The 261,048-nt window shown below is 40.6% G+C and overlaps 1 protein-coding gene and 1 pseudogene across 2 annotated transcripts; one reads left to right on the forward strand and one right to left on the reverse strand.

Annotated features, from left to right (window-relative positions):
* The first annotated feature begins 4,758 nt into the window (after positions 1 to 4,758).
* On the forward strand, positions 4,759 to 4,877 carry LOC126417300 (5S ribosomal RNA; annotated as a pseudogene).
* Positions 4,878 to 56,574: 51,697 nt separating this feature from the next.
* Positions 56,575 to 173,566, reverse strand: LOC126416148 (DDB1- and CUL4-associated factor 8-like). Of its 2 annotated transcripts, none has more exons than XM_050083696.1 (11): positions 173,440 to 173,566; positions 173,029 to 173,224; positions 171,964 to 172,746; positions 141,905 to 142,163; positions 123,536 to 123,771; positions 119,927 to 120,104; positions 104,895 to 105,069; positions 85,780 to 85,910; positions 83,274 to 83,393; positions 71,441 to 71,557; positions 56,575 to 57,412 (listed from the first exon to the last, which is right to left on the reverse strand). In XM_050083696.1, the coding sequence occupies exons 3-11, from the start codon at positions 172,698 to 172,700 to the stop codon at positions 57,290 to 57,292; spliced, it is 2,076 nt and encodes a 691-aa protein (XP_049939653.1). In that variant the 5' UTR covers positions 172,701 to 172,746; positions 173,029 to 173,224; positions 173,440 to 173,566; the 3' UTR covers positions 56,575 to 57,289. The 2 variants fall into 2 exon arrangements, with proteins under 2 accessions (XP_049939653.1, XP_049939654.1); XM_050083697.1 differs by having other exon boundaries at positions 173,308 to 173,549.
* Positions 173,567 to 261,048: the final 87,482 nt, after the last annotated feature.

A 261,048-nucleotide genomic window follows, 5' to 3' on the forward strand; every position in this document is an offset into this window, starting at 1 on the left:
TGAAAGCACATTGGAAGCGTGCATTCGTCATCGCCATACTGGCGTATCACCCGGCGTGATGGTATGGGGTGCCATTGGTTACACGTCTCGGTCACCTCTTGTTCGCATTGACGGCACTTTGAACAGTGGACGTTGCATTTCACATGTGTTACGACCCGTGGCTCTACCCTTCATTCGATCCCTGCGAAACCCTACATTTCAGCAGGATAATGTACGACCGCATGTTGCAGGTCCTGTACGGGCCTTTCTGGATACAGAAAATGTTCGACTACTGCCCTGGCCGTCACATTCTCCAGATCTCTCACCAATTGAAAACGTCTGGTCAGTGGTGGCCGAGCAACTGGTTCGTCACAATACGCCAGTCACTACTCTTGATGAACTGTGGTGTCGTGTTGAAGTTGCATGGGCAGCTGTTCCTGTACACGCCATCCAAGCTCTGTTTGACTCAGTGCCCAGGCGTATCAAGGTCGTTATTATGGCCTGAGGTGGTTGTTCTGGGTACTGATTTCTCAGGATCTATGTAGCTAAATTGCGTGAAAATGTAATCACATGTCAGTTCTAGTATAATATATTTGTCCTATGAATACCCATTTATCATCTGCATTTCTTCCTGGTGTAGGACTTTTAATGGCCAGTAGTGTAGATAATGAAATGAGAACCTAGAAGTACTAGATGAGTTTTGTTATTTGAGCAGTACAATAACTGATGATAGCCGAATTGGAGAGGATATACAATGCAGACTGACTCTGCCAAGAAAAGTGTTTCTGAAAATCAGGAATTTCTTAACATCGAATATAAATTTGTCAAAGAGTCTTTTTTTTTAAGGTATTTGTCTGTAATTTAGCCCTCTATGGGAGTTAAACGTGGACGATCAGGACTTCAGACAAGATAATAGAAACTTTTGAAATGTGGTGCTGTAGAAGAATGCAGAAGATTAAATGGGTACATTGAATAACAAATGAGCAGATACTGAAGTGAAATGGACGAAAAAGAAATTTACAGCATAACATCACTTTTTAGTGTCGGTCGATACGACACATTCTTAGACATCAGGGAACAATAAATTTCGTACTGGAATGAAGTTTGGGGGTAAAAGTCGTAGAGGGAGATCAAGGCTAAGCAGGTATATAAGGATGTGCGTTGCAGTAGTTATTCGGAGATGAAGAGGCTAGCACAGGATAGACTAGCATGGAGAGCTACACCAAACCCAACTTCGGACTAAAGACGACAACAACAACAACGTCTTACTTAGATCTCGTGCTGCACCATCGCCTTGACAGTATTCCCCTTAAGAGCCAATACACCAGCCCCTACGTCCCTGCCACTTTTGACATACATCCTGGGTGTCTTCCTTTGTTATGGTGTTCAGTACCCCTTGCGACTCCGCTTGAATCTCCTCCACTGTATCAGATCCTCACCTCTTCAATTGATTTTCATTTTGGAGAAGAGGAAGAAGTTATATGGAGCTAATTATCTGGTGAGTATGGAAGGTACGAAACAACTGTCACTTTGTTTAGCCGGAAATTCCTGAACAATGTAGGTCATCTACGGCGTTGCATCGTCATGGCGGTGTACCCAGTCGCTCGTACGCCACTTCTGTAGACATTTTCTTCTCGTGTCCTCTCTCAGACTTGTCATAACATCGGAATAGACATCCTCATTGACTGTATGATCGAGAGGGACGGACTCTTTACGAATGATCCCGTTTCACCAACAAGAAAATAATGGTACTCTTCAAGCGTGGAGCTTTTTTCCGTCGACGTGAAGAACATCTCTGTCATTGCGGCGAATGCTATAAGACAAAACTCAAGTATCGTAACCATTTAAAGAAAATTTGAATAATTTTGAAGAATTTTTAAGAACACTGCAGATTTGCACGTGGCGTTCCTTTTGCTGTTGATAGTCTTAAGCAGTCGTTGTTCAAACTTCGCCGCAATCTTCTTACATCTTTATCTACATGACTACTCTGCAATTCGTACTCTAATACCTGGCAGAGGATTGACTGAACAACGTTCAGACTACTTTTCTGCCGTTCCATTCTCAGCGCACGGGAAAAACTAACACTTAAATCTTTCCGTATCAGCTCTGATTTCTCTTATATTGTTACTATGATTGTTTCTCCCTATGTAGATGGGCACCAGCAAAATACTTTTGCATTCGGAGGAGGAAGTAGGTGGTCGAAATTTCGCGAGAAGATCTCCCGCAACGAAAAACGCCTTTGCTTTTAGTGATTGCCACCCCAACTCGCGTATTATTTCCGTGACACTCTCTCCCCTATTTCGCGATAATACAAAACGAGTTGTTCTTTTTTGGACTTCTTCGACGTCCTCTGGCAATCTTGTCTGGCAAGGATCCCATACAGTACATCAACACTGGCGGACTGATAAGGATAATGTACCAAACTTATTCTCAAAGTGTTTCTGGGGTCGTGCATGTCTGTGTACTATCTTGCACAATCAGATCCGTAGCTTTCTAAGAATTTTATGGCGTGATGCAAACCGATGGCCGACCGCAACGGTCGTCACCGCCAATCGATGTTCGCCCCTTTTGGAAACGCTCGTACCAATCGTGAGTCTGTGTCTGTCCTAAAGCGTTCTCTCCAAACGTTGGAAATATCCGTCTCTGTAGCGGCTCTCAGAGCAGCTATCGCGAAACCGCAAACAGACGGAAACACAACATTGGAGATACGCTCGCCAACAGCTAACCGGACCAGTCAGTAAGCTCGCAGCCAGTTGCTGGATGTGTGGGAAGGCATTAGGGATGGAAAAAGCGACCGGTTGTAACCGATGCCGGTATTTCAGTTCTGAATAACCGGCATTTTTTGGTATCTATTTGGTCTCGGTTATAACAGGTATTTTTATTTTGTAGGAAGTTCCGTGGCTTCTGAAAGATCGGTATCGACTTTGAACGATATTGTTTCTGATGGAAGGAGTCAGCTTACAGATCAACACATTATGAAGAGTATTTATGAACAGACTGGTCAAGAAATATTGGCGAATGGATTATTTCAGTACTGAAATTTAACTATTGGCGTGTAATTGTTCCTGCTAAATGCTATATTTTGCCTACTATCTGATCTGTGTATTCGAATTTTTTGAAAGAGCATTTTTGTTTTTGTCAGCAAAAACTCAATTGGATTCAAATTCCCGTTAAAAAGTAAAGATATATATTTGACTATAAACGGGGTTTTCATTCGAGATACTTAAATAAAAAGAACGCAACAAATTTTACACAAAACTTATTATTTGTCTGTCATTTCTATGAAGTAATAAAACAGAAAGGAAGTTATGGTAACGTTAATAAATTAAGAACTCAACAATTAATTCATATTTCACAACACAAACAGAAAGTAGTTGATTTGCTGTCGGTGTCTACTTAATATGCTGTACCTGCTTCTAGTCCTTGGTAACGGACAACTTAACAGGAAAACAGAGCTGCCCAACTTTTGTTTCTACCTGCACAGATAGTGATATGATCCTCTATTACAAAATGATTTTTGAGCAGATATTAAAAAAAATAGAATCAGGAGTAGAACAGTAGTGAATTTTTAGTAGTATTCAACCCCTCATTACTTTTCGAGAAAAGCAGCGAATGTGGATGGACTAAGTTTTCTTTTATTTGCCTATTTTATTTGATATTTTGATTCCATGCGTTTTGAAACGTATAACGTGAACGTGTGAGGGAGTCTCAGAATTTTTCAGTCTTCATTCGACTTTTACGTTTATTGCTGGAAACAGCAATAAATAACCGAAACTCAGTAACTTCAGGAACCGGTCATTCTGCGCGATTTTAACAAGCAGGTTAAACTGGAAATGAAAAGAAACTGGTATAACGGAAAACCGATTGTTTCAGCAGTATCCGCCTTCCCTAGGGGACGCCTGTCGCTATTTCAGAGCGCTCGTCATCATTTTCGCGAGAATTCAGGTTTCGGAACTGTTGGACAAGACCTCGTGTATACTTACATGGATATGGTGTCTGTTCTTTAGGACATGTCCGAAAGAACAAACACCATTGATGACCTGCAGCCGTCTAGAACGAAATTAGAGTTAATTTAATACCTTCAGCTGCTGACGGGCGTTGATATATATCAACGGGGACAGGTGAAAATTTGTGCCCCGACCAGGACTCGAACCCGGAATCTCCTGGTTACATGGCAGACGCTCTGGATCTGAGCCATCGAGGGCACAGAGGATAGTGTGACTGCAGGGACTATCTCGCGTTGATATATATCAACGCCCGTCAGCAGCTGAAAGTATTAAATTAATTCTAATTTAGACCTCGTATAGGTCTTATTCTATGTCTTTCCTCGCCGCTGGCCGTCCCCAGTCCACCTCAACCAGTTTCATCGCGCTACACGCCTGCACCAGCTGCATTTCAGTGTCTTAACAGCCGCTATAACTTTCTCAACTCATGTATTTCCTCTTATCCATATCTTTGTTTTTCTGACCGTTCTTGTTACGTAAAACAACCACCTTTGCGTTACTCGTTCCGCAACCGCCAATTTTCTGACTGCTCGTTTAACGTCCATGTTTTACTTCCGTGGACTAGTACTGGCAGTACACGACTTCTTACAAACTTCCTTGTTCAATCACACTGGGGATCTACTTTTGTATGCAGTATCCACTTTTCTAAATGACCCCTGAAATGTTTTTATCCTCCCGTTTCTTTCTTTGTCTATCCGCTCGTTCATTTCAGTTGTCCTAAGTGTATAAATTCGTCAACTGTTTTTAAAACTTCATCATTAATCTTTACTATCTTGCTACCGACCTTGCCGCAGTGGTAACACCGGTTCCCGTAAGATCACCGAAGTTAAGCGCTGTAGGGCTTGGCTAGAACTTGGAAGGGTGACCATTCGGGTCTACCGAGCGCTGTTGGCAAGCGGGGATGCACACAGCCCTTGTGAGGCCAATTGAGGAGTTACTTGAATGAGAAGTAGCGACTCTGGTCACGAAAACTGACAATGCCTGGGAGAGTGGTGTGCTGACTACATGCGCCTCCATATCCGCATCCAGTGACATCGATAGGGAGAGGATGACATGGCGGTCGGTCGATACCGTTGAGCCTGACGAGGCCTGTTCGGACGTAGTTTAGTTTATCTTGCTATAGACATACTTACCGCAGTTCTTTTAAAGAGCATCATATTCGCTGTTGACTTTAGGAAATTTTGCCTGACTGTGAATCTCGACTACGAGAAGCTAATGACAGGACATTATTATGGTCTTGCTGTAATTAATCTTGAGACCTATTGCCATACTTGATCTGTTCACCTCTTTCATCCTTTCCGAAGTTCATCTGGATTCAAAACAATCTAAATTACGTCGGTGGCAAAGCAAACGTGCTTCAGGTATTATCCATCCATGAGTATTCCTTCCTCATCACGGCTTAATGATTGTTAATACCGCTTTCAAGGCTGCACAAAATAGTTTCCTTGAGAAAATAGCTTAACATCTGAATGTAAAAATATGAATTTCCAATCAGAAGTAAACATCCTGCCAGCAGGCAGCCAAATTTTAACACAGCACGTTGTCGGCAGCGCATAGACCATGGACTCAGTACGACTAAGACCTGAAAAACACCGTGACGCATAATAAGAAGTCTGCAGGTTTCGACATGCACCAGCATAGTACTCGGAAAGCGACGGCACCCAGCGGGATGGGTAGTTTCCTCCATCGGTTACGTCACAGGTGAAACTTCCTGGTAGATTCACACTGTGTGCTGGACTCGGACTCAAACTCATAACCTTAGTTTCTTGTGGCAATGCTCTTATCCACTGAGATATTTTCAAAATACACTGCCCGTCCTGTGATGGAAAGTACATTGGACAGACGAGAAGAACATTTTCGATCAGATATAAGTAACATAATTATGCTTTCATATTATTAAGGAACTACGACAAATCAGTTGTTGCGTATCATGTGTGCAAAGAAAAAAAATTCTTTATAAAGGATAAGAACATGACTTAGAAATTCTGAGTATAGACAAGAAGAGACGAAAACGTCGAAAACGAATTGGAGATAGCCACTCACGAAAGAAATATGACAATATTCTTAACACGCAAGTGAAAGACAGCAGAATGAGATTTCTTAAAGATTTCGTAGAATTATTTTGGAGGTGAAGTATAATTATATATCTGCACCACATCTTTGACGAAATAGCTAGAGTCTGACTATCACAGATAGCATGCAAGTAGTATATTCGAAACGCGAAAAAGCAGATGACCAACAGAGTGGCAAATATGGTTGAGCTAATAGCTGCGCTCACACAGTAATACCTAGGACATCTCAGCTTACAACTCCCACACACCTGGACAACAACCAACTTGACACTCTTGGAGCCCTCAGCTGATGCGGAGAAACGCGGCCTGCGGCACAATACAGTCTGAGCTGGGACGACTACCGACACACGAAGACAATTTCAGTGGAAGACGAGGACCGATAACCCAACGCTTTCTTAAATCTATGTCACTTTATTAAAGCCGCAAATGTGCTGTTGACTTTTTAATGTTTTGCGAGGGAGGCTTGATACGTCTGATAAAAAAGGCAGGAAAGAATGTTTGTTTTGTAAAAACTCGGCTTACTTCTCCACATATTATCCTTTGAGGAATACACACTTGGTCCAGCGAACGAATAGGAAAAATAGGTTCTGCCAAACTCCGCAAAATCCTGGTTGACTACAACTATCACTTCTTCATTTGATGAAAACTTTTTCCCAGCAAGCCAAAGATTCAAGGTAGGAAATAAGAAGAAGTCACTTATCGCTAAGTATGGTGAATGGAGTGGATGAGGGACCAATTCAAAGCTCAATTCGTGTACATTCGCCATTGCTGTAGCTGATGTACGGGATGGTGCATTATCGTAGTAAAGAGCATTTTTTTCCGTGCCAACCTTGGTCTTTTTCAGACAACGCAAGTTTCAATCGATCCAACAATGAAGGGTAATACGGTTCAGTTAAGATTCTGCCTTTTTGCGATTAATCTATGTGGAATATTCCCTGAGAATCCCAAGAAATAGTGGTCATCACCTTTCCAGCTGACAAAATGGTCTTTGCCTCCTTCAGTGCACTTTCACAAGCCTCTGTCCATTGTTTTGACTGCCGTTTTGACTCCGGTGTGTAATAATGGATCCAGACTGCTTCAATAGTCACAAGTCGGCGCAAAAAGTCGTGTGGATTGTGATTAAACATTGTGTTGAACTGTGCCGGACCCACTTTTGATCGACTGTGAGCAATCGCTGCACACACCTCGTACACGGCGTATTCGTAGCCGTTCTCATTCCCGCGCCCGGGTTCCCGGGTTCGATTCCCGGCGGGGTCAGGGATTTTTTTCTGCCTCGTGATGACTGGGTGATGTGTGATGTCCTTAGGTTAGTTAGGTTTAAGTAGTTCTAAGTTCTAGGGGACTGATGACCACAGATGTTAAGTCCCATAGTGCTCAGAGCCATTTGAACCATTTTTTTTCTTCGTAGCCAATTCTCCATACAGGAAATTATGCACCCGCTCAGTTAAGATGCCTACTGTCTCAGAAATCTCAAGAATTTTTGTTCGGTGATCTTGTATTACCATATCATGGATTTTGTCAATGGTTTTCCTTTGTGGTGACCTCGGTTGGACAGCCAGAGAACGCTCCGTCTTCGGTGTTTGTCCGACCACGTTTAAATTCATTGATCCAAAAGTAAATGGTCTTCAATGATGGCGCAGAGTCCGCGTGAACTTTATCCAGTGCTATTTAGATTTGTGCGGCAGTCCAACACTACAAATCAAAATGTTTTAACAACAGCACGAAACTGTTTCCTCCATTTTCAGTAGCAGTTGGCACACTGATCAATTCAGACGGCTGTCAACAATGAATTATACGATGTACATTGTTGAAATTCTTTATACGATCCTCGGAATAATCAAGGTTACCAACCACGATGGCGAAACAAAAATGTTCCATTCTTTCATGGAAATTTACCAGTCTTATCAAACAACCCTCGTGCTCTTATGAGTTGAGAGTCACAAGAAGACATAAACCAGTTAAATGCCACCAATTATTACCGTTAAAATACGCTGGAACAACCGCTACCTCACATCCTTAAAATACAGAGTATTACATTTGTCAGAGTCGTGTAGGTCAGTCTTAGCACTTAACCTACGTTAAAACGGATTTCGAATATTCGTAATATGGTGCAATCCGCCACAAGAGAGCAGAATGACAGCATGGAGTTCTCCGCGTGGCGTTTTGCTGACGTATCACGGCGCCGTCGCTCACCTGGTAACAGCGTCCCAGCTTGCTACTGGCTAAGCAAAGCTCCACCGTATAAGGCAGCACGAAATTTCCTTTGCTGTCATTGACTAAAACACCAGAGACAAACGCTCTCTCGTATTCGCAGAAACTTCGACATCATTGCTGGTAGCGCCAGTTTACTGGCGGTGGGCACCGTGTGAGGTCGCGTCGATTAGGACTCTCGGTACTGGATGAGAGGTATTGTTTACTAAGAAACTGGGTAGTGAGGGTCGAGCTGCACGATCGCTTTGGTTATGGCTCTGACAGATAGTTACATAGCCTGTGACCCGGGTCTGAGTGTGGTCGCATGTGCGAACTATTCTACATCTATACTCTGCGACCCACAGTGAAGTGTATAGAAAAGGGTGCGTCCCATTGTACCAGCTATTAGGGTTTCTTCCCGTTCCATAGGGAGTGCGGAAAGGATGATTGTTTAAATGCCTCTGTGTGTGTTATAATTAATCTAACCTTATCCCCACGATCCCTATGGGAGCAATATTAGGGGGTTATAGTATATTTCTAGTGATCATTTAAAGCCAGTACTGGAAAAAACTTTCTTAATAGACTTTCTCGGGCTAGTTCCTGTCTTTCTTGAAGAGTCGAACAGTTCAGTTCTTTCAGCATCTCTGTGACATGCTCCTGCGCATCAAACAAACCTGTGACCATAACATCCTCGCAGCGCTACCAGGAGGCATTCAATCTCATGATGGAAACCCGTCATAATGTTTTGGTTCAAAAGTATGACGTATGCCACTTTGGGTTGGAAGAGATTCTATCTGACTTCTGGTGGCTGCCTGAAATGGTAAAGACTGCCAGTCTTGCTTGGGAGATGAAGGCAAGGCTCAGCATCTGTAGTATCGTCGACAGGACCGATTGCGGGCTTTTGGTACAGAACTGAGAGGAGGGTCTGAATAAGAGACTCACACGGTTCTGTAACCGTGTAGGCTGTAGATTCCTTGACTTGCGCTTTTTGGCCGTAGGGTATCGGGTCCCGCTTAATAGGTAAGGCGTCCACTCCACAAATGAGGCGACTTCATGCCTAGCGGCACATGTGTGCCTGTGTGGAGCGGACTGGGTGGCTTTTTACGTTAAAGGGTCTCTGGAAAGGACGAAAAGGGCTTCAGTCTCAAACGGTGCAAGTCGAACAAAGGACAAGCGTAGACCGAGGAACAACAGGTATTATAGGAGTAAATAGAGGTAGCTGTGTTGGAAAAGAACCAGAGCTCCAAGTGCTAATACGAAGCACTAACGCCGGAGATAAATTTATCCGAAATTTTTGCAAAGGACCTACCTATATTCAGAAAGGATAGATTAAATACAGTTGGTGATGACTTCTTTTGTTGCTATTGGAAATAGTTTACCTTGTAGTAAAATTGAAGTAGGTACAAGTTACACTTGACAACCGGAATAAATTAATAAATGGTTCCTTTTACCAACCCAATTCAAATGATGCAGATGCTGAACAGTTAAAGAAAAAAACTTGTGTCTCATCACAAACAGATACCACACTCATAAAATTATAGTTAGTGATGACTTCAATCTAGCTTCAATATGTTGGCAAAAATACAAGTTCAAAGCCGATGGTACGCATAAAACATCGTCCGAAACTGTACTAAATGCTTTCCCCAAGTATTATTTTGCACAGTTAGTTCAGAAAAACTTGTCTCTCTTGAATCCTGAGCAACTATCTAATATAACGGATACAGGGATTTGTGATCTTAAGTCGTTGTAGCGAGGCTGAATACTGTAACATCCAAACCCACCACAAATAAACGCAAAATATATCTACTTAAAAAACAGATAAAAATTCACTTGCCTCGTTCCTAAGAGATTCTCCATTCCTTCCAGACTATCTATGCTAGCGTAGACAAGATATGGCTTGAATCCAAAGAAATAGTATCGACAGTCATTGAGGGACATGTACAAAATAAATTAATAAGAGACGGAACTGATCCCCCACGGCACACAAACCTGGTCAGAAAACTGTTGCAGAAGCAACAAAAAAGCCTGCCAAGTTAAAAATAAAAGAAGATGTAAAATCCCGAATTAGGCGAAGTCTTTTAGAAACTCGAAATGATGCACGGGCTTCAATAGGTGCTTTTACTACTTTCCACGACGAAATTCTGTCTCAATATTTGGCAGAAATTCCAAAGAGATTCTAATCGTATTTCAGAAAGCCAGCGGGAAGACACAATCAATACCCTCACTGCGCGATAGAGATGGTAATGTTACTGACGACAGTGCTGCTATTTCCGAAATTCCTTCACCAAAGAAGACGAAGAAAATATTCCATAATTCGAATCAAGAACAGCTCAGAACGTCAATAACTTAGCGCCAGTGTAGCGCAGCAAGTCAAATGACTTAACAAAGGCATGTCTTCCGGTCTACACTGTGTACCAGTTAGGTTCCTTTTGGAGTATGCTGATGTAATAGTTCCATACTTAGCAATCACATAAAACCGATCGCTCAACGAAAGATCATTACGTAAAGACTGGAAAGTTGCACATGTCGCACCAGTAATCAAGAGAAGAAACAGAAGTAATCCGCCGAATTACAGGCTCATGTCACTGACACCGATTTGCAGTAGGATTTTTGGACATGTATTGTGTTCGAACATTATGAATTACCTCGAACAAAACAATCTATTGCCACAGAGTCAGCACAGTTTCACAAAATATTGTTCTTGTGCAACACATGTAACTCTTTTTTTCTCATGAAGTAATGATGGATGCGTGATTTCCTAGCAGAAAGGCCACTGTTTGCAATAATTGACGGAAAGTCATCGAGTAAAACAGAAGTGATATTTGACACCCCCGAAGGATGTGTTCATAGACCCTCATCTGTTCCTAATCTATATAAACTATTTAGGAGACAATCTGAGCCGTCCTCTTAGATTATTTGCAGATGAAGCTATCATTTGTCGTCTACTGACGCCATCCGAAGATGTAGACCAATTGCAGAACGATTTAGGCAAAATATCTGTATGGTGCGAAAAGTAGCAAATGGCCCTAAATTATGTTAGTGTGAGGTCATGCACATGAGTACTAAAACGAATCCGTTAAGTTTCGATTACACCATAAATCACACAAACGTAAAGGCTGTCAGTTCAACTAAATACCTACGAGTCAAAATTACGAACAAGTTAAACCGGAGTGATCACGTAGATAATGTGGGCAAGGCGAACCAAAGACTGCGTTTTATTGGCAGAAAACTGCCTGCACTACGTTTTACCATTCTCTGCTAGAGTACTGCTGTGCAGTAAGAGATCTTTACCGGATAGGATTGACGGAGGACATCGGAAAAGTTCAGAGAAGGACAGTTCGTTTTGTATTATCGTGAAATAGAGGAGAAAGTGTAATGGATATGATGCGCGAGTTGGGATGGCAATAATTAAAACAAATACGTTTTCGATGCAGGGAGATTTTTCACGAAATTTCAGTGATCAAATTTAGTCGACGCCCACTTACATCGTGAGAATGATCATCGCAATAAAATGAGAGAATCAGAGCTCACGCGGAAAGATTTATGTGTCCGCTCTTCCCGGTCGCTGTTCGAGAGTAGACCGGTAAAAAATAGTGTGAAAGTGGTTGTATGAAACCTCTGCAAGGTACTTGGGTGTGAACTGCAGAACAGTTGTCTAGATTTAGATGTAAGAACCTCAATATACATTACACTGTTTATAAGTAGGCGTACGGGGACTTCCCGTACACTCTATAGCATGGACGTTTGTTGGTTTGATGAGAGAAGGAAACGCCTTTATTACAAGGGATATTCGACAAATCATACTCCGGAGCCAAAATTGGAAATCTCCAGGAGAATATAAAATAAAAAGTTTACATGTTGCCGCTCTGTAAAGAAGATATTTATTCGTTTACGTGATATATAACCCGAAGAAGCCACCACACTTCCTCATAAATCTCAATCTTGAGGAAAATACAGGCCAATCACCAGCCTTCCTCCTCTCTAAACACGGCTGACAAAATATATAAAGGATAAAACTGACCAGCTCTTAACAGTGTGCAATATACCTGCCGAGGAATATCGACTCTTTTCACAAGCTGCGACATAGTAGCGAATTGAACAGTGACCCGAACACAAAATAAATTTCCTTTACTTCAGGTCTATGGTTACTGGGGTAGTTTATTTTGAAGATAAACCTTGTATATCCCATTATTTATATACATTTGCCGATGCTTGCGCTGATTTTGCGTTTCGCATTTGACGATGCCACTATGACTGCAGTATATTAGGACATGTTTTTATAACACAGATCTGAAGATGGTCATTATAGTCCGAAACCGGTAGTCTAATGACAAAAAAAATTGTGACCACAGACGTGAGGTAAAGGAAATTTATTTAACATCGACTGTGTTCCGACAGGAATGGTACAAATCTCCATATCTCCTATGTTGGTTACAAAAAGACTTTTGATAGCGTACCAAACTCATGACTAGGTAAAATATTAGATAACACCAAAGAAAGTTCAACCGGGGATCATAAAATCCGTGCAGGGGCATGGAGTAGGCAGCAAGGAGAACACGAATACATGCATAGGCAAAAGAAACAGCTACTGCAACCAGATAATTCCAGTCAGGCGATGAACGTTCCAAGCAGATGGTTTCGAGTGCCCTACTATCAAAGCTCTCACCGCTTCACTCAGAATATCTGGAAGAGAGTTCTCCGTCACATCAGGTAGATCCAAATAGTGCATACTATTTCACCTCTTCTACGTGGACGACTTGATATTATGTGCGCCCTCAAGACAACATTTCATTGATCTTTCCCTGTCTAACACTTCTCAGATAGCGACTGCATGACGTATGGCTACAAAAAGAGCAACACTCTTGGTAGAACACAAGGAGAAATTGAGAATAGGGCACGACATACACAGCATTGAGAATATTACCAAAATGAATGAAATTGAGTAACACAGGTACCTGGGGGTAAGACAGTTAACTAGGAAAGTGAGCTGGTAAAAAATCAAATCCAAAAAGAATTCAAAGCGGCACTTCACGTTTTGTGCAAGTCACACATCAAAGGAAAACATCTCATAACTCGCATGGATACGCTGGACAGCAGTGACGTAAGGTTTCGGAATTATCTGCATCTACATGGTTTGTGTAGCACGGTCATTTCTTCCCTTTCCTGTTCCAGTCGCAAATGGTTCGTTGGAAGAACAATTGCTGGTAAGCGTCCGTGTGGGCTCGAATCTAATTTTACTTTCACGGTCTCTTCGAGAGATATACGCAGGAGAAAGCAGTATATAGGCAGGCTCCTACAGGAACGCACGCTCTCGGAACTTCAACAGTTAACCATTCGGTGATGCAGAACGCTTCTCGTGTTGCGTCTGCCGCTGGAATTGTATTTGTATCTCCGTGAAGCTTTCGCGCTTACTGAATAAAGCTCTCTCGAAAGTGCTGCTCTTCTTAGAATCTTCTGTATTTCCTGTACCAAGTCTATCTGATATGGATCCCAGACAGACCAGCAATATTCATATACTGGTCGGACGAGTGTTTTGTGAACTACCTTCTTTGTTGATGGACTTCATTTCCTGAGGATTCTTCCAATGAATCTCAGTCTGGGATCTACCATTAATTTTGTGTGGTCGTTCCACTTCGAATCGCTCCGTGTGCTTACTTCCTGACATTTTATGGAAGCAACTGCTTCCAGTGACTGGTCTACAGTCGCATGGTCACACAGTGGTCTTTCCGTCTATTTGTTCGTAAACGTTACATTTGTTTATGTTTAGGGTCAACTGCCAATCCCTGTACCACGCGTCGATCCTCTGAGCTCTTCCGGCATTTCGCGACAATTTTCTAGCGTCTCTGTATATAACACTATCATCCGCGAAAACCTGGAACTTTCGACTCTGTCTACTAGTTCATTCATTTCATTTACATGTATTGTGAAAAGTAATGGTCCTGCCACACTCACGTGGAAGTCCACCCCCGGTAGCTGATTGGTCAGCGCGGCAGAATGTTAGTCGTAAGGGCCCGGGTTCGATTCCCGGCTGGGTCGGAGATTTTCTCCGCTCAGGGATTGGGAGTTGTGTTGTTCTAGTCATCACCATTTCATCCCCATCGACGAGCAGGTCGCCGACAACTCGAAAGACCTGCACCTGGCGAAGGGTCTACCCGACGATCCACACTACCATTTCTCAAAATATTGAAAACAAAGAGCTTGCAGCAGAAGAGACTGGTTTCACATTATCGAAGACAAAGACGTCCTCATAGCTCCTAAGTCATGCATTTTAGAAACAGTATTTTCTAGACTTGGTTTTCTTGTTTTGGTCCATACATGTGCAAGTCTGTCGGCGTAGTTCTCTTCACCCTGTTTGTCTTATCGGACATGACTTTTGAATCATCCTGAAAATGTGGTGTCCTTCCAAAGAGTCGTCAGGCGCTCTTTCTCTGGTGTTTCGGCAGATATTTGCAATTTCATAATTTTTTCTTAATGTGGGGCCAAAGTCATAATATATTTCTTTAACGTCAGTACCACCATTAGAATGTTTTTTATTTGCAGTGTTACATTTCTGCTTTTACCAGAAATATTGACCCTTAGACAATGTGTCTAATAGTGTATTTTAAATACGACAGTATGCCATCTTAGGCAACATATAACATTAAAACACTTGATAATGGCACATTAAAGCCGAAATCATGATCGTGTAGCCGGCCGGAGTGGCCGAGCGGTTCTAGGCGCTACAGTCTGGAACCGCGCGACCGCTACGGTCGCAGGTTCGAATCCTGTCTCGGGCATGGATGTGTGTGATGTCCTTAGGTTAGTTAGGTCTAAGTAGTTCTAAGTTCTAGGGGACTGATGACCTCAGATGTTAAGTCCCATAGTGCTCAGAGCCATTTGAACCATGAACGTGTAAATGTAACACTGCAAATAAAAAACAGTCTAATGGCGGTACTGACTTTAAAGAAATATGCAATTTCGTTTCTGCAATGTGCAGCTGGAGTCAGCCCAAACAAGTCTTGCTCATCACGCCTTTCATGCGACGCCAGTGACGACGGAAAGCGTCGGTTTGTTTCACGTTACAAACAAAATTATTTTTAAAGCGGAATTTTACATGCCCATACAATAGAGCGGTTCCGAATTCGACTAGTGCGATTTTCGTTTTATCGAAATGCATTGACAGAAACATTAAAACATAAAGAATAACGATAACTCCGGCGGCGACAGCACCACCCTACCCCGCGCTGTCTGCTATCGCCGTGCTGGAGTACTGGTTCTTCTTCGTGTTTTACTGTCCCTGTCAATACATATCGATAAAACAAATATCGACCTAGAATAATATGGGACCGCTCTATTGACTGGGCACGCAAAATTCTGTTTCAAAAATAATTTTTTTCGTAATGGGAAACGAACCGATACTATTCGTCGACATTAGGCGTCGCGTGAAAGACGTAATCAGCACGACACCAGCTACACATTGCAAAAAGGAAATTGCAATCCCAGCCGAAACACCACGGGAAACGCGCCTGATGACTGGTAAGAGAGACACCCACGACTCATACAGTCCGGAACATTGTAAACAGCACACCGAGAATGGAGTATCAGATCGAAACGAAATTTATTAGACATAATAATTCAGATGAGAGATTCACTTGATCCCAAAATCCAGACAAGTAAACAAATACAGAGAGTACAAGTAGACAAATACAGTGCAGCATCAAAACGCGTTGGACGACCTTCTGCTGCAGTACATGCCGCGACACAGTCCGGTACCGAATTGATTACACGTCCGATATTTTCCTGAGGCCGATCGGCCCACAAATCTTGACCTCCAGATCATGTCCAGAGTGACACGGTGGCATCTGGCACTTCAGCTGGCCCCACACATGCTCTACAGGTGACGAGTCCAGGGAGCAGGTCGACCATGGAAGTCGGAACGTGACGTAGGAAGTCTTGATCGACTCGAGCTGTGTGCTGGAAAAGTCCCCCTAGTAGGCCATGCACGAAAGGTTCCACCTACCACAGGCCACACGTAGACGGAACTAGCTAGCCCCCCCCCCCCTTCCGCCCTCCCCGTCTCCACGTCTCCGAAGACCGTTAGGCCGGCTATGAGAGAGTGTGGCGCACGGGACAGCATGGGTGGGACTGTACTGGTCACCAGGCTATCTCCATACTCGCATGCTGTTATTAACCGTCCCCGTCCGTCTCCGTAGCGTAGCGGTAGCGTTGCTATCTACCACGCAGGGGACCCGAGTATGCCCAGTAGTACTACTAGTTTTTTTAATTAATTTTTTTTCATTATTTGTACTATATTGTCTAGGAGACAAGCATTACTTAGTGGAAAGTGCCAACAAGTCATATTATTTTAAATGATCTCCTTTACTATGTTCCCTATAAAATTATATTGTTTACTCACACTCTCCTTTCTGCTTCTCTTATATAATGTGACAAAATTTTCTCTCTTCTTCAATTTATGTATAATCTGTAGTATATGTAAAAAAGCTTCTTCCACTTCTGCTCCATCTATCATGCTGATGTTTCCCTCATACTGATCCACCTAACAGTGCAAACTAGAGGAAGAGATCAAACCAGAATGCACAATGTGCCTGTGGCATCACAAGCGCATGACATACAGAAACATGAACTCAAAATCAATGTGTCGATGCTACATATAAATTATTATGCCTCACCTGCAATGTCTACCCCAAAAAAAAGATGACGAATGGCCATGTAAAAGGGTTCTTGTTCTTGTTTTTGGAGGGAAGAGACCAAACAGCGAGGTCATCGGTCTCATCGGATTAGGGAAGGAGGGGGAAGGAAGTCGGCCCTTTCAAAGGAACCATCCCAGCATTTGCCTGGAGCGATTTAGGGAAATCACGGAAAACCTAGATCAGGATGGCCGGACGCGGGATGTAAAAGGGTTCAAGGAACAACAAAAAGAGAAAAACGAAAAAGGAAATAATATAAAAACGAAAACCTATAAAATGATAGTAATATTAACCAACACTAGGAATATAATAGGTTAATAGAATAAAATGTCTTTAAAAAAAAAAAAAAAAAAAGGTTCGATTCCCGGCAGGGGACTGGGTGTTATGTGTCCTTCATCATCATTTTCATCATCATCATTGACTCGCAAGTCACCGAAGTGGCAGATCGCGCTGGACGCCACCTTCAAAGACGCCCTGCGTTCCCACACTCCGCGACCGCCGCCGACGCCGCCACCACGCCGACACACAACGCCCTCCCATAGTCCCCATAGTCCCTCAAGTCCCCACCGTTTGCTGACGTAGACACCCTCCCACCCTCCAACATCCTCAAAGTGCGTATTAAATGAGTGTTGATTGTGCTTGTGTGACAAGTGGCAGTGCATCATCTGCGTTCTCACATGTGAAAGAGTGCGATACAGCAATCATATCGTCACACAACTAGGGAAAGTGCTTAAATATTGGCGATCTCCTGCGTGTCCAAAAGGTGTTTATGTAAGTACTGAACCATAACAACTAACATTCATTTTAATAATCGTGAAAACCATAAACAGTTTTGACTCAACAGAAAATGACGATTCGCAATGATTTATCATCATATATCAATGATTCCCTCTCACTTTCTCTCTCTCTCCCACTCTCTCTCTCTCTCTCTCTCTCTCTCTCTCTCTCTCTCTCTCTCTTTCTCTCTCTCCCAAACACAATCAATAATACCTCTCACTGAAATCACTATCCATATATATGTATATACATTGTTTGTTGAGTGTACCCATAGAAGTATGCCATAGTCACTAGGTTCAAACCAATTTACAGAACGCCATCATTTGGCACCAATCAAATTAATCTCATTAAATGTCATCAGATATTCTTTTTAAAAAAAGTACAGCACTAAAAAGTGCACACAGAACTAGAAATAAAAAAAGACCACAGCGCAGAAAAATCAGACTAGAAAACAGACAAATATAACCAAGTACATAATTAGAAACAAAATTTGCTTTTCAGAAAGAACCAAATCATAAAAAGAAATACAAGAAAGACTATAGAAAAAAAAGATACGATTACTGTATGTATAAAACCTAAACGTACCTTTGATCAAGCAATGTATTTGTTAACTTGTAAATAAAAGTTTATTACGCTACAAAAAAAAAGTGGCGTCAACTAAAAAAGACTTGCAATACAGCGCCCGAGCTCCCCCGAATAGGACCTCCCGGCAAACAATGCCATACGATCATTTCCATCAACCGACCCAAAATGAATCAGGATTCATCGGTTGAACACCACTTTTTGCCAGTCTGTGGTACACCACGTCGTTCTGGCTTGGCATCACTGTAGACGGAGTCGCCAATCTCTCTATGTGAACGGCAGGCGCCTGGATTGCAAATTCGCATCCGCAAGGCGCGTGGAAATGGCTTGTGGAACAACTGGCACCTGTACGTCTGCTCGTATAGTGGAGCGAGTCACTGCAGGACCGCTGATCGCTTGCCGCATGCTCCTTCGCTGCTCTCGCCTTGTCGTCTGCCTGGTCGCTCCAGACCCGGCACGCCACAGGTGCGTGCCATCTCGTGTCCACTGCTGCCGAGATCGTCTGACGGAACAAATGGCTCTGAGCACTATGCGACTTAACTTCTGAGGTCATCAGTCGCCTAGAACTTAGAACTAATTAAACCTAACTAACCTAAGGACATCACACACATCCACGCCCGAGGCAGGATTCGAACCTGCGACCATAGCGGTCACACGGTTCCAGACTGAAGCGCCTTTAACCGCACGGCCACACCGGCCGGCTCTGACGGAACACTCCGACTAATCGACCCGGCGAGGTACACGGCACGTCGACCAGTCTACCCTGAAATTGGCTTAACTGTGAGAAAAGTCGTCTAACACGTCTACCTTTCACAAGAACGATGCAGCAGCAGGATTTTAGAACATGTATTGTGTTCGAACATAATGAATTACCTCAAAGAAAACGGTCTATTGACACACAGTTAACATGTGTTCAGAAAACATCGTTCTTGTGAAACACAACTAGCTCTTTACTCACATGAAGTGCTGAGTGCTATTGACAAGGGATTTCAGATTCCGTATTTGTGGATTTCCGGAAGGCTTTTGACAATGTATCACACAAGCGGCTCGTAGTGAAATTGCGTGCTTATAGAATATCGTCTCAGTTATGTGACTGGATATGTGATTTCCTGTCAAAGAGCTCACAGTTCGATGTAACTGACGGAAAGTCATCGAGTAAAACAGAAGTGATTTCTGGCGTTCTCCAAGGTACTGTTATAGGCCCTTTCCTGTTCCTTATCTATATAAATCTGAGCAGCCGTCTTCGCTTGTTTTCAGATGACGCTGTCGTTTATCGACTAATAAAGTCATCAGAAGATCAAAACAAACTGCAAAACGATTTAGAAGAAATATCGGAATGGTGTGAAAAGTGGCAGTTGACCTTAAATAACGAAAAGTGTGAGGTCATCCACATGAGTGCTAAAAGGAACTCGTTAAACTTCGGTTACACGATAAATCAGTCTAATCTAAAAGCCGTAAATTCAACTAAATACCTAGGTATTACAATTACGAACAACTTAAATTGGAAAGAACGCATAGAAAATGGGAGAGGCTAACCGAAGACTGTGTTTTATTGGCAGCACACTTAGAAAATGTAACAGGCCTACTAAGGAGACTGCCTACGCTACGCTTGTCCGTCCTCTTTTAGAATACTTCTGCGCGGTGTGGGATCCTTACCAGATAGGACTGACAGAGTACATCGAAAAAGTTCGAAGAAAGGTAGCACGTTTTGTATTGTCGCGAAATATGGGAGAGAGTGTCACAGAAATGATTCAGGATTTGGGGTGGACATCATTAAAAGAAAGGCGTTTTTCGATGCGACGGAATCTTCTCACGAAATTCCAATCACCAACCTTCTCCTCCGAATGCGAAAATATTTTCTTGACACCGACTTACATAGGGAGAAACGATCACCAAGATAAAATAAGAGAAATCAGAGCTCGTACGGAAAGATATAGGTGTTCATTCTTTCCGCGCGCTATACGAGATTGGAATAATAGGGAATTGTGAAGGTGGATCGATGAACCCTCTGCCAGGCACTTAAATGCGATTTGCAGAGTATCCATGTAGATTTAGATGTAGATGTACCTGGTACTCTGCGCCCACTAATGTCCTCCTCGAGTCGAGATGTGATTGTCACTTGTATGACTCGTTTAAATAGGGTCCGTTGCCCGACTGCAGCGCCACTGTACGTCTGTGGACATGCGCATTGGCATCAAACTGGTTCATTTCCATATCGGGTATCACTTTATTTATTTGCAAGGCTTCGCGTTTGTACCTTCCTTCCCTCTGGGTGCGTCATTTTCAATGTTCCTTTGTATACAATTTTTTCGATGTCTCCCGTAAACTTATTTCAATATTTAATATCTATTCGTGGAAAGTCTAACAATTACTTTCGACACGTTACCGAATCAGTGATGAACATACGGAAAAACAGGAAATAAGGATGAAGTATGGTCTCTAAATGGTGACTGATTATTAAAATAAACTTACAGAAGTCTTCGAAAAAGTTAACGAAATTAGTGATAAGCTAAGCAACTCGCTATTAGGCCACAAACACAAGTTGCTAAGACCAAAAGAATAGGCAAACGGCCAGCTTTTTGGTTGCTCAGACGTAACAGTGACGTTCCTATGTTCCCTGATTTTCAGTAATTAAAACTTCCGGGCTAAGAGGCCGTGGTCCAATAGTAGAAGTACTTCTCCCTGACGTTTCGTTGCCAGCTGCGGGCAACATCATCTGAGGTGAGTCTACGACTGGCTGCTAGGCCGTGGAGATCCTGTTTATATAGAGCGCGTAGAGGGCGCCACCACTCGTCACGTGTTGTCAACAGTAAAACTATCTCTGGCTGGCGTCATTACTCTCGATCGAAGGTAATCGATTGTCACATCTTTGGTGCAGAGTCGATCGCCATATCTTATCTAGCTTCAAGCCTTCTTCTTTCCTGTTAAAATTATTGTGGTGTTTAAAAATCTCTACAGCCTCTCTATACATACGTGTATAATAATGCGATGTCTTAGCTAGCATGCTCGTCTCACTAAATTTTATTTCATGGTCACCCGTTTCAAAAACATGTTCTGCTACAGCCGATTTGTCCGTGTGTCCCAGTCGACAGTTCCTTTTATGTTCAGTTAGGCGAGTACTGATACTTCTTTTTGTGGTTCCAATGTAAACCTTCCCACAACTACACGGAATCTTATAGACACCAGGAGTAGCTAGAGGGTGTCGTGCATCTTTCACCGATCTTAAGCATTCACTAATCTTCTTGGTGGGTCTGAAGATTGTTTCAACTCTGAACTTGGCCAGCACTTTCCCGATACGGTCTGTAGAGATTTTTAAACATCACAATAATTTTAACAGGAAAGAAGAAGGCTTGAAGCTAGATAAGATATGGCGATCGATTCTGCACCAAAGATGTGACAATCGATTACCTTCGATCGAGAGTAACGACGCCAGCCAGAGATAGTTTTACTGTTGACAACACGTGACGAGTGGTGGCGCCCTCTACGCGCTCTATATAAACAGGACCTCCACGCCTAGCAGCCAGTCGTAGACTCACCTCAGATGATGTTGCCCGCAGCTGGCAACGAAACGTCAGGGAGAAGTATTTCTATTATTGGACCACGGCCTCTTAGCCCGGAAGTTTTAATTACTGAAGACGCCGGTCGTGAAAGCCTACACGCTATGATTCCCCGATTTTGTTTGTTTGGCATCTATGTGCTGTCCTGGTGGAGGTGGAATAAACAAGAATATAATCATTCTGTCTGCAATGGAGCTTTGTAAGTTTTCCGTCTGAAGCGCTAACCATGGCATCCAACTTTCAGCTATCACTCGTCCTATTAACGGAGCGCATCTCACAAAAGACAGCGTCCTTGGAGGCCATCTGATTGCGACAATTGGTCATTTTCACCCTGTCAGCGCTACTTTACAGCAACAATATTGTACAATTGACTTCCGTCATAAGTCAGGACTAGCCTTACACTCCCATCACGTTTCAATAAGAGGACGAGTAGACGAGTTGGAAACGACCCCAGCGCCACCGTACTCATACACGGCGAAATGTAGCGCGAAGGAAGGACTCCTGTATAAGCACGACAGGCGGCGCCTTGGTTTCTAATGTATGCAACGGTCAACGTCGGAACCTGGGTGAACTCCATAGTCGCAACTCGCGCTATGCTGCAACATGAGCTGGGCCCATGGAGGTAAGAAAAGAAGGGAGATGCCATTACGTCACAAACTTGGAGCCCACATCCGCCATCTTGGGTAGTCAAAAACGTTGGATTCATCGCATTTATAACTCCATGGTTCACCGCGGCGATACTTTCCCGTGACGTCACTCTGATGTGCCTGTGTCCGTGCCTGGGGACAGCTATTGACTTTCGTGATCGTATCCCAAATAGCAAATGTTTCTTTGATTACGTGGAGACCTAAGTGTTTCATCAAAAATGCCAGCTTGCGTCGTTTACTATATACTAATCGATCCGATCGTAAAGTTTAATCACATTTCATTCGCAATTGGAGCCGTTCACTTTTATTGCAGTGGTTTTATTTCTGGCACTTGACGTTAGATCATCAACCCCTATGCAGTTCTGCTCCGTTGACATTTCAATAATCTTACACTTTGTTGACATGTAGCAAAGCAAAAGATAGGGTAGCATGCCTTGCTTCTTTCGTCATTGAACATGTTTATAAACTAACAAAGAACGCATACGTAAGCTTTTTTACAAACGTGAACATTAAAAATGTTGTGCATATAAGTTGAAAGCTGAAAACGTGACGAACAAGAAGCAATACCAGGAAGCAAACTATCATTGGTTTCGGAGTTCAACTTCATTTGCTATCGATACAAATACAGCAGAAGTGCAGTTAAATGTGCTACAAAAGCATCCTTTTCACTTCACATCCTTCTCTTCTTCGTTATTCGAAATATATCAACGAAAAACAAGTTGCATTTAACGAGGCCACATGTGTCTACGCATTCAAGAACAGAAAAACGTAGCATCCTGACGCTATGTTACTCACGTAAGCACCGTAATTTTCAGTTTTTATGACCGTTGTTGCGTGCAAACGACAGAAATAATAGACAAGAAGCAGTTGTAAATAGTAGTCTGCTAATGTTTTGAGGTGTTTACAATGACGGCAGGCCCCGCCCACTCTGGCTTCAAAACAACGTACAAGTCTATAGCGCCATCTCCCTTCTTTTTTTCACCTACATGGCTGGGCTGACCGTGAGGAAATTCTCTTTGCGCACGTGACGTCACGCCACCTCGTCTCCGCAGCATCTATTCGACATGCTGACTGCCCCATTCGAAAGACGCGTGCAGACGCAGCAAAACTCTTGCACGTTCGGAAGTTACAGTTACACTAGACCGTCCTATAGGACTGCGATTCAGACCGAAACCAATAAACCCATAGCCGGCCGGAGTGGGCGAGCGGTTCTAGGTGCTACAGTCTGGAACCGCGCGACTGCTACGGTCGCAGGTTCGAATCCTGCCTCGGGCATGGATGTGTGTGATGTCCTTACGTTAGTTAGGTTTAAGTAGTTCTAAGTTCTAGGGGACTGATGACCTCAGAAGTTAAGTCCCATAGTGCTCAGAGCCATTTGAACCAATAAACCCATACATAAAACAGATTCAACCAACTGATTACTTTACAAATTAGTTACTGTATTAAATATCTGATTTCAAGCATGTAAGCGAGGAAAAGCTTAGAAATGGTTTGAAATTATTCTTAAAGGTTGTTAGGAGTCGCTAAGTTCCCTCACTGTGAAACACTAGACGATTATTGTCTGAGAATTTGCGCTCCATCTTAAGCAAAAAAGCACTTTTTCGAGTATTTCACTGTTTATGCCGTCAAATCTCCTGAACTGTGGGTCGTACAGTGATATAATTTTGCGGGCACATTCAGTGGTATTGTGGGTACTGTCTGAAACCTGTGCTGAGAATAGAGACAGTAGTAAAGAAGTAATAAATTAAAACATCATCCCTGATGTTGAAATTCGACTGCATGAAAAGCGAAAATGTCATAGCGATAAACTCTTTTCCCTTCTTCAATTTGTGTGTCTGTGCGGGAGAGGGTGGTGTCAGAGAGAAAAGTTTCGAACAGGTTTGAAATTAGGTGTAAAGTTTGCTGCAAGTCGCTAAGTCGTCTCATTCTCAAATACTGGATGCAAGAAATCCGGGTCTTCGCGCTCCTTCAGTTAACGCTGCCTCAAGACAAACACAAAGTTTCTGATTGTAATACTGTACTTGTATTATTGTGTTATCCTCGTAAACAAAAGATTGTAGCTCATATAGAGTAGATTATGGCAGCATTTTAAATTCGGTTAATAATTAGCCGAAATATTGAGATCGAAGTTATCTTGACCTATGTTGCAACTGGTACCGGGATAGCGTTTTAGAAATATTACAGATTATAACGTAGCTAATTGAAACATACAGGCAAAATAATCGGTGTGTGTACCAATGCACAGACGGCAAGTCTCAAACGCTATAGCGAGGTACACATCTCGCCTGAGTTACATGGTAAAAATAACAAATTATAAATAAATAATATTCCACTAAATACCGCGCTGCTACAAGCAGTCGTTATATCTGCGACACAGTTATCGAGCTCGATATACAAATCAGTTTTTTTAACAACCAATTACAAATCATGACTTCTAAAGCATTAAAGGAGCGGTGAGATAACTGGCCAAAAATTTTATGGGCAAGTGCATAAATTTACTCGTAAAATGCGAATAACACCTAATGCTATGGATTAAAACTTCTAGAAGTGAGCATGAAAAGAAGTAACACTTTTGCCATAGTCTAACTGACAATCCAGAAGGTTCCTCCACTGCGTAATCTAGTAACCGTTCTCTAAAATACCAGCGACATAAATAATCTTCTCCAAGGTCATACAGATAATGCGCAACAGATATTTTTTCCTGCTTGGTACTTTTCGACTATATTCTCTTTCAAGAACTTGCGTGTAATACAAATGGAATTTTTCTGCTTGACTATACTGTTATTCAAGTTAACTGACGTTATTGAGAGCAAATTTGGGTATTAATACCATATTATTAATTTAACCGGACTTAATACTGTTACTAGCTCACTTAATTACCGGGACAAATTGCCATTTTATGTGATCTCCACTAGATATGCAAGGAGAGTTGCAAAGTCACACGTGTAGGACAGTTCCATACAGTCCCAAGCAAGAATTATTAACGACAGGGTGAATTTCTTTTCTCGAGTTTAAATTTTCCGACTGTAGGATACTTTTGTAAGATACAAGTCTTCAGTGGTAGTGCGATATGCGTTGGGGTCCGATAAGACTACTAACTGACAATAAGCCAACAACTTTCTCATAATATTCGAAACACGTTCGGGCAAAGAGCTTTTCATATGTCGTCACTCGACTTAATAATTCGAGAGCTCTAGATACAGATCAATAACAATGAAAGAATGACCAGTTCCGTTACAGGACGCCCTATTCGAACTACACTTTTAAGGTATTCTATTCGAACTGCGCTGTACGGTAGGAATTCGTTAGGCTGTAGGAAGGCTTACCTTTCGCTGGACATCGAACACGTCTCCGTTGATGAAACAGCAACCGCACAGCACGGAATACGGCACCAGACAGAATAGCGTGTAACTACGAGCCACTTACTCCGAACACTTTCCATAAACTGCAGCAACGCGTACAAATCATTCGGTGAAATGACGTCACGGATGCGGCCTGGCCAATCCGGTTGCTGCTTCTGCGAATCTAAAAATACGCTGTAGAATCTTACGCTGCCGCAGCACTAGTGAACTTAGCTTTTTCTGAAGTTTTTATTACATTTGCAGGTGAGTCTGATGATCGATAAAAGGGTCTGATTATACGTTTATGCCCACCCTTCATACCGATTCTTACACAGACAATCTCGCATACAGCTGCAGTTTCTATTTTAGTGGATTTAAATTTTCTGTCTACTGCAAAAAATCCACCACCTCATTTTCCCATTAGCCTGTCCTTTCGACATGCACTTAAATTTTCCCCAGATATTTCACTGCTACCAATTTCGGGTTTGAACCAACTTTCTATGCCTAGAATAATATGAGCTCCGCAACTTTTTAGGAGCACTTAAAAATCTGTCGCTGCGAATGCTTCGGCTACACTGATATCTTAGGAATATTCTCAAAAACATACATGTGTGAGCGTCCGAAAATTCTCAAAAATATGTTATTTTTCAATACAACGATATCAGGGGACGATTATTCTTGAACGAGGGTACTGTTGTTAAAAGTTTCTAAAAAGCACAGTTTAAGTTTAGGCCTACAACTGACGAAACAGTATGAGTTTTTCGTGGCACTCGCTAATGTTCGAAACTTCACAATATATCACAATGCACACGAATACTGAAGCAAACAATTAAAGATTATGCAGAAGCAACTCTAACAACAAAATATGCGAATCTAGAATTGCCAATCGGCACAATAATCTGGCACACGTCGTCTCAGGCAAAGAAAAAATGGGAATTCGACATATACATGTAAATAAACATGCGAATTGCACGGAATTTCCACTTAGCTAAATTTATGATACCTTCTACACTCAGTTGCCAAAGATGAACACTGCAATTTATCACAATCAAAATTTTGAAAATTGTGGAATACCAACAAAGGACTCCTTCTGCTTGAGGCAGCCGTCAGTAATATTAAATAAGGCTGATTTGTAATGCACGCAAACCTCAACATTGGACGCATACTCACTCCGTTTCTGATCCCTATTCTCCACCCTATAGCGGAGTTCGAGAAATCCACATACAAGATCGTCACAAAATCGCCTGAGCCTTCCACTCAGCTTGAAACCAGAGGACTGTAATCGAAATTATTCGCTGGTAGAATGCAACGCCTCGAAGGAACCATTATGACAAAACAGTCACTACATCATGGAAAGAATGGTTCTTCCAAGGGAAAAGTTACCAGAGGACTGGCTGACATGAAGTGATGGTATTCGAAGCAGAATTATTCCATTCAGGAGAATTTCAGTATTAAGACCCAACTATGGCATTATTGCAATGGTTTCCAATGAAGACGAGAGAATACACCAAACTCGTTCAGAAATTTGTCAAACCGAATCAGCTGCGACTGAGGAAATGATGGGCTCCAAAATCATTGCACTCTTCTTCACGAAATGATCAGCTCCAAAATCATTGCACTCTTCTCCATCACCGGTACTTGGAGTTGAAATTATCATACAGATACTATCGAAAGGACACCTAAACCAAGAATTCAGTCAGGCGATTCGGGAGAAAACGTTTTCTCCAGTAAAATGGAGTAGAAGAAGAAGAATTATGCAGGTCTCAAACTAAAAAGTGAGCATTGCAAAAGATATGGTTTTGAAACGGAGGAAATTGATCATACTACTTCATATCACTTCTGTCTGTAACTGACTTGCCCAAGAACATTCCCTTCGGACACACTCAACAATAGCCGGCCGGAGTGGCCGTACGGTTCTAGATGCTACAGACTGGAACCGCGAGACCGCTACGGTCGCAGGTTCGAATCCTGCGTCGGGCACGGATGTGTGTGATGTCCTTATGTTAGGTAGGTTTAAGTAGTTCTAAGTTCTGGGGGACTGATGACCTCAGAAGTTGAGTTCCAGAGTGCTCAGAGCCATTTGAACCATTTTTTGAACACTCAACAATAAACTATCTACATTAGAAGACTGTGGAACTACTGTGGAAGAAAAACTAATAGAAAGCTGGAATACAATTATGAAGCATACCATAGCCTAGAAAAAACATCGTCATCATCATTGTTCGTATGACGTCTGCAGCTAGATAAAGGCTTCGTCTACTTCTCCGATATTTAGCCATTCACATCCACATTTCTGTTGTGCATTCCCTAATCTCGCTTAGCCACCATCCCTCGGTCTTCCCTTACCTACTGGAATCCAGTAAGGATCTCCTTAGTTCATCTGCCATCCATTTGCCCGGACACCCATATTTCATTTCCGTTATTGACATTACTAACCTAATTACGCCCCACAGTAACGTCTCTTCCCTGACCCAATTGTTTGCTACCCTGACCCCTCCTAGTAGTTTGCAATATGTATCTCTCACCTGTACACTGAGCAGCCCGTACTTTCTGAATTTTTGTCGCATTAAAAGATCATGTTGCATTGCCATAATTGACTGTAAACTTTCCATTTCAGACACACCGGAAGCACTCGGTCCATTAAGTTGTTTCACTCCCTCCAGACGAAATACACTCCTGGAAATGGAAAAAAGAACACATTGACACCGGTGTGTCAGACCCACCATACTTGCTCCGGACACTGCGAGAGGGCTGTACAAGCAATGATCACACGCACGGCACAGCGGACACACCAGGAACCGCGGTGTTGGCCGTCGAATGACGCTAGCTGCGCAGCATTTGTGCACCGCCACCGTCAGTGTCAGCCAGTTTGCCGTGGCATACGGAGCTCCATCGCAGTCTTTAACACTGGTAGCATGCCGCGACAGCGTGGACGTGAACCGTATGTGCAGTTGACGGACTTTGAGCGAGGGCGTATAGTGGGCATGCGGGAGGCCGGGTGGACGTACCGCCGAATTGCTCAACACGTGGGCCGTGAGGTCTCCACAGTACATCGATGTTGTCGCCAGTGGTCGGCGGAAGGTGCACGTGCCCGTCGACCTGGGACCGGACCGCAGCGACGCACGGATGCACGCCAAGACCGTAGGATCCTACGCAGTGCCGTAGGGGACCGCACCGCCACTTCCCAGCAAATTAGGGACACTGTTGCTCCTGGGGTATCGGCGAGGACCATTCGCAACCGTCTCCATGAAGCTGGGCTACGGTCCCGCACACCGTTAGGCCGTCTTCCGCTCACGGCCCAACATCGTGCAGCCCGCCTCCAGTGGTGTCGCGACAGGCGTGAATGGAGGGACGAATGGAGACGTGTCGTCTTCAGCGATGAGAGTCGCTTCTGCCTTGGTGCCAATGATGGTCGTATGCGTGTTTGGCGCCGTGCAGGTGAGCGCCACAATCAGGACTGCATACGACCGAGGCACACAGGGCCAACACCCGGCATCATGGTGTGGAGAGCGATCTCCGACACTGGCCGTACACCACTGGTGATCGTCGAGGGGACACTGAATAGTGCACGGTACATCCAAACCGTCATCGAACCCATCGTTCTACCATTCCTAGACCGGCAAGGGAACTTGCTGTTCCAACAGGACAATGCACGTCCGCATGTATCCCGTGCCACCCAACGTGCTCTAGAAGGTGTAAGTCAACTACCCTGGCCAGCAAGATCTCCGGATCTGTCCCCCATTGAGCATGTTTGGGACTGGATGAAGCGTCGTCTCACGCGGTCTGCACGTCCAGCACGAACGCTGGTCCAACTGAGGCGCCAGGTGGAAATGGCATGGCAAGCCGTTCCACAGGACTACATCCAGCATCTCTACGATCGTCTCCATGGGAGAATAGCAGCCTGCATTGCTGCGAAAGGTGGATATACACTGTACTAGTGCCGACATTGTGCATGCTCTGTTGCCTGTGTCTATGTGCCTGTGGTTCTGTCAGTGTGATCATGTGATGTATCTGACCCCAGGAATGTGTCAATAAAGTTTCCCCTTCCTGGGACAATGAATTCACGGTGTTCTTATTTCAATTTCCAGGAATGTAAAAGAAAACACGTATTTCTAAATACACTCTATGACGAAAATAACAACGCACCACAAGGAAGTATCATGAATGTGATGGAAATGGGTACATGAGACGTATATGTAAAGACAAACAGATAATTACAATTTCAGAAAAAATGGATGACTTATTCAAGAGAAAAAGCTTCACAAATTCAGGAAATTAATAACGCGTTGGTCCACCTCTGGCCCTTATCAAGCAGTTATTGGGCTTGGCATTGATCGGTAGAGTTGTTGGATGTCCTCATGAGGGATATCGTGCCAAATTCTGTCCAATTAGCGCAACATCCCGAGCTGGTTGGAGAGCACTGTCCATTATGCTTCAAACGTTCTCAACTGGGGAGAGATCCGACGACCTTGCTGGCCAAAGTAGGGTCAGTCAAATGTGAAGACAAGCTGTCTTCGGGCGGGCATTATCTTGCTGAAATGTAAGTCCACGATGGTATTCTCCCCCCCCCCCCCCTCCCCTCTGTCCGGGGAGTCTCCAGACACGTACACGTCTTCGCTGGTCATCGGGGCTCAGTTCGAAGCGGGATTCGTCACTTTAGACAATTCTACTCCAGTCAATGAGACTCCAGGCCGAATGTGCCAGACACCACTCCAAACGGACTTGCTGACGTGCATAGATCAGTGGTAGTCGGTACACGGGGCGTCGTGAGCTGAGCTCCCTTTCTATGAGCCGCCTATTAATGTTTCTTGTGGTCACTGAAGCACCAGTTGTCCGCCGGATCGATGATAATGAACGAATCCGTGGCTCTGAGTGCCTCTCTGCCGATTGCTCGGTCCTCTCGCTCTGTCATTTCTCTGGGTGACTGCTTACCTTCTGATGCTGTGTTCGGCCATGGTTCACCCACTCCTGCCAACATCGTCAATAGTTGCATCGCTCCTATTCGAATGTCGATCGATTCGCCGATTACTCCAACCACCTCCTTTGAGCGCAACTACACGTCCTCTCTCGAATGCTGACGTCTGCGGATATTGTTCACGCGCCTGTCTGCAAGGCATAGTTGCTGTCAAACTGAGTACACGGAATTAAATTTGCAAAGAGTTTATGCCCTGGTATCGACACGTCCTCTGTTTACCATTCTTGCGCGCGTGAAATCGCGCTGCAGAGTCCCACATTCATCCATCGACCACCAAAGTTTATAATCTTGCATTTTCCGTCGATAACTGTATGAATAGTAATTTATGACCACTTTGCATAACTCCTTCGTGGTGAGTCTCAGAGAGTATGGACCTAACACCGTTTTAACGCACGAATGATTCGAAGACGATAGGCCGTATATCCCCCCCCCCCATGAACCATGGACCTTGCCGTTGGTGGGGAGGCTTGCGTGCCTCAGCGATACAGATAGCCGTACCGTAGGTGCAACCACAACGGAGGGGTATCTGTTGAGAGGCCAGACAAACGTGTGGTTCCTGAAGAGGGGCAGCAGCCTTTTCAGTAGTTGCAGGGGCAACAGTCTGGATGATTGACTGATCTGGCCTTGTAACATTAACCAAAACGGCCTTGCTCTGTTGGTACTGCGAACGGCTGAAAGCAAGGGGAAACTACAGCCGTAATTTTTCCCGAGGGCATGCAGCTTTACTGTATGGTTAAATGATGATGGCGTCCTCTTGGGTAAAATATTCCGGAGGTAAAATAGTCCCCCATTCGGATCTACGGGCGTGGACTACTCAGGAGGACGTCGTTATCAGGAGAAAGAAAACTGGCGTTCTACGGATCAAAGCGTGGAATGTCAGATCCCTTAATCGGGCAGATAGGTTAGAAAATTTAAAAAGGGAAATGGATAGGTTGAAGTTAGATATAGAGGAAATTAGTGAAGTTCTGTGGCAGGAGGAACAAGACTTTTGGTCAGGCGAATACAGGGTTATAAATACAAAATCAAAACGGGGGAATGCAGGAGTAGGTTTAATAACGAATAAAAAAAATAGGAGTGCGGGTAAGCTACTACAAACAGTATAGTGAACGCATTATTGTGGCCAAGATAGACACGAAGCCCACGCCTACCACAGTAGTACAAGTTTATGTGCCAACTAGCTCTGCAGATGACGAAGAAATTGAAGAAATATATGATGAAATAAAAGAAATTATTCAGATAGTGAAGGGAGACGAAAATTTAATAGTCATGGGTGACTGGAATTCGGTAATAGGAAAAGGAAGAGAAGGAAACGTAGTAGGTGAATACGGATTGGATGGAAGAAATGAAAGAGGAAGCCGTCTGGTAGAATTTTGCACAGAGCACAACTTAATGATAGCTAACACTTGGTTCAAGAATCGTAAAAGAAGGTTGTATACATGGAAGAGGCCTGGAGATACTGACAGGTTTCAGATAGATTATATAATGGTAAGACAGAGATTTAGGAATCAGGTTTTAAATTGTAAGACATTTCCAGGGGCAGATGTGGACTCTGACCACAATCTATTAGTTATGAACTGTAGATTAAAATTGAAGAAACTGCAAAAAGGTGGGAATTTAAGGAGATGGGACCTGGATAAACTGAAAGAACCAGAGGTTGTACAGAGTTTCAAGGAGAGCATAAGGGAACAATTGACAGGAATGGGGAAAGAAATACAGTAGAAGAAGAATGGGTAGCTTTGAGGGATGAAGTAGTGAAGGCAGCAGAGGATAAAGTAGGTAAAAAGACGAGGGCTAGTAGAAATCATTGGGTAACAGAAGAAACATTGAACTTAATTCATGAAGGGGGAAAATACAAAAATTCAGTAAATGAAGCAGGCAAAAAGGAATACAAACGTCTCAAAAATGAGATCGACAGGAACTGCAAAATGGCTAACCAGGGATGGCTAGAGGACAAATGTAAGGATGTAGAGGCTTGCCTCACCAGGGGTAAGATAGATACTGCCTACAGGAAAATTAAAGAGACCTTTGGAGAAAAGAGAACCACTTGTATGAATATCAAGAGCTCAGATGGAAACCCAGTTCTAAGCAAAGAAGGGAAAGCAGAAAGGTGGAAGGAGTATATAGAGGGTCTATACAAGGGCGATGTACTTGAGGACAATATTATGGAAATGGAAGAGGATGTAGATGAAGATGAAATGGGAGATATGATACTGCGTGAAGAGTTTGACAGAGCACTGAGAGACCTGAGTCGAAACAAGGCCCCGGGAGTAGACAACATTCCATTAGAACTACTGACAGCCTTGGGAGAGCCAGTCCTGACAAAACTCTACCATCTGGTGAGCAAGATATATGAGACAGGCGAAATACCCTCAGACTTCAAGAAGAATATAACAATTCCAATCCCAAAGAAAGCAGGTGTTGAAAGATGTGAAAATTACCGAACTATCAGTTTAATAAGTCACGGCTGCAAAATACTAACACGAATTCTTTTACAGACGAATGGAAAAACTAGTAGAAGCCGACCTCGGGGAAGATCAGTTTGGATTCCGTAGAAATATAGGAACACATGAGCCAATATTGACCCTACGACTTACCTTAGAAGCTAGATTAAGGAAAGGCAAACCTACGTTTCTAGCATTTGTAGACTTAGAGAAAAACTTTTGACAATGTTGACTGGAATACTCTCTTTCAAATTCTGAAGGTGGCAGGGGTAAAATATAGGGAGCGAAAGGCTATTTACAACTTGTACAGAAACCAGATGGCAGTTATAAGAGTCGAGGGACATGAAAGGGAAGCAGTGATTGGGAAGGGAGTGAGACAGGGTTGTAGCGTATCCCTGATGTTATTCAATCTGTATATTGAGCAAGCAATAAAGGAAACAAAAGAAAAGTTCGGAGTAGGTATTAAAATCCATGGAGAAGAAATAAAAACTCTGAGGTTCGCCGATGACATTGTAATTCTGTCAGAGACAGCAAAGGACTTGGAAGAGCAGTTGAACGGAATGGATAGTGTTTTGAAAGGAGGATATAAGATGAACATCAACAAAAGTAAAACGAGGATAATGGAATGAAGTCGAATTATGGCGGGTGATGCTGAGGGAATTAGATTAGGAAATGAGACACTTAAAGTAGTAAAGGAGTTTTGCTATTTGGGGAGCAAAATAACTGATGATGGTCGAAGTAGAGAGGATATAAAATGTAGACTGGAAATGGGAAGGAAATCGTTTCTGATGAAGAGAAATTTGTTAACATCGAGTATAGATTTAAATGTCAGGAAGTCGTTTCTGAAAGTATTTGTATGGAGTGTAGCCATGTATGGAAGTGAAACATGGACGATTAATAGTTTAGAGAAGACGAGAATAGAAGCTTTCAAAATGTGGTGCTACAGAAGAATGCTGAAGATTAGATGGGTAGATCACATAACTAATGAGGAGGTATTGAATAGGATTGGGGAGAAGAGAAATTTGTGGCACAACTTGACTAGTAGAAGGGATCGGTTGGTAGCACATGTTCTGAGGCATCAAGGGATCACCAATTTAGTATTGGAGGGCAGCGTGGAGGGTAAAAATCGTAGAGGAGACCAAGAGATGAATACACTAAGCAGATTCAGAAGGATTTAGGTTGCAGTAGTTACTGGGAGATGAAGCAGCTTGCACAGGATAGAGTAGCATGGAGAGCTGCATCAAACCAGTCTCAGCACTGAGGACCACAACAACAACAACAACAGGCCGTATATCGATGTAGTGGTGATCATGATAAAAAAAACGGGAAACTGCCTTCCCCATCGAGGTAGCTATTGCAGTAAACAGACTCTTACAAGAAGTATTCTTCCTTCCTTGCTTTAGCGTTCAGTTCGAGGATCGGCTGTCAGAGCCATGGAGGTAGGTATAGTCCTAAAGCAGTAAAAAAAGGGAAAGAAAAGAAAAACAAGAAAAAAGCAGTTACCACACCTGTACATAAATGATTCACCCCTGATTTACAAATGATTGGAAATCTGGTGGTGGCAAATAAAAAAATTGGATGCAGAGAAAGCAAGCTACTGATGTAATCATGATTCGCCTTGCGTCTGGCTATTCTGATTTTCCCCATGTGTACGGTGATTCCGAGATGAGGTTACAAAGATTCAAGAATGATGGAGAAGGGTAAATGTATCAATTTGAGGTAAGTAATCCTGGCCCAGAAATGACCAATATCGAAAGGTATAAGCGAAAATGTACTCAAGTTCCGCCTTAGCCTCACGCAGCTTTCAAACTAGGGGCCGCAGATTCCAAACACTGATCGCGACATACAGAATTCCTGCTGAAATATCCCCAATACTCTCAGATAATTTCCCCTGTTGATGGACTAGCAACGGTACACGTTACTTGAAGTCAGAGAGACCAAAGAACGCTAAGAGTAACAATGAAAGCCATGTGCGTGCGCAAGTTTCACGAGCTGCTACATTTACAACTGTTCAAAATGGCGTCCCCCGGCGTCAAAACGTACAAAAGTTTGTCGTGCCTGTTCTAAAATCCCGGGTGTCGTTTTAATAGTGTCGCTGGCAGAGGGAATTCTTCATTATCGACAGGTGTCTTCTACACAAGACCTTCCATATGGCCCCACAAGAAGCTATCAAGTGGGTTGAGATCAGGTGAACGTGCTGGCCACGAAACAGGACTTCCTTTGCCTGTCCACTTTTCAGGGACGTCCGATCCAGGTGTTCACGAAATAACAGTCCAAAGCGAGGAGGGGGCTCCATCATGTTCGAACCACATCCGTTAACGAATAACAAGTGGGATATGTTCCAGGAATCTGGGTAGTAACAACAGTACCGCTACGTGCAATCCATTGTCTGAGATATCAGAACGATTTTCTCTAATAACTTTCGACTTGGACGCGTGCGAACCGTGGTCCCTGACCTCAACTTAGTACATTTACTCTTCTCCTTCACTCTTGAAATTTCACATTTTCATCACGAAAACGCCCTGTATTTGTTTCTTAACATTACTTAGCTTGCTTCCTCTGCATCCAATTTTTTTATTTGTCACCACCAGATTTCCAATCATTTGTAAATCAGCTGTGAATCATTTATGTACAGATGTGGTAACTGCTTTTTTTCTTTTTTCTTTTTTTTTTTTTACTGCTTTAAGACTAAACCTACCTGTTGCTATCCAGTCTGCCAGCCAATCCTCGGATAGAACGCTAAAGCAAGGAAGGAAGGAAGGAAGAATACTTCTTTGTTTACTGCAATAGCTACCTCGATAGGGAAGGCAGTTTCCTGTTTTTTGATCACCACTACAACGATATACGGCCTATCGTCTTCGAATCATTCGAGTATTAAAACTCAACACGAAGGAGTTATGCAAATTGGTCATAAATTTCTATTCATACAGATATCGACGGAAAATGCAAAATCATAAACTTTGGTTTACTATTTTTTGGTTCAAAAAACTGATTTTTTTTAAATTGCCTTTTTGGATCCATAAAAGTGTTTAGAATCCACCCCTGAAACGGTTTTTCCGAATACGGAACGGAAATGTTTGTTATTGGCGGTTGAACAAAAAAAATGCACCTGCCTGGAATAGGCCTTTTTCACGCACCAGTTTCTTTCGGGAATTTCGACTTTTTAGCCGCGAAAAATTATTCTATGTACCTGCCCATGACTAAAACTGACTCGAGCGATCGCTATATGGCGCTGCGTGTCTACTTCATTTACCGACCGTCGGTAAATATTGCGATATAGATTCCTGTGTAAGATTCACTTCTTGGATCAGTTTAGTCTGTGTTTACGGCGTGTAAACAAGCACACGTGTGACAAGTGCGACGAAAATGCCGAGAAAACCCGGGAGAGACCGTCGCTCGATTGAGAGGGCGAGGAAGTTCAAAGGGAACCAGCACATGGCAAGCACAAGACTACGTCACTAGATCCCGCGCAGTACGAAAAACTATAAAGGTCTCATGAAGAACAATGCAGCGCGAATCATTCCGGAAGCGCGGGCAAAATGGAGGTCGACGCCGTGAAGGAGATGTTCTGTAGTTCGGAAGAGTTATTCGGCTTGAAGTACAAGTAGTATATTGGGGCGGCGATACAAAAACTTTCAAAGGCCTCGTTGATTTGAACCCGTACCCAGGTGTGATCGTCGAGAAGAAGGAATGCGTAGGACACGCAGAGAAAAGAATGGGCACGCGGCTTAGAAATGCGAAGAAACAAAACAAAGGCATCGGAGGAAAAGGACAAGGGAAGCTTACTGATAAAGTGATCGAGGAGCTTACGACGTACTACGGCTTGGCAATCCGACGGCATTCCTTTGGTGGAACAGATGTAGAAGGCAAATTGGACAACGTATTTCCGCAAGTGTTCGACGGATGACCACCCACAACACCAAAATTGTCCGGCTGGGGAAATTAGTTGGTGTAAGTGGCGCATTGCAGAGGCTACCGGACATCTGGTCGAATATCAACACGACCAGCCGCTCTTCAAAGAAGTTCAAAAAGTGGTTCATCCGATATACGAGGCCCTTTCGGAGGACGAGTTATTGTACCGGCGCTTGAGAGGAAGCACACTAAACTCAAATGAAAGTTTGAATGCGTGTGTTTGGAAGTTAGCCCCCAAGCATTTGCATTCTGGTGCGAAGATTGTGGAGATTGTGACTTTCCTGGCAGTGAGCAGCTTCAACGAAGGCTATTCAGCAATTCTGAAGACCATGACAACGATGGACGTCACCCTGGAACACTATTCGACGCAGTTCGCCAAACATTCGGACGACCACCGGATTCAAGCGGCCGAAAACCGCTTGTCACCGGCCGTACGAGCGGCTCTGCAGCAGCGCAGGATGACCCAGATCGAGCAGAACGCCCTCTATGAGGAAAAGGAAGGACTAGTTTATGGACCCGGAATAGCAGATTGAACATAAGCTGCATAATATTTCATTTATATGCAGTCAAAACTTCAAACGAGTTTTTCTCGAAATGACTTCTTTGGTTCAAATGGCTCTGAGCACTATGGGACTTAACATCTGTGGTCATCAGTCCCCTAGAACTTAGAACTACTTAAACCTAACTAACCTAAGGACATCACACACATCCATGCCCGAGGCAGGATTCGAACCTGCGACCGTAGTAGTCGCGCGGTTCCGGACTGAGCGCCTGACTTCTTTTATGGCACGGTATGGTAACTTCAAATCTACTGAACCGATTGGCACGATTCTTTGTTTCCGACGAAGCTAACTAAACTGTCTATGAGTAGTACCACTTTTATTCGGAGTCATCAACTGTAAATATTTTACTTGGCCGACGAAGTCGAAAAATCGATGAAAAAAAACCTATTTTGTTTCCTATGATCCAAATAACTTAAGAGAGGTACGACTCCTAAAGAATCTTACATACTTCGCTAATGTCAACTCAATATTGATTTCAGACGAGCCGGCTAACCTGTGACATACCACGCGTGGAGGTCTACGTCGAAATTTTGTTTCGTTCCTACGCCACTTCCGCCTTTGCTCTTCGACATTTCCGATCGAAAAAATTCCCAGTTTGTTGAGGAAATATCAATAAACTTTTTGACCAAATTTGACATTAATACCTATAACACATCCCGAGAAAAAAATTCTCAAAGAACATGCTTTTTTTCGGGCCAACTGTTTAAAAAATTAGGCAGTTAACAATGGCTTCACAGTACAGTTACTCTCTTATTTAGTTAGTAGCGAAGAATCAGGCACTATTTGAAAATAACAGTAGCATGGATAAACATAAAACTAGAAACAAAAATATCCTTTAGTGTACTATCCACACCTAACTTACTCATGGAAAAGGAGCAAAATAAGCAGCCACAAATACACAGGATGGTTAAAATAAAATTTCCGTTGCTTGAGAGGTCCCCCATGAAAAATGGGCGGACTCAGGATAGTGAAACATTGCGGAAAATCTGCAAGGAAACCCATAAGAGAAATGACGACAAGCCACTGAATGAAACACACTGTAATTTCCATGTTACTGGGGAGACATGTTTACGTTTCAGGTTACAAACGTTGATCAACGTGGCGACACACACTGGGGTGACAAAAGCCGTGTGACACCTGCCAGCATCGTGTCGGACCTCCTCCTGCCTGGAGTAGTGCAGCAGCTCCACGTGGCATGGTGGGACTACTCAGCAAGCCGTTGGAAGTCCCCTGCACAAATACTGACCCATGCTGCCTCTGTAGCCTTCTATAACTCCGAAAGTTTTCAAGGTGCAGGATTTTGTGAACGAACTGATCTTTCAGTTATGTACCGTACATGTTCGATGGGATTCATGACGGGCGATCTACATGGCTAAATCAAACGCTCGTGTTGTCCACAATGTTCTAACATGGCACATTGCATCGATAATAATTCCACCGTCGACTGAGAACATGAAGTCCATGAATGGCTGTAAATGGTCTTCAAGCAACTGAACAAAACCATTTCCAGTCAATGATCGGTTCGGTTGGACCAGAGGACCCAGTCCATTCCATGTAAACACAGCCCACACCATTATGGAGCCACCACCAGCTTGCACAGTGCGTTGTTGACAACTTGGGTCCATGGCTTCTTGGTATATGCACCACACATCAGCTCTCACCAACTGAAATGGGGACTCATACGACCAGGTCACGGTTTTTCAGTCTTCTGCTGCCATCGCCCATTAACGCCAAATTTTGCCGTACTGTCTAAACGGATGCGTTCGTCGCACATCTCACGTTGATTCTTGCGGTCATTTCACGCAGTGTTGCTTGTACCTTGTCACTGACAACTCTACGCAAACGCCATTGCACTCGATGGTTAAGTGAAGGCCGTCGTGCAGACATACTCACTTCGGAAACCTTTTCACATGAATCGCCCGAATACAAATGGCAGCTCCGTCAATGCACTGCCCTTTTATACTTCATGTAAGCGATACTATCGCCATCTGTATGTGTACATACCGCTACCCCCTGACTTTTGTCACCTCAATGTATGCATGTCATTAGGTTACATCTATCGGAGACTGAGATTTTTAATTTCCATTTATGTACATTACTGGCCATTAAAATTGCTACACCACGAAGATGTGCTACAGACGCAAAATTTAACCGACAGGAAGAATATGCTGTGATATACAAATGATTAGCTTTTCAGAGCATTCACACAAGGTTGGCGCCGGTGGCGACACCTACAACGTGCTGACATGAGGAAATTTTCCAACCGATTTCTCATACACAAACAGCAGTTGACCGGCGTTGCCTGGTGAAACGTTGTTGCGGTGCCTCGTGTAAGGAGGAGAAATGCGTACCATCACGTTTCCGACTTTGATAAATGTCGGATTGTAGCTTATCGCGATTGCGGTTTATCGTATCGCGACATTGCTACTCGCGTTGTTCGAGATCCAATGACTGTTAGCAGAATATGGAATCGGTGGGTTCAGGAGGGTAATACGGAACGCCGTGCTGGATTCCAACTGCCACGTATCACTAGCAGTTGAGATGACAGGCATCTTGTCCGCTGTAACGGATCGTGCAGCCACGTCACGATCCCTGAGTCAACAGATGAGGACGTTTGCAAGACAACAACCATCTGCACGGACAGTTCGACGATGTTTGCAGCAGCATGGACTATCAGCTCGGAGGCCACGGCTGCGGTTACCCTTGACGCTGCATCACAGACAGGAGCGCCTGCGATGGTGTACTCAACGACGAATCTGGGTGCACGAATGGCAAAACGTCATTTTTTCGGATGAATCCAGGTTCTGTTTACAGCATCGTGATGGTCGCATCCGTGTTTGGCGACATCGCGGTGAACGCACATTGGTAGCGTGTATTCGTCATCGCCATACTGGCGTATCACCTGGCGTGATGGTATGGGATGTCATCGGTTATACGTCTCGGTCACATCTTGTTCGCATTGACGGCACTTTGAACAGTGGACGTTACATTTCAGATGTGTTACGACCCGTGGCTCTACCCTTCATTCGATCCCTGCGAAACCCTACATTTCTGCGGGATAATGCACGATCGCATGTTGCAGGTCCTGTACGGGCCTTTCTGGATACAGAAAATGTTCGACTACTGCCCTGGCCAACATATTCTCCAGATCTCTCACCAATTCAAAACGTCTGGTTATTGGTGGCCGAGCAACTGGCTCGTCACAATACGCCAGCCACTACTCTTGATGAACTGTGGTATCGTGTTGAAGCTGTAAGGGTAGCTAGCTGTACCTGTACACGCCATCCAAGCTCTGTTTGACTCAATGCCCAGGCGTATCAAGGCCGTTATTACGGCCAGTGGTGGTTGTTCTGGGTACTGATTTCTCAGGATCTATGCACCCAAATTGCGTGAAAATGTAATCACATGTCAGTTCTAGTATAATATATTTGTCCAATGAATACCCGTTTATCATCTGCATTTCTTCTTGGTGTAGCAATTTTAATGGCCAGTAGTGTAAATGGTCAGCATATTGCCATGTTTACGCGGAGAAAATATATCTTACTTGCATATACCCGTCCAACATCATTGCGAATGGTCTCGAATATGATCGACGGAACATGCAAAAAACTAAAGTACAGTAAGCTTAGGTTGTGCTAGTGATAAACTGTTGCTCAGTGAGTACTATGCCTTTTATCAAAACATATGGACTTCTGTTATGGAGAAATTTAGATGTATCTGTAAAGTCAAAAGTAACCAGTCTTGCAAGCTGTACTTAAAAAAAAACTGCTTAACGCACACACGCAAAAAACACCATATCGACGTCCCTGCTGCCAGACGTGAAAAAAGAAATAGTTATACACACACAGTAGCTCACAGTTCCTTAACATGTCGCCGGCTCAGGCATCTGGTATGTCACACCTACATCTACAAACACACCCTGTGAACCACTGCGAAGTGCATGGCATAGGGTAATTAGCGTTGTGTCACATGTTAAAGTTTCTTCTCATTCTATTCTCATACGGGACGTGGGAAGAATGACTGCGTATGCCTCTGTGTACACTGTATAATCTTACCTTCGCGGTCCCTACTGTAGTAGAGTCCTAGATTCTTTACTTGCAGCGTTCAGAAGCACCACACGAAAATGGCTTAGAGAAAAGGCATTTTATTCATAAGACACATTCAGGTAGTGTCCTAAAGATGATCCTACGTAACTGTACGTAATTCTGTTTGAGTTTCTTAGTCTCATTGATTTTTTCTAAAAAGACGGCATTTATTGTTAATCGCACAGTTGCAATTTCAGCTATAAGCCATTATTGAGTTGTTTACGAGCTGGAACACAGCAACTGTCAACAAGGGCAAAAGAAATAAAACAGATGTCAGGTTGTATAACTCTTTGTTCGTTACACAGACCATCTATTTCCGATTTTAACTACCAAGGGCAACGGGTTACGTAACTTGCATTGACACGATCTTGCAATTATTTCGCTTCCATAGGTGTAGTCTCATTTACGTTGTACATTTATGTGTATTTATAATGGATACCGGCAGGCCATGTATTGTTAGGCGGTCAAATTTGTATTTTGATCAGTAACAGCAATGGCCAGTTATATCTCAAAATATTTTTTTCACAATGTGTATATGCATTGGTACATGTATCTGTGTATGTACTCAAACTGATAACATCTTTGGTTCTAATATGATTAGAGATGGACAGCAAATAAATAAAATTCTACAAAGAAGCTGTACAACACTGCCTGGTAGTCCTTCATGTCTTCTTTTACTGCTAGAAATGCTTTTTTTGCTAGTATTACTGGTACCTCTGATTCCTCAGTAACATCTTTGCCTGTAACTGTCACTGTCAGTGAATTTGCACCTGTTTCCCATTAATAATTTTCTTTTAAGTTTCGGTGTGTTTGCAAACTATAAAAATCTGTTTGTTTGTTTGGGTGTCTCGATCCCTAAATTAAGATTACAATCGCTGCAACGGTTTGACAAGGTAATTTAAGGGTGATAATAATAATAATAATAAATAATAATAATAATAATAATAATATACATTAGTTTTCATTTTGTTGTTCTGCTGGCTTTCCTGGTTTAGGTTGGGGTAAGCCTGTTCTGGATTCCCTATCTTGTCCTGTGTCAGCCCACTGATCTGGTCTTCTCCCCAGAGGTTTATTATGTTAAGCTAACTTTGGGATCCCGTATCCAACATAAGCAAAAGATGTTCCTTCCATTCGTTTCCGTTCTGTGGAGCTTTCTCTATTGCAGATTTCACACCCTAATTCTACCTTATGCAGAAGTACCTGGTCTTACCTTCTCTGCTGCAATATTTTACTGATCTGACGAAAATCATTTCTTGTCTTTCATATCGACTAAGAGCTTTCTTTCTTGGAGCCCGACTGTCTGGTCCGTAGAACAAGGTGGATACTAACATTACTTTATAAAATCTCATAACTTTACTTTTGACGTTTCTTGCAGATGTTTCATAAACTAATCAGAGCAGTGTCGAATGCACAAGGAATACTGAGGAATGAGCAGAAGTTGAATAAAACTATAGTCTCAAAACATACAAAGTAAAGACTGCAATAACAAGGGAAGCATCGAAGGAACTAAAAGGAACCAAAGACAGAAAATTATATAAAGCTTTACAGTAGAGTGATCAAGAAGAAACAGGCAAGTTGAGAAGTTGATATATTAAAACACGAAAAGTGCTGAAATCGTATTAGAGAATAAACTTAGGTATCAGCAGCTTTCAATGTTTTAATGTTTATTTCTCTGTATCTGTTAACAAGAGTGAATAAGGCTATAATCACGTTCTGATGGTGGATTTTAGCATATGTGATGTCACATACTTTCATCTGATGTCTAACTCATGTAGCAGTGAACACTATTACTCTAGTGGAACTCATGCACAAGATTTCGGAGAGGACACAAAACTGCTGAACCTATATAAAAGGCGTCCAATGCGTCCCAAATAGATTACGTTGCACTATGGGGATATTTCAATGTTCGTGTTTTTAACTCCCTTAATTTTGAAATGTTCTTTGTCTGCATATCTTCCGTGACTTCCCAGAAATTAGACATCGAATTCTTGTAAAATTAAGTTAAGAGAACGTTGTCCGTGGACTTCTCACTTGGTTGTGTCAATCACCAGTACAAAATTTGTTAAAACATCACAGAAGGCTTAAAATAAATTGTTCATTTTATTAAGAAAAAACGCCACAATAAATCACACTATTATCTGAAGATGAGATGTTCATTTTTGAACATGGCCATCAGAGCCAAACAAAACAATTTTTATGATGTTGAATCATATGTTTCAGAAGAATATTATTACATAATAATATTGAACACAATAAAGCTATCAGAAAATTACGTTCCCAGGTCTCATCAATGCCAATGAAAGAACAGATGTATATTTACACAACAGCGAGGAACTGCCTTTCGTTTGCTTTCAAACAACATCGTTTCTTTTTGACGTCAAATATCTGCCCAGAATAATAGTTGAAAAGTTCGGGAACTCCAGATGATGGAATGACGGAAACAGTAGCAATTAAGACCTTCACTTATTTTCCCAAAATTAAAAACACACTTCCGATAATGTATAGATTCCCTGTGTAACCGTAAACACTTGTTTGTGTATGGGTGGGTTTTCTGCTACGTATTTCCCGCATCGGGATGATACAATACTAGAGCCGAAATCGTGACAAGACATTGAAACAAAAACTAAAGGCTCTGCACAATAACTAATTACATTGCACTATTGTTTCCTAGGACCATTGTCGGCGTTTTTCGTTATTGACAGAAACTTCCTAGAATTCTGATACTCATTTAATAATGGTAGTACTAATTTCATCCTAACGATTCCTTCTGATAAAAACTTTTTACGGTCAATAATGATAAAACCCGACAGTTTTCGTCGGTAAAAATTTTCATAAAATTAATAGTGTTTCTTAAAAACAGCAGTTTGTGATAATAAGTTCTTAGGATGAAACTATACTTACGCGCAGAAGAAAATAAAGCAACTGTGTCGGCTCGCGTATTATGAAGACCTTTCTAGTAGCAAACAGTCATGCCGGGAAGCCGGAACCTAACGAAACTGCATCGCAGTCTTCAGCATCTCTCTTATCTGAGACTGAGATGAAGGTATTAACAGCTGACGGGCCAGATACGGACCTAGAACGCGCCGTCAGGCTGAAGCGACAGCAAAGAGACCAATTGTCACGAAACATCTACTAGGGCGATCCGTAGCTGTCAGACAAATCGAAAGAAACTAACAGAGACGTAAATCGCTACTAAACATAGGAGACAGACGTGCGAGGATAAAATACACACATCTCAGTGGTTGGTAGAATTAACTACTCGTGCAGTCAGCTAAGAACTGTTTATCGCAGCACAGACGTACTTGTGGCTTCTTCTAAAAAATAAACATACATCAGCAAATTACCCAATGGAAAAATAGTTTCAGCCTGAACAGCAGAGAAAACGCGTTTGACAGAGTGTGACCTAGACTGCTTTCAGGAACGCCTCTGTTGTGCCTGCAACAGTGAGCACTGTTGAACTTCACTAATAACGCACAGACTTAAGCAGCAATTACTCGTGCTGCTCAACAACAGGGCACCCGATTGATGTCACTGGCTAGGCTCGAGACAAACAGCATGTGGATACGCGCGTCGTCTGCTGCGGTAAGAGGACTCCGGAGCCAGTGCACAGATGATGCCGCCGCGTTACTTCTTTCACCTGTGCTTTCTTCACTTACCTAAGGCCGGTTTTCGAACGGTTCGCTGCCCGAATGTAATTCTTCCTCCTGCCGCTTCATAAAGTACAGCTTCTTCTTCTTCCGCGCACTTGGTAGGTGTATCCACAACGATTCGCACAATTTTGTACCGCTTCGGTCAGCAGTACCGATTTTCGCCGAACGTCCTGCACCGCCTACGCGTGCGCAGAAACAACAGTGGATCGCGTTGACCAAGACGACTTCTGTTGGAGAACATCGGAACTGATACGTCGATCTCCGCGGCAGGCACGTCGTTCCTACTCTACCATACGACCGTGCTGCTACCTACTAGCATCTTGAAGAACCTCGTCTTGAGGCCGTGTTACGTTTATTACAGGTGATACCTCTCCCTCCTCGTAAAGTGCTTTAATGTTTGAATCTATGTAGCGCGAGTCCTTATGTCTAGGCGCAGTCAACTTGGCCATAAATCTTTTGATATACAACCCTACCGTTCCTCCTGCCAAATATGCTTATAAATCCCAGGACACTCTGACTTTCATTATTGATTTGAAACCCCCTTACCCGACAGGTCCCATCAAACAATATTTAACTTCGTATTTATAAAACGTGGCATTCGATAGAGACGTCGCTCGAAATGTAATTATGTTTTTAAAATCGTCCGTATATTGTTTCTCCGTTGTGTAATTCGCTGAAAATATTTTTAAGTAATTTCTCCTGTGTGCCAACACAGTATAAGTTACTAGTTAGAGCATGTATTATGATTTATATAATTATTTTAAAAGCTCTTGAGAGGTTTATTTCTTCGCTAATTCCAGTAATTATGGAATCCATTTCGTTAACTCTGTTTTCTCCAGCTCTGATTATCTGTTGCCTATTAGTTTAAGTTATGCTGTTTACTAGAATTTTTAATCTATTCAATTTGTACTATATATTTCCCCTTCAGGCAGAGTGAAGTCTGTATTTCTCAGCAGTTATTTCTTCTGTTTCTTTAAACGCTATTGTAGCTATCGAATAATATGCAAGGAACACCCTTGTGCATTTTCCATTTTCTCACATATTTACTGTTACCACATTGCATGGAAAAACACGAGTTGGCCATTTATTTACACACTTCACTGTCCATTCCTCTGTATTTCTAGCATTTTAATGCACCTGATCTAATTCTCCAATCTGGATATAAACCTACTTTTTTATAACAAACTGTACCTCATTCATCATCCTCTTGGTCCACCCTATACTAGCTTCCATCACCAGCTTTATCAAGCTTAATGATATGGTTTAAGCCAAAGCCTAAACTTTTAGGTAGCTCAAGGAGTTAGTCATGAGTTATAAATAACTTAATATCCATGAAATATCACAGTACTAATCATATCACTCATAACATTACTTTTTAGATCACAAGCTAATATAAATGTAATAAAATATTGTATGACAGATTTAAGTAGTAGAGGAATCAAAGATTTGTATAAACAGCATGAGAAGCTGCATACGTGATTTATCATTTTTTGTAACAAGAAAATGTTCCTTTCTTCGCTTGTCTTTTCGAGACTGATTCCTCGGTTCAGGAAGCAAGATGTAGGTTATGATCTGTGGTCTGCTTATTGAATAATTACGTATTAATTTGTGAAACTTTTCTTTCATAATGTCTTAAATACCTTAATTCCAATGCAAAAAATTACTACTTACCAAATCTGTAATTGGTTTTAGAGGCTGTAATTTGTGATGTCTTTAGGTTAGGTAGGTTTAACTAGTTCTAAGTTCTAGGGGACTAATGACCTCAGAAGTTGAGTCCCATAGTGCTCAGAGCCATTTGAACCATTTGTAATTTTAAAAAGGGTTGGAACCTCACTGTTCAATGAACAAACAATTTTAACTCCATGTTGGCTCTCTCCTAACTCATTCTCATAATGTAGAAAGAACTTGTCTCCATGAGTGTCAAAGTCAGATTTTATTAATTTTTTTCACATTTATCTGTGTAAGAACCTGACAAAAATTTCATGGTTAAAGGCCACTGAACAATGACAGCCGACAACCAAAACATGTTGGCCTGAAATGAACGCTTTTTGGATTAGTGATTAGTATAAGAAATGCTATTTCTTATTCATTTCAGTTCACCAATAGTTGATTATGAAAGATGTAAACAATGTTTGTTAGCTTTATACATGAGCCCATCAATGATGGGAATGTGCCTTCTTGTCACGACAAAAGTAGACATGTGAAACATTGAATTGTCCACATTTCTTAATCTCATTTTGTTGGAGGATTGTTCCATTCTACAACTTCCTCTATGTGATTAGCATCATTTCATCTTTGTTTGTTGCTTAGACCAGGCTCTGCAAAGTTTGTAAATATTTATATGGGACACATCAATATAATGAAGAAATGATGGGCGATTTGGTGGTCATGAAATATAATTTCATAAATCAGTTTTGTGAAATATATCAATCCATATTGAGACAGAATATGGAACCATGATTTGTTTTAGCAGAATTCAAGCAGCTTCAGTTGAATTAGTGGTTAAAAAATGGGAACAATCACTTATTTACATTATGCTTAGTTTGTACATACCTAAACACATTTTAATAAAGTAGTACAGACTGTGAAAATATGGCACTACAATGGAATATTCTAGGAAAAAATTTAACAACAAATTGTTATGAAATATGAAAAATTACCAGCTTCCAGCCATTCTGTACAGGAATGAAAAGAGTGTTGTATGAGTAAAGTATAAGTCTTGCATCTTATTTTCTTAATTTTATTTCTTGTGGAAAAGTCACTCACTGTAAAATAAAACACATTCTGAATGAAGTTGTTTTGTCTGTTACCATAAGAGAACACAATGAAAGTGCTGGAACACAATGAAAGTGCTGGGAAGGTATAATTTGTCTGTAAACCAAAAACTGAGCAGCACTCATGGTGGGGGAAGTTGGCTTTCCCATAAAAACAATACATAAAGAATGACTAATAATCAATTTCCCCTCTAGTAGTGTACAACAATCTGCAAAAATTTACATAGAAATCCATATGAATTACTTGCATTCATGTTATTAGGAAGGTCTGGGAAGTACTAGAAAAGAAGGGAATGGAAAAGAGAGACAACAAACACAATGGAATAGATGTACTGTGGAAGTCTGGGTTGTGTGAAAGTGAGAATTGAAAGGACAGATTGGTTCTAGTAAACAAGTGATGTGAAACAGAGATGTGCATTATCGCTTCTCTTCTCCATTGTGGTCTTAGATGAGATAATGATTAAGATGACAGAAAAACTGGGGAAGACAAAATGAAAGCAATGGGGTTCATGGATGACTTCATGATCTGGAAAAATAGGGAGGAGGAGATTCAGGAACAGCTGGATGCTTGGACAGAAATTGAGGAACAGTACTGAATGAAATTTATGTCAACAAATGTGATATCCTGGTTACAATTAGAAAGGAAGACAGACCAACTAGCGGAAATAGAGGTGAACAATAGAAGTAGGTGGAAAGTGTCAAGTACTTGGGAAATGTGAAGGAGGAAAATGAAAGTATTGAGAAAGATCAGTGAACCTGGTAGACAGGCAGAAGCATTCCCACGAATCCTTAGGAGCTTGTTTCAGAACAAAGACGGCCCACAAAAAAGCAAAGTAGTAATATATGTAAGATGTAAGCTTCTACATCCCAATACTGACCTATGCATCTGAAACATGAATAATGAAGAAAAGAGATATAAGCAGATTACAAGCTTACAAAGTGAAGTTTCTCAGAAGTAGGTCAGGAGTAACAAGGAGAGAGAAGGAATGAAAAGATAATGGAAACACTGAGAGAGTAACCCTTGCAAAGAATAATAGAAACATTGAGGCTAAATGGTATAGATAAATAAAGAGAATGGGAAAAAACAGGATTCCCAAGAAGATACACAAAATGGAGATGTGAAGGAAGTGACCAAGAGCTGGGAAAACTGGACTAGATGCCAAAGCTTATGTTCCAAACAGCCCCAGTATGGAAACTGTTCAAGATGATGATGGTCAGCATTCCATGTAGCATTAAAGTATTTTGTGCAAAATAAGCCTTCCCGGGCATGCTTGCGCACTCTGTCACCAGTGATTCAGAAGGTGTGCTGTGGAGGGACCATTTAACTTTGTGAATCACTCTGTCATTGCTTCTTACGACATAATGGGGCAGATAGAGTGGGGAATCACCTGCTTATCTTTCAGTTAGCAGATCTATGTAGAAGGGAAGTGCATGAGAGCAACCCAGTGACATAGCTTCCCTCGCACTTGTACCTCGTGCATCCCCCCCCCCCCCCTTTTTGCAACCTGCTACACCACTAGGACACAGTCTCTCTCTTAATATGGCTCTACTGCACTTAGGCATAGAACACACTTTTAATATTTGTTATTAATAAATTTCATTGAAAGATAAACAGTAATTTCTTCATTTAGAACAATATTTTTACTGATCTGTAATTTTTCCATCTCCTGCAACACAGAAATATGGATGTAACCTCTTTTATAGGAAATTTAATGTAATTTAAATTTGTATGGTGAAATATTTTCGCTAGGAACTGCTGCATTCGAGTTACTTGACAAAAACATACAAAACTGACCTTTAAATACCCTACCCCAAAGCTCATAGCCAATCACTCATGCTTTTTAGTATGTTACGCATGACACTCCCTCCTATGTTGCGCAAAACTTTGTGACTGCACAGTTTTTTTTCCCCCCTTAATCAACCCTTTTTTTGCCTTCATTTAATGGGCTAACTGTCCTGAAATGAATGAATCAAATTACTTTACTTTACTTACTTTACACGTGGCTAAGGCCTTATCGACCATACACCTGCTCTACGAGCCTCTTCCAATTATTTCTATCCAGGGAAATTGTTGTCCAATCAGAGTTGATGCCCATCCTAGCTGCATCTTCCCGGATATTCTCCATCCACCTAATTCGAGGTCTTCCTCTTCTTCTCTTTCCTTCTAATTTCTTAGTGGATGCTATTTTGGGTAGTCTGTTCTTCGGCATCCTTGCTACATGACCAGCCCAGTTCAGTCTTCTCTTCTTTAACATTTCCACAATGGTACTATGTTTGTACAGCTCCCGTAGTTCTTCATTTTTCCTTATCCTCCACTCCATGACATTTTCATCGAAGATTGGTCCAAATATTTTTCTTAGTATTTTTCTTTCAAATACCAACAGTTTTTCTTCATCTTTTTTCCTGAATGTAATAGCTTCACATCCATATAATGCTACTGGTACAATAGTTGACTGATAAAAACGGATTTTGAATTCAGTACTAAGTGATCTCATCCTTAAAATTTTGATACAGCTGTAAAAAGTTTTATTAGCTGCTGCTAGACGGGCATCTATTTCTATTTCTGCTCTATTGTCTCTGCTAAAAAGACTCCCTAAGTACTTGAAGTGGTCAACTGCCTTGAAAGTGAGACCATTTACGGTCAGTGGTGTATTTTTTTGGAGTTTTTTACTTATGACTAGATATTCTGTCTTTTCTTCATTCACATGAAGTCCAGCTTTCTCAGCTATTTTGTAATAATTTTGCATCATCCTGATTAATTCAGCTTTTGAAGTGCTTATTAAGGCTACATCATCTGCATAAGCAAGTCTAGTAATGTTCTGTCCCTGCAGTTGGATCCCTTGTGGATTAGTTTTGGTGAATTCTCTATCAATCTTCTCTAAGAGAATATTAAATAGAATAGGTGAGATGGCATCCCCTTGTCTCAGTCCAGTGTACACCTTAAAATTTTCAGTCTCTCCTGAATCAAATACTCAAGTGAAAATGAGAAAAATTCACATGTACCTTTGGTATGGCGACAATGACAAAAATAAAAGGAGACACTTTTTCATATAATAATATTTATTTGTACAACATGCCCAAGGTGCAGCATTCACAACAGCAGTTCAAAATTGCATCTCCAAGTAATTCATTACCTTTTCTGGCTCTGATGATTTCCCAGTCAAAGAACTAAAATCCTGTATGACTCTGCAGTGCTACACTCGAGTTACCCTTGTAAACAATCAATGATTCACAGAGTCTTCCCTGAATGTCTTAAGTATGCAGTAGTAACACCAACATATAAAAGTTGAGATGAGCAACTGACTAATTGTTGACAGATTTCTTTCCTTACTACATACTCAAAATTTCTCAACAAGGTAGCTCACAACAAAAAACCGAACCACCTTTCTGGGAATAACCTCTCAACAACACTTCAGTTTAGATTCCCTCTAGGATCTTCTATTGAGAAGGCAATATACGACCTCAAACTCAGTTCTACCAAACTAAATACAAAACACCCTATAGGCATGTTTTGTGGATTTTGCCGAGATCTTTGATCATGTGGAATGACCATAAAATTCTGCTAGGTGAAACTAAAATAATATGGCATTAAAGGTCTACCCCTCACACACATGGAGTCATTTCTCAACAACAGAAAACAGGGGGGGCATATCATCAAGCGATAAATTAAAATATTAAAGACCATGTGCCACAAGGTGTGCTCGTCCAACTCCTGTGACAGATGTTTTCAAACAAAGGTATTTGGCCTGATACAGCTTCTATACCATTACCACTTGCTTCTCTATACACAAAAAGTCACACTCTTAATTCTGTAACCAAAATAGTACCGTTTCATTCAGGTTTATCCACTGTATAGTTCAGATTGTAAACACATACTACTGTATTACTGACTTCTGAACAGACTGGCCAATCCAGTGTACATTCCACACCATCTGTAGTGTATTACTGGTGTTTTCTTGTCTCCATTACTCGTACCTTAAGCTGGCATGATGCCTGGGTTTTCACCATAATGTGAGCAGATGTGTGTGTAAAATTTGGAAATTTGTGGTAAGGTCTTATGGGACAAACTACTTCAACTTACGCTATGGACAACACACACACACACACACACACACACACACACACACACACCCATGCCCAAGGGAGGACTCGAACCTCCAACAGGGGGAGCCGCACAGACCGTGACAAGGCGCCTCAGACTGCATGGCTACCCCATGCAGCCTTTGTGTGTAATGAACTCTGTTATTATATATTACAAACACTGATTCAGAGGTTTTTTATTTCTACTGACAGAATTACCGGACAACATATTTAGCTCTAACTTTCAACATGCCCATTTCTGGAAAAGGGCCGATATGCTTTCCCTGGAAGTCAAAATCACCATCCACTTTCTTGAGAAGCTTGTGGATATGATTTTTAACACAGTTATGTTACAAGAGCTCAGTAATTATTTTTTGTAACTCCACTATCTTGCTGCAACCTACAAGACGTGAAATTCAAGCTGCTGTGCTGAATTTGTGAAAACCAAACTGTTTATCATGAGATCAGAATATACCATTTTTATTCTGCAGCAATATTACATGTACCCACTCTTTCTTATAAACAACAGCTTTAAATATTTAATGTCTAAGATACTAGATTTTATTTTCTATGAGCTGAAAGAATTTGCACACACAAAAATTTATACAAGACTGAAGTGTTAAAATAGTTTCATTTCCTATAGAGAACACAATCTAAAGCAATTCTTCATAGCCCCTCCATTGGACTATAAACTTTAAAGTCACAAACTTCTTTGTATGTGGGAAGTCATGAAAGTCAAAGGAGGCTAAATATGACAAATGGAACAGACATTCCAACAATTTGTACCAAAGCATCTCTGGCCAGTCTAGGACTTGTAGACAGTTCCGCACCCAATCGATCCAGAAGACTTCCAGCACATTTGCCAATTAAAGTTAACTAAGTGGAAGTAACAGATGGCTATTCACTTTTGCATTCCAGAAAATGCTGCCAATAGCTTCTCCATTTGATGGATTTTTGGTGCAATACCAATGGGTTATGCCCACTGCTTTGTTAGCCATTTCATTTCTCGGATGAAATTACAGATACAAATATTGTCTATCAAAAGAAATTTTCACACAAAATTTGCATGATTCTTTTTAAAATGATCCTGACATTTGTTTTCACATTTACTTTTGCCCCCATTAAGCATTCTTGTAATTAACTCCTCATGTAAACTATATCTTACCCTTCTTTCAGATGTGCCCACTTTGTCAGCTGCTTCATATATCTTTGTCAGTTGCTCATTACACATTGCTCACTTTCTTGATGTTTCGGCTATGGAATATATCACCTATGTACCACCTTACTGTTGTGCTTGGATTCATCCACAGACAATGAAGGAGCAGATTTCTTATAGGGTTTTCACAGGTTTCCCAAGTGGAATTCCCTGATTTCCAGATGAGTTTTAGCATTTTTCCCTCTCAAGGGTAACTGAAGATGTAAGGTGACAAAAAATACAAGGAATACCTTTATTTCTAAATGTGTGAACAAAAATCTTAAGTACTAAAATAAACAACTTTTGTAATGAACTGTTTTTAGATGGAGAAAGCAAGTGAAATGGTATATATTATTTTATTAAGACCACTGACGTTATTTTACTTCAATAAAATGAAACACATTTGGTGACAAAAATACGCATTTCTTTGGAATTGTAAGGCAGATTTAAGATACCTTCACTGATTTTAGAAATAACCTCAGAAAAAAGTAGACCTTTTGGAAGTAGTGTATAAGCCAGGGAAGAGTTGTTTAAACCAACACTATTAGTGACTGCCAATAAAATGTTGTTCTACTATGTTAGTTATTGTCAGTTATTACCCAATGTTATTTTACAGGTATTCTGCGGTTTTTCTTTCAAGAAATACTTGAGTACATAGCATACAAACTCCCAGCAACTGGCACACTTTTCTTCTTCTTATTGTCCGTACTTTCTAATATATAAACTACTTTCGGAGTGCCAGAATGTACTTGAATGAGTAAAATGTCTATAAAACCCCACACTGTACAATGTACTTGTAGTGAGACAGTCGCAATTCCTGGAATCCATCGCCGATGGCTTCTGGCCTGCCCAGGAGCACCACAGTCCTGGGGCCATAGATAAACTGTGTAAATCCACTGCATTATGCCATACACAGTCAGGCCCGGACTGCAGACAGATTGGTGAAACAAGATCCATTGTCAGGCCAGCACATTCGTGGGAACCAAATGGCTTCAGATCAGGAGGCCCGATCCGTTAGAGATAACTGCAGAAATGGCCTGTCATGGAAGTCCATTCGTGTGGCCATCTCTTCGCATGTCACAGACACGATGTTGTTGAAATGAGACCGTGGTGATCAATCCATGCAACAGGTAAGTTGCACAAATACTCTGAGAATCAGTACGAATGATATGATGTAGCTACTCACCGTAAAGATGATCGCTGAGCTGCAGACAGGCACATAGAAAAGACAATCACACTCTCACAACTAAATTTTTGGCCATAGCCTTTGTCAGAAAATGACAGCATAACACATTCATGCAATCACTCAAATACAACTCACGCATACATGGCCGCCGTCTCCAGATGCTGTGTCAACAGTCTCTGAGGATCAGATCCAAACAAACCACTCCTCACGCCTCCCTACCTCTCGTCAGCAGCTGGTAGGCTAGTGGCAAGAAGTGGTCACAGCACTGACTGCAAGCTGAGGGGAATTGTAGAAACAGGAGAAGCAGTACGAATGGGGGAGTAAGGAAGTGGTGCACGTACTAAGCTGCACCCAGCCAGAGATGATGTAAGACATCTCAATAAACAAACCATTACATCTACTGAGACAAAAATGACATTTTTCCAGGGCTTTTTTTTTTTTTTTTTTTTTTTTTTTTTTTTTTTTTTTTTTTTTTTTCAAATTTCCCAGATACTTTCCACATACATTTGAAGTTCTCTGATATTCCCCGATTGTGGCAACCCTGTTATAACAACCATGTACAATTTCTATTGGCAATAAACCATCAACGGTGGAAAACTTTGACAGATAGCAGTATAATCTCTGACCGGCTGTGACTTTCTCGCCTTCTCCTTGCAATGTACTGCATTGTGTGGCACATTAAAGGAATTGTACAATAACAAATATTCCATTAAACAAAATACACAGTGGAATGTCTCAGTGGAAAGGACTGTACAGAAATAGCAAGTAGTGCAAGGAAATCACTAGAAAATAAGAGGCTGATAAAGCATGGAGGAAGGGGAGGGGGGGGGGGATAGGTTAGGCAAGGGGAGGAGACTAAATGCATACAGATTACAGCCTTTTGTAAATTTACAGCATCTGTTGGTGAGGCTCCTGATCTGCTAAGTGATTGTGTCACAAAAACTGACAGATTTGTGGGGGTGTTGATAATTCAGCAGCTGCACATATCAACAGTGTAAGGGTACAAGTACCAGTCTAGTATCAATTGTCTCCACACACAAAGCCAGTCCATTCAGTGACCTATATTCTGATTATTACAAAGCCACAAACCCCACTGCTTGTGGAATAGGGAGTGTGTGATAATCACACAAGTATAACACTTGAAATGCATAAAGGTATTGCCAAGGGTTTAAAATAGTTAGAATCATTTGAAAAGGAACTGTTTAAATTTTGTGTGACAGTTTCTCTCATGCCTGGGATATGGTTACATATCTCCTCACCAGATATTATAATAAAATTTAAATTTTCGAGTGACAAGAAACTACTGTAGCCTATATAACGTGCTAAACAGGACACAAGGCATGACAAAAAAAAAAAAAAAAAAAAAAAAAAAAAAAAAAAAAAAAAAAAAAAAAAAAAAAAAAAAAGCTTTATGTAACTCACAGGAATCAGCACCCCAGTCATTATTTGCAATGGAAGTCTGTGTGTGTGTGTGTGTGTGTGTGTGTGTGTGTGTGTGTGTGTGTGTGTGTGTGTGTTACCATGACTAAACTGAATAACGGTGTGGAATTTCTGTGTGTGATTTATTGAAAATTTACATTATTGTTTACACTTTCTCTTTTACATTATAACTAGACAAATTTACAACATTTTACATTATGAAAGTTTCTGTAACAGTGGTTCAAGACGCTCACATACAACAAAAATATATCTCATTTCAAACAGTGTATGTGAAACATCAAAATATAACTTACAATGCCAGAGCTAACATCTATACAGAGCAACAATAAACCAATGAAATTTTGAAGAAAATAACTGAAAATGTAAGAAGAGAGGAGGAAGAGGCAGAGTAAGAGGAGGAGGAGGAGGAGGAGGAGGAGGAGGGGGGGAAAAGAGGGGTGGGGTGGGGGGAACAGAGAGAGAGAGAGAGAGAGAGAGAGAGAGAGAAGGAAAAGCAAAGAATTAACAATCCGTATTATAAAACAGTCAATCTTAATGGTGAGGACTGACAAATATCACATTCAGTTATATGTTATTTATTCATGCATGTGATGCCAAACCTCAAATCTTGTTTCAGTCTTTGTTTCTGCTGGAGCTGAAAAGCACATTTTCTGATCCCAAACATACCTTTGTAGAAGAGAGTGGCACTTACAAGGATCAGAATGCCCACATATCAAACCACCCAAATGATAAACTTTAACTTCATGATGAGTTGTGGCATGTATATAGAAGAAAAAAAATCTGTTCTCCAAATTTTTGGTTTTTAGTAAACACAAACATCAAATGAACAAATAATTAGCACAAATAATTCTAACAAATATTTTAAGAGAAGAATATGTTCTATTAATATTATTTGGTATTAATGGACAGGCAATGGATATGATCCATTGAGCTGACATGTAAGTGAATTGATGGTACACAAACTCCTCTCAAACATGCCACAAAGAATGAATGTATATTACAGGAATCCTATTGAAGGATTACAGAGCTAACAAGATGGGAGTTGAGAAGCCAGGCACTCCATGTCCATTTATAAGGAAGAGGAAATTAATTTTGCTGGGTTCAGATGGCACGACATAGGGATGGGGGGCAGTCAACTGCTGCTGGTGCCAACTACGAAGGAGAACACTGTAAGCGGCGATCACGGTCGCCATCTGAGCTGTTGCTCGAGTCGTCTGAAGAGTAGCTATCTCCCATCTCGTCCTGCTGCTGCTCTCGTGTGCCTCGGGCACGGCCCTGCAGGCAGAAGCAATATTTAGCATGGCATCTGTGCTACCGCAGGAAATGTAATCCTAGTTTCTTTTAATTATCTCATGACAAAGAGGCAAAATGATATCTACATTTTTATACAAACAAAGTAAATGGCCCAGATAAATTTTATTCCTTAGGCTACAGTGCAAATTATTACATAAAAATAATCATGTCTCTGAATTTCTAATAGCCAGTGGACTTAAACTACGGCATTACAGTGACTGATCAAGTGCCAATCTACATATCAGAAAGTGTCAGGTTTTATATATAGTGAGTCCTGGGATCTGTATTTGTCACTTCTCACTTATTTCACCTCTGCCAGTGTTTCTTAATGTGAAAAATGGCGAGTTGCAATGTGGTTCAGTGCCCATGTTAATGTGTAGGCTGGGCAGGCTGGGTAAGCCTGTTCAAAGGGTGGGAGAAACACAAGGACATACCACTTCCATTAGGACTTTGTCTAATACCATTTCATAACAGTTAATTGTGGAAAAATTTTAATTGACATACAAATATCTCACTTTAGTTTAAATGGGGGCCAAATTTGTGGTAACATTTAAGAGAAGAGAGACCTTTTTTGAGAATTTTTGGGGTATCAGCTTCAAAGAGTCACAGAAGCAGGGCCACAATTAAATTAATAATTTCCTTTGTGCAGTGTGAAGATGTAACCATTCTCTAGTCACAGGTGGATTTTCATTGTTTTCTGATTAGAGTTTTGTTGTAGTAATGGTAGATGTAGACTGCTGCAATTCCTTAGTGGCGATACGTGTGAACAAGATAAAAAGTGTAAATGCAAGCTCTGTTGTTGCCTTTCACAGCTGTCAAGTTTTTATACACAGAAATTTACATAAAGCACAAATAGCTCTTGTTTAATTCCATTTGTTTTTGCATCCTTACCCGTCCGATGCTTATGTCGCCAGACTTCTGAAAAGTATTTCATTATTGCAGTGTTTACATCAGGGTTCCCAATCAACAGCTACTCATTGCATGTGTGTGAGACACAATCCTCACATATAATCAGCTGCCTTCTACTTGTTTGACACCACACATTGTTTATAGAGCTGTGAAGAAGTCCATTGTGATCAGTGCATGCATTTACTTCGAGGCCAGTTGGGGGAGGAGGGAACAAAATCAACAACTTCCACATGGAAAATCAACAATTCCACATGGAAAATCAACAACTTCCACATGGAAAATCAACAACTTCCACATGGAAAATCAACAACTTCCACATGGAAAATCAACAACTTCCACATGGAAAATCAACAACTTCCACATGGAAAATCAGTTTCTAACAGTAGCAGCCGTATTTTAAATGTTGAAGATTGAAGCAGAATATTTTCCTGATATGAGTGAAACAACCTTTGGACTCCAAATACAAAAAGTAAAACAAAAACCTGTGCTAATGAAAAATAAGTGATTAGCAGGAAAAAAAAAGAGAGGAGTTCTAACAGGAAATGAGACACTTGCAACACACGAGATGCCCACTTATTACACTTATGACAGTCAGTGTGGTGCAAATCATTTGGAACAAAAAATGCCTTGTTCAGCAGGTATCATATACAATTGTCACAAAGAAAGTATTTAAAAGTGGAATGGTTGGAAAAGAGAAGTTCTAGCACCACTCAACTCTTGAAAATTGGTTCTAATGTGCCACATTGAGAAAGAAGATGGGTTCTTGCAAAATGTCATATTTTGCTGGACAAAAAGAAGGTGCAGATTTTCATTCTGAGACAAGTGCTAGACACTACGAAGAGTGGCTTTGAGGAGTTCTCAAAAAATTACCAAACAGTCTCCAATTTTTATAGGTCAAGCTCCATATCACATGATGATAAATGCAATATCACTGGGAAATGGAGGAGGGGTTCTATTACTGAATGGATGGAAAGCAACAACACAGAGCTTACACCTATGCCAAGTCATATGAGGAAATTACTGCAACAGGCCTACAACGACATGTGTGACGACATTTCAGGTCGTAAGAATACCTTTTGGAAAGTGTACAACACTCACTGAACAAGAAATTGAACTTCTGTGGTTGCCTGTGGCATATTACAAACTTGACAATGTTGTACTTCTTTGAGCCTTTGTAAAGAACAAGGTAACTGAGGAAAACAAGCACAAATACTGGGGAAGAACTCTGAGAAATATAGTTGTCTTAAAACATTACAATACTTGTTTCTACATTAAAAGTAATTTAATTGCATCCCACTATTGGCTCATTAGGCCTAACATAGCTGGAGATTTTCTATCTGAGTTTATTCCTGTAGCTTACAGTCCCCCACCAAACCTGCAAGGCAGCTGGTCTCCCTCACTTGGTTCAGTCTGCAGGCCAATACCACTGCCAGGTGAAAGCCCTTGGAGGCCCAGGTGATAGCCCTTGGAGCTAGAAAATGTGAATTGATTGCCTGGTGTGGACCAAGTTAATGCTGATGTTAAACACTACGGCACTAAAACCTCGCACCCAATAACTGTTTGTTTCTAATTTATTAAAATAATCTGGGTCAGTGTGATAGTCAAGAACTGTATTTATCCAAGTTGTGTAAATTAAAACTTTCATGAAAGTGTGACAAAAGTAAAACAAAATTCCAGTTGTGTGAAGAGTGCGAAACATCTATTTTGTCCAGGATTTACTGTCTATTCCCCCAAAATGATACAACTTGAGTTATGCTGCAAAATAGCACACAAATTTTTAACTCTGTGCCACAGAGATTGCATCAAAATCATTGAATTTTTTTTCTTTTCTTGTGCTGCTACAGGTTGCCCAAACTATCAGCAGAACAGTGTTCTCTGCATGGCTTTTCTTTTTCTTCACAGAAAACTGTATCACATGAAATCATTCTTTACTGACAGCCATCTCCTATCGCCAGTTGAAAACAAGAACACTAAAATTAAAATGTGGCCTAATTTTCTCCTTAAGACTATTCATGTGAAGGATGTTCCAAAACTGCAAACACAAATGAAAACATCAAAAATGCTGGCCCAAGAAAATCTCTTCTTTGACCTTCGTTTTCTCCTTTCACACTGATACTTTTGAATTTATTCCTCTGTCTCATTCCTCTCCCCCCCCCCCCCCCCCCCCACCACACTCTCTTAAAATATTGCCTTCCTCTGTTGTATTTTGTAGTGCACAATTTGCTACCTGCCACCTCACCACTAAGTATGTAACCACAGGAGTAACTCTCAAAACTTTTCAACATGGAAAACAGCATGTCTGAGTCAGAATAGGCAATTCATCCCCATTCTACATCTAAAACATATGTTGCTGTTGTTGTTGTGGTCTTCAGTCCTGAGACTGGTTTGATGCAGCTCTCCACGCTACTCTATCCTGTGCAAGCCTCTTCATCTCCCAGTACCTACTGCAACCTACATCCTTCTGAATCTGCTTAGTGTATTCATCTCTTTGTCTCCCTCTACGATTTTTACCCTCCACGCTGCCCTCCAATACTAAATTTGTGATCCCTTGATGCCTCAGAACATGTCCTACCAACCGATCCCTTCTTCTAGTCAAGTTGTGCCACAAACTCCTCTTCTCCCCAATCCTATTCAGTACCACCTCATTCGTTATGTGATCTACCCATCTACTCTTCAGCATTCTTCTGTAGCACCACATTTCAAAAGCTTCTATTCTATTCTTGTACAAACTATTTATCGTCCATGTTTCACTTCCATACATGGCTACACTCCATACATATACTTTAAGAATCCAAAACACATGCTATATAAATATATTTTCAACACTAAATATTGTGTGTCCTAAATACTCACCATAAATTTTGTCTCTCAACTTTCTCAAATCAATTTTCCACCCTCCTTTACCTTTTTCTGATTGATACTGGCTGTAAATTTAACATTCCGTTCACACAGTCCTTCTCAACCCAATAAGCCACTTTCCTTCATGTTTATCTCCACCTCAAGGATGGCCACATCAGTACCTCCACCCCCATCAAACCTAGAAATGACCAACAGTACCTCCACTTCGATAGCTGCCACCCTTTCCATACCAGTCCCTTCCATACAGTCTAGCCACCTGTGGCTGCCAGATCTGTAGAGATGAGCAGCCCCTCTCCAAATATGCCGAGTGTCTCACTCAGCCTTCACAGACCAAAATTACTCTCTGAACCTTGTCAATAAAGAGAAATTCTGCACTTTGTCACTCCAGTCACTACTTCCCACATACCCTCTGCCCATCCTCTCATTATTCATTACCATAAAGGACTGGAACAAAACTCACATTCTCTGCCAGAGTTTTGATTACCTCCTGTCATGCCCTGAAATGAGAAATATCCTCCCCATCACTCCCACAATGGTATTTTGCCACCCACTGAACCTACACAATATTCAACCCCACTTGATTCTTGGTTCATATCCCTGGAATAGACCTAGATGTAAGTCCTGCCTCATAAATCCTCCTCCTACCACCACCTACCACCACTACGGTCTGGTCACAGGCATCTCCTACCAGGTCAACGACAGAGCTACTTTATATGGGCATTACAACAAACAAGCTGTCTATCCACATGAATGGCCATCTCCATACTGTGGCCAAGAAACAGTTGGACCATCCAGATGGTGAACATGCTACCCAACAGAATGTATTCACTTTAATGACTGCTTCACAGCCTGTACCTTCTAGATTATTCCTACCAACATCAGTTTTTTTTTAAATGCGCTGATGGGAACTCTACTTACAACATATCCTTCATACCTGTAACCCCCTGGCCTCAGCCTTCACTAGTCCTTGTCCTCCACCTGCCTATCGTCTTCCCTGCTACCAGCTCAGCACTACATATTCCTTCTGTCCCAACAACACTGCTACTAGTCTTTTCCCTTGACCCCCTCGCCCCCCCCCCCCCAGTACAGACCACACCACTGCACCTAACAGTCTATCCTGTCTCCAACACGCTCCAACTAGCAACACAACATCCTTCCCCCAATGCTATCCTGCTATCCCTCTCTCTTGCATACTGCAACCTTACCTTCACTACCCACCACAGCAGATTGCTGCTCGCATCATCTCCAGCGACTTGAGACAGTGACCACTGTGAGCATTGTGCTTTTGTGAAGGTGTTTGTATTTTATGTGTTGGAAGGAGGAATTTGTATGAAACTTTAATGCTTAAGCAGTCTTTCTCATTGTGCCATTCTGCCACTCAGGGCCTCCTCTACGTGGTGAGAAGCAATGTATCCTTTTCACATTACTGTTATCATATCCACGACCTTCCACTGTTTGATACTTCTGCTTTTGCACAATTAGGTAGCTTGTCATGTTATCTCTCAGTCCTCAACTTCTTCCTCATACAATGTTAACGTTAATGTTGTTGTTGTTGTTGTCTTCAGTCCAGAGTATGGTTTGATGCAGTTCTCCATGCTACCCTATCTTGCGCAAGCGTCCATCTCCGAATAACTATCGCAACCTACATCCTCCTGAATCTGCTTAGTGTACTCAGCTCTTTGTCTCCCTCTACGATTTTTACCCTCCATACTGCCCTCCAATACTAAATTTGTGATCTTGATGCCTCAGAACATGTCCTACCAACCGATCCCTTCTTCTAGTCAAATTGTGTCACAAACTTCTCTTCTCCCCAATCCTATTTAATACCTCCTCATTAGTTATGTGATCTACCCATCTAATCTTCAGCATTCTTCTGTAGCACCACATTTCAAAAGCTTCTATTCTCTTCTTGTTTAAACTAGTTATCATCCATGTTTCATTTCCATACATGGCTACACTCCATACAAATGCTTTCAGAAAAGACTTCCTGAAACTTATATGTATACTCAATGTTAACAAATTTCTCTTCTTCGGAAACACTTTCCTTGCCATAGCCAATCTACATTTTATATCTTCCCTACTTTGACAGTCATCAGTTGCTTTGCTTCCCAAAGTGCAAAACTCATTTACTACTATAACTGTCTCATTTTCTAAACTAATTCCCTCAGCATCACCTGATTTAATTCATCTACATTCCATTATCCTTGTTTTGCTTTTGCTGATGTTCATCTTACATCCTCCTTTCAAGGCACTGTCCATTCTGTTCAGCTGCTGTTCCAGGTCCTTCATTGTCTCTGACAGAATTACAATGTCGTTGACAAACCTCGAAGTTTTTATTTTTTCTTTGTCGATTTTAATTCCTACTGCAAATTTTTCTTTTGTTTCCTTTACTGCTTGCTTAATATACAGATTGAATAACATCCGAGATAGGCTACAGCCTTGTCTCATTCACTTCTCAACCACTGCTTCCTTTCATGCCCCCTCGACTCATATAACTGGTATCTGATTTCTTTGCAAATTGTAAACAGCCTTTCGCTCCCAGTATTTTACCCCTGCCACCTTTAGAATTTGAAAGAGAGTATTCCGTCAACATTGTCAAAAGCTTTCTCTAAGTCTACAAATGCTAGAAATGTAGGTTTGCCTTTCCTTAACCTATCTTCTAAGATAAATCATAGGATCAGTATTTCCTCACGCATTCCTACATTTCTCCAGAATCCAAACTGGTCTTCCCCAAGGTCAGTTTCTACCAGCTCTTCCATTCTTCTGTAAGGGATTCATATTAGTATCTTGCAGCCATGACTTATTAAACTGACAGTTCGGTAACTTTCACACCTGACAGCATTTGCTTTCTTTGGAATTGGGATTATTATATTCTTCTTGAAGTCTGAGGGTATTCCTCATACATTATGCTCACCAGACTGAAGAGTTTTGTCATTGCTGGCTCTCCCAACGCTATCAGTAACTATAATGGAATTTTATCTACACCTGGGGCCTTGTTCCGATTTAGGTCTTTCAGTGCTCTGTCAAATTCTTCACATAGTACCATACCTCCCATTTCATCTCCATCTACATCCTCCTCCATTTCCATAGAATTGTATAGATCCACTATATACTCCTTCCACCTTTCTGCTTTCCCTTCTTTGCTTAAGACTGGTTTTCCATCTGAACTCTTGATATTCATACAGGTGGTTCTCTTTTCTCCAAAGGTCTCTCTAATTTTCCTGTAGGCAGTATCTATCTTACCCCTAGTGATACATTCTTCTACATCCTTGCATCTGTCCTCTAGCCATCTCTGTTTAGCCATATTGCACATTTGCATTCCCAAAATCATGTAAGAAACAGATTGCCCGATTGCTTGGTCTAGTTGGCAACCCTTATCAGGGAATGGCCACCAGGCGGCAACAGTGTCACACCCGTACTTGTGGCACCAACCACCAGATGGCACTCCGTTCTGTGAAATATGTGGCAACCTCGTCCAAACGCATGCAGCCACTAGTCTCTTTCCACCATCTGGCATCTGAAGTACAGCTGTTTCTGACATACCGTTGCTTGAGGATCGAGTCGTCATGCCAAGTGCCTGTGAGTACATCAACTGTGGAAGGAGTAGACAGACAAATCCTGAACTAAAAATGTTCAGATTTCCCATCAAAGATAAAGAAGGGTTACAGAAGTGGATTTTAAATTCACGTAAATTAATAAGTTAGTTGCGAGTATGAATTAATAGCGAGCCCTAAGCATTCGATCCTGTTTTTAAATTAAATCATTGCTGCGATTTGACTTTTTTTGTAACTGTTTACTCACTTCACTATCATAATTTTGGCTGTAGAGGCTTTTTTTCTGTGCAATGTGATAACTGAAACCAATATAAGGTATGTATAACAAAATGCAAAGTGTAGTGTGATAACATTTGGTAAACACAATTTAAGAAGCATTACTTTACAAAACCTTTGTCTTGGTACTTGAAAATGGCTCTAGAGCTGAAATCACCACAGTGAAATAAATGAATAATACCCATCATCTAAATCCTGGTGTACACTAAAGCGAACGAAGTGAACGAGTGTAAAATCTTGTTTACACTTCTGCAAACAAGTATTCATAGGTAATTCGCTATAATTCACTGCCATTCGTTTATACCTGTGAACAAGCATTTACACTGGAATTACAAGGGAGGAGAATAGAAGAGAACGAGCATAGCATGCAAACTATAGACGCGGCCTATTTTAATTTTTTTTTATCCATGCGGTAATAATCCTCATACAGCTTTTACTTGGAAACAACACTACTTACAGCAAATGTCTGTGCGGATGCGGATATCCCCAGTAATAATTGTGTTGAAGAAAAAAAATGTTCCTCTATTGCGGATATCAGTGGGTTATCTTTAAATTGTACAAAGTAAATTTTTAAAATACTTATGGTTTGCCGTCTGTGACTCTTCAAAGTTGACATCGCCAAAATATGCTCAAAAACCACACTTTCACTTGTATGTTACCGTGTTTGTAGCCCCCTTCCAACAACAATTAAAAATTCATCACGTACAAAATGTCTTCTCATCAACTGCCTTTCTACTTAAAAAGAAGGAACAAATATTTTTTCCACTGTTATATCATTTACAGTAAGTTACATGCAAAGTGAAAGAATTTAAATTTGAAATGACTGTCACTGAAATATGACCAGCCTTAATTCGCATCATAACCAAGTGCGGACATCAGCAGACAAAAATTCAGGCCAGGCACAAGTCTTGACAGAGCAGCGGCAGGTTACACTGCTTTACAAAACATTAATATCTGAGAATGCAGATATGCAACTTGGCAGATGTGGATAATGATTTAGTGGATGCAAAGCACGTATGGGTAACATTTTTTTTCTTGTCCGCGCAGACCTCTAATTACAGCTACGATGTAAATCGTTGATATTGAGATAGGATCATTTTGCCCACTGGTTTTGAAAAAGAAAGCAAAGTTGTGTAGGAAAATAATTTGTACTTAGATGTGAAATGCATAGTAGTGCCAGTGCACTTAACACTGAATTTACAAATCATGTTTCTTAACTTTTGCAGAAACTTCAGACGCACGGTGAAAAGCGAGTAAAGTTTACTAACAAAACACGACAATGTCGTCTGCTCAAATTCGTCTATACATATGAGAATCCAGTTTTTCCTGATTTAGCTCGCTCAGTGTTGACCAGGCTTAAAACATCCTTGCTGTAGGACCACATCCCTAGAATTAATCATAGTGTTTGAAGTTCAAAAAAGGTTGCAAACAAAGAGCTCTCTTAGCAAATACTTAATGAAATATTCCTTTCTATCAAGTTAATGTAAAATGAGCTACTAAATGTGTTAATGGTATATAAACATATTGCATTTTTTCTGATAGATAGTTATTGTTACACGCAATTTCAAACTGCTGGATATGGACCCAGAAAAATTGCACAAGACTGCTGTGTGATGCCCATTTTGATGAAAAGTCATTCATGAACAGCACGAAACAATGACGTATTCACACAGCAGTTCCTGTAAAATTTACATCTGATACTGGTTCTTCAGCAGTATGTGAGAGAACTAGTGATAGGACTGATCTGTCATCACCTGATCTGAACATGAATATTTCAAGGAGAACATACAGTGCAGCTAGTCACCTTCTGGCAGAAACAAATGCAACACCACAAAAGTGTGAACCATTACCAGATCTGAAAGAAATCATAGAAATGCCAGTGAGACAAGTTAAAAGGAAACTATGTATGCTACATGATGATGATGATGATGATACTCCTAGAAAGCGAAAAGTGAAACAGGAAATGCATAATATAAACAGATCATTGAAAAACAAAACTTCCTACTTGTCAAAAGTTAAGGGTAGATTGTTGCATTGTAGGGGCTCAAATAATATTGCCCATGTGTTCAGCAGTTTCTACTTCCCATCTGATTACTGCAGGGCACTGGCTGCAATGCAGTGCAAGAGCAAAAAATGTCCGTGGTCTTCTATTGAGAAAAATCTCTCCCTAATATTGTTTTACAAATCTCCTACCTCCTGCAGAATAAAAATTTTTGTGAAAATTGGGTATCGTATTACCTGGACTGTCCACAATTAGACGATGGATCGGTGTCACAGGTGTCTACAGGGTTTAACAAACACCGTTTTAGTCAACTTAGCAAGAAATTTGAGGCACAAACCTATTTAGAAAAGGCATGTGTAGTACGAGGGTTGACTGAATGCCTCCACCTTCGTAACTCTTTAACAGTTGGCAGTATTGGTATGCGGCAGGTACTGGCTTGTTCTGTAGCCTCTTCTCTACAGATTCAGTTGGCGGGAAGCCTTAGCACTTAACAGTTGTATTGTTACAGTGTAATGTATGGAACCCTGCGCAGATGGTCAGTCAATGTGGTTTATGCAACATGCAGTCATTAAATTCTTAACAGCCAAAGGTGTCACCCCAAACGAGACTCATCAGAGAATGAAAGCAGTTTATGGCGATTGTGTTGATGCGAATACTGTGCGTCGCTGGACAAGTAAGTTTAAAGATGTTGAGGCAGGAACAACTGCCCTGCATGACAAAGAGTTAGATATCCTGTGACAACGACCACCGAGTTTCATAAGCAAAATGTTGACAGACTGATTCAGGACGATCATTGCATCGCTCAGAGAGAAATTTCAAGCACAATCGACAAGTAACAAGGGTCCGAAAGGAAAAGGGAAATGTTTTCCTGCAGCATGACAATGCCAAACCACACACTTCACAAGCCACCAAAGCAGAACTTCAGAGAAAATCTCACCACCGTCGGCATCCTCAATACGGTCCAGATTTAGCATGGTCTGACTTCCATCTGTTCCCAATAATGAAAGACGATCTGCGAGGCCATCATTATGCTTCTGATGAAGACATTGAGAGAACTGTGAGACTGTGGTTGTGGGAACAGAGTGTCTACTTCTTCCGTGACGGCTTCAGAAATGTATCCATTGGCTGGTGATTATGTGGAAAAGTGAATATTGTTAATTAAAGATCACATTCTAAGGATTATTTCCGTACTTGATTTATTAAAATATTCCCATCTAAACCCAATTAACGAAGGTGGAGGCATTACTTTTCATTCAAGCCTCGTATCTTTTGATGAGATGTCGACAATGTGTTATCTGGAATATGCAAAAGATTTCGATTTAGTAGAAGGTCTACAAGATTTGGGTGACAGGGAAAGTGCAAATTATGCATTTGTTTTTACGATTAGAGGCATCTACAGTAACTAGAAACAAAACAGCTTGTTTCATATTTTTTGTCTAATTCAGGAGTAAAACATGCAAATTTATTGGGACTCTTACAGGAACTAATTATTTTATTGCAAAATACAAACCTAGAACCAAAATTAGTCGTTTGTGATCAGGGAGCTAGTGCTCTTAAGTGTTGTGAAGCATTTACAGGTTACGCCTGAAGGACTTTACTTCATTGTGAATGGACATAGACTGTTTTATATTTATGATGTCCCACATTTATTGAAAAGCATACAAAACCATCTCCTTAGTGGTGACTTCATTTCCAACAATGCTGTTGTTTTATTCGAAGACACCAGGAAAATGTACCACAATGATAAGAAAAAAAGAAGGAAAAAAAGAATCAGGATTATGTTAAAACTCATTGACAGTCATTTGCAACCTGATTCATTCCAGAAAATGAATGTGAAAATGGCAGTTCAGGTCCTAAGCCACTCTGTTGCTGCAGCTATCAGAACTTGGGTAGCGACTAAAGAATGCAGAGTGATACAGCAGAGAACACAGCTACTTTTATAGAATTTATGAACAATTTGTTTGATTTTTGAATAGCAGGACAGCATTTTCCTCTAATCCACACAGGTGTGCACTATCAAAACAACACCGAGTAGTAATGGAAATGCTACAGAATGCAAAGGATGTCTTAAGTACTATAAATAAAACCGACAAAAAGACAGCTAAAATAACGACACCACTGTGCATTAAGGGTTTAATCCAGACTGTTAATGCTACTGCTCAGTTTTTTCTTGAGGAACAAACTGTCAGCATTAAATTTTTAATGACCAGTAGATTGAATCAAGGTGCTCTTCAGAATTTATTTTCTGTGTACCCTCAGAAATAGGCAACAACCATAATCCAACAGTTATAACACAAGGTGCTTGTTTCAAACAAGTGCTATTAACTCACTAATGAAGCCTTCTGTGCTTCAAATTGTGGGAATGACACTGACAACATGCTGTTACTGAACAACTGTGTGTTGCAAACGGAAGGTGAAGAACCTCAGCTGTTGAAGAGCTCTAGAAACGTCAAAATCCCAAACACCCCTGGTTCCCCTAAGGATGAAGAAGGGAGAACCATCGAGGCTGACGAGTATTTTTCTGACTCACAGCAAGACCTTTCCTCTGAACAGTGTTCAGAAGTATATTTTTCTGGCTACTTAGCAAACACGTTTCGAAAGGTATGGTTGTTTGAAATGTAAGGAGACATTTACTTGTAGCAGTGAGCTTCAAGAGAAGAGGGAATTATTTATTCTCCACAAAAAATACGTAACAGGGAATTTGCGTCATTCTTCAGTGGGACTCAGCACTCCAACTGTTGAGTTTAGCAATATTATTGAAATGTCTTTACAGGCACACGAGTTCTGTTTTTTACAGTTTATTTATAAGATAAATATAAAGTTTAGCATTGTTAACTACAAGAAATCAAAACTTAAAAACTTTCACTGGCTCGACAATGAGGGATGTGGAGAACACAGATTTTTCATTTTGAATCATCTTGTGAAATTCATTGTATTTAAGTGCTAAATGAAGAGTCTCCGTTACACTTCACAAATCAGTTTCACTGTCTTTCCTTGATCACTGTACCACATTTAACTAGAAAGAAGTAATGCGTTAAATTTGAGCAAAACAGTACTGCTTGTGACAATAGTAGATGTGCTGACTGCAAAGTTAAGATGTTTACCGTCTCAGGTCGTGTGTTCACTATGATGTTTGTAGTAGCTTATCCGCATTTATATTTTTTTTATTCATTATTACACCTACTCCTGCATTACCCTTATTTGATTTTATATTTATAACCCTTTATTCACCTGACCAAAAGTCCTGTTCCTCCTGCCACTTAACTTCACACTACATCTACTTGTAACCTATCCATTTCCCTTTTTAAATTTTCTTACCTACCAGTCCAATTAAGAGATCTGACATTCCACACTATGATTCGTAGAACACCAGTGATGTCTCTGCTGATAACAACATATGACACTCAAGATTTTCAGAATTCTAAATCCTGCTTACAGTCATGCTTACCGTCACAATCCAAGTGCTTTTTTCTTGGAAAGTATTTTTCACATTTACTCAGGATAACATAATTTTAAAAGACAAACTAAAATTTTAACCATCATCATCATGTTTTCCTTATAGCAACTCGTGTAGGAATTTTGTGAACGATATGCCTCCACTGGTTTCTGTCCTTGTACAGCTCTCCTGTCTCCACTGCTTCCATGTTACTCCTCCCCTCTTGAGGTCTTCATTAACCTGGTCTGCTCATCTCTTCCAAGGCTGCCCAATAGGTATTCTTCCTGGTACCTCCATCTCTAATACTGACATGGAGTTCCAGTTGTGTGCATTCACTTCACATGACAACCCACTTCAGTCTCATACTGCTCATTCTTTCCTCCATGGTCAAGGTCACCTGCAGGTGCCTCTTCAGATATTTGTTTGTAACTCTCTCTCTCTCTCTCTCTCTCTCTCTCTCTCTCTTACCCCCCCCCCCAGTTTTTCTGTAGAGCTAGCCTAAGGAACTTCATTTCACATGCTTGTATTTCACTCTCTTCTCTCGTATTTATGACACTTTCTTATATATTGTTGATATTCCAATCTGGAGCTTCCACTGTTTCATTTATGACACAGGTCTCCAACTATACATCACGATTAGCAAGAGACAGGTTTTATACACGATCTATTTAGCTCTTAGAGGGATTCCCTCATCCCACATTAGGTTTCACACTTGCTAGAAGAAGCTGGATCCTTTTGTTACTGTTTAAAACTTCTAGTTTGGCACTTCTATCATTTGATATGACCCTGCCCCAGATAACTGAAATTTTTTACACACTCAACCCTCTCTCCTTCCAGTATGATGATACAAAGTGTGACTGTCCTACTCACCTTTATTGCCACTGTCTTTTACCATAACAGTCAAAATGCAATTAACATCCAATGTAAGGAAACATTTACCTACAGAAAAATACAAGGTGGGCAAATCTACTTACTCTACGCCTCTCAGTTCGACGAATGTGTCGCCACAGAATCCACAACATCTGGCCGTCAAAACTGTCTGGATCGCGACCACTTTCTTCTTCTCTTGCTCGGCGGTTGCGCTGCAGAACCTGCCACAGAAAAAATTAATCTCCAGTACACATAATACATTTTATAAAAATTATCATCATTTACAATAAGAACCATTTGTACAATCATCAAAATTTTGGGCTGAGTGCAAGCACTTGTACTAATAAAGACAATCACTCATTGTGCAGGCGTGTGTGCCTGGGACTCCGACTTTTCCGAACTCCACCCCTTTTTTCCTCTCCCTTCAACACTCCTGCTATGAGGAGGATCCAATGGCTCTGAAATCTTGCAAACTTCAATACTTTTATATGTGTCTTCTCCTGCTGCCACTTGGCAAATAGATTTCTTATCCATACGATCACATAATATTAAAAAAAAAAACGATTATTTTCATTCTTATTGTTAGTGTTCTACACATATTCCTATACTTGTTGACTCTGCAGAAGAGCTTCTAACTTCTAATATGTCCACTTCATTTTGAATACCCTGCTGTAACACAACCTTTCAAATGTTTTTATTTCATCCGTTGTGGTTCCCCCCACAGATCATGATCCACTTACATACAATGCTGTGTTCCAAATGTACATTCTCAGAAATTTCTTCTTCAAATTAAGGCCTGTTTGATAAAAGTAGAATTCTTTTAGCAAGGAATCCGTCTTTGGTTATACTAATCTACCTCCTATATCTTCCTTGTTTCATCCGATATGCCTAATTTTGCTTAAAAAGTGGCAGAATTCCTTCCTTCATAATCACAATGTATGTTAATAAATTGAATTTGTGTGTGTTGTTCTTTTCCAACCTGCTTGAAGATAACTGAAGTTGTCTCTCTACATAAAAAGGGAGACAAGTCAAGTGCTTACAACTAATGTTCTATTTCTCTTGTACCAATACTTTCAGAAATAGTAGAACATTGCATGCGCCAACAAATCTGCGAACACTTCATCTGCAATGGAACACTGACAAACACTCAGTTTGGCTTAAGTGAAAATTCATCTTCACCGAAAGCTGTTGAAAATAATGTTTCAACAATACTTGGTGTCTTTGAAGCAAAATCATCTGTTGATGCCCTATTGACTGAAATTGAGGAAGGCATTTGACTCTGTGGGTCAATCAGATTCTAATAAACTGAGGTGCTGTGGCATTGAAGATATAAACTCATTCTTATGGGATGATATTTTGAAAGCAGGAAGCAGAAGGTACATTTTAATGGTATAAGCTCTGGATTCCTAGATGATTCAAGAGGCAGGCCTCAAGGCTCCATACTGTGATCCTTATTGTTTGCATCTATATTAATGACCTACCTAGTATTATGCCGTGTAAATCTGTTCTACCTGCTGAGGCTAGCACTTTCACTGCAACTGGAAATGAGATACAGGACCTAAAGGAACAAAGCAAAGGCAACCTAAGAATTTATATTATCCGATATAAAGACAGTGAATTAACTGTACACCAAAATGAAACTGAAAATGTGATTTTTAGTTTATGCAATACCAATAAGGATTGTATGTTTGTTAAACTCCTGGGTGTACACTTCAATTCCAAATTAACATAGAACCTCTACACAGATTCTATATGCGCTAAATTATCAAGAGTAATATAACTATGAACTTCGAGGATGTTTGAGTGAAAACATGATGCTCATTTCCAGTTTTGCATTTTTTAATAGCCACATAGCATACTGCATACTGCTTTGGGGCAACTCCACTGAGGCAAAGAGTGTTTTTATGTGGCAGAAAAAGGTTAACAGATGTGTAGCAGGTGTCTGCAGAAACACTGTAGCCACTCTTCAAGAAACTGGGTGTCATGGTAGTCCCATCAATATTTATACTGAGTTGCCTCGTGTACACAAAAGGGAAAATTAGATAGCTACAAATTAAGGCAATCATTTCAATGCCACAATGTACGTCACAAAAAAAAAAGAGTGACCAACCCTTTACAAGACTAAGCAAGACTCGCAATAGCTATACATACCTTTGAGTAACACAGATTATGTTTTAGGTGGCAGTGCACTAAACAATCTCATTAAAATCCATCAGAAATGTTCTACAAAACTGGCTTAAAAGTGAAGCTTTCTATGTCTTACAGGAATTTTTTGATTGTGCAAAAGACAATCTCCAATTTTAACTTACACTCATTGTATGTTTTAATGCAGATCTACAAGATATAACTTGTCTTTCTTCGTTTGCTCTCAGCCCATATTCTGTGCTCATTAGGTCGAATATCCTGGGATAATTCTTCACTATCACTGAGGATCTCAATGTCATTAGCAAATTTTGTAACTGATACCCTTTCACCTTTAATTTTACTCCCACAACTGAACCTTTCTTTTATTTCTGTCATTGCTTCTTTGATGTACAAACTGAACAGTAACAGAGAAAAACTGCATCTCTGCCTTACACCTTTTTAATCGGAGCAGTTTTATATTCGATTGGTCTTCCATTGTCAGTTTTCCCTCTTAGTTCTTGCAAATATTTCAAACTGCCCGTCTTTCCTTTGAGTTTATTCCTGTTTTGTCCAAGAATTTCACAGATCTTGCACCATTTTACATTGTAAAATGCTTTTCTTAGGTAGAGACATCCAATAAAGCTGTCTTGATTTTCCCGATGGCTTGCCTCCATAATAAAGCACATCAGAGCTGTCTCCTTCATTTTCACAAATATAATATAATGTGAGAACAACAGCACTCTTTTGCTACCAGGCTTTTATACTGCTATGAGGTAACAAATACATAAAAAGATAGGTCCAAACTCATCATGTCTAGAGTGACCTTTCTATCTTTGTATTGCTCAAATTACCCACTGATTCCTTCTTAGCTCACACACATCCTGTAACTACACAAAAATGGGCACAAGCATCATGCTCATAAATGTTGGTACGAAATGCAAGGATTGTAAGGCTACACATGAAAGGCTGCATTCGCCTGAGTGGGCGAGTGGCATCAGGGGGGAGTTCACCATAATTAGTCGATGGAGCAAAATGTCATGAAATGTCAGAAGGTAGTGAGGAACTGTGTTATTGATGGGTTTCACCTTACAATAAGGTAGACAATGGCTAGCATGAGTGTCTAGTACCTCAGTCACACAAAGCAAGCAGTCAGTAGTCATATACTAAAAATACCATCTCGTCAACTATTTACATTACATTCAATCTACATATATCAAAAGATGCATCTCTGAGACAAGTCCAGTTATATCACCCACTGAATTGTATGAGTAACTGTGAGACAATGGTCTCATGTTTAAGTCAAGGTCTGGCATACAGTTTTAATATGCCAGAAAATTTTAAAAAATATAGAATTTACAGCATATGAAAGCAGACAAACAGGCCAATACGTTATTAAGGCCAACAAACCGCTAAATGCTTCAAACCACAGACTATGCAATATCTTAAATTTAAGATCTCATTGAGAGCTACCACAGTTTAGCCATGAAAACCGTAGTAGTATGAAGAATGGTGGCAATACACCAGTGACACAAAATCAACACTAACACACACTTGGCAACCAGTACACACTGTATAGTTTAGTTATGTAGAATTGCTATTTTATTACACATACACATAATTAACAACTGATACAAAAGGGTGCAAGAGACAAGCAAATGAATGGTACCACTAGTTAACTTGTTTGTACATACATGATGCTAGTTCATATCCTACTTACATTGGAAGCATAATTTAAGAGTGTGTTTCTGTTGTGCAATTCAGATCAATGTTATTATTCAAATGTATTAGTATTGATCAAACTTCCTTTGGCTTCTGTCTTGGGTTCTTTGGCTGACATTTGTTTGATGATTTTTCTTATGTTTTGTCAGTATGAGTGACTGACACTGCCAAAGCTGCACTCTCCATAGCTGGTAGCTTCAACAAAGCCAGTCACTCTAGTTAGAGAAAAGTCAGAAAAAAATAGTGAAACCAACATCAGCTAAAGAACCGGAGACAGAAGCCAACTGGCTCTTTGTCAATAAGTGGCCACGAAAGCCTTAATAGTTTTGCATGGGTATTACCATATTTATGAATGATCTCCCTTAATATGGATAAACTAATAAATATTTATGTTAACTGTGTGTCAAATGTAATTTAAATTGTGGGCATTACTAAAAAGCTCCTTTGTTCCACAATCTGAACTCCAATTCTGGATGGTGGTGCACAACACTGCTAAGGTTACAATATTTTCTGTGTAGCAAAACCTAAAGAGACTGCGCAGTCATCAGCTAATGCACAGGTGTGAGTGCAGTCTCGCATTGTTGCTTTGAATGACACAACTTGTAGTTTAACTTAATGTCTTGATTTAGCATTCTGGAGATTTTATTATTAACATTAAGGGGGATACAGCAAAACATTGTGATACAATCTTTACTATGGTATACAGGTGGCGAGAAGTTTACAATTTGTGAAACCCAATGTTAACATTTCGGGAAATGAACTACTGAATGAATTGTATATAACACATTCCAATGCTTCATTTAAATATTGCTGTATCACTGTTACATGAACTTGCAGATAGATACTGTAGCCAGAGACATAAAATAAAGAGGCCACACACAACATTTTTACAAAAGGTGTAAGCTCACAGTCCTTATATCTAAAATAGTTCTCCTCCTCCTCCTCACCATAATTTTACAGTACTGTTAAGCCTAGGCATTCCTTGTCTTCAAGTTTGTTAGCCATTGTTTCCTTCCTGTTCTGCATTTTTTCTCATAGATACACTAATAAAATGAAAGAGGCAGAGGAGTGAACAAATTCTATGGAATGAATAGCAAAAAAGTGGATAATATAGAGCAAGAAGGAGAAAAAATTAAAGATTAACAACAAAATAAATAGTGTGTGGGAATTTCTAGAACTATGGAAGGTATGCTGTACAAAAACAGAACAAACTTGTGAGGCACTTGTATTCAGAGCTCTCTATTATTTCAACTCTACAACATCACAGTTTATTTTCTAGCACTATACAGAAAATATGCAAAACCAATCAAGTTTACAGGAAATTCAATGCAGAGAAGAACATAAAAATGATTGTAATTACAGATCAATAGAACAGATGTGAGCCGAATAGCACTTCTCAACAAACATGTTAAGGTACACATTTAACGTAATGTGGAGAATCACAGAAAACTGGTGATTGTCTAACACACCCAAAACAACACGGTGTTTCACAAATAATGGCTCCAGCGTCTGCCAAACAAAACCTTGATGGGCTCCTAGTGGGGAAACAGGGCACCTGCGACACTTCTGTCACATAAAGTGTTTCTTTGTATCTCCTCTAAATACTCTAAAATTTGAATACATAGTGTGAGTGAGAGTGTGTGTGTGTGTGTGTGTGTGTGTGTGTGTGTGTGTGTGTGTGTGTGTGTGTGTGTTTTCCTCTCTCTTCTTAATCATACTCTACCTATTCTGGATCCCCTTTCCATCTCTGCAGTCTTGTCATACATTTTTCAAGCATCGACTTATATGCTGTCTGTTCTTCAGAGAATTTCTTCTTCTGTTCTCTCTATCTATTACACATTTCTGAGTTGTTATTTCTTTATGTGGTCCTGTCTCGTGTAAGTGTCCTGAGTATTGCCAGAATGCATTAGGTCTTCTCTGATTTTGTCAATGTATCAGGTATATTCATGGCTGGGATGCAGTTTCTCACAGTACATCAGCACCTTCTTTGTCAATCTACTTGACTGTGGGTGTTTTATATGACCACAGAATTTCAGCCATCGTTACACTTGCACATTGCTCATGATCTTCACTCATCATCTTGGTTCTTTCTAGGTTCTAATATCTTTATGACAAAACGGCTATCTGAGCTCCAGGTCTTTCTGATCTAGTGAGACTGCACCTGCAGCATAAAGAACCAGTGGCCTAATAACTGTAGTGTAGTGACACTAATATTTCTCTTATTATACAGTTTAGCGATAGTCCTATACGTTGTTTCCAATTTAACAGTGCGAACCTTAGTTGTTTCTCTTCTGTCATGTTCTCTAAAATGATTTTACAGACTACTTAAATTTTGGAACCCATTTGATGCAGTCAAACTGTAGCGGTAGTAGCATTTGTGTCGGTCATGCATTCTGTCTTTTTGAAGAAAACTTGCAATCTGGTCTTTACTGCACATTTCTTCAAGGTTTTGATCTGGGTGCGTGCTGTGTCAATGTCCATGGAGAGAGTGGCCGAGTCATTCTGTCCATGGGACACCATCTTGTCGAAATACTGACCATGCAAGTGGAGAGTCTTGCAAGTTCGCATGAAGCTGTAGGTATGCCAGCTGCAGTGCAGCTGCTGGGAGGGTCTCCCATGCCAGCCGTGTCTTAGCAGATGAACAATGTTCCAAAACACCCCATCTCTCCCATAGCCCTTCCCAAATCTCCCAGAAAACCAACTGTGTTAAGATATACTTTTAACTGAGCCCCAGGAACATTGCATGACCACAATGAGTAATTAACCTGGCACAACGTGCAGTTCCGTGGTGTCGACTGAATAAATCTCTAATTCTCCTGGGGCCAAACTGGAGAATACTAACAAAACAAAACAAAAACGGAAGGACTTATGAAACCTCGAACATCCAAACAAAAGGGGTGGAACTGATTGAAGATATTTCCACAATTGCATTGGATATAAATCAGTCCAAGAAGTGTAAATTGTCACTGAGATGTTGGACCAGGTCAAGATCAAATCCTTGCCTGGGGTTCAAAGGAGGAAACTTCGCAAAGAACAAAAAGGAAAGGAAGGCAAAGAATGGCTTTCTAACTATAAATGAAGGGACCTAAAAGGTCTTGAACCCAAGACCTCCAAAGAAGACAGTCTCACAGTGAAGAGAGTAATCAGACCCCTTGTATCTCTTAAGATAGGGAACAGGAAAACAAGGGAGGAGTCTGATACTCCCCTTCTCTGGATAAAAAGATCCAGAAAAGGCAGACGCAAGAAACACTACTGCAGTCTTAGTATTTAGGATGGCAATTATCCAACAGGGATAGTCACTGATCAAGAGGTGGAGTTTGTTTAGATAGCTCTCTTTGAGAAGATTTCAGAAAGGGGGGGGGGGGAGGAAGAGGGGGAGGATTAAAGTCCAGACCCCAAATTTAGGACAGTCTACAGTCTATCTGGCCAAGGGTGCTCTAATCTTTGTCCATGAGGTGACGGTAACAGTGGACTGGCTTAAGGAAACAGTATCAAAGAAACTTCTGTGAAAGAGGTGAAGCGGCTGGTCAAGGCAGTGGCTGAGCTCTTCAAACCCACAAAGATATTGACTTGTATAGTGACACTTCTTGGAAGGATAGTCCTCGCAAGACACTGAGAAATTACGGGCACAGAACCAGGTCTTGATAGAGGACTGGAGGGTAATCAATTGAAAGGTTTTATCAGATGGCCAAACCTTTCTGGAGGAAATCTGAAAAATCCCCAATGGCACTGTGAAAACAGGATCCAAAATTGTACTTAGGGTTCCCACAGGTTGCCATCAGTGTCATATACCACTAGTTCTGGAATCTCAAGCTCCTTAATGAAACTTAACCAGCATAAGGTCAACAGCACATAAATACTCAGATGCAATACTAGTTGGAGGCAATTTAACCTGCCGAGTATAAATTGGATGTCTATGGATTCACTGTGGGAGGACAGTCATGCAAAATACTTTTGAACACGTTTTCTGATAATTGTCTTGAGCAGCTAGCTCGGCAGCCCACATGCAATGGAAATGTCTTAAACCTTGTAGCTACAAATAGGCCGGACATTATCGACAATGTCAGTATAAAAATGGGAATTTGTGATCATGATACTATAGCAACTATGATTATAAAAGTTAATAAATCAGTCAAGAAGGCTAGGAGAGGGTTTCTGCTAGATAGGCCAGATAAGTAGTTTTTAATATCTTACTTAGATAGTGAACTGACATGGATGTAGAGGAATTATATGCAAAGTTTAAGCAGATTTTAAATCGTGGTCTGGAGAGTTACATGCCCGGTAAGTGGATAAAGGATGAAAAGACCTACCATGGCTTAATAACAAAATCTGTAAGATGCTGAGGAAGCTGAGGCTATTGCACTCTAGGTTCAAAAAGGGATGCACAAACGGCGACAAGCAAAGATTATTAGAGATTGTATGTGAAAAGACCTGTGTGTGAAGCACATGATAACTACCACCATCACAGCTTAGAAAAATATTTGGCAGAAAATGTGAGAAAATTCTGGCCATATGTAAAATCGCTAAGTGGGTCTAAGGCTTCCATTTAGTCCCTTGTTGACTGCTCTGGTGAGGCACTTAAAGATAGCGAAACGAAAGCCAAAGTTTTAAATTACACATTCAAGAAACTGTTCACACAGGAGAACGGTACAAATATACCATCATTTAACTGTCAGACAGACTCCTGTATGGGCGACAGAAATAAGCATACATAGCCTAGAGAAGCAACATAAAGATTTGGAAACAAATAAATCACGAGGTCCAGATGGAATCCCAGTTTGAATTTACAAAGAGTACTCTATGGCAATGGCCCCTTACTTAGCTTGCATTTATCCTCTCGCCAGCACAAAGTACCATGCGACTGGGAAAAAAGTGCAGGTGACTTCAGTATGTAAGAATGGCAAAAGAATGCACACGCAAAATTACAGACCAATATCCCCGACTTCTGTTTGTTGCAGAATCCTTGAACACACATTCTCAGTTCAAGCATAATAAACTTTCTTGAGGTTAAGAAGCTTACGTCCTTGAATCAGCATCATTTTAGAAAGCATTGCTCGTGTGAAACTCAGCTTCTTCTTTTCTCAGATGATATACAAGGTGGAATCCAAAATTTTCGGGACTGGCACTGCCATCTGGAAAGTAGGAGTAGTATATCTTTGCACAGCTAGGTCGGTGTGCGAAGTGGCATTCAGCTGGGAAGACATGTTGCATGTCCACAGAGATTTTCGTAATACTCTGTGTTTGATGTGTGGCGATGCTACGATGGATCCGCAAACAAAACAGCACATGCATATCAAGTTCTGTGCGAATCTTGGGAAAAGTGCTACGGAGACCCTTGCAAAGATTCAACAAGTGTTTGGGGGACAGAGCATGAGCCGTACGCGTGTGTTTGAGTGGCATGCTCGGTTCAGGACCGGCCGTACAGACGTCGAAGATGATGCTTACATTGGAAGACCTGTTAGCCGCACAATACCGGCATTGTTGCCAAATGTCAACAACTGGTTCATGCAGACCGACATCGAACCATTCTAGACCTCGCGGATGAAGCAGGTATTGGTTATGGGACATGTCAACGAATGTTGACTGATGAATTGGGCATGCATTGTGTCACCGCAAAATTTGTGCCAAGGATCTTGACTGCCGATCAGAAGGCACAGCATGTTGAAGTGTGCATGGGCCTTCGTCAGACAGCACCAATGATCCAACCTTCTTGTCACGGGTTAGCACTCGTGACGAGAGCTGGATTTACAGTTATGACCCAGAGACAAAGCAACAATTGTCCCAGTGGAAGAGCCCGGGCTCCCCAAGACCCAAAAAAGCTAGAAAGGTGAAAGGCAAAGTTATATCAAGGGAATTGTGTACAAAGAATTCATCCCACCCAACCAAACAGTGAATTCCACATACTACTGTGACATTCTGCGATGGCTCCATGAAAACGTGCAGCGACAACGGCCCAAACTTTGGCATCAAGGGAACTGAACTGGCTGCTGCACCACGACAACGTGCCCTGTCACACCTCCTTGCTCACCAGGACCTTTTTGGCAAAAAACAACATGGCGGTTGTACCCCACCCACCATACTTGCCAGATTTGGCACCTTGCGACTTCGCGCTATATCCAAAACTGAAACTAAAGTTGAAAGGCCGTCGGTTTAACACTCTTAGAGAGGATTCAAGAAGCATCGCTGGCAGTGATAAACATCCTCAAAGAGCAGGACTTCCAGAAAATGTTTGACCAGTGGCAGAAGCACTGGGACCGACGTGTACATGCAGATGGGAACTACTTCGAGGGTGATGGTGACCATTAGTCCAAAGGTAAGTTTTTCAACAGATGGGGAGTGGGGAATTTAGATCCGTATTTCTTATAGCATTGAAGTTAGACCTTGATCGCTTAGAGACTGCTGGTGTTTGACCACCAGCAAGAGATGTACTACGCTTCATGGCGTGTCATCCGCCTTGATGCCACACAGTCCGACCAGGGGACCTAACCACAGGCGCCACCCAGCTGCAGCAAAGGCAACCTGGAAGGATGACCATTGTCGGGAGTCCCCGTTGCCCCATGGTGACACGGGCATCTACTCCTTGGCACGCATGGGGAGTTAACGGTGCAGGCATCTGCAGAGCAATCCCTGTGTGGTCAGGGGGCTACAACCAACAGGGTACATGGTGGCCCCACCGCAACAGACTGGCTACCGTGCTCGATATCAGGCGTAAACGAGCTAAGAAGTCCATTATCGTCGACAATGCAGAAAGCAATACTGCACAGAGGATGGAGGAAAATGCACCCAGAAGGGTGACTTCACTCAACAACTCGAGAATGATCGGAAGTGCAGATCCAAGTCGATAAAGGATGCAAGAGGTCTCAGCACACGATTGATACTATGCATCATGTAACACGCCATTCCCCAATTGGCTCGCTCTTCAGGAAAATTTTGAAAAATGGAGGTCAAACCCTACAGGGGAGCATCACAAAGGCTGAAAGGTTTGAGACTACTTTTAGCCGCCTCTTACTACAGGTAGGAATACCTCGAGCCTATTCTAACCTCTGGACCCACAGGGAGGGGGGAGGGGGGGGGGGGTATTGGACTGGAGATTGTCCTAACCATCGCTAAGAATATGGTATAATCAAAACCGCATAATTGAATCAGGAGGCAGCATGGAGAATACTGGGTTATGATTCAAAAACAAAAACATGGGAAGTTGATTATGCCAAAGCCATGTTTCAAGACAACTTATGTGATCCTCAGCTAGAGCAGCAAACACCTTATAATCATAGTAGACTTATGACTGGCCATGGGAACTTTAAGAAACAGCTACACACAATGGTTATAGTGGAAGAAGCCTGTAAGTGCAGACTTTAAGGTGAGGAGGATGGAACACGTAATTGTCCAATGGAAAGCATTAAGAGGGCAAAAGGCATAGAATATTCAGTCCTGAAGAAATTGAGTCTAATAAACCAGTGAAAGGTTTCCTATTACTCTTTACAGGTACCAGTTAGCTTTATTAGAACCACAGGGACTGATACCACACTATAAAGTTCGTTTTGGTAACAGCAATAGTGGGCTTAATAGAACTGGTATTTGCTTTCCTGGGCAAATCAAATAAAATGGCTAAGTCATCAGGGATTGCCAAACTGTCAATTTCTTGAACGGCTCTGTGCATCATCCTCTTATGACATTTTCTAGAACCAGATGAAGTAATAGAGGCGACAGGAGGTACCCATTCCCAGATGGTTCGAATATCCTTTCTTCAATCACAAAATCAACAAAAAATTGTAGCATATTTAATGAAAAATGTGCTGCAAGGTATCAAATGCTAGTATAAAAATATAAAACCTGTTACACAAACAGTAAGTGCAAATTTTTCAAAGAAGTGACTATGTTAAGACAGTTTAATAAGTGACATACAAAATGAGTGTTCTGCATGCGAGAAATTTTATGAAAGTATGAATGTCATAGTTTGTGCAAACTGCAAGGCTGGTTCACTGAAAACACTGTGGTTAAAGAGCAAACTTTTACTGGATACATAATTTACCATAAAGAGCATTTTTGTCCTTTCACCTTTTCACTCAAACAACTGCTGCAGTTCATACTTACAGACTTAAGACCTGTCATGGCAGGCTCTTGCTCACAAGATGGAACCCAAATCTTCACATCATCATCTAACCCACTTGTAGCAATAACTGGAATCTGAGGATGTGGCTCAAGACAATTCACCTATGTGAAGAAATAAAAGTATTATTAATTCAAAATTTGTTTGATGAAATACATTTAAACTAGCTCAACTACATTTACACACGTCTAGGACCTTCATTATGTCAAATGTCATCATACAGCTAATTTTATAGAATGTTGGAGTATTACAGAAAATAAGATTTTGCATATAACAAAGGGATAGCAGATGCTGCAACTAATTTTATATAAATCCACTTCAACATAGTACTGGTTGCTGTTGCAATACACTAAATTTTTGCATTGTGATCCATGAGCAAAGGTGAACACAACAAAGACAAGTTTGTAAATGCAGAGCACATTCACTTAGATCAAGACAACGATTAGAAACCTAGAACCTTGGCAGATATATAAGACTTCTGGGATTGAAGGAAACAGTAAATATATAAAACAGACGAAGGAGACAGAAAGATTACTTAAAAAATACAACTACAATGTAAAATTGGAAGTAAATACATATATTTCAATAAATCTTGGACTCAGATTACAAGTAGTTGTCATAAATGAATATGGTTCCAGGTTGTCAGACTGGACCTAACCTGACATTTTATCTACACATCATAAGATTTGAATGCTGTTTACAATGCAGGAGATTTTGCAACCCACAGCTGACCAACAGCCTCTACTCTACATGTTAGGTAAAAATTTAGGCATCCAACTTTGGTGAAATGAATGCTCAACTGATAGTAGTAGTTTGCCCTTACCTCTACGAGAGATATCTGGCGAAACAAATTTGTGACTGAAGTGTTAAAAGATAAAAGGAGTTATATGAAATGGAGAATTTAAGAAAGTGCACATCAAATAAGTCACAATGCATAAGTTACTCTTCCCAAAAAGCAATAAAAAAAGGTGCCAAGGCATTATGCCTCCAAATGCAGAACACGTTGGCTTTAGCAGCAACAATACTTTTGCCCAATTCTAAGGTGTTTATATCACACAAAACATTTCCTACAATAAAGTAATATTGTTTAAAAATAGTCCAGTGTACCACAGGTCTAATTTTAACTTACCTAAAATAATCTGAAAAAATGACCACGTACATGTTTCCTGGAAAGTAGACACTTCTAATAATTCCACCAAAGAAACTCATACTTCTGAAACCTTTATCTGACAGATATTGTGCAGCTACTGTTCCGCTGTGTGGGAGCTTTGCTGTTCAGGATTGACTGATGGTACAGAAAAAGTTCACCAACACAAAATAATAATAATAATAATAATAATAATAATAATAATAATAATAGTAATAAATCTGTGCAACTGGATACAGATTTATTTTCAGAGAGAGAGCAAAATGACTGTTCTTAAAATTCTAAGAAACCATCTTCCAGTGGAACTCAAGGAAGATATTACTCCGTGTCACATATGCATCACTTGATAAGCAAAAGTCTAAATTTCTGTTGAGTTCATACAGACTTATGAAGCAATCTTCCATCTTACACACTATTTGTCAATGGAACCAAAAGCACGAGGAGTGCTACTACTAATACTGGCATGGTACAGTGCATTAACAGTCCCATAAGATGGTCTACTTGTGCATCTGCCCCCCCCCCCCTCCTGCTGCTGGTGCCTGACTGAGCTGCCATTCCTTTTTAACTTTCCCTGATCTCTCCCTCTCTCCTCCCTGTAGACAATGACCTAATAGTTACAGAAACTATGACTGCATTGTCAAGTGTACTTCTATGTGTGTTTATCAGTAATACCAAACATTTTGATTCTTGAAACTTCCTGTCAGATTAAAACTGTGTGCTGGACCAAGACTCGAACTCAAGGCCTTTGCCTTTCGCGGGCAAGTGGTAGAGTCTCGGTCCGGCACACAGTTTTAATCTGACAGGAAGTTTCATATCAGCGCACACTCTGCTGCAGAGTGAAAGTCTCATTTTGCTTCTTGATGGTAAGCACTAACTAGCAGTTTTATCTCAGTTAATTAGTTTAAATGCAGGTGTACTTTCACCATTTAAATCCATTGATCAGACTCTCAATCTGCTTAATATCTAAGAATTGCCATTAACTTTTTTGCCCTCCAAATTCCAGCAGACTTTTTTTCTGAGGGTGATTTGAATGTACTTATGTGCAACTAAAGTGATCATATCACTAACAGTTTACTGAACTATGACACAGAGGCAGGTTGACTGACTGTTACTGTATGGTGCAAAAGGGAAGCAAGTGCCCACCCAATTTTCCAGAAATAATAATGATGAATTACTGGTGCCATCTATATGATTATCTGTGAACCAAATATCAATTTGTCAATTGGATTGTAAATATTTTCTACATTTTTATTTCACTTTTAGAAACTATTCAGGCACAACATTAATTAAAAGCAAACTTTTATTACATTTCTTCCTGGTTATTGTAAAGAGGCAGCACTCACCACACCATTTTCATCTCCACGCATCCATTGTACAATTGCCTCTGTATGCTTCTCCCAGAAATAAATATTTCCACAGTCCGATCCAGAGACCACAAATTCGCTTCGAGGTCCAAAGAAACCAACACCTTTCACTGGAACAAACATCATTATTGTCTAGAGAAGCATGTTTCTAATTTGTTATATTTCTAATCCCCAGTTTTTACTTTGGGCACATATACAATCAAAATCCACGACATTACATTCATGTGAACTTAATCTTATTTGCCCTACTCATGCAACACAACAAAGGTGTTAACTCTCAAGTACCTTACTGCTTCCAATATATTAACTGTTTTAGTAGCAACCCACTAATGAGAAATTTACCTGCTTTGAAACAAAAAGAATCATTTCCAACATCATGCACAGTAAAAATCTGCCCTATTTCCTTAGCTTCCTTTTTATAACACTGGGAATTGGAGTATAAAAAAACTGTGGACTTTTATTGAAAATTACTGTTTGAATTTGGTGAATTTCACAGAATCAGTTAGGTACAACAGAAATCTGCTGAAAGCATGATTCTTATTCTGAACTGAGCAGTTGCCTGAGAAAATATAAGGCTCAGTGAATTCTTGTGGCACTCTTAGAAGTACAAACAATCAGTAAACACTACTGCCAACCTATAACACAACGCATATAAACTGTGCTGATGACAAAGACAACAATGTACAACAGTCAAAACAATTGGACTATTTTTTTTGTGAAAATTACATGTAATGCTGTCTGAAGGTCTGAGCAGAAAATTTTAAATGATGTGCAGTAAGTGAAAGTGCTACTATTTAAGCTTTATTTTCAAAGGGGCTTGGTTCACAACTGATGGCTCATTACTTTGAAGAGGACTTGAGTCATTGACTGATGCTTCAATAAAAATAACATTGTTTTTCCGAATCGTACAGAACGTACACTAACTAATAGACTGATACTCCTTTAATGTCAGTTCGTGCAGTTACAAACGTAGTATCCAAAGCAACAGCAAACTCATGATCTCCAAATTAAAGACTGCTGCCCTTCTGAAAATATGGGATTTACTTATGAAAAATACTCACCTTGCATCATCTACATGTACATGACCACTCCCTAATTCACACTTCAGTGCCCAGCAGAGGGTTCACTGAACCACTTGCACACTATTTCTCTACCATTCCACACTAACATCATGCGGGAATAGCAAACACTTAAATCTATCCATGAAAGCTCTGGTTTCTCTTATGATGAACATTACTCTCTACATAGGCAGAGGTCAACATAATATTTTTTGATTTGGAGGAGAAAGCTGGTAACCAAAATTTTGTGAAAAGATCAATCTGCAATGAAAAAGAACTTTGTTTTAATGATTGCCACTCCAACTCTCCCCTATTTCAAGATAATACAAAAGGAGCTGTCCTCCTTCGAACTATTTCGATGCCCTTTGCCAAGCCTGTCTGCTAAGGATCTCGTACTGCATAACAATACTCCACAAGAGGATGGCCAAGGGTAGCATAGGCAGTCTATGTAGTAGAGCTGTTGCGTCTTCTGAATATTCTGCCAATAAAAACACTGTCTTTGGTTAGCTTTGCCCACAACATTTTCTACATGACAGTTCCCATGCAAGTTGTTCATAATTGTAATTCTTAGGTGTTTTGACTCAATTTGTCAGCCTTTAGATTGGTGTGACTTACCACATAACCAAAATTTAACCAATTCTTCTTATCACTCTTGTAGATGGCTAAATTCACACTTTTGATTATTTAGAGTCAATTGCCACTTTTGGCACTATGCAGATATTTTGTCTAAATCAGTTAGCAATTGGTTTTGATCTTCTGATGACTTTACTATATGGTAAATGACAGCATCATCTGCAAACAATCTAGGAGAACTGCTCACATTATCTCCTAAATTGTTAATATGGATTAGGAACAGCAGAGGGCCTATAACTCTCCCTCAGGGAATGTCAGATATTACTTCTGTTTTACTCTGACTTCCTGTCAATTACTGTGAAACATCACCTTTCTGGCTTGAAGTCATGAAGCCACCTCCACACCTGAAACAATACTCCACAGGCATATAATTTGATTAAAAGTCAGTAGTGAGGAATAGTATTAAAAGCCTTGTACATTTATGGAATCAATTTGAGAACCCCTGTCGATAGCAATCATTACTTCAAGAAAATAAAGAGCTAGTTGTGTTGCAAAACAACAATATTTTCCGAATCTGTGCCAACTGTGTGTCAATAGATTGTTTTTCTTGAGGTAATTCATAATGCTTGAATGCAATACATGTTCCAAAATCCTACTGCAAATTGATATCAATGCTAGGGGTCTGTAATTTGGTGGATTAATCCAATTCCCTTTCTTGAGCATTTGTGTGACCTCTCCAACTTTCCAGTCTTTAGGTATGTATGTTTCATTGAGTGAGCAGTTGCTTATGACTACTAAGTATGGAGCTATCATATCACCATACACTGAAAGGAGCCTAAGTGATATATTATCTGGACCAAAAAACTTTCTCTTGGTGTGGTTGGGTTTCAAGTTCCACTGAAGAGGACAGGAGTCCACTACACTCAGAAGTAGCTACACGGGTAGCAGGGGCTGTGTGGCGTGGCCTGGGCAGTCTTTTACGTTAGGGGATCTCAGGAAAACACAAAAAGGGCTTCAGTCTCAGAGAGTGCATGCCAAATATAGAAAGAACATACAGGAACTATCAGTATAACAGTTTTAAACTGTCATAGGTGTGTTGGGAAAGTACCAGAGCTCCAAGCACTAATAGAAAGTAGCGATGCTCAAATCGTAATAGACACTGAAATCTCGCTAAAGCCGGAGATAAGTTCAGCGAAAATTTTTGCAAAAATCTAACAGTGTTCCGAAAGGATAGGCTAAACACAGCAGGCGGTGGCGTGTTTGTTGCTGTTAAAAGTAGATTATCTTGTCGCAAAATTGAAGTAGATAGTTCCTGTGAGTCAGTATAGGCAGAGGTCATTCTTGGCAACCGGAATAAAATAATAACTGGCTCCTTTTACAGACTTCCCAATTCAGATGACACAGTTGCTGAAAGGTTAAAAAAAAAACTTGAGTTTAATTTCAAACACGTATCCAACTCATTCAATTATCGTTAGTGGTAACATTAATTTACCCTCCATATGTTGGCGAAAATACATGTTAAAACCTGGAGGTATGCATAAAACATCATCCGAAATTATGCTAAATGTGTTTTCTGAAAATTATTTCAAGCAGTTAGTTCATGAGCCCACACGAACAGTAAACAGTTGTGAAAACACACTTGACCTCTTAGCAACAAAGCAGATCAGGGTTTAATGACCACAGGGTTGTCTTAACGAGACTGAATACTGTAACCCCCAAATCCTCCAAAAATAAATGAAAAATATACCTATTCATAAAAGCAGATAACAATTCATTTGATACCTTCCTGAGAGAGAATGTCCACTCCTTCCAAACATGAGTAATGTGGAGGTAGATATCCACAGAGTAGTGAAGCAACTTCAATCACTTAACAAAAGCAAGTCTTCCAATCCAAACTGTATATACCAGCTAGGTTCCTCTCATCAGAGTATGCTGATACAATAGCTCCAAACTTCACAAGCACACTCAACAAAATATCCACACCCAGAGACTTGAAAGTTGCACAGGTCACACCAATATTCAAAAAAGGTAGGAGTTAACCACCAAATTACAGGCTCATACCATTAATGTTGATATGCAGCAGGAATTTGGAACATTATGAATTACCTTGAAGAGAACAGTCTATTGACACAGTCACATGAATTTAGAAACATCATTCTTGTGAAACATAACTAGATCTTTATTTGCACAAAGTGCTGAGCCCTATTGACAAGGGATTTCAAATTGAATCCACATTTCTGGATTTCTGGAAGTCTTCTGACACTGTACCACACAAGCAGCTTGTAGTGAAACTGTGTGCTTGTGGAATACTGTCTCAGTTATGTGACTGGATTTGTGATTTACTGTCAGAGGGGTCACAGTTCGTAGTAACTGACAGAAAGTCATTGAGAAAACAGATGTGATTTCTGGCATTCCCCAAGGAAGTGTTATAAACCCTTTGCTGTTCCATATCTGTACAAATGATTTAGGAGACAATCTGAGCAGCCGCCTTAGGTTGTTTGCAGATTATGCTGTTGTTTATCAACTAGTAAAGTCATCAGAAGATCAAAACAAATTGCAAAATGATTTATAAAAGAAATTTGAATGGTGTGAAAATTGGCAATTGATCCTAAATAATGTAAAATGTGAGGTCATCCATGTAAGTGCTAAAAGGAATCCGTTAAACTTAGGTTACACGATAAATCAGTCAAATCTAAAGGACGTAAATGCAACTACATACCTAGGAATTACAATTGCGAGCAACTTAAATTGGAAAGAACACACAGAAAATGTTGTGTGGAAGGCTAACCAAAGACTGCATTTTATTGGCAGGAAACAAAGGCATTTCTTGCTGTGGCAGAATCTTTCCATGAAATTTCTATCACCAATTTTCTCCTCCGAATGCGAAAATACTTGGTTGATGCCTGTCTACATAGAGAGAAATGACCATCATAATAAAATAAGGGAAATCAGAGCTCAAACAGAAAGACATAGGTGTTCAATTTTCCGCGAACTATACAAGATTGGAATAACGGAATTATTGTGAAGGTGGTTCGATGAACCTCTGCCAGGTACTTAAATGTGATTTGCAGAGTATCCTCGTAGTTGTACATGATGTGACTCGAGTACCGAGGATATCTATTTCTAGTTAATCATGCTTTCAGCAGTTCAGAGTTCACATTAAATTGTAGGTTACCCAGTAACTTGCCCAATACATCATTTCAAGGGATCTGAGGAAGGGAAGGATTGTACCATATCCAATAAGGTGATGCATAGTGAATCACTGATAGTTAAAGACAGTTTTACTTATATTTAACACATCAGTACCAAAATGTTACGCATTTTTAAACAGGATATAACATTCAAATGATATTTCCTCACTTTATATAAACGCATGCACTCTACAGAAACTGTAATAAATCTGGATCACGTTTCTCCCCAACATCAGCTGTATAAACTGTAAAAAGGCACAGCAGGCAGTCTATTTAATGTAACATACAAACAGTGATTATGATATGCTGATTATCTATTTTGAAGTCTGAACCGCTTTTTTATTATCAGTCTTCTGACTGATTTCATCCACCCATCAGAAATTCCTCTCCTGTACTAACCTCTTTATCTCAGTTCTTGCACCCTATGTCCTCAACTACTTGTTGGATGTATTCCAATCTCTGTCTTCCCCCACAGTTTTTACACTCTACATCTCTCTCTGGAACCATGGAGATTATGTCCTAATGATGCAACAAGTGTCCTATCATCCTCTCTCTTCTTGTCAGTATCTTCCATATGCTCCTTTCTTCATTGATTGTGCAGAGAACCTCTCTGTTCCTTAGCAGCCACCTAATTTTCAACATTCGTCTGTAGCACTGCATCTCAAATACTTTGATTCTCTCTCGTTCTGGTTTTCCCGCAGTGCATGTTTCACTACCATACAATGCAGTGTGCCCCAAATGTATGTCCTCAGAAATTTCTTCCTCGTATGAGGACCTATATTTGACACTACTAGACTTCTCTTAGCCAGGAATGCCCTTTGTATCATTACTAGTTTGCTTTTTATGCCCTCCTTGGTCCGTCTGTCATGGGATATTTCACTGCCTAGGCAACAGAATTCCTTAACTTTATGTAATTTGTGATCACCAAAGCCTGATGTTAAGTTTTTGCTGTTCTAATTTCTGCTATTACTCATTATTTTCACCTTTGGCTCTGAGCACTATGGGACTTAACATCTTAGGTCATCAGTCCCCTAGAACTTAGAACTACTTAAACCTAACTAACCTAAGGACATCACACACATCCATGCCCGAGGCAGGAATCGAACCTGCGACCGTAGCAGTCCCACGGTTCCGGACTGCAGCGCCTAGAACCGCATGGCCACCGCGGCCGGCTTTTCATCTTTCTTTGATTTCATCTCAATCCATATTCTGTACTCATTAGACTGTTCATTCCAGTCAGCAGATCATTTAGTTCTTGTTCGCTTTCACTGAGAATAGTAAATGTCCTCAGCGAATCTTACCATTGCTATCCTTTCACCTTCAATTTTAATTCCACACTTAACCTTTCTTTTATTTGTCACTGCTTCTTCGTTGTATAGATTAAACAGTAGGGGTTTTGAAAGACTGCATCCCTTTCTTCCACCCTTTACAATCCAGGCACATCACTCTTCTTGTTCACTCTACGTTCTTTTACATATTGTGTATCAGCCATCTTCCTCTAAAGCTTCTTCCTATTTTTCTCAGAATTTCAAACATCTTGCTCCATTTTACACTGTCAAATGCTCTTTCTAGGTCAACAAATCCTATAAAAGTGTGTTATTTTTCTTCAGTCTTGCTTCCATTATAAAAACACAATGTCAGAAACCCTCTCTGTTTTCTTTATCTTTACTATAGCCAAACTGGTCATCATCTAAAGATTCCTTAATTTTCTTTTCCGTTCTTCTTTATATTAATTATTCTTGCCAGCAGCTGCACGAACAAGATTTTAAGTCGATTGTGCAATAGTTCTGCAAGAATTTGCCCTTGCTATCTTCAGAATTGTTTGGATGACATTTTTCTGGAAGTCAGACAGTACATTACCAGTGTCAGATTCTACACACCACACTAAAAATGCAAAAGTGAGTTAAAAAAAATATGGCTGTAATCAAACGCAAGCCTGCAGCACATCACACATCGCTTTGTATCTCTGTGTATATTCATTATGCTACACTGAGCTCCCGTAACATGTGACCTTATCTTGTATGTTACTGTCTTCTGAAGGCTTTAATCACAGATATGTTATTCACTAACATTTAATTACAACAAAGTGAACCAAGAAAAATATGTTTTTGATGGCTCTTCATGACCTTGAAATGGTACACTTTCATATCACAGAAGTTACAATGTGAAAATTATTTAACCACCAATGTAAGGATAATCAAAAAATCCACCGAGCAAGTGGTAGCAGGAAAACACATGTAAAAGACATTACATATGCAAACTTTCAGAGCCAGTGGTCCCTTCTTCTGGCAGAAGAGTTGAAGGAGAAGTACGAGTTGTGAAGGTAGGGACTGGTGAGGTTTAGGAAAAGAGGTAGAGTTCGGAAAAGTCACCCAGAACCTGGGTCAGGGGAGACTTACCAGACAGAATGAGAAGGAAAGGCTGATTGTTGAGGATTGCACCAGGTGAGATTTGAAAACCTGAGAACTTAGAGGTGGAAAATAGGGTAATATGCAATAAAGAAATTACTGCTAAAACATCTTGCATGAGTTAATAACACCGAAAAGCTAAGTGCATTGTATGTGACAGAGGTTGGAGGGGATGAGGAAAAAGGCAGGTCAGAAAATAAAAGCCGTAGAAAACAAAACTGGAGTGAAGAAAGTAATAATTACTGCGAAGAATTGCAGAGACCAAAGAAATTAACATAAATTAACACCAGGTGGGTTGTGAAAACCAAGGACATGTGGCACCAGTTCCCACCTGCAGACTTCCAAGAAACTGTTTTCTGGGGGAAGAACCCAGATTGCACTTATGGTGAATCGTGCACCAAGGTCACATGACTGTCATGTTGTTCTACATGCTCTGCAGGAGGGTATTGTGTGTTGCCAATATATACACTCTGCCTGTGCCCCTTCATCCTAACTAATAACTTGCCGATGTAAAAGGTCGAATAATGTTTACATAACAGCTGGTATGACTTTTTCACAGGTGGCTCTCCCTTTGATAGTACATATTTTGCTAGTTACACGGCTGGTATAGGTGGTGGTATGAAGGCATATAGGGCAAATCTTTCAGCAGCAATGGTCACAGGTATAAGAGCCATCGGGTAGGGAGATGGATGCAGAAGGAACACAGGGTATGGCAAGGGTATTGCAGAGCGATGGGGGAGCGATGAAAAGCTTTTCTAGGTGTCGTGGGCAAAATCCCAGACAGAATAGATCTCATTTTAGGGCATGGTTTTAGGAAGTCATGGCCTTGACAAAGTAGCTAATTTATACATTCAAGATGAGGATAATACTGAGTGACAAGTGGTGGGCTCCGAAGTTGTTTTTTGGTGGGATCAGCAGTACCACAACTAGATGTGAGGGTCCAGGATTGGTTGGTTGGTTTGGGGTGTAAAGGGACCAAACTACAGGGTCATCGGTCCCTTTTCCTGAAGCAAGCAAGGCTCAAGGTACAGAAACACCCAACACCACACCTAAAAAGAAAACTAATGGAATGAGCAAAAAACGGGGAAACTATACACCACAAGGAAAAGTAGAAGGTACTAAAACCAAAGAGCACATGGTCTGGGCTGGCTGATCACAATAATAAAAGAGGATGAGCCAGCCACTTTGCAACACATTAAAATGTCCACCCCAAAAAGACAAGGTGAGATGAACATATGTAGGGAAAAGATGACCACCAAGACAAACAAATGCAAAGAAAGTACGACAGAGTTAAAACGGAGGGAAATGGCGGCCTGTGAGAGAATACTAAATGCCCACCCTCAGATGGTACAATACCCCCCCCCCCCCCCCCCCATGAATAAAACATAAAACTAAATCTGCTTTTGTAGCATTGTCACCGAACACCGAAGGTAGAGTGCTGGGAATGTTACAAGTCCGCCGCAGAGCAGCTGAAAGTGGGCAGTCCAGCAAGATGTGGATGACAGTCATATGTGAGCCACAGTGACACCGAGGTCCAAGCGACGGAGGAGGTAGCCATGTGTTAGCCACGTATGGCCATTGCGGAGCCAACAGAGAACCACAGAGCCCCTGCGAGAGGCCCATATGGAGGTCTTCAACACATTCGTAGTCTCCTTAATGGCACGCAGTTTGTTGTGCGTACTGAGATTATGCCACATAATAATGACTGCAGGTCAGTCACAGGGATGCCGATCTCCAGTACCAGTTTCCGTGTAGCCTGTCCGGCAAGTTCATTCTTTGGGATTCTGACATGCCCTGGAGTCCACACAAACACCACGGAATGACTGGACTGTTCCAGGGCATAAATTGACTCCTGGTTGGTCTGTACCAAAGGACAGCTGGGGTAGCACTGGTTAATAGCTTGTAGGCTGCTCGAGGAGTCAGTACAGAGAAGAAACGACTCGCCAGGGCACGAGGGGATGCGCTCAAAAGCATGAGCAATGGCCGCCAGCTCTGCAGTGAAAACACTGCAGCCATCTGGCAAGGAGTGCTGTTCAATATGTCCTCCATGAACACACGCGAAGCCAATGTGACCATCAGCCATCGAGCTGTTGGTGTAAGCCACTTCATGGTCCCGGTACACGTCAAGAATCAAGAGGAAGTGGCGGCGGAGAGCCGCAGGGTTAACTGAGTCCTTAGGACCATATAAAAGGTCCAGGCAAAGCTTTGGCCTAGGTGTACACCATGGAGGTGTATGTGAATGGACCTCGAGGAGAGGTGGTAAAGGAAATGACTCCACTTTAGACAGAAGTGATCGTAAGCGTAAGACCTGACCTGGGCCTCCCATGCGGGAGATCAACTGCCATGGATGGGAAAAGGAGACGGTAATTCGGATGCACACGAGAACTACAAATGTGTGCAGTTGTGCACACCTAACTTTCAATGGAGGAACTCTGAACTCCACCAGGATGCTGGTAACCAGACTTCTCCTAAAAGCTCTCGTTACCAGTTGATCGCCATAGTGGTGCACTGGGTCAAGTAAATGCAACACAGAAGGTGCCGCCAAACCATAAACCAGACTCCCATAGCCAAGGTGGGATTGAACAAGGGCTCTGCAGAGCTGCAGCAGCGTAGAGCGATCTGCACCCTAGTTGATATTGCTCAGGCAGCGGAGGGCACTGAGCTGCCAGCACTTCCACTTCAGCTGAGACAGATGAGGAAGCCAAGTCAATCGGGCATCAAAAACCAGTCCTAAGAATTGATATGTCTCAACTACAGTGAGTCAATCGTCATTAAGGTAAAGTTCTGGTTCTGGATGAATGGTACGATGCCGACAGAAGTGCACAACACATGACTTCGCGGATGAAAACTGGAAGCCGTGGGATAGAGCCCATGACTGTGCCTTGTGGATGGCTCCCTGTAGGTGCCATTCAGCAACACCAGCACAGGTGGAGCAGTACAAAATGCAGAAGTCGTCTGCATACAGAGAAGGTGAGACGGATGGCCCAACAGCTGCTGCTAGGCTGTTAATGGCCACTGAAAATAGACACACACTCAACACACAGCCCTGTGGGATCCCATTCTTCTGGATATGGGGGGGGGGGGGGGGGGGGGGGGAGGTGTGGAGCTATGGGAGGCACCAACTTGGACATGGAAAGAACGAAGTGACAGCAAATTCTGGATAAAAATCGAGAGTGGGCCCCGGACACCCCACTCGTATAATGTGACAAGGACATGATGCCGCCAGGTCGTGTCACAAGCTTTTAGTAAATCAAAAAAGACGGCAACCAGGTGTTGAAGTCTGGAGAAGTCTGTTCAGATGGCAGACTCGAAGGAACCTAGATTATCAGTGGCAGAGTGACTCTGGCGGATACCACCCTGGCATGGAGCCAGTAAGCCACATGACTCCAGGAGCCTACCCAACCGCCGACTTACCATACGTTCTAACAGCTTACAAAGAACATTATTGAGGCTGATGGGCTAACAGCTATCCACATCAAGCGGGTTTTTACTGGGTTTGAGCACTGGAATGATGGTGCTCTCCTGCCACTGCGATGGAAAGACGCCATCGCACCAGATCCGGTTGAAGATGACGAGGAGATGTCGCTTGTAGTTGGACAAGAGATGTTTGATCATCAGACTGTGGATCCAATCTGCCCCAGGAGCTGTAGTGGGGCAATGTGCAAGGATACTGAGAAGCTTCCACTCTGTAAATGGAGCATTATAGGGCTCAATGTGACTTCAGTGAACGACAGGGCTTTCCTTTCCATCCGCCATTTGAGGGTGCGAAATGCTGGGGGATAATTCTCTGACACAGAGGCTCAAGCATAGTGCTCAGCAAAGTGCTTGGCAATTGCATTTGCATCGGTAGATAACATGCCATTGATGTTAATGCCAGTAACATCTGTCAGACTGTCAGAGTGTGGTACCCACAAATATGTCTGATCTTCATCCAGACTTGAAAAGTGACGTATGGCACCCAATGGTCGAGACGTACCGCTCCCAACATTCCTGTTTCCATCTTTTAATAAGCTCGTGAAAACAGGCACAGAGCCAACACTCTTTAATGACCTAAGTGATTTCCAGTGACCACCAAGGCACTTACTTTCGCCGGGAGCACCATAATGAACAAGGGATCGTGTTTCCCACTGCAGAAATGATAATTATAGTGACCTACTCAACAACCACATCGATGGTATCATGTGGGGAAGGTTCAACTATGATAGCAGAGGTGAAAGCTTCCCAGTATCCATTCCTATTGTGAATGAGGCATCAGTGAGATCCAGGTCCTCAGCTGACCCTGAGATCTCCACCTCATCCGCAGGTGCAGAATTGATAGGGAGTGGTGGTGTTGGGGCCACCGGAGGATCCTTTTTCTTAGCGGACTACTTTGTTTGCTTGCCCTCTCAATTCTCTTTAGGGGCTTACTGGGAGAACTTCTCTGAAGTAGCTTCAGGCACGGAGGAAGACCGTGAAGCTCTTCATCCAGCAGCTTTTGGCTACACTGTGGCATTAGTAGAGACCTTGGGAGAGAGGATCCCAAGGGATCCCTTCTGCATGAGAGGATCTGGAGGAGGCAGTTTCTTCTCCAGCTGGGGATCGGGACCGATGTCCCTGCTCTGGGCAGGTGGGTGGGTGGGTGGGTGGGTGGGCTTGCTCCCAAAGTAGGTACCTTGGGAGCAACAGAAGGAGATATTTTTTCCCCCTACCACCATGGCGGTGGATGTATCCTGGAGGCCCTACTGTTTGTGGCATAGTGTGTGGTACGACTGGTAATTGAGACGGCGATGGTAACATAGCTGCTGCGTATGTGTATGTCAACCGAACAGGTGTAATCGTTCAAATTTACATTTAGACTCTTGGTAAGTCAACCGGTCCAGGGTCTTTTACTCCATGATTTTCTACTCATTTTGGAGTATTGTGCAGTCTAGCAAGCAGGGGGAGTGCTGCTCTCTGCAGTTGATACAAGTGGGAGGAGGCGCACATGGAGTATATGGATGCAGTGGACGTCCGCAGTTTCGACATGTGGTGCTGGAAGTGCACAGGAAGACATGTGCCTAAACTTCCAGCACTTAAAGCACCCCGACAGATGCCACCCAGCCACAGCAAAGGCCACCTGGCACGATGGCCGATGCTGGGAGTCCTGATGCCCCAAGAAGGCAGGCATCTACTCCTTGGTATACGTGGGGAGTTTACAGCTCAGGCATCAGCAGTACGATCCCTGTGTTGTCAGGGGGCTACCACTAAATGGGTACATGACGAACCCACAACAACGGACTGGCTACCATACTGAATATTGGGCACAGAGAAATCCAATACTGTCATGGGGGTGAAAGAGGAAAGGAGGCGACGGAAGAAGATGACTTACCCCGGAAAGTGTCCTCGCCTCAATAGTTGAATTGCAGGTGGAGATGCAAAGCCATGATACGAGGTTCAGGAGTTCGAATCTAGGAGCACTATGGATAACTAATGCACCATGTAAGGTGTCCTTCCCCATATGGCCTGCACTTCCGTAGAATTTGGAATGTGGCAGGTCAAACCATAAAATGGGGCCTGAACTTACAAGACCAAAAAGTGTGAGACTCCTTTTAGTCGCCTCTTACGACAGGCAGGGATACCTCGGGTCTATTCTAACCCTTGGACCCACAAGGGGGAGATGGTCCAGGAAATCTGCTTTTGAACTAGGCGGGAGAGGTAATTATGTCCATTGAAGACTGAAGTGAGAATGATGGTGTAGTACTGTAAGGAGTCTGGATCTGAATAAATAAGTTTGCCTCAAATACCAAGGTTGTATGGGAGGGAACATTTGACATGGAAAAGATTGCAACTGTCAAAATGTAGGCACTGTTGTTTGTTCGTTAGTAGGTTTAATATGGAAAGAAATGTGTAGCTGGCCTTCAGTGAGGATGAGATGTAAGGTAAGTGGCATGGAATTTGGAATAGAACCCTGTGAAATTTAATTATGAGAATGGATTTAGCAATCCAAGGAATTTTAAAAGGTTGGCCTCACCACCAGTCCATATGGCACACTGATGATATCTTTGCCATCTACCTGGTTTAATTTACATTAACTTATTTTGCCTCAGCATTTCTTCATAGTAACTATTCCTTTCTTCACTCCATTTTAGTTCTCTACATCTTTCATTTTCTGACTGTGTATTTTTCGCCATCCCACTCCAATCTTTATTGCATACAATGCACTTAGCTTCTTTCTCTTATTAACTCGTGCACAATGTTTTAGCAGTAAGCTCTCAGGTTTCCATATCCCTGTTGCAGTCTCTAACAATCAGTCTTTCCTTCTCATCCCATCCAGTAAGTCTCCCCTGACCCGGGGTTCTGGGCGACTTTTCTGAGCTCCATCCCCTTTTCTAAACCTCACCCACCCTTTTCCTTCACCCCTCTTCCTTCCCCTTCAACCCTTCTGCCAGAAAAGAAGCCACTGGCTTTAAAAGCTTGCAAACATACTGCCTTTTTATGTGTGTTTTCCTGCCACTGCATGGCGAGTGGATTTGTCTATTTAATTATAATGTGTTTCCATGAATTTATTATTTTTGTTGATATGTTAACCACCAATATGAAGTTCCCCGACATTTTATCACAGCAAATTATACCAATAAATGACGAGTTTTAAAAAGATAAATTTGCTAGTGCTCTGAAACAGCATGTATTCACAGGATGTAAGTTATAACAAAACTCAAAATAAGGACATCAACCGAAAGCCAATATGGCATCTCAAGACACTGTATGAAAACGGATGATGTGCATGTGATGCTGGTTGCATTCTTCCATCTCACTGTTCTACATTGAAGTAGATGTCCAGAATATTTGTCATGCTTGATATTGCTCTACACATTTGGAAAGACTCCCCAATGTGCTTTTTCCATGCTCTTACTCACACACTTGATTGCACAGTCGATGTGCTGATGGCTTTAGGCACTGCCGATTGCTTTAAGGATACGTGGGTATGGAAACATGGTGCACACCTAAAGTACGTTCAAACAATTGCTTACACTGCATGCATGGAATATTAAGTTCTGTAATGATATCACAGTTGAAATGAGATTAACTTGGTCCTGAATTTGGAAACTAAAAACTATAAGCCAAAAAATGTTACCCGTCATCCAGGAATGGTCTACATTTTTATTCATGGGTTGGACTATGATCTGGCACTGCAATGAGCTCAACTGGCCACTGTACAACACCATTAGTGCTTAGGGTGATACCTCTGCACGCACACAATACGCCGGTACATGTCCACATAAATCAGACACACATCCACACCAGCGTACCACATGCAATCTGCCACTGTTCCAGCTATGTCCAGCCGCAACATGAGCAGCTGCACCCCATCTGCTGCTGTTACAAGCACTGGCAAGAATGCGTGCAGTGCGCTGACATTCACTGTCGTCATCATCATCGCACGACAGTCAAGGCATACACTTGTGAGATGCCCCTGTTTGTGGCAGGCAAAGCAGATGTCATGGAAAGGGCAGCAAGCTCACTGATTCTGTAGGCCACAATTTGATGGCATGAACTTTTTCGAGACAATTCAACAATGAAGAAAAGAAAATTGTTGCATCAGCCTCTGTTCTCTCACAGACACACTGACTGCAAACAAAGTGCTTCTGTTTCGAATGTCTACCAATGATGAGGGCACAGGATTTTTAACTAGTGAACTAACGACCACATCCTCTGTTGCTGGAGTACCGGATGAATAGACGCTCAGTAAATGTAATGACAGCACTGATCTGAAGTCATCAATTTATCGTAGAGCACAATGGCAACTACTATTATACTAACAATGTCAACACCGTAAGTATTGTGAAACATGGCTTGCACTGATGCAATTACTTCGCTGTGTTTTGGCAATTTAAGCACATCACTCAGGCTTGAATCTGGTGAATCTAAAGGCTTAGCATCAACTACTCTACAAGGAGAAATGAATTAATGAGTTCACATATGAAGTGTCACACTATTTACAGGAAAAATTACACTTGCACGCTAGTCCTTGCAACTTGACAGCCGATGCTGTGTAGGATTGCTTATTTAGCTTAACACATTGATTAAACCTGTGCCTAGTTGCAGCTGCATGTGTCTGGTGACCGTGTAGTCAGTCAGCAAATCACAATCATCAGGAAAGCTCAAACTACTGGAGGTTCAAGAATGGGTGTAGTTTCTGCACCACTTTGTACAATTTATTACTAGAAGACACTAAGAGCATACTCTAACACTCTGTGTCAGTTATTTGACTAGTCTGGCAATGAAGAACAAAAGAATGTAAATAGACCTCCCAACTAGTATTTGCCTCATCAAAGCAAGCTAATGGTGGAAAAGGAGGCAAGGCAGCTGCAGCTGCCAACTGCTGCTGATTTTGTGTTGGTAATATGATCACTCCCACTGGCAGTAAAGCAGATACCGATAGAACAAACGGGCACTTCCCAAGGTCAATGATGGCGGTGTCCACGAAGCGAGGTAGCTAACTAAAACCAAGACCAGAGCAAGGCAAAGTGGTCTTAAGCATATATAAACAGTCCAGGGAGCACTCAAAAACTTAGCATGGGCAAGCTCAAAACTTTATTAGTCAATGGCTCATGCTAAGGGCTTCAATGACTAGTGCAAGACAGGGCGGTAAGTATGGGCTGCTTTATTTACAGGCAATCTCACATCAGCAGACAGCTCCAAGCGATGTCATAGCTACAGTAGTGCTCATCGTGAGAGCAAGCTGTGGCTGGAATATGAAGCCCAAGTATCTCTGACGTGTCTCCCATATTGATATGTGGACTGGGAGGGAAAATCCGAATCACTGTGAGAAACTAAACAAACAACAATGGCTTTGAGAATCGTTGTTCCTCCTGGTTGATAACTGCTTGCTGTTGTTTGACTTTTGTACGTGAGAGATCTACAGCTACAAACTCGTCAGGAGCCAGCTTGTGGGGGTACAGTAATGAGTGAAGGACAGGTCTCTAGATTCTAAAATGCTTGTACAAATGTGCATGATGAAGAATAGAATGTGAGGCGCTGTATCCAGACTTTCGAATCCTACACAAACCAGAACCCACGATCTTCGCAATAACCGAAGATTAGTCAATGAATTTAGTTATCTTTGACACACCATTGTTTTCAATACTGTTACAGGAAAGCTCAGTTATTGCAAAATGTGTGCGACGTGTATACTGAAAATACATACTGACCACTCAAACAGCAAAGAATGTTATTCAGACAAGCACTTTTGGATCGCTACTGACGAGCTGGAGAGATGATTTGTTTTCCATATTGTTGAGAGCCTCAAGCCACAGATATTATGTACACCAATGCAGAATCATAACAGTCAGTTCAACTGTAGCACATTTCAGCTTCACAAATACCAAAATAAAATTCAAGCCGTCTCCTCACTAGAGTCAAAATTGATGGCTACCATTTTTAGGGACAAAAGGGTATTATTTCGGTTGATTTCAAAGAATATGGCCCAATGACTACAGCTGAAGTGTAGTGGAATAACACTCGCCAAACTGAGGTGTGTCATCGAAAACTGACGATACTGGAAACAAACTTCCAAGATAATCCTCCGCTGTTACAATGTACATCTACACACTGTTGCCCATACAAAGGATCCTGCATTTCCACGGAGAACGTTTTAAGCACCTGCCCTATAGTCCTGAGTTTGCAGCGAGCAACTATTAAGTCTTCCTGCACTTGAAACGACAACTGAGTGGAGAACTTTTGGGAGACAACTAAGAACTCTAGACCACCACTGTCAACTGGTTCAATTCTCGGGCAGAGAAGTTCCAGGTAGGCAAGACAAAGGATAGCACTGAGAAGTGAACAGTGATTATCTTGAAAACTGAAGTAGGTTTATAGGAAATAAAAGCTGCAAATAAAAGCTTTTTCTAAAATATATAAGTTTTAATGAATGAGCAACCCTTACTTTCTAAACACGCTATAGAAAAAGTACTGTATTTACCCGAATATAAGACATGCCCAAGTATAGAAAGGCCCCCTTTTGTTAATTTTTAGTATATTCTGACTTATTAAAATTACAAACTTTTGTTAATGTAAAGTATCTGCCTACAAAGTTAACAATGCATCTATTCTAAACCTAGGCCATTTATTCACTGTCTACATTTTGATACTACAAGGGGAAATAAAACAGGCAAAAAGAAATGGTCTACATTAATTTTTATCATCACTGCCTTTTTGTTTACTGTCGTATGTAGTATCACTATTTTTAATCATCACTTATCATCCTAAAGGACAGCTGTGAAACATATATCTATATTGTCACAAATATTTAGTATTTCTTTCAAATATGTCATGATTTCTGAGGTTGTGGCTAAGGTGGGACCTGGGAACACAGCTTTTTTTCTGAACACACGACGATTTTGCTTCTACACTGACTTGAGAGTGTTGTGAAATATCTTGCTTCCAAACATATTGTCTACCTGCCACACACTCATTGGCTGCGTAGAACAATCACTTGACATACCCCCTATCATTCTCGTCATACCTCATGGTGAGCATAGACAACATTGCTGTATGAAGTAATTAAGTACGTCACTGGCCCCAATCTAGACTTTAGCATCTCCCACAGAAATGCATGCAATTGTTGAGTATTTGTCGAATTTTAAAGTCAGTTTGATTCCGAGTACAAATAGAATTGGGCATACTGCAGTTTGAACACGATAGATGTCCATAAAAAGCCATAGAACCCAATATAAATTCCTGCGGCTGGTAGCAGGATGAAATTTGCTGCCTGCTCAGCACTCCCCTTCAAGCACTGAGTGTAGTTCTCAGCCAAGGCAGTGTAACTGTTGCCCCCTCCGACCCTTCTGTACTGCTGCACTTGAGCAATAGAGAACACAGACTGTAATACCTTCTACGATGCAGGTCATATGCACCAACAGCTACTAACACATAATTTAAAGATGACAAACATGATTCAGTCCAATTCTCAAACTTTCACTCCTTCTGTGATCTCGTGACATCTGGTGGTACTATCTTCACAACAGGTTTTCCATTTTAATTTATTCTTGCAATAACAGGTGCAGTCAGCTTAAAGTGGTTTATTTCATTTGTTAGGTATTTAATTCTGGATTAATTTTCTTTCTTGTTTCATCTGAAAGTCACCATCTTGTTCTAAAGGTGATTAAAAGCTGGTGACATTTTCCCCAGTATTCTAATACACAAAAAGTGACCGAATTTCTCATTTGCAACCCACTTGGAAAATCATTAATTTCTCATAACTAAATAAAATTTTGACTTGGGTTCAGAATCAAGTAATGATTTTTGAAGGACAAGATTTTCGCCTTTGAATGTCACCCTTACTTACAAAACAGTACAAATGGACTACATATGTGGTACTGGATACCATGACAACTTTTATTGCAAATCTGTTTGAATACAACTTAAGTTTGTAAGTTGATAGAATTTAATGCTATTTCTTCCTGTGTTTTACAAAACTTTCAATTTTAAATCCGAGTATTAAATAGTTGAAGTGGCTAGTTCAGGGTGACTCGCCCTTACACTAGCACTGCCAGTCAAATATCGCGTGACTGTTCGAGCAAAGTCAATACCGTATCAAGCACTGCATGCTTATCAGGAAATCTCTAGCCTATTTGAACAAAATCGCTGTTTGCTAAGCCCAACCCTTGGGAATTCTTCAAAATAAATCTGTACAAAGTCTCAGTAGCCAAAGCTTCATTTGTAAATAAAATGTTAAATGATGTAAAAATGTTGACATCAGAAGCAGTAGTTCAATCTGCAAATATAAGATGACCCCATATTTTTAAATTGGGGAATTTGGGAGAAAACCTCGCCTTATAATTGGGTAAATATGATATAATTGATTGAACTACTTTACCTTTTTTTATTATGCTTGGAGTACTCACCAGTAGCATTGTTCCTGTGACCTTCATACTTATGGATAAATTCTGTTCCTGTCGTAGAACGAGTGTCAAAAAGATAGATATCTTCATCATTGTACGAAGCCAACAGCTCAGTACCATCATGATTGAAAGTGGCACACGTAACATGCATACCGGAACCTGTTGTACTACGTTCTGCCTGTGATTATACACAACGAAAACAAACAAGATTATTATGTATGATTTTAATACATATATAAAAAAAAAAACCTTAAATTACCTGGAGCCAACCCTCCAATCTAACCAATGTCAGCAGCAATAGTCACGAACAGAGTTCTTTAGAGCAAGGAAGACTTTCAACTCGCTTGCAATGATAGTGAATGACATGTAAACACCAAATAAAAATTGTATATTTATGTAACTGCTGTTCTTGCATGACACAAGTTATATATATATATATATATATATATATATATATATATATATATATATAAAAAAAAGATCATAGTGGAGTGAGTATCTGCAAGTGCATGTAGAAGACAATACAAAATTAAAACTGTAAACTCTGCATAAATGTATTTCTGCAATTGGAGCTGTGATTTATTCAAATCATTAGTAACAGATGCCGATGTTTCACCCAACATAAATAAAATACTGGATGAAAATGATAAATTGAAACTGTCTGAGAAGCATACAAATTCTTCACATTCACTTCACAGCCATCTGATTGAATTTTTGCTTCAGTTCTACATTATTCCAATTAATCTCGCTGCTTCATTATCAGACAGATATTTCTGAACATACTCTCGGGCTTCAAAAATCTGCACATTTAACATTTCTCCAATTCAAATGAAGTCCAACCAAAATAATCCCCACAGGCTTCATTTTATATTCTGCTCATCAACTGATTTAGTCACAGATGCCAAATGACAATGACTTGCAGAAAAAATTCATATTCCTTCTTTAAAATATACTGCAATAAAATATGATCATAGTTTAATTTCCAAAAATTAATTTCACACAAGAAACTTAAACCGGCAAGAACATCTTTTGCAGCTACACTTGCCAACCTGTTGAGAAGTAGTCTTCTGTTAAGAAAAACATCAAACACTACATTAGAAATTGTATGAAATGTGACATGCAAAAATCATACTGCCAAATGTACTAAAGTAACACGTGTGCATTTTATTACCTGTTTAATACTGCTGCTGTCATGTCTATTTCAGTACTTGCAGACACAGGGTCCAAAGCAATGGGCAACCGATGTTGTTATCCAGAGTGAACATTAAAATTGTCTTTTGTAATGCAGTAACTAAGTAGAAGAAAGGAAAATGCACCCACGAAACAATAAGCAAATGAGGACGGTTGTTCTTAATACAGGGGAACAGTGTAACAACTGCTCATGGAAACACCTCAGTGGCATCTCAGAATAATCTTGGACGAAACTAGATATTTGAAGCTGAACGGACTATGAAGATGAGTCACTGGACTCCAAGCGATAGCCTAAAACAATTAAAGAGAGGTGCTTGTGGCAATTTACACAGCCCAGGGGGTGGGGACTGCCTCCCACCCATCATATCTAATATAAGCAATATGAAGTTCTGATCTAAAATTCTCGAAATGGAGGTTTAGAAAGTTGGCAGCTAATGACTAGAGACATAAAAAAACACCATATTAAACTGTTTAACTGGAATGGGCACAATTTTTAATGTTTTTATAATAGGTTTACTTGCTGCAATCCAGAAGCCCGATGTGTCCTGGGATGATGGAACGAAGCCCCCCCCCCCCCCCCCCCCCACAACCCGCCGCCGAAAGAAATGCTCATTAGAGCTAATGCTTGTGCTACTCGGAGCAAGAGGTAGAGCATTAAATCAATTTGCTAGCTCATTGTGCAGGGATATAAACCTGCCACACTGTGTGTTGCCATCACGGTTTAGACTCCACCACACCAGTGGGATGAAGTAACCAAATTATAAATCTCCCTCAGCATGTGTCCCTCTTAGGCTTCTAGAGTGATGCGACTTTGTGATAGTGTAAGGAATCCGTATTAATCACAAAATGTGCACGGAGAAACAGAAAACAGTCATACATATTTCGACAACCAGAACCATTATACACTAACACTGCGACGTCAGCATCTCTGAGTGTCACATACATCCTCAATCTATTATGCACACACACTTCGTCACAGCATACAACAAGAAAGAAAGAGACACAATTGAAAATAGAATCTGGAAGGAGTAGTGTTGAAGCTAGACCTTTTGCATCAGTGAGCATCATTGTCTGTCCATTCCATCTGTATGTGATACGCACGAAGAAACTGATAATTTATTGCCAGTGGAGCAACTGCAACTACATATGCAACATTATAAACCAAACCTATGGGTCACGCACTTTGAGCAGGCCTTTTGGATATTGAGTACCAACACTTATATGAAGTTGTTATGCAAAATTTCCAGACAGGGCATGAGCATAGCGAGATAGGCCCCAAAGGATGAAGGCACGGGAAGGAGAAGTACACGAGTTCTACAATCCCTCGTGTTCCTGTATTCTGCCTGCGAGAAGAACCCTTTCCCTCAGACGACAACTGTATCTGCATGCTACCGTCAGTGTCATTTCTACAATGTCATTTCATCCATGTAGCACGATGTAGAAACGACTACTACCGAACAGCTGTCTGTCGGTAATTACGCTTATGTGGCAACAGTGTGACTGGTTCACACAGCTGCTGCCTACACAGCATGTTCACATTCAAAAATGAAAGTTCTTGCTGATAATTCGCTGCAGCATTGCCTACATCTACATCTACATTTATACTCCGCAAGCCACCCAACGGTGTGTGGCGGAGGGCACTTTACGTGCCACTGTCATTACCTCCCTTTTCTGTTCCAGTCGCGTATGGTTCGCGGGAAGAACGACTGTCTGAAAGCCTCCGTGTGTGCTCGAATCTCTCTAATTTTACATTTGTGATCTCCTCGGGAGGTATAAGTAGGGGGAAGCAATATATTCGATACCTCATCCAGAAACGCACCCTCTCGAAACCTGGCGAGCAAGCTACACCGCGATGCAAAGCGCCTCTCTTGCAGAGTCTGCCACTTGAGTTTGCTAAACATCTCCGTAACGCTATCACGGTTACCAAATAACCCTGTGACGAAACGCGCCACTCTTCTTTGGATCTTCTCTATCTCCTCTGTCAACCCGATCTGGTACGGATCCCACACTGATGAGCAATACTCAAGTATAGGTCGAACAAGTGTTTTGTAAGCCACCTCCTTTGTTGATTGACTACATTTTCTAAGGACTCTCCCAATGAATCTCAACCTGGTACCCGCCTTACCAACAATTAATTTTATCTGATCATTCCACTTCAAATCGTTCCGCACGCATACTCCCAGATATTTTACAGAAGTAACTGCTACCAGGGTTTGTTCCGCTATCATATAATCATACAATAAAGGATCCTTCTTTCTATGTATTCGCAATACATTACATTTATCTATGTTAAGGATCAGTTGCCACTCCCTGCACCAAGTGCCTATCCGCTGCAGATCTTGCTGCATTTCACTACAATTTTCTAATGCTGCAACTTGTCTGTATACTACAGCATCATCCGCGAAAAGCCGCATGGGACTTCCGACACTATCTACTAGGTCATTTATATATATTGTGAAAAGTAATGGTCCCATAACACTCCCCTGTGGCACGCCAGAGGTTACCTTAACGTCTGTAGACGTCTCTCCATTGATAACAACATGCTGTGTTCTGTTTGCTAAAAACTCTTCAATCCAGCCACACAGCCGGTCTGATATTCCGTAGGTTCTTACTTTGTTTATCAGGCGACAGTGCGGAACTGTATCGAACGCCTTCCGGAAGTCAAGGAAAATAGCATCTACCTGGGAGCCTGTATCTAATATTTTCTGGGTCTCATGAGCAAATAAAGCGAGTTGGGTCTCACACGATCGCTGTTTCCGGAATCCATGTTGATTCCTACAGAGTAGATTCTGGGTTTCCAAAAATGACATGATACGTGGGCAAAAAACATGTTCTAAAATTCTACAACAGATCGACGTCAGAGATATAGGTCTATAGTTTTGCGCATCTGCTCGACGACCCTTCTTAAAGACTGGGACTACCTGTGCTCTTTTCCAATCATTTGCAACCTTCCACTCCTCTAGAGACTTGTGGTACACTACTGTTAGAGGGGGGGCAAGTTCTTTTGCGTACTCTGTGTAGAATCGAATTGGTATCCCATCAGGTCCAGTGGACTTTCCTTTGCTGAGTGATTCCAGTTGCTTTTCTATTCCTTGGACACTTATTTCGATGTCAGCCATTTTTTCGTTTGTGCGAGGATTTAGAGAAGGAACTGCAGTGCGGTCTTCCTCTGTGAAACAGCTTTGGAAAAAGGTGTTTAGTATTTCAGCTTTACGTGTGTCATCCTCTGTTTCAATGCCATCATCATCCCAGAGTGTCTGGATATGCTGTTTCGAGCCACTTACTGATTTAACGTAAGACCAGAACTTCCTAGGATTTTCTGTCAAGTCGGTACATAGAATTTTACTTTCGAATTCACTGAACGCTTCACGCATAGCCCTCCTTACGCTAACTTTGACATTGTGTAGCTTCTGTTTGTCTGAGAGGTTTTGGCTGCGTTTAAACTTGGAGTGAAGCTCTCTTTGCTTTCGCAGTAGTTTCCTAACTTTGTTGTTGAACCACGGTGGGTTTTTCCCGTCCCTCACAGTTTTACTCAGCACGTACCTGTCTAAAACGTATTTTACAATTGCCTTGAACTTTTTCCATAAACACTCAACATTGTCAGTGTCGGAACAGAAATTTTCGTTTTGATCTGTTAGGTAGTCTGAAATCTGCCTTCTATTACTCTTGCTAAACAGATAAAACTTCCTCCCTTTTTTTATATTCCTATTAACTTCCATATTCAGGGATGCTGCAACGGCCTTATGATCACTGATTCCCTGTTCTGCACTAACAGAGTCGAAAAGTTCGGGTCTGTTTGTTATCAGTAGGTCCAAGATGTTATCTCCACGAGTCGGTTCTCCGTTTAATTGCTCGAGGTAATTTTCAGATAGTGCACTCAGTATAATGTCACTCGATGCTCTGTCCCTACCACCCGCCCTAAACATCTGAGTGTCCCAGTCTATATCTGGTAAATTGAAATCTCCACCTAAGACTATAACACGCTGAGAAAATTTATGTGAAATGTATTCCAAATTTTCTCTCAGTTGTTCTGCCACTAATGCTGCTGAGTCGGGAGGTCGGTAAAAGGAGCCAACTATTAACCTAGCCCGGTTGTCGAGTGTAACCTCCACCCATACTAATTCTCAGGAACTATCCACTTCTACTTCACTACAGGATAAACTACTACTAACAGCGACAAACACGCCACCACCGGTTGCATGCAATCTATCCTTTCTAAACACAGTCTGTGCCTTTGTAAAAATTTCAGCAGAATTTATCTCTGGCTTCAGCCAGCTTTCTGTACCTATAACGATTTCAGCTTTGGTGCTTTCTATCAGCGCTTGAAGTTCCGGTACTTTACCAATGCAGCTTCGACAGTTTACAATTACAGTACCGATTGCTGCTTGGTCCCCGCAGGTCCTGACTTTGCCCCGCACCCTTTGAGGCTGTTGCCCTTTCTGTACTTGCCCGAGGCCATCTAACCTAAAAAACCGCCCAGTCCACGCCACACAACCCCTGCTGCCCGTGTAGCCGCTTGCTGCATGTAGTGGACTCATGACCTATCCAGCGGAACCCGAAACCCCACCACCCTATGGCGCAAGTTGTGTTGGTAAGGTGATGCTGAAGCTAATGTGCTACTTGACTGAGGGAATACAATTTTTGCCAATTGAGCACTGAGCGAGACTGTTTCAGCTATAGAGCTTTAAAGTATTCAACAGAATAAGAAATGCTATGGGAAACCACTTACATATATCAAAACATTTCATCTGACTAATTTCCCATCAGCAAACACATTACAGAAAAGCTCTTTGCCTTATCTTGAAAAATGTGCAGCTGATTTTCATGGCAAATATAGCAGAGAGAAATAGATTTTGCCAGGACCTACAGTAACTTGCGTGAAGCCAACTATTGAAGTAACACCTTCTCCATAGGACACCACACAATGGCAGTGAGCTTTCTATGCTTAAAACAAAGAAATTCAATGAAGAATGCAAACATAATTCTTGAAAGGAATATTGTCTCAGCTCTTAATTAGGCCCTTTTTCTTCCACTTTTAATTAGTAATGTATTCACTACTGATAATGAAGAACAAACACAATCTGTCTATTATTATTATTATTATTATTATTATTAATAGTGTATGTGGACCCTCTTGGATCACACAGTACATTCAGACCAGTTTTCCTTATCTCCAATATGGTTCTCATTCTCTCTCCATAGTCTATTTTTCTTTCTTCAGGTCACTTGGTAAATCATTTTTTTGGAACCTCATTCTACCCAACAATTTGTGTTTTGTTACAGGTCACCTGATTATTTCAGTATTGTTTTTAGGTGAAAGATGTGTTCTACACATGAGCAGCCTAGTAAAAACCTAACTTCATATTCACTGATATTACGTTCACACTGTGCTTGTCTTCTTTGAATTAAACATGCTGAGAATCTCATGTGACTTGAACAGGGATCCCTCTGTAGTTATTTAGGTCTGTCCTGTTCCTTGCTTGTGTAGAAAGTTGATGAATGTGTACTTCCAATCTTCTGGCAGTTTTTGTGTGTGCCAAGTATCTGTGGTGATTTGTGTTAGCTCCTCACATGTGTTTATCTCTAGGTGCAATGATGCCTCTTCCATAGATGTGCTGCTGTTTTTGAGTCTCAAGATTTGTTTGCAGCTTTCATCTCTGCTGGAAGTCTCTCTCTCTCTCTCTCTCTCTCTCTCTCTCTCTCTCTCTCTGTGTGTGTGTGTGTGTGTGTGTGTGTGTGTGTGTGTGTGTGTGTGTCTGTGTCTGTGTCTGTGTCTGTGTGTGTGTGTGTGTGTGTGTGTGTGTGCACTCAGGTGTCTTCTTGTGATATTTTGGAAAGTGGTTCTGGCAATTATGAAGCTCAGAGGAGTATCGAAGTTGCTCCCTACAGTAGTAGGGAGTGAGTTTACTGTCATGATTTCTGAAACCGATTCTGTGATGTGATGCACACTGTGTAAAAGACATGCATGTCATGTTTCCTTAAGTTATTTTCAATAATTTAATATTGATCTCTCATGTGTCTACTCTTTGTCTGTCTGATTAATGCTGCCACCTGCTTTCTGATCTCAAAAACCAATTTATTTATGCAATATGTTACCTAAATACAGTTCAATTAAATAATATTTTTCAATTATAAAAATAGTTTAATCTAAATAGAAAAATTCAGAAATGCAGTTTTACGGGCATGGGGGGAGGGGGGGGGGGGCTGCAGCACAGATTAGGCTGTCCTGACAATGGTACAGGATCACCTCAGTACAGCTTTGGATCACGATAGCGTTGATTGTGAATGGCTGGCAACTTACAGACCACATGCAATTAATTTCATAATAACCGGAACAGGTACCCTATTATGGAACAGAATCCAGCCTGTAGTAAAAAGTTAATTGCTGTAATAATGAGTAACATGTGAAATGTGCTAGTAGCAAGTAGTTGCATACTGCGAGCAAGATCTGCACACCACACAGCATCAATTAACTGATCAGAGATGTAACGAATCCTGATGGAATTCATGATCTTACCATAGTTGCCAAAAAGATAAATATTCCAACCATGTTCTCAATGCAATACTGGAAGTGAAGAATAAAGAGAAAAGTGCATTTTCTGTGACACTCAATCTCAGATGTGACGGGCTGCTGTAATATATTTTGCAGTCCATAGAACAGTAGTGCATTTTGTCACGGCTTCATTTAATAAGTGTGGAAGCACCACAGATATGTCCGTTCGTCTCCAGGGGTGAATGATACAAGAAAAGCAATGTGCATTGAGTTCTGGTTTAAGTTAAAATTATGTGAAGAGTTAACTAACATTTTGCTTACTCCTATATGTATCTTGCAAATGCACCACAAGAGTAAAATTAGTGAGATTTGAGCTCCCATTGAGGCTCTCCAACAATCTTAGTTCCTGAATGGCACTAAAGTCTTGGACAGGAAAGTGGGGAGCACCCCAAGTTCCCTCCGCCACATAATGTATGGTCATGTGTCGAGTTTAGTTGCAGATATCTATGAAGCTAGCAGTGATTAACAATACATATGTAACAGAAGAGATTGCTTTTGTGCTTTCAGACTGAGATGAAGGAAAATTAGGTACTTTATGGAGAACACTAATCAGCTACAAAAATTGCATGAAACGTAGGAAACAGTCCATACTGTAGTAAACCGGCTGGGCCCATAGCATAATGGAGCAGCTCTCAGTGTAAATGAAGAAATTAAGCAATGAACTTCAAATCAAAAATAAGAAATTTTCTTCAGCTTTACTTCAAAATTATTTTTCTTTATGTAGAGGAATTTCAAGTTGATGGTGCTCCTTGTCTCTGAGCTTCTGTTAATCAGTGTCTCCACAAAACTGGTGTTAAGGACTGTTCGTTAAGCAATATTTGTGCACTTTTTCATACAAGTACACTCTATGTCAAATCCACACAAAAGCACAAAGAGATTGGCTTCAAGCTGGACAAAGAAACTATTGTCAGTGCAGTGTAACCATGAATACATTTATACCCAAGCAGGCACATGAGGTCCGTAGCATTCTTTCATCAGACGAGGATTTAAGGTAACAGCTACCAGTATATCACAAACAAAGCCCACCACTAAATTCCTGATTCTTTAAAGAATTGAACTCTCGTATATAAAAGAGTTTCAAATGTCTGTCTACTTTACAAATGAGTTAATGTGTTAAATAGTGGACTTTAAGCATATAAGCAAGAAAAAGTTTAGGAATGCTTTCAAATTACGCATAAAGCTTACTGGAAGTCACTAAAGTGCTCCCATTATGAAGCACTGGATGAATATAATCTGGGAAATTTGCACCCCATTTTATGCAAAAGCTAGTTTTTCATGCATCTCAACTGTTTATGACATCATACCTCCTGAAATATGGGTCATACAATGATATAATTTTGCAGGTTCAATCTGTGTTATCTGCAGATACTACCTGCAAATTGTGTTGTGAATAGAGTCAGTAGTTAATAAACACTAAATTGAAATATCTTGCCAGCCACTGAAATTTGACTGTGTGAACAGTGAAGATGCAGTAAGCTACCACCCCCCCCCCCCCTCCTCTCTCTCTCTCTCTCTCTCTCTCTCTCTCTCTCTCTCTGTGTGTGTGTGTGTGTGTGTGTGTGTGTGTGTGTGTTGGCGGGTGAGAGTTTTGCAAAGGTATGAAATTATGTGTAAAGTACAGTACAGTAAACTTCCATTTATCCTAAATGATTGGGGTGGCGGGGCGGTTCCGATAATAGAAGTTTCGGGTTAACTGAAGCCCCCTGTTCCCACGCATGAAACACCCCAAATAGTGTCAATATCGCAAAATAGGATATTAAAACTTATGTACAGTATGTAGCACATTATTGATATGGTTGTGAATAAGCCTGCATGTTCTTGACTGAAAAAATTGACTTGTGTTAAAAAGGTGCCAAACTATGATTGAAAACTTCAAGTTTTTAAATGCTGAATAACAAAGCCTGTTTATTTTGCATTCTTACAGGAAAAAATGAGCCTTATTTGGCAGCAGGAAAAAACAGGAATTTTTATTTTATTACCTACTCTTTTGAATAGAAAATAAACTACTGGACAAAATTATGAAACAAATCTATAGAGTACTCCCAGGAATGAAAAGTTCGTCTAGAGAAACTCTAAAGTAAAAAAACACTTAACTTATGGATGTTGACATTCTAGGACGCTTCATTATAATTTATTGTTTCGTAAAAAAGTCTGTAAGGTTTTTTGGCTTGAGAAACTTTTGTTGCACCTATATATCTCCAATGTTGGAAACAAACAATTTCGTGATAAGTTGCCGCCTTCTGTTGGCTGATGTACTCCAGGGCGGTTTGGATCACTTCATAATCAACTGTCTGAGGAATCTTTTTTCTCTGCTTTGTCATCATACATATTCTTCCAATGCTTTCTGATTGATCACAATTTGGATGATTTCTTCCTCAGTCAAATCAAAAAAGTCCTTTTCCATCCACTCTTCAATGTCTTCGAAGTTCGCGTCTTCACAACCCAGCAGATTTCCAGTAAATTCATCAAAATTATGTCATATTCATCTGTTTCTGGCATGTCAGCTTGAGTTCCGGTGTTGCCTCCTCCTTCCAACCACTGATGAATTGCCTTATGATCTAAGTGTTTTTTCCAAGACCTCACAAGAGAAATTGGAGAAATTAGATTCCAAGCTTCAGCAATCCAATGAATGACACTTAAACATTGATTTTTTTAAGAGCTTTGCAAAAGATGATCTTCAGCATCAATCGCACTGATTAAGTATTCCAGCAGTTCGCGTCTGTAATGTTTTTTCATTGCCTCAAGAACACCTTGGTCCATCAGTTGACATGGAGACGTGACATTTCATGGGACAAAACACAACTTTGATATCCCCTTCTTGTAGATCATCTGGGTGAGAAGGAGCGTTGTCCACAAGAAGTAGCACTTTTTGAGGAAGTCCATTTTCCTCTACGTATTTTTCTACAGCTGGAACAAACTCTGCCTGGAAGCACTGTTTGAAGATGGCACCATTTATCCATGCCTTAGAATGATTCGTGTACCACACTGGCAAAGGTTTATCAGCTGGTCACCGTCTAAATGCATTGGGTTTTTGGATTTACCAATTAAAGTATGGTGCAGTTTATGACTGCCAGTGGCATTACTGCATGCAAGGACAGTAACTCTTTCTTGGCTTTTTTTTTTACATCCGGATGCTGCTTTTTGTTGGCAACATTTTGTAATTCAACCCAGTTTCATCACAGTTGTAAAGCTGATCGCCAGTATAATCTCCTTTGTCGATGATTGTGTGCAGTTTCTTCTTAAAATCAGTGATAGCGGTTTCATCCCCAGATAATGATTCACCCCTGATGGCAATTTCATGAATGTCATGCCGCTTCTTGAACTGATCCAGCTAGCCATGACTTCGGAGGAAGTCTTGCTCCTTTCCTTCAATCAGCTCATAAAGTCTTCACTTTTTCATGAAGTAGAGAACCTGAAACTGGCACACCTTTGGCTCTTGGTTGTTCTTGCCACAAAAGTAGGACCTCTTCTAACTGAGGATGTGCACCTTTTCTCATTGTTTTCTGAGATTTCATTGCATTGCCTGATGCTTGTATGAAACAAAATTTTTTTTCTGATCGATTTGTCTTCCAATCAGTAGCCATACACCTACCAATGTTCAAACCCACAGCAACTTTTGCGAGTGGCTCAGCAGCACCTATTCTCTGCAAAACACGAAGCTTTTGTTCCAATGAGATCACATTCTTTTTTCGTTACGCGCCTATAGTCACGTTCAGCGTTTTTTTACTGACATTTGACTAATTCTTTTTTGGTTTTTGGTCACTTTTATCTCAGGACATTTTAAAGCATGTAGAGCAAGCACAAAATGTTAAATCGAAAACACACAAATGCACGACTGGACAACACTTGAGATGCACTAGACAAAGCTTTTGACTTTTGAAACCTGGCTGTGGCAGCCTTCGAATGAAAACATTCGATACATCTATCCCCTCTACTAAACAAGCCCATGTCATAACACAACAGTGGGTTGTATGTTCACTGTTAAATTGTTAAGTGCTCAGCTTTCTCTGATGTACCGACAACAGGTGGAAAGTGTTCGGCGCCACACTCTCATTGTCGATTTCAACAGGGCTAAGTCACGCTGCATAGAGCAATACTGAACATACTGCACTAACAAGGAGTTTCAATAGATAGCAATGACATAAAACTACATAATACGAACAATAAACACGCTAAAACTTCAACCTACACATGCACGAATTGATGACACTCTGACTTCTGACACGCGCCAGTGCACTGATTAGCAGTAGATTGTCAAAAAACACCAGCAAATGCGTGGCTCCAGATGCAGACATTTAAACTTGTCAAATGTCAGTCTAGCTAGCCAAAAGTGTAGCTGCGCAATTCGTCGGACAATACCAATGCGAGCCGCAAAAATCTGAAAAATCTGCTCAAATAAAATGGATTACGGATAAACTTTATTCAGATAATGGGAGTTAACTGTTCTCGTATTCTAAAATTTTGGACTAATTTAGTCAATGTTGTGTGTGCCCCGTCAGTTACGTGCCTCAAGACACACACAGTTTCTAACTGTAATACTTGTCTTATTGTGTGTTCGTAGATGATGATGGCATGTTACACAGTCGAAAATTCGTTCTACAATGACCAGTCAACCTGGCTGCATGCCCGAGAGACCTTCAAGCAGCTTGTCTTATTGTGTTAAACTTTTAATGTAGGACAATACCTGTTAATGAGTGGATTGTTACTGCACTTTATGTATTTTTCAATTCTGTCAATAATTACACAAAATACACTCCTGGAAATGGAAAAAAGAACACATTGACACCGGTGTGTCAGACCCACCATACTTGCTCCGGACACTGCGAGAGGGCTGTACAAGCAATGATCACACACACGGCACAGCAGACACACCAGGAACCGCGGTGTTGGCCGTCGAATGGCGCTAGCTGCGCAGCATTTGTGCACCGCCGCCGTCAGTGTCAGCCAGTTTGCCGTGGCATACGGAGCTCCATCGCAGTCTTTAACACTGGTAGCATGCCGCGACAGCGTGGACGTGAACCGTATGTGCAGTTGACGGACTTTGAGCGAGGGCGTATAGTGGGCATGCGGGAGGCCGGGTGGACGTACCGCCGAATTGCTCAACACGTGGGGCGTGAGGTCTCCACAGTACATCAACGTTGTCGCCAGTGGTCGGCGGAAGGTGCACGTGCCCGTCGACCTGGGACCGGACCGCAGCGACGCACGGATGCACGCCAAGACCGTAGGATCCTACGCAGTGCCGTAGGGGACCGCACCGCCACTTCCCAGCAAATTAGGGACACTGTTGCTCCTGGGGTATCGGCGAGGACCATTCGCAACCGTCTCCATGAAGCTGGGCTATGGTCCCGCACACCGTTAGGCCGTCTTCCGCTCACGCCCCAACATCGTGCAGCCCGCCTCCAGTGGTGTCGCGACAGGCGTGAATGGAGGGACGAATGGAGACGTGTCGTCTTCAGCGATGAGAGTCGCTTCTGCCTTGGTGCCAATGATGGTCGTATGTGTGTTTGGCGCCGTGCAGGTGAGCGCCACAATCAGGACTGCATACGACCGAGGCACACAGGGCCAACACCCGGCATCATGGTGTGGGGAGCGATCTCCTACACCGGCCGTACACCACTGGTGATCGTCGAGGGGACACTGAATAGTGCACGGTACATCCAAACCGTCATCGAACCCATCGTTCTACCATTCCTAGACCGGCAAGGGAACTTGCTGTTCCAACAGGACAATGCACGTCCGCATGTATCCCGTGCCGCCCAACGTGCTCTAGAAGGTGTAAGTCAACTACCCTGGCCAGCAAGATCTCCGGATCTGTCCCCCATTGAGCATGTTTGGGACTGGATGAAGCTTCGTCTCACGCGGTCTGCACGTCCAGCACGAACACTGGTCCAACTGAGGCGCCAGGTGGAAATGGCATGGCAAGCTGTTCCACAGGACTACATCCAGCATCTCTACGATCGTCTCCATGGGAGAATAGCAGCCTGCATTGCTGCGAAAGGTGGATATACACTGTACTAGTGCCGACATTGAGCATGCTCTGTTGCCTGTGTCTATGTGCCTGTGGTTCTGTCAGTGTGATCATGTGATGTATCTGACCCCAGGAATGTGTCAATAAAGTTTCCCCTTCCTGGGACAATGAATTCACGGTGTTCTTATTTCAATTTCCAGGAGTGTATAAAAAAATCAAATTTTTTTGCCCCTGGGGAGCTGTTGAATATGCAACCTGCAAGTGGTACTAGGTTCCAGGATTGGGATTTAGTAATATGGATAACCTTGGGTATTTATGAAATAACTGATTCCTCTGTTCAAGCTCTGCCGAAATACTAGTTGTCTCTCCTAGTCCAAGTGTAAAACTATCTGGAATCATGGAAAGAAACCACATAAGTAATACTTTTTAATTTAAAATAATCATTTATTCAATAATTCCAAATTCTAAGCCTTAAGTATGGAATCCAAACTCTATAAATAATGCTTTTCTTATAATGATAAACTTTCTCCAAGCAATCCAATTGTACCACTTAAAGCCCACTATAAAACTGTTTTGAACGAGGTTTTTGGTTTACATCAAATCTACTAAACTGTATTAAATCACCAGCTGATCTCCACTAATGACCAAATTTTGTCTGTATTCAACACAGAACTGCACTGCACAACAGTACTATTTCTTGGTGCCTCAACATTCTAACACTTTTTTCTGAAGTGCACAAATTTTTTGATGGGTTAACGTATTATCAAGAAGAGATGTAGACCTACATATTTGGGAATGACACCAAGAAATAAGTGTGAGAAGTGGACAAAATAAACAGAACTGTATCAAGTTGAGACCAACTGAATGAAGAAGGAAGAAAGAGACACTGTGTACCACCGTATGTGTTTTCAAATTGAGAGAGACTAGACAACTATTTCTGTTTTCTTGAAGATGAACAGCAAAATTCTATTACCATTAATTTGAAACTGCCAACTACAGTAATGAAATTTTCTACAAATGAAGTAGAGTTTCAGCTTGCATGGTTAGCCAAACTCAGGAATCCAAACATACAAAAAGCCCACCTAGAACACAAACAAAATAAGAAATGAGCACATTATTACGATGGAGGAAAACCAGTGAGGATTCCCTATGGAACTTCTTTATTGTGCCACCTAACAGAATCACTTCTTCTGTTATGAGTATCATCAAACCTTCAATTTATATATAAATACTTACACCAGGCTTACTGTTCAGATATCACCTTCCAAGCCACCACAGCAAAATTATAACAAAACTGATCAAAAAAACTTGCATTAAGCTCACCAGATGGCTGGGACAGAACTTTGTAACAGGCTGCGCATTACTTTCAGAACAATGGCGACGATCGTAGATTCGTACAGCACAGTTACGGCCACTGACACAGAAGAGGTTGCTGTCTAATGGATTGGTATGGATGCTATACAAAGCAATCTTCTTATCACGTTCCTTCGCCACCAGCAGCCTACATGTAAGGAAATAAATTACAGAGTAACTACTATCTTACTTTGTACATCGCAACAGGCCCAAGTCATTACAATTAGAGAAAGGAAGTGCTTAGAAATGTGTGGGGCAATAGGTTATACTTCTAAACACAAACAAACAAACAAACACACAAACACAAACACAAACACACACACACACACACACACACACACACACACACACACACACACACACACACCTGATATTCCATCAAGTGTTAAAATACCAATATTATTTTCTATTTTATCTCCCTGGCACTGTTTCAACATTTATCATTTCACATCAATAAACCATAAAGTTTGGTTTTAGAGTAAAATCCCACTGATTTGAAAGTGTTTTTATTTGAAAGTGTGGGTACAAGATACTGGTGTCTTTCCTAGCTGTCTCACAGTTCAACTTATCCATACAAGCATAATTACTTAAAGAAATCCAACTACCCATTTCTTTTTTCAGTGTGCAAATATAATAAAATGGAAATCAAGTAACTGATTGAGGTTTTCGAAGTTTTATATGTTTCAGTTAATTATTCCCCACTGAATAATTGTCAGCTAGGTCACATTTAGCTTGAGTGACAGGAGTGTAAAGCACAGGCAGGGAAAGGAAATATATCACAGTAATGCGAGATAAAACGTGCATGTCTCAGCAGTCCCAGCTGAATTAATGAAGAAAAAGTAGTAAAAATATGAATCACAAGGGGAGACAATGGAAAATTGCTCTGTCATCATCAGTTAAATATTTACTTTCAAGAGATGGGTTGGTTAATATCACTGGTGTGTTCTGCCTGGTGCAATATATTGTTGTAGTTGTAATAAAGACAGTGAATCTTCAAAAATTCCAGAAACATTTCTGCTACACTAAGATGTTTGTTTTCTGAACTTTAACTGCACTCACTCCAATTGATCCTAGTCCACAACAATAATTCTATTTCTGCAAGTTGGTAGACAAATGGAGCACTTCACACAAAGATACGACAGCACTGGCGAAAAAGTTTCACTCGGTACCTTTCACTGTACACTTTAATGGAGATGTAGCCAATGAACTGACAATCTAAATATTTTTATCTATAGAAGTATTAAGGCAAATCTTAACCACAATTTTACAGAAGGTATACAGTGTGTAAGTTAACTTTATATGCCAACATCACATTTCTGATATTAAAAATGTCTTGTTCATCACTGCCGTAATTCCAATGACTTCTTGTTAAAGCTTTATTATGAGTCCATTGGAAATGAATAACTGTTAAATTTTACAATATGAATTAAATACAAAATAGTAGGCACAGAAAGAAAAAAATATAGTTATTTTTTATTCTAATGAAGAAACTCGCACAGAAAACTAAATAACACTGTTGAGCATTTGACCATATCAGTCTCCCAGCTGCCTAATTGTCTGCTACTGCTGCTGACATGTACCACATAATTTCCATGCTTGTTATATTATCTCAGTTGAGAAATTGCTATTTTCTGAGTGACACATAGGAGTTTTAATTACCTAGTTCAATTTTGTGAACTATATTCTCATAGAGAAAACGATTTTGAATTTTACAATGAGCATACATACGGCAATCTGTACCTTGTATGGCCTATCTAAGTAAATAATACATCTCTCTGGAGTAATACGGTGCTAATTAATATTAATAATGAAATTGTATACACACAAGTAGTGAAACTAGTATACTCGTTTCTCAAGAAGCTTTAATCTCATTTCACTACTTACTTTTCTTCACCCCGGAGGCCTACATTTTTATGGTGGATTATGACTGCAGGCTGGGGTGCACAACAACCTGGCCCTGTCCACAATGCTGTTCCACTTGTCTAACTATGTCTACACTGATATTTCACTTTCAGTATACCGGTATACCTGGCCCCAAAAAGCATCTGCATTCTACACTCTAAAAAAATCAGTGTTTGATCCTTTAATTTTTGAACTCTAGTGTAATTTACTGTCATGACCTCATTTAATTATCCATAACTGCGTGCTCCCTCTCTCTCTGTTTCCCTTACCTCTCCTTATCTGACACACATATTTTATCCACCTTCCAATATTTTTATTAACTACTAGATGTGCTCAGCCATTCATTGCTATGGCTCAGTCTGGTTAAATGGAAAAGGAAGGAAAGACAAAGCATATATTTCTAATATGTATGGGAATTGGATATACATCCTAATCTCCTCCCCCTATCTCTGCTCATCCCCTCCTTTGAACTGTCTATATCCATTTCCTCCCACCCCTATCCATCTCTCTCTGACCTTGAGCCACATTGTAGTAGTATTATACTCACAAGCCGGTAATCCGTAAATACAGTTTTCCTGCCTGCTAACAAGTTTTCACTGTTATTTATATATCTTATATCCATCAGAATGTTCATTAAGAGTACTGTGTAAAAATTTAAAGTATCTCAGTTAAGAAATTTCTCAAGATTTTTGGTAATACCATTTCCTGTTTATATATTACACATTTATTTATATATTATACATATTAAAAATAGGTATATAAAAATACGCACTTATTCAAATGCAATGCTGTGTCAAAATTTCAAAGCAATTGGTGAGCAGATTAAAACAGACTCAAAATCAGGACCTTTGCCTTTTGCGGGCAAGTGCTCTACTGACTGAATTACCCAAGCATGAATCATGAACCATCCTCACATCTTTACTTTCGCCAGTATCACATCTCATATCTCCAAATTCCATAGCTGCTCTCCAGCGAATCTTGCAGGGCTAACATTCCCGGAAGAAAGGATACTGCAGAGATATGACTTGCCACAGCCTGGCTGATGTTTCCTGAATGAAACTTTCACTCTGCAGCGGAGTGTATACTGATATTAAACTTCTTGGCACACTAAAGCTGCGTGCCACTCCAAGACTATAATGGCAAATGTAAAACTGTGAGGATGTTTCATGATTCATGCTTGGGTAACTCAATCGGCAAAGCACTTTCTCACGAAAGGCGAAGGTCCCAAGTTCGAATCTCAGTTTTGATCTGCCAGGAAGTTCCATATCAACACACACTCTGCTGCAGAATGAAAGCTTCATTCTCACTTACATTTTTATTCACTAAGCACCTTTCACTGTACACTTTAATGGAGATATAGCCAATGAACTTACAATCTAAATATTTTTTCCATCTTCATAGATGGAAATGTTCATTTGTACGAAATTTTAAAACTCCAAAAGTTCTTCATTGCATGCTTTGAAATTTTGACACCACGGTGCATTTGGATACATGCAATTGCAACTTTATTTATTTAGATACACTATTCTGACTATTATTTTTTTTTCTTTCGAACACAATGTATTAGTAGATATTCCACTTAGAAGTCACACTGAATATTTTGGTATATTTTACTAAAATTTGTAGTATTTGCTCCATTACGAACTCATTTCATAACAGAAGACACAACCTACTTACTTGTCAGGCTTTGGTGCACGCACATCCACAGACATTACAACTGCATCTTCACCAGAGCTTAAGAAGACGTGTGGGCTGTCTGGCAGTATGGACAGCTTGTGGGCTGGTCCACGGTGCTGTGCAAGGCGTCGAGTTGCACGACATTGTCCTGTGGAGGAAAGCTCCGCCAGACGCACCTGGCCATCTCGTCCACAAGATACAACGTGTGTGTCACCCCGCAGGGGAAGGAATTTTACCTGTCAAAAATAACTACTATTAACGCCGATGGTAACAAACTTGTGAAATTTTTTATCGGTATTCAATGTGTGTGTTGGAAAGGCCACTTATTAAATGAAGTTAAAGGTTTACTTTTGGTCAGAAAAATGATCAGGCTTTACAGTGGCTCCATCAACATTTCTAGCGGCAGATGTGGACTCTGACCATAATGGTTATGACCTGCAGATTAAAACTGAAGAAATTTGTGAAAAGTAGAAAATTATGGCAGTGGCACCTGGACAAATTTAGAGAACCTGAGTGGTTAACACAAGATATACTGAATTTAATTAACAAAAGAAGAAGTGTAAACATGCAGCAAATAAAAAAGCAAAAAAGGAATACAGGTGTTCAAAAATAAGACTGACAGGAAGAGCAAAATCGCAAAGCAGGAATGGCTAGACAAGAAATACACGACGAGAAATGCAAGACTGTAGAAATATGCACTTGGAAGAAGATAGGTACCAACTATAGGAAAAATAGTCCTTTCGCGGCTAGCAGGCATACATGAATGTCTTGCAGGCAGAGATCCAGATGGCTACAGGTGTACATGTACACCCAGCAGTTAGAAAGGCAAGACAGCCACAGGCTTTCATTTACACCTGGTAGGTGGGAAGGCATGATAGCTAAGGGCCAGGGTGAGGAAGTGAGTAAATGTGCACTATAGAATGGTGGCTCACTGTTGTCCACATTTCAGCATTCCTAACAACGCAATCATTATCTGTTTCTCTGGTCTGAAAGCACTTAAGCTTTCACCTGCTTCCTGTTCCTTTCAGCTTACAAGTCGATCTTAGATACAATTAATTTTGTAACCTACTCAATACAAAAGACGACAACATATATATTCTGAAGGCCATGAATTATTCTAATGAACTGACATATAGATGTGGCAAAAGCGAAACCATGCAGAAAACAAGTGCATTTTCTCAGTAACGCTCACTGCCACACGGAACAGCAAATGACACACCATGGGCAACAACAGCAATTTGCTTTCTTAATCTACAAAGTATATACGATATAAACACACACAAACTGAAAGATTCTACAGGATGTATGTACACATTTCCAAAGGCAAACAATGCAAGAAAATATGTACAGTTTCTCAGCAAAATTCACTGTCGCAGGGAACAGAAACGCCACACACTGGCAAACAAATGCAATTTCATTTCCTAATGTACAATGTATACGATGCAAAAATATATAGTTTGAAAGGGCATCAGCTGGTCTACAGAACTGGTGTTTCAAAAGGCAAACAGTACAGCAGATACATACACTTTCTCAGTAATACTCGCCACCATGCAGAAAAGAAGACAGTCTGAGTTTTGAATGGCTACACTTGGAACTGCTGATTTTAAGACTATGTATCTTGAAACTTATTTGTCCCGTATTAATGTAATTTTAATGTGTTGTAGGCACCTATATAAAGCAGAGTAAGTCTCAAGTTACAGTATTTTCCAAACACAATTTTTTTAGCATTTTTCTCAAATAATTTTTTCTCAGCACAGAATAAACTTATAACAGAAAGGTTGGATCACTTTTTAAGCTTTCTTTTATGGTTATGATAAACAGCAGCTAGTGTGACCGTACAATGTAATACTGATTTTATAAGGAGTATTATTGAAGAATGGAACGTTGAAATGTGTGGTTAGCCTATATTGGCCGTAGCCTGCGGTGATCATCATGGTGTCAGCTATCTGCTTGTGAGGCACATAACACATTCGTCCTCATTGGCCAACAGAAACATGGCAGGACCTATGAAATGCTTGTAAAGCCCTTGTGTGATAAAGCATACTACTGTCGCGTATCATCATGGTGACAACCAAAACTTTGGGACATGTTTCATGGTGAATGTCGAGTGATACTAATATGTGTGTACACACAAGGACTAAGTTTTCTGTAAAAATGAATGATTTGATAAAGTACAATCCCTATGTATTTATTCTAAATTTTAGACTCTCTCAACAAAATCCACCACTTTCGCTAATCCGGCACCCCTACGTGTGAGGAGTGGTGGGTTTAGCTAGAGTCTAGTGTACTACTACTACTACTACTACGACTAGGTACCCTCTGCCGTACACCATATAGTGGCTGCAGAGTAAACTAGGTACCATTTGCCATATACCATATGGTGGCTGCAGATGAAGAATTAAATATGGTGATGCCGATTGAATTATGTTTGAAAATTAGACACAAAATAGTCCAAGACGGCCACTAGCAAGGCTGTGGGTGGTATCAGCCATCAGGATGACATTTTTGTGTGATAAAAGTAGTACATATCAGCTGGTGTTTATACTCAGCAGTGTCAAAAGTGACATTTGTCTTGAGGCACAATATCTGAAAGAGAGTTATGGTGCAAATAAGGCTGTTCAAGTGCTCAAAGTTTTGAAGTGCAATTGGTCACCACGAGCATGAAGGGACCATCATCACGAGCACTCCTCCCATGGTGCTTAGCTTGAGCCAGTACTCGTGCTGCATCTGCATGTTGCACATCATCAGCTAAGCTTAGAGAGCAGCAAGCCAACTTCAGTGCTGCATCAAGAGTTCCCACATGCCAGCCACCCAGCCATCACCCATCAATGACAGCTGCTGGCAACTCAGCAGGCACTATTATGGAACCGGTTTCAGCACTATGCTGTGGCATAGCTTACGAAAAGCTGTTTTGCAGGTATTCTCAAGGGCGAGAATTGTGTGGTGTCCCGATTAAAACCCACAACTTGTGTCTTAACATCTCAGTACTTTACTGTCAAATTAGTGATTGGCTGTCATGTGGCTTTTGTAGTTGACAGAGGCTCCCACCATCCCACTTCAGTGATGTGTCTGTAACACCAACATTCAGCTTTTTGTCCTACAGGGTTCCAGGTCTGAGCCATAAGTGCAGACACTGGAGCAAACTATGTGGTTTTTGCTGGTGACAGCTGCCTTTAGACTAAGTAGCAAGGGAGGTCACATGACGCGATAACTGTGGCATCGAAGGCGAGAAGAAATGGGACACCAGTGAGTAGGAAGACTGGTGCTACTAAGACAACTAATTCAAGTGACATTGTTAGTAAAGATGCAGTTTCGAGCACACTTACTGCAGAGAAAATTGTGGCAGTTGATTAAATTCTTAGTGATTTACAAACTGCACTGAAACAAACAAGATCATCAACAATAATTACAGCTCAAATCAGAAAAACAATTCGGGCATCTGCACTAACATAGGCAAAACTTGGTGACAGAATGAAGAGTTATGTGTAGAAAACAAACACCTATGCTGTGACTTGGCAGGTGCAAGTAGGCTGGAAGTGAGGACAAGACAAAGACTAAGCAGAAAGGGAGAAACTAAAGCAAGAAAAAATACAACATACAAGTGAAGTAAGGCTAGATTGCAGCTGGCACTGCTAGCGGGCCAAAAAATATTGTAGAAGCTAGGATACAACATATGTGGGCGAAGTAAATAAATATTCTGTTTTTTCAAAACTACCAACAATCAACAACCAGATATGCACACTGTTGGGGAAATACTGACGAATAAAATCAATCTCCGACAAGGCACTTTGTCACAGACAGACAGCAAAAGATTGCAGGAAAACACTGCACTGATGAAGGACATTAGGTTCGAAGGGCCAAAAAAAGAGGTGGCCATTCTTATCAATCGCAGACACTTACTGATGAGGACTTTCTCAATGAATTGTACAACACCAATCTAATGACGACCTATATAAAGAGTAGTTCAAGAGATAGGTCAAGTTATGAAGCAAAATAGGACTAAGGAGCTAGATCACACAACAAAGAAGTGTACAAAACGGGAAGTAACTAGCGTCAAATGTAGCAAACCATTGTAGTGAACCAAAAGCATAGGGTGCACGTCAAGTACGTGGCGAAGAAAGAACTGCGACAAGGCAGGGGACCAGAGTGTGTGGCATACAGACAGTTATACGACAGACAGATCACACACACATGGAATACGACCACATATATGTTCACTCACATGCCACACGAGTGTGACAGTGAGCAAACACATACTGCAGGATAAAATATCTGCACTGGCTACATGTAAACTCCATTTCCAACACAGTGTGGAAGAAGTGCAAATCACCATCAACCAGAACACATGACTGGTCTCATGCAGTTGCATGGCAACGACAAATAGGCTTCATAACTCACTGTTGAATGAAGTGCTTAACAGGTACATTAGAACAATAGGCAACAAAGTAATGCAAGGCATAGTCGACTGCAAGATTTCTAGGCAACTCAAGCATGAACTATACAAATGTACATTTACTCAAATGGGATTAGCTTTAGGTACTGAGTTAGGAGTATGAGGTCATCAATGGGGTACGTATAAGTGAAAAGGAAATGTGTGGGTGTATCTTAAGGAAACAAAAAGCACAAAGTGCACAATCAAACATATCCTACATCACAGTATCAGATCCAGAAGAGCACCAACAGATTGACGTAAAAATCCCCATTTATCTGACACACCCATCACACAAATCATTCACACAAAAAGTAAGACCAGGCACAGAGATGAACATGTAAACCATCAAAACATCACACAGCAGAAAATGAGTGACTCGAGAGATCAGGCAGAATGCAAAAACTATGACAGAAACATTGGATAAAAAGAATATGACTCAACAAAAAATAGTCAATATGTCAAGACAGTACACTTCATTATCATGGGGGCTACACAGGTGCTCACAGCAAATACTACATCCAGAACACAAATTTCCATTACAGAACACTGACTGCATTGGCAATGACAGAAATGGTAACTGACTTCTTGACAACACTGACAGCATGTTCGCAGGGTGTATACGTGGACAAGGAAAAAAAAAATTCCCGGATTTTTCCCAGATTTCCCGGTTAAAAATACACATTCTCCCGGGTGAAAAAAACAACTTTTTCCGTGTTACATGACATTTTCCCTACGAAACTTATCAATCCTTTGAATGGTTATGATTTTATACAAGGGCTTTGAATTTCCCGGCACTTTTGAAAACGAAACTCAGGGAAAAACACACATTTTGGAATTATCTTTGATGTGCAACAACGTGTATGCTGCATATTTTCGTATTACACAAGTATACATTGGAATTCCACCAAACACCGCATGTTACTTTCCGAATTATTGGAATCGAGATTGAGATGCACTTCTGTAAGCCAGTCATAGCTCATGTCACGTGATCTCGACAGCCGATGACGGCGGATATTCAGAGCATGGGACACGTGATGTAGTCAGCCAACAGCAACATCACTGTTACGTAGCACGAACACACAAACAGGGAAAGTTAATAGTTTAAATTAGTATGCATAGCGTTGCTGCAAGAAAAACAAAGCGTTCACATATAATATCAGTCTCTAAGGTTAATAAGCTGCAAGAGAAGTTAAGCTTTTGCATATAATGTTGATATTTTTTGCGTGTGTTACACTTTAAGATATATCAGACAAATGTGCCAGTAAAATTTTTAATAGTGACATAAATGTCTGATCTTCATGGTTCGAAATTCTTCTAAATGGCCCGCCATCAAAGAGTTGATTTTTAAATGAGAGTCAAACGCTCTGTGATTTATGAAATTCATGGTACATTGTCGCACATAGTTCAACTTGCGTAAAAGGATATTTACTTTGAAAGTAACGCCTTTCAAACCACCATACACAATATTTCCTCACAACCTCTTAGAAATAGGTTCGTTTCAGCAGTTGCCAGAGAGCGCAGGTAACAGGCGACACCGCGCTTATGCAGCTACCATGACACTGGAAGCCCGTATGTACGTACATGTAAAACATTGAAAGATAATACATTATGTCATAAAAGAAACAAGACATCAAAGGATACTCCAAGAGCATCGGAATTTCTCGAACCATACTTAAATGTGCACATTTAAACTGCATACTTAAATGAGCACATTTAAAATGCATACTTAAAGTGCACATTCATATGTCCAGATTCCCAATGAAGTAGACCTCATCTGATATTAAGTTTTTCAGTGTGGTTTTCAGGATTTAAATTTTCTTGGAGCAACAGCATTGTATTACACAAAACATATGTGTTCGAGGAAATGTAAGACATGTTGTTAGGTCGTAAGTGTGCCAAAGTGCAGCATTCTTTTATCGCACGTCACTGTATTTCGCTCTGTGGAATTTAAACGTGTATATCTTGTAATAAATGCCAACAAACTATATTCAGGGCAGTGGAAATTGAAATGTTCTGTAATGCCTCTCCTGTTCCCAGTCAGCCTGTTGGACAGCCTGCCCCACTAAAAAAAAAAAAATTATATCTCTCAATTAATAGTGAATGGGATTATTTGTAATCGGGAGAACAAGAACTCTTCAGAAAATTTGCACTCTTTATTGCCTATTAGCTAACAACTTGCTCTTTTGTGTGTAATAAAATTAAATATAGGACACATAAAACCAATAAAGACACGAGCCAAGCAATAAACTACACATTTCTTCAATTAGCTCCCAGCACTTTTTTTTTTTCCTATCTAATCTGGTTACAGCTTTACATGGCGTGGTTTCCTTTCTGCGAGAGAATCTATTTCCTCATCAACTTTCATCAAACATTTTGCTACATGAAAAATCGAAATGTCATAATCTAAAACTGAAAAAAACTGTCAATACAAATAATACGCAAGACTGGTGTGGTTTCTCGATCTGATTATGTCTATTTCGTCACTGTCTGCTAGATAAAACAAAATAGGTCTTTCTAATATTGCAGAAATTTTGTAACACACATCTAATAAACGAGACTGTTTTGGCACAAATGGTTATTTTTATAACATGACAGAATATAATTCACAAAGCACCAATGTCAAATGCCTATTAGGCCTACTACAAGCAAAAAGCTTTATGTTAGGAAATAGTTTCACATTTCATTCATACGCACCAGTGTCTCAAGCATGAGATCAAAAAGTAGTATTACAAAATTTTTATATAAATTTGGAATTGTCTTATTCTTCCATAATTTGTGTGATGTCCCCGTTTCTCCTCCTTCCTCATTCTAACAAACAATCTTGTCATCACCAATCCTGTAGTTATTCCTGCCATTGCCAAAATTTGTTCGCCGATTAACTTCACAAACCCTGGCAGAATCACAGGTTTAGTTATCCCGCGATTATTCTCCGGTTAGGCGTTGTTACATGTTCGTACAACAGGTTTTCCGCGTTACTTCCAGAATATAACTTAAGCGGCTGACAACTGGTTCTTACTAACGTAGCGATCTGGCCAAAAATTTTCTGTCAAAATTTCATTTTCTTGGATGCACCGAGATGTAATACGTAATCTTTCTCACCTGTTATTTCTGTTAGTCGTTTATTTCCATTCTGGCAGTATGAATCTATGGATTTCACTAGTAATTATAACAACACTGATCATTTGCAAATCCAATCAACCACATAATCAGATAGCGATTGGCATTCATTCATCCGTTCGGCTTAACTCCGCTCAGCTCGTGTAGCCCCGTCCCCTTTTGCCTGTGGAACGTTTATTTCTAGATGTGACGAGGATTCTCCTGACAGAGGCATCACGTACACTATGCACACAATCAAAAATCAACTTATGATTCATTCAGAAATCAACTTAAAGTGTGTTCAAAAACGAACAGGGATGCGTTTCAAAATCATATGAATAATTCATAGACCAACATGCGCTGGATGCTAGGCGCTTTGTGAAACAAGTTTTTTTTCCCCTCAAGAATATGAATTTGGAGCCCCCTTTTCCCGGTAGCATCTAGCAGCTTGCTGCGACTGCTTGCACAGCCAACAGCCACATTCCTGTAGCCGGAAGCAGGAGAATCTACTACTCAAACGCAACTCAACTGCGCATGCGCATGAGCCCGTTCGTAACTGCTAAAACAAATCTAATGTAAACAGTTATGACTTCACGCTCATCGGAGGTAATTTGTTGTTATGAAGCATTGCTTAGTCTTCCTAAAGCCTTTGACACATTTTGCTGTTGGCACATGCTTGCATGAGCACTGTGTGTCGTCGTTGTATATGGCACATTTCCTTTGTAATTTAAGTTATTTTCGTTTTTTTCTCTCATTTATATTTTATTGTTGAAGTATTATTCTGCAGTAGTGGGATACAGTAATATCCATTGTTAGAGTATCAGTTCTTACCAGTCAAAATTACAAAAATTTAACAGAGAACTAGAACAATGAAAAATTCCCGGAATTCTAAAAAATTCCCGGGTTTTTCCCGGTTTTCCCCCGGATGAAAAAATTCCCGGGTTTTCCCGGATCTCCCGGGTCGTATACACCCTGACAGACATACTGAGCCAGACACAGCAGACCACAGATGACGACACACGAGCCAAACATCCAGCAAATACAGACAAACTGTATGCTGCGTACATAGAAAGAACACCAGACAAAGAAGAAACTGACTAAAAAAATAAAATGTGGAAACAGAACAAGCACTCACAGAATCCAACAAAACTACTTCTATGACTACAGGACCCCAGAGAATAGCTTGCACATTAACAAACTGGAACAATGAGATATCTTTCAAAATTCCTAATGTTTCATAACATGCAAAATGCACCCAAATGGGAGCACATTATGCTTTTCCTCTAGTGAACAATTAAACCAAATGATCTTAAAGGTTGAAACTATCCCGAATGATACCCACATACAGCTTGAACTCTTCGAGAAAGCATGAGTACAGAGATTGGAAGGTGTATAGAGACTTTGTGATGGCACATGGTCACATATTCTTTGATTCAAGTAGGATAGACATAAAATGCTTGTTTTCACCAAGCATCCATGATGCTGTTCCAATTAAATGCTACGCAGGTACTGTGAATGTGAAGCTGCAAAATGTCAGACGAGGTGTGTACTAACATGGTGTGCTTACAAGAACCATACACAAGGAACAGATGACTGACTGGTCTTGCAAAGAACGCAACAGTGACCACACGGGGGCAGCGAACCGAAAGCTGTTATCATATTAGTCAACAGGCAACGGACTGCTACAAAGATGTCACAAATATACTCTGATCATGTTGTGACGGTACAAATATGTAACGGAAATTATGTATGGGTAATTTTGTCATTTATGCACAGTTTTCAGATGAGATTAATCCAAACAGAAAATAGAGAACTGCACAACACGCATTACCTAAGATTAATCTGACCCATGTTAAGTATCTGACACTTAAAAGAATAAAAACAGTGATCTGACAATGCCAATTTATAATTAAAGGGTGATGCAGTGGAAGTATAATGGAGCACAAAATACTGCCAGACAGGTGGCTAACAGCTCCCAAATCAAGAAGTAACATCTATAGACTATAACTAATAGCTATAACTGTGCCAAGTTACTTCTTAAACAGACACTTTAAACCTATAATAGCTACAGTGTGCAAGTAGTAGCACTGGACCACTGCATCATAGATAAATGAAATACATTAACCACACAGTTAGAACTATACGAGGACTTAGATTAAATCAGAATAGAATAGCACAGAAGGTAGACTTAGGGTAGTTACTAATTTCATTCAGAGACGCTTTTCTACAGTCAGTCAATAACTAAGATTAGAAATTAAGCCACACAGGGGTGATTGGGTCGAAGTGTTCTACTGAGGTCCTCACATTTTGAATGGCACTGGTGGTGGGATCTTATAATTTCTTCATCATCATCATCATCATCATCATCAATCTTTGGACTGAAGAAGATCTCCACGCTACTATATCCTGTGTAAACCTCTTCATCTCCAAATAACTGCTGCAATCTGCATCCATTTGAACCAGCTTATTGTACTTGACTGTCTCTCTGCAATTTTTCCCTCTACAAATCCCTTGAATACTAAACTCGCAATTCTTTTATATCTCAGAATGTGTCAAATCTATCAATCCATCCCTTCTTTTAGTCATGTTATGCCTCAAATTCTGTTTCTCCCTGATCCTATTCAGTACATTATCACTAGTTATGCAATCTACCAACCTAACCTTCAGCGTTCTTTTGTAACATCACATTTCAAAAGCTTCTATTCTCTTCTTGTCTGAAGTGCTTATTGCACATGTCTCATGTTCATACATGGCTACACAACAGACAAATGCCTTCAGAAAATACTTTCTAACACTTAAATTTATATTCTGTTTTAACAAACTTTCCTTAAGGAACATTTTTCTCTCCATTGTTATTCTACAGTTTATATCCTCTCCTACTTTGGCCATCATTATTTATTTTATTGCCCAAATAGCAAAACTCATTAATACTTTTAGTGTCTTATTTCCTAATCTAATTCTCTCAGCATCATCTGAATTAATTCAACTATAAATGTAGTGTCCTGGAAGCCTACATACTCGTATTAACGAGTTTTATTACAAAAAGAAAATTACAATACTTAACTTTTGCAATTACACAGATGTGTCGCAAGCAAAGGGCAACATACAAAACAACCAATCTACTTCAGTATAGACAATCACAAGTCTGTGCTACATAGAGAGAGTACAAGCGAAGTGGTCTAGCACTGATGGTGCCATCCAAGTCACTAGTCTTGAAACTGCAATTGAACTGGGCCGTCACCAGTCTGTCGCAGCACTTATGTCCTCTTCACATAGGCGCTGCTGGTCTTGCATTGTCCTGGAGGGAGGTCAGGTCAGCATGTGATTGGCTGACTACTTCTCAAAACCACCCCTTCTTTATTGTTCCCGACTGGCATGCCGGCACTTCACTTTACGCCGTAACAATATATTACCCTTATTTTGCTTTTGTTTGTGTTCCTCTTATATCCTCCTTTCAAAACACTGTCTGCTCTGTTTAACCACTTCTCCAAATCTTTTGCTGTCTCCGACAGAATTACAATGTCAAAGTAACCTTAAATTTTTTAATTCTTTAATCCCCACTCCAGATTTTTCTTTAGTTTCCTTTACAGCTTGCTCAGTGTACATATTGAATAACTTTGGGGATAGGCTACAACCCTGTCTCAGTCCCTTCTCAACCACTCATTTCCATTCAAGCACCTTGGCTTTTATAACTGCTGTCTGGTTTCTGTACAAGTTGTAAATAGCATTTGCCTCCCTGTATTTTACCCCTGCTACCTTCAGAATTTCAAAGAGAGTATTACAGCCAACACTGTCAAATGATTTCTCTAAGCCAAAAAAAATGCTATAAACATAGGTTTGCCTTCCCTTAACCTATCTTCTAAGATAAGTCGTAGGGTCAGTATTGCCTCTCAAGTTCCCACATTTCTCCAGAACCCTAACTGATCTTCCCCGAGGTTGGCTTCTACCAGCTTTTCTAAATGTCTACAAATAATTTCCAATAATATTGCCTTTAAATTCATTTACCTTTTATAGCCCCTCTATATATTCCTAAAACTTTTCAAATTTCTCTTCTTTGCTGCTGGTAAACCTTTTGGGGTATAAGGTCGTGGTCCACAAAACTCTTCTGTTAATAACTTATCATCCAGAACTGTTCTGGACATCTTCAGAGGCATTGCACTTCCACTGAGTGGACAATGACCTTATACTCCGAAAGGTTTACCAGTACCAATTTCATCAGGTTGTGAAAGCCTTCCATCTTTCTCTTCTTTACTTGGTACTGGTTTTCCATCTGAGCTGTTGGTAGTCTTCTGTTCTCCAAGGGCCTCTTTAATTTTCCTGTGTGCAGTATCTATCTTTCACCTAGTTGTAAATGCTTCTACACACTTACATTTGTCCTCTAGCCACTCCTGCTTAGCCATTTCAGGTTATGTCACCTCATTTTTTACACTTTTTATTCCCTTTCATCTGTTTCATTTGCTGCATTTTTATATTTTCTCCTTTCATCAACTGCACCCAGTACATCTTGTGATATCTATGGATTTCTACCATGCCTGACTTTTTACCTACCTGATTCTCTGCTGCCTTCATTACTTATCACCAAAAGCCATCCAATCGACTTCTACTGTATTCCCTTCCCCTGTTTCAGGCAATCATTGCCCAATGCTCCTTCTTAACCTCTCAACAACCTCTGGTTCTCTCAACAACCTCTGGTTCTCTCAACAACCTCTGGTTCTCTCAACTTATCCTGGTCCCATCTCCTTAATATCCCGTCCTTTTGCATTCTCTTCATTTTTAACCTACAGTCACGAGCAATAAACTATGGCCAGAGTCCATGTGTGGCCATGGAAATGTCTTGCAGTTTAAAATCTGGTTCTCGAATCTAGGTCTTACCACTACATAATCAATCTGAAACTTTCCAGTGTACCAAGGTCTCCACCACATATCCACCCTTTTTTCCATGATTCTTAAACCAAGTGTTAACAATGCTCAATGTAACAATTATATCCTAGCTTCTTTTTTCCCTTCCTAATAAAGATTCTTAAGTTAAATTTCTGTACTTTCTTGATCTAATCTAATTTTTCAAGTTTTTATTCAACTATAAAATCGCAAGTATATATTAGGCTACAACAAAAACATCTTTTGTACAACTTGTAAATAAAATATACTACAAACAAGAAAGAATCCATTTCATCAGCTATGTGATGGACCACCATTAAAGATAAATTTAAAAATTGTAAATTTTAGTCCACAAGTTTTGCTATTTTGGCAAAAAAATAACTGACAGTGACCAGAGTACCATGGTGTGCTCAAAAGTAATGTATTAGTAATTTTTTGTGGAAACTCTAAACATTTTTTAAATAAAAAAACTTTATTAATGTTCTACATCTTTATTCTTCACATCTATACATTTCAACGTAGTAACCCTGGCGAGAAACACATTTCTTCCAATGAGAGACCAGTTTGTTGATACCATCACTGTAGAATGTTTTATTCTGTTAACAGAGCCATAACGTCACCTCTGCCTGCAGTACTTCATCACTATCAAAGTGAAATCCTCAAAGGTGTTCTTTACATTTTTGAAGTAGACAAAAATTGGATGGGGTCAAGTTAGGATGGTATGTAGGATAATGAATGACAGTGAACTCAGGGCATCCGACTGTTGCAGATGTCACAGTGCACCCGTGTGATCTGGCAATGTGCCACACATGTGTGCAATTAGAAGCTCGGTCACAGTCACTGTTTCACATGTTCCAACATAGTTATGTTACACACCCTATCATGTTACACGCTGTAATTTGGAGCCCCCTAGTCGCAAAGTGTTGCAATTTGTGCCATCGAAGTAGGAAAGTTGAGTGAGAAGTATGCTTGGCATATAATACCTCCACTGATACTGAAAACAGATTAAAAAATTCAGAAACATTACTTTTCAGAACATCTTTGTAGAAAGGATATGGATGTGTACTGGCAATAGTAAGAAAAAAGTTTCTGAAATAGATGAATTTGATAATATTGAGTCTAAATTTTAATGTTGGGAAACCTTTCTGGAGGGTATTTGTTTGGAGTGAAACTTTGTATAGAAGTGAAACATAGACAATAATCATTTCAGAAAGAAGGGAATAGAAGCTCTTGAAACTTTGTGCTACAAAAGAATGCCGAAGACTAAATGACTACATAAAATAACTATGTGGTACCGGCTCATATTGGGGAGAAAATAATGTTATGGCACAACTTTATTAAAAGGAGGAATAGGTTGATAGAAAATATCCTGAGGCATCAAGCAATCATTAAATGTGTACTGGAGGCAAGTGTGAGTGATGACAATTGCAGAGGGAAACCAAGGCTAGACAACAGTAACTAAGTTCAAAAAGATGTTTTAGGAGTTGAACAGAGCTTGTGCACAACAGACTACCATGGAGACCCGCATCAGCTCAATTTTACGACTCAAGACAATGACAGCGACGGCAACGATGAGGATGACATACCAGAATTTCAGTTAGAAAGCTATCCATTTTCAGTTGGATCAAAAGCTGTTCATCCAGTGTTTCTTGTCTCTAAATATATAAAACTGCCACATATTTTTAAACTACATTTTTTATTGCAGGGATATCATACTCTCATTTTGGAAAGTGGATATAGTGTTCTGGTTTAAATAAATATATTCTGCACATTACACGTATAGGCCACACTCTTGTCAAACTTCTGTAGCTTGTTAATTTACTCAAGTTATGCAACAGAACGTACAAATTTGAATTCATGCACATAAATGTGGTCACAAAATTTTACATTTACCTGCATATCACTATCAGTAAAGTCCAATAGAATTAATTTTGGCACAGATTACGAGATGTGTGGAGGGAAAAATAAAAATTCAACATAACAGACACTGAATTGTTTGCACATGAACAACAGACAACATTCCCCTTCAGCGTGGGCACGCCGTGTGCTGCAAGCTGAATAGCTTCAGAAAGAAGACTTTAATAGGGAGATGAAGGTAGATATAAGCCTTGAACCTCTTATCCTATATTTACAATCAGGTGGTTCAGACTAACTCAGACAGCAGTGACGATAGTTAATCAAAGTAGACTTTGGAAAAAAGTATCATCATAATATTTCTTGGTTTTGAGAACTCATTGTTTAAAAAATCATGTTTGTCAATATGTCAATTGCATACTTGGTATATGAGAACTTCCTAGCCTTTATTGACTAGGAATTTGTATCTGATGAAGAATGTAGGCTACATTGTTTCGCATATTACCCGAGGAGAATTTAAAATTTGCCAAGTGCGTTGTAAGATGTAACTACTCGCAAGAATGTAGCTGGATAAATTTGTTGAAAACTCTGGTATTACAATGAGTAAACCCCTATCATTTTCAAGGCAACAACTGAAAAATGTTTTAAAATGACAAGAAGAGTTACCTATAAAGAAATCGGTGGTTTTCGACGTTATCTATCAGCATTCCCTAGAGTTATTCATAGAAGATGATTTAATTATTTGCCTATTCAGTGGATCATAAATGTGGTCTTTCATTGCAATGTCAAATGAGTTAGTTTAGACTCATAACACACATTGACAGTGAAAAATATAACATACTGGCAGGTTTCATGAAAGTCTTTTGCACTAGTCTTTGCTACTAGTAATACACTCACTCACTCACACTCTCTCTCTCTCTCTCTCTCTCTCTCTCACACACACACTCACACTCACACACACATTATATTAAAAATATATGCAGTAGAAACGATTGTCAAGTATGTATAATGATTTCGATTTGAGTTTGAACTTAATTTTCTTATGTATTACACTTTTACTCATAATACAATTCACACTGCAATAAACGACAATTGATGCAACCAGTTTCGATTATCTCGTCTTTAGACAATCGTCGTTTTGGAAAAAAATGACGTGTCACCTGTTCTTCCCTTCCAATGTCATGCAGACTAATGCTGAGGAGCAGTGGACACAATGTCAAGATGTGAAGCAAGATTTCTCCAATATAGATGGCTGATCGAAATCAGTTTTAAAAGGTATTACCCCCTCATACATTTGAAGATGTAATACGATGTACCATAGAGAAATGAACCTGACTGTTGACTGCAGCAACACAATTCAGCGAGGCAGTCTTTTGTTTGTCCGCACTCTACTGCCATGCATGCACAGGCTTCATCCCCTCCATGGTTGCCTATTGCTCCACCTCTATGCGCGGAAGCGCCGTCCTACAAGATGCGGGCTATAGCAAAGCCACGCGGGTGTACAGCCAACTTCTTGAACAGGACTATTGTTAGACAAGTTCTCCTGAATACTAGTTGCTGCATAGCAGTGCCTTGAAGAAGAATTAGCCAGTATTAAACCATTGCCCAGGGATCGTCCAGTTGCTTATGTATTCTTCAAGTGAATATTACATTCCGGTGTTGAAAAATAGTGCCCACACAACAAAGATTGATGCAAAGTTTAAAGGGGGTCCTCAGAGTTATCACTGGTATTGTGACATTACTCCGATTCACTGGATACCTGTCCTAACTAAAACCGCTCCGCAAGATCTACAGAGAAAAGCAGATGAGGTAAACTTGCTCAAAATAATTTCTCGTAACAACTATCCCTTGTATAATGCCCGACAAGATCCAGCAACAACTCGTCTGAAATCTTGCAAAGAACCCTGGGTCAATTAAGGAACTAAGAGTCCTTTCAACGTGATCAAGTGGCAACAGTGCTGTGATGAACAGCCATCCAACAATGCTCATTTGGTTCAAGATCCAACAAAGAAGGTTGAGTGAGGGATTCCACAACTCCGCCAAATCTGGGCAAAGCTGAAGAACAGCATTAGGGCAGGTCACACACCTTGAAGAAGTGGGGTTTCCATTCATCTGCTGACTGTGTAACACAGGACCAAACAGTAGACGATATTGTTAAGGAGTGCCCACTTTCAGCATCTGATGGTGTTCTGAGGACCCTAAACCAAGTGAAAGCACTTTGGACCGGTTCCCAAATTTGGAAAGTTCCAAATGATGAAAATATTTCTGTGTACAGTACTTGTAAAACCATATGAAACATTTGCATATATATCCTACCTTGTTGGCTGAGAACAGCTTTAACTGACCAACACTCACCCCACATGGTAACAAGATTCTAACAATACTGATATAGAAGCTGTCTTCATTTTTTTAATGTTGTAAAAACACTTGTTAGCCACAGATTACTTAATGATTTCAATTATTTAGTCACTTGCATTTCATTTCCCTTTTACAAATGTTGCCAAGTATGAGTATAGCTATAATTTCCATGAAGTATCATTTTCATGGGCAAACTGAAAAGCTCGGTTGAGTTCAAACCACAAGCAACTGACATATGTATTTCACTTATCTGCTTAGTACTTAGACAAGCAGAATAAAAATGCCTGGATACTGAGAAGTAGATTTCCAATTTAACTTTGTTGTCTGAGATTTTGAGGCATAACATTATTGTAGCACACTAGCAAAACTAAAACTGTTATATGAATTTAATACAGTGAAAGAGAAATAATAATAATAATAATAATAATAATAATAATAGTAAAATGTAACATATACCGTACAGTTAAAAGAAAGTCACGCTCGATCAAGGTCCGCGTCACTTTCCATTTTTAACCAGAAATAACGTCTGAGAAGGGAAAGATAACGATAATAATAATAATAATAATTTTAATTAGGGGCAACACTGAGAAGTTTGCACAAAATATACTCGTAAATAGTGAAGAGCTCCAAATGAGAAAGACTGGTCAGTCAATATAGGCTTATTAACCAAGTTGTATTATCCCTACCAACACAATGAGAAAGTTGAGAGGTTTAAAAAGATTTTTTAGACATATGTTTCACTGTCCAAAAAATTTCTTGCAATGACTTACGGCACTACACCCCAAACACTGTGGTCACTGCACATAGTGTGCTACAGTACCTATTACACAAGCCTCTCAGGTGCTGCTTCCACCAATTCGTTGCACTGATTTGTATGTGCCCCGGAGTACTGAGTAATGTACCACATAACTTGCTTTAAAGTCATGAAATCGGGGCACGTGAGGAATTTCATATTTCTTATGTGCCTCGTCTGCTTTAATGCCCTCAACAATGCAGATACCTCTTTGTAATACCATCGGATTTCAGTTTAAAGATACAACTGGAGCAGTCAAGGGTCTGTCTATGTTTAAATTCATTAGTGTAAATCGAAACACAGTACTCTCATCAGATGGTAAAACAGTTCTTAAATGTGCAAATCATCCAAAAAATGGTTTAGCAAATTTCCTTTCACAAAATTTGCCATGAGATTTAAATTCAATTTGTTACTGAAACCTTGAGACACAATCTAACAAAAATTGTGAATGAACAGTATACAATATGTAAATGCGGCAAAAATTCGAAGAACTTTCACTATCTTCAACAAGATGATGCAGTCAAAAGTAGGAAACTGCCCAATGGTCAAAGGAGGAGGAGGAGGGGGGGGGGGGGGGGGGGGGGGGGAGATGAGTAAATGGTGAGACAAAAATGGCGAGTTAATGATGTCATAGGTAATTTTATGAAACTGAGAGCTTCTAAAAGTATTTTTCAATTATCTAACAAGTTCATCTATATTAATAAAGAGTTTCAAACAACAAGCATCATAGCAACTGATCTACCTTCACTAATTCTTCATAATGCACATACACTTAGTTTAAGATTCTGATAACATCAAAGCTACAAACATTGAACCTAGCACAATACCAACATCCTGCTTTCAAACAGAGCAAAATCAAATATTATATCAAGGGAAAAAAAAACCCAAGCACAGAACTACAGTATAATAAATGTAATGATGTTAACACACATGGTCTAACATATTATGTGACACATACCTGGAAGACATTGCTCTTGTGACCACTGTCGTAGGAAACTAATGTCTTTCCAACAGCCCAGTCCCATATCACAACACCAAGGTCATCTGAACCACTAGCAAGCTTATTTCCAGCTGCATTGAAGTGGAGAGCATTCACACATCCTTGATGGGCATCCAACTTGTACATCAACTCAAGACGCTGGACGGCATGCAGCGAGCCATAACAACGTTGATGAAAGAGGGAAGGACCTTGGCATCGGCCGGGGAAGCCGCGCTGCCTGGAACAAGCAACAAAAACATATACCTTCCTTCAAAATAAAGAGTGAGGTTGTGAAATAAGTACTTCAAATGCAAAGTAATTTGCTTCAAATGTGTGACATTTATTGTATGTTTACAGAAGTATTTTACAATAAACATTTTCTAAAGCTGTATTTCAGTACATGACAAACACTGGGTCCTTCTCATTAAAAAGCTCAGTCTGTATCAAATCAAACCTTACAGTGTACCTATAGAGCAAACAAAAAATACAAAATTTCACACACTTTCTATGCATTCAAATTTCATAAAGTGAACACTGCTTATTTTCTGAGAGTACCATGAAACAAAACAGCCCATAACTTTACAACTATTAACTCCAAGTGTGGTACTGTGCACAATTAATACCACACCATGCCAGTCCATGCTTAGAAGTTGGCAGTAACCCATGTGACTGCACTGCCAATCTGCAGCCAGCTTTGACACACCTTCCTCAGCACACGGTGCCAGCTCTGCCACGAAGCTGACTTTAAAGGACTGTACCGAACTCCAGTCAGTCTGTTCATTCAGATCTGCCTGTGTAATCTAAGCTTTGTACATTAGTCTCTTGTTACTGTGGATGTCGAACCAGCCTATCTCAAGAACTCACACCGCAATATGCTCTGGACTTGCTGTTATTTTAAGTTAAGTACAGGAAGTTATTTTGTTCTGTATCACAGAACCCACCCACTCCTTGGTATCCACATCGGAACGGCCCAACATCTGGTGACAAGGCAGTTCTCACATGTGTTCCACTGCATTTTCTACTTATCATCATACAAACAATTGGCAATGATATTAACTGTGAATCTTTCTTGCAGAACATGGTGCTTTGCCATACTTGTCTGCTTCTTTGCTTCGGTGTTTATGATTGTGTTTCAGAACATTTGCCCTGTAACTGATTGTGTCTTCTTGTTCTTTTCAGAGCCTGATCTTCCTAGCGATATTAATCTGTACTTTCTTTAGCAGTTGCGCTCTATTTTCAAGTGTCTTTTTGTGTGTTTGATCATGGCTAGACCCCCACAAGAACTGTCACTAACTCAGGTACTTCAGTTTCTGACACAGCAGATGCAGCAGCTGGTGGAGATTTCGCAGTTTGCTGCAATTCTGCTACCAATACGTGATGTTTGTTGAGTGAACAAGTAGTTTTGGGAGCCCAAGAGGAAAAAAGCGCTCGATAACTCGCCTCGCACTCTTGGATGGATAATTATGTTTTCTGTCGTTATTTTAAAATTTGTAATGTAGTGAAAAACTGAAGTAAATATGGAAAATAAATTTTTAAGTGTGGTCTTTTTTTAGAATGTATTACTCTAAGATATATCAATTACATATGTGTTGGTAATGTTTTAATTAATGGCATAAATGGCTGATCTTTATGTCTGAAATCCTTCTAAGTGGCTGGTCTTCAAAGCGTTAAGTATCCTCAAGGTTGCCAGCAAGGTCCCCAAAGCAAAATTTCCTGATAGTTCCCTGTTTTCCAGACAAGTTTTAGCATTTTTCCTTGACAAATTTTGAGATCTAAAGGGTAAGTACAGACATAAGTTGACAAAAAAATGTAAGGGCCTCTGTATTTCTAAACATGTGAGCGAAGATCTAAATCAACATCTCTTGTAATGAACTGTTTTTTTATAGAGAAAGAAAGCCAGGGTGTTCCAAATGAATTTTACAACTTTGAAAATTCATATAAATTAATTTGTAGTACCTACAGAGGTGATTGTAGTGTCAATTTGTAAGGAAATACATCAAGTTTTGTCTCGCGTAGATTGCTAGAGCCAAATCTCACCGTAAAGAGCACTAGCAGCAGTTCTGTTAAAGATGGCTGCCTTCACTGAACCCGAGAGTGCTAGCTGCATGTTTAGGTTTGAAGAATCAAAGTTGGCGAGAACAGTTCAGCATAATTCCTGTACCAAGAACACTAATACCTCCTAGTAGGCCTACAATTTATGAGTGACAAATGTTTTGTAGAAGCAGGGTGCTCAGAAAGACATGGGAAATAATCAGGTCGTCCAAGCACATCTGACGACGTCACTGAGCGAGTGAGACAACATTTCTGTCAACAGCCTACAAAAATCGACCCAGTGTACATCTCATGAACTGCAAATCCAAAATATGGCTCTTTGGCACGTTTTGAGAAATCATTTGCATTTGAAACCATACAGATTGATGATGATCATACAACCAATAAAAGACACTGATAAAATTGCTCAAAAGAACTTGTGTGTGGATATGTTAAATCGATTACATGGGGATGAACATTTCTTGGACAGTCGACCTTTCACTTAAGTGAGAAGGTTAACACACACAATTGTAGGATTTGGGGCAGTGAAAATCCACATCAAACATTGCAACATGTTTGTGATAGCCCTAAACTGGACTTTTTTGTGCACTGAGCAAGAACAAAGTGTATGGCACCTTCTCTTCCGCACGAGAACCATCAACGGGATAGTGTACCTGGATATGTTACAACAATTTTTGATACCACAGATTGATGAGGATGACCAAAAATGAAATGTTTACATCATACAAGATGGTGCACCACCCCACTACCTAGCTGACATCTGGGATTTTCTCAGTGACTGATTTCGTGGTCAATGGATTGGCCGTGATGCACCAATTGCATGGCCCCCACGTTCCCCAGACCTGACACCACTTGAATTTTTTTATGGGTGTGCTGGCTTCTCTACCTGAACTTAGAGCAAGAATTTATGCTGTCACTGATCAAGTGACACCTGCAAAGCTACAGCAAGTTTGGGAAGAAAATGACTTCCGATGGGATGTGTTCAGCATAACCTACGAAAGCCACTTACAACATCTTTAGTTTAAGGTTAAAAAAACTGTGTGCTGCCCTACAAAATAACACTAAAGCCAGCTCTATCTTCTTTCCATAAATTTATATGAATGCTTAAAGTTGTAAAATCCTTTCTGAAAACACCCTCTAGGTTTCATTAAGACCATGGATATTATTTCATTCCAACAAAACAAAAAACATTTAGTGACAAAAATATGCATTTCATTAGAGTCAGAAGGCAGATTTAAAATACCTTCACTGATTTCAGAAATAACCTCAGAAAAAGTAGCCTCTTGACAGAAGTATGTATGGCAAAAAAGAGTTGTGTAAAACAACACTTTAGGTGACCACTATAAAATGTTGCTTCTACTATGTTCATTATCGTTTGTTATTAACCACTGTGTTATGTCTATTATTTTACAGGTATTGTGTGGTTTTTCTTTCAACAAATACACGAGTACATAGCCTACAAACTGCCAGTGACTGCCACAATTTTCTTCTTCTTATCATCCATACTTTCCAATATATAAACTACTTTTGGAGCCCCAAAATGTACTAGAATAAATAAAATGTTTATAAAACGCCACACTGTACAATGTACTTGTGGCGAGACAGTTTCACTTCCTAAAATCCATTGCCCATGGCCTCTGGCCTGCTGAGGAGCACTGCAGTCCTGGGTCCATGGATAAAGCACAAAAATATGCTGCATTATGGCACACACAAACAGACCTGGCCTGCTGGCAGTTTGGTGAGACTAGATCTGATGGTCAAGACCTTCACATTAGGGAGAAACGATGGACTTCAGATCGGCAGGCCCGATCCATTAGAGATACCCACAGAAATGGTTTGCGGTTTTGGCCCATCATGGAAGTCCACTCATGCAGCCAGCTATTCACTTGCCACAGACACCATGTTGTTGAAATGACACGACGGAGATCAACCCACGCAACAGATAACTTGCACAAATACTCTTGAGAACTAATACTAATGATGATAGGTAGTAAATCACCATAAAGATGATTGCTGAGCAGCAGACAAGCACATAGAAAAGACAAACACTCTCTCATAACTAAATTTTTGGCCATTGCCTTTGTCAGAGAACGAGAGCGCACACACATTCACACAATCACTCACACACACCTTGTGCACACGTGACCACTGTCTCCGGCCACTGTGTCAAAAGTCTCTGAGAATCAGATGCAAACAAACCACTTCTCACACCTCTCTGCCTCTCACTGGCAGCTGCTAGACTAGTGGCAAGAAGTGGGGAGTTGTAGAAATGGGAGAAGCAGTAAGAATGAGGGAGTAGGGAAGCGGCGCACACACTCAACTGTGCCCAGCCAGTGACGATGCACGACACCTCAATAAACAAGCCATTTCATCTAAGTAAACAAGCCATTCCATCTACTGAGACAAAAAACAAGATTTTTCCAGTGTTTTTCTTTTTTTTTCTTTTTTCTTCAAATTTCTCTGATATTCCCATGATTTTCCTGACATTTGAAATTCCCTGATATTCGCTTATTTCCTGAACTTGTGGCAACCTTGATCCTGATCCTAACCTAGCAACAGGTTTAACCATTAGTGAATCACAGACTTTGATTCTGCTCCTATTTGTGCAGTTGAGAGTAATGCACATTGTGCCCATAGGTCACATGCCGCGGGGTGCGGAGTCTCAGCCAGGGTTTTGGGCCATGATTTACACAAAACCAGTGTGCTAGGAAACAGCCTAGCAGTGTTAAATACTGCCCTCAATGTTTCACAGCACAATGCCACAGATGTGCCAGTTGTGACACTAAATTTTGTCACTGTGGCAAGGATGGTCTATCTGTGGAAACTAAGACACAACAAGCACTCTGCACATTAACCAAGCTATCAGTCAATGCACAATCTCTTCAAGCCCAGTAGTGATTCTTGAGTTACATGGTACAAGTCAAGTGCAACAGCAAAAATGTCACATAATTCTTTCATCCAGTGTCAGGCTAATAAATTGATTTTCAATCTGCAGACTGCCAAACACAAAATATGCATGCAATTAGACACTGGTGCATCAGTGACTCTGTTGCTGAACAGAAGCATACAGGGTGGTCCATTGATCATGACCAGGCCAAAATAACTCATGAAATAAGTGTCAAAATAACGAAAAAAATACAAAGAACGAAACTTGTCTAGCTTGAAGGGGGAAACCAGATGGCGCTATGGTTGGCCTGCTAGATGGAGCTGCCATAGGTCAAATGGATATCAACTGCATTTTTAAAAATAGGAATCCCGTTTTTTATTACATATTCATGTAGTATGTAAATAAATATGAATGTTTTAGTTGGACCACTTTTTTTGCTTTGTGATAGATGGTGCTGTAATAGTCACAAACACATAGCTCACAATTTTAGACAAACAGTTGGTAACAGGTAGGTTTTTTTAAATTAAAATACAGAACGTAGGTACATTTGAACATTTTATTTCAGTTGTTCCAATGTGATACATGTACCTTTGTGAACTTATCATTTCTGAGAACACATGGTGTTACAGCGTGATTACCTGTAAATACCACATTAATGCAATAAATGCTCAAAATGATGTCCGCCAAACTCAATGCATTTGGCAATACGTGTAACGATACTCTCAACAGCGAGTAGTTCGCCTTCCGTAATGTTCGCACACACATTGACAATGCGCTGACGCATGTTGTCAGGCGTTGTCGGTGGATCACGATAGCAAATATCCTTCAACTTTCCCCACAGGAAGAAATCCGGGGACGTCAGATCCGGTGAACGTGCGGGCCATGGTATGGTGCTTCCACGACCAATCCACCTGTCATGAAATATGCTATTCAATACCGCTTCAACCGCGTGCGAGCTATGTGCCGGACATCCATCATGTTGGAAGTATATCGCCATTCTGTCATGCAGTGAAACATCTTGTAGTAACATAGGTAGAACATTACGTAGAAAATCAGCATACATTGCACCATTTAGATTGCCATCGATAAAATGGGGGCCAATTATCCTTCCTCCCATAATGCCACATCATACATTAACCCACCAAGATTGCTGATGTTCCACTTGTTGCAGCCATCATGGATTTTCCGTTGCCCAATAGTGCATATTATGCCGGTTTACGTTACCGCTGTTGGTGAATGATACTTCATCGCTAAATAGAACACGTGCAAAAAATCTGTCATCGTCCCATAATTTCTCTTGTGCCCAGTGGCAGAACTGTACATGACATGCAAAGTCATCGCTATACAATTCCTGGTGCATAGAAATATGTTACGGGTGCGAATGATGTTGATGTAGCATTCTCAACACAGACGTTTTTGAGATTCCCAATCCCCGCGCAATTTGTCTGCTACTGATGTACAGATTAGCTGCGACTGCAGCTAAAACACCTACTTGGGCATCATCATTAGTTGCAGGTCGTGGCTGACGTTTCACATGTGGCTGAACACTTCCTGTTTCCTTAAATAACTTAACTACCCGGCGAATGGTCCAGACACTTGGCTGATGTCGTCCAGGATACCGAGCAGAATACATAGCACACGCCCATTGGGAATTTTGATCACAATAGCCACACATCAGCACGATAAAAACACGGGTAATGTATCACGAAGCAAATACCGTCCGCACTGGCGGAATATTATGCGATACCACGTACTTTTATGTTTGTGACTATTACAGTGCCACCTATCACAAAGTGAAAAATGTGGTCCAACTAAAACATTCATATTTCTTTACGTACTACACGAATATGTAATAAAAAATGGGGGTTCCTATTTTAAAAAATGCAGTTGATATCTGTTTGACATTGTAATTCTGTCAGAGACAGCAAAGGACTTGGAAGAGCAGTTGAATGGAATGGACAGTGTCTTGAAAGGAGGATATAAGATGAACATCAACAAAAGCAAAACAAGGATAATGGAATGTAGTCTAATTAAGTCGGGTGATGCTGAGGGAATTAGATTAGGAAATGAGGCACTTAAAGTAGTAAAGGAGTTTTGCTATTTGGGGAGCAAAATAACTGATGATGGTCGAAGTAGAGAGGATATAAAATGTAGACTGGCAATGGCAAGGAAAGCGTTTCTGAAGAAGAGAAATTTGTTAACATCCAGTATTGATTTAAGTGTCAGGAAGTCATTTCTGGAAGTATTCGTATGGAGTGTAGCCATGTATGGAAGTGAAACATGGACGATAAATAGTTTGGACAAGAAGAGAATAGAAGCTTTCGAAATGTGGTGCTACAGAAGAATGCTGAAGATTAGATGGGTAGATCACATAACTAATGAGGAAGTATTGAATAGGATTGGGGAGAAGAGAAGTTTGTGGCACAACTTGACCAGAAGAAGGGATCGGTTGGTAGGACATGTTCTGAGGCATCAAGGGATCACCAATTTAGTATTGGAGGGCAGCGTGGAGGGTAAAAATCGTAGAGGGAGACCAAGAGATGAATACACTAAGCAGATTCAGAAGGATGTAGGTTGCAGTAGGTACTGGGAGATGAAAAAGCTTGCACAGGATAGAGTAGCATGGAGAGCTGCATCAAACCAGTCTCAGGACTGAAGACCACAACAACAACAACATCTGTTTGACCTGTGGCAGTGCCATCTAGCAGGCCAACCATAGTGCCATCCGGTTTCCCCCCTTCAAGCTGGACGAGTTTCGTTCTTTGTAGTTTTTTTGTTTGATGCTTATTTCGTGAGATATTTTGCCTGGTCACTATCAATGGACCACTCTTTATATGAACTGCAGGAAACTTTTTCTGGTTATGGTGGACATGACATTCCGTTGCTAGGCATTTACAGCCTAGTTGCCACATTTCATAATATTAAAAAAACTATTGTTCACAGTTTTGTGCCGCCATGAAAGTGAAAATAGTTTTGGTATGTACTCCTTTGATCTGTCTGATGTACACATTCAAGACAATGTTCTCTCTGTGAACTCTTCTGTGCCTGCAGACAGGGTAGCTGAACTTTGTGATTAACTTAGTGACTTTTTCAAGGTGGCCTACGCAAAGCTAATAATTCTGAGATTCACACGAAAGACAATGCCCACCAATGGTTCTGCCTAGCAGGGGTTGTCCCTCATGCTATCAGATCAGGTGGCATAGGTACTCTTATCTTGGTAGGAAAATTGTCTCATTTTCCCCATTGCAGTCAGCACTTATAAAAGAAACATTCAGACAAATTACATTATACACAAATTTCAAGGCAACGGTAAACCCACAGATGTTACTGACTTTGCCTTTAGCACAGCCTGAGGAACTCAGGCACAAGCTTGGCGCAGACTGTTTCTTTTCCAAGACTGATCATTGTGATGCTTATTTGCTGCTTCTCTTGGATAAACAGTCCAAACCCCTACAAGGGGTTATTCAAGTTTTTAAGGCTGCAACTTTTCAGCACTGGTTATCACAGCTGACTGATACACTTCCTTCTTTTTCGTATTTGGATGATATAATAGCTTCGTGTCATTCTCACAATAAACACCTTTCCATTCTCAGGAAATTATTTCAAGAGCTCTCAAACACTGGGCTAAAGTGCTCCTCTTTCCAGAGTGAGACTGAATATTTGGGACACATTATCAATAGTTATGGTATCCACCTTTTGCAGTCACATTTAACCACCATCTGGGGACCCCCTCCCCTCCTAGGAATGTCAGTGAGCTCCAAGCTGTAATGGGTAAACTAACTCACTACATTTCATTCATTCCAAATGCTGCACAGATTGCGGCTCCAGTGCATCGTCTTCGACGAAAGAAAATTCCGTTTGTGTGGGCTGGGTTGTGTCTTGTTGCACTTCAGAAAATAAAGGACATTTCATCGAGCGATTGGTATTCGGTACATTTTGATCCCACTACGCCGGTTGTGCTGACGGTTGACACATTCTCTTATGGGATAGGAGCTGTTCTCTCTCACAGGGTTGGATCATTGGACAGGCCAAATGACTTCACATTCAAACTCTTTAAACAACGCACAATACAACTATTCATAGATTGGGGAGGAAGCTCTTTCTATTGTATATGGGGTGACCAAATTCCATCAACACTTGTACAGCAGAAAATTCTACTTTGTAAAGGACCACAAGCCTCACACCACCTTGTTCGGCCCTTTACATAAAATCCCTCCATGCACACTGCAAAAGCTGCAGCAATGGTCTCTGCTCCTCTCCGGTTATCAGCACGGAACTGTATACTGGCCAACAACTAAACATTCTTTCTAACCTCCCAGTAGGCATGGATTCGGCATCGACACCTCTGATGATTCTTGTTTTCACAATGATGTCCAAGACAATGAAACACTTGATAGTTTTCCCACCAGCCAGCAAGAGCATGCTCAAGCAATGGCTGCAGACCCAAAACTCAAGATTCTGTTGCAGTACCTCCACACTGGTCACATTCAAAATTAAGTAAACTAGCAATCCAGTCTTAACATACACAGTTATTTTGCACTTTGGCACAGCTTTGTGTGGGCTGCATGATTCTCCCATGAGTTTTTCCACTCACAGTATCAGTGGCCAGGAGGATCCTGCAGCCTCAGCCACTTTTGCCTCCCTCGGATCCCGGGCTGTGGACACTCCAGTCTCTGATGTGCCCCTGCCAATAGAAGATTCTCCATCCCTGGGCAATGTTTCCAGCCATTCGCAAGATGAATGTCTGAGTGCAGGCAGGAGCTTTCCATCAGCTGAAGTTCTGTTTCCTGCCTCCTCAACCATATCCCCAAACTATTTACTTCCTACTCCCACCTTTGACTACCAACATCCATCGCACCTACAACAGCTTAAAAATCTTCCACACATCCCCTCATAGCCTTGCTGACCTACTACATTTACACACCGTCAGAACTCCCTCCCACCAATATACAGAATCCAGAACAGATTAGATGCCATGGAATCCAGAACAGATTAGGTGCCATGGAAGGTGGAGTGTTCACGTTGTTGACAGAAACTGTGTCTATTGAGGTCGAAGTTGAGTGTGACAGTGAAGTTACCTGGTCGCGTACAAGAAGTGTCGATGAAACTAAGCTAATTTTGGATGTTTTCACCAGCCACTTGATTTCGCTGCAAGAATTCTCAAGTCATTCAAAGAAAATCTACGGTCAGCACAGCATAAATAACCAGATCATGCAATAATAGTTGGAGGCGACTAAGCTACTAAATATAAATGGGATGTCTATGGATTCATTGCAGTGGAACAGACAGACAATCTTGCAAAGTACTTTTGATCATGTTTCCCAAAAACATGTCTTCAGCAGCTAGTTTGGCAGTCCACACACAATGGTGATATCCTGGACCCTGCAGGAGCTTATTGACGGTGTCAGTATCGAGACTGGTATTACTGATCAATATATCATAGCGACTTTGTTACAAAAGTTAATGAATCAGTCAAGAAGGCAAGGAGAGTGTTAAAGAGCAGATAAGCAGTTCTTAGCATCTCACTTAGACAGTAAACTTACATCACTTAATCCTATTATGATGGGCACTGCAGAATTGCGTGTAAAGTGTAAACAGATTTTAAATCATGGTCTGGGAAAGTATGTGCCTAGTAAGTGGATTAAGGATGGAAAAGAACCACTGTCATAACAAAATTTGGAAAATGCTGAACAAGCAAAGGTTGTTGCATTCTTGGTTCAAAAGGGAATGCAAAAATGACTGGCAAAGATTAGTAGAGATTCGTGCACCTGTGAAAGAGTGTATATGCAAAGCATACCACCGTCATACCTTAGCAAGAGATCTGTCCGAAAACCCAAGAAACAGACAGACATCGAATCTGGGTCTAAGGCTTTCATCCAATCATTCCTTGAACAGTCTGGTGTGTCAATGGAAGATAACACAAAGGAGGCTGAAGTTTTAGATTCCACATTTAAGAAATCACTTACGCAGGAGAATTGTACAAACATACCATCGTTCAACCACTGAACAGACTCCTATATGGACGACATACTAATAAGTACCCCTGGCATAGAGAAACAACTGACTGAGATGAATACAAATACGCCACCAGGTCCGGATGAAATCCCCTTTCGGTCTTACAAAGAGTACACCTTGGCACTAGCTCCTTACTTAGCTTGCATTTATCAGGAATCTCTCACCCAGTGCAAAGCCCCAAACAAATGTAAAAAGGCACAGGTTACTCATGAATGTAAGAAGGATAAAAGAATGGACTGCTAAATTACAAATCAATATCCTTAACATAGGTTTGCTGCAGCATTCTTGAACATATTCTGCCTTTGAATGTAATAAATTTCCTTGAGACTGAGAAGCTTATATCCACTCATGCAAAACTCAGCTTGCCTTTTTCTCACGATATACTGTAATCTATGGAAGAAGAACTACACACACATCCCAAATTTCTATATTTCCTAAATGCATACGACACAGAGCCCCACTGCAGACTGTTAATGAAGGTACAAAGTTGTGAAATAGGTTTGCAGATTCATGAGTGGCTCAAAAACTTTTTAAGTAATAGAACCAAGTATGTTGCCCTTGATGGCGAACGTTCATCAGGGACAAGAGTATTTCTAGCTGTTGCGATGAATGGCAGCTGGCTCTAAATGCAGAAAAATGTAAGCTAATAAAGGCAAGTAGGAAAAACAAATCTGTAATGTCTGGATACAGTATTAGTAACCTGCTGCTTGATACAGTTATCAATTAAATATGAAATGGAATGAGCACATCAGGCTGGTCGTCAGGAAGGTGAATGCTTGACTTTGTTTTATTGGGAGACTTTTGGGAAAGTGTAGCTCACCTATAGAGGAGACTGCATATAGGATGCTAGTGTGCCTACACAGTGCCCACTGCCAGTACAATAATGTGGGTTGCAGAGTATGTATGTACATGTAAATGTTGCCCATAACCTACCCTACTACACAGAAGTAAAAGACACCTGCCATTTCCTCCACCAACTCTCCACAGTTCTTATTCCTTTATCACACAGCACCCCCTTCACTACTGATACTGTGTCCCTCTACAAAAACATCCCCAATGCTCATGACCTTAAAGTTGAACACTACCTTCCCCAACTTCTGACTGACTCCAAACCAACAATCTCCTTCCTGATCACCATGTCTAAATATATCCTCACCCACAATTACTTCACCCCTGAAGGCATCATCTACAAACAGTGGTATAGCAATGAGCACTTGCATGACACCATCCTATACCAACCTATTCATGGACCTTCTAGAAGAATCCTGCCTAACCACCCAAAATCCCTAACCCCTCACTTGGTTCAGATTCACTGACGACAACCCTGTCCACATTTCTCCAGAACGTCAACACCTTCTGCTCTATTCGCTTCACCTGGTCCTCCTCAACTCAACAAGCCACCTTCTTCACTGTTCACCTCAATCTCAAATATGGCTACATCAGAACCTCCATCCATAGCAACCATACCAACCACCACCAGTAACTCAACTTTGATAGCTGCCACCCATTCAATACCAACAAATCCCTTCCATAAAGCCTAGCCACCCATTGCTGCCACATCTGTAGTGATGATCAGCCCCTGTCTAAATACATGAAGGGTCTCGCTGTGGCCTTCACAGACTGAAATTACCCTCTCAACCTTGTACAGAAACAGACCTCCCATGCATAGACTCTCCAGTAACCTACTGCCTCCCGCAGTGGTATCCTGCTGCCCACCTAACCTGTGCAATATCTTTGTCCATCCCTGCTCCACACCTGCTACCAAAGCACTGCCTCATGGCTCATATCCTTGCATTGGACCTAGGTGCAAAGCCTATTCCAAACGTACTACCACCACCACCTACCCCAGTCCAGTCACAGGCGTCACCTATCCCACTGAAGTTAGGGCTACCAGTTAAAGCAGTCATGTGATATACAAACTAAGCTGCAACCACTGTGCTGCTTTCTAACATGTGCATAACAATAAGCTGTCTATCTGCAAGAATGGCCACCAATAAACTGTGGCTGAGAGACGGCTTGACTACCTACAGCTGAACATGCTGTCCAACACACTGTGCTTCACTTCAGTAATTGTTCCACAGCCTGTGCCATCTGGGTCCTTCCTACCAACACCAGATTTTCTAAACTGTCCAGGTGGTAACTCTCCCTGCAATATTTCCTACGTTCCCATGACCCTCCTGGCCTCAACCTTTGCTAGTTCCTGTCCATCACCCACTTATTCCCTTCCCTGCTTCCACTCCTGGACTAAACACCCTCATATTTCACCCACATAGCCACTAATCTTTTCCCCTCCTCTACTGCTCTCTCATTCACCCCCCCCCCCTCCCCAATAAAATTGCATTTAGCAGCCCTACCCTGTCCCCAAGTTGTCACTGCACGCTCCAACAAGCAGCACTACACCCTCCTTACCATCCCCTACCCTAGTATTTCTCTCCCTCCCCATCCCAGCCTCCTCCTTACCACCACAATCCACGCGATTGCTTCACCCATCAGGCACAGGATGCAGGTGCTCACAGTCTTGCCCCAGTGACTGTGTGTGTGTGTGTGTGTGTGTGTGTGTGTGTGTGTGTGTGTGTGTGTGTGTGTGTGTCAGAGAGAGAGAGAGAGAGAGAGAGAGAGAGAGAGAGAGAGAGAGAGAGAGAGAGACTTGCACGGATGTGTTTATGTTTACTACTTTAAAATAAAGCCCTTTGGCTGAAACCTTAAATGCATAGCAGTCTTTTTTGTGCCTGTCTGCAACTCAACATCTCATCTATATGGTGATTAGCAATCTATACTTTTCATAATAATACAGCTAGCATGTTTAATATGTAGGGGTTTAGGTAAGGATAAAGTTAAACAGCATGCTACCATATCTGGGAACTGGCACTATTGGTTACGGCAGTTAACTAATCCAACTGTGAGAGACTCAAATCTGCTGCAGTAGTATGTTGTTTGAAAAAGGTTTGCATATGGCACTTAGTTATAGCTGTGCATTATAATTTTTTGACCAGTCTCCTGTACACAAACCAAATGGATTGCAAATGTGCTCCACAGGATGGATAAACCACAATTGCACTGTATAAATCACAATTCCATAACTGAATTACCAAATCATCAAAATAGCCTTATTTCATTTTGCTAGTTTTTTTCTGTACAACAAAATAAAATAATGTTGCCTCATTTGGAGACTGCCATAGTGCTAAAATAGTTAAAGTGTCGTATTTTCTGACAATTACAACCTCTTTACAGATGAACTGTTCTGACCATCTCAAATGGCCACCTTCAGCTACAATTGTTATATAGGAGGAACACAAGTTGTCATTGTTCCTCAGTTGGACATGGATGCTGAACATGATTTCTGGAGCAAAATTTTACAGTTGTTTGGGTGTGATGACTTCATTTTCAAATTGATTTTTTACATTTGCTTTAGCAGCAAGTATATTGACTCTGTACACAAGCCCACCACAAGCACTTATAACATTGGCTATGGTGAAACAGAGCCCTATAGCATCAATATTGTACTCAGTCTTGTGCAGGCCTATGTCACTGTTTTTGTTTTATTTTCTAATAATGTGCTGCATTGTCATCAGAACAGTTCTACATTAGGATACTTTTCGTTTGATATTGAAGTCAGCTTTGACTGGGAAACATTAAATGCCACTGTATTGAGTTCTAAGCAGTCAGAAACAAAGATATAATTCAGATGTTTTGAGTTCAGTATAATTCCCACTGTCATACTCAACAAAGGGATGTAATGTGGATCACCTAATAGTCCAGGAGTACGACTTAATTGCATTTTTATGAACAAACTAGTAATTTTCAACTAAACAGTGGATTATGGAAACTTGAATTACCACAAAAGTGATTTGCCTCACTTTGTACACCAACCACGAACTAGCAACACAACCTAAGGCTAACTATTTTTGAAAGCATCTTCAGTGATGTTTAATTTGATGTTGTCATCAACAACCTAAACAAATTAACTCATAATTGAGAGGTTATAAGTAACTCTCAAACATAGTACATGCAAAAAATCTGTAAACACTACAATGGATAAACCATCATTTAACAGTAGAATAAAAGCTACAGAAAATTCCAAACTTTTTAATTGTTGAAAATTTTTTGCGATATGAACTATTAAGGAAAATTAGGGTGGTTCAGTACTATATTCAAAAGTTGATTTTCCTTCCAATCCATCCATTCCCCATCCTCAAAATTTTATCAACTGCTAAAAAATAAGTAAGAAACACAACTCATCTGTTCTCAATCTTCAAATTTTATCAAGGGCAAATAGGAATACATAAGAAGCAGAAAAGCCAGGCAGTAGTTACATTCTGTAGTACTGCCAATAGGCACACACAATAGCGAAAGCAAAACACTATCTAATTTTCAGTACTAACATTTCCTTCATCGGAGATGAGATAGGGATAGGTTGGGGAAGATTAAAGAAGACAGAATGAGCTGTCCTGCCTTATACCCATCCCAACAAATCCCTTTTCCTTCCCAAGGAAGAAATGATTAGTTCTAGAAGCTAGGAAGTTACATGTGTCTAATCAGCAGTACCACATATTTTATCTCCTAAAGGCTAGTACTGGCCAGAAATTGCAATTATAAGTTTTTGGTTTTCTCGTTGAGTTTTCCTCTGATATAATATGTATGATCCAAACTTTTCAAGTAAAAAATAAAAGGGGCAGTTTTCAGATGTCAAAAAATCATTTTTTTTAACATTTTGCACTATTTATTCAATCCCTCAGTAATAGTGTGTTGTATATCAAATTAAAGTATAGTTCAAGAGCTATAAAATCACACGAGTCAACTCCACAGCTTCAATTGTTTCAGTGTTATAAGCAAATACATTCCTCAAAACATATTGAAAATTGGACAGTTTTTCAAATTTTGAAACTCAAAATCAAGAACTAGCATGGTCAAAGTCGCTTAGAATTTATACTACTTGTTAACTACACTAATAAGAAACCAGAAATCTGGGACATCGAGGTACAAAACTTGACCAATAGTGTCAATTTCGTACAGATTGACAGCTTAGGAACACAACACACGGATATGGACGTCATCTGACTGCATGCTAGGTAACACAGAATACAAATAGTTGCCTGTCTACCAGGAGTTCTACTGACCACAGCTGCTATCTTAAACTGATAACTCTGAAGCAAGTTCACAGCTAAATTTTAAGGCATTCACAAGAAGAGCAGGCTAAAATCAAATTATTCCATTCACGTTTTCTCAAAAAACTGATCACACGAATATACCTCTGATGTCATGGAAATGTTTTCACAATTGGTTGACAGCTATGAGCCATAGCAAATGGATTCAAAATCTGAGAACAACCTCCCTCTATATCTTTATAGATAGTTGGCAAACCACAGTTAGATGCACAGCAGAGGATATTTAGCACAGTACCGCATATTAGGTATTCTCATTCAAATCAAACATGAAGGGAGGAATAATGACTGCTTAAATTTTGTCTTCATAGTCCATGTGACAGTTACACATAGTGAACTAAATAATATTTCTAGATTCTTCACTTAGTAATGGTTCTTGAAAATTTGTAAGTAGGACTTCAGAGGATAAATGAAATCTATCTTCAAAAGGCTGCCAATTCTCATCTTTCAACACTTCCATGACATTTCCTATGAGTCGAATAAACCTGTAGCCATTAGTGGTATCCCTCTTTCCTTATGTTCAACATTCCCTGTTTGTCTTGTAATGGGCCCATCACATTTGAGCAAAACACACAAGTTTTGTGAGCAGTCTTCATCGTAGACTGACACTTTCCCCAGAATCCTGCCAACAAACCGATGTCTGCCATTTGCTTTTCCTACGTGATTATTCCATTTCATACTCCTACAAACTGTCTCCATACAAGATAACATGCTATGCTCTCTCTACCAATAAATCCTCAATCCAGTCACAAATTTCATTCAATACTCCTTACATTGATATTTTTTTAAAATAAATATTGGTGTGGTACTGAGTCAAAAGCTTTTGAGAAGTCAAGTAATACTGCATCTGTGTAACTGGCTTGGTCCATGGCTTTTAGAATGTCCCGGGAGAAAATGAGTTGGGTTTCATATGATCGATGTTTTCAGAAACTATGCTGGTAGGCATGAAGGATATACCTTCTATTTGAGATATTTCATTATTATGAAAAGGATAGTTGCTACTCACCAAATAGCGGAGATGCTGAGTCGCAGAGAGGCACAACAAAAAGACTGTCAGAAAGTGAGCTGTCAGCTACAGGACATTGTGTGGAGGGGGATCTATTTTCGACAAAGGCCTTGTTGGCCAAAAGCTCACTTACCTACAGTCTTTTTGTGGTGCCTACCTGCAACTCAGCATCTCCACTACAAGGTGAGTAGCAAATATCCTTTTCATAATATTGTTCCATTCCATCCTGGATTTTCCTTTGTTAGATATTTCATTATGTTTGATCTCAAAATATGTTCTGGAATTCTACAAAAGATGAACATCAATGGACACTGGACAGTGGCTTGGTGAATCACTTCTGCTACCCCTCCTGTAGACAGTTGTGAACTTTAATCCTACCACTGGGCAAAGTTTTCTGTTCAAACAATCCGTGATATGTTATGGTTAAAATAGGGACTAAATCAGCTGCAAACGCTAAACAGAACCTGAAAGAGATTCCATCAGCAATGGAGTCTTGTAAATCTTCGTGATTTTTAGCTGATTCTCAATACCACTCACACTTTTGCAGTTGTGGGAGAAATAAAGTGGGGCCATTACTTCTGTTCCTTCCTCGGTAAAGGTATTTTAAAACCAATTTCAGCTTGTCTGCTTTTGCTTTAGTACCCTCAACTTCAGTTTCTGTGTCCTCCATGGGCATCTGGACACTAAAATTTGTGCCACTGACAGCCTTTACGCATGACCAGTATTCATATGGGTTTTGTAAAAGATCTCAACAAGATTCTACTCCAGTAGTAATCTATACAGATCCCTAAATTAAGACTTCTTGTAGGTTTCCATGAATGGAAAACAGCGGTGCTTCATAGCATCACTATGAGATTCGAATGTCTATCTCATTTCAACATGATGCTTATAAGAATAGGACTCCATCAGACACAAATTCCCCTGCGACCACGTATCACAAGTGACATTTCCTACTTAATAAACATCATCCTTCCAACATTTTCCTCTTACTGAATCTAAAACGTTGCTTTGTTTGTGGCACTGTTTGATCCTATCCCAACTTTATTATTATCTTTCCGTCTATTTAAATTTGAGTGAAGCTCTAATTTGGCAAGCATCTTCTCTATAAACACTTTCCAATCTGATATGGCTTTGAATATGGGCTTTCCAAAAGAATCTCATTGCAATGAAACAACTGAGCATAGAGACCGCATGAATGCAGTAACCTTCACGAAAAAGTCATTTCAGAGTTGCAACTACCATTATTTATTTCTACAGATGCTTGTATATTTTCTTTTATTGCAACATTATATCTCAAAGTGTTCATGTAAATGTGATCCATAGAACATGCAAATACTTTATGAATTAACATCAAATATGTGAATGATAATGACAAATTTCCTGTACATTCAAACTGATTGCCAGACCAGGACTCTACACTGGGACCTCTGCCTTTTGCGGGCAAATGCTATATCAACTCAGCTCTCCAAGAACAACTCACCCTCACAGAATCACTTCTACCAGCACCTCGTCTACTGGCTTCCAAAGTTCAAATAAGTTCTCACGCATACTTTGTTGGGGTCAGAGCTGTGAGCGTAGGTCACAAGTCATGCTTGGATAGCTCAGTTGGTGGAGCACTTACCTGCAAAAGGCAAAGGTCCCAGGTTCAGGTTCCAGTCCAGTGCACGGATTTAGTCTGCCAGAAAGTTTCAAATCAATGGACACTCTAGGTGCAGAGAGAAATTACACTGCCAAATAACAACAGCTGATACATGGACACTGCAACTGCCACAATTATAATTTTTATTCTATTGTCTCCTTGTACAACAGTGTTAATTCTAGTTTCCTGGCAGATTAAAACTATGTGCTGGACCGAGACTCAAACTCCGGACCTTTGCCTTTCGCAGGCAAGTGCTCTACCAATTGAGCTACCCATGCACAACTCGTGCCCCATCTTCACAGCTTTACTTCTGCCAGTACCTCGACTCCTACCTTCCAAACTTTACAGAAGCTCTCCTGCGAACCTTGCAGAACTAGCCCTCCTGAAAGAAAGGATATTGCAGCGGAGTGTGTGCTGATGCAGAGTGAAAATCTCATTCTGGGAATGTTAACTCTAGTTACATTTGGTAGGAACTGTGCCTTCTTTGAAGTCAAGATTTCCTTCATTCTTCGTGAGAGGGCTTTCTTACACACTTCCATCCAAGGAGCACCATGCCTTCTTTTTGTTGTTTGCCTCAGTGTAACCCGTTTGTCACTATCTTCTTGCAGAAGAGATCCCTATCATACACGGCTTTGGATATGATTTTTTAGTGGTTGCAGGTCTTCTTTGGTGTTTCTAAATCAAGGCATTGTGGTTTTTGGGTTTGGAGCACAAAAGTGTAAGATTATACTGGTCAACCTGTTCCCATCCACTCACATGTCAATTCGTGTGAAGCGACTGTAATACTGTACACGACTTTTGTGCATGTTTGAGAACTTTAGGCATTCAATTGCAAGATTATTAGTGGCCTTTGTACAACAGTTTAAAACAAAAGTTGTTGAAGTTTGTTATACAAAAATTTAAAAGATTGTAAAAGTCAAACTCTACTGAAAAATTTCTACCCACTCCTCAATCTCATTTACTTCCACACTATCACTCAAACTGTGAAACTGTCACTGTCATAAAAGCTTCTTAAAACATGGACAGAATAAATATGAAGTAAGTGGATTACTTACAAGAAGACTGGATCAGCCAACCACCCTGACACATTAAAACCGTCATCCTTACTGTTTAGAAGACAAGTGTGACATACCAAAATATCATAAAAGATTTACCACATTCTTATCATCACATCATCTGCTGAAAAACAATTCAGATCTGCAAACAAGCTTCTGTTTTCGTCTCTGAATATTAAACACAATGTGGTGAAATCCATAACATCACAAGCATCACACACTGGAGGGTCCTCTTGTCAAAGCAAGCATCCTCTGACAGTATCCTTGCCATAGATGACTGAGAAGATGACCACCACCACTACCACCACCACCCCAAGAGGAGTAACACTGCAGCCGACCAGTTTGCTTCACCAGCTGCAGCTTCTTGCCCGTCACTCCTGGCCACGTTCCATCCCACCAACACAAAACACTATACCTCAACAGCGAAGTGATGGTATGTAGGATGACGACACGCACAGCCGTCGGATTTTTGGTACATGCTTCCTGGCTGTCAGATCTATCAATTCATTGCCATATTTTTGTGTACTCTGGCAATAACAAAAATGACACCTTCCATAAACTTTGTTTGCCAAGTACATTGTCTGGGAGGTTTTAGACTATTTTAACTGCTAGTTGCATGTTGTTTATTAATTTATGAGCACTCAAGGAAGTCTAAGCAAATGAAACATTTCTCATCATAAATCTGTATCCAGCTCAGCTGCTTTCAAGCCACATTTAGCTCTGCGTAATATACAGCAAACTCATTATAGGATCTTTGACACACCAATCAAATACCATCAAGGGTCCCCCTTCTTTCTGCCATCCCCATATACAAATACTGCCATACAGTTGTGGTGCTCATTAAAAGTTTTATAAAGCACCGACTTAAAAACATATCCAAGATTGCAATACCCCTACACAAAGAGCACTCTACAAAATGACCAGAATTTGCCTTCAACTTCAGGTTTGGGTATGCATTTACCCTAGACCAGTTGCCACTTGGTTGAGTTTACAACAGACCCCAGGAAGACTTGTTGCATGTGAGCAATTCATTAAAATCTGTTCTATTACAGGGACTGTAATGATTTGGTTTACCAACAGCTTTGGAACAGCATAGCATCTACTTGCCTCAAACACCTTGAGGAGATGTTGCCAAATGGCAAGTGACAGCTCTCCAGCCACTGCACACAGTCTGGAAATGGGGGTGGGTCCTGAGGACATGTGCAAAAAGCTTAGTCCATCCATTGTGCATAATGTTGCTGGTCTTTAGGTACACAAGCCTTGCTGATCCACAAACAATTCACCGAAAACCTAGCTAGGACCATAGATTATCAATTATGCAGCACAGTGCAGACGTCAGCAGTGAAATGTCGATCTAGGTTGGATACAAGCATCAGCAGAGCAGTATTGAGTAGCTATGATAAGCTCTAAACCAGATAATGTCTGTATTATCAAAGGCAGGTATAACTCATTGTGTGCATAACCCTTTCAGCATGTATTACTCAGATGTCACCCACACGCATGAAGATACAAAATTTTAATATTCAATCCACTGTTTTCTTGTATCTGTCTGTGTTATCATGGTTTTTTTACATTTGTTTCTTCAATGTAGATGAAAATGATGTTGAAATAGTGGTAGCTCATGTGCTTTGTGTGTCTTTTTCTCTTCACTATGTAGTATCCATTTGGTCACTTTAATCTCCAGGATCATCCTTTCCTCCAAGCAAATGGGACATTTATGACTGGACAGCATGGTTGTAACACAATTAACACACAATGACACAGATGTATGTAGTCTGTCAGGTTAACAGGTATCTATCACGAAAGTGTTGCTTGGCCCTTGCATGTTAGCCTAGTGTGCCCAAAAACTGCCATTTAAAATACTTTTGAGTTTATTCATAAAATAACTTTCTGCTACCAGTAACTTTTCTTTTTATTTATATTTTGCACACATTTCAGGAAATGATTCCCATTTTCAAGCATGGGTTTCCCCCCCGTGTTACGCCATTTATTCGTGGTTGTGTGTGTGTGTGTGTGTGTGTGTGTGTGTGTGTGTGTGTGTGTGTGTGTGTGTGTGTAGCTCCGTTCTTGCAGTCCATTTACACAGAAAATCACAAATATTAAACATCATTCCAAACTTTCAGTCCACAGTAGCCAATGAAAGCAAGAAACCTACAGAAACAAAATATTTCGCCAACAATTTGTAGTGGAAAAATCAAAATTCAAAGTTAAATACATTCAATGTATTTCAGAAGAGCATGACTGCTGAAAGTCAACACAAATGCCACTGTCTTCTGCTGTTAGCCGCTGACCTTTTCTAATTTGAAGTACATCAGTCACACCATCAGCCTACAACACTTCATTTAATGTAAATCCACTAACATGCAATAAGTCAGTAACCCCTTTGCTAAAACCTAGGATGTTGGGTGCTTCTTGTCCCCAGTCATTATGCATTCTGCAGCAATAGCCTGCTGTGATGCGACTGTTCCTATAACTGAGTCCCATGTCAAAGGAGTTTCGCCATCTTAAAGCATTTTTGGTATCCCATACAATGCTTTCTGCAGGGAGAGAACTGACAGTTTTTTAGAGTATTTTCTCCTTTTAACTAAAAAGTGTTTTTAATTTATGTGCATTCTATTAATCTTATCCTGTCTGATTTTTGTTGGCATGTGTTCTTGTCTGAACTGAAGACTTGTTGTTAGACTGGATGTTAGTACTACTCAGTGACCCACTAATATCTTTGCAAATGACTAGACCTAGTGCACTCTATGCGAGTCTCAGATGCAGGTACGGAATTGAGCTGTGATACGTGCCCCAGAGGTTGCAAGGAAAGTAACTAAGATCCATCCCAACAGCCTTTGGCATACCTCGTGTTGGATTTTTTTAACATTAGAACATGCTGCAAAATCTGGGCAGTTAACCCCATTTCCAGTGATACATTATATTCCACCATCTCCTGCACAATGATTGCTGTACAATGTGCACAGATTATGGTTAAAGATGACTCCACTCGCTAGCATGCAGACAAGGAACCCACATTTGCCAAACCTGCACCAATACACAAATGGATATGTTCCATGAGGTGACTGCCATTAGGCATGTACCAAAACACATGTGTGGTCCATTAAGTCTGACAGACACAGCGAGCATTTCATCTTTCTTTCTCTTTTGATTTCATGCAATATGTGCCTACAGAAAAGATCTATCAAAGTAGCTTCAGAGTCAAGGGAGCCACTACTTTGATCTGTTGGCGCTATTCCGGATACTCGATTAAATCAAAATTAAAATCAAGCTTTATAAGCAATTGGAGAATGCAGAAATTTCATCCTTTTGTTGACACCATTATATGAGCCATATGTCAGGTGCAGTTCTATTCAGACTTCAAATGTCCTCATTCTGTATGTGAGCAAGCTATGGTGTTGCAAAATTACACACGTTTGTGGCAATTGTAATATAAAGAAAAACTGTAAAATTATGAATATAACTCTCAAAATATGTAATGAAACTGCTCCAGCAAGTAGTTTTTAAGACTTGAGAGCAACATTACAGCTCTTAATTGGAAAAATTAGCTACATTAAATTCACTCAGTCAAGTTTCATGAAAATTGAAACAAGCCAGTGTCAGTATACCTTGCTGAATCAATGTTCTCACAATCCGTATGAAACTGACTCAGTCAAAATATAGTATGCTGTATCACAAAATGTGACCACAACATAAAATGACTGCCATCTCCTCTGCAGTGGTGTAATACACAGTACTGCAATGTCCATAGTGTTAGCTTAATGATGGAGCACTGCAATAGCAATCAACTTCTGTGCACTAATGTTTTGAAATCCACTGGTGCACAATGAACTTTTGACAAGCACACATTCCATTATGTGGGTTAATACTGCCTCTATATATATATATAAAAATGCCTCATACTGAAATACCATGCAACACACTCATATGCTGAGCTGCAAAATTTAGCATTTTCAGAGGAGTCTTGTTTTAGCCTGTCATACTGAGAGTCACTTATTGTTAGGAGTTGTTACGATTTGACAGCCTGATTATACAGAACATAATTAAAAGAGCCAAGTTAGGTCCACTAATATAGGATACCACCTTGAATCTTTTGTATTGAACATAATGTGAACAGCAACCAGTACATTTTGGATGAGAGAGAGGGAATGGATAGTGTCTTTCTCCTTCCAGTCTCGTAATTATAAATGTTACTATTGTTTTCAAATTGTGACTAATTGTTGACAACAAACCTCTTAAGGGAGTACACATACTATGTGAGTATCACAGTCTTTTCTACAGTTTAAAGAACTACTACAAGAGGTTCTGGATTGGATATCACATATTATACTTATTACATGCTTCTGTCCAGCAAGCTCTTTCTTCCTCAATGAGGAGTTGCCCAGAGTATGACATAAGCTATAAATGAATGAAATTGGCAAAAGTAAGCCAACTTTTTCACATTTTCATCTCCACAGTCTATTGGTATCCATCATAAAAAAGTTTGACAGTGTAAACATTTAAGACTATTTGTAAAATGTGAGTAGTTCAGGTTCTTATTAATATAAACACCTGAGAATTTAGAATTTTCCATACATTATTTCTAATGGTGTGATCAAGTCTTGCACAGCACTAAACTACTCCACATAATTGTTTTAACAAGTTCAGTTACAGTGTATTAGCCGAAAACTAGTTATTAATTTTACAGAAAATTTTATTCTCATTTTTAAGTGTTGAAGTCTCTCCACTAGGTTTGATTATAATTCTTGCATCACCAGCACAGAAAACTATATATGATTCTTGAATACATGATAACAGGTCTTACATATTACACAAACAAGATCATATACAATAGTGAGAAATGTTTATGCCCAGGGCTCTTGTGGCACCAAGCTGAGAGGAGCACCACAACTAAGAATTCTACACAGGATGCATCACAACTAGAAGCAGCCACTTGGGGCACTATGCTGAGAGAAGCACCCAAGTGCAAGATCTGTATGCAGTACATATCACAACTAGTGGCAAAAACTGACACAGGTGAAAATGGATGAGAGAATGTTGTTGTTGTTGTTGTTGTTGTGGTCTTCAGTCCTGAGACTGGTTTGATGCAGCTCTCCATGCTACTCTATCCTGTGCAAGCTTCTTCATCTCCCAGTACCTACTGCAACCTACATCCTTCTGAATCTGCTTAGTGTATTCATCTCTTGGCCTCCCTCTACGATTTTTACCCTCCACGCTGCCCTCCAATACTAAATTGGTGATCCCTTGATGCCTCAAAACATGTCCTATCAACCGATCCCTTCTTCTGATCAAGTTGTGCCACAAACTTCTCTTCTCCTCAATCCTATTCAATACTTCCTCATTAGTTATGTGATCTACCCATCTAATCTTCAGCATTCTTCTGTAGCACCACACCTCGAAAGCTTCTATTCTCTCCTTGTCCAAACTATTTATCGTCCATGTTTCACTTCCATACATGGCTACACTCCAAACGAATACTTTCAGAAATGACTTCCTGACACTTAAATCAATACTGGATGTTAACAAATTTCTCTTCTTCAGAAACGCTTTCCTTGCCATTGCCAGCCTACATTTTATATCCTCTGTACTTCGACCATCATCAGTTATTTTGCTCCCCAAATAGCAAAACTCCTTTACTACTTTAAGTGCCTCATTTCCTAATCTAATTCCCTCAGCATCACCCGACTTAATTAGACTACATTCCATTATCCTTGTTTTGCTTTTGTTAATGTTCATCTTATATCCTCCTTTCAAGACACTGTCCATTCCATTCAACTGCTCTTCCAAGAGCATGAGAGAATAAGGGGACAAAATGGTTCAAATGGCTCTGAGCACTATGGGACTCAACTGCTGTGGTCATCAGTCCCCTAGAACTTAGAACTACTTAAACCTAACTAACCTAAGGACATCACACACATCCATGCCCGAGGCAGGATTCGAACCTGCGACCGTAGCAGCCGCACGGTTCCGGACTGCGCGCCTAGAACCGCGAGACCACCGCGGCCGGCAATAAGGGGACACCAAATTATAAGTCACTTTTGTGGAAAAATGTTCTTGAATTGGTTTTATGTGAGCTCCATTTGAAGAACCACAGGTGCCGCTTCTTACCAGGCCTGCAAGTACACCCAACACATCCACTGAAAATATGTGAACTTGTTTTATGCAGCCTTCAAGTAACTACTATTAATGCTCTGTGGATTTGAGTACAAAACAAAGGTACGCAGATTGCCCAATATAACATCCAGGTTCTCTGATTCCACGCCACAACATTTAGACCCTTTGATTGCAGCATATGTGGGCAAAATACCACTCTGCATTCTCCAGACAGGGATCATTTTCAACTCTGTAAATTACCTAATCCTTGTGATTTGTCATGTGCCTAATATTATCTAATTAGTGATTTTGGTCACATGCAGAATAAATGATGTTGCAATTCTCATGTGTGTATATTTTGTACTCATCTGCATCACATCTAATGCCCTCATAACATGAACACGTCAGTTTCACACAGACACTGTGAGCATTGTTTCAGATAGCCAATGGAAGTAAAAAAGAGGCAAACTATTTTGAGTGAAGATATTGACCACTTTACATTCTTCACAGATTATCAGTGGTTGTATTTTGTCACGACACGTTACTTTACACTCTCGTCCCCACCCCTTTGATATTTGTTTTGCCGTTTTCTTGGAAAGGCTATAGTGACAGACAAATCTCTAGCAGCCTGAGGTCTTAAGGCCAACAAATGTAAAATCATGAGAAAATTCACTGAACTGTTCAAGCAATGATTCAGAAGTGTCAGTCATCAGAGATTACCTTCATCTGGCATTAGGGAAGTGTCGGATTCCATCTGTCTGCTTTGACCCATGTCACCAATATGGTGGAAACACCTAACTCCAGTGTATAAAAAGTGGTAACAATGTCATCACTACATACACATGCCAGTAAATGCAAAAACATACAAAAATGACACAAGAATGTTTCATTCCAACAATGAAATGAAACTAGCGCTAGAACAGTGAAAACTAGGGGGCTTCGGGTGGGTACAAACTAAATAAATAAGCATGCCATTTGATTTGACAGCGAGAAGGAAGAAGAAGTTAAATGCTGATGAGTACCTGTTTATATGGGCCAAAGTCGGCAATGGCAATTGTAAAATAAAGATCAACGGTGATTGTATGATTTACTATAGACAATAAGTTCGTTCTCTCCTTTCCTTATCTCCCGTGAGATTTTTTTTTAATTAAAAAAACTTAATCACTTTTTGTTTTGGTGGCCGTGCCGCTCATGGTTGCTCGCTCAAACAAAGCCCACATTACCAAAAAACTGACATCCGCAATTCCGAAAAGCAGAATCGGACATTTCCCTTTGACATATATACCTCAACCAAAGTCTACAATATGAAAAAACCAACACCTAAAACTCTGTAAAGTGGGACCCGACACTTCCCTTGACCTATATAGCTCCAACACGGCTCCTGATGCTTACTGGTAAAAAAGAAAGGAAAAAAAATTCACACCTACATAACTCACTGGAACCAAATTACCAAAAACCCAAAACAAGAATTACTCACCAACAAAAGCTTCTGACAAAACCATCTAGGTTCAACACACACACACACACACACACACACACACACACACACACACACACACACACACACACACAAAAAAGAGGAGGGAGGAGGAGGAAAACACCCATTGTAACTCACTGAAAACAAAGTAAACACTTCGAAATCCATGTTACAGCACAGACTACCCAGACTCAAATGAACCCATGCTACCATAGTAATAACCAAAACTCAAATTAACCCAATACCATACGTTAAACTCTACACATCAACATGACATCTACAAACATGAACCAACTCAAAAACAATGCACCACACAAAACACCACATTTAAGTCACTGGTCAAAGCAGACAGGTAGAATCAGATGCTTCCAATGACCACTGTGTCTCACCACTTGGCATTCTAATTTCTGCTTTATACTTACCAAAATAGGATTTGTGTTGTTACTTGAACTTTTGCACTTAAAACTACTGTTTGCATCAGCACTTGATACAATTGCTTCAGCTCTTTGCTATGAAATATGTTATTGACCTGTTACTACCTTATTGGATATTTACAATCAGTTGTTGATGTGCTCTCTTGCATTCCCATTAGATTCCACAACAAACACAGACAAAATTGCACTATTGTTTGAGTCTTACTCCAACGTTTTGCGATAAGAAAATCTTGCAGAACTGCAAATAATCTACCCACAATCTAACCCAAATATAGTGAGGGCTCTACGAGATTACATTAAAATCCTAAAATTATGTACATTTAATCAGTGTCTTAGGACTCTCGAATTAAGGTACTTCACCAATGATGTGGCCAAGAATGCAAGAAATGCGTAGTGAGGCAACAGAGTCCCAACTGCCAGAAACTACTACATACTGTACCCTGATTAATAATCACCTTAGTACTTATAAATGAACATAATAATATAACAGACAAGCTGTTAAATTAGAAGAAGCTGTTTTCCAAATTTTGTTAAGTAGCTGCTCTTTATCTCCTAATGCTTGCTCCATGTTGAGAACACTTTACCAGTTATCAACATACTGCAATAATTTCAACAACTCAAACAAAATCCTGGTGAGGCCCCTGTACATGTTCAGCAGGGTCGACAGAAGCGTCCCATCCCACGCATCGGCTTTGACCCGTGATGTACGGGTGTTGTGTGTGACGTCACGACGGCGCGGAGTTTGGTTTGAGTGTAGCTGTCTCCAGTTCTGTTTTATCTTATTTTATTTACTTCTCTGATCTGTTCGTTCTATCTCGTGAGATTTATTTTTTTAATTTAAAAACACTTATTACTTATTTTAATTATCTGTTTCCTCCAATTTCTGTTTTAGTTTATTATATTTATATTTCTGATCTGTTCGTTCTATCCCGTGAGATTTTTTTTTTTAAAAGACAAAAAACACTAATCAGCTACTGAAGCATCTTTATCTTCTATGGGTTGCAGGTGTTACGGCCCCTGGGGAGGTGGGTGGGTATTCATGCATGGCTGTCTTCACTTACACGTTGTAGCTACGCAAGGTGTGTAAATTTGTTTATATTTAGTTTACCCCCCACCCAAAACACCCCATTTTCCGCGCTTGTCCTGTTGGTGTCATTAGGCTTCTTGTGGAAAGTGTGTGTGTTTGTTTTTGTTTCCGCCATATTTGTGATGTCATGGGTCAAAGCAGACGGGAGGGATCGGACGCTTCCGTATTTCCGTTCAGCATGCAAATAAAATTGAATTTCTAACAAATATGTTTCTCTCTTTAAAAATCTCATATTATGTGGATTTCCTCCCATGCCTTTGTGTCAGCAGAAATGCTTCACTTTTCTCTGCATGCACAGAACATTCAGAAACATTTGCAAGTGTTTTCACTACAAACTTCTGGAAACCTATGACCAAGCAGTATGTGTCAATACCTACCAACACTGGGGTAGGATTTAACTTTCCAGTTTTACTCTTCATTGCACATGGTGTCCCAGGAGAAATGGTCAATATTCAGGGGCACGACACACACACACACACACACACACACACACACACACACACACACACACACACACACACACACCTTACAGAGCTATGAGCACTTGACCATCATCATTGCTGAGAAATATCTCTCTTTTGATGAACAAATGCTCATAACTCGTTAAGGTACACATTTGAGATCCATATTTACTAGGTGTTTTTGCTTAAAGTGATCGGTCCTGCCATGTCGCTGATTACTGAATTTCTCCTGTGGCACCTTGTATACCTAGCACCCATTTTCTCTAACTTTTTTGGTAAATATTTCTATTTATGATTTTAGCGTTCATATTTTGGAGACTGAATTATCAAAAATATGATAACAAGCCTACAACTTAAGAGGAGGATACTTGTAATCAACAGCATCAGTGACAGTGGCTTTGCTCGTTTTGAAGCACTGAGTACAAGCTCACTTCCTATTTGAATACATTTCAAAAATCACACTGCATCTCATACTATCGATAAGCTACTTTACATCTCACTAAGGTTGTAAGTGTCTTTTCCTACACAAATGTTTAATTGCAATTGTATGCAGACAATGTTTACAATACGTATGTGTGTAGCACATATCTCTTACTTCATATAATAAATTTGTACTAAAACATGTCTTTATTTAAGATAGGACAAAGTAGTTCCAAATTAAAACACTAACCTTTCAACAACTTCCTTGGTAACACACCATCTGTGTTTTGGTTTTGTTTTGTGGAGTACTGGCGGTGTCACTTTACCATCCTCCTCTTCACTAGAATCAGTATCAGGCCCATCAGTTGGCACAGAGCCTGCACTGTTACTTCTGCTTCTTGAGCGGCGGCGGCGTGGCCTCAGTTCTTCTCGAGGTTCAGAATGGACAGAATCATCTGCTCCCAAATCAATTATATCAATTTCATCTGGTAATGGTCGTTCTCGTTCTTGTTCCTCATCGTTAGGTCGAGCAGGGGTTTCATTCACAGCCTCTTCTGTTGCATTGTTGGAAGTTTCTTCATCAGAACTCAACGGAGAACTTCTCTTTCGGTAGCATCGAGTTTTTGATTTCGGCTTTAATTTTGGAAACTCTGGATAGTCAAAATCTGGAAAGCCACGGAAGCCAGATGAATCGTCGTCTTCGTCACCATTGCCGTTCTTTTCTCCATTACCTTCATTTTCTTCTTTGTTTTGCACTTCCACTTTATTAGATGCATTGTCATCGGAACTGTTTTCGGATTTTTCGACTGAAATTCCGCTATCATCTTTTTCCATGTGTCTTCTCGCTTTAGCCGAAGTTTCATTTGATTCAGAGCCTGCGGGTGGAGGGCTTTCAGGACTGTCTCCTGGGGAATTTGTAGTGATTTCACGTTCAGCATCTTTATCATCGACTTCCATACCTTCCTGTGAAGTATGGGGGTCCATCATTCGTCGTTATCGAAATTAAAGGTAGTCCAACCAGTTACCTGACTACCTACAATGAAACGAAAATTGCCGAATTAAAACCTATTTTTTAAGGATAGGAACAAATGGTTTGCAGTGGTTGTCATCGGAAATGAGATGATATTCGTGCTTTACAAGACTTACTAAAGAAAATATAAATGGAAAAGCTGCACCGGCACAAAACAATGAAATAAAAAAAATAGGATGAAATAATATATTTTGCGTCTTATGTCAGACATGTCTACATTCCCAAAATAGAAACTTTCCGTACGTCAACATCGAAAGCAACGGTTTTCGTAAAAATAACACTCACCTCTGTAGTTACTTCATTGCTTATTACAGGCAATGGAGAGCATTTTTACCAAACTGGCAACAGAAAACAAACTACACTTCATCCTGTCTCTCCCATATTCGACTTTCAGCCGTTTCGCAGCAGCTGATCAACGCCACCTCTGTATACCACCTCAAACTTAATTTAATCGAGATCGATTTTCAGATGTGTTCTTGTCCTAGGAAAGAAAATGAAAATTCGATATACACAAATGAAGACACCTGATTGTCCATGTAATTGATCATTCGATTTTGTACCGACTGCTTTCGGAAATACAGCTTGTAACATTTGGTGGCTCCACTGTTGCAATTGATTACAAAAAAAGTACAACGGGTTTATGAATTTGCGTATCAAGTGTTACTTATTACATCTTGGTACTGCTAGTTAAATCACCTCAACGTTTCTTTCACCCGTAGAACAACAAATATTCATAAAACTGCTATTCCTCACACGGTAGACTCGGCGGCTGTGTTGTTTCGTCGACCCATTACGTGTGTCAACTGTTTCTAAATGTTAATTATCGATTGTCGCTTCGTTATAAAGTTCGATAGTTGGAAATCGCAATTGTTGCAGTGCGATATTCGAATCAGGCACATACAGCACTCGAGCACTGTGCCTCCTGGAAATAAATTAATAACAACTTGGCGACCTTATAAACGTTGTCGAAAGTGGGCTAACGACTAGAGTACCGTGAAAAGTTACTTGCCGTATTTCAAAAATATCATTTAGAGAAATATTAATTATTGCAATAAGTACTGGTAACGAAATTATGCCTTCGAACACAGTATCAAAGTAAGGCAACGCATAAATACAAATCCCACAGTCCCTTGTGAGCTGAGTTTAGTAACATTAAGTTGTAACGAAATACAATTATCTACCTTATAGATAATTTCGTATTGTTGCAGTTATCAAAATTTTGCAAGAATGATATGGATTAGCAAAACCAGGAGATACGATATGTACAGTTTTATGTTATTTTTAGTATGGATGATTTTCCCTTATGAATGCTCGAAACTTCCAATAGAAATGAGTGCGTGGTTCTATGATATCGCTCAATATAAATTTAAAAGCAGTCGATTTTTGAAGGATTTAAGAAAAAGGCACATGGATACTAATAAGAAAATTTACAATGACAAGGGTGTCATATTAATCTTGGTGAAGATCATACCACAAATATAAGTACATTAACTCCTATATTGTGTTTGTCAGGTTATACACCACTGCTGGCTACTTCTGTAAAGTATACTGACAATAAATTTGCATATTTGTAATCCACTCATACTGATAATTATGGTAATGATTTCCAGATTACTTTATGCATGTATATTAGTGGGAAAATGAATTTTGAAAACAGTCCATCTACCACCTCCTCACATGGGGTACTGCTGCGACATGTAAAAATAAACAAACATTTTAACCGATACAACTATGGGTTCCTGGTGAAACATTGTATAATGAATAATGTAATCAAAACACATTTCTGTCTAATTTCACATCATATGATGTGTATTTGTTTTGTGGAAGCCTCACAACTGATTCCAGATACAGTATCCAAGCAAAGATGAATATATCAGCTCCCTCAATCTATTGCTTCTCAAGTTAAACTAAAAGATGCCTCGGCTGATTATTTCAATTGTGGAACACTTACATCTGTATTGTACAAACTCATAACAAAATTTAGTGTAACACAAACCGGTGAAGAGCCACGTACATAGGAACCACGACATTGGTTACATTAGGCCTAATGGATTTTGTGTTGTTACCTTTTTATGAATGGTCGCCCCAAGGTTCAAAACCATTAACAGCTTAACCCATCGTCAAAGTTACAACAAATCTAGTAGGAATGAATAGTTGTAGTGAATATGGAGATACACAATCTCCTCCTTTTTTTATCCAATCAATGTGTTCAGCAGAGGATGAATCTGGCTTCTTTAGTCTCCAGTTTCTGTGGTGTTCTCTGAAGAGACAGCCCAATCCGTCCTATGAAACGACTGACAATTTTGGCATACGATCTGAATTTCTTAGAAGAGAACCACTGGAAAAACGTTTAGTGTATTGACACAGACATGTTGATAATATTCTTTGTATGCAGGAAATTTCCACTACACAACCCCAGAAGCTATTAGGAAATACAAGTCAGTGGCAGACCAACATGAAGTCTTCTTGAGATGTGGGAAGGGAAAGGAGATGGTGGATCATGTGGTGGAACGCTGCATGTTCATATGGTATTGGGTGTAGAGAGGAAGCTGGGACGAACATCTTGGTAAAGGAATCTTTACGAAAAATTTTAAATTTATGGTTCCGTCTTTTCTTCTGAACCCGTCCTGTACACCACCCTTGATCTGGGGTTCTGGTGTCTTTTTCCATAACTGTGCCCATTTCCTAAATCTCACCAGTTCTTATCCTTCATTCCTCTTCCTTCCCCTTTGACCCTTCTGCCAGAAGAATGTGCCACTGGCTTCAAGAGCTTGCACGTTTTCTAACTTTTGTATGTGTTTTCTCCTGCTGCCATTTTAGTTAGTAGTCTTTTTATCTATCCATTTATGTTATATTACCATAAAAGCTAGTATGAAGTTAAGGAGTTCTGCCATTACTATTCTATCTTCAACTTACATGCGGAAAATAGCAGCTATAAATTTTAAATTTATTAGAAAGATTCATTTACCACCACATTCATCCTAGCTTCATCTCTACACCCAATAACTTACAAACATGCAGCATTGACGCATTGACCCACAGTCTGCCTTCCATCCCCACTTCTCAAGAAGACGACTGGGAATTTAACACAATCAAAAAAATAGCTACAAACAATGAACTTAAGTCCAACATTACTGATAGTAATTTAAATTTAAAAAACACTGAAGAAGCAAGTGAGATCCCTGCTGTACCCAGGGAACAGCACAGACCAAAAACGAAATGGCGCATTTTGCTTTTTATGGATAAAATTTCTAGTAGGATAAGTAACAATCTGAAGGAATAGGATTTCTCTGAGTTTTTCTATGTCCCACAGACACTAAGCAGATTTTTCTTCATTTTAAAGGGTAAATGACCTGCCTTCATGAAAAACAGGGTTTATAAGATCATACAGATATGAAGCTTTGTCAATTCAATAGCTGACATTCCGAAATGTTTATCTACACTTATCATGATCAAATCTTGCCTATCCTTAAAATGTTTCTCATTTCTGATATAAATGCATGATCCCTCACCCTTTAAGGGAATTCTACTTAGCAACTTGCCCTTTACATGATGATAGCGCTTCACTCTGTAGTTCAATTCTCTATGTCTGTGCTCTGTAAGGCATACCATTGCACTGTTCAAAGATTATAATCCAACTTCAAGTAATATTTGTGCAACTTCCAGTGTGGTACATTCTGTCTGCTGTGTAGCTGTTGCAGAAATCTTGAAACTGATTGAGATCGTTTTTACAGTGAGAGATGTGTTGTTGTGACCCTTTTTAAAAAATCCTAGCTCTCCCACCCACGACAACAGGGATTTGACCATGCTTAGCCCCATCCCCCATCTGCTCTGTTCCTACTAATTGACTCTACCAGCCTTCCCTTCCCAGCCCTACTGAGGTACAGGAGACACCTAGTGAGCCCGATCTCCCAATGCTCTCAGCCAGCATCAGTGCAATATTTATCTGACGGGCAGTCATGGACACCATTACCAATACTATATTGACTTGTCATACAGTGCTCCGAGATGGGGTTGATCATGGTTCCGAAACAGCTTAAAAAGGTGCGCATTTGTGATGCCAGTTAAGGAGGCTGTCTTGTTCATATCACAACCTATGACACACACCCTCACTCTGCCCAAGCCCTTCCCTGTCCCACCAACTATTACTACCTGATCACCTTCAGTTAAATCCTTATGCATAAGCCTTAAGTCCTCTGTTACTTAACTGAGCTCTGCATGTGACTTGAGAAAGCTGTTGACCCGATATTGTGGTCCTGCAGCAGTACTTTCTTCTAACTAGCAGTATTGATGTTTCTCATTTTCTTTATTATGAGCAAAGTGTTCTGAAAATTTTGTACTTCTGCTCTGGCTTAAAGCTCCTCTGGCAGCTGGAATCTGTTTCTTGTACTTACAATAAAACTATGAGACAATGTCTTCCTCCTACCAGCCTACCAGCTGCCAGTTCCCAACCATCTCCCTCCCCACTGCCGTTCTTCATACTCATTACAACTATCTTACTTCATGCTTCTCCATCCCTACCACACATCATGGAGCTCCAAGAGTGGGCTTCTGTGAGTCTTCGTTGTTGTCCCCACTACATTCACCCCAGTGAAACCATTTGTCATAAGCTTCACAGTGAATCCCACAGCTCACTTTCTTAAGACTGTTACCACAATTTTTACTAATGGTCAGAAACCCACTACAAATGAATATTCTGACTTGGTTATATTTATTCACAATAAAAATGTGTCAACTTATGAGAATGCACTAAATTGATTTCATTATCAGTGTAAGTTCAGTAATGTCACCCGTATGTACTTAAATGAAATTTTATGGTTACTCCTAACTGAAATTCAGAAAACATGAGATATTTTGTAAAACGCACTGCAGAATGTCAAATCTTTACTCCAGTCACTGTAACAGATATTGTAACAAACATATTGTTTTATTTCTAGTTTTCCCTTAAAGAGGCATGCATACTACTTACATTTATCATAAATTAACTCTATTTTCAAGTTTGCTAAAAACTAGAACCAGCCTCAAAAAGTTTAAGGAAACTTGTAATTTTTATCACAGGTTTTCTGATTGTTAATAGCACACTCTGTGTATTTGCTCCAATTCGTATAGGGAATTAGCATTTTTTAATTCAGCAGATTAAGATAATCAGCAGGCTTAGTTTAATGTTATTTGTTCACTGTCCTGTAATACATTACACAAGCCAAAATGCAGGCCCACTGTGAATGCTGTTGTCAAACACAGGATGAGTTGGTTTACATTCGTAAGTAACTGAAATCGCCCTGAGTGCTGTCAAATGATTGGCAGCTGCTGTGAATCAGTACGTTGGAGCAGCTCCTGAGAGTCATGTACCTATGGTACCAGTACCAAAAGTACCTCAAATACTACCCTCTCCTGTGGACCATGTCTTTTCTGCAGGAAGTATGGGATCGGTCATTACTTGTCCTCTTGACTGTGAGTGGCATTTCAATGCTAGATCTAACTGCCCTGTGCAGGATGGATGGGGACCACTGAGGATGAGTCCTTAGTGGTCTCCATCCATCCTTCAATACAAGACAGTGCCTCAAACTTGTTAGTTGGGGAACTGGTACAACATCCTGAGGTACTATGTTACACTGAACTGAAATTGAGCCAGTGAGACTCACTTCACTTGTTTTGTGGAAATCTTTTGTGTCCATCATCACAAGGAAGCAAATGCAAAAGGGTAGGGGGTCTATTAATCATCAGCAATTCAGACATACGAGGTCTGTTCAAAAAATTCTGGAACATTTCTAATTTCGTACCAGTGGTGTTTTGGTGTGAAATGTGGCTGGCGTCCCTGCACACACCTGTATTTAATGTGTAACTGCCAGAAGTTTCAGTACTGTATGTCTGTTAGTTATTGATGTGGCTACGAAGGCTTTCCCAGCGTAATAATTGATAATATTCTTCTCGGGTATGCAGCCGGATCATAACGTCTTCATGACACAATATTTCCGCGGTCCATCTGGCCGCCATCTTCAGGTGAGAGTGCTGGTGCACGAACTCGCCGGAACTGACTTCCTAGCGCAAGCTGCGGCCCCTATATAGGCCAGCAGAAGACCCACAACGCGTGCGCAAGAAGGTGCCATAACTGCCTTCTAGCGCAGTAAACATACCACGCCGCCAGTGGTGGAAATAGGCAAAATCGAGATATCGCTGTCAAAAATTTAAAAAAAATTTTTTTTAATCTGACGATCGAAACACAGACCGTTGTTTTTTGATGTCAGATAACACCGGGTCCCAAGTCTTACTTAAAAGATAGCCCTTGTCTCTATTAAGAAGATTGTCAGATAAACGAATCTCTATGGATTCTTTCAAAACACAGTCCCAATAGTGAGATGCAGGGGCAACCATTTGTGTCTTGTCATAGAGCATTCTGTGTCCTTCGGTGAGACAGTGCTCTGCCACTGCAGACTTCTCAGGTTGAAGCAGCCGTGTGTGCCGCTGATGCTCAACACATCGGTCCTGAATGGTCCGGATTGTCTGCCCAATATAAGCCTTCCCACAGTGGCAAGGGATCTTGTACACACCGGGCTTCCTCAAACCCAAGTCATCCTTTACAGAGCCAAGGAGTGCTCTAATCTTGGCTGGCGGACGAAAAATACTTATTATATGGTATCTTTTCAGAATTCTTCCTATCTTCGAGGAAATGCTCCCAGCAAAAGGCAGAAAGGCCACCGATTTGCAGGTATCTTCTGGTGGTTCAGGCGAAGGTCCATACTGGAAAGCACGACGGATCTGTTTATCTGTATAGCCATTCTGCTTGAACACAACCTTAAGATGGTCCAATTCTTGTGTCAAGCTTTCTCCATCTGAAATGGCATAAGCTCTTCTCGCCAACGTCCGCAGGACCCCCGTACGCTGGAACGATGGATGACAGCTAGAAGCATGCAGGTAACGGTCCGTGTGCGTAGGCTTTCGATAAACACTGTGTCCCAGTGTCCCATCATCGTTTCTGTACACCAGAACATCCAGAAACGGAAGCTTCCCATCTCTTTCCACCTCCATGGTAAACTTGATGCTAGGATGCAGGGAATTAAAATGATCTAGGAGGCGGTCAAGAGCTTCTCTCCCATGAGGCCACACCATAAACGTATCGTCAACGTACCTCCAAAAACAAGTTGGTTTTAAGGACGCCGTCTTCAGCGCCATGTCCTCAAAATCTTCCCTAAAAAGATTGGCAACTATTGGGGACAATGGGCTCCCCATAGCCACTCCGTCAGTCTGTTCAAAATATTTGTCATTAAATAAAAAGTATGTCGATGTCAGCACATGGCGACAAAGCCTGGTTGTTTCCTCATCCAGTTTCTCACCAATTAATTGCAAGGATTCTTCCAGAGGAACCCGGGTAAAAAGCGACACGACATCAAAGCTCACAAGTAAATCCGAGGGACTAAGAGACAAGGACTTCAATCTCTGAATAAACACCATATAATTGGAAATGTGATGTTCGCATTTACCGACATGAGGGCCAAGAACAGATGCTAAATACTTGGCTAGATTGTAGGTAGGAGAACCCAAATTACTCACGATCAGACGAAGCGGGACCCCTTTCTTATGAATCTTGGGTAGACCGTATAATCTCGGTGGCACGGCAGCACCAGGTCCTGCGGACGTTGGCGAGAAGAGCTTATGCCATTTCAGATGGAGAAAGCTTGACACAAGAATTGGACCATCTTAAGGTTGTGTTCAAGCAGAATGGCTATACAGATAAACAGATCCGTCGTGCTTTCCAGTATGGACCTTCGCCTGAACCACCAGAAGATACCTGCAAATCGGAGGCCTTTCTGCCTTTTGCTGGGAGCATTTCCTCGAAGATAGGAAGAATTCTGAAAAGATACCATATAAAAAGTATTTTTCGTCCGCCAGCCAAGATTAGAGCGCTCCTTGGCTCTGTAAAGGATGACTTGGGTTTGAGGAAGCCCGGTGTGTACAAGATCCCTTGCCACTGTGGGAAGGCTTATATTGGGCAGACAATCCGGACCATTCAGGACCGATGTGTTGAGCATCAGTGGCACACACGGCTGCTTCAACCTGAGAAGTCTGCAGTGGCAGAGCACTGTCTCACCAAAGGACACAGAATGCTCTATGACAAGACACAAATGGTTGCCCCTGCATCTCACTATTGGGACTGTTTTTTAAAAGAATCCATAGAGATTCGTTTATCTGACAATCTTCTTAATAGAGACAAGGGCTATCTTTTAAGTAAGACTTGGGACCCGGTGTTATCTGACATCAAAAAACAACGGTCTGTGTTTCGAACGTCGGAATAAAAAAAAATTTTTTTAATTTTTGACAGCGATATCTCGATTTTGCCTATTTCCACCACTGGCAGCGCGGTATGTTTACTGTGCTAGAAGGCAGTTACGGCACCTTCTTGCGCACGCGTTGTGGGTCTTCTGCTGGCCTATATAGGGGCCGCAGCTTGCGCTAGGAAGTCAGTTCCGGCGAGTTCGTGCACCAGCACTCTCACCTGAAGATGGCGGCCAGATGGACCGCGGAAATATTGTGTCATGAAGACGTTATGATCCGGCTGCATACCCGAGAAGAATATTACCTGTTAGTTATTGTTCAGTGCTGTATTGAGTAGAACGTTGTGGTGCGCAGTTTGCAAGAGGAGCAACGCGTTTTCATGAAATTTTAAATGAAACTCTAGAAAACCATTACAGATACACACCAAATGGTGCAGGAAGCTTGCAGTGATGAGTGTATAAGCCATACTCGGTGTTACGAATGCTTCACACGGTTTAAAAATGGCCAGAGGGAAATTAAAGATGACCCTCGTTCAGGATGCCCTTCATTGTATACCAACAATGCTCATGTCCTCATTTCAGAAACATTCAGTGCTGTATTGAGCAGATCGTTGCACAGTTTGCAAATTTCGAGATGGCAGAGTTAGAGGAGCAACGCGTCTGCATGAAATTTTAAATGAAACTCTAGAAAACCTTTACAGAGACACACTAAATGACACAGGAAGCCTTTGGTTATGAGTATTTAAGCAATACATGGTGTTACAAATACTTCATATGGAATTTAAAGGTGGCCCTCATTCAGGATGCCATTCATTGTATACCAACAATGCTCATGTCAGGAACATCAATGAAATCGCGCATGTCAATAGAAGACTGACTGTCTGAGAGATTACAGAAGAATGTAACATTTCAGTTGGATCATGTCATGAAACACTGAGAGGGAAATGGCCTGAAATGTGACAAGACAATTCATGGTTTTTGCGTCACAATAAGGCACCCCCAAATTCATCCCTGTTGGTGCATAACTATTGCATAAAAAACGAAATCACAGTCCTGCCTCATCCTCTGTACTCTCCTGACCTGGCCCCTGTGGACCTATTTTATTTGCAAAGTTGAAAAGCCCATTGAAACGACAGATTTGCATCAATAACCGAGATAAAAGAAAATTTACAGATGGCGCTTCGCACAATCCAGCAAGAGGCATATCAAGACTGCACCTGGAAGTGGAAATGGTGTTGAGAGGGCTGTATAACTGTGGAGGTGAGTATTTTGAAGGAGACCAAGCACAGTAAGTAAAACACAAGTGTAGAAAAATTTTTTGGACAAAATTCCTGAATTCTTTGAATGGACCTCCTACAGCAAAGGACAATAAAGTACACCAGGTGCTCTCAGTGTGTATGGCTGGTGGCTTCATTCAACATGGTGGATAGACTATTCTAGCAGCCATTGAGGGAACAGGGTGCAACAAACTGCAGACTGCAGCCCATGTTGGAACAAATTATGCTTGTTGTCTAGGCTCTGAGGTCATACATGGATTATTCCAGTGACTGGCAGAAAAGTTTGAGAAGACCGGCTTTGTGCACGTAGTTTCAATGAAGGTCACAATTTGCAGCATTGTCCACAGAACTGATCATGGCCCCTTGGTTCTGAGTCAAGTGGAAGGACTTTGAAGGATCTGTAACAAGCTGTGCTGGGACTTTCAGGACTTGCACCATAAGGTTGAGAACTGTAGGGTCCCCCTAAATGTATCAGGTGTACAACAGAGGTTGCTACTCTTCTAGTAGACTTTTTTTAGGGTGCACAAAAGGGTTTTGTAGATTAGGTGACTCTCCATTCAGTCTATGTGACAATAGGTGTAGAAAAACCAGAAATATCAGTTAAGATGGAAAGACATGCCTCCCACAGTAGGGTATACTAAACTCCAAGTAGATAAGTGCTGAAGCAAGCTCAGCAAACGAAGTCCCAGAGTTCAAGGTGCCCCTGAAAAGCAGTGAAGCTCACATAGCACCCAGAAATTGACAGCAGTGAGATTTTTGGGGAAAATTTAAGTGTACAGGGCTATTACAAATGATTGAAGCGATTTCATAAATTCACTGTAGCTCCATTCATTGACATATGGTCACGACACACTACAGATACGTAGAAAAACTCATAAAGTTTTGTTCGGCTGAAGCTGCACTTCAGGTTTCTGCCGCCATAGCGCTCGAGAGCGCAGTGAGACAAAATGGCGACAGGAGCCGAGAAAGCGTATGTCGTGCTTGAAATGAACTCACATCAGTCAGTCATAACAGTGCAACGACACTTCAGGACGAAGTTCAACAAAGATCCACCAACTGCTAACTCCATTTGGCGATGGTATGCGCAGTTTAAAGCTTCTGGATGCCTCTGTAAGGGGAAATCAACGGGTTGGCCTGCAGTGAGCGAAGAAACGATTGAACGCGTGCGGGCAAGTTTCTCGCGTAGCCCGCAGAAGTCGACGAATAAAGCAAGCAGGGAGCTAAACGTACCACAGCCGATGGTTTGGAAAATCTTACGGGAAAGGCTAAAGCAGAAGCCTTACCATTTACAATTGCTACAAGCCCTGACACCCGATGACAAAGTCAAACGCTTTGAATTTTCGGCGCGGTTGCAACAGCTCATGGAAGAGGATGTGTTCAGTGCAAAACTTGTTTTCAGTGATGAAGCAACATTTTTTCTTAATGGTGAAGTGAACAGACACAATGTGCAAATCTGGGCGGTAGAGAATCCTCACGAATTTGTGCAGCAAATTCGCAATTCACCAAAAGTTAACGTGCTTTGTGCAATCTCACGGTTTAAAGTTTACGGCCCCTTTTTCTTCTGCGAAAAAAACGTTACAGGACACGTGTATCTGGACATGCTGGAAAATTGGCTCATGCCACAACTGGAGACCGACAGTGCCGACTTCATCTTTCAACAGGATGGTGCTCCACCGCACTTCCATCATGATGTTCGGCATTTCTTAAACAGGAGATTGGAAAACCGATGGATCGGTCGTGGTGAAGATCATGATCAGCAATTCATGTCATGGCCTCCACGCTCTCCCGACTTAACCCCATGTGATTTCTTTCTGTGGGGTTATGTGAAAGATTCAGTATTTAAACCTTCTCTACCAAGAAACGTGCCAGAACTGCGAGCTCGCATCAACGATGCTTTCGAACTCATTGATGGGGACATGCTGCGCCGAGTGTGGGAGAAACTTGATTATCAGCTTGATGTCTGCCGAATCACTAAAGAGGCACATATCCAACATTTGTGAATGTCTAAAAAAACTTTTTGAGTTTTTGTATGTGTGTGCAAAGCATTGTGAAAATATCTCAAATAATAAAGTTATTGTAGAGCTGTGAAATCGCTTCAATCATTTGTAATAACCCTGTATATCGAAAAGATAGGCTAATGGGGAAATGGAGATGGTGTATTTGTCACAGTAGACAAGAAAATCATGTCCATTGAGACGGAAATTGAAGCTGTGTCTGAAATTGTTTGGACGAGATTCAGTATTGGCAATGGTCATAAAATGGTAATCGGATCCATCTATCACCCCAAGAGTCATCACCTGATGTAACCAAAAACTTTAGAAAAAACCTTAGTTCACTTTTACATAAGTCCCCCAATCATACTGTAATCATCAGTGGAGACTTTAATAATCAAACAATTAATTGAGAAAATTACAGTTTTGTTAAATGTTGCTAAATGCCTTCTCTGAGTACTTTCTAGAACAGATAATTTGGAAGCATTCTCATTGGACCTAATGGCAACAAACAGGCCTGTCCTCTTTGAGGATTTCCACATCGTAACTGGTATCAGCAACCAGTAAGCAGTTGTGGCAACAATGATTACCAAGGTACAAAGAACAACTAAAACAACCAGGAAGATATGTATGTTCAGTAAATTAGTAGTGTCAGATCTCAATGAGGAACTTGAAACTTTCAGCATAGGGCAGGATAAATTATGGCTCAAGTTTAAAAGAATAGTTGACAAAACACTGAAAAGATATGTACCAAGTAGAACAGTTCATAATGGGATGGTTCCTCCATGGTATATAGTCACTGTAAAGAAACTTCTAAAGAAACAGACTACTCCATAATAGGTAAAAACAAAGCTTAGTACTAGAGATAGAAAGGTACTGAATGAAACGCATATGGCTACCAAGAGAGCAGTGCACGAAGCCTTCAATGACTATCGCAGCAGAGTGTTGTCAAATGATCTTTCACAATATCGAAAGAAAACCTGGTATTGTGTAAAGCTGTTAGTGGCACAAAGGTTAGTGCCCAGTCCCTAGCAAATGAGACAGGAACTGAAACTGAAGAATGCGAAGCAAAAGCTGAAATACTTAAGCCTGTTTTCAAATGTTCCTTTACAAAGGAAAACCCAGGAGACTTGCTCCGGTTTAATCCCCGTACTACTGAAAATATGAGTGAAATAAGTATTAGTGTCAGTGGTATTGAGAACTAGCTGAAATCATCAAGACTGGACAAAGTTCTAGGGTCTAGTGGAATCCCTGTCGGATTCTGTACTGAATTTGCAGCTGAGATAGCTCCTCTTTTAACTATAATCTGTCATAGATCCTTTGAACAAAAAACCGTTCCCAGTAGGTGGAAGAAAGCACAGGTCACACCTATCTACAAGATGGGTAGTAGAAGTTTTCCACAGAACTACTGTCCAAAATCTTTAACATCAATTTGTTGTAGAATCCAACATAATGAGCTATCTCAAACTGAATGACCTCTTCCATGCCAACCAGCAGGGATTCCAAAAATATTGATCGTGTGAAACACAACCCACATACAGATACCTAAATGTGACACTTTATAGGGATATAAAATGTATTGATCGTGTAGGCTCAGTCGTAGGAAAAGCATACTTCAGTTTATTAGTAGAATATTGGGGAAGCATGATCAGTATATAAAAGAGGTTGCCTACAAACCACCCGTGCGACCCATTCTAGAAAATTGCTCAAGTCTGTGGGACCCACACTAAATAGGACTAACAGAGGATATTGCCTGTATACAGAGAAGGGCAGCACAAATGGTCACACGATTTTTGACACATGAGAGAGTGTCACAGAGATGATGAAAAAACTGAACCGCCAGACTCTCAAAGATAAACATGAACTATCCTGAGAAAGTCTACTAACAAAGTTTCAAGAACTGGCTTTAAGTGGTGACTCTAGCGATATACACAGAGATGACGAAACTCATGGGATGGTGATACACACAAATACAGATGGTGGAAGTATTACACAGACAAGGTATAAAAGGGCATTGCATTGGCAGAGATGTCGTTTCTACTCAGGTGATTCATGTAAAAAGGTTTCTGATGTGATTATGGCCACACAACAGGAATTAACAGTCATTGAACGTGGAATTGTAGTTGGGGCTAGACACATGGGACATTCCATTTTGGAAATTCCTAGGCAATTCAACATTCCAACATCCATAGTGTCAAGAGTGTGGAGAGAGCACCAAATTTTAAGACAAAGCAGTGGCCAATGGCCTTCACTTAACGACCGAGTGCAGCCATGTTTGCGCTGGGTTGTGAGTCCTAACAGACAAGCAATACTGTGTGAAATAATAGCAGAAATCAATGTGGGATGTATGATGACTGTACCCATGAGGACAGTGTGGTGAAATCTGTGCTGCAGTGGGCTATGACAGCAGATGACTGATGCAAATGCCTTTGCTAACAGCACTTCATTGTGTGCAGCACCTCTCCTGGGCTCGTGATCATATTAGTTGGACCATAGACAGCTGGAAAACCACCATCTGATGAGATGAGTCTCAGTTATAGTTGCTAAGAGCTGATAGTAGGGCTTGAGAGAGGCGCACACCTCATGAAGCTACAGACCCAGATTGTCAACAAGCCACTGTGCAGTCTGGTGGTAGTGGATCCATTACGGTGTGGGCTGTGTTTACATGGAATGGACTGGGTCACTGACTGGCAAAGGTTAAGTTTGGCTACATGGAGACCATTCGAAGCCATTTATGGTCCCAAACAACTATGGAATTTTTGTGGATGACAATGCACCATGTCATTGGGCCACAATTATTCACAATTGGTTTAAAGAACATTCTGGACAATATGAGCAAACGATTTGGCCAACCAGATCACCCAATATCAGTCCCATCAAACATTTATGCGATGTAATCAAGAGGTCAAGTCACACACAAAATTCTGCACCAGCAACACTTTCGCATTTATGGACGGCTATAGAGGCAGCATGGGTTAGTATTTCTGCAGAGGCTTCCAACGACTTGTTGGGTCAATCCCACATCAAGTTTCTGCACTAGGCTGGGCAAAAGAAGGTCCAACACAATATTAGGGGTATCCCATGACTTTTGTCATCTCAGTGTACTACAACACACTACATTTTTCTGACATAGGGGTTGTGAGGATGCAGCAATCATACACATCAAATTCAGAGCTCAGAGTAAAGATGTGCATGATCTTAACTAGTTTGTAAACATAAGGCCACATGCTTTGGGAAAGTATTACTCAATAGTTATGGAGTCTTCCTGCTGGAGAGCTTTTGTAATTACCATGAAGCAAGGAGGAATGGAGCAGCTCTGATACCATGAAAGATATCCAGCATCAAGGAAGACAAATATGATGTATATAAGCAATTGTTAATATATACTATTCACAGACATGCTAATGTGAGGTCTTTGAAACAGTAATATTAGTTGGTTCCAATGTAATATGTAACAGTTTGTGAAAGTTTACAACAATAGACAGAGTTCATTGGAACCAGTATACGCTTTATTTAAGTAGAGAAGCAATGTTTTGTTTTATAGCCATTTCACTTACGTACAGAAAAAAGAAATTTGATGCTGAGGAAGAACAGGGCACAGCATAGCTGAACCCTGAGGTAAATCATAAGAGTTGTAGGTTGAATATGTACACCAACCTAATAAGGGAGTGTTATGGTGGTGGTGTTACGTGTATCTGGATGGAGTAACAGGTCTAGAGCAGACGTTGCTCAAGTAGTCGAAACATCGTCACACTAGCTATATACAGCAGTCATCAGCCAAAGACTCCAAGGACAAGATCAGAATAATTACTGCATGCACAGAGATATTCAAACTATCATTCTTCCCACACTCCATATGTAAATGGAATGAGGAGAAATCCTAACAACTGGTACAGTGGAATGTGGTCTCTGCCTTGCACTTCAAGGTGATTTGCAGAGTGTAGATGTAGATGCAGATGTAGAAAATGTACGATAGTGTGAAACTTAACTAAACAATGCATATGAAAAAATAAGGTAGAATGTGCAAAATGCATTATCAGTGTGAGTTCAGTATACTCACTCTATGTCAACAGACGTCACACCTAAGTTGTGTGTATTGTAACTTCATCTTATGAATGAACCTTCAGTATTATAACTACCACATAAATTAAAGAATGTATCAACAATGTAAAGCTGATAAAGGAACAAATAAAATATGATTAAAAACTTTTTTTTAAAGATACAGAAATTGCATTCATTCAGATGTGTTTGCTGTGCCTCCTCCTTTCCCTACAACATGAATAGTATGTGCCACATAGACACAACAAGCAATCAGAAATCACTATACCCAACACCTTTGCCACCGCAGAGGGCCTCCCCTCTTTCTCACAACATGTGGGTCCCGGAGTCTGATGACTTATCTTTCCTTTTTAACCTTTCCCAATCTATCCCTCTCTCCTTCCCAAGGATGGAACTATTAACTCAGAAAAGTAAGATACTTGTCTATGTGTCTATTGACTGAACTGACACTTCCCTTAAATGTAAGTATTGGCCAGCAATTCTGTCTCATAATAATGTGTATTAAAGGAAAGTTTGTGCATCGTAGGTTTTCCTGAGTGTACAGGCAGTGATACAGGAGGCCGACAAAAAATAGAAACACTGAAAACACAACACATTGCCCTGCCTAATACATTGTAGAAAAATGGTTGGCATTCAAAACACCTTTAGAATGGATAAATGCGGGTGCTGTATAGTTTTCAATGCAATCTTATACCATTTTTTCTGCAAAATGGTCGCAGAAACAGCATCTCAGAATGGATAAATGCAGGGGATGTATAGCTTTCGATGTAATCTTATACCATTTTTTTTTTTTTTGCAAAATGATTGCAAATTCAGGTAAGATGATGGAGATGACTAGCAATCACACAACTTTCTCTCCACAGTGGACCACAAAAGCTCAATAATATTGACATCTGGTGACTGTGATGGTGGGAAGAGATGTGGCAATTCATCCTTGATGTGTCCTGCAGTGGGCACACTCCAGCAGGAACACATGAATATCTGAAACAAAACACATTTTATTCATAAGTTTAAGTTCTGAATGTTTGAGGCACAAATTGGTTTGTAAAGTTTTATCACTGCCACAAAACCAAACAAGTTGAAAACAGAGTTGACAAAGTTCCTCTTCTGGTAATTTGTAAACTAAACAAATAGTCTCTTCCAATTATTGCAATTAATTAATTCTTGGCTCACTTCTTTGAATGCATGTCACTGTCTGGTGGGCAGTCTATCAGTAAAGACAGCCTGGGAAAAACTTAAGTCTGTTCAATGAAATATTGTCTTCCTTGGTGTATAAGGAAAAGACTGACTTACACTGGAAAAAACTTAAGTCTGCACTTAAAGTGCCTCTGTAAACATAAAGTTCACTTTGATAGCCTGAGACAAGTCTGCCGATCGATTCAGCCAAACTCAAACTGCGCTTCCAGCAGAACAATGCCCTGGCAGAGTGGAGTGATTGTCAGCATCTGGCTGTGATTAGCTGTATGATCGGTGGGCATCAGGAAGCTGACTGCAATGGAGCTGCTAGCAGGGCTGCCAGCACAGTCCTAAATATGCTGGCAGTGTATGCATACAGGACTCCTATTGGAAGCACAATGTATTAGCAGAAGCATAGTGTGGTGGAACATTTTCCGCCAATGAAGCTGGTGATGCATGCACATCCTCACCACATGACCTCCGTGCCAAAGGGCCATCTGGAACCATACATTGAACTTAGCCAAATGCTTGCCTGCAGCCACTGGCTTGCTACAGGGCTCTAGTGGTCTTGGGGATGGTGAGAAATTGGGGGTGTGAGGGGAAATGGCACACAAGACCTGTTTGCTGACTAGGTCTGGGGGATAGTACCTGTCTGTGAAGGCCCTGGTGGGACATTCAGCATATTGAGCAAGCGAGATTTTGTCACTGCCGATATGCCATCACCCGTGTGGCCAGGGTGTATGGGAGGGATTTTTTGCCACCATCCCAGGTATTTCAGCGGTGTGGTGTCAGCACTCAGTCACAACACTCCATTCCTCATCCACCCCTTATAGCAGCTAAACCCTATTTAGCTGATCTTTTCAACTTGCCACATTCCCCAAAACTCTCTAGCAACTCTCCACCAAATCCAGAGTTGAAACATTCCTGTAACACTGTTGTTAACTTTTCCACCAAAACCCTCAACTCCACAGAAGTTCTATCCTATCCAAAGGCCTCACCTTTAGTCCTACACCCAAATTTAACCATGCATGACTTGTCAAAGACCTACTCTCCTTCTCCTGATTCCTGCAATGAAAGCACTTCTTTGCCATCAATCCCTCCAACCAAAACCACCCTTATTCTGACACTGAATCTTGCCTCTTCCAGTTCATACCACCATCCAATTGTGATCCCCCCACCCCCTCCCACCTAATCACTTGCAGGTCACCTTACAGGAATTCTTAACCTCCAACTTAGCTTCACCATCCATCCCCAGGTCCCTTCCTCAGATCACCTACCTTTCAGAAGAAGAAAGAACAGCCATACACAACCTTGAAACAAATCCTGACCTAACTGCCCTACCTACAGACAAATTTGCCACCACTGTTGTTATAAATCACAGTGACTACCTGGCAGAAGGCCTCCACCAATTATCTGACTCCTCCAGCTCTGCACTCTGCCCGACTGATCTGTCCAGAAGTTCAACACAAACTCCAGTCCTTGCTTAAAGTCTTAAGCCCTTCCCAGAACATCTCCCCTGAATCAATTTGTCTCCTCACTCCAACAACATCCCACCCACTTACCTTCTACGTGCTCTCCAAAATCCACAAACCCAACAATCCTGGATGGCTCTCATTGGCAAAAACCTCCAAACAATTGTCCGTAATTTAGCCTCCCATTCCAAAGATACCAACCACTTCCTTCACCGACTTTCCACCATCACTACCTCTTTACCTCCTGGATCCCTACTCATCACTGTTGATGCCACCTCTCTATACACCAACATCCCTCATGCCCATGGTCTCACTGCTATTGAACACTACATTTCCCAATGTCCTTCAGACTCCAGACACACTACCTCATTCCTCATACACCTTACTAACTTTATCCTAACCCATAATTGCTTCTCATTTGATGGGGAGGTATTTAAACAAATATGCAGCACAGCCATGGGCACCAACGTGGCACCCTCCTATGTCAACCTTTTTATGGGCCATCTAGAGGAGATCTTTGTAGACTTCCAAAAGACCAAACCCTAGTTTGGTTCTGTTTCATTGGCGATATCTTCATGATCTGGACTCAGGACAAAGACATCCCATCTTCATTCCTTCACATCCTCAACACCTGAGGTTTCGTACATGTAAATAGTTTGCAGTGTACAGGATTTTTCGTGTAATAATCTATGCTGACATGTACGTTGCAGTCATTGGCCTCTAGTTAGGTGCTTGGTGGTAGAACTGTGTGTGTGTTGGCTCTAGAATAATAACTAAATATCTTTGAATGTCTTCTTCTCTTATTAACATGCAATTATTGAAGTTGAATGTGACACATTTAGTGGTTATACACCCATCTTCAGTTTTACATGGGTTTGCATTTATCCTCACTTGGGTTCCACTGGACATAACTTGTGGCAGTGCCAGTGTTTTTGTCATAATAGTGTATGTATTGTCAATTCATAGATTACTGTAGCATGCTTATAGTCTTACATTAAACAGATGTATTGGTATTACTTATGATTAAATTGCTGGCATGCTGTGTGGCCTATTCATTGGTCAGTTAATAATGTGATTTGTCTTTTAGATGATATGTATGGCTAGTATATTGCTTTTTAAATTTTGATTGCATGGATGCAATGGCCTTTGGTTCAAATGTGGTTAAAAGACCAAGGTGTGTGCTGATTACTGTACACTTATTCATAAGTATATGTAATTTTTATTTTTTGTGTTTACTTGTGTTTAATACATATGAGTACTTTCTGGGTGGTTTTGTTAGTCAGATATCTTTTCTGATACTTGATGAGTAGATACTGTTATCTTTTATGGTACACTGCATTTTCGTAGGCTAGTTAGATAGTGTCCTTGTGTATTATTGTTTCATGGCAGTAAGTGATATATGGATGCTTTCGGACAAGAATGTTGTTCATCATGAATAATTTCTTGTGGGGTTTTTTCATATGTTCTTCATATATTATGATTGTATGTGGTGCCCTACATTTGGTCCTCTGACACATCTTGGACATTCATTTTACATATATGACATAAGTATGGCCCTCAAAAGTTTACAACTCTGCATTTTACACTTTGGCTTGACATTAAGATGTATTTATATTGTCATTTTGACAGCTTATCATACTGACATTTAGATTTTGTTGAGATTGTCTTTCAGAGAGGGTAACTTTCTCACAGATGGCTGGATCTTGTTCATTCTGAACTTTTTCTTGAGTTCTGTATATTCAGTACATGGCATGACATAGGTGATTCTCTACATTTGGTCTCTTGACATGTTTTTGACCTTCATTTTATACATATGACATAAATATAACTATATTCAGCTTTCAGCTTAGCATTTGCAACTTTGAAGTGGTGCTGTCCTTGTGCAAGGACTAGTTGTGCATAGATGAATGTTTCTCCACTTTACTTATCTCTGAAGCTGTAGTTCTTTCATACATTTCTACAGTTCTTTTCTGCAGTTATTTTGGTCAGTTAGAAGTTTATTTCAGGATTGTGCAGATAATGTATCATCCATCTGCTCAAGAAAAATCATGGAATATTTAATGAATAAAGTTATTAATACATAGTATAGTAGTACAATGTGCAGAATAGACATTCGTTATGCTATACTTTAGGTATGTGACAATGGATGTATCTGTTTATTTCTATCAAATGATTGCTGTAAATTCACTTCTAGAGTCTTGTTCTTGATTCTTTTTCTATTTATAATCTGTTTTTATATTGTGTGATTGGTAAGTTGATGATGCCATCATTACTGTGTATGCATATGGTCCTGAAGATGGTGCAATGAAGCACTGAAACTGGTAGCCATACAATAAATGACATCATAAGGACGGCTGTAGATGTCTCATTTCCTTACATAAATGAACAGCCAAATCCCACAGAACTGCAGTCACAAGGATGAACATACAAAAAATAAACACCTTCTCTCCTATGCACTTCACATCCTTCACATCATCCTCCTCAGTCCAGCATACTACCTTCCTAGATGTTGACTTCCTCCTCTCTGATGGCCCCATCCACACCTCTATCCATATTAAATGCACCAACACCAACAGTACCTGTATTTTTACAGCTGTCATCCCTTTCACAGCAAAAAATCCGCCTGCCACCCAGGCACACTGTTTCTGCAGAGATAAAAACTCCCTTGCTCAGTATGCTGAGGGTCTTACCAAGGCCTTCACAGATGGACACTATCTCCCAGACCTAGTCCACAAACAGATCTCTTGTGCCATTTCCCCTCACACCCAGTGGCAAATACGTATGGGGGGCACGTGGAGTGTGCCCCCCTCCTCCCCTTGCGGGGCTGCTTGCATTGCCACCTGCACTCCCCCAGCCAGTCAGCCTGCACACTGTTTGTTTGCTTCTTTTGTCAATCGACATGAGTGAATCGAGTTATCGAGTAGTTGTACTTTCCTATGTAGCACGTGTGTCCATGTCATCATATTTTATACATTTCTGTCTTGCACATAGATAGCTAACACATACTTTCAAGAAAAGTCACAGCCATTCTAGCGACCTCAATACATTATTCTGTCTGGCATGTGTTTGAGAAAAGTCACAAATGTTCTACTGTTTTCTTGTACAGAGAACCTTAGATACATAGCATTATAAATATGGACCATTTGCTGAATAGGAAGCTGTTTACATTCAGAAGCAGAATTATTAAGACTGAAGAATGAATAAGTAAAAAGCCCTAGTTGTAGCAACTGCAAGTGTGAAGATTAGTCAACAGTGAAAGTAGTCAGTGCATTGTGAGGTATTAATAATAGTAATTCAATGGCTTGTATATGTATATAATCAGTTTAAATAAAACTTTTGTAAACTTTGCGTGTGATCTGATTATTTTTTATTATGGTAAAAGTAAATGTAGCTCAAGATACCTTTAGTACCCCCTCCTTGAGGTTTTTCTGTATCCGCCACTGCTCGCCCCCCAATCCTCCCACCATCTCCAAGAACTAGCCACAAAGGAATGTCCCCTTCATCACCCAGTACCATCCCAGACTGGAACAACTGAACCACATCCTTCACAAATTCTTTTAATACCTGTAATAATGCCCTGAAATGAGGAACATCCTACCTGAGATACTTCCCACCCCTCCTAAAGTGGTATTCTGTCACCCACCCAACATCCAGAACATCCCAATCCATCCCTATGCCACTCCCTATCTCAGTCCCTTGCCACAAGGATCATATCCCTGTGGAAGACCCAGGTGCAAAATCTGATCATTCCACCCACCCAGCACTTCCTACTCCAGTCCTGTCACAGATTTATCCTAGCTCATCAGGGGCTGGGCCACCTGTGAAAGCAGCCATGTCATACACCAGCTCTGCTGCAATAATTGCATAGCTTTTTACACTCCTGGAAATGGAAAAAAGAACACATTGACACCGGTGTGTCAGACCCACCATACTTGCTCCGGACACTGCGAGAGGGCTGTACAAGCAATGATCACACGCACGGCACAGCGGACACACCAGGAACCGCGGTGTTGGCCGTCGAATGGCGCTAGCTGCGCAGCATCTGTGCACCGCCGCCGTCAGTGTCAACCAGTTTGCCGTGGCATACGGAGCTCCATCGCAGTCTTTAACACTGGTAGCATGCCGCGACAGCGTGGACGTGAACCGTGTGTGCAGTTGACGGACTTTGAGCGAGGGCATATAGTGGGCATGCGGGAGGCCGGGTGGATGTACCGCCGAATTGCTCAACACGTGGGGCGTGAGGTCTCCACAGTACATCGATGTTGTCGCCAATGGTCGGCGGAAGGTGCACGTGCCCGTCGACCTGGGACCGGACCGCAGCGACGCACGGATGCACGCCAAGACCGTAGGATCCTACGCAGTGCCGTAGGGGACCGCACCGCCACTTCCCAGCAAATTAGGGACACTGTTGCTCCTGGGGTATCGGCGAGGACCATTCGCAACCGTCTCCATGAAGCTGGGCTACGGTCCCGCACACCGTTAGGCCGTCTTCCGCTCACGCCCCAACATCATGCAGCCCGCCTCCAGTGGTGTCGCGACAGGCGTGAATGGAGGGACGAATGGAGACGTGTCGTCTTCAGCGATGAGAGTCGCTTCTGCCTTGGTGCCAATGATGGTTGAATGCGTGTTTGGCGCCGTGCAGGTGAGCGCCACAATCAGGACTGCATACGACCGAGGCACACAGGGCCAACACCCGGCATCATGGTGTGGGGAGCGATCTCCTACACTGGCCGTACACCACTGGTGATCGTCGAGGGGACACTGAATGGTGCACGGTACATCCAAACCGTCATCGAACCCATCGTTCTACCATTCCTAGACCGGCAAGGGAACTTGCTGTTCCAACAGGACAATGCACGTCCGCATGTATCCCGTGCCACCCAACGTGCTCTAGAAGGTGTAAGTCAACTACCCTGGCCAGCAAGATCTCTGGATCTGTCCCCCATTGAGCATGTTTGGGACTGGATGAAGCGTCGTCTCACGCGGTCTGCACGTCCAGCACGAACGCTGGTCCAACTGAGGCGCCAGGTGGAAATGGCATGGCAAGTCGTTCCACAGGACTACATCCAGCATCTCTACGATCGTCTCCATGGGAGAATAGCAGCCTGCATTGCTGCGAAAGGTGGATATACACTGTACTAGTGCCGACATTGTGCATGCTCTGTTGCCTGTGTCTATGTGCCTGTGGTTCTGTCAGTGTGATCATGTGATGTATCCGACCCCAGGAATGTGTCAATAAAGTTTCCCCTTCCTGGGACAATGAATTCACAGTGTTCTTATTTCAATTTCCAGGAGTGTATATTGGTATGACTACCAACCAGCTGTCCATGAGGATGAATGGCCACCATCAAGCTGTGGCCAAAAACAAAGTATAACACCCAGTAACACAACATGCAGCTGAACGTAAGATGCTTGATTTCAATGGCTGCTTCACTACCTGAGCCATCTGGATCCTTCCCTCCACCACCAGCTTTTCTGAACTGTGCAGATGCAGATTAGCCTTACAACACATTCTCCACTCCTGTAATTATCCCTGCTTAACCTATAGTAATATAGTGTCCCCACAACCTCCACTCGACAGTTCCCACCCCTTCTGTCCTATCATCTCCTCCCCTAACTCATCTCCCACCCTATTTATTTGCAGTCCTTTGCAATGCATCTGCCTGTCTTTCCCAGCTCCTCTCCTTTTTTGCTCCTTTCTTCTCCCCTCCCCTGCCCCACAACCTCCTGACGCTGCACCTGTTGGCAGTCTTGTCCCTGCGCACTCCACCGGAAAGCATTTGTCTCTCTCCCCATCCATACACTACTATCCCTTCTTCACCCCTGCCCCCTTGAGACTGCTGCTTGCATCTCATATGATAACTGCATTCCAGCTGAGATGCTGGAATTGACAGTCATGTGGGCATGGGATATGCTTGCTTGTGTGTGTGAAAGGTGTGTGACTCTCTTTTACTGATGAAGGCTGTGGCCAAAAGCTTTATGTAAGTGTCTTTCAATTGTGCCTGTCTGCAACATGACATGTCTTTCTTATGGTAAGTAACAATCTGTCTTTTCCTACGCTGTTGATATTCCTGGAGTCTCCACTGTCTGATTTTTGCTGAACGGTCTTCTATCATCTCACAACACTGTCATTTTTTCCTTTGTTACTCTTCTCTATAGCATTACTCTTCTCATTGTCCATTCTTTCTCGTATTTATTCACCACCTTTCAAACCACATCTATTTTCAAGCCACACCGTTTTTCACGTTATAGGTGGAATCCACATGCTACATATTGAGAACTTTAGTTTAGCTACGCATTACTGTAGATCTGTTATGAAAACAGGTGGTGTTGCAATATTTATAAAAAATAATATAGTGTATAAATCCCTAGATTTAAGCAAATACTGTGATGAACAACATTTTGAGGTGTGTGGCATCGAGTTAACAGCAGACAGTGCAACTGTTATTGTTCCGGCTGTTTACATGCCACCTGCTGGGAATCTAAATGTATTTCTAAGACAAACAGAATCACTTCTGTCCCACCTATGTAGGTAAACTAAATCTATCATTGTTATGGGTGACTTCAATGTGGACCTTTTAACAGAAAATAGAAACGAAACAGACTTCGAACATTTAATGTGTTGTTATTGTTGTTGTTGTTGTTGTTGTTGTCTTCAGTCCTGAGACTGGTTTGATGCAGCTCTCCATGCTACTCTATCCTGTGCAAGCTTTTTCATCTCCCAGTACCTACTGCAACCTACACCCTTCTGAATCTGCTTAGTGTATTCATCTCTTGATCTCCCTCTACGATTTTTACCCTCCGCGCTGCCCTCCAATACTAAATTGGTGATCCCTTGGTGCCTCAGAACATGTCCTACCAACCAATCCCTTCTTCTGGTCAAGTTGGGCCACAAACTTCTATTCTCCCCAATCCTATTCAATACTTCCTCATTAGTTATGTGATCTACCCATCTAATCTTCAGCATTCTTCTGTAGCACCACATTTCGAAAGCTTCTATTCTCTTCTTGTCCAAACTATTTATCGTCCATGTTTCACTCCCATACATGGCTACACTCCATACAAATACTTTCAGAAATGACTTCCTGACACTTAAATCTATACTCGATGTTAACAAATTTCTCTTCTTCAGAAACGCTTTCCTTGCCATTGCCAGTCTACATTTTATATCCTCTCTACTTCGACCATCATCAGTTATTTTGCTCTCCAAATAGCAAAACTCCTTTACCTCTTTAAGTGTCTCATTTCGTAATCTAATTCCCTCAGCATCACCCGACTTAATTCGACTACATTCCATTATCCTTGTTTTGCTTTTGTTGATGTTCATCTTATATCCTCCTTTCAAGACACTATCCATTCCGTTCAACTGCTCTTCCAAGTCCTTTGCTGTCTCTGACAGAATTACGATGTCATCGGCGAACCTCAAAGTTTTTATTTCTTCTCCATGCATTTTAATTCCTACTCCGAACTTTTCTTTTGATTCCTTTATTGCTTGCTCAATATACAGATTGAATAACATCGGGGATAGGCTGTCTCACTACCTTCCCAACCGCTGCTTCCCTTTCATACCCCTCGACTCTTATAACTGCCATCTGGTTTCTGTACAAATTGTAAATAGCTTTTCTCTCCCTGTATTTTACCCCTGCCACCTTTAGAATTTGAAAGAGAGTATTCCAGTCAACATTGTCAAAAGCTTTCTCTAAGACTACAAATGCTAGAAACGTTGGTTTGCCCTTCCTTAATCTAGCTTCTAAGATAAGTCGTAGGGTCAGTATTGCCTCACATGTTCCAACATTTCTATGGAATCCAAACTGATCTTCCCCGAGGTCGGCTTCTACTAGTTTTTCCATTCATCTATAAAGAATTCGCATTAGTATTTTGCAGCTGTGACTTATTAAACTGATAGTTCGGTAATTTTCACATCTGTCAACACCCACTTTCTTTAGGATTGGAATTATTATATTCTTCTTGAAGTCTGAGGGTATTTCGCCTATTTCACACATCTTGGTCACCAGATGGTAGAGTTTTGTCAGGACTGGCTCTCCCAAGGCCGTCAGTAGTTCCAATGGAATGTTGCCTACTCCGGGGGCCTTGTTTCGACTCAGGTCTTTCAGTGCTCTGTCAAACTCTTCCCGCAGTATCGTATCTCCCATTTCATCTTCATCTACATCCTCTTCCATTTCCATAATATTGTCCTCAAGTACATCGCCCTTGTGTAGACCCTCTATATACTCCTTCCACCTTTCTGCTTTCCCTTCTTTGCTTAGAACTGGGTTTCCATCTGAGCTCTTGATGTTCATACAAGTGGTTCTCTTATCTCCAAAGGTCTGTCTAATTTTCCTGTAGGCAGTATCTGTCTTACCCCTAGTGAGATAAGCCTCTACATCCTTACATTTGTCCTCTAGCCATCCCTGCTTAGCCATTTTGCACTTCCTGTCGATCTCATTTTTGAGATGTTTGTATTCCTTTTTGCCTGCTTTATTTACTGCATTTTTATATTTCCTCCTTTCATCAATTAAATTCATAATTTCTTCTGTTACCCAAGGACTTCTACTAGCCCTCGTCTTTTTACCTACATGATCCTCTGCTGCCTTCACTACTTCATCCCTCAAAGCTACCCATTCTTCTTCTGCTGTATTTCTTTCCCCCATTCCTGTCAATTGTTCCCTTATGCTCTCCCTGAAACTCTGTACAATCTCTGGTTCTTTCAGTTTATCCAGGTCCCATCTCCTTAAATTCCCACCTTTTTGCAGTTTCTTCAGTTTTAACCTACTGGTCACAATAGATTGTGGTCAGAGTCCACATCTGACCCTGGAAATGTCTTAAATTTAAATCCTGGTTCCTAAATCTCTGTCTTACCATTATATAATCTATCTGAAACCTGTCAGTATCTCCAGGCTTCTTCCATGTATACAGCCTTCTTTTATGATTCTTGAACCAAGTGTTAGCTATGATTAAGTTGTGCTCTGTGCAAAATTCTACCAGGCGGCTTCCTCTTTCATTTCTTAGCCCCAATCCATATTCATCTACTACGTTTCCTTCTCTCCCTTTTCCTACTACCAAATTCCAGTCACCCATGACTATTAAATTTTCATCACCCTTCACTATCTGAATAATTTCTTTTATTTCATCATACATTTCTTCTATTTTTTTGTCATCTGCAGAGCTAGTTGGCATATAAACTTGTACTACTGTAGTAGGTGTGGGCTTCGTATCTACCTTGGCCACAATAATGTGTTCACTATGCTGTTTGTAGTGGCTTACCCGCATTCCTATTTTCCTATTCATTATTAAACCTACTCCTGCATTACCCCTATTGGATTTTGTTTTTATAACCCTGTAGTCACCTGACCAGAAGTCTTGTTCCTCCTGCCACCGAACTTCACTAATTCCCACTATATCTAACTTTAACCTATCCATTTCCCTTTTTAAATTTTCTAACCTACCTGCCCGGTTAAGGGATCTGACATTCCACGCTCCAATCCGTAGAACGCCAGTTTTCTTCCTCCTGATAATGACATCCTCTTGAGTAGTCCCCACCCGGAGATCAGAATGGGGGACTATTTTACCTCTGGAATATTTTACCCAGGGGGACGCCATCATTATTTAATCATGCAGTAAAGCTGCTTGCCCTCGGGAAAAATTACGGCTGTAGTTTCCCCTTGCTTTCAGCCGTTCGCAGTACCAGCACAGCAAGGCCGTTTTGGTTATTGTTACAAGGCCAGATCAGTCAATCATCCAGACTGTTGCCCTTGCAACTACTGAAAAGGCTGCTGCCCCTCTTCAGGATCCCCACGTTTGTCTGGCCTCTCAACAGATACCCCTCTGATGTGGTTGCACCTACGGTACGGCTATCTGTATCGCTGAGGCACGCAAGCCTCCCCACCAACGGCAAGGTCCATGGTTCATGGGGGGGGGACATTTAATGTATACTACATTTAATGTACTGTTACAATTTAGTACCAGTCGTGGACACTCCAACTAGAGTAACTGCCAGCTTTAGCACTTTAATAGATAATGTATTTGTAAATAAGGATATTTGCAATAATTTAACCATGAAAATATTATAAATGGTCTCTCTGATCATGAAGGGCAATTCCTCACTCTAAACCAAATGAATGTACAAAGAAAAGAAAATTTCATTTGGAAAACATTTAGGATTATAAACAGACACACCACTGAAACCTTCAATCAGCAATTACAGTTTGTGGACTGGTCTCCTGTACATGCTACAGTTGATGTTAATTCAAAATTTAATATATTTATCAATGAAGTTACAAGGCTTTTTAAAGAAGCATTTCCTAAAAAATCAGTGAGAGAAAACCTGTTCAAATCTGGAAACAAGCCTTGGATTACTAAAGTCATCAAAATCTCTTGTAAAACAAGAAGAGAACTATATGCTGCAACCAGGAGTTCAAATGATAACGATAGGATTACACACTATAAAATCTACAATAAAGTCCCGAATAAGACCATTCGGGCAGCAAAGAACATGTTCTTGAAGGCAGAAATTGACAACTCGAGCAATAAAGTAAAAACTATTTGGAAATTTGTAAAGAAGGAAATGGGGAAAAATGCAGTTTGTAGCGAAAATATCCAAATCAAAAGTGAGGGTAATATTGTTAGCGATCCAAAAACAGTTCCAGACACATTCAACAATAATTTTTTAACAGTAACAGAAAAAATAGGTTTACAAGGGTCCATGAAGCAAGCCATCAATCTTTTGAAAGCTAGAGTACCTGGTTCAGTACAACACATGAAGGTAAAAACAGTCACTGTTCAAGAAATTGAAAGAGTTATTAAATCCCTGAAAAGTAAAAACTCTGCTGGAATTGACAACATTTCTAACAAATTATCAAAATACTGCTCCAGCCGTGTAAGTAAAGTCCTTTACCACATTTTTGATGCGTCGCTTAAGCAAGGAATAGTTCCTGAGAGGCTTAAGTATGCAGTTATAAAACTGCTGTATAAGAAGGGGGATAAGATGGATTCTGCTAACTATATGCCAATATCACTACTGACAAGCTTTTCAAAGGTTTTAGAGAAACTAATGCATGCCAGGATAGTTAAGCATCTCAGTGAACACAATATCTTCAGCAAAAGTCAGTTTGGATTTCAGAAAGGTTTGTCAACAGAAGATGCAATATTTGCATTTACTGGCAATCTCTTGGAATCTATCAACAAAAAACTGAAAGTGATTGGCATATTTTGTGACCTAACAAAAGCATTCGACTGTGTAAATCACCAAATTCTTTTACAAAAAGCTGCACATCTCGGTATAAGTGGTGCAGCAGGGAAATGGCTTGACTCATATCTGTCAAACAGGAAACAAAAAGTTGCAGTAGATAATTAAGATGGTGTCCCATTATCTTCAGAATGGGTACCATCACATGTGGTGTGCCGCAGGGCTCAGTTCTGGGCCCCCTACTTTTTATTGTATTTATAAATGATCTCCCTCTCTGTACGGAATATTGTAGATTCACCATTTTCACTGATGACACTACACTACTTATTGATAATTCAGTAGATAAACGTGAGCTAACAGCAAATAACATTTTAAATGAAATGGTGAACTGATTTAACACTAATGGTCTTTCTTTAAATTACTCTAAAACAAACTACATTCAGTTCCACACAACATCCAAAGATGAGGAAATAGTAGTAAAAATAGGTGAGCAGACAATAACCAAGGTAGATTCCTCAAAATACCTAGGCTTGCATATTGACAGCAAACTGAATTCGTCAAACCACATCCTGGATCTATGCAAAAGACTAAGTTCAGCAACATATGCATTGCACATTGTTTCTTCTTATAGAAATATCGAAACCATGAAGTCAGCATATTATGGTTACTTTCATGCAATTATGGCATTTGGAATCATATTTTGGGGAAATCAGCCACTGGCTAAAAAAGTACTGTGTGTACAAAAAAGAGCCATAAGGATCATGTGTGGAGTCCATCCTAGAGCCACATGCAGGAATCTTTTTAAGAAGCTTGAAATACTTACATCCACCACGCAATTATATTCTCTTTGATGTGCTTCATAAGGAAAGAAAAATCCATCTTTAAGCTGAATAGTGCATATCACAGTCATAATACTAGAAGGAAACATGATATCCACTATGAACAGCCAAATCTAAGTATGGTGCAGAAAGGTGTCCATTTCAGTGGCTGTAAGATTTTTAATGCCCTCCCTTCAAGAATTAAGTGTTTGGTAGATGATGATCTCTTGTTTAAAAAAAACCTTAAGGCAGTTCCTATTTCAAGGATCATTTTATACAATAGAAGAGTTCCTAAACTACAGTGTTTAACATTTCTTGCATTGTAAATTGCAAATGTATGCCCAAATTTGTATTTGTAATACCGAATATTTTTATTGTAAACATATATTTTGCAATATTTATTTCTCTGTAACACTTATTATTTTGTAATCTTTAGCTATCTCTAAAATGTATTTTTTGTAGTGGGACCTAAGTTACTGTTTACTGTTTTTTTTTTTTTTTTTTTTTGTCGCTAACTATCTCTAAAATGTATTTTATGTAGTGGAACCTAAGTTACTGTTTTTGTTTTGTTTTATGTACTACCATAAATTCTGTCCAAAAGCTTGTAAAATTGACACTTCCATATCCTGTGATAGTGTCACAACATGGATCACTGGAACAAAAGATAAATAAATAAATATAGTAATCTGTGCACAACACAGACTTTGTGACCACACAGATTGTTAATGCAGCTCCTAGTGCCTCAGATTTTTTTCTCACATTGTAAAAATTACATTTATTCCTACTGATCCAAATTCATCCCTCATCATGATGTACTTCAGCATTTTGTTTTCCACATCTGCCTGTGCCACACGAATCTTTGATCTTCAACATAGTCCATCCTCTCTCCCTCTCTCTGCGCTTATAGGAACACACAACACTCCCATATCTCATCGTTTCTTTTCGCCCATGTATCTGTACATTTTAACTCAATTTTGCATATTTTTATGTATTTGCGTGTATTTTTATATGTCTGTGTGCATTTCTGTATGTCTTTATGCATTTTTTTTATCTTTACACATCTTTACGCTTATCTTGCTCCTCTCACAACCATCAACACCAATTTTGCCCATTTCTGCCTCATTCCTATTACTTTTACACCATTCTTCCCACAATGGACCCTTGCCCCCTCTTTCTGTACCAGTTCAAAAAAGTATCACTTTCCCTGGCTAAAAACAGGTCCCACATCCTGTTTCTCAAATGCTGCCAAAACCATGGAATCACCCCAAATGGCTTAACTCTAAAGATCCTTTCTCTGAATCCCACCTCTCTTTTCCCAGTGACCTACACCTTTTCATATTCCTCCAACCCCTGGCCCTACCAAACCTGGTACTGCAAAACCACAACTCCATGGCACAGGCATCCCAGAACAACCTCTACTTCCTCTGTGAGACAGTACTACTCTGCAACCCTACTCCATGCATCACATCTCTGAAATTGAATCCCTTGCTCTCTAGCATCTGGAGGAACATTCCACACACCACCTCCATAAGTTATTCAACCTGCTGACAACCTACTGCCACATTTGGGCACCACTACTCAGCCCTTATTGTACCCAAATTTTTCCTCCTCATCCACCCCTCATAGCAGCTAAACCATGCCTAACTGACCTTTTCAACTTGCCCCATTCCCCAAAACTCTCTAGCAACTCTCCACCAAATCCAGAATCAAAACTGTTGTTATCATTTACACCTTAACCCTCAGCTCCACAGAAGTTTCTGTCCTATCCAAATGCCTCACCTTTAGTCCTCGACCTAAATTTAACCAAGTATGACTTGTCAAAGACTTACTCTCCTTCTCCTGATTCCTGCAATGGAAGCACTTCTTTGCCAACAATCCCTCCAACCAAAACCACCCTAATTCTAATACTGAACCCTGCCTCTTCCAGTTCATACCACCATTCAACTGTAACCCTTCCACCCTCCCCCCCCCCCCCCTCTGCCCCCCCACCTAACCACCCATAGGTCACCTTACCGGAATTCCTCACCATCCATCCTCAGGTCCCTACCTCAGTACACCTACCCTATAGTATAAAAAAGCCATACATAACCTCAAAACAAATCCCGACCCAATTGTCCTACCTGCAGACAAATTTTCTACCCCTGTTGTTATAAATCGCAGTGACCACCTGGCAGAAGGCCTCTGCTAATTATCTGACTCCTCCACATGTAAACTCTGCCAGACTGAATTCAGTCCAGAAGTCCAACGCAAACTCCAGTCCCTGCTTAAAGCCTTAGGCCCTTCCCAGAACACTTCTCCTCAATCCATATGCCTCCTCACTCCTACAACACCCTAAGCACCCACCTTATACATGCTATCCAAAATCTATAAGCCCAAAAATCCTGGACAGCCCACGGTGGCTGGTTATTGTGCCCCTAAATGAAAAAATTTTGGCCCTCATTGACCAACATCTCCAACCAATTGCCCATAATTTAGCCTCCCACGTCAAAGAGACCAACTGATTCCTTCACTGACCCTCCACCATCACTAACCTTATACCTCCTGGATCCCTACTCATCACTGTTGATGCCCCCTCCCTATACACCAACTTCCCTAATGCCCATGGTCTTACTGTTATTGAACACTACCTTTCCCAACACCCTTCAGACTCCAAACCAGTACCTCATTCCTCATACACCTTACTAACTTTATCCTAACCCACAACTACTTCTCATCTGAATTGGAGGTATACAAGCGAATCTGTGGCACAGCCATGAGCATCCGCATGGCACCCTCCTATGTCAACCTTTTTATGGGCCATCTAGAGATCTTCCTATCCTCCCAAAACACCAATCTCTAGTCTGGTGCAGGTTCATTGATGATATCTTCATGATCTGGACTCATGTCCAAGACACCCTATCTTTGTTCTTCATAACCACAACACCTTATCCCTCATCCACTTCACGTGGTCCTCCTCAACACAGTGTGCTATCTTCCTACATGTTGACCACCTCCTCTTGGATGGCTTCATCACCACCTCTGTCCACATTAAACCTGGCAACCAGCAACAGTATCTGCATATTGAGAGCTGTCATCTATTTCACAGCAAAAAATCCCTCCCATACACCATGGCCATAAGGATGATGGCATATCAGCAGTGACAAAATCTCCCTTGCTCAATATGCTGAGGTATTCATGAAGGCCTTCACAGACAGGCATTAGCCTCCAGACCTAGTCAGCAAACAGGTCTCCTGTGACATTTCCCCTCACACCCCCCAATCTTCCCACCATCCCCAAGAATCACCCAGTACCAACTCAGATTGGAACAACTGAGCCACATCCTTCACCAGAATTTTGGATGCATTTTGGCGTAGCCATTCGTCTGGAAGGTTTTCTTCATGTGCTGCATCTCAGTAGATAAACTGTTCTTGTCGCATATGTCATGAGTTCAGAAGACAGGGGTAGTGAGCACAGATTTCCATTGTGCTAGGTGATGGCAACTGTTGGCGTTGAGGTACGGGTCTGTGTGTGCCATCCGTTTTCTTCTTTATTAGGATATTGAGGAAAGATAGACACCCATTTTCTTTTAATTCCATTGTGAACTTGATGTTCTCATCTATGCTGTTCAGATGGTTGAGAAATTCCATTAGAGTGTCCCCACTGTGCAGCCAGACTGCGAAAGTATTGTCCACATACCAATAAAAGAACTTGATTTTAAGGCATGCTGCTTCCAAGGTGATACCTCTAAGTATTCCATGTACAGGTTGGTGATACATGGTGCCGGTGTGGACCCCATAGTGCCTTCATCCACCTGTTGGTAAAACTTGCCCCCACACTGGATGTACATGGTTGTGTGTGCATGGTGGTATGTGGACGATACTTTCACAGTCTGGTCACATGGTGAGGACACTCTAATGGAACTTCTCAACCATCTGAACAGCATACATGGAAACATCAAATTCACAATGGAATCAGAAGAAAATGGGCGCCTACCCTTCCTCTATATCCTAATAAAGAAGAAAATGGATGGCACACTGGGACACTTGGTCAATCAAAAGAAAACACATACAGACCTGTACCTCAATGCCAACAGTTGCCATCACCCATCACAATGGAAATCTGTGCTCACTACCCTTGCCTGCAGAGCTCATGACATATGCGACAAGGACAGTTTATCTACTGAGATTCAGCACATGAAGAAAACTATCCAGAAGAATACATACACTGAAATGCAGATTAGATGCACTCCCAAGATGAGCAAGAATAAAAGGAGGACCTTCAGGAGGAAGAAAACAATGAAGGCCTGGTGTTCCTCCTGTACACATGGCCACCCATGGCGAAGATTGCCAGGATATTGCAGAAGCACAACATGAAAACCATCTTCCATCCCCCAGCAAAAATCAGGAATATCCTGGGCTCAATGAAGGACACATTGTGTCTAAGAACACCAGGTGACTACAGCATTTCCTGTGAATGTGGAAAACAGTATATCAGACAGAGACAGCATTGCATCACACAGTGCATGTCTGAACATGTGAGATGCATTCACTTTGGACAAAAGGAAAAATCTATGGTAGCAGAGCACAGACTTGGTGAAGAACACATGTTTCAATTTGAACAAAGCACGCAGTGGAGATATGAGTTTGTGGTAACCTGGTCAACCAGGGTAGTGGCTTTCAACTCAACACCACATGGAACACAACGTTAGCAAGAATATGATGAGAGTGCATGGAAGGGGGCAGGTAGGTGGCAGTAGATGGAATAAACAAGCTGCACCGAGATGAGACTTCGGGACCCCCAGCCCTTGGCTCCCCTCCACCACACACCGCCGCACCATGTCTGCTCATGCCTGATTGGTTCGGCCAGTGCCGAGAATGCAGAAAAACCCATGGCCCAGTGGCTATAAGGATCCAGATGAGATGTAAAACCAACACTTTGCCTGAAGATGGCAAGTAAAAAATTTTCTGAAATGTTGCCGGAGAGTGGTGCATTGACTCGCTGTTAACCTGAGAAGATTTTATCATCAAGAAACATCCTATCTGAGATATTTCCCACCCCTACTAAAGTGGTGTACTGTCACCCACCCAACCTCCACAATGTCCTAGACCATCCCTATGCCACTATCATTCCCAACCCCTTGTAACAAGAATCATATCCCTGTGGAAGACCCAGGTGCAAAACCTGACCAATCCACCCATCCAGCACTTCTCTTCCAGTCTTGTCACAGATTTATTCTACCCCATCAAGGGCCAGGCTACCTATGAAAGCACCTATGCCATTTACCAGCTCTGCTGGATTAATTGCACAACTTTTTATATTGGTATGACTATCAACCAGCTGTCCACCAGGCTATTGGCCACCGCCAAACTGTGGCCAAGCTGAACATAGCACAATTTATTTCAGTGGCTGCTTCACTAACCAAGTCATCTGGATCCTTCCCTCCACCACCAGCTTTCCTGAACTGTGCAGATGTGCAAACTCTGCTCCTGTAATAATCCAAGCCTCAACCTAAGGTAACATACTGTCCCCGCACCCTCCACCCAACAGTTTCCATCCCCTCTGTCCTATAATCTCCTCTCCATTCTCATTTTTGACCCTGTTTATTTTTGGCCATCTGCCAATGCATCAGCACGTCTTTCCTCACTCCTCTCCTTTTTTGCTCTACTGACGTTGCACCTGTTGGCAGTCTAGTCCAAGCAGATAGCATCCGTATCTCTCTCCCTGTCCGTACACTACTATCCGTTTGCCTTCCCCACCCCCTCCAGATCGCTGCTTGCATGTGATAGTGATAGAGATGCTGGACTTAGTAGTCTTGTGTGTGTGAGCTGTGCCTGCTTGTATGTGTGAATGGCGTGTGTCCCTCTTTAACTGATGAAGGCTGTGTTCGAAAGCTTTATGTGAGTATCTTTTAACTGTGCTGTCTGCAGTTTCACATGTCTTCTTTACAATAAGTAGCAATCTGTCTTTTCCTACTTTCGTTGATATACAAATAAACATTCATTGAATTCCTTTTTCTGGTATTTCTGGTAAGCTCAGTAGTCTCATTAACTTTTAAATTTTGCCAGCACACAATACTCACCCTCTTCTTGTTCCTCATCACTACTGTATTCTTCATCAATTATGTAACCCCTGTCCTCATTACAAATGTTCCCTTTCATCTGACTTGTTGCACCACTGCAATTTAACATTAACAATTTCATTTTCCCAGCAATCCCACTATTTGGCTCTGTAAAAATGAGTTCCTCAGTTCCTCAACTATATCATATCTTTGCTTTAACAACCCAATCAGTTCCCAAAATTAAGTCCTCATTAATCTCAGGAATGATAAGACAACCTTGTACAAAGTGTACACCATCAATTTCAAACTATACCGTTACTTGAAACTTTAGTGTTTTACATTGCCTTCCGGTAGCTCCTTTTGAGCCCCTGTGATGAACAAAGAAATGTTTTTGGAGAATAAGACAGGTACAGTGCCATATGGACATTATTCATGATTATCATCAACAGTACAGTCATCATCCTCTCTAAAAAATAAAAATACTAACAAAAAATTTTGTGTATAAATGGTGGCTCTATTCAATAAGCTCAACAGTGTTCAAAATAATTAGTGAGGTACAGGTAAAATTTTTGTATAACATTAGTAGGTGTGAATACATGAGTACTAGACATGGGGAAAAATTTGTATGGAGCTTAATAATGAGTCTAAGATTACTTTATCAGGAAGATTTTCAAATTAATACCTGAATGGGAGTTTCAAATTTTTGGAGGACAGATTAAGTTGAGATATAAAAGAATGAAGAAGCTTAAAAATAATAATAATGACTTTCCTGATCTAGTATTTCTAGATTCAAAATTTTATTTTTTATTCTTAATATTTAGAATCTTTAAATGACCAACTCCAAGCAGCGTAGTCAGTGTACTGAAATATAATGATAAACATAAAAAAGATAGGTATTATAATATTTGCACAGAATGTGATACGATTTACCAGACAGTTAAAGTTATATGTGAATTTGGTAGAATTGTGGTCAAGTGTGAACTCAAACAACATGAAAAATTTACAGTTCATAACAATCTTATGTCTGCTAAAGAAAAAAAAATTAGGAAAATTATAAGTAAACATTAAGTAATAGAAGAATTTGTTTCCCTTAGTTTCTGAAAATTGTTTTTTTGTCTTCATTATTGGGGAAACTTAATTTTCTTTGGGGAAAGGGGCACATAAGCAAAAATAAAATTATTAAAAATAGCAAAATCATTTAAAAAATTAAAAAAATATTTAAAAATCGTAAAAAAGTAGTTTATAGTAGTAAAAATCTGTTGGGTTTGGGTCACTTTTTCTTAAAAGAAATTTTATGATTTTTGAGGGATTTGAAAAAAATGAGCCAGAACCTACAGATTTTTACTACTAAAACTGATTGGAACATTGCGACTAAAGTTCATTTTACTGAGCTTGGTGTTTGGAGTGTTCCATGCTTATTAATTTATGAGGCTATCTTGTTTGCTATGGACTACCTCTTGAAAACAGGTAAACGGCTACAGACCAAGAATGTTACACAACTACCTGTACTAGAAGGAAATCAAATATACACCAAACATATTCCAGTACAGCAGCCTATCAGAGGAGAATAATTAACCTTGGTGTCATACTACACTATAAGATACTAGAAGAAATAAAAATGGCAACTCATCCAATGTTTAAAATGAAAGTAAAAGCGTCTCTAACAAAGCACTGTTTCTGTTCTGTAGAAGAATTTCTCAACATGTAATATAAATATTACTTAAAAAATTTGGCAACTTAATTTGGCAACTATTTCACTGATACTATGCATTACTGCATCTTTCTTTTGACCTGTCCTTAAACAATTACTAGTAAATGTAGCTTATAAGATTACCTACCTATTTACTTTCACTTCTTTTCTGCTGATACTAAAAATAACTGTATCTTCATTTTGACCTGTTCAATACTAACTGTGCAATTTGTGCCATGTAATGAAGTTGGCTCAGTAAAAAAATCAATTTAACTAATATATATCAAGCCTTATTTAGATGCTGCTGAATATTCTTGATACTTATCTGTAGCTAATGTCCCTGTGAGCTCTTTACATGGTTTCTGAGAAGCAAACATTTTCTTCTTCAGTTGTTTTACTTATGACAGTCTTACGCAGTTTTGGACTTTTTTTTTTTCTTTTGAAAGTAATTGGATATGTTGCACTGAAATACCTAAGGGCTGTGTTATAAAAGTTATTCCACTTGTCTGCAAATTTTTCTGCACAATATACATCATTCTCTCTCTGACTACAATGGGGATTTTAATTTCTCTAAAGATTTTTCACTTGCATATCTAAGTTCCTCAATTTCATGCATGCTATGCAAATCATATATATTTGACATTTCAGTTGTCTGGCAAAGGTTATAAGAGAAGTGAATATTTATTAATGTGAGTAATTATCTATACAGGTAATGGTGTCTTTAGTCAGTCTAGTTGGCCCATCAACTCTGGCTGCCTGATTACATGCTAGTGTCTCCATACTGCAAAAAGCAAAGAGGAAAAGGAGATGTTGCTCTCTTTGTTAATAGCTGCATCAAGAGTGATTCAACTGATGTACGGTACACGATTTTTGTTCAGAGCAACATTTTAAAGCATGTGTCATTGAACTGCCTGTAAATAATTTTGCCTTGTTAATTGTTCTTCTTTATTCTTTATTTGTCCATGGGTCATTTCTTACAACAATATTGGACACTTCATGTTTACATAAATCTATTATGTATACATGTATTTTACTGAATTTTCACAGAAAATGTCATTAAAGCACATTATAAAAAAATGTATACTGACACACTATTTAATTTTTTATTTCAAGATATTGTAGCAAGACACAGGGCATCTTCTGGGAATCTTCATCTTTTCTTCAAACAGCTCACTTGCTACTACTGCACCTATTTAAATGCAACACAGATGTCATAGTACTTGGAGATCTCAGTATCAATTTCATAATGCACAGCAGGGGGAAGACAGACCTAGAAAATTTGACATACTCTGTGTCATGGAACTGGTCAGTGCTCCTATCTCCCTCTCATATCAAAGAATATTATAGTAACATAAAATTTATGACACAATCCAGAGGAATCAAGACTGTAAATCTAACAACCAGAATTATCCTCATACTTCTTGTAAATTGAGCTAACATATAAAAATGATACAATATTCAGTAAACATGAGTATTTTTACTTACAATGAGCTACAATACTTTATGACCAAGAAATTCTTCAAGGAGCAGCAAGGAATGGGTATTGAGCACTTATCCTTCCTTCCTAATAATTAGCTGCACATATTTAGTGATGTAAGCTAAACAAATGCACTTGCTTTGAACTTAAACCTTTTTATTTGGTTATTCAACATTATAGAGGAGATTGTTTGAAGTTACAACCTCCAAGTGGTCAATTTTCTTGCCAGAGTAACACCAAATTCTTGCAATTAAATCAAAACAGTCTGGGACCTAATAAGGAGCAAGAGAAGTGACAGCTGTGCCACTAAAACCAAAGATATTGTCTCAAATATTGACAATAAGCACATAAGCAATCAAGAGATAATTGCAAACATTTTCAATGATGATTTCTTAAGTGCTGCTGAACAAATAAACGGTGGTGGCTCCTTAGATGCTGTTGTGGATATACTTAAACACTATTTTCCTAATATTATAAATGAGATAAGTGTATTCCACATAAATAGAAACAAAGCAAAAAAAAAAAAAAAATCACTGCCTCTTTAAAAAACAAAGGATCATCGGGTGTAGATAATATTTCCAGTAAACTTTTAAAAGCCCGTTCAGATCAATTATGTTAAGTTTTGTCCTACATATTTAATGCTGTTATGTATCAGAGTGTGATCCAAATGGAATCAAGCATGCTATGGTGAAGCCTCCCCACAAAATGGGAACACAGTAAAAGTTACAATCTATGATCCCATGACACTCTTGACCACATTTGCAAAAGTCCTCAAGAAAATATTGCAGTCTAGAATATTGATTGGCACCTCAAGAACTTTGGCTTCATCAGTGAAGGGCAGTTTCTTTTCTGAAAAGGTATGTCCAAAACTGAGGCTCTCTGTTTCCTTTCACAAACTACGTACTGGAATCCCTAGATGAAAAAATGAGGCCAGTTGGAATATTTTGTGTTCTTTCTCAGGCTTCCAACTATGTAGCTCACAAAATATGAACTTTATTCGGAAAGTAAGGACCGATCAGGTGTGAAATGGAAACTACTGTGAACATCCAATGGAACTTTGCACAGATGTGTTGGGCAATGTCTTTACTGTGCCTGTAGATTGCTTCACATCACTTTTTTCAGTTCAGAGTGCAAAGTGATCATATACAAATGCTTAAAACAACAGTGTCTCCTGCCAAGTATGTGGATCTGATGAGAGATTTCACCTGAAGCTATGCAGTCCATGTAACATAAATGACATGTATTTCTTTCTTCAAGACAATTTTCAGCCAAATTCTGCAGGGGCAATGAAAATGCTCCTGCAGCATTTTCAATGGGAAGTGTTTAACCACCCACAATATAGCCCGTAACTGGTGCCCTCCACTGTTCATCTCTGCCCTCATGAACCACCGCCTGTGAAGACAACATTTTGGCACAAACACCAAGGCAGACCAGTATAGAGAATTGGCAGAAAACACGGGCAGCTGCTTTCTGTGACAAGGTCACTGGAAAGTTTGTACAATACCATGACAAATGTCTAAGTCAGAGCGATGAGTATTTAGAGAGATAGCTGGAAGGTGTAGTTAACTGTTGTGAATAAAATTTTTTTTATTTTCACTGTGGTTTTCATTTTCTGACTGATCAGACATTACTTTCTGAACAGCCCTCGTACTTCTCAACAGAGGATGCTTAGTATGACAGCACTGGCTAAAGCCCTATCTCCAAGACAGGGAGCAGAAGGTAGTTTTGGATGAGAGCAGAAAAGCAGGTGAGGGAACAGAGATTGACTGGGACACTGTACTCCACCGAGGCCCCCAGGGACCTGTCCTTGGTCTGTTACCATTTCTCACATATACAAATAACCTGCCTCTAATAATATTACGAGAAGGAAAGTTGCTAATCAAATTATAGCAGAAATGCTGAGTCAAAGATATGCATAGCAAATATATTTTCACACTTAAAGCTTTCGGCAATGGCTTTTGTCAACAATAGACATACACATGTGCCCGCACACAAGCACACACACACACACACACACACACACACACACACACACACACACACATGACTGCAGTTTCAGGCAAGTGAAACTGCAGTTGCCTGAGACTGTAGTCATGTGTGTGAGTTGCATTTGCATGAGTGTGTGTGTGTGTGTGTGTGTGTGTGTGTGTGTGTGTGTGTGTGTGTGTGTGTGTGTGCGTGTGCGTGTGCGTGTGCGTGTGTGCGTATGTTTGCCTATTGTTGACAAAGGTCATTGGCTGAAAGTTTCCTTCTCATAATATTGTTACATTCCATGCTGGATTTTCCATTGTTTAATAACCTACTTTGTCATACAAACATGCAAGTTACTTACGTTTTCTGATGACAACAGCATTCTGATAAACAGCTAAACAGTCCCCTAACCTTGAGGCTGATGCTATCAAATTACTTTTAGAACTTCTAACCTGGTTCAAAGTAAATTCAGTGTCAGTAAACCTGAGTAAAACAGTAAAACAGTTCCCTGAGCTAGAGGCTGACCCTAACAAATTACTTTCAGAATTCCAGAATGAGATTTTCACTCTGCAGCGGAGTGTGCGCTGATATGAAACTTCCTGGCAGATTAAAACTGCGTGCGCCGACCAAGACTCGAACTCAGGACCTTTGCCTTTCGCGGGCAAGTGCTCTACCATCTGAGCTACCGAAGCACGACTCACGCCCGGCCCTCACAGCTTTACTTCTGCCAGCATCTCGTCTCCTACCTTCCAAACTTTACAGAAGCTCTTCTGCGAACCTTGCAGAACTAGCACTCCTGAAAGAAAGGATACTGTGGAGACATGGCTTAGCCACAGCCTGGGGGATGTTTCCAGAATGAGATTTTCACTCTGCAGTGGAGTGTGCGCTGATATGAAACTTCCTGGCAGATTAAAACTGCGTGTGCCGACCGATACTCGAACTCGGGACCTTTGCCTTTCGCGGGCAAGTGCTCTACCATCTGAGCTACCGAAGCACGACTCACGCCCGGCCCTCACAGCTTTACTTCTGCCAGCATCTCGTCTCCTACCTTCCAAACTTTACAGAAGCTCTTCTGCGAACCTTGCAGAACTAGCACTCCTGAAAGAAAGGTAGAGCACTTGCCCACGAAAGGCAAAGGTCCCGAGTTCGAGTCTCGGTCGGCGCATGCAGTTTTAATCTGCCCGGAAGTTACTTTCAGAATTACTAACATGGTTCAAAGTAAATTCAGTGTCAGTAAACCTGAGGAAAACTAAGTATGTCCAGTTCAGCTCTGATCACAAATTCTTACATGAGATACCTGTAGTACAAGACAGATGGTAAACACAAAGGGTATACTGCACCAAATTCTTAGGCCTCCACATAACATTTTAGATGAACATCGCGATCAGAGTACTGTAGATACAGATGGGCCAAAACATGGTGACCCCTATTGAGTTGTAGCACCCACGTTGATATTAGCGTAACACACTGGTTACGCAGAACACAAGTACTATGCTAGAAAACAAATGCTGGGATGAGCTGTAGGTGAGAATCTGGCTGACATACTAAACCTCATGAAGTCCAATTCTGTCACAGTGGTTTCACAGAAGAGAAATAAAAGCCAGATTGCAGCATCTGATCATCAAGGGAGAACAGAATGCAAGTGCTCTTCCTCTAAGCAGGTTAGCACCTTCAGTCTGAACCAGCAGAAACTGATTGGCACCACATGATCTTACATAGCCCGTAGTACCCCCTCATGGCATAACTGCAGAGATTTGCACACTGTTGGTGATGGAACACCACAAACCCAATAGCACATTTCAATTTCCAAATTGCTGGATACAGCATCCTTCCCCCAATGAGACAGCATATGAGGTCTGTTCAAAAAATTCTGGAAAATTCATAATTTTGCACCAATGATGGGTTTGAGAAAAATGTGGTTCACACCCCTGCACATGTATGTGTTTAATGTGTAACTGCCAGAGGTTTTATTGATTTATGTCTGTTAGTTATTGCTCAGTGCTGTGTTGAGTAGAATGTTGTGTTAAACATTTTGCAAATTTGGAGAAACACATCTACATTACATTTTGCATGAAACTCAAGAAATCCTTTACACACACCAAATGATGCAGGAAGCCTACAGTGATGAGTGCTTACGTCATAATTGGTGTTATGAATGGTTCACATGGTTTAAAAATGGCTGGACAGAAGTTAAAGATGACCCTCATACAGGACACCCTTTGACTACACTGATGAGGCTCATGTCAACAACGTCAGTGAAACTGTGCATGCCAATTGGAGACTGACCGTCCAATAGATTGCAGAAGAATGTGACATTTCAGTTGGATCATGTCATGAAATCCTGACACAGCATCTTTGAATGGATTGTGTTGCCACCAAATTTGTCCCAAGACTCATGAGTCAAGGCCAGAAAGACCTTCGCTTCACAATCTGTGGAGAGCTTTTGGATCGTGCAAATGAGGCCAAAATGACAAAATGTTCCTTAAGAGAATCATAACTGGTGATGAGGCGTGGGTCTACAGTTATGATATTGAGAGCAAAGTTCAGTCTTCACAATGTGTTGGGAAAGTTCTCCAAGACCTAAAAAACCTCATCAAGTCAGATTTAATCTCAAAGCCATGCTATAGTTTTCTTTGGCTTTGAAAGTTTAGTTAATCAGGAATTCATGCCATGGGGACAAACTGTTAATCAATGGTACTATCAGTATGTGTTGCAACACCTGCGGAAATGTGAGAAGGACAGCTTGAAATGTGACACGACAATTCATGGCTCTTGCATCATGATAACACACCCACACATTTATCCCTGTTGACACATGACTAGTACACAAAAAACGAAATCACGGTGTTGCCTCATTCTCCATACTCTTCAGACCTGGCCCCTATGGACATTTTTTATTTCCAGTGAAAACACCATTGTGAGGACAAAGATTTGCAATGATAGATGAGATAAAAGAAAAATTGATGATGGTGCTTCATATGATCCAGCAGGAGGCATACCACGACAGCTGCCAGAAGTGGAAACAGCATTGGGAGTGGTGTATCAATTGTGGAGGAGGGCATTTTGAAGGAGACCATGGACAATAAGTAAAAGTAAGTGTAGAAAAATTTTGTGGACGAAGTTCTGGAATTTTTTGAACAGACCTCATACAGCAGCAGTACTGGTCTAACTTATGACACCTCTCATGTGGAGGGAGAGGGGCCACCTTGGACACCCAGGGATGCACTTCCTCGAACTCAAATTCATCTGTCCAGTGATACTGGGCACTGAAGGACTGTTGATGAATTTGGCATGCTGCTTGGTCATGGTACTACTGAGAGTATTGTCATGTCAGCAATGTCTCCACAGCATCAGTGTTGGCTGCCACTTCTTGCTGTGGGCAGGGAGCCACGAGTCACTCCACAGAACCCACAGAGAAAGAACACCTGCACAGTCCTCAGTGCTATAGCTGGATAGGAAATGGTGTGGAGGCTGAGGCATGGAAGGCTCAGGTTGCAGCAGGTATGATGGGGAAGGTTTGGTGCTGCTGTGGGCAGCCTAGAATGCAACAGATTCTGATGAAGTTGCCACTGGTGCCGATGATAGTTGCAGGGACCCAACCTTGCCACTTGCCCAACACTTGCACCCACATTGTGGGGTTTGTGCAAAACCTCTGACACACTGACGTTTACTAATGTGCTGTTAACAGAGTAGGTGGAGGAGGGCCTGAGGCTGTTTGTCATGCATGAGGGCTGGAGGACTCCTTCCAGCAACTCACATAGCCTTGTAAGTTCTCAAGAAAATCTTTGATGCATCTTCTGCAGTTGTTGGCTGAAATGCTACCTTGTGGTTTTCTTTGGAAGTGTGAACCATTTGCTCCTGTCTCTGATTGAGGATGGAATAGAGCAATGCAGTGATGCTGGGTTCTGCTATGATTGCAAAAAGTCTTAAAGATGGATGAAATTGGTTGCTATTGTATTTGACCCCTACCCTTAGATGACCTCAAAGGTGAAAACTTGTGGTAATCCCTCGAGTGTGGTTCCTGCTACCATTGTTCACATTTGCCTGACATATGGGAACTTAGCAAAAGCATACACCACTATGAGTTACACAACATTTAAAAAAGGTCATTTGAAGTCGATATATGAGTTGAAACCCCTTTTCTTTAACTTATTTATTCAAATTTTAAGCACAAATCTTAAATCCCCTTCAGAGCACTCTCCACTTGCGCTAATACACTTGTCTAATCTTTTTTCCATTTTTCTAACCTTTGTTTAAATTCATATTTTGTGATGCTTGACAGCATCTCCATTAGTTTTTTCTTCACCTTAGCAATATCAGCAAAACACTTTCTGTCCATGTCTCTTTTCATCCTTAAAAAAAAAAAAAAAAAAAAAAAGAGAGAAAAGGGGAGAGGGGGACAGGTTGGGGGTCACATGGGGCAAGGCCAGGTGAGTGTGAGGGGTGAGAAACAGGAGTCATACTAGTTTTGGTCAAGAACTGTCGTACAGACAGGGCTATGTGAGCAGGGGCCTTGTCATGATGAAAAGACCAGCACCTGATTGCCACAAATGAGGCCACTTCCACTGCACACTGCTGCACAATGTTTTCAAAACTTCCAAGTAAAAAGCCTGGTTAACTGTTTGATCCTGTGGAACAAACTCCTCTCACATCAAAAAAAACAAATCAGCATTGTCCTAATGTTTGATTCCACGTGATGAATTTTCTTGTGATGAGGTGAACTTGAAGTCTTACAGTGATTTGATTGTTGTTTTGATTCAGGATCGTAAGTATAGCACCAAGTTTCATCACTTATTAAAATTTTTTGAAAAATAAATTTCAATCATTTCAGTAATCTTATTTCGAAGCACAACATGCTTCCTTGTGGCCTTGTTTTTGTTCATCAATTTATTTATTTATTCTCCATGGACAAATACAAGGATTTGTTTCAGATAGTTCACATATTGATCATTTCCCCTTATAATGTTGTGGGAAACAATTATATACAATAGGTCTAACAGATAAAGAATTATATTGCTTTTTTTTGCACATTTAATACTATTTATACAAATGAAAGTATTCTACTCCTCTGAGAGGAATTCCTTAATACTACAAAAACACTTATTGCTGAGGAACTCCTTCAAGGCAATTTCAAGGCAGCTTCCACTTAAGCTTTTTAATTTTTTTGGAAGTTTGTTATAAAATTTGATCCCCATGTAATAGGGACTCTTGTCTGCACTTTTTGTATTATTTCTTTCCAGGTGATAATCATCGTTCCTTCTAGTATTGTACATGTACACATCTCTACTGCCTGTATTTAAGCATCAGCTGAACAGTTTTATAAATATATAGTGATGGGAGTGTTAGTAGTTTCAAATTTTGAAAATTGCTTTGCAGGACTCATTATATCCAAGCTTACACATGCTCCTAACTGCCTTTTTTGCAGGATGAATACCCTATTTACATGCTTGGCAGCAGCACACCCCCAGACTTCAATTCCATATGTGAGGTATGGATACACTAAAGCATAGTAGATTGTACCCATTTGCTCATATTTAAGAAATTGTGACATTGTACACATTGCATAAATTGATTTGCTAAGTTTTTGGTGTAAGAAATCGATATGATGTTCCCAAGAGAGATGCTGATCTAACATTATGCCAAGGAAGGAAGTTTTATCTTTCATTTTTATTTCTGAACCTTCATCAGACCCAACGCTCCATAGTATTTCATCTTGTTTGTGCTGTATTTGAAATTCCATTAGATTTGTTTTATTGATGTTTAAGCTTAAGTGGAAGTAATTCTTCAATCCAAATAAGACATCAGAACAATTTTAGGCCAGATCATTCTCGTTGGTTCCCACATAGTTAAGTATCTTGCTGTTGTGTTCTGTGGGCAGATCATTAACATATAGTATGAACAATAAAGGACCCAGAACTGATCCTTGGGGCACACCATACTTTACTATAGCTGGACTGGAGCTGTACTTCTTAATGACGGTGCCCACTTTGTGTGTGACTTGTGTGACCTGATATCTGTCTTGTAGACTGTATGACTGTATGAGACTTTTGGCTATTCCTCTGATACCATAAGTTTCCAGTTTCTCAAGTAGCAGCTCATGAGATACTGTGTCAAGTGCATGCGATAAATCTAGGAACAAACATGCTATGCTTTCTTTTTCATCTAATTTCATATGTATCATATGTACTACATCACATATGGCAGATGATGTTGAATAGCCTTTCCTAAAACCATGTTGGGTTTCTCGTAGCACTTTTTCTTCGACAAGAAAGTTTTCTAACTGTATCGAAATAATTTTTTCTAATACTTTGCTTAGGATTGGAATTAAGCTAATGGGTCAGTAGTTTTTTACTTTGTCAGTACTACCTTTTTTGTGCAATGGCTTGACTATTGTATATTTTAATTCAAACTTTCATTGAAAAGGTGGACCAGAACAGGTATGAGTAAATGTTTGCATCGTTTTAATATAATGGAGGAGATTTCATCCCATCCCATAGAGAATTTGTTTTACATTTTATTTATGATTCCTTCTACTTCAGTTGCATCTGTTTCATACATAGACACTGATTTTTGTACCTGGTAAGAAGTTCTGTAGTCATCAGTGTCAGACATCACACACGTTACCTGAATTTATAAAGTGAGTATTGAAAACAGTGCTGATCATATATGGATCTGAAATATTTGCATTATCAGTCATTAGTTGGATATTGTTGACACTAGGCTTTGGTTTTCTGCTGATTCTCTCATTTACACACTTCCATACTGATTTCCTTATGTTATTTGAGATAGCAATTTTTTGCTGTACAGTTTCCTTTGTGTATACATTCAGTGCTTGTTTATAGGCTTTTCGACATGTTTGGTAGTTGTCTCTAGTTGATGTGTCCTGAAACTCTTTATATATTTTCCAAGTAATAAACATTTTCTTCTTCAGCTGGTTTACTTCTGAAGGAAGTATTATATGGTTTTGGGTATAATTCTTTTTGAAAGTAACTGGGCATGTTACATTGAAACGGGCAAAGAAATTGTTATGAAAGTTATTCCATTTGTCTGCAACATTTTCTGCACAATATATGTCATTCCATGTCTCAGACTGCAGTGAGGACCCCAAGTTCTCTAAACATTTCAATTGTCTCATATGTATTTTGTGAATCATACATATTCAATATTTCCATTGTTTGGCAAAGATGATCAGCTAGAGGAGTCTTTAGTTAGTCTGCTTGGCCCATTAACCCCGCCTGACAAATTACAGCTACACAGAATATCATTTACTTTTTAATAATCTTTAAGTAATCTATATTAAAATCACCAGCTATAACAATACCTATGTTATTATACTTATTACATCCAATTTCTATCATTTTTCCATGTTTTGTAAGAAATTGTCCACAATACTACTAGGAGATCTGTACAGACCTATAACAATCAGGGGCACTTTGTTTACCAACAGCTTTATTGCTGAAATTTCAAATGTCATTTCCACACTAAGTTCTGTTATAAAATCCAGTTTTGCAACATTTAGATGGTCTTTACAATACATGGCAACTACCCCACTTTTATGTTCTGTTCGCTACTCAGAGTATAGTTGTCAAATTTAGTCATTGTAATTAAAGTAATAGACAATCAATATCCTGTAATAATAACTACATCTGCATTTTCCTCACTTAGTGCTTCCTGTAATTGTATGCACTTTTTGCTTAGGTACTGAACGTTTTGATGCAACACTTTGACACCTGCTTTATTTTTTGTTTCTTCAGGACGTTCCTCCCGAAAAACTGCCATTTCACAACTTTGTGATGTCTTAGGTGCAGAAATGTGGACATTTTTCTGTTTAAATAGTTTACTAACCCCATCAGGATATATCAGTTTCCCTCATTTATGATTTTGCAGACATCTGTATACATTTTACTTAAAATGTTCAAATGAAAACCAACCCTCCCTAGACATTTATCATTTAAAAATTTATTAGGATCAATGAATATTGCTCCAAGTCTGTTGCACTGCTCTCTCACACCACTGTTTATTTTGAAAATGTACTTTTCACTTACCGACCTCCTATTTACAATGCCACTAATTATTGTTTTCGAGGATGGATAAGCATGAATCAGGTTTCTGGCTTCATTGATAAGTTCTTCTTCACTGCTAATTTGAATAGAATTCATCCCAACATGGACGAAAATGCCTTTGTGATGTCTGGCTTCCACTGCATTGGTTCCCACACCCTGTTTCGCTGTCAAAATGTTTGTAATATGTTTACTGAGTTCGTAAGTTCTAATTCCAGGACGAACATCGATTTTGCAGTCTGGTATTACTATATTTTTTAACAGTGAATCGCCTATTATCAGATATTTTTTAGGTTGTATGTTTTCATCACACATTTTTTTTCGCTTCAGTATCAATCTTTTTTTTTTCTTTTTACTATAATTTACTGTCTTCCATTTGTATTTCGAGACTGATTACCTGACTAGTGCTTTATTTGTCATCTTCTTGTCAGATACACAGCCAGCAGTTGTGGCACAAATTTCACAGCTACCCCTTTGATTCCCAAATCTTCTGTCACAACTCACTGTGCTGCACTCCATTTCACTCCCAACAGCTCCACAATTTCTTCAGTAGTCCTTTATTGATCTTCATTGATGGCTGCATGAATGTTTTCAACATTTTAATGTATTCAGGCTGTGGAAGGATGACCAGAATGAAGTTTGTCAGAAGCTGACATTTCACCATTTTTGAAACAGGAAAACCACTGAAACACTTGATGTTTCCCTATAGCATCATCTTCATAAGCTGTTTTTAACATTTAAAGAGTGTCTGTTTCACTTTTTACAAGCAGAACTCTGAATTTCAACACTGCATGCTGTTCACAAAAATCAGCCATTGCAAAAATGACACTCATAGAAAATAATTATTGTAAACTCTGGAAAAACTAGTTGTGACCTTGTTACTGACTCTAGAATGTTTGCTCTATGTGCTCCTAGCAGTGAAACATGGTGCTACTTAAGCTCTGCCCACCAAAAAATTATTTCTGTTTCTTTTGGGTACTCCCTTGTACACACAGTCCCAAAAGTGTTGAATGGTTGAGGCAACGGGGAAGAAACCATGGGGGCAGCAGCCTGGTGAAATGCACACTCCAAACACGCATGGACCAGTTGCTCAATTTCCTTGTACACTGCTGGCCAATAAACGTTAAGATGGACCAATATCTTTTTTGCATGGTGTAATGAATTTGCTTTGTGGAAAAAATTTGCAGGAGGACTAGTCTTCCATACCAAGAAGTAGCACACCATCCTGAGATATTAGACATTACCTCATGTAAAAATAATTTTGTTGTTGAGTCCACCTATGCTACACAGGGGTGCCCATAAGAAGGTGGCAGTATGATGTATTCCATGCCGAGAAAGAGAAAGAGAGAGAGAGAGAGAGAGAGAGAGAGAGAGAGAGAGAGAGAGAGAGACTGAGACTATTCTTTGCGGCATTACCAGTGTGCCCTCTGTCTCTGTCCCACACCTGATGCTTCAGCCATTGGCTACCCTAGTAGCTAGCAATGCAGTGGTGAACACAACACCTGATTATTGTTTCTGCTTCTAATTCTTACTAACAGAATTTCTATGCTCGGAAAACAACCTTTGTCTCTTCTTAATGTAATCTCTCACCGAGGCCAAAGTACAAGTGAATGGAAATAAGTGCAATTGACACCTGTATAATGTAAAGGCAAAATAACAGACCAACATAATCACAGACCAGTATCCTTAACATCAGTATGCTGCAGAGCTCTTGAACACATTCTGAGTTTGAATATAATAAATTTCCTTGAGACAAATCAACACAGATTTAGAAAGAGTCACTCATGTGAAACTCAGCCTGCTCTTTTCTCACATGATACCCTACAAGCCATGGATGGAGAGCAACAGGCAGATTTCATATACCTAGATTCCTGGAAATAATTGGAAATGGTGCCCATCTGCAGACTGTTGATGAAGGTCCAAGCATGCAAATTGGGTTCCCAGATATGTGAGTGGTTCAAAGACTTTGTAAGTAACAGAACCCAGTATGTTGTTTTCAATGGCGAGTGTTCACCAGAGGCAAGGGTAACATCAGAAGTGCCACAGGTAAGTATAATAGGACTGATCTATAGATAAATGGACAGTATGAAGAACCATTAATGGCTTGTTCTAATTGGTGTGATGAATGGCAGCTTGCTCTAAATGTAGAAAAATTTAAGTTAATGTGGATGAGAAGGAAAAATAATCCTGTAACATTCAAACAGAGCATTAATAATGTGTTGCTTGATTGTCATCAATTAAATATCTAGTCATAACATTGCAAAACAATATCAAATAGAATGAGCACATCAGGTTGGTAGTCAGGAAGATGAATACTCAACTTTATTTTATTGCAAGAAATTTGCAAAAGTGTAGCTCACCTATAAAGGAGATGGCATGTAGAATACTAGTGTGACCCATTCTTGAGTACTGCTCAAGTATTTGAGATCTCACCAGGTAAAATTACAGGAAGACACTGAAGCAATTTAGCAGTTGTAATCTTCCCTTCCGTCACATCACCTGTTGATTATCATTCTTCAAAATAACTAACTCTTTAATAAGCTTCAAGAGGAGTAAGATTTCAAATAAACTTTTTACTTATCTTCTTTTCTTTGTTTTGGCTCCAGTTCATCATGTCTAGGGTTGATTCTTGAGGCTCAAATTTTTCACTTTGAAGGTTCCAAATGACATGATAACTATTAAAGATTTGCCTGCTTTTCTCTTGAATTATATTTTTTGTCACATTTTTTCAATATCACATTGTCTTTACAATTACCACTTCATTATTAAAAGTTATATTGTTATTGCCAAACATAAAGACACTTACGATCACATCAGATGCATGCCCACTACTAACTCATTCCGTGGTACTAACAATATTCCAAAGAGTCTACAAAACAAAAGAGTTTACAAACTTTCTTGACAAAAGAAGAATCTTCACCAAGTTATACCATTATTTTATAAATGAATCCAAAAGTAAAAGTAATAAATATCATCAGATTGTGCAATTAATAATAGGAATTTTACGTCTGCCAAATATTTTGTAATTTCAAATGTTTCTAAAAAAACAGTAATTTTAACTGTACGTATGGAGCTAGTTCTGGTCTCGGAAACTGACATACAGCTGCGAGAGTGGTGTGCTGACCCTATACCCCTCCATATCCACATCCAGTGGTACCTATGAGCTGAGGATAACACGGCGGGCGGGCGGTACCATTGGGCCTTCATGGCCTGTTTGGGAGGAGCTCAGTTCATATCGATTGTAACAAAAAAAAAGTAAAGCATTTTCTTTTTATCCATTTTAGCCTGAATTATACAACATCATATACAAAATCATATGAAATTCTTTCAGTTAAACAGCTTAGCTAATATTAACCTGTATAAGATTCGAAAACATTTTTGGTATTGATTACTTATGTTGAATGAAATTAATGTTGAAGTAGGGTGTATTGTGGAAATACTTTGTGATCTCAAATGGGAATCCCCGTAGAGAGGACAGCCCTCTTTTTGCGAGGCACTTTTGCAGAAATTTGGAGAACTGGCATTTCAAGCCAACTGCAGACCAGTTCTACTGCTGCCAAAGTACATTTTCCGTAAGGACCACAAAGACAAGATGAGAGCAATTAGGGCTTGTATGGAGGCTTATAGATAGTCGTTTTTTCCCTCACTCTATTTGCGAGTGGAACATCAAAGAAAATGTCTAGTAGTGATAGTGCCCTCCACCATGCACCATATGGTAACTTCAGTGTGTATGTAGATGTAGAATACTTGTTGTGTTGCCACCCACAGTGAACACTGTCACGTCTAAGCACCTCACCACACCTAAACTGCTATGAAGATCAAAGGTAAATGTTGCACATGCATCCTGATGCACGTTACAGTCAGATGAAGCAAAACAACACTATTGGCTGGATCAACACAGGGTACACTGCTCCTTGCCACTGTACATTGTCCCACCACCCACAGTCTTAGGTGCACACCATTATAGTAGGTGATAAGCCCAGCCTAATCTCACCCGTTTTAGGATCTGCCAAAGTGTATACTCCTTCTCCGATCCTGCTATGATCATTAATGTTGTGACTGGGATATCTTCCACAGTATGGTATGTCTCAGCATTTGTCTTGAAATGAATAACCTCTGGTTGGTTGAACTTCCGGTTTGATCCAGCCAGGAGCCTAATTATGCATCTGTGTTGGCATGACAATATTGGTATGTTTGTACACAATGTGATAATTTCTTGCTGACAGGAACAGGGCCCACTTCTGTACACGCTGTGTTGTTTTAACTGGTAATGGAGATCAGGAACTGAACAAAACCAGCAGGGGCTTGTGGTCTGTCACCCATAGAAATGCATGGAACCTACCAACACTGTAGATAATAGCCAGAGCTTTATTCTTGATATGAGAGGAAAATGGTATACATCTACATGCAAACTCTGCAAGCCATCATACAGTGCATAATAGTGTGCATCTTGTACTGTTACTAGTCATTCCCTTTCCAGTTACACTCACAGATGGAGCAGAGGGAGAAATGGCTGTCTGTATATGCTTATGTATGAACCCTGATTTTTCTTATCTTGCCCTTGTATTCCTTATATGAAATGTATGTTGGCAGCAGTAAAATTGTTTTACACTCAGGTGCAAATGACAGTTCTCTAAATTTTCTCAGTAGAGTGTCATGAAAAGATTGTCATCTTTCTTCTACTGATCCCCATTTGAGTTCACAAAGCATCTCCATAATATTTGCATACCAGCAAAAAATCTAGCAGCATGCCTCTGAATTACTTCAATATCTTCCTTTGATCTGATCTAGTGAAGATCCCGAACGTTTGAGTAGTACTCAGTAAAGGTTACACTAATGTTCTACATGTTTTGTCCTTTATAGAGTAGCTAAACTTTCCTAAACATCTTCCAATAAATCAAGGTCAACCATTCGCCTACCTACTATTCCCTACTATCGATCTTACTTGTTCGTTCCATTTCATATCGCTTTGCAGCATTACACCTAGATATTTAGGAGATGTGACTATGCCAAGCAGCAGCAGCACATCACCAATACTGTATCTGAACATTACAGGATTGTTTTTTCAATTATTCTGCATTAACTAATTTTTTAAATATATATATATATATATATATATATATATATATATATATATATATATATATATATATATATATATATATATCTAAAAACAAAGATGATGTGACTTACCAAATGAAGGTGCTGGCAGGTCGACAGACACACAAACAAACACAAACATACACACAAAATTCAAGCTTTCGCAACAAACTGTTGCCTCATCAGGAAAGAGGGAAGGAGAGGGAAAGACGAAAGGAAGTGGGTTTTAAGGGAGAGGATAAGGAGTCATTCCAATCCCGGGAGCGGAAAGACTTACCTTAGGGGGAAAAAAGGACGGGTATACACTCGCACACACACACATATCCATCCACACATATACAGACACAAGCAGACATATTTAAAGTTTCAAACTCTTTGTCTTTAAATATGTCTGCTTGTGTCTGTATATGTGTGGATGGATATGTGTGTGTGTGCGAGTGTATACCCGTCCTTTTTTCCCCCTAAGGTAAGTCTTTCCGCTCCCGGGATTGGAATGACTCCTTACCCTCTTCCTTAAAACCCACTTCCTTTCGTCTTTCCCTCTCCTTCCCTCTTTCCTGATGAGGCAACAGTTTGTTGCGAAAGCTTGAATTTTGTGTGTATGTTTGTGTTTGTTTGTGTGTCTGTCGACCTGCCAGCACCTTCATTTGGTAAGTCACATCATCTTTGTTTTTAGATATATATTTCCTACGTGGAATGTTTCCCTCTATTATAACCATATATATATATATATATATATATATATATATATATATATATATATCCCCTTAGGGGGAAAAAAGGACGGGTATACACTCGCACACACACACACACACACACACACACATATCCATCCACGTGTGTGTGTGTGTGTGCGAGTGTATACCCGTCCTTTTTTCCCCCTAAGGTAAGTCTTTCTGCTCCCGGGATTGGAATGACTCCTTACCCTCTCCCTTAAAACCCACATCCTTTCGTCTTTCCCTCTCCTTCCCTCTTTCCTGATGAGGCAACAGTTTGTTGCGAAAGCTTGAATTTTGTGTGCATGTTTGTGTTTGTTTGTGTGTCTATCGACCTGCCAGCGCTTTCGTTCGGTAAGTCACCTCATCTTTGTTTTTTTATATATATATATATATATATATATATATATATATATATATATATATATATTACGTTTAGAGCAAGCTGCCAAGCTGCCATTCATAGCACCAAACAGAAATTTTGCATAAGTTTTTGCATTCTCAAATACAGTTAATTCAATGGAGCCATCCTGCACACAGTGGGATAAAACTGCTGCAGTACTGTACCACTGGGCATCCATGATCCATGGCTAGTATTAATGGTTTTCCTGGGGAGTGCTGGGCTAACAAGATACTGAGTGAATTGCCATTTTAATGGTGTAGAATTTTGTATCACAATCAGAAGACCAAATAAATTTAGCTCCCTTCTTTCACGGGGCGTATTGAGATACAAATTCTTCTGCTCAAAGAAAAGGGAACATATCCACAACAACTAGCATATTTGCTGCTCTGATGTCCCCATACAGCCTAAATGAGCCATTTGTCTTCCTAACAACAACTACTGAAGAAGCCCAGCAGCTAAATGAAATGCCTGTGATGGCACTTAATTCCAGTAACTGGTCCAAATCCACCTTGACTCCACCGTACAGACTGTGAGGTATTAGGCAGGCTCAGAAAAAATGGGGAACATCAATTTCATCCACATGGATCAGAACCTGTAAGTCATTTCCATAGCATAGCCCAGGAAAAAAGGATGGAAAATCTTAGTGCACAGTTCATTGCCATCTCAAAATAGCAGCTCAGTGGAAACCAAGTGAATTTTTTCATTAATGGAGAATATGGACATGTTAAAAGCACCTAAGCCAAAACTATTGTAGGTGTATAGTGAAATGATAACCAAGAGAGAAATGCTTCTGACAACAGACATATGAAAAACTTCAGTCTGTGAAGTCCCTTTTATTTGGAGTTAATGGTTGAAATGGCTCTGAGCACTATGGGACTTAACATCTGAGGTCATCAGCCCCCTAGACTTAGAACTACTTAAACCTAACTAACCTAAGGACACCACACACATATATGCCCGAGGCAGTATTTGAACCTGCGACCAAAGCAGCAGAGCGGTTCCGAACTGAAGCGCCTAGAACCGCTCGGCCACAACAGCCGGCATTTGGAGTTAATTATCACTACATGAGGCCTGTTCAAAAAATTCTGTAACTATGTCCATAAAATTTTTCTGTGCTTATCTTTTACTTACTGTCAATGGTCTCCTAAAATACTCTCCTCCACAATTGATAAACTGCTCCCAATGCTGTTTCTCCTTCCAGAAGCTGTCTTGGTACACCTCTTGCTGGATCGCCTGCAAATTTTCTGTTATCTCATCTATCATTGCAAATCTTCATCCTTCCAATGGGGTTGTCAACTTTGGAAATAAAAAACTTCACAGAGGCCAGGTCTTGAGAGACAGAGGATGAGGCAACACAGTGATTTCAGTTTTTGTGCAATAGTCGTGCACCAATAGGGATGAATGTACAGGTGTGTTATCATGGTACAAGAGTCATGAATAGCCTTGTCACATTTCAGGCCATTTCCTTGTTACATTTTCTTGCAGGCATTTCAACACATCCCTGATAGTTCCATTGATTAACAATTTGCCCCACCATATGAAATCCTGATGAACTAATCCTTCAAAGTCAAAGAAACCTATCAGCGTGGCTTTGACATTAGACATGACCTGACAAGCCTTTTTTGGTCTTGGAGAACCTTTCCCAACCCATTGTGAAGACTGAACCTTAGTCTCAGAGTCATAACCACAGATCCACGTCTTATCATCAGCTAGGATTCTCATAAGGAACTTCTTGTTCTCATTTACATGCTCGAAAAATTCTTCACAGATTGTGAGGCAGAGGTATTTCTGGTCTTACCTCATGAGCCTTGAGACAAACTTGGCAGCAATGCGGTGCATTCCAACATGCTGTGTCAGGATTTCATGACACGAGCCAATTGAAATGTTACGTTCTTCTGCAATCTCTTGCACTGTCAGTATTTGATTGCCATACACAATTTTGTTGACGTTCCTGACATGAGCATTATCAGTAGACTTTGAAGGGCATCCTGAATGTGGGTCACCTTTACCTTCTGACTGGCCATTTTTAAACCATTCATAACACTAAATCTGGCTTAAGTACTCATCACTGATGGCTTCCGGCATCATTTGGTGTGTCTGTGTAAAAGTTTTCTTCAGTTTCACACAAAATTTAATGCAGACGTTTTGTTCCTCTAATTCTGCCATCTCAAAATTAACAAACTGTGCGTCACAATATTCTACGCCATACAGCACTGAGCAGTAACTAATAGACATACAACAATGAAACTTCTGGCAGTAACATATAAAACACAGTTGTATGCAGGGATGGCAATTGCATTTTGCTCCAACACTTCATTGGCACGAAATTATGAATGCTCCACAATTTTCTGAACATACCTCATATGTAGTCACTTACATAACACATGGTTGTAATGTAGGGTAATCCAAGCAATATATATGTACATATATATGTTCCTGTTAATAAGGGAAGTCAAAGTGTAAGATGACTAAACTGATGTTTGTTGTTTCTTCTTTTCTGCCTATTTGGAAACATGTCAGTCTGTAGCTGGGAAACTGAAAGTCTTAATAAATACTGAATAGTGCTTGCTTAATAACATATGCAACATCACAACTTCGTTTCCACATTTTCACACATTTGTTATCCTTAATGTCCTATTGGTGGAACAATGGCCAGTTACTTAACTTTCTTAGATAAACAATGTATAAATCAAGTTAGCTCTCACAAACTAACAAACAAGAGTCCAGTGGCAGAATTTATCAGATTAGTTATAAGGTTGTTGAAGCACTGTTTTTGGAAATACTGTCCAAGCATCAGTAGTAGTTCTAACAAGCCATTAAGACAAAATGATTAAGTCCAGCACATAACAGAGTTCATATTTATAACACTCATCACAGCATACATACAACCTTGCATTAATCCATCCAAGAAGAACACAGAGCAATATTTCAATTAGTTCAGTGCTTAATGAATGTCTCCACATGTAGCAATCAATTGTGACAATAGTGATTTGACCCTCCTATGAGCCACAGCACAATTTAGTTAAAATATTCACAAACTTGAATTAAAAGAAGTCACTTGTAAGTTCTTAGGCACTGACATTACAGAGTTTTTGCACATACTGATAGATGTATTTTCATGGGCAGGTTGCACATAGCTGTTATGTGAGAGATTACCATGAACAGACTTAACAGGTGTGTTACTTGTTTGGTGACATCCGACTGTTTAAAGACTGGCAAAAGAGAGTGCCATCCTTTACAATGAGTAGTGTCACTAAGCCCATAAATAAACATTAGATCACACAATTTTTGTTAAGTTGTACTGCAGTAATGAGTTTTGTAATCATATCCTTCCATTAGCAACACACGAAAACTACACTAGAAGAATAAGCACTTTACAGTTAATAACCTGAACAGTACATCTAAGTGAAATTCAGCCTAGATAATATTTTGAAATATTTATATAGTTACCCCATGTAAATTAAGTAAGTAATTGTGGACAAGTGGAATGAATGACTAATTACTTTTACCTTCCAAGCTGGTAAGCTAATTATCTACACTACATCATACACCTAACATATGTATTAGCATCTCATCAGAAATTATTAAGCAGAAAAAGCTTTGTTAAATACTGTGTTCTGTGTAATGATGGATCAGGTAGTATGCCAAAAAGCATCTTGGGTGATATCGAACAGTTCATAAAATGTCTCTCACTAAGTCCTATTACATGGTGAAGGTAGTGACAGATTATTCACTAAATAATTAAGTACCCTTCTAGACAGAACTCATATAATGGTACAGTTGCGCACTGTATTAATACAATGATGAAGAACGAGGAGATACCAAATAACTAAACTGAGACAGAATCCTATGCATAGAAAAGAGATGACCAAGTGGAACAGAAAAGATGGAAAGAGTGGTTACACTGAGCTAGGGAAGGCATTACTTACCATGTAATGTATTCACCAAAGAGCTGTGAACCCCTTCCCCCCTACCCAGTTACTTTAGTCATTGTCAAAAGTGTTTCAAATTCTGTTTACAAACTGGATATCTCCCAGATTTAAAAAATCTTAAAAGTTAGATGAATTAAATTTCAAACATTTCATAGATAGAGTATATGGTTTCAAATTGATTACCTTTTCAGGCAAAATATTTTATCAGATTTAGGATAGGCAAGTTCATAGGTATTATCATGAACAGTTCTGCCTATGTTGAATGGACATGCAAAACTTTTTGTATCTCCTCATTTATCTCACTGGATTTTTCCTTAGTCTTCACTACTATTAACACCTCTACGTTGAAGCTGCTAGTTTTAACATTATTATCATGTCTCCTCTTCCTTTCCAAAGCCTTTTCCTTTTTCATCTCTTTAGCTAAGACAATTTCTTTTCATCTTCAGCTGTTTCATGTAAGACGGAAAATCAGTCTCCTCCCCAACACTGTTAATAAATTTCTCCCAAAACATTAGTTCACAAGGAGCTGATCCATTAGACTTATTCCATAGATTGTTAATAAAGGTTTCAAAGTTGTGTATATGATTGACTCAAGCAAAATTTTTCTTATTACAGTATGTCATGCATAATTTTGATTTATTTCATATGCTTTCTCTCAAAGTAGATGGAAATTTTTATGAGATTAATTTTGTGCATGCCAACACAGTGTATAAATCTTTCATATGCAAGCTGAGGCCCAGTGCTTGAAAAAAGTGATTTTGCTACTCCTATATTGTAAAAATAATCAGTTTCCAGTTTTTTTCCTATATTTTCAGTACTGGCCTCCTTTATAGGCTAAAATTTTACATTTTGTGAAAAAGAAGTATTCAGAACTACAAAAATATATCTACAACCTCCAGTCTTTGTTGGCGGTGGTCCCTGTGGATCGACAGCAATTAATTCTCATGGAGCATTAGGAACTACTGATTGCATTAAAACTTTAGATGGAACAGTAGTGGTCTTAACTCTTTGGCACTTACCACATCCAGCCATTCTCTACTGTACCCTTCTCCGTAATTTATTGAAATATGCTGTTTCCTGAATTTTTAGCTACAGTTTTGCTGGTACCATAAATGCCATAACTGTCCTGTATGTAATTAATTAATGCATGGGAATTCCAGCTGGGAACACTCACAGGAAGAAGCAGAGCACCAGTAAATACAATTAATGCACATTTTATTGATAAACATGGATATGCAAAGAAACATGTGCACAATATAATTGTAAACAACTAACTGTATTAGTCAAAGATATCCTCCCTGTGGAAGGCTAAACTTGCTGCCAAAGAGCCCCACAAATGTGTTCACATGTTGGTCAGGGAAACACAGTTTTCCCTCTTGTTTATCCAAAGACTTCATCCTGGATAATAGATCCTTGTATACTGCGTAATACTGTCCAACCTTGATGTCACCATCTGAATTGTGACATTGCTTAGCTACTCTCAAATTTGGATCTTAATTTTGTTCCCTTCTTGTGTTTCAGCTAATATGCCTAATCAGTTTTTCATCCTTGAGTTGCTGTAAATAAAATAATCTTATCTGCCTCCCATTTGCTTCATGACATCATTACTGTTTCTTACTATTGGCATCAACTATTATGCCATCCTTTCCTTTGATGTACCTAATTGCTTGGTCAAACTGTTGTAAATACAAAGCCCATCTAGTCAATCTAGGATGCTTCAGCCTATGTTGTTGTAAAAACCTAAATGCTTTGTGATTTGTGTAACTGTGACAACCATCCCACAAAAATGCATGAACGGCTGAAGTTAGTTGTGTCTGATATCTGTCGGCATGCATATCTACTGATAGGCAGAATTCTAGCAGTGTGTGGCACACAATGGCATGAGTTAGTAAAAAAAGCAATGACAGTGCGAACTGAGCCACAGATACATTTTTTGAGAGTTTATAACTTCAATCAGTGGATCAAGCGGGTCGAGCTAAATGATTGGTTGGTTGGTTGTTTGGGGAAGGAGACCAGACAGCGAGGTCATCGGTCTCATCAGATTAGGGAAGGGCGGGGAAGGAAGTCGGCCGTGCCCTTTGAAAGGAACCATCCCGGCATTTGCCTGGAGCGATTTAGGGAAATCACAGAAAACCTAAATCAGGATGGCCGGACGTGGGATTGAACCGTCGTCCTCCCGAATGCGAGTCCAGTTTATAACCACTGCACCACCTCGCTCGGTCGAGCTTAACGTCATCTCCCCACAGACAAGTATGGAAGTTTATTTAGTGCTCTCCATTCCTTTCTGCCATTGCTTCATCAATCCCACAAAATACATGGTGTTCCACAATTATGAGAAAAAGGTTCAATTTGTTCTGCACACATGTTCTCCTGCTTTCACATGATCAGATGACATGTTCATCACCATGGAGTGTACACCATCCAGGATCAGTGTTTGATTGGAACTGATTAATGGATTTGTGATCTGATTTCATTTCCTCTGCATTCCTTTAGTTACTTAGGAGAAATGTCATCCCAGCCTCAAGACACTAGCTTGAAGTTTTGAAATCATTGCTAGAAGGTCCCTCTAAGTAATGCCATGGATAAAAAAAGATTGTCTGGTTTTTGTAACATTTAAATTGGGTGCCCAGTCATGTGTTTCATTTGTGCCAATTGTATTAAACATCTGTATGAATTTCTCAAACACTTCATTTGGGTCATTTGTTACACTGCAATTTTCTTTTAATGTTACATTAGTGTGTTCATGAGATTGCTGTTTCCTACATTCTTTATACATTATTTTCCAGGCTCTCTGTGTTTCTACAGTAATTCTAGAAGATTCTGAGTTTATGTTATAATAGTTATAGCACCGAAGTAAATCAACATAATGCAAATAATTATTGCTATTATTTAAAGTCTATGTTGATGTCTCCAACAAACAGCACATCTTTTTTATACACTGATGTCTTCTTCAGCAGGTCCTCCAAGTAACTCGAAAGTTCTTCAGTATTGCCTCCAGGTGACCTATATAGAGCTACTATAATCAGACTGTTGTTCCCTAGTTTTAAATTTATTGCTGCAACCTCAAGAACCATTTCTTTACTCAGATAATCAACCCATTTGTCTTTTTCACATGGTATATCATTGCTGCTGTAAATGCCTACCCCTCAACCTTTATGTGTCCTTCCACAGTACAAGTTTATGAGTTCATAATTTCTTAGTCTGTACCCATATGCTTCCTCTTTCTTGCAAGCTAATTCACTTGCTATGAAGAAATGTGGTTTTGATTCATTTAGGTATACATTAAATTGCTAATTTTTACTCTAAAAAAGTATCCCTATCATCTTTGTTATTGATAATTTTGTTTAAGTCATCTTTTTCTGAGATAATTTTTGCTTATTTTCTCACATAATAGTTTCTTGCCTTCAAAATTTAGATGCACCCCGCATTTGGTATGTAAACATTTGTTCACTTTACCTATATCCACTATTCTACATTTTCTGAATGAAGCACATATCTGTTTGGTTTAGATGTTTGTTCTTCATATCTCCTTGCTGACACACGAATTGTATATTAAGTCATGCCTGTGAGATAGCATTGTAACTATTGTGTTTTGAGATTTGTTGGCATCTAAGAACTTTTCCAGGCTTGCTAGGCAATTTTGTGTCTCATTTTTTGTGACATCCTTGGAACCAGTTATGCATATGACATATTCAGTTTCACATTTCATTTTTTCATGCAGGTCAACATCAGTAACATTTTTCATACTTGCACCGATTTTACTCTTCCCATTGTTTGGAAGTCCTTGTTACTGTCATCATCCTCATCATCTTGGACAGTTTCCAGCCACTGACTGGGTCTGTCGGGAACACAAGCCTCTCCATCGTGTTCTGTCTTTCCACCATTCCCCCTCTTCCACCTTCGTCCAGTTCTCTCCTCTTCTCGCCACACATTCCTTCACTCTTTGTTACTGTCTTGTAAAATATTCACCAGGATTCTGCTGTGGTTGTTTGTTAAGAAAAGATCATTGTACCTTTTTTGTGACTCATTCTTGGTTCTGTTGTCACTGTGTGTCATTGTTTCATTCGGTCCACAACTGCATTGTTTACAAACTTCATTGCCATCACACTTTACACTTTCATGTTTAAGCACTGATACTCATGATTTCCCATTTCATAACTATTGTCTTGTGGCCCAATAGACATTCCTCAAATTTCTGAAATACAAGAACCATTGCTAAAGCTTCCAAGTCAGAAATGCTGAAAATTTCCCCCAGATATGGATAACCCTGCTGGCAAATGCTACTATTCTGTGTTCAACCCCTTTATATGTTTCTGCTAATTGAAAAATTCCAACCAGCAAATCATAAAAGCTGACCTAATGTTCCAGTAACCATCCATCACACCAAAATAAGTGACTTTGGGGCCATGTAATTTTTGCAGCATTTTATTACTATTATCTGGTCTGTTATTTTCCCTCGACATCATTTCATTTAATTTACTAGCATCTGAAACAACTCTAACATACCCATTTTTTTTCCAACTACTATCAGTGGGTTGTTGTACCTGCTGCCCAATTTCTCAATTATTCCCCAAACAAGCATTTTATCAGTGTCCTTTCGTACAGCTTCCTTTTTAGGAAATGAGGTAGCTTAAGGCTTAATGAAAAAAATGCCCATGTTCTTTAAATTTTAATCTTCACTCAAAATCTTTCACTATGCCAGTTCTACATGAAGAAACCTTACTATTTTGCACTGACATTGCCTCCAGACACTCTTTTGGCTAGCTGTTATACTCAGAATAATCTCAATTTTCCCTTTTATTTCTAATAGTACTTTGTCTTCTTCTGATTTATCTTTGTCATTTTCAGTTGATAAGTATCTAAAGGGAAAATCAAACTCACTGTGTATTTCTGCACCCATTTTTTTTCTGGGAACGTCATTTCATACAAATTTCTTCCAACAACAAAATCAATGTTGAAATTCCATTTAAACAAAACCTCTGTACCTAAAATCACATCTATGCTAACATTAGGCATCACTAAAAATTTACATTCAAATAAGTGACCTGCTAATTCAACAGTTGGCAGTATTTCGTGTTTAATGCTTTTGGATATTTTTCCAGAAGCAACTATAATCCTGAAACATGCATTATTATCACCCCTTATTTGTCTTTGGTTGACTTAAAAAACATGTGAGAAATTCCATTAATTAACTTCCACTGTCCAGTAAACATTTAAACAGACATATCCTGAACATTAGTCAAAATCACGGGATGCCACATCTCACTGTTACTTACCTTCATTACCCCCCAAGACACTGAGCTGCTCACCCTCTTCACCTGGCAATGTCTCCTTGGTTGATTTCTGTTTCCTGGATCAGGTTATATCTCTTTCTCATTAATTGTGTAGCACAAAAATGAAATTTCTTTGTTGACAAATTCAGTTACTCCTATTATTTTTTGTTGTGGGGTCTCATTCCACTTTTCTGCATATAATTAAGAAACCTGTTAATATACTCCTGTAAAGTGCTTTGATTATCCATCCTGTGGGTACTGCTGTCCTGAAGATGGGGGCTGTACATACAGATGCACGCAAAATGTCAATCTTATGTATACACGATCAGCTTGCAACCTCCATGCCCACCAGGCTGGCTCCTTATTCTCCCCTTTCATTTCGTTTTGAGTAAACATTAGCAGACAAACTATTTCATACAGATGCATGCAAAACGTCAATCTTATGTATACACGATCAGCTTGCAACCTCCATGCCCACCAGGCTGGCTCCTTATTCTCCCCTTTCATTTCGTTTTGAGTAAACATTAGCAGACAAACTATTTCATACAGATGCATGCAAAATGTCAATCTTATGTATACACGATCAGCTTGCAACCTCCATGCCCACCAGGCTGGCTCCTTATTCTCCCCTTTCATTTCGTTTTGAGTAAACATTAGCAGACAAACTATTTCATACAGATGCATGCAAAACGTCAATCTTATGTATACAAGATCAGCTTGCAACCTCCATGCCCACCAGGCTGGCTCCTTATTCTCACCTTTCATATCATTTTGAGTAAACATTAGCAGACAAACTATTTTATAACAAAATTTACTTCTGTCATGGTGTGAATTATATCTTAGATGAGTATCATATGAGTATGAGAGTTTTACAACATGTTGCTATGTGCTGCAGGTAATTATCTGTAACCTAAGTTTGTCTTCCCCTGTTAACATTATATTATATCATGTTATTATTAAACATTCTAGTACACACACAAAACTATTCTGCTTACTGCATTGCAAAACATTATGACCATCTTCCTCATAGTGTGCTGGTTCACCTTTAGAACAAGATACAGGCAGTAATTCTCCATACCATGGTATGGATTCAACAAGTTCTTGGTAGGATTCCAGGGACATGTAGCATGAAAGATGTGTGGACAGGCCATGAAACTCCTGTAAATTTTGGAATGGCAGTTTTGGGTGTGGAGCTCCACACCCTATAGCACCCCAGATGCACATTTAAGATCAGGTGAATTTGATGACCAAGATATCAAAATGAGTTCACTATCATGCTCCTCAAACCATTGTAGCATGATTCTGGCATTGTGGCATGAACAGTTACCCTTTTGGACAGTGTCATCTCTACTGGGGAAGATATCAAGCATCAACCAATGCAGGCGGTATGAAAATAATGTTCATGTAATTCTCAGCTGTCATAGTGCCTTAGATTACTAGAACATGTCCCATGGAAGACCATGTGAATGTCTCCCAAAGCATAATACTGCCAGCACACTGCTCGCATATCATGTGACAGCTGTGAATTACATGGGAACATATCACCATGACAGCTGCAGATTACGCAAACATTATTTTCAAATCACCTGCATCATTGATGCTGCCCTCAACCTTCATTACTCACTGTCCTCGCCCATCCAGCCCCTTCCCCATTCCCAGTCCAGTATTACATAGCCATCATTCCACCACCATGCCCAGTCTTTTTATTTCTCCCCTTTTCCACTTCTTTCCCCCTCCTTCCCATCTCCCCCCAGCCCTCAGTCTAACCTGTAACCCTTCGCTATCTGACAACCTCACCATACTATCCCTCCCCCTCCCCACTCCAGCTTCCTCCTTAGCCCCACCCAGTCGCCACCCCCATCACGCACTGGTGCTGCTGCTTGCAGTGTGATTTCAGTTTCCTGAGACTGCAGTCGTGTGTGTGAGCTGCATTTGTTTGTGTGTGTGTGTGTGTGTGTGTGTGTGTGTGTGTGTGTGTGTGTGTGTGTGCGTGCATGCGCACTTATGTCTGTCTGTTGTTGACAAAGGCCTTAACAGCTGAAAGCTATAGTTGTGAGAGTCTTTTTGTTGTGCCTATCTGTGACTCACCATCTCCCATATATGGTGAGTAACAACTTTCCTTCTCATAATATTGTTACATTCCATCCTGGATTTTCCATTATTTGATCTCTTAATTATAAGTAAAATAGCATACTTAGTGAAACTAATTTGCTTCAGAACCTTCAATATTGCAGCGCGTCAGCAATCATTGGTTAATATATTAAAAAACTAAAAACCCACCTCGATTGCAAGAAAAGCACCTAGTGTTAACCCAGGTTTTGGCATAGATAACTACACCCTCTTCAGAACAACAATAAAACCCACAAGTGCCTAAGAAGACCTTTGTCAATGATTAAAAGAACACCATAGCTATACATTTATAAATGAAAAAGAAAAGAAAACACAAACAGTACATATGTATAAAGTCAAAACCACTACTTAACTTAATAGTGTATGCTCCACCTCACACTGCAACTTATGGCGGGTCATGGCCCATCAAACATAGGCCAGTGTGAGGTGGAGCGTACACTATTAAGTTAAGTAGTGGTTTTGACTTTGTACATATGGACTGTTTGTGTTTCCTTTTCTTTTTCGTTTATAAATGTATAGCTATGGTGTTCTTTTAATCATTGACAAAGGTCTTCTTAGGCACTTGTGGGTTTTATTCTGGTTCTGAAGAAGGTGTAGTTATCTATGCCGAAACCTGGGTTAACACTAGGTGCTTTTTTCGCAATCGAGTCGGGTTTTTAGTTTTTTAATACAATTTGTTTCATCTCAACTGAACCATCAAATCAGCATCATTTTCCTTACAGCCAAACTGTTAATACCAACACTTTATTCTCATGGTAAATTACATTTTGAACAAATTTTAAAATTTACAATAGTATTCTAAAGTACATTTCTGCAAAACCCCACAATAAATTTCAACATATTCATTTTACTGAATAACATACAATACTTAAAAATAAGTAAGCGCCAAAGAATTATAATTACTAAATGTATTTTGTAATGACACACTTCAGGGTTGCAAAGTAGATGTATATCGGACATACAGAAAATCAATAATATATGTACATACGTCCCTTCTACTTCTCACTTCATCAACAACAGTTACATAATCACCTTCACAAACCTACAACTTCATGACTCTAACAAATGAGTTAGGAAGTTCTTTTTGAATATCAGTAAAAAGTATGATGTGAGGTTAACCTTCTTTCTTCCCTTCTTTCAGTTCAAGTCTAGAGATCTGCTTCACATTTCTCTCCCAAGAATTCTGAAAAATGAGATTTTGGGCTTTTATATGACAGTGAGAATAATACATAAGTTTTACAATAATAGTCCTAGTCAAATGCTCACAACCATGCCAAATTCAAAGTAACTAACTTCATTTTCAGTATTTTTCCAACAGTGATAATCCTCCATTTTTGTTTATTTCCAAAAATGCAATCAGTAAGCCAGACAGTTACCAAAGTTTATGCTTAAGTATCATCTATTTATAGTCAACTATAACATTATATTCAGCACTGCATATGAATCATCCTAGTAATTTCTGTCACGCCAATACTACGTATCACAATAAAGTTACCAAATGACATTCACATACCACAAATATGTCGGACCCACTGCAATCATCTCAGAAATTCAACAACATAATCATAGACTAAAACTTTACATTAACAGATAGCATTAATTCTCCTTAGTCATTCCCCAAAACCATACATAGTATACTGTGAGATACAAGAATAAAATAAATTACAAATGAGAACACACTTGTAAGTACCTAAAACATCATCATCCTAACATCATCAGAAATGTTACAGAATAACTACAAAACTTGATATTAACATCTGAAGTAAACTTCATTAGCTTCATCACAATACCACAGACCTCACAAAACACCTCTTCATAGCTTCCACAAAACTTTAAAATACCCTAACCAGAAAAGTGCTCTGGATATAATTTATACAACTCACCCATGTAAATGCAGCATATACTCTAAACAAAGTAACATGTTAAAAAGTAACTGAACTTTCAAGCATCTTATTATATTTGTGGCGCCGATGAAATTGACACCAATATCGATATGCATTCATCTTTGGACTTTAAGCATTATCTTTGGCTGTTCCGCCATGTTCAGTTCAGTTCTTTGTGATCCTTGTATGTGTTAAGGTTAATAAATGAAAAATTGCTAAATGGTTGTGATTATTGGTGCAACCAACCCAGTAATCCTCCTCACTGGTGACCCCGAGTTGTAACGTCTTCTGTTTTCACTGTTTTACTGTGTCCGTGACCTCAGTGTCAGTTATTTTCGCGTGTATTACATCGACACAGCATTCAAACAATGACATCGGCCCAGCGCCTAACGCCAGATTTTGTGATCGACATGCATCATGTTGCGGGCGATGGACACCCGCCAGGACTGCAACACGATGCCTCTCACTTGATGATTCCACCGATTTCGCTGGACGTTTTCGAGCCTGCAACAATAAGTGAGGTTAGGAGTGCGCATAACTCCGGCTATCAAATGCCTTTGTTACCACCACATGTGCCCTCCCTCATTGACTGTGCAGTTACGTCTTACCAATCTCCATGCAGCGTGGAACCAATGCCGATTTCTGCAAATGCTTTGTCGGACAACCTGCTACCCCCAGGACAACGATTTGCCAGGATCAGTGCAGTGCCACATGGATACTTGCCACGTGGCCAGAACTGCTTCATTCGCAGGTCTACCTCCTCAGCATCTGACCACACCTGCACCTGCCTCAGTTCAGCATCAGCACATGCCTTCCTACTTTGATACCTCTGATTGCAACAGGAACAATAACTTGTTATCTGTACCTGACCTCCACCTCCGTCCCACTGCTATGCTTCAGTGTTTTGTGCCACGACATTGACCATATCTGCACACCGTTTTGAGTGGAGTGACTATGAACAGTGAACATTCACACATTCCATCCCACGTTCGACATCATTTCCCACACTGTGCTTCTGGACATCCCGCAACTCCGCAGCCTCCCTGCAACACAGGTGGCCCCGGCTATGATCATATGTCGAGCTTTTCGTGGACTAACACGCGTTCTCGAACTTTGAACTTTTTCTCACCTGTCGCCCCCATGCCGGCTCCAGTTGAGCTTCCACTACCGTTCTTGGCACATCTCAGTGCCTCATCTGTGTTGGTCTTCCGCAATGTGTCAATCCAAACACACAATGTGTTGAGCTTCCGCAACCGCAATTGACAAACCACGGTGTCTCACCCGCGTCGGCCTTCCACGTCGCGATGGATCGTACTCAACCACAACATGTCACCTTCACGCTGCCACCCAAACAGCCGTCATTGCCACATCCCCTGGAGGCACACTCTCTTGGAAACTACAGCAACAACAACTCAATTCAGGCAGTGCCCCGACGAACTCAACTCAACCTGTTCTTCCGAACATTTTACAATGCTTACCGACACTACCACCATTTAATCCTGACAGAGCAACAACGTGGTTCAAAATTGTGGATGAAGTGTTCGACCATTATAAACTCGATGAGTCAGCCAGGTTTCTGTGCTACAACACCCACCTGCAGGACCAGGAGGACTTGATTGCTGACCTGGTCGACGCCCTGGACTCATCTACCCGGTACACTCTAGCCAAAAAGACAGTTCTACGTCGGCTTGCATGCTCAACTGAGGCAGCAATACGGCAAGTGCTCCACGTCAAGCAACTAGGCAATGACAAACCTTTCCCATTTCTGGAGACGGCTACGTGCGCTGGTCAGCGCCGATCTACTCTCTGACATAGCTCTCCTCGCCATCTGGCCAGATAAACTATCTCCTCACATCCACTTTGCTCTGGCTCAAAGGTCTCCTGAACCTGTCGAGCAAAGAATGACAATTGCTGACAAGCTGCATGATGCATCACTGCTCTATTTCGCCAGCCACTGCCTACCTGACAAGTCTCAGGTTCAGGCTCATTGCCCTGCGTCCGGACACGGCCGGGGCCGTACTGTGCCGATCGTTCCGCACACTCTGGGAAGCAGTAAACAAGCAATTGGGACATCACCAGCTCTGCCCAGGGTCATGCCCGCTCCTGCAACTGAACCTGCTGTGGCCACCGAACCTCAGCCACCGCCACTGGCAACTAACAACAAATCTACAGCAGGAAATGCAACCGCACTACCCGTACTGTTACTTCCATGCACGGTTTGGTGAGGCGGCATGGAACTGCAGACCACCCTGCTACTTCCCAAATGGCAATCACAGGTAGGTCCAGGTGTGCCTGCTGCGCACAACATGACAGGCACCTCCCAGTGCTCCATTCTGTCTGGGAATGACCAGATAATTGCGAACGACCTTACATTAAAGACATTTCATTGGGATACCTTTTCCTAGTGGACACAGGCGCCGATATTTCACTGCTGCCTACGTCCTTAGCATCGGTGAACATCCGCCCTCATCATACTTCACTGCAAGCCATGAATTCAACTAAACTACAATGCTCGGGTTCAACTTCCTACGTCGTCTCACTCTCTGCAAACTGCAAACTCGAATGGACTTTTCAGTGTGTGAAATTGACCACAAACTTTCACCCGACCTAGTGTGAAACATTGTGTATCATCAGCCGTCCAAGACTCACTTCCCCTGTGCTCCGTCAAGCACAAGCTTTGCCTCACGCCAGGTCCCCCGATCTCCAGTAAACCGCGTCGACTTTGTCCCGAGCCCCTCTCCAACCTTAAAAATCAGATTTCTGAACTACTAAGCTCTGGCGTAATTGAACTCTCTGCCAGTAGCTGGTCTACTCCCATGCATATGACACCCAAGAAAGACGGGTCCTGGTGCATGTGCGGAGACTACCGTCGACTAAACGCACGAACAATTATGGACATCTACCCCATACCCAACATTGCCGACTTTACCAGTTCCCTCGCAGATGCAACGACGTTCTCTGTCATTGATTGCAAACGGGCATACCACCAGATCCCCATGGCACCTGAAGACATCGAGAAGACAGCAATCACCACCCCAATCAGGTTATTTCAGTTTTGATTCATGTCCTTCGGTCTGAAAAACGCAACCCAGACCTGGCAACGCTTCATCAACGAAGTGCTATTCAACCTAAAATTCTGCTTTGCATATCTTGATGACATTCTCGTGTACAGCTCCTCCGTCGAGGACAACATTCGACTCTTCAAACTGTTAGGAACACTCTCATGGCAGCAGGCATCAAGACCACCCAGGACAAATTGCAGCTACATCAACCCACTGTCACTTTTCTTGGTTTTCAGTTCTCTGTCGACGGCATTTCACCACCCCATGAGAAAGTACAAACAATACTAAACCTACCCAGACCTTCATCATTCCAAGAGCTCTAGCACTTTCTGGACTTATTATCGCCGACATCTACCTCGGGCTGTGGAGATTCAGGCTCCACTGACGGATGCCTTGGCAGGCACCAACACTTCCGGATCTCGGTCCGTTCCATGGACCCCTGCTATGACTGACTCTTTCATTGCCCTCAAAAATCTTCTTGCCGAGGCCTGCACCATTGCACATCCTCGTCCCAATGCGCAGCTTCTCATTACACAGATGCAAGCAATACTGCCATCGGCGCTGTCCTTAGCCAGACAATCGATGGCCAAACTTTGCCTCTGCAGTTCTCCTCATGCAAGCTCACCAATGCACAACGGAAATATTCCGCATTTGACAGGGAATTGCTTGCGGTCTATGAAGCGATTAAGCATTTTAAGACTGACATTGAGGGACGCCCTTTCTACGTTTTAACAGACCACAAACCTCTTGCTGCGGCCATTACAAACCTGCCAACTGACCCGCCTCCTCGCCGCTTCAGATACATGGACTTCATATCTCAGTTCACCACCGATGTCAGACACATAAAGGGTGCTGACAACATAGTTGCTGATTTCCTTTCACGAGTCGACGCCATCCATTCATTGTTAGACCTCTTTGAACTGCCTAAACTTCAACCCGCCGACAAGGAAACACAAAACCTGATTTCAGACTCTACTTCTTCACTACACTTCGTCCGCACCACCTTCCCTGGCATTTCAGGTGAGAACTGGTGCAACGACAATACGGGCACCCCTCATCCCAACCATGCTCCGTGCTCCGTCGAGCTGTCTTCAATGCATTGCACAATTTAGCCCCCCCCCCCCTCCCCCGGTGTTCGTGCGTCCGCCTGCGTCGTAACGGAGTGCTTTGTGTGGAGAAATGTCAACAGGGACTGCCAGCAATGGGTATGCTCCTGCGTCACGTGCCAACACTGCAAAGTACACAAGCAGACTTCACCTCCCCTGGGAGCCTTTTCGATCCCTCCTGGGCGTTTCCAGCATATTCACATTGACGTTGTCAGCCTTCTCTCCCCCTCTAACGGCTTTCGTTATGTTCTCTCATCTATTGACCGAACAACTTGCTGGGTCGAGGCTGTCCCCCTCCCCAATATTATGGCAGAAACTAATGCTCGAGCTTTCGTCGAGTCATGGGTATCACGTTTTGGATGTCCAGCTATCATCACGAATGATCAGGGCAGACAATTTGAGTTGGCCCTGTTCAATGGGATTTGTAACATTTGCGGCATCCGGCGCATCCGTACCACAGCATATCACCCGCAAAGTAATGGGCTAGTCGAGCACTGGCACCGCACTTTCAAAGCTGCTCTTCGATGCCACGACTCCCTATGGATGGAGGTCCTTCCCCTTGTGCTACTTGGCATTCGTGCGATCTATAAGGAAGACCTCAAAGGCACAATAGCTGAGTTCGTAGACAGGCAGAACATTGTTCTCCCTGGCGAACTTGTGAGTCCTTCCACTTCTCTCCCTCAGTCTGACTTACCTTCCTTCGTGGACTGCATCAGACACCACTTCATCAACCTCCATATCCCGCCACCCTCCAGCCATTCCCACCCTAAGGTTCACGTCCCGAAATCTCTGGACAATTGCGAGTACATCATGCTCTCAGATGACACTGTCCGTGATCCCCTCCAACCTCCATATACCGGCCCATACCGAGTTCTCCGGCGCTCAGCCAACACCTATGACATCCAGATAAAAGATTCAGCTGTTACAGTCTCTCTCAACAGACTCATGCCTGCTCATGTCGAGCCTTCTTCTCCCCCCCTCCCCCTTCGACCACGCCACTCTCTGACCTGGCTCATGACGCTCTGACCACTCCCTCCACGTCGGACTTACACACTTGATCGAGTGACTTCTTCCAGCTCAAATCGTCGAGCTCTCCTCCGACCTCGCCCTCTTCTCCGGTCTCACACAATCTGTCGAGTGACCACATGCTCCCCACGTCGAGCTTACCTACAATCACTCCCTCACCGCTGGGCCCTTCGCCAGTCCCTTCCACCTCTCCACCGTCGCCTGCCTTGCCCTGTCGAGGTTTCTCACACCCCTCTGTCTTGAACGTGCCCTCGCTTGAGCCGTTTGTGCCTGTCCCCTTGGACATAATCCACGACATCTCAATAATACTGAGCGATTATACACTGTTCGTCGTGTGTTTCTCTTCATCCAGTGCTCATGACACAACCTCCGCCACTCCCTGCCACATGGTGAAATGTGTTCCCCTCCTGCCCGATGTCGACCTGCACATGCTTCGTGTGTTCGCCACGCCCACTGGAGACATTGTCGTCGTCACTCCGTTCCACCTGCAAACTGCCGGCCTACCTGTCGCCGCATGACCAGCATGCCCAGTAAGACGCCCGACTCGCTTCAACGACTTCCAGGTTCAGTGGCCGAACCTTCCTTCACGACATCTACCCACACAGGTCCCCGATGATGCTGTCGAGCTGATCGTGGTCCGGCTCTCACGGACTACTCCTGCCGATGCCATAGTCACCCCACCCCCAGCCTCTCAAGAGTTCAAGAGTACTCCGTACTGCGGGTGGGGAGGGGGGCTATGTGGCCCCGATGAAATTGACACCAACATCAATATGCATTCATCTTTGGACTCTAAGCATTATCTTTGGCTGTTCTGCCGTGTTCAGTTCAGTTCTTTGTGATCCTTGTATGTGTTAAGGTTAATAAATGAACGATTGCTAAATGGGTGTGATTATTGATGCAACCAACCCGGTAATCCTCCTCATATTCATATAATCTTCATACTTAAAAATTCATATTTGCTATTATGATCTGAGCTAACCTTCTTCTCTAGTAAGCTCTTTCTCTTGCAACGACAAGAAGTTGATGTAGTCTGCAAAAGTAGATCTAACATTTTTATTTCCTATTATCATTTTTCATTCACTAAAATTTTATATATTTCATATTACTAATAACAGTAGCTGATTATAGTTACAATAAAATAGTAAAAATATTTTCAGTCTAATTTCCCATTACGTAAATCTAAATTTCTTTTCCAAATTGCACATTAGTTCCCAGGACATTGGTATTTCATAACTATATACCTTCACCTATTTCAACATAGCAAATACACAACACACAATAAATTTGTTTTAATAATACTGATCAAAAGTAAGTTATGTTTGAAAAGAGCATGGAAATCTTCCCATGACTAACTTTTGTTCGTATTGATTTCATAAAATTCAGGAAGAGTATAAATTCAAAATACTGCAAATGTTCTCTTAAAAAGCTTCTCAATATAAACAGTAATAAATATTCTTCCTTTCAATATCCCAGAAAAGCATATGTAATTAATCAGTAAATTTTTCCTGACTCGGTGAGATTATTTCTTTATCTAAAGACATCTATACATCTATGTTATAAGTGAAGAGTGTTTTTTCAAAACTTCATAAATGAAAAAAAAAAATTAAGGTGACACTTTTTTTAATATCATGATAAAATATTAATTACATAAATAAGATAATTTAACATTTACACAGCTCTTGTAATCAGGATTTTAACTGTGTGTTTATCTTTTCTAAAATGTTCTTTGTTTATTTCAGAATAGAGGTACAAAGTCTGCAAGATTTTTTAAAAGTCGAAAACTACCGGGATGGAAGTTAAAAAAGTTTGTTAATATGCAAATTCAAATTGATTTTTTCATTTCTTTTTTATCTTCAACATTAATTGCAAATAAATCTAATATATTGCTCATTTTGTATAGAAATACAATGATGTACTAGAATTTCACACTTAAGTATCACACTTTTCCATTAATATTTGGAAGCAGAAGTGTAAAATGCAACAAACGCTATTGAAATACAATACAAAATACTGGCTAGAAACAATACTAAACTGGAAACCTATGGATAACTTTCAGAAATGTCCTTATACAATTGCTGTGCTCTTTCTGGTATGTTAAAATGCCTCCTGCCTCATAAGTTTCAAGACATACTTTTTCTTTTCCTTGCTGACTGTGTTCTTTTACAGGGTAGCTGCCTTCCACACTTCCTGGCCTCAGTTTCTCAATTCCCATATCTTAGCCTGCACAACAGTTCCATTGTAAGTGTTCAATACTGAAAACAATACTTCCGTCTTAAAATTTTCATGAGCTGTCACTCTCTGAGCAGTTATTTTGAAAGATATCTTAGATTGGATGGCTTTTAGTCCACTCGGCTTGAGATTCTTTGCTTTACAACCTGTATTTAGTATCTCGAGGATGCCATGTTGTTTCAGCACTTTACAGGATTCAGTTAGTGAAAGAATATCTTCCTTGTTCTGGCAGCCATTATCAACTGCACTAAACACTCTGTCATGACTATATCTGAGACCTCGAATATGGAAGTAATGTACCAGATTACTAAATTTTTGCTTTCATCCATGAAGGCCATTGTTTGGACTCTGCTACTCACTCCAACTGCCATCTAGTGGCAGCTTCAAACTGGGCAGGTCAGACTGTCCAGTGTAGTCTGCTCCCTGTCAGAAGAATTTGCAACCTACGTGCAGAAGCGGATCTCCCAGGTCTTTTGTGCACGCAGGTAGGATTAGCCGTTGGAACGGCCGAGCAGGTAGCTGCGAGACCCCGTAGCGGACGGGCATGTATGTCTTACAGCTAAGCCAGGAGCCGCAGTTGGCGCGCTGCCTGTGCAAGTTGTAAAGTTTAATGTAATAAACACTTTTGCCAGACAACTTGTTCCGTCTAGTTATTGTGAGTGGAAACAAGGCCATCATGGGAGGAAGAGCCCTCGCGCACATTTTTTGGTCCTCCAGGCCGGATACAGTGACCACGCGCAATTTACGTTCACGCAGACTTATTTTCCGGTATTTGTGAACTTCTAAAAAACCACGTGTGAGCTGCGCACGTTATCTGTTTCATTGTTGACTGTTATTGAGTGTCCCAAGGCCTGTTCGGGACTTCGACAATAACAGCCTTAACAACGGCGATCGGGGACATATTTGCGAACATTTAATGTGTCTCTAATTCAAACACGAGAGGCACAGGAACGCGTCGGTGCCAGCATCATCAGTGATGTCACGTCCTGCTCCCGCCAAAACTTCGCACCGTCGGAGACTGCAGCGCCTGCCACGCCAGCTGCCAGTGCCCGTGACGCTGCTACTGTTCCAGTCCGTACTGCCTCCTACTGCCGCTGCAACCTGGTAAGTGCAACTGTTGGATTCCTGCTATCATCTTCCTGGTCCTAAAATGGAGCCCTCAGAGAAAACAAAATTAGTCAAGCAGAGAGGTGTACCAAAGGCCACTCTCACGCGCTTAGCAAGCTTTGTGCAGTCTGCAGACAGTGCCAGCATCGAAATGTTGGAATCAAAATTAAATCGACTGACTTGGATTCAGACTGATTTTGAGTCATCTCAAACACAGCTGGAAATTGAAGACGAATCAGCAGATCATAGTAAGGACAGGGCAGAATTCGAGGATTCGTGGGACTTTGTTGAATCCACTATCAAGGGTTCAATGAAGAGGTACACCCAGCTTCCGCAGCCTTTGGGCTCGAATCCATCAGCAGTGTCAGTTCTTTGAAACTACCCGCTATTAACTTGCCAAATTTTGAAGGTGACTACCTTAAGTGGTCATCATACAAGGATACGTTTTTGAGTCTCATTATGAATAACAATTCAATTGATGATGTTCATAAACTTCATTACCTTAATTCATCTTTGCGAGGTGAAGCTAAAGAGCTTTTGAAACATATACCTGCCACAGCTGGAAATCTATCGATAGCCTGGGGACTTAGTACTCAGAGGTATAATAACCCAAAAATAATTGCAGCCAGACATGCTAAGGCTTTGTTGGCCTTGCCTACAGTCGGCCATGGCACAGCGAGCGATTATAGGCAACTAATTAATCACATATGCAGCCATTTGAAGGCCTTAGAAGTTCTCAAACCTGATGTTCTACTTCATGAAGTTATTCTTTTGGAAGAGATTCTGTCTAGTATGCGACCCACAGATCATCATGAGTGGGAGGTAAAGATGTCTGGGTCAACATCTACATCTACATGACTACTCTGCAATTCACATTTAAGTGTTTGGCAGAGGGTTCATCGTACCACAATCATACTATCTCTCTACCATTCCACTCCCGAACAGCGCGCGGGAAAAATGAACACCTAACCCTTTCTGTTCGAGCTCTGATTTCTCTTATTTTATTTTGATGATCATTCCTACCTATGTAGGTTGGGCTCAACAAAATATTTTTGCATTCGGAAGAGAAAGTTGGTGACTGAAATTTCGTAAATAGGTCTTGCTGCGACGAAAAATGTCTTTGCTTTAATGACTTCCATCCCAATTCGTGTATCATATCTGCCACACTCTCTCCCCTATTACGTGATAATACAAAATGAGCTGCCCTTTTTTGCACCCTTTCGATGTCCTCCGTCAATCCCACCTGGTAAGGATTCCACACCACGCAGCAATATTCTAACAGAGGATGAATGAGTGTAGTGTAAGCTGTCTCTTTAGTGGGCTTGTTGCATCTTCTAAGTGTCCTGCCAATGAAACACAACCTTTCACTCGCCTTCCCCACAATATTATCTATGTGGTCTTTCCAAATGAAGTTGTTCATAATTTTAACACCCAGGTACTTAGTAGAATTGACAGCCTTGAGAATTGTACTATTTATTGAGTAATCGAATTCCAACAGATTTCTTTTGGAACTCATGTGGATCACCTCACACTTTTCGTTATTTAGTGTCAACTGCCACCTGCCACACCATACAGCAATCTTTTCTAAATCGCTTTGTAACTGATACTGGTCTTCAGATGACCTTACTAGATGGTAAAATACAGCATCATCTGCGAACAACCTAAGAGAACTGCTCAGATTGTCACCCAGGTCATTTATATAGATCAGGAACAGCAGAGGTCCCAGGACGCTTCCCTGGGGAACACCTCGTATCACTTCAGTTTTACTCGATGATTTGCCGTTTATTACTATGAACTGCGACCTTCCTGAAGGGAAATCACGAATCCAGTCACACAACTAAGATGATACCCCACAGGCCTGCAGCTTGATTAGAAGTCACTTGTGAGGAACGGTGTCAAAAGCTTTCCGGAAATCTAGAAATATGGAATCAACTTGAGATCCCCTGTCGATTCACCACATTAAATCAATTAATAGATTTTTTGGAAACAAAATGCCAGGCCCTTGAGTTGATCGGGTTCAGGAATAACACCTCAAGGGATTTGCAAGGAAATTTAAATAATTTAAATCAAATGAGACATGTGAGGAGGGCTCATACTGCTGATCTGCTGATGCTGATACTGAGGAATCATGTAATTTTTGTAGTGAACCTCATAGTATCACTAAATGCAAAGGGTTTCAGTCACTAAATGTCAATGAGCGGTGGACATGTGTGACAAAAAATAAGCTTTGTTTTTTATGCATCCACTCTGGTCATTTCTCGACTAAATGCAGGATTTCTTCTTGTAAAGGAAGGCACAACATACTGCTTCACAAGCCTGCTGAACCAAGGAATGGGCAGAATAGTGAACTAGGAGGCCATTCCTTGGCCCATCAAGCTACGAACGGGAATCAAACATCCATTGTAATGTTTTGTTAGCAACAGCTGTTGTCAACATTAGAGACAGCATGGGTAGACAGCAGGTTTGCAGAGTGCTGCTAGATAGTGCGAGTCAGCTATCCTTTATATCTAAAGGTATGGCAGAGAAATTAAAACTGAAACAAAGTAAACATTCATTTCCTGTGAATGGTATAAACAATGCCTTTGCAGCCTCAGTGTATTACACTTGTGATGTTGAACTGTCATCTAGGGTCAACGACTTTCATGTCAGAACCATTTATGCTATTGTAGATCATGTCACCAGTGACCTACAAGCGAGCAAGACAGACACAAAGTCCTGGAGTGTCCCATGTAATCTTTCGCTCGCTGATCCAGAATTCAACAAGCCTGCCACAGTAGATTTAATTCTTGGTGCTGAGGTTTTCTTTGACGTTGTTTGTGAGGAAAGGCTGGTGAAACAAAGTCATCCGTCATTGGTCGAAACAAGATTTGGCTGGATTTTGTCTGGTAGGATGCCTTCAGCTGCATGCAACATGCCTCATTCTACAGTGACCTCGTGCTTTGTTAGATGTGACAATTTAGATGCCAAACTGCAAAGGTTTTGGGAGTTAGAGGAACAGTCTATGAAAACGATGAGTGGGCAGGATAAAATATGTGAGGCTCACTTTCAGCGCCACACAGCACGAGATGAAGAAGGGAGATTTGTGGTTTGACTACCAGTGAAACCTGACTGTAAGTCATTAGGCAAGCCTCTCAGAGACTGGCGCATCTTGAGAGGATCTTTAAAAGGCAACCGAATCTGCAGAAGGAATATGCTGCATTCATGCATGAATATGTCGAACTGGGGCACATGGAGATCTCTAATCCTCAAGGTATTATTGGTCCAAGGTGTTACCTTCCACATCATGCTGTCTTCAAAGCATGCAGCTCAACGACTAAGTTGAGGGTAGTATTTGATGGCTCTGCTGCAACTTCTAATGGAGTATCTCTCAATGATATCTTGATGGTTGGTCCCACTGTCCAGCCAGATTTATTTTCCATTATTATAAAATTTCACTCCATTAATGTGGCTCTGTCAGCTGACATAGCAAAAATGTATCACCAGGTGTCTCTCCATCCTGATGATAGGAACTTCCAGAGAATTCTGTGGCGGGAATCACCGTCTGAACCGATACAAGAATATAGATTGTGTACACTCACTCATGGAACCGCTCCTGCTGCCCATCTTTCTACCAAATGTCTTCAACAGATGGCTTTGGAAAATCAAAACAGGTTTCCAATTACATCACAAGCCTTGATGTCTAGCTTTTATGTGGATGACTTCTTAGGAGGCTCAGCTACGGAAGCTGAAGCTCAGGAACTTCAAATCCAGCTGACTCAACTACTTGCTTTTGGGGGGTTTCCACTGATAAAATGGTGTTCCAATAGTCACAAGGTCACGAAAAAAATTCCTGTGCAGGACAGAGAAATGTCTTTGCCTTGTCATCTTTCTGGTGAACAAGCCACAAAAATGTTAGGGATATTATGGCACCCTGGCTCCGACACATCCCAATGCCATGTGCAGCTGAAGAGTCATCGACTCTCGAAGGTTACAAATGCAATGTCCTGTCTACAATAGCATCCATCTATGACCCACTGGGGCTTCTAGGTCCAGCAGTCATAAGATGTAAATTGTTCTTGCAGCGCTTGTGGCAACTAAGCCTTGATTGGGATGAAATTCTTCCATCCAACCTCACTGATGAATGGAATGCTGTTAGTGTGCAACTGCCTTCCCTAAATGGTATTTTGATTAACTGGAAGATCATTCCTTGCCCCAGCATGTTAAATTAGAAATTCATGGTTTTTGTGATGCTTCACAGTTGGCATATGGTGCGTGTGTATATGTCAGATGGTTCTTCCCAATAACAGAGTGTTGGTCCCATTGCATGCAGCCAAATCTTGGGTTGCATCTGTAAAACAACAGTCTCTTCCACGCCTAGAATTATGTGGTGCACTGCTTCTTGCCTGACTCATTCACAAGGTGTCCAATGCCTTAGGCATCATAGATAGTGGTGACATTCATTTGTGGGCAGACTCCACAATAGTTCTGTGTTGGCTGCAGTGTAGTCCTTGTCACTGGAAAACTTTTGTTGCTAACAGAGTCTCTGAAATCCAGGAACTGAGTTCAGTTGCCAACTGGAGACATGTCAAAAATAATCCTGCTGACCACTTATAACGTGGTAATAATCCAGCTGCATTGAGTTCACTTCTTCAGTGGTGGTCTGGCCCGTCGTGGCTATCCACTTACGACCTTGACTGCAACACTTGCACTCCACTTAGTGTAGAAGATGTACCCAACAGAAGGCGTACACAAGTATCCTTGGTGTCAGTCATTAATCTTGATGATGAACTGCTGTGTAAATATTCATCATTCAAGAAAACTTACAGAGTTTTGGCTATGCACTGAGGTTTGCTAATAACACTAGGCTTCAGCAATTAGACAGGATAATTGGGCCACTCACTCCACAGGAATGCCACAACGCTATCAAAAGGGCATTTGGCACAGCTCAACATAGTGAATATGGTAATGAGATCGCTTTTTTGAAGGCCAGCTCCCCTATTCCACATAATAGCAAATTAAGGGATTTGCACCCATTTGTTGATGCCGAAGGTATTTTATGAGTGGGAGGGAGATTAATGAATGCTGATGTACCATATGATGAGCGCCATCCTATTATCGTACTGCCTAAGCATCATTTGACAAAAATTCTCATAATAGATGAACATGAAAATCTGTTGCACACTAGGTCACAGCTTTTGTTGGCTACGTTGCGTAGGAGGTTTTGGATCCCCAATAGGCATAACACAGTCAAAGGAGTCATCAGGAAATGTTTAAAATGCTTTAGGCTTAAGTCCAAGACAGCAGTTCAGCTCATGGGTCAGCTACCTGCAGCTAGAGTAAACCAGTCTCATCCATTCCAGCACTGTGGAGTAGATTATGCAGGCCCTATTGCTGTAAAGCATGGTGGAAAACAGAGTAAAGTTACCACCAAGGCTTATATTGCTTGATTCATTTGCATGGCAACCAAGGCCATCCACTTAGAATTAGTTAGTGACTTGGTAACAAGTTCATTTTTGGCCGCCCTCAGGAGATTCATTGCAAGAGCGAAACCTTCTCACATGTACAGTGACAATGGCACCACATTTGTAGGTCCAGACAATGAGCTTCAACGTTTTTTCTCTAATTATGCTACTGTTGAAGGTGTCATGAATTTTTTGACCTCAGAGGGAATCAGTTGGAGGTTCACTCCACCTCTTGCCCTTCACTTTGGTGGACTCTGGGAGGCAGGAATAAAATGCATGAAGTCGCATCTCAAACGCCTCATTGGCAATGCAGTACTGACATTTGAAGAACTGACTACTGTGTTAATTCAGATAGAAGCATGCTTGAATTCAAGACCATTGTGTCTTCTCTCTGATGACCTAGATTCTCCTGCTGCTCTCACTCCTGGTCATTTCCTAATCGGACAGCCCCTTTGTGGTCATACTGAACCCTCTGTCCTTGAGGTTCCCGCCAACAGGTTGCACAGATGGCAACTTGTGCAGCAGTTGCATCAGTCCTTTTGGAAGAGGTGGTCCACAGAATACATACATGATCTGCAGCAACACAAAAAATGGACATCGGAAGGAGCATGGCAACCCCAGATCGGCGATCATGTGCCGGTCAAGGAGGATAATTTGCCTCCCTTGGTGTGGAGGCTGGGTGTCATTAACCAGCTGTTTCCCGGTCCTGATAAGTGTGTGCGTGTGGTGATGGTAAATCTGATAATGGGCAGATTAAGAGGCCTATAGCAAAACTGTGACCCCTACCTAAGCAGTGAATCAGTTAAGTGTTCCCTCATATCTGTGTAGTGGTATATGATACAAGGCCACTGCCAAATTGCCATTTACTGGAATAACCTCATAATTCATAAGATCAGCTTGGGAAGCTGTGGATGTTTCTTGTGGACTAACTGCTGTTAGTATTGATTTCATGTTTTCATGCAGTATAATATTAATACTTTATTGTTTTGTGTCTTGCATGTTAGTACCCATCATGTTTCACATGCAGCATGACAGTGGTGGTTTGGTGATATGGGCATCCCAAATGTTAGTGTATTCACATTTTATGTGCATTGATATTGTGCCTAGTTATATTTTTATTGTTTACTTATTTCGGTTTTTTTGTTTGTTAAAATTTTGGTTATTTGTAAAATGAGAAAACTCATTTTAGAGTGGGAGTATGTTTAGACTCTGCTACTCACTCCAACTGCCATCTAGTGGCAGCTTCAAACTGGGCAGGTCAGACTGTCCAGTATAGTCTGCTCCCTGTTGGAAGAATTTGCAACCTACGTGCAGAAGTGGATCTCCCAGGTCCTTTGTGCGTGCAAGTAGGATTAGCCGTTGTAACGGCCGAGCAGGTAGCTGCGAGAACCCGTAGCGGACGGGCGTGTATGTCTTCCAGCTAAGCCAGGAGCCGCAGTTGGCGCGCTGCCTGTGCAAGTTGTAAAGTTTAATGTAATAAACACTTATACCAGACACCTTGTTCCATCTAGTTATTGGGAGTGGAAACAAGGGGAGGACAGTAAGTCCTCTCGCACTATACATTCACACTCCAATGTGCCACTACAGGAGGAAGAGCCCGTGAGCACAGCCATTAGAGTGCACATCATTGTGAATGTTCTGATAATTGTGTTACAGCACACGTCCCAGTAAAAGTAAATATTTCACAAACAGTAATGGAATTACCAGCAAAATGAACCAGGAATCAATGTAATACAGCTATGCCAGAAACTAAAGTTCTTATGTTGACTGACAAAAATGGCAGAAACTGTGCAAGCCTGTTAAATGAACTATCACAAGAAATGCTCTCTGTATTGTACTTTGTTAAACCAAGCGCATTATTTTATGAAGTTTCTATGGACATTCATAGCAAAATCAAACACCTAGTAAAAGAAGACACACTAATAGTCTGTGCTGGATCAAATTACAGCATAAACTGGAAGAAGACCCATAATATCAGAAATGTTGTACAAGAGTTAATCAGGAATATGTTACACACAAGGGTGATACTGTGTACAATTCTATACCAGTAAGGCAGAGTACAGATAAATTATGTCATGTATCGGATGAACAAGTACACTGTAAAAGCAGGTGAACAATACAATCATGCCACAGTACTTGATGTAAATAGGTTCCTAAGAAGGAATTGATATAAACAAATGAGGAAGAAAGAAACTATGCAGATAATTAAAGTATGCAATAACAAGCAGACTATAGTCATGGAAAAAACATAGCAGTAACCATCATGCCAGAAGTAGAAAAATCTTCTACAGAATCAAAAAACCAGGAAGGTGGAAAAACTGCACCATCACATTCCAACAATGACATAGACCATACTGAATCAACAAAAATAGAAGCAGATGCAGCAATAACAGCAGTATTGGATCAAATACACTGTAAAAAACAGGAAGATCACAATGTGTCAATAGAAACAACTGTCCACCCCTGGTAGCTGGGTGGTCAGTGTGACGGAATGTCATAGCTAACGGCCCAGGTTCGATTCCCGGCTGGGTCAGAGATTTTCTCTGCTCAGGGACTGGGTGTTGTGTTGTCCTTATCATCATTTCATCCTCATTGACATGCAAGTCTCCGAAGTGGCATCAACTCAAAAGACTGGCTCCAGGCAACCGGTCTACCCGACAGAAGTCCCTAGCCACACAGCATTTCCATTTCCAACAGAAACAACTGATTGTGGATTAAACATAATAAAGGAACCACCACACACAGCACCATAAAAAGATTGTGAAATACATCAACAACTTCCAAGGTTGGACAAATGGAAAGGAAACCAAAGCGGACTTCACAGAGAGTACGAGCAGTTCCCTACTATTTAGCAAATGATTTTTTATTCCACAGCCAATGAAAGAGAATAAGGGCAAGATGAATAATAATGAATACAGCATAGTCACATATCAAGCTCCAACTACAATAGATATTCAGCAACCCAGGACTCATAAAAAAGCATTAAAATCTTGTACCAAAATATTCAGTATTTAGGCAACAAAAAACTTTAAGTGGAAGTGGTTCTGTATGAAACACAACTAGATATATTATGCAGCAGTGGGCATGGGCTAAATGAAGCAGTACTTAACAGCCTAATAATAAAAGACTATGATTTGATTAATTATTTTTGTAGATAAAAACATTAAGGTGGAGGTGTTGTTATATACAAGAAGAAAATCGGAAGCCTACAAGATACTGAATTTTGTAAGTATGTAAACCTTCCAGCTTGCATTAAAAAAGGTTTTGAAATTACTGGCATACTGAGTGAAGAACTCAGAATTATCTGTTTAAACAGGTCCCCAAGTGGTAATATTACAACATTTCTAAAAAAAAAAAACTAGAAAAACTACTACTGAAGATTAAAATGAAAGCTGTTGTAACATGTGGAGACTATAACATGGCTATGGGTAAAGAAACAAAACCAAAACAGAAATTGAAAGAGACATTATTACAGCGTAACATGAAAACAATAATAGATGTACGTACAAGAGTGAGTGATTATAGTCAGACCATCATTGACAACATAATCACAAATATTGAAAATAGTAAATGTGAAGCAAAAGTTCTACCGACAGCAATCTCTGATCATCATGGGTTAATAATTCACATCCACATACACTATGTGATCAAAAGTATCCAGACACCTGACTGAAAATGACATACAAGATTGTGGCTCCCTCCATTGGTACTCCTGGAATTCAATATGGTGTTGGCCCACTCTTAGCCTTGATGACAGCCTCCGCTCTCACAGGGATATGTCCAGTCAGGTGCTGGAAGGTCTCTTGGGGAATGGCAGCCCATTCTTCAGGGAGTGCTGCACTGAGGAGAGGTATTGATGTTGGTCGGTGAGGCCTGGCATGAAGTCGGTGTTCCTAAACATCCCAAAGGTGTTCTGTAGGATTTAGGTCAGGACTCTGTGCAGGACAGTCAATTACAGGGATGTTATTGTTGTCTAACCACTCCATCACATGCTGTGCATTGTGAACAGGTGCTCAATTGTGTTGAAAGATGCAATCACCACCCCCGAATTGTTCTTCAATAGTGGGAAGTAAGAAGGTGCTTAAAACATTAATGTAGGTCCGTACTGTGATAGTGCCATGCAAAACCACAAGGGGTGCACGCCCCCTCTATGAAAAACATGACCACACCACAACACCACCACCTCCGAATTTTACTGTTGGCACTACACATGCTGGCAGATGATGTTTACTGGGCATTCGCCATATCCACACCCTGCCATCAGATTGCCTCATTGTGTACCATGATTTGTCACTCCAAACAACTTTTTCCACTGTTCAATCATCCAATGTTTATGCACTTTACACCAAACAAGGCATCATTTGACATTTACCGGCATGATGTATGGTTTATGAGCAGCTGTTTGACCATGAAATCCAAGTTTTCTCACCTCCCTCCTAACTGTCAAAGTACTTGCAGTGGATCCTGATGTAGTTTGGAATTTCTGTGTGATGGTCTGTATAGATGTCTGTCTATTACACATTATGATCCTCTTCAAGTGTTGGCGGTCTCTGTCAGTCAAGAGATGAGGTCGGCCTGTATGCTTTTGTGCTGTACGTGTCCCTTCACATTTCCACTTCACTATCACACCAGAAACAGTGGACCTAGGGATGTTTAGAAGTGCGGAGATCTCGTACACAAATGTACAGTATGACACAGGTGGGACTTAATCACCTGGCCACATTTGAAGTCCATCAGTTCCACAGAGCACCCCGTTCTGCTCTCTCACAATGTGTAATGACTACTGAGTACACTGGTATGGAGTGTCTGGCAGTAGGTGGCAGTACAATGCACCTAATATGAAAAACATATGTTTTTAGGGGTGTCCAGATACTTTTCATCCCATAGTGTAAGCAGGAGCTCAGAAACAGAAGAAATGGAAGGCAAGAAAAAAAACAGGATTATCAACGTACAGAACATGAACATTTTCAAAACAACACTGAAAAAAGAAAAATGTGTCAAAACAATGCAAGAACAAGGTACAAATGAGAAGTATGATGCATTTCTTAACACACTAAGGCATTAATTTCATGTAGTCTTCCCCAAAGAAGCCTATCAAAAAAAGCAGGGTCACAATCAGGAATGGATTACGAAAGAAATAATTGAACTTAGAACTAGAGTGAAAGAACTCAGACAAGCAGGGAATATGGAGACATATGAATAGTATCAGAAGAAATACAGCCATTGCAATAAACAGTGCCATGGCAAATTCAAATCAAAAAAGTAAAACGACTTGGGATATAATCAACAGCGTAAGACATAGCCAAAAAAGTGTAAAAAACTGCAGTTTTATTAAGTCAGTGAGAATTGATGACAACATAGTTACAGATGGAACAAAAATTGCTAATATACTAAACAACAACTTTATAGATGCC

Source organism: Schistocerca serialis, chromosome 8 (assembly GCF_023864345.2).
Source record: "Schistocerca serialis cubense isolate TAMUIC-IGC-003099 chromosome 8, iqSchSeri2.2, whole genome shotgun sequence".
Lineage (NCBI taxonomy): Eukaryota > Metazoa > Arthropoda > Insecta > Orthoptera > Acrididae > Schistocerca > Schistocerca serialis.

Bases quoted from the DNA above. Each gene is read 5' to 3' on its own strand.
- LOC126416148 (XM_050083696.1), bottom strand. From the start codon at position 172,700: ATGATGGACCCCCATACTTCACAGGAAGGTATGGAAGTCGATGATAAA. The intron at 105,070-119,926 runs GTGAGCTTAATG...GTATAATCACAG, and splicing joins AGTTCTGTCCCAGCCATCTG to GCAGAACGTAGTACAACAGG. The intron at 71,558-83,273 runs GTAAGTATGAAC...TTTCTGTGGCAG, and splicing joins CCATGACAGGTCTTAAGTCT to GTTCTGCAGCGCAACCGCCG.